General features: G+C 41.2%; 4 protein-coding genes and 1 long non-coding RNA gene across 16 annotated transcripts; 2 read left to right on the forward strand and 3 right to left on the reverse strand.

The window, feature by feature from the left end:
* Window positions 1–3,248: 3,248 nt before the first annotated feature.
* On the reverse strand, window positions 3,249–58,738 carry LOC106019258 (uncharacterized). 2 transcript variants are annotated; one of them, XR_011806524.1, is made up of 3 exons: window positions 56,921–58,738; window positions 16,320–16,442; window positions 3,249–6,080 (listed from the first exon to the last, which is right to left on the reverse strand). It is a non-coding gene; the product is annotated as an uncharacterized lncRNA (long non-coding RNA). The 2 variants fall into 2 exon arrangements; XR_003500321.3 differs by lacking the exon at window positions 56,921–58,738 and adding an exon at window positions 18,527–18,740.
* Window positions 58,631–99,020, forward strand: PGR (progesterone receptor). Of its 3 annotated transcripts, none has more exons than XM_072032758.1 (9): window positions 58,631–58,649; window positions 59,040–60,503; window positions 61,711–61,862; window positions 76,068–76,184; window positions 84,489–84,791; window positions 86,164–86,308; window positions 89,340–89,470; window positions 94,358–94,515; window positions 96,756–99,020. In XM_072032758.1, the coding sequence occupies exons 2-9, from the start codon at window positions 59,263–59,265 to the stop codon at window positions 96,909–96,911; spliced, it is 2,403 nt and encodes an 800-aa protein (XP_071888859.1). In that variant the 5' UTR covers window positions 58,631–58,649; window positions 59,040–59,262; the 3' UTR covers window positions 96,912–99,020. The 3 variants fall into 3 exon arrangements, with proteins under 3 accessions (XP_071888859.1, XP_027323633.2, XP_071888860.1); XM_027467832.3 differs by lacking the exon at window positions 58,631–58,649 and adding an exon at window positions 58,818–58,954; XM_072032759.1 differs by lacking the exon at window positions 58,631–58,649 and having other exon boundaries at window positions 58,966–60,377; window positions 60,450–60,503.
* An 11,719-nt stretch (window positions 99,021–110,739) lies between these two features.
* LOC119715020 (rho GTPase-activating protein 42-like) lies at window positions 110,740–134,362 on the reverse strand. The gene is made up of 7 exons (XM_072032760.1): window positions 134,184–134,362; window positions 131,884–132,028; window positions 128,693–129,073; window positions 126,663–126,819; window positions 123,187–123,249; window positions 116,249–116,328; window positions 110,740–116,000 (listed from the first exon to the last, which is right to left on the reverse strand). The coding sequence occupies exons 1-7, from the start codon at window positions 134,313–134,315 to the stop codon at window positions 115,912–115,914; spliced, it is 1,047 nt and encodes a 348-aa protein (XP_071888861.1). The 5' UTR covers window positions 134,316–134,362; the 3' UTR covers window positions 110,740–115,911.
* A 2,239-nt stretch (window positions 134,363–136,601) lies between these two features.
* LOC119715024 (uncharacterized) lies at window positions 136,602–142,930 on the forward strand. Its single transcript, XM_038172166.2, has 3 exons — window positions 136,602–137,852; window positions 138,024–138,171; window positions 138,304–142,930. Exons 1-3 carry the CDS (start codon window positions 137,448–137,450, stop codon window positions 138,420–138,422), a joined length of 672 nt encoding a protein of 223 aa, XP_038028094.1. The 5' UTR covers window positions 136,602–137,447; the 3' UTR covers window positions 138,423–142,930.
* A 23,241-nt stretch (window positions 142,931–166,171) lies between these two features.
* LOC113842126 (uncharacterized) lies at window positions 166,172–185,334 on the reverse strand. 9 transcript variants are annotated; one of them, XR_011806527.1, is made up of 12 exons: window positions 181,663–182,156; window positions 181,082–181,495; window positions 180,770–180,908; window positions 180,440–180,633; window positions 177,773–178,048; window positions 176,144–176,262; window positions 168,896–169,193; window positions 168,525–168,599; window positions 167,689–168,042; window positions 167,348–167,508; window positions 166,786–167,233; window positions 166,172–166,457 (listed from the first exon to the last, which is right to left on the reverse strand). XR_011806527.1 is itself a non-coding variant. In XM_027448809.3 (4 exons), the coding sequence occupies exons 1-4, from the start codon at window positions 181,699–181,701 to the stop codon at window positions 180,416–180,418; spliced, it is 810 nt and encodes a 269-aa protein (XP_027304610.2). In that variant the 5' UTR covers window positions 181,702–182,154; the 3' UTR covers window positions 180,061–180,415. The 9 variants fall into 9 exon arrangements, 1 of the variants encoding a protein (XP_027304610.2); XR_011806531.1 differs by lacking the exon at window positions 181,663–182,156 and adding an exon at window positions 183,242–185,321 and having other exon boundaries at window positions 166,786–167,508; XR_011806528.1 differs by having other exon boundaries at window positions 166,786–167,508; window positions 168,896–169,075.
* Between the last annotated feature and the right edge of the window lie 22,536 nt (window positions 185,335–207,870).

The raw sequence follows: 207,870 nt of genomic DNA on the forward strand, positions 1-207,870 counted from the left end.
GTTCTTCATAACAGACATTTTTCAGAGCCCAGCGTGAGCATGTGGAGACTCAGTCTGTATGTCTGGGCATGGGGCAGTGCTCATGGGGCTATGGATGTGGTTCCTGTCAGAGCCTAATCCTCTTATTCATGATGGTGGTCTGTGGACATTTGTGCTAGCAGTAGCCCTGACTCAGCAGCATTTCCCTTCCCTGTGGCTCTCCCTCTTGTGTGTGACAACAGCTGTCCTGGGTGCTGTATGGTGGAAAAGGTCAGGGCACAGAGCTAAATAAAAAATACCTTGCCAAGTGTGGAAAAGAGAGGAGTGTTATTTGAGCCCGTATCGGTGCCAGTTCATGGCACAAACTACCACACTGATGGAGCACTGCTGAATCTGAAGGACCAGGTGGGGATGAGAGGACAGAGATGCTGCTGAAATGTCCTTTAGCCACATTTCTGTGTGAAGCAGGCATATTGGGTTCAAAATTGTCTTTGCTGCTTGGGTTGTTTGCATTCAAAGGCAAGGAGGCAGGCAGATGACTGTAAATGGCAAGCAACATCAGCAGGAACCTGCCAGAGAACATCAGAGCACTGCCAGCTGTGATCTGGGGCAGAAGGCAAGGGGGACAATGTGCAAATTATTTTAGGGAACACTTACTCTGATGTGAGATGAATTACATGAGTTTTCTGACATTATGACTGACAGGTGAAAGTGAGACTGTTTTGTTTATTTGTTGTCTTTGCACAGAAGCAAAGAACATGACACCTGCAAGGTGATGCTAGCAAAAGAAGCTCCAGTCTCTGGATGCTTATTCCTCCTTCTGCCCCCTGGCTTGCTCCACTTTTATGGCTTCATCAGTCTATTTTTGGAAGTAACTTGGATCAAGAAAACAGGTTTGGGGATTTTCTTTTCTCAGACAAAGATAAAGTTAAGAGAGGACCAAGTCCATCATATATAATAACAGTAAATGTTATAAGATGGATCTAAATTAGAAATTATGTAGGATAACAAGGTATCAGGTAGGAAAATGTACTAGCAGAGCTAAGTATAACGTAACCTTATTTTTAAACATGCAAGGGATAGAAGAAATCCTAATGCTAATGTTTGTAAGGAAAAATACAGTAATGGATGACACCAAAAACAAAGTGAAAACAATAATTGATCTTCCTGTATGCCTGATTAAAAACAACAATAACAACAACAACAAAAAAACCACACACAAAAAAAAACTAAACAACAACAACAAAAAAACAACAACTGAGTTTTATACCATTCTAGGTGATAAGGTACTTCATTTACTGATGGTGATAGTGGACAATATCTGTTAAATTAACATTAAAGTGGTTAGGTGTTTATATTCTTTTGCCTCCATTACTCCCCATGGTAGGTTATGCCAGCTCCCCACTCATCATATAATCAGAGACATTCTTTGAATTTGAGGACTATAACTATTTTCAGTGAATTTATACCTATGTGTTCTTGTACCTATACTGCCTTTTAGCTTAGTTTTTCCTCAAACTATGTTTATAAAAACAATGACTTATTCCCTCAGCTGTTGTTTAACTATGTTGAAGAAATGAATCCCTTCTAGTTCTGTCCTGCAAAAGGCTCTCCATTCCCTACATCAGCCTCACAATGCTTTTAATTCTTGTTGAAAATTCAGTTTCCATCACAGATAGCTGCAGAGTCTCATACACCATCACATGCATTTTAACTGATATTGAAAACTTCTACACGATATGCTTCAGAATCCCATTTTCTTTCTATCACATTATAACACATTAATGAATAAGGTAAAATGTGACCATGTAATATTCTGAAGTCTTTTCTCTTCCAGTCAATGTATTCCCAGTTTCCAGCATTTTTTTGTGTGTGTGCTTGAGCCTTTCATGACTGATTTTTTTCTGCCAGTACATTCCCTTTCTTTCCTCAAGGTACTATATCATGTATGCATCCTCCTGTATTTTGGCAAATCTTTCAGGAGTTCAAGAAAAATATACTCTAAAACAGCTCCTTAAAGAATTTCACCTTTAATCCTCCTTAATCCTACATTTTTTGTTTGATGCCCAATCCACAGGGTCTCAACTTCAGTTTATTCCTGACAATTTTATAGTCCATGATCTAAGCTCTGCCTTCTCTATATTAAAAGCTGTCTTAGTTGCAGTGTGTCATCTTGTCTAGGTAACACTACTAGACTGCTGCATTTTGATGCGAAGGGGATTACAACATTCTTCCGCTTCAAATATTTCCTGTTGACTGGGGTAATAAAAAAGTCAAAGTGAAATCTAGCTGAAATTTTCCTATTTCAAGAAATGTGATTTAAGTCATTGTCAAACTACAACTTTTTGTATTTATCCATGAGTGTAAGTCAGTCAAAATTCCACCAGAATGGGACTGGATCAGGAAATTCTGGAAAGATACAGAGAAACTAAATGTTATTTGATATGAAATTTGCCGTTTATGTATGATCTAGGGAATAAATCTATACCCTTCCCAAATTAAATGTATCTATATATTTTAATCAAATACAAAATGGTACAGTGGTATAGCAGGAAAAAAAAAAAAAAAAGAAAAAAAAAGAAAAGAAAAACATTTTCTGAAAAGGAAGCAAAACAAACTCTCCTCAGTCCTGTAGTCACAAACCTGTGTAGTACACTTTAATTTACAAAATTAAATATTCCAGACCAGATGATTATTTATGGAGGAATGCTTCATCAATCAATCAGATCCTTTGACACAGTCAGACTGAACTGGATTGCAGAACCTTTAAAACACCTACCTGGAAGCTAATAAGCTAATCAAACAAGCATGGGCTGGCTTTGATGCATTTTCTTTTTTTTTTTTTTAATGTTACAATACACACGCTCCACAGTACACACACTTCCTGACTGTGATCCCCTTGTACACCCTTGTCCTGGGCAGCCTAAGGCCTAAATAAAACTGATGCCTGGGCAGGGAAGTGGCTGTGCTGCTCATGGGTGCCAATTGCAGGGCAGCAAGCCCCAGCCTGGCAGAGCTGGTGCTGCAGGAGATGGGTGGGCAAGCCCAGGTGACCCCTGTGCTCAGGGGCTGGGGGGGAAACTAGCCCTGCACATGGAAAAACTTGGGAAATGCTCCCTGTCCATGTTTTTTTTTTTTTTTTTTGTGATTCCTTTATCACTGATCCAGGGCTGGCTGGGGTCTGTCTGCAAAAAAATTCTCAGCAGCTTTGCTTCACATCTGCTATGCAAAAATTATGATGTGGGTAGGCTCCATTCTCATAACAAATACTGTGTCCCTTGTGCTGCTATAAAATTGTTCTCTCTTTAAGCATAGAATCTTCAATTACAGATCCACATGGTCTTTGAATTCCCTTTTATTAGGCAATAAAATAAAAAATTTATTAGGAAACGGCATACACAGATTTATTCAAGTGACCAAAGTGCACAGTACATTTCACAAGGAAAATATGGAACACAGTGACCTGGAAAGCTTTGTGTTTGTAGCCAGTAGATCCTCATGGCAAAACATCAGACAGAGTGGGTGTTTTTTCTTTCTTTTTTTTTTTTTTTTTTTCTCTCTTCTGTATTGTTAATAGTTTATTACATATTGCAGTCCTTTTCCCAAGCAATATCAGAAAGACAAAATGAAGAGTATTACTAGGGTCTCATCAGTTTTAAAGTGGCATCCAATTATTATTTCTGTTAGAATGGTTTCTATTAGGCCTCTACTGTCATATTTTTTTTTCTCCTTACTTTTAAGGTGTATTCAAGTCATGCTCAAGTGCGCAATGCTTGTTCTGAGGTTAGGGAAAGCTCTGAGCAATGATCTGTGCAGTCCTTCAAAGGCACTGCCCCCTTTTCCACCCTGTCCCCACCCCAAAACAAGGCACGGAGAGGAAAGTAGCAATTTTCTGTTGAAGATGTGATGCTCCAAGGAAAGAACTGAAATCAGCTGTTATCTCCTTCCCCATCTGCTGCAGGCTGGCAGCAAGACGGCTTGCTAGATCTTGCTACTGATATTTTGGTGGTTGGTGGAGCATGTGGCAAGAGAGTTTCTTATCCTCTCAGTCTCTTGTACAGCTGTGTTGTCTACATCACACTTTAACCCTGAAGAATTAATCTGCTGCTTTGTAGAGGATGTTCAGGAAGTGAAACTGGCAAAGAGTAAATGTCAAATGAATTTATCCTATCTACTTACTGAAACAAGGTCAGAGGAGGATGAGAAGTGATTAATTTATATGGTCTGGGAAAACTGAGGTGCCATTATAATTCATTGTTCTAATGTGTTATTTTTAATTATATGCCTATAAACACCTATGCTATGAAATTAAAGAGGGTTGTAAATGCAAAGTCAAGACATCCAAGGAATTGAGTACCTTGATGTACTACACACAGAGTGCAATGCCTGCATTTTGACAGAAGCCCATCTGTGTGCACAGGGAGATAAGACCCATTCCTGGTCTCTTTTCCCATTGCCTTTTCTACCACATTATCTATAAAAAGTTTTTCATACTTCTGAAAAACTGTCTTTAAATTTGAGCCCTGATATCTTTTGTATGTGCATTACTTACTGCTATTATGTTTGAATTATGTCTGGGTAAAGCTCATCTACACCTCCTTGTAAATTCCCTGCCAAGGGCTGAGTGATAGCACTCCAGGGTTTTGTTTCTGTCCATACACAAGGCATGGCACTGGCACATAGGCCTTCTGCAAGACCTTTCAAGCTGTACTTCCTGCTCCTCACTTACCAGTTTGTTGCCATAATGCCAATAGCACCACAGCATTTTAAGCCTGCACCTATCTCACCATGGCTGTGCCTAGGAAAGCCCTGACTTTCAAGATGACATTACACAAGCTGTATCCAGAGTGGTCCTGCTATGTGAGAAGTGGCACACAGCTTCCAGCCTCGTGCTTCCAGCAAAACAGGGGTTCCAGAGGTGCATGCAGCACCCTGACCTCTCTCACAAGATATGACTAGAGAGTTCACTGTGTATCTGGTTTTCACCTCAAAAGTGGATGAACAGGTGACATCTGCCTTACTTTAGCTGTGCTAAGGAAAGTCCTGAGAGAGTCGTCCACAAAGCTCCAGCTGAGCCAGAACCAGCAAGTAGCAGTGAACATGGAACAAATAGCTGCTTTTGCTTTTTAGTAAAACCTTAGTGTCTGTCTCGACCCATCATCTCCTGGCTATTGACATGTACTTTTGCCTTCTTCCTCCTTTTTTTTTTCATGTCGCTACTAAGATTTGCCAGACATTTTTGGGACCTAAATACGATTGCTGAACGGCTGCTCATTGCATGCCAGTGCAGAGGTAGTTATCTGTCTCTACAAAACACGGTCAGTAGATAATTCAGTTCTGGGAGGCCTACATAACATCTGGAATTTATGTTTGGTTTTGAAAGTGTTCGTATGTTTTAGAAGATTTTTAAAATTTGAAATAAAGTCATAAAGATTTGGAAGGAGAAACTTAGTGGTTTTTTTTTCTCTTTTTAGATCAGCTTTAGTTAGAGCAGACAAGTACTATAATTCTGTTTTCATAACAGAAAAGAAAAAGCAAGGGAGAAAATATAGCTATATTTTTCAGTATCTCTTAAAGATGCTTGTAAAATATTTGAGTTTATCAGCTAACACTGAGTTAAAAAACAGTCATCCTGTTTCTGTTCACTCTGCACAGAAAAGCTCTTTGAAATCACTTTGTCCTTAGCTGATGCATGCATTCATTTTGATGTCTCATAAATTTGCAAAACAGTGAGTCACTTCCCAGATAAAAAATACTTCAGATATTGCCATGATAATCTGAGATAACGCAGGTCTATCACCTCTGACTGGGGAAACAGCAAAGCAAAGGAGTGACATAACAGCTACACAAAATTTAAGATTCTAGTGCTTTAATATAAATTGGATATTTAAACTGATTTAAACTGCTGGATCTAGAAATTTAATAAGTTCTCTCTCTCTCTCTCTTTTTTTTTTATTTTTTTTTTTTGTCTGGCTCCCATCACTGCTAGCGTCCAGACCTTTTCATAAAGGCTTGAAGCTATTCTTTCTTCTTGACATCTGCTGGCTTCTGCACTCAGCGACATCCAGGAATTCTGGTACACTTCAGGAGAGATCAGCTTTCTATATGCAAGAGGATAAAATTGACACAAAGGAGCAGTCAGTCAAGAAATTTACCAAACCATGCAAATAGGAAAACAGCAATGGCACACACTGATATAATCAAATGATGAAGGCAGAAACCACAGTGGAAATACATCACCATCTTAGAAATATCTGCTTGGCAGCCACGAAAAACATGATAGACTGTGAGGGGTTAGCTGGAAATAACTAGACTACAGAGCCAAAAACACTGTTATGCCACCATCTAAATAGTGACAATTCAAAAAAGTGTATTTCAGTGCAAGGTGTCCAACGAGATGTCTGAAGACTAAGTACACTGGTTACACTTCCGAATTTTAAAAGGCTTGATTTTGAAAAGCAGAAATTGGGAAAAGGTTGCATGTAGTGTTAGTGAAACTGTCACTAGATGAGAATACAATCAGAATGAAAGGTCACACAACTGTTTTTAAGTCTGACTCATCTCAAAACACACTTTTGATATTTGCTATGCATTAGATAAATTTATGTACGTTATGTATTGCTGTTACAATTTTCAGATTTACTCAGGAGTCTTTTCAAGAGCCAAAGAGGGGAAGCTTTTGTAAATACACTTTTCAGATTTTAAACTTGCTAAACAAACAAGAGAAATTAGATATATGTCCTTATTCTAATCTCAATAATCAATCCAATATATTCACATTGGAAAACATATAAAAACCAACCAAACAAAAAACCTTCTAATTATCACAGAAGAAGCTCAGAGAACAAAGTGAATTAAAATTGTAAGCATATTTTCCAATATTTGTTTAATTTAGAAGGTGAGTAATAAGTAACACAAGCAATAACAAACATGTATGTTTGGAAATGTTCCTTAAAATGTCAGTCAAAAAAAAAAAAAAAAAAAAAAAAAAAAGATAAGTAGAAATTCCAGGAGTACTTCCATTGTCTTGGGGAATGGCTTTTGCTGCTGCAGCACAGATAAGCTCTATATCTTATCTATAAGATGACTTGTTTTCAGTAAATTAGGTTTGGAAAATAAAATTGAAATTTACTACTTCTCCTCTCCTCTCCTCTCCTCTCCTTTCTCCTCTCCTGGTATAAAACAGCTATTCAAACTGAAGATCATATAGACAATGTTAGAATGGATTCAAAGGATGACCATGACCTGATGCAATATTAAGGCATATAATACTGTCTGACTCTTGAAAAGAAGATTGAGAAATGCCTTTAATCCTACTCCATAAGTATTTTCCTTTTTCCCAAGGATCATGTATAATTTTTCAACGTCGTTAATAGATACATGACAAAATACTGTCTCTGGATGTCAAAGGTAAGAAATTTAGACTAGAAACACAGAGGAAGAACAAGATGGTGAATTTGTCACCACTAAGCCATTAAAGTAAGGTCAATTTTTTCTATAAGATCTTTTTTTCTGAAAGAAGTTCTGTATCCAATGTGCATCCATGCAAGTCCATGTGCAGTTACCTGAAGTTAAATAATGTTTGTTAAACTCTGTGTACTTACTTTTAACTCTGTTAAAACCTCATTTCTAATGTTTGGTCAGTGATATGTATTATACCATCTGTTAGGTTCAGTGGTTGGGAAAATCTCTTCCTCAGATCTGAGATCTTGAGGTAATTTCGTTTTCCTCTGTGCTTAATCTGTTATCACAAGACACACTTTATCAGTTATTCAAGTGCCCCAGATTAGCAGCATCTTTCTGTCAGCCAGTAGCACAATTCTGCATCCTAATGGCTGCATTTTTTTCTCTAAGTCTTTACAAAAGAATATTTGTACAAAACATATTGATTTACAATAGATCAGAATAGAAGATGAAGTACTGCCTTATGGATGTAAATGATGTGTAGTGAAACATTGCTATGTAATGGGTTGTACTGAAAAAGTATCAGGTGGGTTTGAGTAAGAAGGTTAAGAAATGTCTTATGTCATATCTTTAAGGGGCAGCGTGACTCTTGTAGTTAATGGAAGCCAGAGCAAATATTTTAAAATTGAATGTATATTAAGAGAAAATATAAAAATAAAAGAGGATGTACTGACCCCACCATGAGTTGCTATTTTCATTGAACATATTACTTTGAAAAAAGAATGGGAAGACTCTGGAAACCAGCACTACTCATGCTACCTTAAAATAAGTAGATATAGCTAATTGATAACCACTACTCAGTCTTAAAGTACAGAATTGGTCACTGTGCCCTTGTTCCAGCAAACCAAGTTTAGGCATCACCTGCTCCAGACATACTATTATTCCCTCAAACTCCTTTGCTGGCCTGTACAATCATTAGCCAAGAGTAATTGCTTTCCAATTAAATATTTCATACGTTAGAATAGAATGAGATAGAAATAATAGGGTAGCTAAGAAAATTTTAAAAATCTTTAATTGTTCAGAAGCATGTCATTCATTTAAAACACATAAAATAAGTAAAGTATTTATGTATGGCCAGACAAAATGTTGCACTTGTAAAGATCTGTATCAACATAGAAAAACAAAACAAAACAAAACAAAACAAAAACCAAAAACAAACAAACAAACAAAAAACACTTTATCTAGAGTCGAATCCTTGCTGAAGCAAGGATTGTTGGGGCTGTGCCAGGGGGAGCAATGGCAAGGCCGGAGGATAAGGTAAAGGCCCAGCTGAAGTGCATCTACACCAATGCACGCAGCATGGGTAACAAACAGGAGGAGCTGGAAGCCATCGTGCAGCGGGCAGGCTACGACTTGGTTGCCATCACGGAAACGTGGTGGGACCAGTCTCATGACTGGAGTGCTGCGATGCCTGGCTATAGGCTCTTCAGAAGGGACAGGCAGCACAGAAGGGGTGGCGGTGTGGCTCTCTATATTAGAGAGTCTTTCGATGTTGTAGAACTCGAGGCTAGGAATGACAAGATCGAGTCCCTTTGGGTTAGGATCGGCAGGGACAACAAGGCTAGTGTCCTGGTCGGGGTCTGCTATAGACCGCCGAACCAGGATGAGGAGACGGATGAGGAGTTCTACAGGCAGCTGACAGAAGTTGCGAATTCGTCGGCGCTTGTACTCGTGGGGGACTTCAACTTCCCTGACATAGCCTGGAAGCACAACACAGCCCAGAGGAAGCAGTCTAGGAGGTTTCTGGAGAAAGTGGAAGATAGCTTCCTGACGCAGCTGATTAGTGAACCTACCAGGGGTGGTGCCCTGCTAGACCTTCTCTTCACAAACAGAGAAGGACTGGTGGAGGATGTGATTGTTGGGAGCTGTCTTGGGCAGAGTGACCACGAAATGGTGGAGTTCACTATTCTTGGCGGGGCCAGGAAGGGAACCAGTAAAACCACTGTATTGGACTTTCGGAGCGCTGACTTTGGGCTGCTCAGGACACTAGTTGGTGGAGTCCCATGGGAGGCGGTTCTGAAGGGCAGAGGGGTCCAGAAAGGCTGGGCACTCTTTAAGAGGCAAATCCTAATGGCGCAGGAGCGGTCTGTCCCCATGTGCCCAAAGATGAGCCAGCGGGGAAGAAGACCAGCCTGGCTCAACAGAGAATTGTGGCTTGAGCTTAGGAGGAAAAAAAGGGTTTATAATCTTTGGAAAATTGGGCAGGCCACTAAGGAGGACTATAAGGATGTAGCGAGGCTGTGCAGGGACAAGATTAGGAAGGCCAAAGCTCATCTGGAGCTCAATCTGGCTACTGCTGTTAAAGATAACAAAAAACGCTTTTATAAATACATCAACACAAAAAGGAGGACTAGGGAGAATCTCCATCCTTTACTGGATGCGGGGGGAAACTTATTTACAAGAGATGAGGAAAAGGCGGAGGTGCTTAATGCCTTCTTTGCCTCAGTCTTTAGTGGCAAAACCGGTTGTTCTCTGGATACCCAGTACCCAGAACTGGTGGAAGGGGACGGGGAGCAGGATGTGGCCCTCACCATCCACGAAGAACTGGTTGGTGACCTGCTACGGCACTTGGATGTGCACAAATCGATGGGGCCGGATGGGATCCACCCAAGGGTACTGAGAGAACTGGCAGAGGAGCTGGCCAAGCCCCTATCCATCATTTATCAGCAGTCCTGGCTATCGGGGGAGGTCCCAGCTGACTGGCGGCTAGCAAATGTGACGCCCATCTACAAGAAGGGCCGGAGGGCAGACCCGGGGAACTACAGGCCGGTCAGTTTGACCTCAGTACCAGGGAAGCTCATGGAGCAGATCCTCTTGGGAGTCATCATGCGGCACTTGAAGGGCAAGCAGGCGATCAGGCCCAGCCAGCATGGGTTTATGGAAGGCAGGTCCTGCTTGACGAACCTGATCTCCTTCTACGACAAAGTGACGCGCTGGGTGGATGAGGGAAAGGCTGTGGATGTGGTCTACCTTGACTTCAGCAAGGCTTTTGACACCGTCTCCCACAGCATTCTCCTCAAGAAACTGGCTGCTCTTGGCTTGGACTGGCGCACGCTTCGTTGGGTTAGAAACTGGCTGGATAGCCGGGCCCAAAGAGTTGTGGTGAATGGAGCCAAGTCCAGTTGGAGGCCAGTCACTAGTGGCGTCCCCCAGGGCTCAGTGCTGGGGCCGGTCCTCTTTAACATCTTCATCAATGATCTGGATGATGGCATTGAGTGCACCCTCAGTAAGTTTGCAGATGACACCAAGCTAGGTGCGTGTGTCGATCTGCTCGAGGGTAGGAAGGCTCTGCAGGAGGATCTGGATAGGCTGCACCGATGGGCTGAGGTCAACTGTATGAAGTTCAACAAGGCCAAGTGCCGGGTCCTGCACCTGGGGCGCAATAACCCCAAGCAGAACTACAGGCTGGGAGAGGAATGGTTGGAGAGCTGCCAGGCAGAGAAGGACCTGGGAGTGATGGTGGACAGTCGGCTGAATATGAGCCAGCAGTGTGCTCAGGTGGCCAAGAAGGCCAACGGCATCCTGGCTTGTATCAGAAACAGTGTGACCAGCAGGGCTAGGGAGGTGATCGTCCCCCTGTACTCGGCTCTGGTGAGGCCGCACCTCGAGTACTGTGTTCAGTTTTGGGCCCCTCGCTACAAGAAGGACATCGAGGTGCTTGAGCGGGTCCAAAGAAGGGCGACGAAGCTGGTGAGGGGCCTGGAGAGCAAGTCCTATGAGGAGCGGCTGAAGGAGCTGGGCTTGTTCAGCCTAGAGAAGAGGAGGCTCAGGGGTGACCTTATTGCTCTGTATAAGTACATTAAAGGAGGCTGTAGAGAGGTGGGGGTTGGCCTGTTCTCCCATGTGCCTGGTGACAGGACAAGGGGGAATGGGCTAAAGTTACGCCAGGGGAGTTTTAGGTTAGATGTTAGGAAGAATTTCTTTACTGAAAGGGTTGTGAGGCACTGGAACGGGCTGCCCAGGGAGGTGGTGGAGTCACCATCCCTGGAAGTCTTCAAAAGACGTTTAGATGTAGAGCTTAGGGATATGGTTTAGTGGGGACTGTTAGTGTTAGGTTAGAGGTTGGACTCGATGATCTTGAGGTCTCTTCCAACCTAGAAATTCTGTGAAATTCTGTGATTCTGTCTAAACATTGAATCAGCTGAGTCCTCCTGACAGGAATAGCCATTAGAGAATTATATAATGCAGCAAACACTGATGGTAAGATTTTGGTAGCAGGAGGCTGCAGGGGTGGCCTCTGTGGGCAAAACCCAGCAGCTGCCCCATGTCAGATCAGAGCCAGCTCTAACCTGCTTCAAAAGGAATCTGCTCCTGGCCAGAGCCGAGTCATGAGTGATGCTGTTTGGGCCTCTGAGAACAGATTGAAGGAAGGGGAAATCTGCTGTGCTACAGCAGCTGGGAGAGAGGGGTGAGAGCTGAGAGAGAAGCAGCCCTGCAGCCCCCAAGGGGAGTGCAGCAGGAGGGCAGGAGGTGCTCCAGGCACAAGGCAGCACAAGTTCCCCTGCAGCCCATGGAGAGGCACCTGGTGGAGCAGGCTGTCCTCCTGCAGCTCATGGGTCCCACATGGAGCAGATCTCCACGCTGCAGCCCCCCCATGGGTGGAGGAGCCCCCGGTGGAGCAGGTGGATGTGGCCTGGAGGAGGCTGCGGCCCATGGAGAGCCCCCACAGGAGCAGGCCCCGGGCCGGAGCTGCAGCCCATGAAGAGGAGCCCACGCAGGAGCAGGGGGTCTGGGGGGAGCTGCCACCCGTGGAGGACCTGTGCTGGAGCAGTTTGCTCCTGATGGGTGCACCCTGTGGTACGGAGCCATGTGGGAGCAGTTCCTTAAGAGCTGCAGCCTGTGGGCAGCCCCCGCAGGCTCAGTTTGGGAAGGACGGCATCCCGTGGGAGGGACCCCACGGGGAGCAGGGGCAGAGAGGGACCGTGAGGGAGCGGCGGAGACGAAGCATCAAGGACTGACCACAGCCCCCATTTCCCGTTCCCCTGTGCTTCTTATGGGGGACAATACAGAAGAGTGTGGATGTGGACAAGATGTTTTTTGGTTGCTTTTAGTTCTCACTGCTCTAGTCTGGTAGCAGTTGGCAATAAATTACAGTAACGTTCTTATGCTGAGTCTGTTTTACCCATTATGATCAGTGTTGAGTGACCTCCCTGTCCATATCTCCGTCTGTGAGAGCTTTTTCATCATATTTGCTCCACCTGTTCTTTTGAGGAGGGAGAATGAGAAAATGCCATGATGGAGCTTAGCTAGCCATCAGGGTGAAGCCATCACAACAGCATAGCATTGGCATGAACAGGGAATGGTGTTGTGACTGAATCCACCATTAGCACTGAAGTTGAAAAAAAACTCCTGAGGATCAGTCTGTGTTTGACAGAATCCTTATTCAAAAACAAACAAACAAACAAAAAAACACAACACCCATGTTTGTAACAGGAAAATTTACACCTCTGCCATGATCGTATTCAGATACAGCAAAACCCGTGGAAAGCACTAGACAAATGGATTCAATATCTATTAATTCTTTTCTATTGATTGAACCATTCATCTGATGAGCCATAATGAACATCTAGTGGGCAAAATTTTGGGGTGGATTGAATCACCTCTGAGTTACACAGACTGTTTGGCTTGATCTGCATCACCTGTTGTGGGAGTGTAACTGCTTAATTTCTATGTAGTTATCTACCTGCATACACCCACATATGATATTTTAAAACATCAAAATGAACCCAACCCAAGCAGTTCAGTTACAGCAGAACCAGACCCATTTTATAGAATTATAAAACAGTTTGGATTGGAAGAGATTACATATCACAGCGTTCCAAGCTCCCTGCCATGGGCTGGGACACCTCCCACTAGACCAGGTTGCTCAAAGCTCCATCCAGCCTGGCCTCAAACACCTCCAAAGATGGAGCATCCACAGCTTCTCTGGGCAACTTGTTCCAGGGCCGCACCACCCTTATCATAAAAAAGTTTCTTTACTACATCCAATCCAAATTTACTTTCTTCCACTGTAAAACTGTTGTCTCTTGTCTTGTCACTACAGGCCCCAGTAAAAAGTCTTTCTCCAGCTTTCTTTTTAGCTCCCTTTTATATATTGGAATGCTACAGTATGGTTTCCCTGGAGCCTTCTTTTCTCTAGGCAGAACAACCCCAACCCTCTCTGCCTGTCTTCATAGCAGTGGTTCTCAAGATCTCTCTTTGTGGCCCTCCACAGGTCCCATTCTAACAGGTCCATGTCTTTCATGTACTGTGGATCCTCAGAGCTAAATGCAATGAGATATTATAGTCTCTGAAAGGCATCAAAGGAAGTTTGAATTAATTGGGTGGTACAGAATATTGGCAAAGTTTTCCTCAGCTGTTTGATTTCCCAAGGGGAGAAGAGACTTCACAAGACGTGGGTCAGGCAGGACAGGGAAGAATTAGAAGCTGATACACATATTAAGCTGGCAGCCTCCTCAAACTGAAAGTAAAAAAGCAGTTACAAGTATCCAGCAGCTGTTTGGTATGGAGCCAACCTGGAATATGACTAGTAATCGTGAGGAAGAGAACCTGTACTCTATTGTAAAACAGATGTTTGGTCTGGGCTGTATGTAGAGCTGATAGTATCAGACTGGTTGTGAGCTGCTCAGCTCTAAGAGTCATATAAATAGCCTCTTGCCTATTCCAATATTGTATCAGCAATAGCGTGGGGACATTTGAATTAACGAACCACTTGGCCTTCCACAGTCTTAGTGTTTGACAAGTCCCTAATTTTTATTTCTTTCTGTAATTTCCGACTTTCACCACCTTGACTCCAGAGCGAACATTACACCACCATGTATGTTATCCTGATTAAGGTAATTTATAAGTTATCTCAATAGCACAGGGACAACAGCTGTTCCCTTTAATTTTTCTCCCTGTGCTATGCTAGCCTGGATTCTCAGGTACATCCAGCCAGATGTAGCCCTACATTTAAAGGAATTCACCCACTGATGATTGGTCCCACCCTGTGTTTGATTCCTGATATAAAATCATAAATTATCAGCTTTACATAGATATGTGGTGGCTTGCCAATCTCCACCTCTGTCATTTAGCTCCCATGCTGAGAAAAGCTGTTGGTGATAATTCATGGTATGTTTTCCTGGTGATTGTTCAGCATTCACTACAAACACTTGGCCCTCTGTGAAGCATTTAAAATATTTTGCCTCTGAGCTATGGTCCATCATGGGTTCTTTGCCCTGCTTTGTAGGCATATCAGATAGAAGGATGGGTAACTTGGACCAGCAAGACAACTTCTTTGGCTTGTGAGTAGCAGAAAGGCAGAACACAGTGGGATGGCCCTGCACATCAGGCAGCCATCTCACCTGTCACCGAGGTGACCCTCACTGCCAGAGGTTCTGCACACCGCCTGGCTGCCTACCTCCATTAATTTCACACCCCTGGGGCCAGCTGATCTCCATCCTACCTACATCAGTTTTGCAGCCCAGGGGCCAGCTGATCTCTCCATACTGTTGCTTGCCAGGCCACAGATTAGTCCCTGATGGTAGTTTGCTGCTTGCTTGTCCTGCATGAGGAGCACAGTGCTCTGAGCCAAGAGCAGTCTAGTCCTCTCTTACATAAAAGATGTGATTAATAAGTATAGTTTTATCAAGTCTATAATCATCCATACAAACATATATTTCTCATTCAAATGAAGGGGTTACTTTGCTATGGCCATACTTATAACTCACTTATTTCCTGCATTTGGAATGCTATATAGCTATATTATGCTATACATTTTTTCCTCACCTTACTTAGTGTCTAAGTTAATGGATTTTAAAACCACTTATATATCTTATTCTGAACACATGCTACCATTTACTCATAACTACTCTTTTGGTAATACAACTGTGTTTAGTCATTGGCATTGAACTTATGAAAAAGTATGTGTTCGGGTGTTTCTGTTGCTCAAGTACCCTTTTAAGTTACAGTTTAGCAAGACAACTTATAACTATTATTAAAAGAAAGGCCTTCAAGCTAAACCAACATAATGTTACATAAAGTATTTTTGTGATTTAAAAGAAAAAAGTTAACAAAAGATGCTGAAAGTCTTCCAATTCTGTGATTATGAAGTAGGTTGCTGTAGAGATGTATTACTTATGATGGAGGTATACAAGTCTCTTTCAAGAGCAAAGATTGTTTCATATTTTTCAGACTGGTGAGAAAAAATTATTCAACAAAGGCTCAGCCCACCTTTATATGTCAATTAATGTCAATGGATGTCCTCTCTAAAAATTCTGAAAGTAGAATATGACTTCCTGATAACATCTCTTGTTCAGCAATGCTCTTAGACACACTTGTTTCTCGTGTAAGTCAACAGGACTTAAGTTTACGCCTGAAAGGTTGGCTGAGTGGGAGCTTACACCACTGATTCTACAATTCTCGCTCTTGCAGAGTAATACTCAGAGGGTCAGCCCAACTGAAGTTATGTCAGCTCATCCTTAGCTGAGTATTCAAGTACGGATGGATGGGCCTGGTGAGAACTGCATTGTTGCTTGTCACCTGCACAGCTCCTGGGAAGCTGGCCAACGGGAAGTCTTCAGCTTCTCAGAGCACTCACAGAATTTCACAATGGCTGCAGCCTCACAGGCTTTTCCCAGGTGGTCATTTACACAGCCCAAGGGTCACAAGTAAGTTCAGCCCTATGCATCTCCTCCACCGGTGAGGAAAGGCAGTTAGTATAAAAACTTTCATTTTGCTTTTCACTGGAACCTAACACGCTTTTTCCCCACAAAAGCTACTTAAAGAGTTGGAGCAATGTAGATGGTAGACTGTACTGAAAGTAAACATTCAAGCCATCAAGCCAAATTGCTGCTGCAGGCACAGCCAAAACCTAGGTTACTGAGAAAGGCTCTTACCCTGGAACTGCTCTTGCTGCTTTTCTTCTGAGATAGTGTTGGCCACTGTCAGAGACAGGATACAGGACTGGGTGTATCTTTGACCCAGTACAATTGTTCTTGTGTCCTCGTGACATCCTTCCACTGCAGACAGAAACAGACAGGTACATAAGAAGTCTCTGAATAAATGAAAAGCCTGAGACCATCTGTTGCTGGAACTGTTTCTGCTGTTTCTACAGGACTGAAGCCAAGCTTTGCAGCTGCTTTATAACTTTCAATAAACTTGATTGTGCTCTTCCATCGCCCATGTCAGGTTCTCTTCAGTTTCACATCTTAAAATCTGAGTTTGGCAAAGTCCAGAAGCAATAATCCAAGTGCTTCTCCCAACCCCTGAGCACAGACCACACGCTAAGTTAAAATTCAACTCATTCACTTACTGACATTTGTTTTTTTAACTTTTATTGATAGTTAATAAAACATAACAGAGATTAATTTGAACCTTCTCTGTGCTACAACTGTTCCCAGGCTTTCACTGCCCACAGTATGACATTCCCAGGAAGTCACACATATTCCCTCTTTCCTGTCCTTTTTTCTCTATGGTGTGAAGTTATGCATGTGCTAATCCTGCAAGCTGCATGGTAGAGCAGAGATGTGTGAGACAGCTTTAGACAAACTCATACACTGGGAATATACTTGCAATGGCAGCACTGTGCTGCACATGGTTTAACTTTCAAGGTTTCAGTGCAAAACATGCCAGAATAGCCCTCATCAACCAATATAAAACACTTAACTACTTCCTCAAGCTATCAAACCACACACAAGTATTTTAGTCAAACCTTACACACAGTTTTATAGATTGGTTTGGGTTGGAAGGGACCTTAAAGCCCACCCAGTTGCAACCCTCTGCCATGGGCAGGGACACCCCCCACCGGACCAGGCTGCTCAAAGCCCCATCCAGCCTGGTCTCAAACACTTCCAGTGATGGGGCACCCACAGCTTCTCTGGGCAACCTGTTCCACGGCCTCACCACCCTCACAGTAAAGAATTTCTTCCTTATGTCTAATCTAAATCTCCCCTCTTTTAGTTTAAACCCGTTCCTCTCGTTCTATCACTATTTGCCCATGTAAAAAGTTGTTCTCCAGTTTGTATAATAAGGTTTGCAGACTTTGATCATCAGAGTGAGAGCTGTGGGTACGTCTCATCATAATTTTCAAGAGATAAATCATAGCTTCATCCTGGAGGTAATATTGGGCATTAAAATCCCTTACACAGCAAGCACAAACAATAGATTGTTGAAACATTAGTTCTGAAGAACTTCAAGGCACGATATCTCTTATAACACTGCTACAGATATAACAAATCTAAGACAAGAGCTTCCAGATAAGAACTGTATTTTTGTGATATGCATAAAAGTAAAACTAAGGCCAGTTCTTAAGCAAATACATCAAAATACAGTGATGCTGATGTCCAGGTGAAGGGAAGGTTGTGTTTGACAGTATAATGATCAATTTATCTTTTCTCTGTGATTGCATTTTTTTACTTAAATAATGTTCTCCTGACAATGTCTTCACCATTCCTATGGCTGTCTCTCTTACTTTTTAATCTTGACTTGGTCTTCTGTATTTAGATTGTTCTGCCAACTTCCTACTTCCTTCACTTCCTACTCCTACCTGGTTACTGTCCATTTTATTCCACTTCTTTGTATTCTCACACTGTTCCTTTCTGCTGTTCATTCTCACTCTCTCTCTCTCTCTCTCTTTTTTTTTTTCTTTTCCACAGAATGAACTTTTTTTTATTATTATTATTTAAACTCAGCACATTTACACATTGGCTGTGATTCTTCAAGATATTTCACTGGCATTTTTACAGAAATATATTGTGGAATCAAGGCATTTCCCCCTGAAGTGTAAGTAGAAGCACACTGTTTCACTAACCAATCACCTGTCTTCAGGACAAACCAAATGACTGCCATGTAAGCCATGCAAGCATGCAGAAATATTTCAGTGTACATTTGAAGCAATCACAAAACAAGCAAGCAAACAAACAAACAAAAACAATAACAACAATATAACTGAATGATTCTGAAATGCTCTCTCTTAATTAATTAAGGAGAAATTTAGATGAGAAGCAACTATATTTGTACTCAGTACTTTCCTGTTAAAGGAAACAAGAGGATACTATAATTGCCCGGGACCTCAGTGACGTAGTTTAGAGTCCATGACACTCACAGATCCTCTCTCCCCCGCAAACACTCAAGCTCCTTTCATCCAGGAATTCTTCTCCTTTCCTTTCCAGTTGCTTCCTATCTTCCTGGACTTGGTCCAACTGCTGCAACCACTGTTTGCTTGATCTGCCACCACAAACCTATGGCCCCTTTGCAAACTTAACATTTAGAGCAGCAGCAGTAACTTGAAGAGACATATTGGCAAAAAAGAGCCCCTGCTGGAGGGGTGTCTGTGTTACTCTCACATTCTGATCTAGTTCAGGCTCTTGCTATGTTCATTGTCTTCAAAGTGTGTGTACAAATTACAAAAGTGCTTGTCAGATTAATCATTAAAACATAGCTCACTACAGGAAAATTTATACAACAGACATAAGTTGATTTATCTTTATGAAGCTCTCTGAAGTTGCCAACTGCAATAGAAATGCTCTGTATTTTATTATTTTTGCACTAGGCAAAAATTCAACAAAGTTGCATCCTAACACCACTGGAATGCAGAGGTCATAGACATGTTCAGAGATAATTCATCATTTATGATCATCAAAATAAATTAGTATGGTGAAATAGACACCATTAGAAAATACCATGAATACCCTGAATACAGTCATCAGAAAACAGAAATAGTGCTGCATGGCATTGCAGAACAAGTCCTGGAGAACAAGTCCTACGAGGAGCAGCTGAGGGAGCTGGGCTTGTTCAGCCTGGAGAAAAGGAGGCTCAGGGGCGACCTTATTGCTACAGGTACCTTAAAGGAGGCTTTAAAAGACGTTTAGATGTTGAATTTAGGGATATGGTTTAGTGGAGGACTGTTAAGGTTAGGTCAGAGGTTGGACTCGATGATCTTGAGGTCTCTTCCAACCTAGAAATTCTGTGATTCTGTGATTCTGCAGAAGTCCTCTGAAACTTTGTTAAACAGCTTCATGGTCAGGGAAATTCTGCTAAGGCTTACCCAAGGAGAAGACCGATAGTAAGGGTTACGGTTAGGTGAGAAAAAATTCTTAAGGTTCCAGTGAGGGAGACGCTACCAAAGGGAGGAAAGGGCTCCAAAAATATATCATTTCTAAGAACTTCTCAGGAGTGATATGGTGTGGTAAGGCACAGATAAAACCAAAGGCCTCTTGGTGTCAGCTGCACCTTTAGCACAAGACCCCCCAACACTGTACTGTTGAACAAAGTTTCAGTGGTGAGTTCTGTCTTTAGCCAATCTCTTTTGCAGGCAGCTCCACACTCACTGGAGCTCTGAGCTTTTCCTCTGTGCTAACCATAACCCTATGATACATCAATGACTAAGCATTATCCTAAGATCCTTGGTCATGGTCCTCCAGAACAAGCCCCTAAGAATTACTTCTTTCTGTAGCCTGTCCCCAATTTTGGCAGCCCCCTTGCAGCTCCTCTCCATCTAGATGATGTCTAGCTAGCCCTAGACACCTCCCACACTGGAGCTCTGGGCTTTGGCTTTCTCCTAACTCCAACCCTGAAGGTAACCATAAGTCTCTTCAAGGGGACTGAGCTTTAGCTCCAGACCCACAGACTTGCATTAACGAAATTCCAAGAGGACCCTTTTTCTTTTCACCACCCACCTCTTTCCTGAGCAGATCCTTTGCAGCTTCAGTCCATCTGGAGACCCAGGCTTTGCCTCTCTCCTAACCCTAGCCCTTATCCCAACAGTAGCTCTTGGCCTGGCCTGAACCCTGTCCCAGCACCACAAACCACTGCCCTATTGTACAGGTTCACTGTATTTCAGGAGCTTGTTTTTGAACCCTACTCCTTTCTTCAGCATCCCCTTTGCACTGACACTCCAACTGGAGCCCTAGCCCTTGGCCAAGCCTTACCTATGTCCCTTTTGACCAAGGTATCAGAAGACATTTCTCCTGAGACTTCGGTGTAGATCACTCCTTCCTTTTCAGCCCCATTCGCTGCTTCTACCTGTCACAGTAACCTCACATGTATAACATAACTTGGCAAAACCTGAGTGTTAGCACCAGTCCTTCAGCCACAGCTCTTGTAAACAAGTACTCAAGTGAGAATACTTTTGCATTCCACCCTTTTCTTGGGCAACATCTGTGCATTTATGTCAGGGTTAGAAGTGAATATGGGCCAGTGTTAAGGTTAGAATCAGGAAAAAAGACAAAGCCTAGGGCTCCAGCTGGAGTTGATCCGCAGCCAGGAAGAGCTGGAGGCACACATCTGAGGACACTCCAAGCTGAGGGAAGATGGAGGACCCCTGAGGGACTGGGGCCCTTCACTTCCCTTGGCAGAGCAGTGATCCCCTTGAACCTGAATTTATTTTAAAATGTACAGCTGGCTAATGAGAAAATTCAGTCAGCAGTTCCTTGATGACAACAACAAAATTATCCCGTCCTTGTTGTTGGCATCACCAGATCTTCATTTCTGGAGCAAAAATTGTTTCAGATCCCCTTCCTGGTGACACTTGCACTGGGGTTGTCACCATGGCAACCCAAAAGGCTCAGCTGGGCACTGCTGAGCTGGGGTGCTGCTTCCAGGCTTTGGCCAGGCTGCCTGGCCTCCAGGAGGCTCACCTGGGGCTCTCCTTGGGAGGCCAAGCCGCAGCTGCCATGACAGTGCCCCTTGGCAGAGATGTGAGGAACCAGAAACTCCGAATGTGGCTTTTGAACATAATTACAGCACACCTCCGGTGCGAGCACTGAAGCTGGTGTGATGTCAACATTTTTTAGCCTTCTAAATAAGTGCTAATATGAAACATTTCTGTTCTAAAATTTAATTTTTCCATTTGTATTTACAGAGCGTTATTTATATAGGCATAAATGAAATTGACTGTATTAATATCCTTCAGAAAGTGGTGCAAGTGGATGGGAAATGAACAAATATTTGCATGTAATTACAGCTTGGGATGTATACAATATAACCAGCTGCCTATAAAAGCAGGCAGCTGGAGGGCAGCAGAACCAGGCATTGCAATCCACTTTTTCCCCCTATGAAAGCTCCACAACATCATTAAGTTTCCTCCAAGCCTTCACGGCACTTTATAGGTTACACCTGTAGTAGTAGGACAGTGCCAGAGTCTTCCACCCAGGCAATTCCTCTTTTTCCCACCACCTGAGAGGCAAAGCACGACTCCTGCGGTTACTGCCTTGAGGGCATCATACATTTCCAGACAGTCCAGGACAAAACCTGTCTAACCCCACAACAAGGGACTTGCTGCATGGTTTTCTCCTAAATCCAGAACACTGCACCATACCAGCTGCTATGAAGAAAATTAACTCTATTAACTCTATCTCAGCCAAAGCCAGGACACCCCTAACTGAAGAAATATCTAAAAGAAGGGGAAAACCTTTCTTTCCTGCACAGACCCACTCCTGACCTACCAATGAGCTCATGTTTTTTGCACAGTGTCTTTAGAGATCACTCCCCAGTGTTCTTTCAGCTGGGGCAAACACAGAAAGCAGTGCAGAATGAGAAGATAGCTTTCTATTTTCTTGTCTTCAATGATGAATGATCTTTCTGTCCCAGCTGAAGAGATGTATGCACAGGAAGTTGTACTGTATAGCATTGGAAAACCTTAAGGGGACCCGTCCCCTACCTTTCCTCTCTTTTCTTCAAATTCTTCTTCCAAACCTTGCCACTTATTCTCCCTCTCCCAAAGAACTGAGGATGACTGTAAGGCTTAAAGCATTAAGTTACCTTTGGATACTGACGAAAAGCAACAGCAAAAGGCAGAATACAGTTTTTAGCAATTCCTTGTTAAGGCTGAAGATCAAAAACAACATAGCCATCAGTACTGTTAAAACCATTACTGGTTTTATAAGCAAACCAACATAGCAGTTTTAAGACAGGTAATTTAAGGTACAAAGTGTTTTTCAAAACAATTCATTATTTTAAACGAAATAAATTACAGTAAACAAATTTCAACATAAACTATACCACTGACCTAATTCAAATCTCATTGGGGCTTAAACTGCAAAGTAATAAATTATAGAGCACATTTTTTCTGGTTTGTCCTTCTGCCCAACTGTACATTTTCAGCATTCCACTCAAAGACAAATATCTTAGTTTTCTTTAGTTTGTGGAATTAGGAGATGGCTACAGATCAAACTAGGATTTTTTTTTATTTTTATTTTTTTTTGGAAGAATATCAAGGTTACAAGTATTTAATGGAAACCAAGCTCAAAAGTTAATTCAACTAAATAAAATGTTCAGGTACAAGAAATTAAATATAGCCAATTACAACTAGATATAATCATTATTTCAAACACTAAACCTTCAGGTATAGTCACTTAATTTCATATCTAAAGGCAAGCAATTTAAAATAAAGTATCAAATTACCTGAAGAGAAAGTATGTAAAGGTTAATCTCAAAGACAATATTAAGATTTACATTATCTTCACCAGGTGGCAATTCAAGCCATAAAGGGGAGGCTTTTAATAGTGGAAGTGTACTGGACAGTAGCATATCCTGAAGCAAGTATGGGAGAAGATTAACTAAAGCAAAACAAGCAAACAAACAAACAAACAAACAAACAAAAAAAAAAAAACAAAAAAAAAAAACAAATGGAACAGTATAGAAAATTATAACCAAATGCAATTGATATAAGTTTCTACCTTGTACAGAGCTTTTTAAAGTCTCTTCTCGAATCCAATGCAAAAATGAAAAATAATGGGAAGAATATATCTTCAGATCACAGAATCACAGAATCACAGAATCACAGGTCAAAACTTTTGCAACATAGAGAATAAGGAATGAACTTTGATCACATTCTGGTTTGATGGTTTTAGTCATTATCTATTACCAGGCTCCTCTCAAAACGTGATGTCACATTGTTTTCAACAAAGGAGAAACAAACAACTTGTGTGAAGTCTAGTGGGTGGGCTAGTTAGTGGTTAAACAGAGGGTTGGCAAAGCTTGGTTTTCTTTCAGGCTTTCACTCTGATGTCCAATATAATTTGGGCATATAACCTCACTGCTTTGTGATTTTATGTCCCTTCCCACTGTTTTTCTGCAAGGACCAGCTCTCAGTTTGGTTTGGGATTCATCTCATTTAGCTTCAAGTGTCCGCAGTGGAAAAGCTGACACTTGAGCAGTTGCTCAAGGCTCTCTTCATAATCGATACAGAAATGCTGGCACCTGGAGCAGGTGATTCAGTCATCCTGTTTCAGATGTCTACAATAGGAATTATGCCCTAAAAGTGCTTATTACTCTCCTTTAACCATAGCAAGATCATAGTGCTAGTAGCTCAGATATAGCTGCCTGTGATTCACATTTAAAGAGGTCAATTTTTTCTTTACGTACATTTGCAGCAAAAATCCAGTCTCACCTCAGGTTTCTAAGGCATCACAGTTGTACAGTCAATATATAAATTTAAAATGAAGAGGTTTCCAGGATTTTCTGAGATTCTTCATTCTGACTTGTAAACTGAGCTCTTTCACGCAGGATCTGTCTTTATTCTTTGCCTTTACAGCCTTTAACAACGCTAGTGACGTCTATGAAATTCTCTCCCAGATGCGTTTTAAAGTTCTGATGAATCGTTGTAACCCTGTATTTTCTGAACTTGGAAAATTCCACAAAGGAAAGGAGAGACTGTAGGTTTAAAATAAATATTTCAAAACATTTGGTGCAGCAGCAATCATACTGAGAGAATCTTAGAGGAGGGTGTTCTAATGGATGGGAGAGTAAGAAAAAATTAATGAGCTTCTGAGATGTTTAACTTTTTGCACTCGGATGCTAGTTGCAGGTAACAAAACAGAAGTGAAGATACTTTAAAGCTTTAAAGCTCATAAAGGATGAAATTTTGTTAAAAGAAAATAACCTTGGTAATACTCAGATATGAACGAGGACCTATGGTGGGGAAGGAGGAAAATGAAGAGGGGACCTGTGCTTGCCATATAACTCCAGAATGTGTGTAATTAAATGAATTAAATATCTGAGAAATAGCTAAGGATAGAGATTGTCAGACTGATTGCTCTTTCAGCCACAAAATCTGCAATTCTACATGGAAACAGACAGGAAACAAATTTATCTTACCTTTGGCCTATGGCTTTCTCTGCAGATTAGATTATTTTCTTTCAGTAACTGTGAACAAAAAATGGCCTGTCTGGTATTATAGCTGAACATTGTAAGATTACTGGTGATGATATTCAGCTAAAGATGTAGTTAAAATATGCCTCAAGAAAGAGAGAGTATCTCATATATATATATATATATATTTAAATGTCATCATCTGAGTATTCTTATTTTGTAATATTATCTGGAAATTCAGAATGTATTTCATATAGAAAATGTGCACAATCAGTTTGTTTTCAATTTCCTCTTGACTAATTAGAAGCAAAACACCAATAAGACCTTATTTTTGGTTTTCAATCATGACTCAAATTTGGCTGATAGCCTTAGAATCTTGGTAATTGGAATATGCAGTGGGAATGCCTTTGAAAAATTAAACAATAAACTTTAATCTTGTGTAGACTGATAGAAAATAATCAAGCAGCAGATTTTCATGGTCCTTTTATCTTGATTCATTCCAGGAAAGAAAAGCTAACTATTTTGTTATTAGGGCTTTTGTTTGTTTGTTTGTTTGTTTTAATTTTAGATGCTCTCGAAAAATATTTGAAATCCAACCTTCTGTGTTGCTCTAGTGCTGGCAAAAAGCAGGCAGCAGAGCATGGAGAGAAGTCTCAGGCTGCAGTGAAGAAGGCATCTCTGGAAAGGCCCTGCCTTCAGAAGCACTGATTCCTCTCTCTTCTACCAAGCATAAGCACTGTAGTCTATGTCCGTACCTGTCAAACGTCTCCTATAACCCTGAAGCAGAAGGTATGCATTATTTAAACTTTCAGTGAAAAAGAAAATATTTTTGCAGAAGTTCCTAGCTTTCTTATATGTACACTCTGTATATATTCTTATTCTTTTACCAGAAATATGAATGTATTTATATTTGCACCACTTCTCCATACTCCACTTTTAGCTAGGAATCACCTGAAGCAAAAAGCCATATCCCAAACCTTGAATCTGCATTATGAAATCACAGGAGAATTCTAGGTTCAATTTTTATGCAAAAATAATCTGCAGTTAAAATCATAGGAAAAATTAAGTTCTAGTGACTTGTTAAGAAAACAGCAACCATCATACATCTCAGTGTTTTTACTACAGGCTGTCATACAAAACAAAAATAATAGTGTATATTAGTTTCATATCTATAAGATCAGTTGCATTGTTAACCCAAGTTTTTGAAGACTGTTCAGATTTTGTAGAATTATACTTTAACGGGTGATGTACTACTAAATGCTGCCATTTCAGACTTCTGGAACATTGGTGATGTTTTATTTTATTCTGTTAAATGATTCAAAACAGTATCATATCTACTTCATAGTTTTTTGTCACAGAGTGAGAATTGTAAAAACCCATATTTCTGACCAGGATAAGGACAGCTGGGCAGAAAGTAATTTAGTTTGGCTAAGACCTCAGCATCCTGCAGTACACACATAAAATGTTGGAAGTCATATAAGCCGCAATCAATACTTTATATAGCTGGCCTGCCCAATTAAGAATTCAGTGAAGAATCACTATCATCCATCCAGCTGCATAAAGCTGTAACCATACTGCAGTCCTGATAAAAAGTCTTACTAGACTGGCATTGACCAGTAAAAGAAAAGCAAGATGGTAAAATTTGTATTATTGGAATTTAGTACTTGTTCTAATTGAACTATTGAAAAACTGGCTGATGTTTAGAATGGTGACCCAAAGTCCACAGCCTCAAAGTATGAAAGAATGTATGGGTTTCACTTTTCTACTAATGACCAGTTGATGGGGTATTACAATGAAAAAAATGGTATAGAGAATAAGCTTTCCTGTAATATTTTTAGTATGCTTATATTGCAACAAAAGAAAAACTGGATTATGTCATTGATTCTGACTACTACCAAGCTAGGGAGTATACATTTAAAATTATGCAGCATGCCCCAAAACAAATAGTGTGGGTGCATGCTACCTTTCTACTTTCCCACTCCCATGTGACTATGTTAAAATAATGCAGCATTGACTTAGTTTCATCATTTTATTACAGTAAGGCCTAGGCATCTCAGATAGAATAAGACTTTCCTTGTTGGACACCATACAAACTCAGAAGAAACTGCCCAAATAACTATTGATTGTTCAGATATTATTACAATTATTTAACATACTGCATGTAGTCAGTTTTTACAGGAGCTGCCAGTTGCTCTGTCAAGTGTTAATCCTTGTAAGTTTTAAAAGCAAAGCCATTCTAGAAAGGAATTGATGATTTGATCAACTCTAAATGCATTTAATGACTAATTTAGAGGAAAGTAGTCATATAATAATTCTTTCTGGGACATCATTATTATTTTGAGTAAGTGGTCTTTTGGGCTAAATGGTTCTTTCAAAACTGCTATGGTGAGAGGATGAAATTAGCAGAGCACAATTTAATTGTGAAAAAAAAAATAATTTTTAGAAAAAAAACATACTGATAGGAAAAATAATGAACAAATTGAAAACAGTCATAAGGAAATTGTAATGTCATTCTATTATTACGGTTATTTATTTAATCTCATATATTCTGACCCAAGTGCCACTCTGTCCCAAGTGCATTCAAATGCCTACTTTTTTGGTTTATTCTAATTTTAAGAAGTAGCCATTTTTTTCCTCCATATTTATGTAATTTGTATCAGATAGACTTACACCCAGGAGAATTGACTGTAGAGGACAGTTCAGTATGTGAGTTTTTTGGATAGCTTTCTGAGGCACCCTTCCCTTCTCCTAACCCTGTATACATTCGGTTGTCCCTTGGAGATAGGATTCTTCTACAGAGACAGTTACCAACTGGTTTGGTGTTCAGAAACTCCTCTGGATACAAGCATTAGTAATAAAATCCATCCTGTTCTGGACCATTTAATGGTTTCAGAAGGGAAAATCTGTTCACAATTACCAGTAATATTATTATTACTACTAACCATGACCTATTAGCAATAATAATATTACAGGCCCATAACATTTTTGTTACTGAAATTTATAGTGGTTCATCAGTGAGACATGCACCGTTTCCTTAAATTTATGGGAGTAAGCTGTGCATGACAGGACTAAAGAAATTTTTGGAAAGAGTACAAGTAAAAAACAAAATTTCATAATAACTTTGTGTTACTGGTTTTCTTTGCCACACCATTTCGTCTCTCATTTTCTGTCATTGCCTCTGATGATGCAACTTGCTTCAGGATATGCCATTTTTTCCTGTAACACATAGTTCACAGATGAAGTACTTAAATTCTCCTTTCTTCGAAAGGAGAGGGAACAGAATCATTATCTAAAAGGACTGATCGACTGAGATTAAAAAGCACACTTCAGTGTGCAGTAAATCGCAGAGGTCAGGAACGTTTTCAGGGATACAGTGCTGTAACAGTCTTGTGGCAGTACAGATGTCAAAGGAAACCTCCGGGCCCATATGTGACTTTTGCAACCATGTATTAAACCTGCTCTTCAGACAGTGCATCTGAACTATGAATGAGCTCGTAGAAATTGATGTTGAATCAGCTAATATTAGAACTTGCAAAGAACTTGTTCGAGTTCTTTATTTAGCCTCCACAGAGTAGGCTAAAGTTCAAGTGATGCAATGTTGCACATCTAATGCAGAACCAGAACACAGCATCTGCTAAAAATATAGGAAATGATCACAGAATATGGGGCTTGCAACTAAGCTCCAGGCACATAAATTGCTCTGTGTTTCAAGCGTGTCATTTGCCCAGGATTTTAGATTCACTTCTGTAAAAAAAAACAAACAAACATACACAAACAAAAAAGCGCAAACAAGAAATGGGTCTTTCCCTCATATTCACTCATGTTTAAAACACACTGTAATGATTCTTAATGCTTATTTCTGTTTCACAAAATGAAGCACCTATGCACTGAAATTGAAATCATTCTGGATTCACACCCCTCAAAATGGATTTTTTCTTTATAATTGTTTAGCTAAACAGCAGTTTTGGAAATGCAGGAAGTCAAGGCAATAGCCATGGAGTTGATTTTCTCTTGAGTTTGAAACTTCTGAAATTGTTGGTCTTAGTAGCTGTTATTCCTTGTATTTGCTGATGCTCATAGGGAAAATAGAAATGAACGGACTGATATTATGAAGTGGAGGTGGACATATGAGGATGTTTACTTGGATTTTGAGTTTTATAGTTTGATTTCATTTTGATTTATTATTTATTCCATATTTAATTAGTAGTTAAAAATAACAACAACCAGTAGAAAACAAAAAAACAAACAAATATATCAAAGTGCATAAAGAAAAATACTTAAATATTCAGGTGGTAAGAAACACAAAGGAACTTGGAGTGCAGGAATTCAGCATTGAGAGTGTTGTTTTTTTTTTTTTTCTTTTTTTTCTTTTTCTTTTTTTTTCCCCAAGACTAATGACAGAAAAAAATGAGCGTATAGGATATAAGACTGGATAACCATTAACACAGCTGTTTTTGTGATGATATCTACAGTTTCATCAAAGGAATTACTATGACTGAGAAAAATATGACCTGTGAAAAGAGGTGTATGATAGATGTCTATTAAAGTGTGTTGGAGAGGGGGCAGAGATGCACTCGTCATTTTCTTGTAGTACAAGAGTAAGGGGGGCATCAAACAAAGCTAGAAACATCTCCATTCAAAATGACCAGTAGTTCTTCACAGAAGAGTAATAGGTCTGTAGAACTTATGTTGGAGGAGACAGCAGCTCATTAAAGTTAATATAGGTTCAAGGGGTCATTACATAAGTTCCTGAAATAGAAATAGACACTACAGACTTATGTCTCTATGTAGAGTTGATATAGGTAGTATATAAACAATAAAATTATAACTGGATTGATGTATATCTGATGTCATTGCTGGATATTGCTAGGTAAACATGGAGAAGCTCTAAGTGGGATGCTAGAACACTATTTAATACAATTTTAACTAATGCAAGGAAGTAATTAGATATATGTAACAGTAGCACTAAGTTGAATGACATATTAGCTTGTGACCATCAGATGCTGGTGAACAATGGATGACCTGAAAAAGTCCTCTGCTCTGTACTCTTCTGGTCCTAGTGAAATAAAGTCCAGAAACTGTAGCTTATGCATTGTGGCTCAACTCTGTTCAGTCCTGAAGCTTTAACATTTTACTTATCTGGCAGAGCAGGTTAATTAGCAGATTCTCTTATGTAAATGAGGCAGGTTGAAGGTGAAAGAAAATGACTTGGTGCTTTTGTAGAAAGTAATGTGAGGGTTCCAGACTGTCCGTAAATTTATAATGATGCTTTTAGCAATTTCTGAAGTTTCATATATGAGCTCATCTCAAAAAGAAACAGTTTCCTATGAATTCAATGTTCCATGTACAGGCACAATTGTCCAATTACTAGGTACAACTCGATGTAAAAATGCCATTATGAATCACTTCTGTTTTAGTGATGCAGGTAGTCAGTGATGATTACTATGAACCTAAAAGAACTTCACAACAAAATTACAGTAAAGACAGTTACATTTACAGAGGTTTAGCTGAGGAAAAATAAACTTCTTTTAAATGACATTTCAGATGAAAACAGTGGAGAATTCCAGTGGCTTATTTGGGGGACATACCATAAGAATACAAATTTGTGCTCATGATTTTATTTCTTGAGCACTGATGTCTGCCTGTTTTTAGTTTAAAGAATTATAGTCCCTAACAGAAAAAAACATAATGAAAAAATTTTGGAGAAGTCTGAAGTAGCTCTTAAAAATGCCAGCATGACCTCTACAATGCAATAAAATCCTCAAAATAGAACAGTTCTCCATCACTGCTGGAGAAAAATTCTACTCATTTCCACTCTTCTAAAGTGATAAGATGGAATAGAGAGGGGCTTGGGGTATTACACTTACAAAGAACTCTTTGTAACAGATAATATTCTGTAATAATAGGGGGGAAGAAAAGCTTTCTTGTTTCTTGCCTCTTAGCTGTACATTTTCAGTTCAGTGGGTTTTAATTTGGTCAGAACTATGCATTCTCTTGGTGTGGCACAAAAATGTTGTTCTGAGACAGCACCTTCTCTCAGATGGGCTGTTCACCACAGAGTGTATCCATGGTCTGCAAGGGTTCAAAAATAAAAATACATGACATCTCACTCTGACCAAAAATCCAGCAAAAATAATCAGAGAGCTATTTTATTACCATTTTTGGTTCAAATATTTTAGCATAGCTACTTCAGCTGATAAAATCAGGCAGGACATAATGGTTCTAAAAAGAACCACATGACAAGGAAGCAAAGATTTGAAGTTGCTACAGCATGTCTTGGGAGAATAACTCTGTACTATCACTGTTTGCAATGTGACACTTGGGAAGCCATGGGTTTCTCAGAGTTGAGTCCTTTGCTTAGGATATTGGGTGTAAGACTGTGCTAATAGATATGTTCTTGCAAGAGGAAAGAAAAATCTTCACTTACTGGCTCAAAGGCTCTAAATCTACTTCCCTCCCCATGATGTCAGCCTGAAAGTTCTCTTAGCTTCCACTGGGTTGCCCAAATACAAGCAGCAAACAGAATTTGAAGTAATCAGATACCGTTGAATCAACAGGAACACACTCTATTTTGTGTTCAGCCTTGCATTTGACTCTAGTAAATGAAGCAAAATACTCCCCAGCATAATGCAGGGTGCAGATACAGTATCCATATATCTCTGTCTTTGGGTGCAGATACAGTATAAGTAGTTAACTTATAATATATTGGGTGTAACATAAGTTAACTACTGAGCTGGTTTCTGAGGCAGGATCTCCTGACTGTACACAGTAGGATCCCTTTTAGGGTGAACCCCAAACTGCCTATAGTGCAAAATCCAAGTGTGGTTTTAGGGGCACTTCACCCCAACATCTATTTCCTATTAATAGCATAGACCAGGCTGTTCCAGATTTGGCACTGTCTGCCCCTACACAGTCTTCCAGCCTTATCCAAACTCTTCCTACACCTCAGTGTGCTCTCATGCTACACACCAAAGAATGTGCATGCTCTTAGAGTCGGATAATACAAATCAACCGCTCTCACATTAAGTATTTTGAGCTGTAAAAAAAAAGAAAGCAAACAAAAACTACACCTCAGAGCCCCACGGGAAAGCAAATGATGAAGGTCAAGTGGCATGCAGTGTAGACACTGCTACATTGCTCCAGTATGACTATCCCCAAATGATGTGGACAGACACCACTTCCAAATCTTGGCCAGAGGACAAATCTCTACCTGGAGTGGATGCTTTCACAGTTGTGTGTAGAGCCTACAATGTCTGGCCTAGAACCATGCAGTTATTTATATTTACACTAGCATATAGCCACAAATGGTTTGTAAATAGGATATCAGACTTGTGGTCCTTTAGACCATCTTTGACATGCAGTAGGTCTTTCCTGACCTATCAGACCCATGAGATCCTACTTCAGCAGCAGTAAGATCTAGGACTTGCTCATTGATGTTTTCCTTCTGACTAGTCGCCCACCAAATGTCATCATGTTCCCTTCCACAGCAAGGCTTCTGATTCCCATCATATTAGAGAAACCTGGGGAAACATTCATATATATTCTAAACTTCAGTAAACCTCCTAGTATAAACCTCCTAGTATGGAAAACTATTATTTTCACTTGGGAATTTTCAGCATAACTGTTTGTTGTGTTATATTGTGTTTTCCTGATTTTGAGAGATTTAAATTTTCTGATAATTTTTTTTCACTTGATTTTAGGTATATAGTTACTGCTAGAATTCCTCATATTACTATACCGTCTGAGTTAGGAATGATTGATGCTCCAGAATATTATTATTATCCAACAAATTCTGGAAGAGAAAGAAACATCAGAGCACACTCTATTCCCTTTCTACTACCCCTGGATTTGGGATTAACAATTTGAATAAAAGCCACCAAAATTAGATGAAAGTGTTTGTATTTTTCTGAATGAATGAAATATCTTTAATCTTATCTGTATTTCTCAAACCCATTGCAGTTATCTATGCATTTTCAGATCAGGTTTCCCAAATCTGAAGGACAGGAAGAAACGTTCTGATTTGACAACAACCTAGAAATTCTGTGATTCTGTGTGATTCTGTGTGACAACTAATTTTAGATTTTTTCTAAGTAGTGAAATAACAGTTAAAGTTTCAGGACCCTCTGAATCAGATCAAGCTTAAAGTTGATAGGAGAAATTGCAATGGAAAAGCATTCCTTTAGAACGTTTAGTTCCATTCAATAGTGCTAATTTTTAATTTTTAGTATTATATTTTTAATTTATATAAATAGTTTGGCTCAAATAAAAACCAACATTTTTGAAAGAGAAAGATGTTATTCAGGTTTAAAATTATTTTTAAATATTTTAAGTTTTACTTTAACAAGTTTAATATTTAAAAGTTTATTTAAAAGTTTTATTTTAGTTATAATGTAATTCCAAAGAAATATGATACAATTTTATTTTTTGTCAAATTTCTCCTTTTTCATGAAGCTAAAATTATTACCTAGTTTTTCTTCAACATTTCAGTTATTTCATTTATTTGCACTTTATATATTCAATAGTTTTTGCTCCAGACTAGAATTAAGTTAATTTAAAAAATCCATGAATTCCCCAACAAAAATAATTTATTTCCACTACATAAAACTCTATTAGCAGTTAAATACTGCATCATCCTTTAAAACTCTCATATTTTAGAATTTTTAAGTAGATAAACATACTGTTTTCCTTCAATTACTAGTTAGTACTTTTATTCAAATTTTTAGTTCAGTTCCAGCTCCTTTGTCTTTGTTATAATGTAAGCCTTTCAGTGTTCAACACCTAAAATTTAAGATTATCAATATATCATCATCAATTGATATCATATAAGGTATCAATCATCATCACTTATCAATAATGAACAAATGAAAGGTAAGGGAGATAATTTTTACCTGAATGTGTTTATTAAGAAATTATTAATGTGTAAGTTAGGTATGTTATATGTTACAGTATAGCTGTATTTCTGAAGAGACAAACAGAAGCAGCAGACAAACAGAAGTAGCAGTATTCCCAGCTGTCTCTTTGTCAGCTGCCTGGGTTTTATAGTCCCATTAAATATTTATATAATCCCTCTCCAGTAAAACTGCTGAACAGACTGAAAATTATAACTACAATTTTAAATATGCTATATGACTGTTATCTTCTGGTTTTAATACAACTCTCACAAAATAAAGTTTTGCAACCCAAACTGTAAAACTCCAAGAAAAACTGGTAAAATTATAAATCATAGCTTTTAATTTATGAAATCAATATTTTTTTTTTTTTAACTGCCTGTCAGTTGAAGGAAAGGGAGAGAGAAGAAACTAGAATGCCACTTGTATATATATTTTTATTTTCCACAGATGAAAACTGCCTCTCAGAAAAATACACATATTAAATAAAGGAACATAATGCAGCACTCTTTAAGGCTTTGCCATTAATGGCAAGGTCAGACATGGTACTTTTTGCTCCATTGATTCAGCGATTCATGACCCAAGTGAGGTCATTGCTTATGCACAGAGCACAATTAAATCAAGGTTAGACAAGCCAGATTCTTTGGTACAAGATAGTGTGCCAGCAGATTACATAGTATGAGGAAATTTGCATTTGAATCACGCTTGATGAAGATAATTTACTCATCTTTACGACTGAAAAAAAAATAATAAAAACAACAACTAATTTTGTCACTAACAGTAATTCTGTTTATAGAAAACATGTTAAAAACAAAAAGATTTGCCTGAGATCTAAGGCTGGTTTGACATCAGCTCCTTTAACACTATAAATGAGAAAACAAACAGAAATTACTTAGTTCAGTGTTTTATGTTTTGTTTACACTCTTTCAAGATAGTTTTTATGTAAAAAGTGAGTTGGAGTAACTTCACAAGTAATGTAAATATTCATTCTAATCTGAATTCAGCATAAAATGTAAAGGTGCCTACACACTGAAGAGTTCCTATCTTAATCATTCAGTAAGCACATAATGTGCAGTCCTTCACATATATGCTTAAATAAACACAAGGCCATAGCTGAAGTATGACATTTAAAGACTGCAGTAAAATAATATCATCTGATGTCAGAAAATTACTAATCTGTGGTGTATTTTTTCTTAACAAATACCAAATTGATTGCAATTCAAGGTTGATATTTCATTGAGTAAAATAATTAATAAAGAGCTTTCTACCTGAATTATTTACTAAATACTGTAGATGTGTTAGTGGGTTTAAGTTCCCAGAAGACTACTAATGCACAAGGTCTACAGATCAAAGGCACAATATTCAAACAATGAATGTAGTTTCTTCCAAATATATTACTGTTTCGTGGTTTGTGTAAAGGTAAAGGTATCATGGAAAAAGCCTGTATTTTATTATTATTTTTTTTTCATTGAGAAGTGACCTGGAAAAAAAAAAGGAACATTCACCAAGTACACAGGAGAGAGAGCTCATATGGAGGATGCAAGGAAGTTAGAAGTGTGGCCAGATTTAGAGAGAGTTGGACAAGGCACAGGACCTGCTATTGGAAACCCAAGGCTAAATCATCAATGTAAACTTTCCTCACTTCAAGAAGCCAATAGATTATACTAGCTCACACTGAAAGCAAATCCAGCTAGCGCAGTTTATGTGATCATGAAGCACGTTCATACATTTTAATGACATTCTTTGTTGTTTACTATTCACTACAGTTGTAGTCATTGATCTAAGTATGCTGAGATGATAAGAGGATGGCACAATCTAGCAACATCACTTATATTTACTCAAGCATATTGCACTGGGTCCCTGAGACCTTGCCCAGTGTCTCAAGAACATAGTAATGGCCTCAGATCAGATTACTTGCTCATCTAGTCCAGAATCCTGTGTGCAACAATAGCTCTAGATGTTTGAGAAGAAAATAGAAATTCTTTCCAAACTATTCAGGGTTGTGTTTGCAAACATACTGTTTCAGTTTGGAGAACAGACTATGGTCTGAGCAAGTTAAACTGTGGTCTGTCTCTTCAATATACTTTAATTCTTTAATATAGATTTCTGTTCTATTATGCTGCTGATATAATATATAACATATACTTATATATCTATTATGCTATTATAACTTCATCCTTGTGAACCCAACTGCCACTTTCATCTTAAAAAAAAAAAAAAAAAGCCACATTCTGTGTTTTATTTCCTAATCCCAGGTCTGGAAGACACTAGGTGTGGTACTCTCTCATTTGAAATATGAATATGCCCTTGCACACATGAAAAATGTTAACAGCATTAGTGAGATTTTGCAAGAGATGCATTTTTAGGACCACAGGCTAATTCAAGTTGGAAAGTGCTTTAGAAGGTCTGTAGTCCAACTTCCTGCTCAAAGCTGGTTGCTATAACAGGTTGCAAAACAGGTTGCTCAGGGCTTTTTCTAGTTAGGCCTTGAAAACCTCCAAGGATGCGGACTGCAAAACATCTTTGAGCAACCTCTTCCAGTGCATAACTCTACTCTCACTGTAAAAGTGAGAGTAGAGTTATGCACTTATATCCAGTCAGTACCCCTCCTGTCTGGAATAAGAACATAGTCTCTTGTTCTCTTACCACATAAGAGACTCTCTCTGTCTTGGAAAACTCTGTTATTTTCAGTCTACTGTTAAGTCACCCCCAAAACCTGTCTCTGCTCCAGGCTGACCGAGCCCTGACCAAGCCCCCAGTGACTCCTCACAAGGCAAGGCCTACAATCCCTCATCATCTCAGTAGCCTCTCTGAACACCCTGAAGTTCCTCAAAAAGGTTCAAAAAGTTCTTCAAGTTGTTCACAGAAGACCAAGAGAACATAGACACAGTGCAACAACTCTGCTTCACAAATAACAAACATGCCCTGCCACATGAACAGCCACACTATCTGTCAGTACCCTGTCAGCAGCCTCCTAGATCCCTGCAATCCCTAAGCCTCACTTAAACAGCAAAAGAAAGCCACACATAGCATCTCCCCCTCTGCACTAGGCTTGTCCCCACCAGTAGATACCTTCTTATAAGACTAGGACCCCACCAAATGCTTTCAGACCATGGTTCACATAATTTACAGGTACCATCACCATGTCTGTCCACACCACTTCAGAGATGTTTTGTGGACTGCTTCTGGTAACATTCTGGAGCAGGAGCAGTGTGTCAGACTAATACTTGCTTTATACTCTTGTGTGAAGATTTTGTACACTCTCATTCCCAACACTATACAGAAGTACAGGCTGCCACTTCTTTTTGATTTATTAAAATACCAATTGGCAATAGTGCTCAAAGACTTGATACTGAATATTGGAGGGTTACAAACCTCATTAGTGGAAAAGAACAAATTCTGATTTCACTTCTGTAGTGTGACAAAAAGTTCACAACCTAACACCTCATTTTCTAAGAAGATGAGAAAATTAACAGAGAGAAACGACTGTTCAGTTAAGGTGCATACATCCATAAATTTACTGTCCAGGAACGTTTTTTTTTTAGAGCTGCCATATTTTTGTTGGATGAATACATGAGAGTAAAATTATCATGATATTTTATGATGATCTTCTGTTAGTTCATCCTATCTTTGCTTGCAAAAATGCATATTAGCCATTAAGAATCTATGCAGAGCATACTTGCTGATCTAAAAATTCTTACAGACACTGCTAATGAAGCTCTACGTCAAAAAGTCCAGTCTAAATAGTATGGCAACATTTAAACAGAAGACTATTTTAAATTGATCAAGTGTTCTGTTCACTCCCCTCCCTTCACCTCCCTCTGACATATAAAGGAATATCCTCTTTTTGTTTTGGTATTACACTTACTGTAAGGCAAAACAAATAAAATAAGAGCATAAATGTGGATCACTCAACAATTTAAAATAACAGGAAAAAAAAAAAAAAAAAGAATTCTTCCTAAGGCCCTGATTTAGTTCAATAATGGAAAAAAAAATAAAAAAAATCACATATTTCAGTGTCACTCTGTTTGCTTAAATTTAAAGAATGTTTCCCTACCTTTCTGGCTGAAGACTGTCCTATTGCACTGTTGTTATATAGGTAATAAACGGTAAAGGTTAAGGTAATGAAAGTAAGTATGTAAATGTTATTGTCCTGTGAAAACATGAACAAGCAGACAATCAGTCGAGGAGTAAGGTTATATCTTGACACTTTCAAAGATAGTAATTAAATATTAATAATATCTTTCAATTAAATAGCAAATTTAACTCCAAACTCTTACAAATAATATATTTATTTTTATTAATGATATTTCGTAACAATAGTCTTCCTTGGGCTGGTATTTTTTGCATTCTTGGAAGAGTGGACAAAAGATATGCAACTATCCTGGAGCTATATAAATGTATATAAATAAGTTATTATTTATTATTTATATAAAAATAAAAATTTATAAAAATTTTATAAAACTAATAAAAAATTTTGAGAATTCATCAGATTTTCCTCAACACTGTAGTTTAGTGAGGAGTGTCCTGTTTTTAAAATGTTAGCACTATACCCACTCTATTGCTGAATGAGGAAATACAAGTTTATGAAACACTAGTGTTTTATGAGCTGTTGTTTCAAAGCCAGAACGAGTTAGCAAACACTATTCTTAAAGCCATGCTGACATGATCAGTGTTGTTAGTGCATAAACAAGCACTCAAATGAAACAAAGCCAGCTTGGCCAGTGCTTCACATCATTCTTCTGCCAAATGGAAAAGTACATAAACGACAGAGACCAAATGGCATTTTCAGGCTTCTAAGAAGACAGCAGAGAGCCATGGGGACAGTTTCAGAGTAGAGTTCAGATTTTATCTTTACTCTGGGTGTTGTTTTGGAATTTACCCATTCTTTGAAGAATGACAGTATCAGCTAGGCAGAAGATATGATCTGGATAGTACCAAATGTAAACAAATGTTTTATACTAATTGTGTTGCAAGACACACAACCTGTGGACAAGGAGAATGTAAAAAGGCAGGAAAGACCACTTGGAATAACACTTGGTTTTGTAAAAAGCAATGATTTTTGTATGTATTGTGCATGAGATGACATTGTCAACTTTTTCTCCACGAGCCTTCACAGAATCATAGCATCAGAATCACAGAATAGCGGAGGTGGGAAGAGACCTCTGGGTCCATCTGGTCCAACCCCTGCTCAAGCAGGGACAACCAGAGCAGGCTGCCCAGGACCATGCAGCTATTGAAGATCTTCAAGGAGGAGACCCCAGAGCCTCTCTGGGCAACCTGTGCCCATGCTCCATCGTGCACACAGCACAGAAGGAACCATATGTTCATTTTACAATGCTATTTGGGATAATAATCTGATCACAGTTACATAGCAGAGAAAATAGTGAAGTACAAGCCATGTGTCTAATCCTCATGTTCATATGCAGGCACAACCCTGAAAAGGCACATGCCAAGGGCTGACCTAAGAAGGAAAAGATACTTAAAAGAGGCAAACAGCAACATGTCTTATGTTGTTAGGCAGCATAATCCTCACAGTTTTTAATCTCACTCCCTAACTTTTGTCATACCCTTCTCTATCAGAATAGGAGAAAAGAATCTGGAGCCCAGTCAGGTTTATGACTCACCTCCTCAAACTCTTTTCTCTACCTACATGCTTTCCTTATCATTTCATACTGAGAATACGTGTTGGAAATCACTTTTGGTGTCTGCAAAATTGCATGAAATCCAAAGGCAACTAGGACTAGCTGCTAATTGCTGCTATAAAGGTGAGAAAAGCACCAGCCTAAAGACCATGTAAAAGAGAAAGAAGGAAAGAAAAAAGTCCTCTTCCCCTCTCAGAAGAAGGTACTACCATACGCAGCAGCACTTGGTGGTGATTTGTGTGCTATTAATATATAGAGTAAATGATAACCTTCACTCCAAATCATCTTCAGTGGAGTTTCTCTGTGGTGGTAGAGAAGAATAAAACTTGAAAATCACTCTTTTCCCTATTTTCCTTCCTACAAAATTCAGTCCCCTTTTCACATTTTCCAAAGTACTTCTGATCTCTTTTTATGAAAGCTAGGCCATAACACTACTAATTGCTATTGTTTTTATGGGAACAATATTCTACTGGAGCAGGTAATGACAAGGGAAAACCTTATTCTGAGGTTACAGGAAGACTGAACAGTGAAATAAAGAATGAGTGGTAATAATAATAATAATAAACAATAAAGATTTTTGTCCATGAGAGTGGCATAGGACATTATCATCAGAATACAAGATCCAAATATTCAGCAAATGAGCTGTGTGAGGTAAGAAAGTAAGTAGTATGAGGAAGCACTTCTAAATTTTGAAGAGCAAACTGAAGGCAAACCTGTCTAAAACTTGGCCTAGTCTCTTGCAAGCAGAGACTGTTTGGTCACTGTTAGGATCAGATCCCCTGCTCAGGCCAGCACTAGAAAAGAAAGCAAGTGCAAGTCAATCCAACAGCTTTAATCAAAATAGGAGGACAACCTGTAAATAAATAAATACATAAATAAAAAGGTAGGGTGAGAATTATGGAGGCGCTCTGATATGAGAATGTTCACAAAATGGGGATGTTGCATGGCAGGATGTGATGAAGGAGTCTGTATGTGGACTTAATACGTTTGTAGGTGTTTGGGCTTTTACTATGCTTTTTGGGACTCTTTCAGTTAATAATAAAAACCTCCCCTCCCCCTCCTCCCCACCCTCCCCCATTTAAATGAGAAATATATTGTGATGCAACTAAATATTTTGTTCAAATTGGCTTGAGCTGAGTATCAGAGTGATACTGATGTGCCAGCATGCACAAAGATGAAGGCATGACCTGGTTAACAGCAATCATATTGTTTTGTTTCATTCTGTTTCTCAAAATGGAGTGAAAATATGAGTGACCTGGACTGATGGGTGCAAAGATAGTAAAGTGGGGATGGGTGATTTGATTTCTATCTGTGCAACGCTCCATTAAGAAAACAGAATACTTCATTGTATGTGTATTGCCTACCTCACTTCCAAAACAGTCAGCATTGCTCTTACTTGCAAATATGTACCTTGCAAATATTTATAACTTCATTTCCTACCTAGCTGTCTTATTCAATCTCTCAGTTAATGTTATCAGATCCCAAGAGTTTGGCACACTAAGTTGCCATCCAGAAAAAAAAAAAGAAAATGCTCTTCAATACAACAGACGAAAACATACCATATTTTTTAACCTGAAAAATAAGAGCTGCTCCTCACACATTTTGATGAATAATGGTCCCCCTGAAAATTCCAGTCTCCAAAATCACAAAACATAGCCTGCCAAACTCTCCAAACAGTAAACTTAACCATACCTAGACATTTATTTCCCCTTATATGTGAATAAGACAAGGATATATTGCTTTTCTGGTTGGTGGAAATCAATGAGGGCATCTAGCCCTACTTTGTGTATGTGTTCATTCTGTGTGTAGTATGACTACAACTTGTGTAGGTGTACTCAAACTAGCACAATCTACCAACTTGTTGGCAGTTATACTGAAGATAAGAGAGGAAAGGCTGACAAGACAGCCAGGGTTGGTGACTAGCTACTGCTGAGTATGCTAGATCTTAACACCATGATGGTGTGCTGTTTACACTCAGATAACTAATGAAGCCTGGTTTCTTACAGTACTAAGAGATGTGTGGGCTTACACCTTGCTTGGCAAGGGTCTGGGGCACTGAAACACAGGAGCAGACAGGTGAGAACTTTTCCAGTTATTGTTACTATACCCACATAGGAGAGAGGGATTTCTACCTGCTGAAACCCCAAGTTCCCCTCCATCAGCAATAATATCTTTTATACTCAATTACCAAAACTGTAATTCTTGTGAGGGGCTGTGTAAGTCCTGGGAGGGTTCATGAGCTTGGGCTTCATGCTGACGTACCTAGTAGTACTCCTGCAGAACCAAACTGCACTCACTCGGTATTCTTCCCCTGCTTGTTATCTTATCTGTGGATAACAAGCTAACCCAGCGTCCCACCCATAGAAGATCTGACAGGTGGCTACACAGCATTTTAGCTGAAGCTCATAGCACACTGCCCAGCCTGCAAATGACAGTTATATATTTTACAATGCAGAAAGTAAAACTGTAAGATCAACCTTAAATACCAAACCTAAATCAATGTAAAAAAAATAAATCACTAGGCTGTAAAGAAAAAGAAATAACTAGGCAGGGACATAATATTTAGATTGTAAAGAGCGTATCTTTGATACACTCAAATTTTACTTTTATGACTAACAAGAGATGAGGGCAGGAACAGATATAATTGATCAGTTTTGCCACACACCAGTCTTTTGAAGATTTGAGCTCCTGTAATAAAAGACCTACTTACCAGGATTGTCTCATTTATCAGATGAGAGGATGAGTCAGATGGGATTTATGGAAAAGTTGCTAAAACCAATAGATCATCATTTTGGTCAGATGTACATATGGAAAAAAACAATAACTTTTAATGACTTCCAACCTACTTCTCTCAGATTCAAAACTGGAAAACCAGACAGGCTCATTTTTATCTTCTGTGTTCAAAACACCTACATATTCTTATAATTACACAAACAGACAAACCACAGAAATGGCTATGATTAGTCAACAAATGACTTCCACAGCTTCTACTGTGAGCATAATTTAGTTAGTTTGTTTTATTTATTTTTTGTCTGCAGTTCTAATCAGGTTATTTTTCAAGTGGCTAGCAGAATGAAAGAAATAGCAGACTGAAAAAGCATTTAATCTCTAAGCTTTGGAAGGTCCTACGGTCCATGAGATGAAGCAAGGGATTCAGGAAGATGGTGTGTACCAGCTGACATTGCACATTATGGAATCTTCCTCCCAGGGAAAGTGTAGACAAATAAATCATCTCTTTACTTTGAGGTCTATTTTGTGCAAATATCTAGCCCTCAGAGATCTTACACAGGAGCTGAGGCACAGGCAGTAGTCCTGAGAACTGAAATGTCCTATGGCCATGACTGAAAGGAAGCAGTTTGCATGAAACTTAATACTGTTTTTATCTTTAAGCATTTTAAGACCTTACAGATAACACAAGATCTTATGAAGGGGAAAACATAGCCTGTTCAGTGATATGTTTGCTGATCTTTATATATGTGCAGCCCAACCTTAGTTCGTAAAAAACTTTTTTGTTTATTTGTTTGTTTGTTTTTTGATGTTTTCTGTCATGCACTCTTGCAAGCAGAAAAAAACTCTGTTCTCTAGCATACATTTTGACTTAGAGAAGTTTGCAACAGCAAAAGCAGGTCATCTGTATGAAGAAGAAGCAAAAGAAGAAAAAAATCCCAGCTATTTCCTTTGGCAAAAGAAAAGAAAGCAGAACTAAACTGCCTCTTATGCCACAATAAACTCTAATATAAACATTAAAAAGGAAAAGATATATACAGTATTTTTCACTTTGGGAACTAATTAAAATTAAATGAAAAAGGTAAGAATCATTAAAAATGACAAGAACCTTTTTCTGAAAAAAATCTTATTATCTGGTAATACTATTCAATACTTTGCCAAGTCATTTATTTCTCTATGTAACATTTCAAACTAATATTTAGGGGAGTTTTATAGTGGATCATTCTTAGAATCACCTGTGTAACTTTTCAAAAATGTAAACAATAACTAAGTAGCAATATATGGAAAAACAATGGGGATGATTTATATACATAAATAATTTAAAGTTCTTAATTTCCCAGCACTCTTCTATTCTGGGAAAGGGAAGAGCTGTGAACTTTCCTCCCAGTCATATCGTAAGTTGGTGACCCTTTTATCATTCAACAAAGCAGGAAAAAACAGCTCCATAATTTTATCATTAGGTCTAATTCTCTCTGTATAAGAATCTTCAGCATGTGGATGGCTCATAGATTTTGAACAATGCAGAGTGAAACCAGGGCATTTGGTTTGACCAGAATAGCCAGACTCAGCCAGCAGAATTTGATTGAGCACCATTCATTCTGAAGTCAGAAGAAAAACAGGATCTTTCTGGTTATGCATTGATAGATCTATTTCTTTTTTTTGACATCTTGAGGTCTGTTTTTCCTCTCCCTAGTGTTTCTCTCTTAGATATACCTATACTTTTTTTTTTTTTTTAATAGAAAATTGAATATTTCTTTTTGCCTACCAAATCATGCGCAACATGTATTATTGAAAAGGTATTTCTATTTCTATTTATTTATTTATTTTTAACCCAGAGATGTTTTTAAAATAAAAAGAAGCACTCAGTATTTTTATTTTTATTTATTTTTTTTTTTTTTCAGGGATAAGAGAATCAAAGGAACAGATGAAAACTCCTCTTGTGACAGCTAACTTCAAACACACAAAAGCAAATAATAATTCAGCATCTACAAATGTACATAAATGCTGTGGCACATTTTGGAAAGATAGCCAGGTCAGAATCAGTGAGTATAGATTCAATGAAGGTGCCACTAGAGTACTCCAGGACAGACAGAATGAGGAAAAATAAGGCCAGACCAGCAGATGTTAATGTGAAAAAAACTTTGGGAGGAGTTGTTGACTCTGTGGAAGGTGGAAAGGCCTTTCAGGGAGATCTGGACAGATCGGAGCTGAGCAATCGCCAACAATATGAAGTTTAACAAGAGCAATGGCCAGGCCCTGCACCTGGGATGGGGCATCCCTGGCTATACGTACAAACTGAGTGATGAGACGCTGGAGAGTAGTCCCCCAGAGAAGGATCTGGGGGTTGTGGTTGATGGCAAGCTGAACATGAGCCAGCAGTGTGCCCTGGTAGCCAGGAGGGCCTACTGTACCCTGGGGTGCCTCAAGCACAGCATTGCTAGTCGGTCAAGGGAAGAGATTGTTCTGCTCTACTCTGCACTGGTGCAGCCTCACCTCGAGTACTGTGTGCAGTTCTGGGCACCACAGTACAAAAAGGACATGAAACTATTGGAAAATGTCCAGAGAAGGGCTACAAAGATGGTGGAGGGCCTAGACGCAAAGACGTATGAGGAGTGGCTGAGGTCAATTGGCCTGTTCAGCCTGGAAAAGAGGAGGCTGAGGAGAGACCTCATTGCAGATCCTCACGAGGGGGAGTGGAGGGGCAGGCACCAATCTATTCTCTTTAGTGACCAGTGATCAGACCTGTGGGAACGGTGTCAAGCTGTGACAGGGGAAGTTCAGGTTGGACATCAGGAAGAGGTTCTTCACCGAGAGAGTTGTTGCACACTGGAACAGGCTCCCCAGGGACGTAGTTACTGCACCAAGCCTGTCAGAGTTTAAGAAGCATTTGGACTGTGCTTTTAGCCATATGGTCTGAATTTTTGGGTAGACCTCTGTGGTGCCAGGAGTTGGACTCGATGATCATTATGTTGATCATTATGTGTCCCTTCCAACTTGAGATATTCTATGATTCTATGAAAATATCAGGAATAGATTTCTACCTTAGAAATCAGCCCTATTATTAAACCTACCATAAGCACTCTAATAAAACTTTGAAGTGAAATGAAGTTTCTGGGCTTATTTTACATCTTCCCACAAATTCTCTTAGTGCCAATACCACCAGGAAGTCCAGGCCTGTCTTCAGTCACATATGTCCATTATGGTGACTTAGACCTGGCAATTTTGGCACTTGTATTCATGTATTAAAACTGCAGGGTGGATGCATGCCATGGTATGTCTCTCACTCCCAGTTTCTGAATCATATTGTGGCTCTCTCTCTGCCCACATTCCCATTTTTTTTCAAATAGAAAAAAGGGTACATGATCTCCTTATAACATGAACTCAAGATGTTTCTAGAGCAGACAAAAGAACGTGCAAGATTATTCTGAACCCCACAGCTTAGATGGATCATGACTGATCAGCCGATTAACCTTTCACTACAGCCCAATCTATTTTCCTCTATTTGGTAACTAGAATGTTTTGCTCTCAATGCTTCAACTCAGCACAGAAGCCCTTTATCTGAAATAACAGTCTATCTGTTATAGACTTGCTTTACACAGTGCAGACCAAAGCATTCTATATTAAAGTGATACTGGGACAATTGCCTTTGTAAGATATTTCAATTCTACCTATCCTAGAATGTATATCCACATGTGTAACCTAAATATATGTACTGTATGTTCATACATATAAATTGTCTATATATGCTACATATGCATACATTGTATGGATTTATTTAAAGAAATTCTAGCTTTCATTTATCTCTATCTATGTCTAGCCATCCCCACTTATTATAAGCTAAGTTGCCACAGAAGCCCAAGATCAATGAGTAATTTAGGTTGAAAGGCACCTCTGGAAGTCATTTTGGTCCAGTCTCTTCAACTTGTCCAGCTGAGTTTTGAACACCTCCAAGGATGGTGTTCCTAGAGCTTCTGTGAGCAAACTGTTCTGATATTCAACCATCCTCGTATCTAAAAATAAGACTAACTTAAATTTCTCATGTTCTAATTCTTGTCCATAGCCTCTCTTCCTACCACACTGTACCTCCAAGTAGTTTGTCTCTGTCTTCTTGGTGTCCTCTGATCAGGTATTTGTAGGCAGCCATAGGGTTATCACTTTGGTTTCTGTCTTCCAGGTTAAAAAAATAAATAAAAAAAAGCTTTCTCAGTCTCTTTTTGTATGCCCTGTGCTTCAGCCCCCTGTCCAGTGTGGTGACCTCCACTGGACTTACTCTGGCATGTCCATGTCTCACTTGGGTGACAACAACCATAACTAGAGACAACACTCCAGACGTGTCTCACCAGGGCAAGGGGACGGATCACTTCCTTTGATATGCTGGCTGCACTCTAATACAGCCCAAGATGATGTTGACCTTCATTGCTTCAAGGGTACATTTCTGGCTCCTGTTTAATTTGTCATTCCACAGAACCCTGGGTCTTTTTTCACAGAACTCCTTCCCAGATAGACAGACAGATAGACAGCCTCAGGCTTGTTATATGGGCTTCTTCCATCCATGCAGGGCTGCATCTTACAAGGTCAGAATTCTTGCAGAAGATGTCCAATATTTTCCTGCCAGTTTGAGGACCATTTCATACACACACTTTAATCAGATTTGGGCTGGATTGTTTGTATGTCTGTGTGAGAACCTGCTCCTTTGTTTTTCATCCATCTTCAAATGAAAGATTCAGCAAAACACAAGTCCTTAAGGCAGGGCATCCCATGAAGACAAAATCATTCAGATTTTTAAGATGTTATATGTTATGTTATGTTATGTTATGTTATGTTATGTTATGTTATGTTATGTTATGTTATGTTATGTTATGTTATGTTATGTTATGTTATGTTTGTTGTGTTATTTATAAGGTAGTCTTGGGTTTGGTTTTAATTCACCACTGCATCTTCCTGTTTTTTTCATCACATCTTTATTCCAGCCCAGATGAAAAGAAATTGTACACAAGTTCTGATGGGACATTCACCCTTCCATATGGAGATAGCAAAAGCATTTGGAAAATTTTCCAGTTTGTGGGAGTTTCTTGGAGCTCAGTCGACATATTCAACTCCCAGTATCCTCTGGTAGAATATTTTGGATCTGCTACCAGTTTGGGCAGACCACTTCTTGTTACTTGTTCTTTTCCTTTTCCTTTTCCTTTTCCTTTTCCTATTCCTATTTTTTAATTTTTTCTCTCCATTTTCTTTTTTTCCCTTGATGAATAAACTTAAAATAACCTTTAAGAGTAACCCACCCAGAAAATCCCTCAAAAAGTAAGAATGATTTATATTACAGTACATGTATTTCTTCAAAGTGTATTGTCCCTGCCACATCACTGTCGATCTTTGCGTTACATTTCAATAATTGGAAAGTAGCTTTCCCACATCTCCAAGTGGGTGAGGTGCAACAAAGGCTTTACACAATTAAACTTGAAAAGAAACCTAAGGACTCATTTATTTTTGAAACAAACATCTTCTATATGAACTACATGTGACCAATTTATTCTCTTTTTAAAATATGTTTGTCCTAAAAAAAAAAAAAAAAAAAAAAAAAAAAAAGCTTTTGTCACTTCAGAATTGCTACAAACTTACATAAATTTAAAACTCAGACCTTGGTCTCCACTGACCTGTCACTAGGCTGAAAGTAAAACAAGGAAAAACTTCATCTGCTCTTTCTTTACTACTTTACTACATTTCTTTATTATTACAGTAGATTAAACTATGTCTCTATTGCTTACTCCCTGTCCTCGTATTTCTTGCATTCTTGATTGTGCAAGGCCCAAGAGCAATAAATATGTATAAAATAACTTCAAATTTAATTTACATTTTAAATTTTCTCCTTAAACATTACTTTTGTTTTTTTCTGTCAGGCTCCCTCCTGTACAGTGCACATATCTAATGAGTCATATGTCACATCTTTATTATCAATCACCCTTTAAACTCCCCCTCACTGCTTTTGCATGGGTCAGAACAACAGTTCTAGTGCTATGACCTGTTTCTTATTTGGGTAATTGCATTCAGTTCTGTTTGAAAGCTTTTTAATGTTCTGGTGAAATAGAACATTCTCCGTATCCCTTCTGAACTACTGCTAATGCTTTGGAACATTTACTGAGTTTTATACCAGAGATAGAAGCATTTTCTGATGAGCGAAGTCCTGCATTAGTAACAGAGAACATGTTAAATGTATCAGTCTAAGAGAGGCAGCTAAATATCCCAGTATTCTTTTCTATTTTGATTTTGTATTTATTATTTGCCTACTCAAGACCTGCTTTTGCATTGATTTCATAGTGAGTCCCAAAGCAATAAGCTGCAGTTCCAATTCATATTTCCTTTTGGATCAGACATGGTTGTTTTGGTCCTGTACATTTTCCCCATATTCTTGTAAAAGTGTTCACATATCTAGACACATGGAAATGAATGTGTTTTGTAAACAGCATCATGCATGTTATCCCAGAAATCTCAGTACTTCATTTTCCAGGGTATGGGTGACTTACGTAACTGTCACATTAAAAGCATCAGTGTCTCATCATGCTTCTTATTTTCCATCTGTTGTGATGGGGAACCTCTGTACAAATACATCGGTGATGATTTTTCATTAATTAAAAACCAGAATTGAATACTGGAGTTTGAAAGATAAGAGAAAGAGTAGTGAGCTCTGAAAGCAAACATGCTGAAAAAAATCGTAAAGCATAATCAATGATACAATCATTGTGCAAGAAAATCTAAGGTTAAAGACTAGGGGAAAAGAAACTGTTTACTGATTAAAAAAAAAAAAAAAGTATGAACATAAAAACATAGATATGAAGTCAGATAAGATAGACTTTTTCGGACCTTAAAGGTTTCCTGTTATGCTAGTAAATGTTAAGGCTTTTAATTGGTGTGTGCTACTCACATACTCTGAACTAGTAGGAGGGAAATTTTCTCCCATCTCAGGTAGAAATGATACAGCTTGTACATGACTAGGTAGAGCCACGGTACTAGTAACATCCCCCAAATCCAGGTAATATTTTTTTTCTCATGTTTTTTCTCATGTTTTTATAAAAGTTATAAATATGTTTATGTAAATTATATAAATACAAATATATTTTTATCTGTATAGATATACAGATAGCTTTCTATATAGTTATATAGATAAAATGATGTATAAAGTTATAGAGAGAGATAGCTTTGTAAAATATATATAATTTATAAAAATATTTTATATTAAAATTATTCATCCTCATCCACTTTTTTCTGTTGACGTCCAATAGTTTTGATGAAATATCCTATTAATTTATCAATTAGTATTTTCTGTTAGGAATCTTGAGTTTACATCCTCTCTCTGGCAGATTTTTTATCTAACCTATTCAGATTTGCATGCTGATGTTAGCAGCTTTTTGGTGGGCAATTTATTGAAGATTTTACAGAAATCTAGCAAATCTGGATTTACATGAGATTTATTATGAGTCAGTAATGAAGAAAAAATACAAGTAACAGGTTAATACAAAGCAAAGCTGACCAAGCTTGCCTCTGCTGTGGAGGTTACTGCCATCACCCAAAATGCAATCAGGAAATTGGTGCTATTGCCAGGCCTTCACCTTTTATTTCTTTGATTCCTTCAGCCCTTCTGCCACCTGCCTCCCCCACCCTGAGGATACCTCTTTTGCCCTTATTATTTCAAAAAGTGCTTTATTACTGTGCAGGTGGGAGTGCCTTGGCACAAATTGCCCAGAGAGGCTGTGGGGTCTCCTTCCTGGAGATTTTCAAGAGCTCTCTGGACATGGTCCTGGGCAGCCTGCTCTGGGTGTCCCTGCTTGCGCAGAGGTTAGATGGGATAGATCCAGAGGTCCCTTCCTACCTCACTATGATTCTGTGATTTTTCCATGACCAGTTATAATTTTTGATTACTTTTACGGCAAATTTAACAATATAAATAGCACCACACTATGCAATTTTTCTTTTAAATTTTCATGTTTCTCTGTGAGTACAGTAGCCTCTCCAAGTGAAATTGTTATTTTTTGGCTTAGGGTAATAAAAATACAGCAGAAGAATTCATGAGAAAAACAAACTACAGTATCTTTGTAAAGATGCTTTATGGCTGAATTTTCAAAGCCAGCATATCTGGAGATTAATTTCAAGGCAGAGTGATTACCAGCTGTAGCAGGCTCTCGGAGTTGTGATTAAAACAGAATGTCTTCCTTGCATGTATCTGTATTTACTTCTACATCAAACTATAACCTTAACATTTATCTTCTGTGATGTGGGAGATAAACTGAATCCTTTTGTCTGACAGAGTTTTTGGGAACCCTTTCTATTCTGTCAAATTCTTACAACAGAACTGGGGACTCTCATCAATGACGGACACCTCTAGAGGTGAACACAGAACCAGCAACAAAAGAAGTTGATGAAAGAATATTTTAGCCAGGGTTTATCAAAATGAAGGGTTACAGTGTCTGTGATCTTTACTGACAATAATAAATTTGCTTCTTTGGGGTTAGTATAAAACACAAAGAACTTTGTGTGTGTGTGTGTGTGTGTGTGTGTGTGTGTGTGCATGTGCTTGTGTGTGTGTTTCATGTCCAGCTAAGGGACTGATCCTCAAATGGTCTTTTTAGGTGAACATAAAAATAATTTATGTAATTTCAAGGTTTTACTCTGTAGTAAATAATACTTTCTCAGCCTCTTAAATCCAGAATATATACCAGTATAGCTTAGATAGCCTTCTGACCATTTCATTTAAATGGCCACTTCTTGTTTTTCTTATTCTGCACAAGTTCTACTATTGATTTCATTTACAAAGGTTATGTAGTGGTTTTAAATTTCTGTGATGCGATTTAAGTCACTTTGATTCACTTAGGAAGCCAAGCATCCATCACATCTCATGGCTATATCCTCCCCTCACTTTCTGTTGTTTAATATCACAAGTCCCAACACGTACCCAGCAGGCTTGTGACTTAAGTCTGGCTCTTCCTTTTATTGAACAATGATCAATAAATGAAAAGCTGCTGAATTTAGTGTTCATGCCATCGAGCAACCAGGTGTTACCTTCACATCCGTGTGGGTTGCCCTGCTGACCCAATTTAAGCTCTACAACTGTACAAGAGTTGAGCACTGTAACAGTGCAAAGTGAGGTTTATTACAGCCTTCAGCAAATTTCCACTTGTGGGCTCCTTGACCATCTTTTTGCTGTTCTCAGTATGGGGTCATGCTCTCTTTCATGAGGATTTGGAATTACTCAGCCCTTCTCAATCAGCCAGATGTGAAACACCAGCTTTGTCTGACTCTGTGAAAGCAAGACAAGTATCCAGACTCAAAGGTATATGCTTGAGATTCTTCCAGGCTTCTCCATAACCAACCACTTGGCATTTATTATCCTTAAAGCGCATGCATTAGAAGAACTTTAGAACTGGAAAAATTAAATATCAGTCCCCTGACAGCTTCTAAGTTGAATATCTTCATTGAATTTAATGCAGCCAGGCTAGTTTATGGCATTCAAATATCTCGTGAAAAATGCAGAATTATGTATTTTGGTTCTTTACTGCCTGGCCAATTCAGTAGCAAATGGCAAGACTTAGACTCAACATTATTGCCACACATCAGCTGGATAGAACTGTATCTTTCAAAAGGTGGAGTATTTCTGCCTTGCACTTTGCTTACTTCTAACATTGCAGGACACCTTCCATCACATCCTAGCATTTCTATTGCAGAATTGTCAAACTCACAGGCACCCTCACAGCTAATCCACACACACTGCACTCTAGTTTTCACCACACAGTTAAATTGGTGACACACATTTGCTTAGAAAAATCTGTCTTGTCCTTTATAACTTATGGAAAAATGTTACCTTGCCACATCATGAGATAATAATTTGTTTTTAATTTAATCAGGTAACTCAGCTATTCTTGAATGCTTTCACTTCTTGCTGTGCAGCAATAAAGCACGCCTCCTGTCTTCCTGCATAGATTATATTTATATCATATGCCCAGAAATGAAGATTGAGGAGGGTTTAAACATTAATAAACTAATATAATTTCTGGAGATATTAATTAAAGACATAAAAACTGTTTAGCTTAGGCCTCTTAAAATTAGAAAAAGGCAAAGTAAATTTTCCTCTTGATAAATGTTTTCCTCAAATGACACTGTATAAATCAAAAGTTATTACTTAAAATTATTTAATCTAGTGAGAAAATTGGCTCCATTAAATGTCAGGACTGAGAACACTGCAAGACATGATCTGCAAAGCCCAGCCGAGAATGTGAGCACACAGCAGAGGGAAATATAAGAGTTGTTTCAACACTTACCAAAAGTTGAAGGACTATTTTCCTACAGTAATTTATTCCATGATGACACTAAAAGATTGAAAGGATGTTTAGATGAAAACTTGTTACCGATGTAAAATTGTGTATCTGGTTGAAAGTACAAAATTACTATCCATATACAAGAAGCTCCATATTTGTATATGTACAGGTTTCTATACATTTTTAGGAAAACTGATATTTTGCAGATGTACCTGCTTTCGATAAGCAAGTAATTCACAAATAAAAAAGTAATTAACTATTGCACAATATGAACTCCTTAAATTCTATTTTCATAGAATCACAGAATGGTTTGGGTTGGAAAGGACCCTAAAGATCATCCAGTTCCAACCCCCCTGCCATGGGCAGGGACACTTCCCACCAGACCAGGTTGCCCAAAGGCCCATCCAGCCCAGCCTTGAACAACACCTCCAGGGATGGGGCATCCACAGCTTATCTGGGCAACCTGTTCCACGGCCTCACCACCTTCACAGTAAAGAATTGCCTACTTATGTCTAATCTAAATCTACTTTTTTTTTTCTTTTTTTTTTTTTTTTTCTTTTTTTTTAAGTTTAAAGCCTATCACTGCACCCCCTGACAGAGTCCCTCACTAGCTTTTCTGTAGTCCACCATAGGTACTGGAAGGCCGTTGTGAAGGTCCCTCTGGAGCCTTCTCTTCTCCAGGCTGAACAACCCCAACTCCCTCAGCCTCTCTTCACAGGAGAGGTGCTCCAACCCCTTGATCAACCTTCTGTCCCACTTCTGGACTCACTCTAATATGTCCTTTTTGTGCTGGAGTCCCAGAGCTGAATGCAATGTTCTGTATGTGTGTGAAGGAGGTGTCTCAAGAATGGAGCAGATTTGGGCTTCTCTGCTTGAGAGTATGTCCACAGAAAGATGTGTGGCTTGGCTGCCAGGAATAGATGGAACTGGTCGTAGAACACATAACACAAGAGGTAAAGAGTAAAGACAACCACCTGGAACCCAGTAAGAATCAAAGCTCTCTGGAAATATGTTTTAAAGCAGGTAGAAATTTAATCAATGCTTCAGCATTTATCTAGTGGGGATGAGATCAAGTTAAGAAACTTAGAAGATAATTTTTGATGTGCTTGATTTGATGTCATTTAGCCATTTCTATTTAACCATGGAATGGCTAACTATGAAGCTACTGATGAATACTATATTTCACATGAAATGATATATATTCCTTTTACCTAAGGTTTTGGGAATTTATTGATAATTGAAAGGAGTTTGGGAATATTCAGCCATATATAATATATATATATATACATGGCTGAAGAGTTAATTTTGAGATGTCCTGGAACAACCAAGTCCCCAGTGAATAATTAAACTGTGTGTAGGAACAGTAAAAAGAATGTTGGCATATAATAAGCAGATGTGAAATTAACCCAAATTGAGGTAATTTTAATTTGCATAGGAATGATATCTTTTTTTTATCAAATTACAGTTGGTAACAATGGCTACACAAAACTAAAAATCATGCCTACTTCCACTTACAGTGCAGCTCAGCTCCAAGGCCAGCTCCATTTCAGCCAGTTTATAAATACTTCAGGAGGTGTCACAGTTCAGGTTCAGTCCTCACCTTATCTCTGTGTTGAGAATCTTTTCACACCAGTTTGGATCTCCAAATTCACTTACAAACTTGTAAATTTCATGAGGTTCTAGGCAGTTTTAATCTTTTCTATGATTATTTAACATTCACAATTTAAGCAGGATATTAGTTTTAACACTTCTTAAGAAGAATTGTAAGTATCTTTTTCTAACTCACAGAAATGTTAACATCTGTTTCATATCATTGTTTGCAACTTCCTACTGTTCAGCCAGGAAACAAGACCTGTTAAAATACAGTAGTAGCTATCATGAATAAATGCAAGGGATTTACCTCATCCCATCTAGCAGATCTGGGTTCAGTTGTCCATGTACAGCTGGAATATGTATTTTACATATACAAATAATTAAATACTATATTTTATATAAAACAGCCTTTACTTCTTTTCCATAAGGCCAGATAATGCAGCAACAAATCCACTTTGAAGAATGTTTTGGGTTTGGGTAAAGATCTCCTAGCTAGACCTTGAGGAATACATATATGCCTTTCAGCAACCTGAAAGGATGCGCTCATTGAAAACCAGAAGACAAAATAATTTGAGAAAGGTCTTGAGGATGATGTCCAGCAAGAAATGGCACCATCTGTACAGCATAAAATCAGAAAGCATCTCTTGGCTTTCCTTTTTTTCTCACCTCTCATGCTCCTGTTTATTTTCTTAGCTGCAAGTATATAACGTTCTGCCATTTAGTGAGCATTTGCCCAAGTATAAACAGACAATTAACAAGAAATATAACAAAATATATGACTTCTGTCCCAGGAACAGCTATTACTTTCATGAATACAACTTAATGAACATTTATTTCCCGCCTTTGGACAATTTATAAAGATAAAAGTGTCTCAGAGCCCACTTCACCTCTCATATCAATATTATCCCTGCAGCAACTTTAGTGCCTGTGTGCAAGAAATAATGTAATGTGCACTGTGGTTACCTTCCTTTTCCTGATCTCCTTTTATAACTCTATTGTTTACTTTCTTTCCCTCATACCTCACTGTTTGCTGATCCCATTTGTATTTGTTTCAGGCCATCCTTGCATTTAGTAAGCCAACACATTTTGTTAGCGCTTTTTTTTTTTTTTTTTTTTAAATCTGATGGCTTAATTTAAGCTAACAAAACACCTGATAACAGATCACAGAGATTAATTACTTTGTACTTTGTGGTAGACCCTTACTTAAAGAAACAAAACAAAACAAAACAAAAACAGGATGCTTACAGTGCATGGTTTCCAAAACAACGGTTCCTATAATGTTTTTAGTCATTATAGTAGAGCACATTGATAGTGCATTTTAAGGATTTAGGACTGTATTCAGACCTCTTATTTTAAGTATCAATCCTAGACATTGCACTGCCAAGCCAAAAAATTAGGTTCTTGGCTTTTCAGATCACAGAAGTCCTTTATATCTTTAATAATGATGCATAAGTGTCTCTGAAGAGCTCCAGAAGATGAATTGAATGGTCTCCACGGATATCTATGACTCTTATCTGACTACTGAAGTCTAATCACCTGGCTCAGATGTGAACATTTATGATCGGAGCACATCCCTAGTGTTAGATGCTCTCGTTATTTAGCCGGTACTTCAAAACTGATGATCTCAGAGAAAGGCATATTTAATGTCAGTTGGTATCCTAATTTAAAAGGAATTTAGTAGGCTAATTAGGGCTCTAAATATTTACAGAAGTATATATTGCTAAGAACTGTAACATACCCAGAATGTATTGTTGTTTGCATGACACTACTATTTTTCATCTTCTAGATTAAATGTTGAAAAGATAGCTTATTTTGTCAGAGTAGGAATAGAAAAATGCTACTATATATATAGGTATAGTTTACAAAAATGTCATTTCTCTGATATAAGGAGAAGCCTCTAAGCCTTTCCTACAAGATGGAAGGGTTTTTTGTTTGTTTGTTTTTTTCCCCTTTCTGGACCATGAGCACATGAGCTTTTTTTGTAGCAGATATTCTCTCTTCCTCTGTTTTTAATATTTATTATTATTATTATTAATGGTTTTGGTTGTATTATATCCTAAAAAATGGCAGTATAAAACTGTATGGAATTGATTAACAGTGAAAAAAAATTAAATATTATTTTTAACTTCTAAGCTCTGTTCTGTGCAGAACAATGTTGTGACCACTATAAGAAAGGTCTGAAGGGATTACAACAGTAATTCAGAGTTTTTAGTGTAATTAACTTATCCACTCCCAGATTTAAACACTAAGTCACTAACTTTATGGTGCTGTTTATATGAAGCACTCCAGAGACAAATGAAACACTTCAGTTTGAGAAATAGAGCTGATAAAAACTGGCTTTGTTGACCTTCAGGCCATGCTTCAAGATCATTTTAAGAAAAGGTGGTCATAGAAAAGGTTTGTGATTTTGACATATGTGGTAGCTGAGGAGGCTGTGCTTATCATGTTTCCCATACAGCATTTCTCATTCCTTCTTCTTCTTCAAAAAAAGCAAAAAAAAAAATAAAAAAAAATAAAAAAAAAAATTTATATATATATATATAAAATATTTGGAAGGGTCTGGCAAACATATTCAGGTTGAATTTCAAAAAAAAAAAAAAAAAGCAACAGTGTTGATCAAACCCTCCAATGTTTCATAGTTTCATTCATAGGTCCTTCCTGAAGTGTAAATCTATTCACTCTGGGGAAATGACATAAGAAAATCAGTCTGCTTTTCTATAATGGTGATTGCCACAACAACAAAATGAATAAAAGAAAATATATATCAAAATAAATCAAAACATCAAAATGAATAAATGACAACAACACTATAATGTCAATACATTTCACAAGGCATATTGTCAAATGTTCTTACTGAAAAACTTGTGATACCATAGTAATATCAGGAAAAGCATCCTGAAATGATGTGATAATGTCTGACAGCAAAAGGGAATGAGTGAAGGTTATAGACAGAATAATACAAAGAAAATAGCAAAAGTTGCCAGAGAAAGTTAATGGAAGTTATATGCAAATGATATAAACCAAAGTCCTATAAATGTTCTGAAGGTAAAAAACACAAAAGGTTTTCATTAAACAGTGAGAATTAAGCATAATCATTACAATTAAAGAAGAGTATATTTGTTGGGTCACATAAAGGAAATTAGGAAGGGCAATAGAAAAGTGTGGACAATATTCTCCTGCCAACATTCAGACAAATCATGCAACTGATAAAGACTTTATTTCTGATGAATTTTCAGGTATTCACACAGACCTGATAGTGGAGACTTTTAGTAGTGAAGTCAGCAGCAGCAGCAAGTTGGCCTTGCAGAAAGCACACAGTCCTGCCTTCCCTTCAGGAACCCTTAATCCTGCCATCTGTGCCTCTCTCTTGGGCCCGAAGCAGCAGCACGAGGGAAGTTGCTGTAAAGAAACAAGTCCTGAGAACACGTTTCATTGGAGTAAGGAGGTAGGCCATAAATTTGGGGAAGTGGAAATGAGAAAGGAAGACAGTGGGAATAAATAGGCATGACAACCAGCTGACTAAACATGAAAACATCAGGGGAAAACCAAAATCAGTGTGGAGATGAATGGTGCTGGAGGTGAACTTCTGCCTCTTCTGAGAAAATGAAGGCTTGGAAGAAGTGAGAAATACTGTAGGCATAAAAACAGTGATGTGGTAGCCAGAGAAGCACTTCAAATTAATTGCTTGTTGTAGGGTCATGCCATAAGAGAACCAGATTGTCTTCGGGGAGCATTCCGCTGATTGGCTTTTCAGGGTCATCATTTTGGTTCTTGCTACTTGCTGGCCACACAGTTCTTTACAGTATCAACAGGATAAGATACTTGTTTGAGAAATATTCCTACACAGAGCAAGTATGATATGTATCACACTATTGAACCTCCTGAACATACATAGAGGTGTCTACGTGACATCCAAGTTTTAAGAAGTTAGCTATTATCACAGTACAATAATTCTTTTTTTTTTACATATATATATATTTTAAAAATGGAAAAGAAAAATGACAAATTTATTACTATTCCTTAAAGGAACAAAAGGCAGATTTCCAAAGTAGTCTATCACCCAGTAATGTTTTGCCAAGAATAAACCAAAGCATACACACCACACTGAATAAAGTTTATTTGAAGCCACTGCTTCTATAAACTTGCCCTGTATGATTTCTGATGTTAGCTTTCTGACCACTGCAGTAATTTCAAAAAGTTGTGTTTTTCCTCCCCCATAAACTGTCCTGTTTAGTCTGGGAATATTTTGAAAGCAAAACAACAAAAGGAACTATTACACAGTGATAAGAGTTTATGAAAAAGATCTTTTCAGAGAAGTGTGTTCCAGTATCAGAGCACAAGTAAGCATGTAACAGTGTACATTTCTCTACAAATCAGAAATATACTGATTCTCCTCAAAGTCCCACAGACTACTCCTAGGCTAATTTAGTCTCTGTATCTTTTAACACAATTTTCTTTTCTGAGATTGTTATATAACGCAAAATTTACCAATGTGGGTGGGTGTGTACGTATTTGAATCAGTAATAGCTTTATGAAGCTGTGCAGGTTCCTTCACCGACCCAGCATTTTACACAAAAAGCCAGTCAGCTAGTAGCTGCTGACAGATCCTCGGTTTAAGTAATTTGGGCTGGATTGTATTAGAAGCAAAAGATGCCCCATTTTTTCAAATACTTTGTTCTAAAAGCCTTTTGCTTTCTCTGGTGTATAGTAGAGGGTACTCTGGAGGTCCTGTAACATAAGGTGCTTTACAATGCCATGGTTTCTTTACTACTGAACCATGGAAGATGTACCGGTGTGAGCAGCGGGGCTTTGAGGAATTGGGGCAGAGCTTACCTCTGAAATTGACAATGAGAGGGAGGGTGAAAGATAACAGAAAGACTATCCCGGGGACACGGCAAGTAAGGAAAACTTGTCCTGCTCACTGCCCCCAGACAGCGACCACCCAACCTGCCTGCCCTGTGCCCGGGGACCGGAGAAGCGTGAGGAGGGGGCACCTTCGAGTGTGGGGACGGGGAGGAGGGGTGGGGGGCAGCCAGGGAGCGGGCCCGAGGAGAGGGGAGAGGGGCGAGGGGCCGGCGGGCGATGGGAGGGACAGGACGGGCGGAGCAGAGGAGGGGCCAGGGCGCCGGCAGAGCGGCTGGGAAAAGCCGCGGGGGGACCAGCGGCGGGCGAGCCCCCGTGGGGAGGCAGCGCGGAGCAGCCCCACAGAGGAGGAGAACGGGGGAGAAGAGAGGGGGGGACAGCCACGGGGAGGGGCGGGCCCGGGCACCGCAGCCCCCCGGCGGTAAGGGCAGGGGGAGCAACAAGGCGGGGGTCCAGTGAGGGGAGTGTCACATAGACTGGCGCTGAGTGGCTTCTCCCCTCCGCAGGGCAAAGGCGTCCCCGTCCCCGACGGCGGGAAGGCTTTGCGGTGGTGCTGGTGATGGAGGGGGGCCGGGGCTGAGCTGCCCCCCCTCGGAAGGCAGCGCCATGTGAGCGGCAGCCGCCGTCCGGGATGTGAGGAGCCGCCCGGCCCCGCTGCATCGCCCCGGGAGCCTCCCTCGTTCCCTCCCCCCCGAGGGCCTCCGCGCCGGAGGCTGAGCGGCGGGCAGCATGACCGAGGTGAAGGCCAAGGAGCCCGGAGCGCCTTCGTCCGCCCGAGACGGGGCGGTCCTGCTGCAGGGCCACCCCGGCCGCGGAGAAGCGGAGGCCATCGACATCGCCCTGGACGGGCTGCTCTACCCCAGGAGCAGCGACGAGGAGGAGGAGGACGACGAGGAGGAGGAGGAAGAGGAGGAGGAAGAGCGGCGGCGGCAGCAACGGCAGCCGGGGGAGGAGGACCGGGACTCCCTCTCGTACCGGCCGGGGAGCGGCTCCCTCCCTGATAAGGACGCCCTGGACAGCGTCCTGGACACCTTCCTGACCCCCGCGGCTCATGCCTGGTCCTTCTTGGGGCCGGAGGTCCCGGAGGCTCCCGGCGCCCCCATGAGCCGCGGCCCGGAGCCGAAATCGGCCGAAAGCGCTGCGGGGGCTCCGGCTGCCAGCCCCCCGCAGCCTCCTCCGCGGCTCTGGCCGGGGGGGGACGCCCTGGCGGCCGCCCTTAAACCGCCCCCGGGCACCGAGGGTCCCGCCGCGACCCCCCGGGGCAAAGCCCCCGGGCTGGGGGCGCTGCCCCCCCAGGAGCGGCCCTTCCCCGCCGGCAGCCGCCGGCCGGAGCAGGGCTTAGGCTCCGGGGGGAGCCTGGCCTCGGCCCCGGCGGCCTCCCCGACGGCGGCGGAGCACGAACCGGGAGCGGCACCGGGACCGTGCCCGGGGCAGGACTACCTGCATGTGCCCATCCTGCCGCTCAACTCTGCCTACCTGGCCTCCCGCACCAGGCAGCTGCTGGACGTGGAGGCTGCGTACGAGGCCAGCGCCTTCGGGCCCCGCACCTCGCCCTCCGCCCCCGCCCCGGATTTCGCGGATTACGGCTACCCGCCGGCCGACGGCAAGGAGGGACCCTTCGCCTACGGCGACCTCCAGCCCGCTCTGAAGATCAAGGAGGAGGCCGTCGGGCTGCCCGCTCCGTACCTGGGAGGCAAGGCAGCCTCCGCCGACTACCTGCAGCCCCCCCGAGCCGCCCAGGAGTCCTCGCTGGAGTGCGTCCTCTACAAGACCGAAGCCTCCTCCCTGCTGCCCGCAGCCTACGGGCCGCCGGTGCCGCCCGACAGCCTCCCCTACACCTCGGCCTCCGCCGCGCCGCCGGGCCTCTACCCGCCGCTGGGCCTCAACGGGCACCAACCCCTGGGCTTCCCGGCGGCCGTGCTGAAGGAGGGCTTGCCCCAGCTCTGCCCGCCCTACCTCGGCTATGTGCGGTAAGGGCGGCCGGCGGCGGGAGGCCGGCGGCACCGCAGGGGGTGGGGGGCGCTGCCCCCCGACGGCGCTCTCGGAAGGGGGTCGAAGGGACGGCCCGGGAAGGAACGGGGACAAAACGGCACTCAGCGGAGCCCCGCTGGAGATTTTAGACGGCCGCCGTGGCCGCACGTCTAATTTGGGGCTGTCTGGGCGCGCTGGGGTGTCCCGGTCCTGGTGGGAACGCACCCAAGGTTTTAATTTTGCAGCTGATGCTCATCTGGGCACGGTTACTCTCCGAGAGAAGCGGCATTTTTGTTATGATTGCTTCATACTGTGCAATATAGTAACCAGCTCCACAGAAGGGAGGAGCAGTAGGTTCACCTCTCTTAATTGACAGGTGGTCAGTATCTATAAATACCTAAATAATCTTCAGAACATTATTGCTGGTTTAGGAAAAAGCAGTTAAATACACCTAAAAAACCCTGAAACATTTTAAATATCTATATTAATTTACTACGATGAACACGGCTTACTATGATGCCAAGGTGTTACTTAGAAATATTTGCAAAAATAACTATCGTTTTCATAGAAACATATGGATTTTTATAAACATAATAATTAGCTAGATTAGCCTGTTTTTATTTATTTATTTATTATTTATTTTTTCTTGGTAAGAAATACAGAAGTACTCATCACCTCAATGTGCTCATCAGAATTAGGTACTGAGCAGAACGCTGCGACTGAACAGGAGGCAACAAACCAATTATTAACGATTTTTCTAGCTGAGATAAAGCTTGGTTATTTCCCACGTGAAGGGGGGCTTTTGAAATTCAATTGACTTTTATTTGATTCTATTCTGTCTCTGTACCATTCGGTGTTCAGGAAAATATATAAATCAGCATGACTTTACTCACATGACTTGTTGATCAGAGGAAGATGAACATTTTGATAAAGAGTTTCCTAGAATGTCCCCTTTTTATCTAAAATGGGTTAAGATGCTACTATGCTTTTTGATCACTACTTGCCTTTTTAATGACCAGGCATACGTTGCTAATGTGCCTTTTATCCTAGTGTAGAGAAACCCTCAAGCTGAAAGGCAATCCTGCCTTTTTTTTTTCTTGTCCTAAGATGTAAAAAGGAGGCTGTTAATATAAAGCTCACTAATACAGGTAAGTAGCTAACCGTTGAAAATCTGGATATTTCATTTCTCTTCTTTTTCTTTTGAAGGCCAGATACAGAATCCAGCCAAAGTTCTCAATACAGTTTTGAATCTCTACCCCAGAAGATTTGTCTCATCTGCGGTGATGAGGCTTCTGGTTGCCACTATGGAGTACTTACCTGTGGAAGTTGTAAAGTCTTCTTTAAAAGGGCAATGGAAGGTACTATATCATGCCATTGTTCCTCATTATTTGAAATATATCTTCCTAGGCACTGCAAAGAACATACCCTTTACTTATTGCTGATCTGTGAGCATGATCACTGTAGTCATACTTTTTTTTTTTTTTTGGCAACTCTAAGTATGACGGTGAATACTAACTAAAATATTTCATTATTAACTTTACTAGTATTATTTGTTGTACTTTCACTGGTTGCTATTTATTATTGTTCATCTTTTAATCTTTCTCAGTAAGCAAAGTTTCATCAAGATCTTGGGAAATACAGAACTTGTTTTAGAAAGTGTGAATACTATTTAAATGAAAATTTTGTGGATATGACCTAATCATATGCAGATAGGAATTTATTTTGGCTTCAATCTTTTTTTTTTTTCTTTTTTTTTTGAAGTTATATGTAATTTTTCTTGCTTGCAAAATTCAGAATTTGGCTGCCTGAGCTTTATGGAACTAATTCAGGTTGCACTGAACTATTTCAAGTCAAATGGGTTTAACTTTTTTTTCCAGATAGATATTGAGTTACAAAGCCAAACTTCAGGTATTACAAATCAGTAAAAATACTTTTTTTATTTTTTTTTCTTTTGGAATTATATTATGCCTTGTCCATATATACCCACTGAGATTTTAAATACGGGAGCAGATTGCTTTATATACTTCAGATGATGAAGCAGTAAAACAAATCCAAGTAAAAGAAAAAACATTTTATTCTTTGTCTACTTTTCTCACAATTCTTATCTGTCAGAACTTGGACATTAAAGTTTCTGTTCCATACTCTTAACAAAACCATTGTTGCACTGTGTAGAAGAAACTTAAAAGAAGAAATTGCATCATGTTTTCTTGTTGTGATATATAGTTTATTCAATGCTATAGAGTTTATTGCTCTTCAGATGAAAAGGGGAATAACGGAAAATTAAAAGCTCAGCAAAATACTTTAGTTAGAATTGTTTCAGTATGCTGTTTCTTTCAATTTTAAGCGTATGCTCAAGTATGCTTGCTTTATCAGACTATATATCTTCAAATTGAGACCACTAGACTAGATGTGCCAGATGAACTAATTAGCTTTGTTAGTGCCACATTTTCTCTAATACATTTAATAGTATTCATGAAAAAAAAAAAACAATTAAAACATATTTGTTAGGTTGCAATACAGAAAAACACTTAGCTTTTAAGTTACAAGGCATATGTTTGTTTCACTAACTTTGTTGTCTCTTGGTTTGGCTTCACATTCTTTGCTTTTGGTTGTTGTACTACATCAGACATACTCTTAAAAAGTCAGGAAGCTGAAGTTTTAAGAAAAAGTGTAGTGTAATTTATGAATGCCATATTTTAAGAGAAGGTTTATTTATTCACTTTTCAACAGTAGTATTTATTTTTTAATTTTGTATTTTAATTTGATTCTGTAACTTTTGAAGTTCATCTTTTTCCTAAACTTGTATTTGTGCAGTAGGTGAACCTACTCAAAAACATATCCAATTACTGTTCAGCATATATACTTTATTTAATGCTAAATTATCATTTATTAGCAGGCATATAAACTGTTACTAGGGATTTTTTCAGGCTGTTTTCACTGGGTATTTATGCAAAAGCTGTATTAGCAGAATATTACTGATTCATTTAGAAATACACAGAGAAATAAGAGGTCAATACAGTTACACAAACAAAAAACTTGTGTTTTTCATAGCATCTTCATACTTACCATTTTTTAAATGATTCCAAACACTGTGAGTGTGGTGAAGAAGTGTTTAGTTTTTTTCTTTAGGAAGAGTATTTAAAGAATTGACAACTACCCCAGAGAGCTGGACTATGACAAGAAAAACTACAGATTAGTACTTTTTAAGTTTTATGGAGAAGAATGACAGAAATGACCAATATGGACATGAGCAACATGAACAAATGTAGTTACCTAATTTTACATAGAAGGCGCAAGTGTAAAGAGAGTTCTTTAAAAAGATGGACTTCCTTATTTTAACTGAAGCAGAGGATAAAATTATTAGCTTTGAAATGGATAGATATCCAGTTTCATTTAAACTTAAAGTATTTTTTCACTTATTACTTGTCAGAAATAAAGGTGACAAACTACTCTCTTGTAAAAAGAAAAATAATATTTTTTGTAGATACCAGAGAAAGCAGTGTTTAAAGATTCACACATTTTACTGAGAATTTTTCTTATGTAAAGTGTCCCCTTGCCCATCATTTCTTTGAGTGGGAATGCATTACTTCTTAAATTTTGAATACTACTCCATTTTTTCCCCAATATTATTAATGCAAATGAGTGCAAATTCATAATCATAAGTCTACTTTTCATATACTTTCCATAAAGTCCTGATCACCATGAGAAATTAAAACGTGGCTGAAAATAGAAGGTATTGCTACTACTTGGATTTTCTATATTTAGATTTCTCTCTCATATGTTATAAAGTTTTCAAGTGCATACATAACAAGGGACATAATACAGCAGTACTGACTTTGTTGGAATATGCCTATTTTCTATTTTAATTACTTCTGTAATTTTAGGTATGTCGGCAGTTTCAAATCTAGCAGCCAACATATATATATATATATATATATTTTTTTTTTTTTCACAGAAACCAGCATTCATACACTTTATTTATTTATTTTTATTTCTATTTTTTTTTACTCACCCCTAGTGCGTGGAAAATACAGTATTAATTAAATGCTTTCTTTGAGGTAGAATGGACCATTTTGCTATCCAGAAAATTCCATTTTCTATCACTACTCTTTCTGAAATATAATCAGAGCACAATTCAAATCCTCATTCTGAATTTGAAACTGTACAGGTAAATCTAAAAGTTTCTATACTAAGTATGATTTAACCATACATTTGAATAGAACTAGGCGGTATCTGTACAGTGTAACAGTGGACCAGAACTGTGTGAGGATCACTAAGATGAAAGCTTATATTTAGAATTAAATTATTTTACAACACTGGCAATGAATTCTTAGCTATGTATGGTTTGGTAGATATTTTGTCGTTTGGGTTCCTGGCTTCCAATATGTGCCTATACATATAAAGAAAAAGATGCTTTTTATTCCATAAGTATATTTTACTCTAAGCAGAATCCTAAGACATTAACTAAAACTGCAAATCTTTTTTTTTTTTTTTTTTTTTTTTGGTTGGGGGGGGGGAGGTGGGAGGAGGGAACTGTACTAAAATGAATATAAAAAAAAAAACAAAACTTTGTGCTAGAGGTGAGAAGGAGAAAATGCAGGTAAGGGATAAAAGTACTGACTTTTTAGGAAATATTTATTTGAATGAAGAGGTTATATGCTCTTAGTTGGTTACCTACAAAGAGCTGATTTACCAATCCACTGATTCAACTATTGTAAAAATTGCAAGGCTTTTTAAAGAATACTCAAAGATCTTTATTTACCATGGAAATAATAGAAGTTTCCATTATTTACATTCAGTTAAGAAATTTTAAAATACAAAATTGGATTCAGCATGTAGATGGGTTAGTACTGTTCATGTCTGTGAGCTGAAAATGAATGGCAGTTTGGAGTTACCAACCAAAGAATATTCAGAAATAAAGTTTAAAATGTTTTAAAAATTACAGAATTTCCACATTTGCAAAGTAATATGCTGTTGATGGTCAGGCATTTTGTAAGTGCTACCAATATATCTAATACAAGGTCACAAAAAACAGATAAAATATTGCCAGTAGAGTTTAGGAGAATGAAATTTAGGAAGTCAACTCATAGCTTTAAATTACCATACAGTCATAAATAAATATGTATCTTATAATAGTGTTTTATAAGATACAGTATCTTATAAGCTAAAGTATCTTATAAGATAACATAAATAATATCTTATAAGGGTATCTTCACATAAAATCATGCAAGGCAACTGTGATCATCTCTTACCTTGCAGCTGGCTGTGTAACACACGACAGTGAAATTTCTGTCCTGGAGAGGAACCCCCCTACGTATAGAGTTGTGGGTTCCTGGTGTTACATTATCACTAATGCATCATTTCTTGGTGGCTTGCATTCTTGAAAGTGTATCCAGGGTAGTTCTACTGATGAAAAACAAAAATCACGTAGAACCAGAAAACACCTTGAAGTGCTGTTTCCTATATAAAGTCCCACTTTTATTTTTTGTTTTATATTTATAAAAGCATATGCCTTCCTTTGCCCCTTGTTTGTGTTACCTCGACATGTAATGACAAGTGGTTCTGTGAACCTGAAGAGTTTGGGGCTGACATAAATACATGATATTGCAGCATATGTGTCAAGAAATAACTCTTGGTTTGTTCAAATATCTGGGACCATATTATTAAGTTGATCTAATTAATATATAGGAAATTTCTAGTTTTAGTATGTGCTTTAATTTCAAGGTAACAGCACCGGACAAATAATAATATCAGGGAACAAGTTCAACAACAACAGCAGCAACACTTAACTGATGACATGTGGACATTTATTTTCTCTGAGACCTACGTCTGGCAAACCCTGTGGGTTAGAAAGTAGTTTCCATGAGAGTTTTCACTGTCTGTGTATGTAGGTGGAGGAAGGTGTTGAACTAAGCATGAGCTACGCCTGTGCAGTGAAAAGGCGGAGCATTGTTTCAGCCAGCCTTTCTGATAAAGTTTATCTGACTTGTGTTACGTATAAGCAGTTTATGATGACAGTGTGATTCGCTACTTACGTAGTGAATTACTCTGCTTGAAGATTGCCACAAGTGTACTCTTACATAGCTTAAAGATGTTACATGGCACAGCACACCAAACACTGATTGAAAAAATATCTACTGATAGGAAAGACAGTGAAATGCCATAATATAGAGACCTTTTCATCTATGAAATTGATAAAGCAGCTGTAAAATGTTTCCCGTTCTCCTAACTCCACAGCAATTTTCTGTTTTTAATCCCACTTTCTGTGTTCTTGGGATCAGAATTTGGTACGGTGTGTACCATAAACCTGATAGTCATTAAAGTTTCATGAAGCAGACAAAGCATCATACTGCAAGTTGAGAGATGAAAATGTTTTTCACTTAGTATATTTAATGTTATTAAAGCTGTTTTATTTTGTACATGACCAAAAAGTGTTAATGTACAGTAAACTTAAGTATATTTCCAAATTCAAATATATGAAGTTACCTCTGTGAAGGTCCTAAAATTCAACTGGGAAGTCTCACTTCTGTGAGAGCAAAGAATTTACGTTACAAAAAGGGAAAGAAGATCTATGCAGATACATAATTGTGTATCATATTTCTAACTTACAAAAAGTATTGTTGCTCAGCCATTTGACAAACATTAATTTGTCAATTTGATTGTGGCACAACAATGGAGTGAGCAAGGATAACATTCATTCTTGTGCTTTGGGTGTAGTGCTAATGCTGGGCTTCTTACTGCTCTCTTAGTGACTGTACTGATTTCCTGGTAGAGATGTGTTAGAACATCGTTGCAGAAATGTGAATTACCAAAATTTTTGGCTTAATGTTATATAGTGTGTTTAGAAACTGTATTGAATATTGAATTAAACATCTTTTCAGGTGGATTAGAAGTTATTTCAGGTGGTGTAGGTCTGCTTGCTTTACAGAGCACCAGCAGCTGAGTGCTTAGCATTGCTGATTGCTCCAACTTCAGATATTCAAAATGGGAGTAACCTGAGCCGTGCATCTCAAGTTCCTTCTATAGCAGGTGGAGAGAAACAGGAACTTCTGGGAAGTAATTCACTGACTTGTTTTGCATATCTACATAGGATGAAAATGATGGTACTCTAACAGAAAGTATTTCTCTATGCTGAACATAAAAGGAGTGTCAGGTGATGATGTACACTCTCTGCATTTGGTGGTATAAATCCCACCCATATACCACCAAGGTAGCTCATATCTTTTTAGAGTGTAAATAAATATAATAAGTATACAAAATAAGTGTTTAAGTATTTATAGTCAAACTATTACTTCCTAAATATGCACTTAGGTTTGACAGTGTCCATCTCCTTAAGCTATATATCCATTCCACAGAACTGATGATTAAGAGATGGTTCTTTAGAAGCTACCTGTGGAAAGACTTAACAAATGTCAATTGTATGTTACAGTATGTTGTTGTCTGTGTTGATACATGTCTGTACTTCAGAGGTTTCCTGGTCATACCTAGTCAACAGCTCCTGCAGTTTCACAAGTGGCTGTTGGTTAATATCTGTTAACATCTGAGTGCATTTCAACAACCTGGAATCTTTTGCAGTTAAAGCATGAAAAGAGTTGCATGTGACATTGACATCCTGGAAAATGTTGTCCTATTATTGGCAAATAATTATATGAGTTTCCACAATCCCCACCTACAGTGGAGATTTGTGTGAGATTGGTTTCGCCAAACTGAAGGCCAATATGGACATCCATATTTGGGCTAATCTTTAAGCTTCCTTTGGAGATCTATAGGCTATTAAAGAACTCCAATTTGGACGTTAAGGTTAAGATAAATCACATCCTAAAGTACCCATTTTTTTCTCCAGTGCCCAAGACCAGAGTGTACACTACTTGCTATGCTGGATCTCTACACTTTAGAATCTAATTAGTCAAATGAATCCTTTCTTCACAGTTTTTCAGCAGTTTGCTGTCTGTTGGGTGTTTTGATCACAGGCAGCAACATGTGTTTTTTTTTACATGTTGCATTTTTCTGCTACTAATGTTTTTAGTTTTTTCTACCTTCATTATTTTTCTACCTTCATTACTTCATTAATTTTTCTACCTTCATTGCTCTCCTACCAGTTCAGATCTAGGACCAGGCAAAGAATAAGAGAAAACATACAGTGTAAATTTCATCAAGGCAATGTGCTGTAATACTTTCACTGAAATCAGAATGATGGGATGATTGAAATACAAATGTAATGCTTCTTATGTTGGTAGAATACAGCATTCAGGGATCAGAAGAACAAATAGTACTTTAATGATGTATACTTCTGAAATAGTTGGTGTGCTTTTAAAGTACACTCGATGTTCAAATCCTATGATCCATAGTTATTTTATAAGAAATATAACTTTCACTGACAAAAAAAAAAAAAAGATAAAAAGATGTCAATTTTATCATTTTAGATATTTATATTAATTATGTAATTAATCACTTAAAAATGGTGACCATGGAACAATTGTGACACACTGACATAAAAATAACTGGAAATACTGATTTGTAGAAGCCAGAATCATTTTCTGAAATATATTAGCTATGCAGCATTTTTACTATTGTCAGTTCCTGTACTTAGACACGAAGACCTTATGCCTTTTAGAATGTTACTGTGGTAAACATTCTAGGAAGACCAAATAAAGCCAATGTAAAATACTAACCCTTATTTTGCAGTTCATGATGGCTTCTGTAAAACAGGACTTAATTATGGTTTTTGTTTGGTGGTTGGTTGGTTGCTTGAAGGTGATAGAATAAATAGGGAAATTACTAAGTTTAAAACAAAACAAGCCACACCCAGTATTACAACTTTTAACTAACCAGAAGTGAATGAAAACAGTGTAGCTACATTTAACTGATCAGTTTTGTAGATCGCATAAATATAATATGCATAGGTTGCTGTCTGGAGAAGTAATTTTTGGAAGGAAAAAGACGGTGCAGTGTTCACAACAAAAGGCAAGATGATTTTCTAATAAAGGAGAAAGAGTCAGTTAAGGATATTGCAAACACTGGAAGTGGTTTGTTGAAGAGAAGAAAAGCAATGCAAGATATATGGTAGTTTGAAAATGCTGTTTCCCTTCCAAAGAAACCATTTTTGGTTTGTCCACTTAGCAAACAAAATTAGGCAGAGGACTGTAAGATATGCTTACAAGTTAACTACAAATTAACGGATAATGGACTGGAAGTGTAACAGAAGTTTGTTGTAAGTAGAGTTATATGAAAAATTAGTTATCAATCTGCTTAGCAAAGTAAAGTAGAATATAGGAAATATTAGATTTGACTTAGGAATGAATGTTTTATAGTTGTGCTTTCTTTTTGAACAAAACATTTTTACTCAACTTGCTTTTTTCATTGTATGTAGTTAAGGCAAAGAAATGAAAGACTAGCTTCACAAAGATGAAGGATTGGTAGTACTTGTTAATGCTCACAATCCCCATCACTGAGTACATAGAAGAAGTAAGGCAGTCACCCAGGATGTAAGAGCTGTGTTCATCATGTCTGGAGTGAGTCAGACACACCCTTTTCTCCTTGCAGCTCGTTAGGCCAAAGGATGACTTGGGCTGTAATCATTCTTCACTGTTTTCACTTTAAACTATATTGTTATGAGGGGAGGAATTCCATATTATTTCAGCAAGAAAAAGAGTCCAGGATGGAACATATTCCCAAGTTACTCTTCTGCCCACTGAACCCTTGGCTGTGAAGCAGATCTGCATTAGTAGCACATTTATTATACCACTATGGACTTTATATAGAGTAGCTGGTTATTTGTGTAAGTGCATCTGTGCTGAACTGCTGCCAGTCTGTGCAGAAGCAATGCACTTGTTTTCAAACTCTCCTTTCCTCCTGTCTGAAAACAAAAGTACTTTATAGGGCTGTAGTCAGGACACCTGCTTAATATTTGGGAAAAAAATTAACTTTGATTTTGATGGTCAAGGAGGGAAATGTAATGTGAGTCCCTCAGTAAATACTGTTTTCTTTACAGACAGGGTAAGGTCAGTGGGGAATATGGTTTGTTGTTAAGTCGTTAGAGTTTCAGCCTCACTTCAGTGACATCTTTATTTCTGGAGAAATTGTTAGCACTGAAGTGAAGTTGGTGTTAAATAATTTAAAAATGATGTTTGAGGTGTGTGGAATATTGGAGATTGTAATGGTCTGTAATGGCATACAGGGACATGAAGAGAATACTTTGAGTATTACAAACTCTGTAATATAGGTTCCTAGTTCTCCAAGACCCATGCACATAAGCCCACATTGTGACATGCAAGCTTGACACAAATTTGCTTTTTTGCACATGGGAACAGTATAAATAGAGCAGTGGTTAATTTAGATCAGAGCAAAGGTCAGTCTAGCTGTTTTTCTCATTTCTGATGAGGAACTAGGCTAGACTGTTTGCGAACTAGGCTAGACTGTTTGCCTAGTTATGGAAAACAGTGATAGAATCGGCCCAAATCCAGAGTAATGTGCACCTTAATATAGTATATTAGCTTCCAGAAGTCAGTCATTCTCAGAAGCTACATCTGGACCATTGTGTTTAGTACACATAGGTGAAACTATTTTCCATTTTATTTATTTTAAAGTCATTTTTATTATCAGCTTTCACATGAATGCCTGACAGGGATTTAGTGAAAAAGTAACTCCTTTGATTTTAATATTTGCTTATATAATTAGCACTTTCTATTTCTTATGGTATGAAAAACACTGCAAGAGGAAAAGAACATGTTGGGAGTAATTTATTGAACAGAAGCTGGAGGTTGGCTTTCATGAAGGAAAATGTTGACATTGAGAGGTACTTGGCCATAAAATAATTTACAAAGAGATGCATTAGATATCTTCTGGTTTTAGGCAGAAAAATAAAAATAAAAATAGACTAAACAGAACAGTGTGGTATGTAGTGTGAACAGAAGTCCTCCAGTGGTTGGAACAGGATGGTTTCATAAGAAAGCATTGATAAGTAAAAATGGTATGGGGAAACAAAATCAACTATGGGAGAGAGAGAAGACTTGAGAAAGTGCTTTTATTTGCAGACAGGAGGAAATGAGAGTTTGCAAACAAGCATGTTGCTTCTGTGCAGACTGGCAGCAGTTCAGCACAGATGCACTTATACAAATAACTGGCTGCTGGCATGTGATACTCCTTGTGCAGATACATTTTCCATCTTTGCATATCTGCAAAATTTCATGAACTTGTTAATTCATTTGAATCATTTTAAATAACTTACAGTATGGCAGTGAGCTCAGTTAATAACCAGATTTTAAAGACACTGTATGTGCAGCATTTCTCAGAGCTGTAGTACTATTACTGCAGCTTTACAGTCACAGCAAAAACTGTGACTGATTGTGTTTGTGTCTGCAGACCATACACATCTTAATCACTTTCTCATATACACTTGCCAATGTAGCATTAGTTATTGAAGTACTTAAAACTGCAGTTGACTGACTACATTAGTACTTCTGCCTTTGCCAAAATAAAACTTTGATGGAGGTTAAGAAAAATGGTACCCTACAAGAATCTGGAATGGATGAGTAGCAGATGAAATCTCTGTATTTTCTCCATATTTAATCAAATCTACATTACAAATTGATGCTTTGAGGTCTTGAGAGAGAGCTTTTTTTCACTTTTAAAGATAGGTGAAAAGGAAACATATTCAGGAAACTTAACATTGGGGGAAAACTTCCTAGAAAGTAGCAGTTGTCAGAAAGTTGTTAGATCCATATTTTTGTAAGAAATACAAATACCAGCTTTTGCTTTCTCACCTGGGCCCTAGTGACTGGACAACTATCTTGGTTTTTGTGTTTTATCTCCTAGTTATAATAACATATAAAAGATGCTGGGTGACATGCTACAATTGAACAGGAATTTTGTCTTGGCAGGGGTCTTTAGATACTTCATTAGTACATGTATTTAACATTACTGCAATATTCACATATTTAAGCAAATCAGTGAAAATAAAGGTCATCCTAAGGACTGAGATGCAACAAGCGATTCTAAATGATATATTTTCAAATAAATGTTTAGGTATACCATCAAAATTTTCCAAATAGCTTAATTGAAATTTGAAATTAATTAATTTGAAATTGATTCCCATGATCTGGAAATTAACTAAATATCTGGCATGTTTTCCATTTCTTACACAACCTGTCCTTCATGTAGTGACTGACACTTAAATATTAATGTCAAGCAAGTAATGGCTTCTCAGAATCCAGCTCTTGACAATGGTAGAAACACAGATACAGTTTCATGTGAGATTTGTATATCTATATGAGATCCAGTCAGATGACTTTGATGACTAAAAAAGCCCTGACAGGTGAGACTAAGTGAAATACTAAATAATTAAACCTTATATATATATATATATATATATAAAATATATATATATTATATTATATATATATATATATTTAAAAAAAAAAAGCTTCAGCTCTTTTTTTGTAATATACTTTAGATTGGGAAGTGTCAGGGGAGAGATTGGATAGCTTTTTCCTTTTTTTTTATTTATTTCATACTAGTTTCTTCTTTATGGAAGAAACAAACTAGGTAAACACACAATAAAGGTTAGGTTACTGGAAATTATTAGATTTCAGATACAGTTTATGAAATAAATAGGAGTGAAATAATACTTTTTGAAGATCAAAGGAAATTCTTACTGCACCTAAATTCCAACAATGGTGCTTCATTTCTCTCATGGTATGCACTGAATTTACTTAATCTGTTCTATAACTCAGAGATGGTATGCTGTATTCACTAGAACATAGGAACATTCAAGAGCAGTTTTGATAATTGTGACTCATTTATGATTTGGTCAGCAGATGGGAAAAAATTGTTCTGTCTTGGATTTATAATAACTGGTGAGTTGTTACATAATGATGAAGTATTTCCTACATTTTCAGTTAATGTGGAGGTTGGATCTACTGATAAAGCCTAAGTTGTGAGGAGGTTTCTAAGAGCTGTAGTGAACCTTAAAAGTGTAACTGCAAATTCTAAATTTTACAATGTATTGCACTGTTGATTTGTAACAATCTTAGATGTGTAATATTTAAAAGCTGTTATATAATATAACTGCTATTTAATAATGCAGGCTGTTAAAATGTGTATAGATCAAGTTGTTAATTCCCATTTTACCAATTAATTTATTGTTCCAGCATGAACATTGTTGCCATTACTGCTTCTACCGAAGTTTCTTAGCCTCCTTTAGCAGTGAGCACACATACTTGGGGTATTAAGTATGCAAAACACATATTAGTATCAAAAGCAAAGTTTAAATACTAACATCATTCTAGAACATATGGACATTTTCTTTGAGAGTTTGAAGAGGAGTATTTCATGATATGGCACTAACTTTAGTAGATAAGTATTTTTCTGTGTCAGCATAGGATGAAAATTAAATCTTGAATGCCTGTAGGTTTGCAAGCTGCTTTTGAGCAGCTGAGATGGAAATGCATAGTCCATTTTTTGATCTTCCAGTGGACATGGGCTAAAAGGATCCAGACATAAATTCAAAGGGTTCCGCAAAAATGAGGTCCAAAGAGATATTTTTTCAGGGGACAAAAAAACAAACAAATAAAAATACAATAAAACCCACAAATATAACCTAAACCATGCACTTAAGCATTTCTTTGTAGATAAACTGTGCATCAGAATGCCACAATGCAGAAATAATTTGATGGTTTGATGCTTTTAAGTAACAATCTTAAAACTGTTGTTGCCTTTCAAAAGAGCTTTTGTAGCTAATAAATGCAAAGCAAGATGAGGAAAAAATGCAAATAAATGACAAATGTTCAAAATAAGTGTTTTGCCTCCTGCTCTGCTGCCAAAGCAAGACAGATTTTTAGTCATTGGGTTAATTTTGATAACGTTTCCTGTATGAAGATATCCAGGATTAGAAGTAATAGGAGAGATTAAATGAGCTTTTTTTGTAATTTAGTACATTATTAAATATTTTTAAAATTCCAGGCAGTGTATAAGACAATTACTTGTTGTTTTCTAAAACAATAGAAACTGTTAAGAATTTTAGGAAGTCAGGTTTCTTTCATTAAATCTAAACAAGTTGCTCTTAAAAGTAAAGGTAAGAAGTAAATTAATTTTTGAAAAGATGTTACCACAGAAGCAAACGGAATGCTTCATGTGTTTTAGCACCAGTCTTTTGTTGTTAGAATAGAGTGGTCTTCTCCTGCATTTGCATCTGAGGTGTCATTTTCAGTTTGTCTTTCTCCTGTTTAGAAAAATTATTGGTGAAGAGTTGATCACTTGACCAAGTGCAGATAAAGGATGGAATAAGATTATAAAGAAAAAAATAACACCAGCTGAATAAAATAATTGTCTCAGACTTGTGTGCTCCTGGTGACATCAGATGGCTAAGTCAGAGTAGTACCAATCTAAAAATAAATAAAAATCTAAAAGCGGTGCTGTGGATGCCTGTTATATTTGCAGGTCTACATCCACAATATTCTACAGGGGAAATATCCCTGATATTGGTACTTCCTACAGTTATACATTTTATCCTTTTTTTTTTTTTTTTGGTCTTAAAAGAAACATCTTTTATGCTTTGATGTAAGAAAATGAAAATACAGGAACAGATAGAGGATGGTGTGCAAAAACAGGAAGGATTTTAGAGTTAAACCTTAGAGGATAAACTGAGGCTTAATGCGAAGATTTGTTCTGTTTTCTTCTTACAGCTTTGTTTACTCATTCAACATTAAAATGAATCACAGAAATGATCACTATTATACAAAAGCATAAAAATATACTTTTTTGTTCTCTTCAAGAAAAATTATAATTGAAGCTTGTTTTGAGAAAGAATGTTATTATATCAGCTGGATTTCATGTTTTGCTAATAAAATGACTGTTGTGCTGGAAGCTAATTTCATTTGAAAGATTCCATTTTAATACACTAATGACAGCTTCTTCCTAACTGAGTGATTCAGAATTAAACAATAAACTGGAGTTGCCATTCCTAAGAGCTAATGTAAACCAAAAAGTTACAGCCTTCCTCTGTTTGTCCTCTGTTGGCTTCATATGTTCAGTTGGTGTCTCAGCAGGTGTTGTGCAGAACTGATTCTCCAGCAGAGGTAATTTACTCTGCTTAAAGGGCTATTTTTTGCACTGCATAATGCCCCAACTTCTTTGTTCAGTTTTGTTGGAAACTCTTTATCAATCCATGCAAAAAATACTTAATTAACTTTGTAATTAGGAACAGTAAAGTACAAGGAAAAACAAACAAACAAACAAACAAACAAACAAAAAAAAAACAGAAGGAAATCTGTCCTCATGCTTGATTTAGATTAGAAATATTGATTAATATTTTAAGCGGTTTGTACTGCCTGTTAATTATTTTGGAATTATGTAGATAGGGAATGTCACTCTTAAATAGGCCAAAGAAACTTTATATTTAAGTAGTAACAGATGATTATTTAATAGCTAACAAAACGAATGGGTTCTGTAATGGATCATTTATACTTTTTTTTTTTGACTCCTCTATTATTTTTGCAACATTAATACACAGAAATAATTTTGTCATGTTAGAAAACATATTAATTTTGTTTTTCTCTTGCCTGCAGGGCAGCACAATTATTTATGTGCTGGAAGAAATGACTGCATAGTTGATAAAATTCGTAGGAAGAATTGTCCAGCATGTCGCTTGAGGAAGTGCTGTCAAGCCGGTATGGTCCTGGGAGGTGAGCTGCTTTTCAAATCTCATTCAGAAAAATAGGCAGTCAAGAGCACTAGCTTCAATCCCTTGAGTTTAATATTCCTTTGATGCTTTAAGAGAAAGAACCACATTAAAATGTTATTTTGGAAGAATTACCTGGTGTTTAAAATAAGTTAAAATGCTTATATATTTTTTTTAACGAAAGCCTGGAAATCCTGAAACAAAAATATCTTTGTGTCATATAATGTATCTTTACACTCATTTTGTTGCAACAACAGGAATTGTGTCTTTGGTGTTTATTTATTAATAGATTTGGATCAGAGAATTCAAGCTGGGAAAAAAATGAAGAAGCAAATTGAGATCAACACTAAAATCAGAAGTCAGGACTATCCCCACACTTTTTTTCTGTACTCTTTGTCATTGCTTTGTGTAGAATTCAACAAGTTTATATCCTTCTGTTCCGACAAAGAGGACCAGGCATATATGTGTATATATATATATATATTTTTTTTTCTTTTTCCCATATTTTTCATGACATTTTAGCTATATGAAGTTTTGGACCAGCTCAAAGCTTGAAAATACACAACTGAAACTATAAGAAAATGATATAAAGGTAGTAGAAAGCAAGAAAGAAAGTATTTTCAAATTGAATTAAAAATAATAATAAAGAAGGAACAGACAAAATATGATTTATTTCTAACATGTTTTAGTTCATCAAACATTTCTCTCTCTGCATTTATGTATTGCTTTTTTTCCCTGAAGGAAGAACTGGCATTATATGCTGTTGGTAATTTCATTATTTTTCTGTGTCTGTGTCCATTCATAAATTAACATTTGTATGTAGTTTGCAGGCTGACATTTTGATTGCACAGCTGTATGTTTTCAGATCCTGCAGTACTGTATTGCTGCTGGAGTATTTTGCATACACGGTCGTCATGTCATTCTTACATTTTATATGTTTATCAGTGATGTAAATCAGTAGTTCCCTACCAGTGAGCAGCTGTTGCTGGCTCTCTGCATTTCATCCTCTGTAAGAGACAGTGCTGCACCTCCAGGGAGAAGTCTGTGTAACGACAGGAGGGAGAGGCAGTGCTGCAATATGGATTCTGTTTTGTGTATTGCTCCTGAACCTCCCTGAAACCTTCAACACTACCTCTCCTTTGAGTCCGCTTCTTCAAACTAGATCCCTCTCACCCCACAGCACTGGAAATAGAACAGTGACAGACATCAATGTAATTGGTGTTACTGTCTGTTGCTCCTTCCTGCACCTTGGGAGAGCAGTGCTTCCTCTTGGTAAAAAGAATGGAGCTGCCAAGGATGTTGGTGGCACTGGGCTGGGGAAGGAGGAACAAAGTTAAGAGAACATGTTGTGGTGGTTTAACACCAGTAGGTAGCTCAGCACCACCATAGCACTCTCCCCCTTCTCAGAAAAACAAGGGGAGAAAATATGATGAAAAAAAAAAAATCTTATGGGTTGGGATAAGGACAGGGAGATCACTCACCAATGACAGTCACAGGTAAAGCAGACTCAGCATAGTGAGATTATTACCTACTGCTACCAGACTAGAGAAGTAAGAACTAAAAGCAAACTAAAAACAAATTTCCCCCATCCACCCTATTCTACCTCCTCTCCCCCAGCAGCAGAGGGGAACAGGGAATGGGGGCTGTGGTCAGACCCTCATGCATCGTCTCCGCTGCTCCTTCATGGTCCCTCTCTGCCCCTGCTCCACGTGGGTTCCCTCCCACGGGATGCTGTCCTTCCCAAACTGAGCCTGCGGGGGTTGCCCACAGGCTGCAGCTCTTCAGGAACTGGTCCCATATGGGACTGTATGTCCAGATGCAGCCTTTCAGGAATGGATGAAATCAAACAGGTACAAGACTATGGGACCCGATCCCATGCATCCTAGGGTCCTAAGGGAGCCGTTTGAAGTAGTTGCCACTGCAAGTAGTTGCCACTCTGTCCACCATATTTGAAAAGTCTTGGCAGTCAGGTGAAATCCCTGGTGACTGGAAAAAGGGGAACGTCACTCCATATTAAAAAAGGATAGAAAGGAAGACCTGGGGAACTACAGACTAGTGAGCCTCACCTCTGTGCCTGGCAAGATCATGGAACACATCCTCCTGGAAGCAGTGTCAAGGCATGTGCAGGACAAGGAGGTGATGTGAGGCAGCCAGCATGGCTTCACCAAGGGCAAATCTGCCTGATCAATCTACTGGCCTTCTACGGTGGAGTGACTGTATCAGTCGACAGGGCAAGACCAACTGATATCATCTAACTTCTATAAGGTGTTTGATGTGATCCAACAATACATGCTGATCTCTAAACTGAAGAGAGAGATATTTGAAAGGTGGACCATTTGGTGGATAAGAAGTCATCTGAATGGCCACAGACAAATAATTGACAATGGCTCTATGTCCAGATAGAGGCTGGTGACGAGCAGTATCCCTCAGGGGTCTGTCTTGGGACCAATGGTGTTTAATATCTTTGCCAATGACATAGACAGTGGGATCAAGTGCACCCTCAGCAAATTCACAGATGACATCAAGCTGAGTGGTGCAGTCAGTACAACAGAAGGAAGGGAAGCCATAAAAAGGGACCTTCACAGCTAGATAAGAGGGCCCACATAAACCTAACAAGGTTCAGCAAGTCCAAGTGCAAAGTGCTGCACCTGGGTTTGAACAATCCTGGACATGAGTACAGACTGAGAGAAGAACTCATTGAGAGCCCTGTGGAGAAGGACTTGGGCTTCTGGTGGATGAAAAGCTCCACATGAGCCAGCAGTGGGCACTTGCAGACCAGAAGGCCAACTGCATCCTGGGCTGCATCAATAATGGAGTGGGCAACTGGTAGAGGGAGGTGATTGTCCCCCCCTGCTCTGCCGTTGTGAGGCCTCATTTGAAGTCCAGCATCCACCCAGGTCTGGGGCTCCCAGCACAAGAAAGTTGTGGATCTGTCAGAGTGGGTCCAGAAGAGGGCCATGAAGATGATCAGAGGTCTGGAGCACCTCTCTTAGGAAGAAAGGCTGAGAGAACTGGAGATGTTCAGCCTGCAAAAGAGAAGACTCTGGAATGACCTCATTACAGCTTTTCAGTACTTAAAGGGGGCTGATAAAAAAGATGGAGAGCAACTTTTTACATGGGTGGACAGTAGTAGGACAAGGAATAAACATTCTAAACTAAAAGAGGGTAGGTTCCTATTATATGTTAGGAGGAAATTCTTCACTCACAGGGTGGTGAGGCACTGGAACTGGTTGCCCAGAGAAGCTGTGGATGCCCCATCCCTGCGAGATGTTCAAGACCAGGTTGGGTGGCATCCTTTCAAGGGATATCTGGGTTGGAAGTAAACGATCTTTAACATCTCTTCTAACACAAGCCATTCTATATGGTTCTAGAACTGCTCTCCAGTGTGAGTCCCCCGGGTGGCAGCTCTCCCCAGGCCCCCTGCTCCTGTGTGGGCTCCTCTCCAAGGGCTGCAGCTCCAGCCCGGGGCTTGCTCCTGCGGGGGCTCTCCATGGGCCGCAGCCTCCTCCAGGCCACATCCACCTGCTCCACTGGGGTCTCCTCCACGGGCTGCAGCGTGGAGATCTGCTCCATGTGGGACCCATGGGCTGCAGGGGGACAGCCTGCTCCACCAGGGGCCTCTCCACGGGCCTCAGGGGAACTTGTGCTGCATGCCTGGAGCACCTCCTGCCCTCCTGCTGCAATCACCTTGGGGGCTGCAGGGCTGCTGCTCTCTCAGCTCTCACCCCTCTCTCCCAGCTGCTGTAGCACAGCAGATTTCCCTTTCCTTCAATCTGCTCTCCCAGAGGCTCACCCAGTGTTGCTCATGGCTCAGCTCTGGCCAGCAGAGGGTCCCTTTTGGAGATGTCTGGAGCTGGCTCTGATCTGACGTGGGGTATCTGCTGGGCTCTGCTCACAGAGGTCACCCTGAAGCATCCCCCTCCACTCCCCCACCCCCCACCCAAAATGTGCATTTTGTGATTTCTATCTTTCAGATGGAACTTCCATAGATGAACTTCTCTTTTACTCCTAATTAGTTTCCTAATGCTAGCCTTCAGACAAAAAACAAAGACCTTCAGCATAGTTTAATCATGATAAGAAAGACTGAGATTTTACAGAATGTTAACGATGAGATTCTCTGTGGGAATATTGTCTTTAAGTTCTATAAGTTTGGTTTCATAACCAAACAAGTTGATCAATCCACTTTCTAATCTTCTACCTAATAGGATAGTAGAAAGTTGTGTCAAGTCCTTGAATAAACACGCACAGCTTTTTATTTCCTGATCAGTGGATCTGTGATTTTCCCAGGCTGACTATCACTGATTCCTTGTTCTGCTGTACTGCTAAATTATCACATTATTCATTGTTTCAGTCAGCTTTCAGTCCACATTGCAGTGATTAGATGTAGACAAATCTTAATTAATTTTCCAGGTAATATTTTATGAGGTAGTGTCAAAAGGCTTATTAAAATCAAGATGTATTACTTCTGCTTTTCTGATTTGTTCCTCTATTTTGTATACACCCTCCTAAGGTGTACACAGCTTGTTCTTCTACACAAAACGTAAGAGCACAGTGACCTTAAAGTCGGAGCCACAGTGTTCTGTCAAGAATAATAAATTGTTGACGTTTTCCACCTGATTAGAGGGTATGGGAAAAGATAGTGAGATGTTAGCCTTTTACTAGAAATCGAGCCATTTTAAAATAAAATTTCCACTATCAATCATGTCTGATTTGCTGCTTGATTCTGTATACCTAGTTAAAATAATACTAAAATACAGAATTATGTATTATGGAGAAAATCATAATGTATTTGTTAATGAGATAAAATAGATATTAATTTTGTTATTTATGTCTTGTTATGTCTATTTATACATGCAGTATACAAATACAGTATCACTTTCTATTAGTAATAAATCAAGGGTAAGGGAACTGTGAGTAGCAGGAAGCTGCTTCAGTGACTGGCCACCAGTAAATATTATCCTACTTAATACAAATTAATAAAAATATTACAAAGAAAAGGTATTCTGTTTAAATGTGCAGATTGGTTTTTACTAAGATGAATAGTTGCCAGGGTGGATTAGTATTCTTTTTACATTACAAGACTTAGCAGAGGCATTTGTTTATCTTAAAGCAGGAAATTATTGAATGTTTTTGTAAGCTGCAGTTGAAAAACTAGGCCGTAGTCAAATATTTGTTGCTTTCCTTATGTCCTTAAGAGTTTGCATTGATTTGACATGGTCTCCTTGTGGTAGATGGAAAGTTTACTGTGAGTTATCAGTAGTCACCTTTCCAGTAGATAGGTAACAAGTGAGGTTGCTTTACTGGTGGCTGTTAAGCAACATAATTAGAAATAAACACATAACTAATTCTTCAAGTCAGTGCAACATTAATTCAGATACATTCAATCACTTGGAAACGTGGGTACTTATTAACTACTAACATTTCCATGTGATAAGTACTCTGTTTGGTTTCTTTCTTTCTTTGTTCTCTGAACTGTAGAAGTATCTGAAACCATTATTTCAGAAAATACCTGAAATCATTATTTATGAACTATCGAATTAATTATTCCTTCTCTGCTTTCCTTCATACCTAAACAATACTTAGTGGGAAATTCCCAGCATTTTTAGGTCTATATATAGCTTTGTTATGGTAGAAATTGGTCCTAGGTCTCGAGATATTATCATACTGCCTTGTTTGCCTTGGTTTGTTTTTTTTTTGTTTTGTTTTTTTTTTTTTTTGTTTTGTTTTGTTTTGTTTTTTTTTCTGGTTTGTTGGTTGGCTTGGTTTGGTTTGATTTGGTTTGGTTCAGATATATAAGGTGTAATGTATACGCTGGCGTTTGGTTCATTAGGAAGGAGTCACTGATCAGGAATATTTATATCCTTACCTCAGGTGATAAAATGAACATAAGATTGTTGGGACACTTCATACAAAACTAATTAAACTCACAGTCAAGTCAGTGGGACTATGAACTTTGACTTCATTGGATAATGACTGTTCCTGAAGAGCTTATCCTTCTTATTTATGCTATTAATAACATGTTTCTTGAAATTTTGTTTAGCATTTTAGCATTTATTTTATCTCTGGATTCTAACTACTATTTTAATTTAAATTGAAGTTTTGTCATTTTGTATACAATTTTTATTTATTTTTTAATGTTTAAGTATGCATATTTGTGATAGGAAAACACTAAACGCTTTTCTTTTTTTTTTTTTTTAAAGCAGATTTTAACTTTTTGGGTTGCACTCATCTGCTTAATGCTGTCTGGTTCAAAAACAAGAGGATTCATTCTGCCTTCAGCTATGCCAGCAGGCATCAAGAGTAGTTAATCAAAGTCATAGACTGTATAAAATATGTAGAAAAAACACAAGGAATCTTCCTATGGTTGATGTATTAATCTAGCTTGATGTTATACTATTAATGCACTAATTGATGTTTTGATAAGGTCAGTGTAACTCTCTAATTGTTCATCTTTGATACTCTAAAATGGAGATGCTGGATTTTCATAAAATGTAGTATCTTGTATAATATGGGAGCATCTGAAGAAAATGGAATAGACATGTTCTTAAGTAAAGGTACTTTTATTAAAGCCTTCTGTTTTAGTATGTAGTTTAAGAGACAGAAACTTTCCAAGGAGGGAAGTAATTGATAAGTCTGACTATGCTAATATTTCTACATTCCTTCTGTGACCAGTTGAGAAAGGATTCAGATCACATGCTGAAGTTGAAGTGTGCTTCCTTACTCCACTGTCCTAGAGCCTCTTTTGTGCATAGGTTGCATGGGTTCATGTAACTCTGTTTCATTTCTTTAGGATGCTCTATTTCCCTTGTATAATCTTTCACTTTAAAACAAAAGTACTATTTTTTAGAAGATAATTTGATATGCGTATTATAAATGGAATCTCAATTCAACTAAGCACACTGTTATACTTCTACTACCTTTCACCTCCAAAAGTAAATTTTAGGGTGTTTTTTGCATTTTGCCGTTTTAAAAGGCAGTTTCTCAATGGTCCAGCAATTTGACAGTCAAGGAATTTATTTTCAGCCAGTGAATTTGGTGCATCTCTTTTTCTACTGTTGTAAAGTATTCAACCTTAAGTAAAAATATAAAGGTGATTTCTCATTTTTCTTGGAGCAGAAAATTCTTCTTCCTTGCTGTGTTTTTTAAAGTTGAAACATGTAAGCTTCTTATTTTTCTTGGGAGAATAACTTATCATTTGCTTGCAGTCACCCTGAATCTCTTTAATTGTTTCACTGTCATCTAAATCAGATCATAAGTATCGGCAACCTTATTGCATTTTGTATTTGTTAAGACATGCTTTTTTCACTGAGGAAAACATGTTTGGCAGAACTGAGGAATTTAATGATCTAACAACAGATTTCACCTTTGAGGGTCTATTTAGAGGGAATGTGTTCCATGCAGGGATTTCTACATGGATGCGACTTTTCCTTGAAACATGCTCTTTCTGAGCATTGTTGCCTTTGAGCCTGTGCAGGTTTGATCTTCTGTGTCTATATGGTACACTGCGAGCATGTTGCCATGAAAGAAATTTGAAGAGTTGCTACCTAGAGCTATGTATGTTTACACAGACATACCAGATGTAGTCTTTGAATTTATTTTGGGAAAGCAGTTCAAGGTGGTGTTTTTTGTTTTGTTTTGCCTTTTTTGTTGTTGTTAGTGTTATTCAACTGCAGTATTGAAATAAGAATTGAACTGCAAAAAGTGAAGGGTTTTCTAAGTGTTAGCATGTTTTTACAGTATCTGGTGATTTTCAGTCATCCTTTGAACTCTATTTTAATTCTTGTTAAGAAGATGAAATTATTACATTAAAGATTATCAAGATAGAATTTAGCCATGACACTGAAATGCTTTTATGGAACTGAAGGAAAGGAATTTAGATATCTAATAATTACTTACTTGCCTTTTTCTTCTTGAATGTTAGAGAGAAAAAATAAACAGTATCCTTAATTAACACTGAATAGCAACTGAAATGTAGAGCCAGCTGGCTCAGCTGTCAGCCTGTGATGGAACAGTGGGAACTGAACCAGAAAAGACTTTCTGAGGTTACTGTAACCTAGAATTCATGTAATAATTTTAATGGGTGGGTAACATTCATCTCATAGAGCAAGGAGGATGATATGGAGGAAGAAACTCTTAAGAATTTTCCATGATTATTTCTTAATTATATAAATACTCAACAAATAGGAAACTTATTCAGAAAACAATTTTAGTTTCCTAGTGTAGATGGAAAGTATAATCTAGCACTACTGGAAATAGTGATGTTTCTGGTTAATTCTTTTTAACAAATTAACAATTTTCTATTTTTCAGGTCGAAAATTTAAAAAATTTAACAAAGTTAAGGTTGTGAGAACATTAGATGTCGCTCTCCAGCAGCCAGCAACCCTTCAAGATGAAAGCCAATCTCTAACCCAAAGGCTGTCCTTTTCTCCAAATCAAGAAATACAGTTTGTTCCCCCAATGATAAGTGTTTTACGAGGCATTGAGCCAGAAGTTGTCTATGCTGGTTATGACAATACAAAACCTGAAACACCAAGTTCCTTGCTGACCAGTCTCAATCATCTTTGTGAGAGGCAACTTCTTTGTGTAGTCAAGTGGTCAAAATTGCTACCAGGTAATAACACTTACATGTAGTGAATTCTAGTTAAGCAAATGTGTCATGGGGCGAGCAGTCAAAAGAGAACATTGCTTGTTTATTGTCTGCATGGTATGTAATTCTTCAGAAATTGTTAAAGGATTAAGTTTCCACTTCATCAGATAATACATGCACTAATCCAATACATTTTAATAGGAGGGCCTTCATAAAAGAAAGCATATTTAGAGTTATTAAAAAAAAAAAAAAGCCCAGAGTGTTCCTATTTTTCCACCATTATAGCAGCTTTTCCATCCTAACCCCTCCTCCTCTACTATTAATTCTTCTGGTGTATTTTTTTTTCTTAATTTAGTTCTGCATATTCTTCATTCTTATTTTTTTAAAAAGAAACAGGGACGAGCAGTATAAAGAACCAACTGAATTTATGAAGAAACAAAGATTACAAAAAAAAAAAAAAAAAAAAAAAGCAACTCATATTTATATGTCCATGTTCTCTGTCTGGTGATAGGAGCCTGATTCTGCAATCTATAAAAAACAACATATTAAGCTGAAAGCCTGGAAATATGTGAGCTGAACTGATACCTCACTGCTGCAGGAAAGTGTGATACCACTTGTTGCTCCTCCCCATTACAGCTTGGGCTTGTCAGACCTCTTAGCTGAACTGATTCATCTCATTAAGCGAGAAGAAAACAACCTTTATTTATTTATTTATTTATTTATTTATTTACCATCTGATTTTCTGATGCTTTATGAGCTGAACCAGTTCACTGAGGCATAGCATTAATGGCTGGCTTGAAGGAGGTTAACAGGACCAGGTAATGAAGAACAGTACCACTGCTTTTGGTGGCAGGAAGCCGTTAGATTGTCTCTGATACCTTATAGCAATCTTTAAAGCTATCAAAGAGCAAAAGTTATTGTCAAATCCACAGATTAAGATTCTTCTCTGTATTTAAACACAAGAAATATATTAATAGGTGGATGTTTGTTGTATTACAACTGTATCTCTTGTTAAGAACACTTAAGTATAAACTATATTAAATAGGAGTTGATTATAGTGATTATGTACATTATTTTTACCAAAGAAAAAGGAGATGCATTCCTCTTTCCTAAAATAGTCATCTCTGACTTCTAAAATTAGTTTTGCTTTAATTCTTTCAAAATATTGGAACTGAATAAAAACACAAGAGGTTAATTATCAAAATGGCCAGTGATTATACAAACCTCACAAATTTCTGACAACTACATCCTCAAAAGCACTCATCTTTCTAACTGTTCCTGGTTTTATAGTTCATGCCCAAAGCTGTAATCTTCAGAACATCTACTCAGCTGTTGTCTAAATGAAAAGTCTAAATGTCTAAATTATAAAATATTTTATCTTTTAATTCTATTTCAGGATTTCGGAATTTACATATTGATGATCAGATAACTCTCATCCAGTATTCCTGGATGAGTCTAATGGTTTTTGCAATGGGATGGAGATCATACAAACATGTCAGTGGTCAGATGTTATATTTTGCACCAGATCTGATTCTAAATGAGTAAGTAGACTCTGCTGTTGCACAATATGAATGACGTTTTGATTTCTTTGTGTTAATGAGAACGTGAGTTCACTGATGCCAAGATTTCATTCATTATTTGTTGTTTCAAAATTAACAGCAGAGGGAAGTCCTCTGATCACATCAAAGTTCAATAATTTTAGGAAGGAGTGTGTGGGAATCCCAAATATTTTATTGCTGTGGCCAAAAAAAAAAAAAAAAAGGAGTAATATTGTAATTATATTAAATAAATATTCTAATTATATAAAAATAATATTGTAATTATCTAAGAGGTTTTTTTTATTATTTTTTAAGAGTGATACTGTCAGAAAATTTATGTGAACTCATCTTAATAAGACAAGAGTTCATGTTCAATAAATGGAAATAAGTGGGATTTCCTTTGGTCATTGTTGTTTGGGTGGTTTTTGCCAAAAGTTTGTATATAGCCTAAAGTAGTGTTGACACTTTCTGATAAAACTGTGAATTTCAGAAGTACATTTCATGTTATAAAATTGTAATAATCTATCAAGAAAAAGTGAAGATCAAAGATAAAATATTAGAGACTGTTCTTTTGTTTTGATTTTGGAGTGGGATTTTGGTTTGGATTTTCCTTAACTATGCTGATGAATTCAGATAACTTTCATTTCAGTCTTTTTCAGCTCTGCATCTTATTATTATCAAAGCTTTAATTTTAGATATTTTGGTTATTATACATGGGAATCTTCCAGGAAAAGTTAAACAATGTTGTCTTCCTATGTATTTTTTCCTAATATATTTTTCTTATTTTTAAGATCCTAAAAATCTAGTATGAGGTGAAGTAAAAATTAAACATATTTTCTCATAAGTCATATCTGTTTAAAGGTTAAGAGGTGGACTTTCAGAAGATCTAGGCACTCAAATTTGAAATTGATAGACATCCAGAATTTTGTGAGTGGTGTTATTTATACAAAATGTTCAGTGGAGCAGGCTGTGTAGTTTCTGATCTTTTCTCTTCCAGATAGTTGTATATCACTGTGAGATTATAGAGTAATGAATTCTTTCATCTCCCATGTATATTAAATGTATTGTACGATTGAAACACTTTGAAGGGATGAGACTGAGTGAACTTTGGACTGTATCCTAGTCTACTCTGATATATACTCAGAAATCCAATACGAGATGGCTTTAGGAACTAATAGCGTGTTCTGGGGCATTACCCTGTGTGTATACCACTGCTGCCACCTTATGAAGAAAAAATTTAAGTTCTTTCTTCTAGAAGAGGGTTGAGATTTATGAACCCTGATTATAATTCCTCATAGACAGCTTCTCGTTTGCAGCTGAATACCATTTACCTAGAGAAAGGTGGACTGCCGACATACAATTCTCTTGGTTGTAGAATATCTCATCAGCATCATGTTAAAAAAGTTATAATCAAAGAGCTGGACAGGAAGAATAACAGGTACACTAAATCAGAGCTACCAATGTTTATTGGGAGAAAAAAAAAAAAAGTTATCTTATAAGGCAGTATAATGTAAGCCACTTCCTTGTCTACAGTGATACATAAGGCTGTACTTCCATGATCACTTTAAGCAAAAGTAACTGCTGAATACCACCAGAAATGTCAATGCTGTCTGCCTCCTTGCCCTGGTCACGCATGCCCATAATTTCACTTAAGCTGTTTCACTTGCTATCTGTCTGCACTGTAAAACAGATAAAGAAATTATATGTTCTAGAAATGCCATAGGAAAAAAAAAAAAAAGCCAATTGAGCTCATCCCCAGTCTGAGTCACGACATGGGCAGGCAGGCAGTAATGCCAGGAGAGTAGCAGTGCACACCTAGAAGAGGGAAGAGAGAACAAAAATTCCCTCTACAGTGGCAACACACACTTAAGTTATTTGCAAATGACCATGAAACCACATTACAAAGATTGTTTTGCAGCCACTCTGTCATTTAGTGAATTTATCCAGAGTTCTCTGTGAGAACGACTTGTTCAGTAGCATCAATTTCAGACCAAGAAGGCCAGGAGTGTTAGGTTGACAATGATTTCATGACTTAACGTTAAAACACCAAAAGGCTTTACTGTTACTTTTATTTTGCAGTGCCTAAAAATATGGGTATGAACAGCATTTAGTGTACCTTGAAAGCTGCTATCACTCATCTAAGATACTGTTTATGAGTAGAGAAGAATATCAGATATAGAAAGAGAGGTTTAAACTGGATATGGAAATAAACAATCCTATGAGATCTAACAGATCAAAATTTCATTTTTAAGTCATTGGAGACCCAGTGCAAAATTTCAGATGTGGAAAACTGAAAAAAAAATCATTTAAGACAGCAATTACACTTTAAATAACATAATAAAACAAACAACAAACAAACCCTCAATGCTTTGAGAAAAGTCTTTTATTCATTGAAAATATCTTCTATTTCTATTGTTGAGAGGACTATATCCAGTCAGGTTGGAATGCTTGTCTGAATTTCTTAGGTTTACAATTCCCATTGTAACAAGTGATAAGACTACCTTTGGTCTCTTAGAGTGGGGCAAAATTTAATCATGTTGTTGGACCTAATTTATTTGGATCATTATGCAACTTTCTAAAATTATCATTTTTTATTGGATCTTCAGGTGAACATACAATGAATTCTGTTTAGTTTACAAATTTCAAAATGCTATTGTTGCAGTCATTTCAGTTATAAACTGTCTTCACAATAAATATATGCAATAAAATATAACCAGTGCACCAAAATATCAAAGAGAAAAGTAAGATCAGAGTACTGCAAAAGACTGAAAAATTTTACATATTTTCTTGTGAAATGGACTATTTACAACTGCATGAGTTTTAACATTCAAAATAGCAGCATATTCCTTATGATTAAAAGACTAGTATAGGTACCAAAGAAGTAGAAAATTGTTTATATTTCTCTTAATTTTAATAATGTGATAATTAAGCTGCTAACAAAACACTTACTTCAAACAACTATTAGCTGAGTTGCTTCTTTTCTATGTTTTCACATTTTTGTTTTTCCTTTTGTTTTCCCCTTTCTGGGTGTAAGACAGAGGATGAAAGAATCATCGTTCTATTCACTGTGTCTATCCATGTGGCAACTCCCACAGGAATTTGTCAGACTTCAAGTTAGCCAAGAAGAGTTCCTATGTATGAAAGCTCTGTTACTTCTCAATACAAGTAAGTTCCTTTATTTCTTTGTAACATATCACTAGTAAAATTTTAGTTTTGAACAACATTGTTTAACTAGACAATTGCTGAGCTATCTGGCTAAACAAATGGAAAACTTCTTTAGGAGGAAAACATTAGTATTCCGAGACCTAAAAGTATGCTTGTAACGTTTGTAAGGAACAAATAATCTGTGTTTCATCATTGGTTTTATACTGTATAAAGGCACTGCGGAAATATTAGATCCCTTTTCAAATACTGGTGTACTGTATTAAATATTTTCGAAGCAAGTATATGGACTTGCTGTCAGAAAGCTGTTCACTTTAAATGACTCTACACAGATAAAGCAACCCCTGTAAGCCCTACACCCCTCTATATTAGAAATACATAGCTATATGTATTTAATTATTTTTCAGGCTTGTTGACTGAGGGCTTTATTCTGGCCAAGAAGTTAAAGTGTGCTTACTCAAAAGAATTAAGAGAGTAGACACGGCAAACAATGCTACCATTTATTTTTTATTTTATTTTTTATTATTATTTTTACTTATAGAGGTTTAGCACAGCTATAAACAAGTAGATTTTTTTTAGTTGTTTGCTTGAGAACAGTCTGCTCACTTCAATCATACACATCTTTGTAAGAATACCATATACAGCATTACATTAAACTTTAATTGGAAGATGTGGTAGTTGATAAAATTATCTTCTGAAGCTTTTTCTAAAACACAAACATCAGTACATCTGCCGATGCCCTGAACAGTCCCCAAGAAGAAAGTTTTTAAATTGTACAGCTGCTATTAGTAACTAAGCACTAAGCACCTCCTAGAACTAGAAGGGGAACCAAACATTGAAGTTTGGTTCTCTACATACTTACTGAGTGGTAGAAGAGATGTGTGAGTCCTTCATAACCTGCTATTTGGCTGTACAAAGGCTCAGCAAAAGATAAAGAACTAAAATTTGTTCACTCTTAAACCTTACTTGGCTGTTATTTGCATAAGTTCATGCTTAAAAAGCCTCCGATCAGCAGAACACCAGAACACAAGGAGGAAAGATTAGAATTATCTCTTATGAATATGAAAATTACTAAAATAATAACAAAATAGAATACACTCTGCTAAAGCAATAAAAATAACGTGGACAAAAATCTCTGTGATTAGTCAGTCTCTGATAACTGCAATCGCTTTCTTGGAATTGCATCAAGGTTTTGAATGTATAAGCATTTTCCACCTTTCCATCACTTATTGAACTCTCTTGTCTATGTGAATTTTACAGGGAAGTCTTAAATTTCAGTGAAATGTTGGTACATTTGTGACATTCCAGCTCTCCACTTCCATACAATAAAGTTCAAATGAAATTTTTAAAAATACTGCACTGGTCAACACCCTCTCAGTTAAGAGCGGATCAGTATTCAGTATTCATCAGTAACAGTATTCATCAACCTACTATTCTTTATCAACTCCATTTCCCTCAGAACCTCATTTTTAAGGTCATGTGTTTATATATATGCAAGAAATTAATTTTAAAAACATGAAAGTATTTTTACCTGTGCTGATGAGTTTTGCTTTTTGTTCTCTCCTACACTTATTGTCTTATAGGAAAAAACAATTTGTCAGATCTTTGGGAAAAGGAACACACCTAACCGTTGTTGCTGAGACATTTAGTAAACGTTTGGTACTGTATAAATACAATACTGTGTTCAAAAAACCATATAACCTGATTGTTGCTTTAAAGTGTTTTTTTAAGACTGTTTTTATTTCAGTCATGCTATTCACCTTAATCCTCTTCAAATGTGAAAGTATGGCCATTTCAAACTTTCATATACTAACAGTAAATCAAGTCTGAACTTCTAGTCTCTCATTCTGTCTTCTATTTAATTTATTATTTAGATGAACTAGTTTTACTTTTTATATCATTTTAAAGAAACGTAATTTGTATTTAACATAAATGTCAATATCAATACATTTCTAATTCTGAATGGAAACCCCAACTTAAGTTTTAACATTATTTTAAATTTTACCTTTTTCCTTTGAGTTTGCTGTGGTTTAGTTTTTTCACTGCACTTGTGACAGTTTTAAAGCTGTCTTGAAAGTAGAAGTAGTCATTGCAAAACATGGACCAACTTTTTCATTTTCTATAATTGTTTCCATTTTACAGTTCCTTATGTGCTTTGCATATTTATACATTTTATATGCTGTGCTGTTACAATGCCCCAGAGTTCTCAACAGGACTCCATCTAGCAGATGCCGCATACATCTAGGAAGTAGTACTCTGAATAGTTCAGAATGAACAGGGTTTATGAAAGTAGAGCTATGCCAGAAAAGAGAAATAATCTCATAGCAAGGTCAGTTTTAACTCCAATGTTCAGATTTTTTGATTTAGAGGAATTACAAAAACCTTGCCGCATAAGATTTTGACTGGGTTATTGCCAGTGAATAAAAGTGCTGGCGTTCTTGACTTATCTTCAGGGAAAAGAAACATTTGAGCTATCTGTACTTAAACTGAATTTGTAATTTGTCATTCAAATAAATATCTTAGAGTGGCTTTTTTTTTTTTTTTTTTTTAACGATTAGATGGGGATGTGACTGTGCTATCACAGAATTCTGGGGTAACAGGCCATGCATTGTTGGAAGAACTCAATTAACAAGGCAACTGTAAGGTTTAATTGGTGTTTTAGAGACCTAAATCAAAGATAGCATTCATCTAGCTTAGAAGGTTCCTAAATTCCTTCAGAATGCCTTTCTGTAATTCTGCTATTAGACATCCCCAGAACCATCCAGGCTTTAAAAATTATGATCTTTTTCAATAATATAACTACTGCTCCCCACTTAGTATTAGTTCTAAACAAGTTGTGTTCTCCATAAAACAGAACTTTTCTATTCAGACCCTCAACAAGTAGCTCAGCATTTCATCTTCATCAGCTGCCAAAAGAAATCTAACATGACACATGACACCGCAAAAGCCGGACTATTATTAGATAATGTTGCTATGAGCTTCGTTTTTGTTGAAGCAATCACAATTTCTGTTGTCTGAAAGTAAGCTTGCTATTCTATGTATATGTGTCTGTCTCCCTCCTTCTCTCAGACATTCAGTTGTCTGAGGAGATACTGACAAACGCCATCTGTGGCAAAGTGGACCATTTCCTTTCTTGGGCACTCTCTTACAAAATACGAGGCCTCTGCTTAAATCAGAGTAAAGTAGAGATTTGAGCTTTGCTTTGTCAGCTGTCCCTGGACTTGAGGTGAGGGCAACTCTTAATTTTAATGTGTGTGTGAAATGTCTCTCTTTCCCCCTTACTTCTCCTGAGGAACCAGACATGACTTAGGCAGTTGATTTCAGAACAGAGTTTAAGGCTTCTGAAGGAAGAGCTGTGCTTCTCTCAGTGCAGGCCTTACTACCTAATTCCCTTTCAGTTAATGGGCATAGGTCCAACTCCTGTGCAGCCATCTCCTTTTTGGGTAGCTTCTGTTTTTAGAATTTCACTCTTAGATATCTAACAACACTGTGCATTGTAACAGAGAGTCAGCATGTACAGTTATTTTCTTTAATTTCAGAATTCAATAAATCACCTGAACATTAGATGTTACAGTGTTGAATAGTTCTATGTCATTATGAAACACATTTCCATTTATTTCTTTTTAAGAGATTCAAATGAAATCAAGTCATGGCCTGATACTTACCATGACTAGATTGAAGGTATACTAGATGCCTACCATGTGATTTATTTAATTATGTGAGCCCATGAGATTCTTTTAGAGTCCGTGGAGAGAAATAAGCATCTCTACAGCAAAATTCATGTCTTTCTAAAACTAATTCTAAAACAGTGAGTGTATCTTATGCCCTATACTGAACTGACTTTCCCCACTAAAAATACAGGGAGGTGTGGTAACCAGCTCATATGGAGATGCCTATGTTCTGAAATGCCCTTCCCTATAAACTTGCTGTCAGAATATGAAATGTTAAATGTGACATTACAGTGTGAAAAGTTATTTGAAAAATAAAAATGAAAGGGGAAGGAATTTAATAGTTCTTTCAAAAAAACAAGTATTTGAAGCCAGAGCGTATTTTAACATGTGATTACTTTAGTGAAGCAAGCATTTAGATTTGATTGCCAGATGGGAATATTTTTTTCAAGTTTCATTTTTCAAGTTTTAATTTCTTAGTTGCCTTCAAAAATTATGACTTAAAAACTACACTCTACCATGTCAAGAATATAGTGTCTAGAACTTATGCCTGTTTCTTTACAGTGGTGCCAAAGCTTATAATCTATGATTATCAGTAGTCTTACCACTAGAAGACACTAAAAGGTTAATTTCTTGGTGTTCTTTCCATGTCTTCATTTTGATCCTAACAACAGACCATTAAGAGAAGAGTTGCTCCTCCCTGCTAATTTCTCTTTAAAAATATTCACATTTAAGACTCTGAGTGTTCATCTATTTTGTTAAGTGAAAAGAGGCCCAAACAGGAAATCTGAGCCTTGGATGCTTTACTGTCTACATTACTTCAGAGTTGTTAGTTCATTCCTTGACTCCATTTTGAGGCACTCCAGATAGATCTAAGATAAATATGCTGTAAGGAGGGCTGACTAGTATGAGATGAGCCGGCTCATGATATATTTCCTCAAGAGCAGGAGTGGTTCTTTTAGCCATCTTCTTTTCAGCACATAGGTATAGCTGAAGTTTGAAACTACTTCTAGACATCAGAAGTTGGCACAATTGAGTAATACATCATTTTAACTAATTGTATTACTGTTTCTGGAGTAGCTAAATGACAGGAAGAAGTATCTGGCATATAATAACAAATTACACTGCATAGTGTGAAATGCACCATAAACTGTTCCTGTACTTTAAATCTCTCTTGTTGCCTTCAGAACAAATTGCAACACAAGTGTTGTTTTCTTTCTAGTTCCTTTGGAAGGTCTAAGAAGTCAAAGCCAATTTGACGAGATGAGAGCAAATTACATTAGAGAACTGGTGAAGGCAATTGGTTTGCGCCAGAAAGGCGTTGTGGCCAACTCCCAACGTTTCTATCAACTTACAAAACTGATGGATTCCATGCATGATGTAAGTTTACTTATTAATTTATTTTGCTTTTTAGGTCAGAAGGAACTAGAATTTTTTAAAAGTAATTTTATAGAAAGTAGCTAGTTAACAATTCTAAACTGAAAATGTTGTAAGTATAGTTTTCCTTTAAATAATTATATATTTAATAATCAATATGTATTGTATATATATTGTATCGTATACAATATATATGGATCTGAGAAAAAGGCCTTTGAATGCTACCACTTTGCTGTATTATTTCTGTAACTCGTACACTTGAGATAGTTGGTAGGGGTCTGTTTGTGTGTAAGTTTTCATGAAAATATTTACAAAATGCAAAGAATAGGCAATTCAAATTTCAAAGTCGGGCTACTAAGAATTAGTGAAAGATAGCTAAGATTGATTTTGCAACTTCAATTCAACTACTTTTATATGTGTATTTTATGTTGTATTTTATCTATCTATATGCTGGAATTGACTTATCTTGTAGAGCTCTAATAGTGGTATCATAGAGATTCATAAGTGTTTTAAAAGATGCATCTGAATCCTTTCCACATCCTTGAGAATCCAGCATGTATCTTATGGGCTCAACATCCACTAAAACTGGGGAATGACACTCTCTATAAACCTTTACCCATTTGAATATTGTTTTTTAATGGTTTGTGTATCTCTGAAAGAGAGGCAAGAAACAAAGGTATGTGGCGATACTCCCAAAGTCTTAGCAAAGACTGTGTGAGTGGTACTAAAATACTTTAGGAAAAGTGTTTTTTTAGTTCAGTGCTGGCTGTGAGGAACTCACAAGGAGTTTAGGGAAGGATGAGGTCTTTGCTTGTTTGTATTCTTCTTCACTTATCAAATCTGTGTTTTATTTCACTTTTTTTTTAATACATTCATTTTTTCATCCAAAAGCTTCCATTGTCACTAATTCCTCCTTCTGATGGGGGAAAAAAAAAAAGCAAAGATCCCATTCATAGAAGTCAAGAGAGGTAACAATGTGGTTAACCAGTTAGTCCACAATCCTTTGATCCACTGCTCAAACTTGTCCATGAACTTTTATTATCCATAGGAATCACATTCACTGTTAAACTATTATATTTTCTCAGATACCAGGTCACGGTGAATGAGACAACTGGTAAATGCATCCTTACAAGTGAAGTTAGACAATAGAATATTCTGAAGGGAGGATATGAAGCCTAACTTTAAGATTTACCGGTATTCAGACTCCTGTTGTCATTTGGACCTGTCTTTGCTAAACCCTTCCCTGGAGCTTAGTCAGCCAGCTTTTACGTGCAAAAACAATTCCTGGACAGTATACTACTTGTGCTAGCCAGGTGCTCAAGGAATCTGTGATCTGACAAATGGATCTGTTTTTTGGGGGGATAAAAGTTCTATCTTACTCTCTAGTAAGAATTCTCAATCTTGAATTTCAACATTTAGAGAAAAACTCTGAGCTGTCTGTAGAGTCAATCTCTTAATTTCAAATACTTAAAAAATGTAAAGTAGCCTAGATGGAAGCAAGTAAGTGAGACTTACTGCAAAATATCCACCAGTTAGTTGGTTGGAATAGTGTTTGCTCCTTAGAATATCTGACAAAGAGATGGGAGATATCAGATAGACCATCTCACTGAAGAGGCTGTATGTTGTTAAAACCTAGGATAACAGAGATAATAGGATATTTGACGACATAAATGTCACAGGTCTTAAAGAAAAACTGCTATAAAATTGGAACTTCACAGAGAAGATAGAAGGGGTGAAAAAGTACATATACTTAGCAGTTGCTTTCAAGGGACAGGGGGCCTATTAATTTTAATGTTAGTAGCACACTTAGGTATGGTCATAGTCAGAGCCATGGAAAACCTCACAAGGGAGTGGTAAATGCTGACTTCAGATCAATGTTTGAATAGCATATAGTAAGCAAGGCATCGAGACATGTTGTACATGATAAAATGAAAGATCGAATGCTTTTTACTACCTGCCATTGATCATGGTGCTTGTCATGAGTGAGGATGATTCCACCTTCTAATGCCAGTGAGTTCCTCTTTTTATAGGACATGCCATTTAGCTATATTTATGATTTTTACCTTGGGATGATATTTTAATAGGGAATGACAAATTATCTTCATTACTGATTCAAGGATTGACAGAGGATGGAATATAATGATGTCATCTGATAGATGTATGAGCTAAGTGATTGACAGCATGTTTATCTGGCTGCATTACTGTTAGCCTTATTTATCATGTTTGTGTTTTATTACTTCCAGCTAGTGAAACAGCTCCATCTCTTCTGTCTGAACACATTTCTCCAGTCCCGTGCACTGAGTGTTGAATTCCCCGAGATGATGTCAGAGGTGATTGCTGCCCAGCTACCCAAGATTTTAGCAGGGATGGTGAAACCTCTTCTCTTTCACAAAAAGTGAAATGTCTTTTCTCTTATCATAGAGATGATTTCTGGGTCATTTTTTGTTTGTTTATTTTGATCAAGATTTTGCAATGTCAGGACTTCAGTGCATTTGTCATACCCTGCCTACTGCTTTATACTTGTACCATACACAAACCACTTAAGCTCGATGTACATATTGTGAGTGCCTGATTCCATAACTGCACAAATCACAACCGCCATAAGAAATGTTTTGTAAACTTGAGTAGATTGCTCTTTAGATGTGCATAAGAATGACAATGAATAGAGTTTTCAGATTTCTAACAACAGTTATCTTATACATTTTTCTTACATATTACACACTTTCAAATTTCTGATATGACATGGTGTAAACTTTTTACTTTAATACGTTGTGTGCATGGGTACATGTGGGCATGTGCGTAATCCTAAAGATTTTAAAGGAATTAAAATGTTTATTACCTACATTTTCTCACAGATATTTCACTTTTTTGTTTACTAATCCACCTCACAGAAACATCCTTTTAAAGTTGGCTGTCCAAGATTAAGTAGACATCACTGCAGGACATTCATGAGTAACTGAAGTGCAAGCCACTGAGTATGGATTCATCTTCTTGTCTGTGCTCTTGCTGTATTGAAATTCTGAGATCAGCATGCTGTTTTCTGCATCATTCAGTGCAGTTCTTCAAAAACAGAAAACATAGGAAAATTTCAGTATATATTACACCAGAAATAATGTGTATGCAAACCCACTCAGCTTTGGTTTGTGTTATTTTTCCTTAGAAGTTTGGCACTTATTAAAGCTAAATCACTTAATTGTAATCTTAAATTTATCAACTTTAAAATTGTGTATTTCAGAAGCTTGAAATAGAAATGTTTTCACTCACTACAACTCTTAATAAACTTAATGTTTTGAATTCCAGTGTTGAATACTCAAACAAACATTACCAGCAAATTATAGAGAGATTAAATGCAAAAAGAAATATGACTACAAACATTTTGATACACACCAGGCTCATTTTAATATCATTTAATAAAGCTACATATTTTATACTTTAAAGGCATGCTGCTCTAATTGGGGTAATGGTAAGAGCTGTTGGGCTAAGTTAGCTTTATACATTTTGTACATTCAAGAAGAACATCATGTTTTATCATGGAAAAGAAATACTTGACTAAAAATGATAATGTGGTGCGTTTTTTTCTTTGATAGGGATATGAAACAACTCATGCATTTGAGGTAGTAAATTCTTGATATATTCACACAGAATCACAGAATAGTTTGGGTTGGAAAGGATCTTAAAGATCATGTAATTCCAACCCCTGCCATGGGCAGGGGCACCTCCCACCAGACCAGGTCGCTAAAAGCCCCATCCAAACTGCCCTTGAACACCTCCAGGGATGGGGCATCCACAGCTTCTCTGGGCAACCTGTTCCAGGGCCTCACCACCCTCTGAGTAAAGAATTCTCTCTAATGTCTAATCTAAATCTACCCTCTTTCAGTTTAAAACCATTATCACTGCACTTTTTTTATGACGAGTCCCTTCCCAGCTTTCCTGTAGGCCCCCTTTAGGTACTGGAAAGCGGCTATAAGGTCTCCCTGGAGCCTTCTCTTCTCCAGGCTGAACAGCCCCAGCTCCCTCAGCCTGTCTTCACAGGGGAGGTGCTCCAGCCAAATACATGGCAAATTTTTGCCAGTCACTAAAAACAATGCCCAACTTCTCTAGCAATGTAGGAAAATCAAGCCTTATTTCAGCACTTGCTGGCCATACTCTGCTGTTCTTCCCTTGCTAGATGCTGGATGCATCCATTGTGTGGGTAGCATACAGCTGACAGTAACTTGTTATGTATGGACAAATTTTTGTCAGGCAAGCAAAGGTCCACCAGGAAAAAGCTACATTATGAATAGGAATAAAAATATCCCACATAGTAGTAAAATAAATAAAGTGGAGCTAGGGCAAAGAAGTGGCCCAAGGCAAAATGGTCTAAGCAGACTTTTGTGTTAGTTTACTAGGTTCATAATTTCTAACTGCCCAGAGACAAGCTATTTCTTTCTTATTCAATGCAGTCTGACTTTTAACTGTGATCCTTAAAGCAATTGTGTTTTAATAAATAACACAAAATTTTGTTTCTACATACCGAAGTTTTGTTTTCTTTACTTTTCTTTGTACTTACATTCAGTTAAAAAGTTGTCCATTTCCATTCAGCTTTTGTGTAGCAGCTGTATTTTCATGCATTCTTTGGGAATTTAAGTATTGTCATTTAATTTACCATCAAATTAATAGACTTCCTATGTTGCTGTTTAGATTAAACTAGTAACAGAAACTTCCTACACTAAATAAGATTCCTCGACACTCTAATTCTGTAATTACAAAATGGAGCAGGTAGTATGCTTGTTTTAGAAATGTTTTAGATGAACCAATATCTGCCTTTTACTCAATCCCTAAAATGTGTTCCAAGTGTCTGCCATGTCACTGTGTCCCACAGATATGGCAGATCAGACTGAAATGCTCTATATTTGTCTCAAAGATATAATAAAAAAGGATGAATAGATTCCTTTTGGGAACAGATAGCAAAGGTTACAACATTTTCAAACTGTATTTCTTGAACATCTGTAACTCACAGAAAAAACTCCCAGAACTTCATGATTCTGTTAAATGATGTACTACATAAGACAGAACAAGTTTGACTAAATCAGACTGCTATATCATTTGAAAATCCTGTATTCACTACTAGATTGTTTGAAGTTGGACAAAAGTATTTCAATTTAAGATCTTTCATCTTTGGGTGGTGTTTATAAAAGAGCCTATGGTCTCCATTTTGATGCAATCATTTGCTTCAGATTACACAGATGCCATTATCAGTATTCAAGACACAAGATTATTTCCTTTCCTATATAAATCTCATTTAGTGCAACTTTTCAGCACTGGACTGATGCCCAGAGAGCTATCAACAAACTAATTTTCCTTTTATATATATATTTTTTGAAGAGTAAGAGTCTTCTTATTTGTTCGTATTTCACTTCATTAATATTAATTTAAATATTAAGGGTTCTTTTCTCAATCCTGAGATTGACAAGTAGGTGTAAATAAAGCAACTTGCACTGCTTCTCTATACATTGAATAAGGCATGACAAGGCTGGATCTTCTTATGTTGCATTTTGCATACCAGAAATAAGAAGTTTTGACAGATGAACTTTTTTGTTCTCTGGCATTTAAGAAGTGCCCAATTACATTTAAAAAATATTATATCTGTTACACTAATTAGAGAGCTTGGCATCTTCTGCAAATTGCAGCCTTTTTTTTTTTTTTTTTTTTTTTTCCCTGTCTAATTGGCACTAAAAGTTAGTCCTCTTACATTAAATAATGTCAACTATGGCTGAAGGTAAGCCTCTCATATTCTGTACAATTTATATATTTTTGATGTAAGGCCTTTAGCATATCCTTCTGCTGATACTTACATGAAGCACAATAGCAAGAGCACAAAGTGCTCTGCTTTGGTTTCTACTGTTGTAGAAACTGTAGGTTTCTACATTTTGGTAGCGGCATCATGTTCTCACATTATCTGCAGATTTTTATGACAGTTTCAAGCATCAAACTGCCTGGCTGTGGCAGCACCCCGTGCAGGACAGGAAACAGGAGACTTCCAGTACTGGCAAGCTCTCACACCGAGGTGTTTGGCTGTTGCACTCGCTGATGTCAAAGAAATACAAAAGGGTCGAAGACTTATTTACAAGATCCTAGTGGGATCAAAATTTCTGACCAGCATTTAAGGAAGGGGGAATGTTGGTTTGTTACCACCTCATCCATGACAGAGGGAAATGGAGTCTGAGACAAATCCAATTGATTTCATGGGACTGCAGAGTCCCCTCATTGTAGGTGTGCAGAGTGAAGTGAAGATTTGGTACCCCAGCTGTTCCTGCAGCTGCACTGCAGTCCTGTTGGCCTATGTAGTATCCAAACAAGAGAAGCTGAGAATTCAGTTGCTATTTTCTGTCCAGTTTCATTAGTACCTTAGCACTCTTTTGACTTTTTCTGACGTACAGAAATATGTCTAGGGGGATTACAAGATGACAAGAAAGAGATTTTACTTCCCCCGGATATACTTAAAGAGCAAGGGTCAATCCTTCAGGCACTAGGACAAATCACAGTAATTAAACTTCCTGGCTTTTTAAAGTTAGAACTCATCCAAAAACTTTCAGTGGTTTTATGACAGAGCATCTGCTAATAATTCGGATTTATGGGGAAGCTCGGTGCTTTACTGTGTTCCTGTCTATACACAAATCTTTGTTCTGGTTATTGGTAGCACAAACAGCAATACCTGTAGGGATCCTCCCCATGCTCTCCCACCTGCACAGCCCTCCAGTTGGGCTCCCCCTGGAGCAGGAGGGCACGGGGCCACGCTCCACCCACGCACCATGTGGCTCCAAGTGCGCATTTCTTGTCTCACATGCCATCCATGGCACGCCGACCTTTCTTTCCTTTGGATAAGTCAGCTTGCAGCCACAGAGCCAATATCCAAAGCCCTCCCAACTTTCCATGGCTCAAAAGCCTGTGTATATACTGCCAGAGTGGATTGTCAGCATTGCTAGATTTATTGGTTTGTACTGCTTTGTGTCATGATGACCTGACTTTGGAACAGAGGAATTGTTTTTAATTTAGTTCTCTTTTCCCCTTTCGAAGATGAAAAGAAAAAACATAAGTCATGTTTTAGATGTTTTTATATTAAAATTTATGTTGTTTTTGTTTGTTTGTTTTTGTTTGTTTGTTTGTTTGTTTTAGATGAATGCTATTAATTTGTTAGATTGATGTTATTTGCTTGCAGAATGATACTGTAGCTTTTCAGATGCTTGGACAGAAACATGCAGTAAAAGTGACTGCATGGGTAATAACAACAGATTAAAATTTAGGTGTATGTATACCTCATAGAGAAAATAACCCTCATAAGGCACCAGTGCTGTTGGAAATGAATCCCTAACGCAGCAGCTGCACTGCTCATGTACTTAAGTACACTGCGTACAAAATAAATGTATTTTTTGTATTACATGTATTTTTTTTTTCATTACATGCATTCTTTTTGCTTATATTTAGGCATTTTCTTTCCTGTGTTGGGCCCTCAGTACTGTGCACAAAGGTGTTTAAAGACTACATGTATAAAGAATATCAAGGAGTGGTGAACTTTCTTTTAATTCTAGTTCATCAACATTTCAGCTTCTTGTCGGTGTAAGGTGTGCTCCTTACTAAAATGCCATCACAAGACTTTTAGCCATAGATCACGGTTTTCTGACCATGAAAACTAAATTACCCTTTCACCTCTCCAGGTACAATAGTTCCACCAATTTGGCATTCAGGCAGATCAGTGAGGAGGTTCTCACAGTGTCATTCAAATAGTCTCACTCTATTGCATTTTCCCACAGCTCAGTTGAAATATCCACCCAGCCAGGCTAGTACTAAAAACTTGTTTTGCTGTGATGAGGAAAAAGAAATACATAATTTCTGGGAATTCCAACTCTGCATCAGTGACTCTACAAGCTGTTTACTTTCAATGGGGGGGGGGGGGGGGGGGGGGGGAGGGAGGCAGACTGGATAAAAAGCATCTGATGAGCATAATAAATTTAACTTTTGCCATTGAGTCTGACCTAACTAGGTAGATCCATGCAGAGATCTTTGTATGATACAGATGAGACTTTTCTGGACACAATTGTAAGTGGCTCATTCCTTCTTGCTTGCACCATTTTCATGGATGCCTCTTTTTCATACACTAGATAAAAACACAGTAATGCTTTTATACCTCATATCATTGTTTTTTGTCCAGTCTGAGACACTAATCGTCTGCAACACCATCGAGTTAAGAACATTGCTTGTGTGTCTGTGAAGCTGTGTGTGAGGAAGGCCCTGCTATTAGTCCATATACCTTATGCTTTGCATAAATAAATGCATATTACAAAGTTACAATGGCTTTGTTTGTGCATCATTATGAATTATATGCACTGAGTTTTCACCTGTAGCTCACATAAAGTTAAGATCACAATTTTCAGTGAAGGAACTGAAATGTTACAGACAAGTAGGTGGTGGTCTGCTACAAGTAGGAACCATCCTTTTATTAGAAATATTTACCATCTCTGTAATGTAGTATTGTGCCTTCTGGATAGTGACTTCAGTAGAGGAAAGAATATGTTCCCAACCATTTTCCCAGATCCTAGACGCTTTTGTAATCATAAAATCTGTATTTTGCTGTCTACATAAGCATATTCTTTTGCAGGCAAAGTACAACATACTTGCTAAAAATAATACACTGTTAAATAGAAGAAATGTGACAGCAGAATCAGTCAAATGTTTCACATTACTTGAAATGGCCAAGGGGTTGGGGTAGGGAGGCTGAGTCACTGGGGCCAGGGTTGGGCCTGTTGTGACGGCATCATGCATAGGGTATGAGAGCATCGTCTTCTGGCTCTGTCATCACCACACACCACGGGTTGGCCAACAGGGTCACAAGGCTTTTAACTGAAAAATATAACTGGAAGTTTTGTATCCCAAAGCTCTATGGTACAGTCATATTGTGCAGTGGCTGATTCACCTGTTAGAATTTTACACAGCAGCAATGACACTGGGTTTGCTGTTCCCTGAGGCTGGTAGTGATGGTTATGGTCAGCCTACGTTGGACTGGGAGGCAGAAACTGATACCTTAGTCAAGCACTGAAATAGGGGTCATGTGTCTATTTGCTCACAAAGCAAGGTCATAAGAATTGGGTATTAAAAAAAAAAAAAGTCTGAAAATCTGATAATAATTTTTAGGAAGATTTTGCATTTAAATTATCCTTAAAGCCTTCCCTGAAGATAGCCATTAATTCTAAGAAAAACTACATTACAGAGAAAAACACAACATAGGGGTTAAAAATCAGGCTGGGGACTCTTGCAGTACACAATCTTGTGTGCGTTCTGAATGTCACACACCCTCTATGTCCCGGTTCCCGTGTTTATAAAATGTTTATTCTCCCTCCCCCAGCCTCCACACTTTCTTTCCCCAGGATTCCTGGGCTGTGCAGTTAGCACTTGGTAGAGGCTGTGTAATCCTGGATGGAATGTTCTGTAGAAATCCAAATAATCCTTAACTTTGAGGCACGCTTGGACTGGTGTTAACATTTCTCTGTATTTAATGTTCAGGAGAGGGATGGATGCAATTCGTGGTTTGTTGCAGTTATTTTTATTTTTTTAAAAAAGACTTGTACAAGGTTCCTGAATTTTCCAGTGAAGAGGAACGCACATCTCTTTATTTGTACATCTGAAACAGCTTTCAAGTATTTTTGTAAAGGTGTTGTCTATCAAGGTCGCTTGGTTTGTTCAGCTTAGAGAATAGGAGACTGATGGTAGACTTCATGGCAGTCTACAGCTTCATCATGAGGGGGAGCAGACTGGGAGGCACTAACCTCTTCTCTCTGGTGACCAGCGATGGAACCCAAGGGAATAGCATGAAGCTGTGCCAAGGGAGCTTCAGTTTGGATATTAGGAAAAGGCTCTGAGAGGGTGGCTGGGTACTGGAATGGGCTCCTCAGGGAATTGGTCACAGCATTAAGCCTGCTGGAATTCAAGAAAGATTTGTACAATGTTCTTAAAAATATGGTTTGACTTTTAGGTAGTCCTGTGTGGAGCCAGGTGGTAGATTTGATGATCCTTGTGGGTCCCTTCCAACTTGTGATCTACACTGTGTTGTGTCCAACAAACTGGAGCTGTGCTTACAGTGTAAGCAGCATTCAGCTTGCAAGTGAGGCTGGAGAAGGGCGCCCTGCTGCAGCAGCTGGGGGTGGTTTGCAGCCACTAATGCCCAGCAGAGCCTCTCCTGCTCATGGGGCCTCTATGGAGCAGCCTCCAGGGAGGCCTGTTCTGACTGGGTTCCTTTGGCAGCTCCCTGTGAGAGACGACATACTGCTGGCTTAAGGAATTCAAACCTATATAGGAGGGGAAAATGTTTGCCATGATTTTGTCAATCCAAGCACTCTGCACGTCTCAAAGAATGGAAGACAGATGCTTTATTTACTATTATTATTATTATTATTATTATTATTATTATTATTATTATTATTATCTGACATGGAAGGTAGTAATTTAAAAAAAAAAAAGCATTGCAAACTGCCAATACTGGTAGTACGTAAAACCTGAAAAGTCACAGTGCAGTCCCAGCCTTTTGGCACAAACACATCTATTTGTGGAAGAGACATCTATTAAACGGAAGTAAAAAAAAAAAAAGATGTGACCCGAACCACAGGAGCTGCCTGCACAGCAGTGCTCACTGCAGGTGCTGAACTGGGAGCAGAGACCCTTGCTGCCTGTCCACACTCAAAAATAAACATCCCACATCCCAGCCTGCTGCCTCTGGCTTTGTGAGCAGCTGGCAAGGACAGGGACCCTCGGCCCAGCATAGGCACCAGCCCCACAGGTTTGCTGCTGGGCAGCCCCAGGATTTTCAAGCCTGGCTTTCTACCTTCTAGTTTTGAGGGAGCATGAGGGAAGAAGGCCAGGGAGAAAACTGATTCAGGTCTGGACTGGTGATTTAGATGTCACCCCTTGCTCAGGGCACACGATAAAGTTAATGTGATCTCAGAGAGGCATCAACCCGGCCAACAACAACAACGATATTTTTCCATGCTGTTTCCACGTAATACAGTACATCTTGAAAGTGATGTTTCAGTTTTGTTCTGAATGTCCTCATTCTTGTGAAGTGAATTTATCTCCTAGATATTATCCATGCGCACATCACGAACAATTTAACAAGGCTGGGATTTACCATACTGATGTTGTGTTTTTGTTTGTTTGTTCATTTGTTTTTCCCCCCCAATTTATTTATTTTTTAAACACTCCATGCAGTACTAACCAATAGCAGAAGGCTAATGTTTAATTATAATGCAATACAAAAATACATGCATTTTTTTAAAATGGGAAGTTGTACTAGCAGCTGGCACACAGCAGAGAATAATTGTGAAGAGTTTTTGAGGCACTACAGAAACAAAGGTGTCGAAGCTCAAGTCTCTATTACTACTAAGTATGCATTCAGTTAAGGACCTCTACATCTTTATTTAGTCTCCAGTTATTTATTTATGCAATGATGCTCCTCTGGATTGAGTGCAATGACTTCTCTGTGTGTATGTGCTCTGTCCAGTTTCAGTCTGAACGCCTATTTATCTATTTTCCTCAAAAATGTTTTTTAACAACAGACATGGTAAAGGAAGGGTCTAAAAGAGTAAAAGAATGTTACCCATTATCTGAGCTGAGATGTTAAAGTCCTTGGAGGCAGAACCCTTTGCTTTAGCCTTTAGCTAATAGCAGCCTGCCTAAATGAGGTGTTTGTTCCTTGCAGCATTTCAGACTCTGTAATGACACAGATGCTGCAGAGACTGACTCGTCTTTGCACAGTGCCTGAGAGCTTTCACTTAAATATACTAATGAGTTCTTGCTCTAATCACCTGCAGCTACCAGTGAGGACAGCCCTGCTATTGTGTGATTACCTCAGTGAAAGAAATAAGAGGTGTCAGGAACCTGCCACGCAGTAATGCAGACAAATTCATGATTTCCTTGTTAATAATGAAGAGGATGAGGCCATGGAGAAGGTACAGACCCCAGAGAAGGCTGAGGAGGCTTAGAGCTGTGGTCATTCCTGCTGCACTCAGATGAGGGATGTACACAAATAACATTGTGATAAAGAAACACCTTTTCCTCATTTTCCCTCTGGATAAAAATTATCCAACAAAGCTAATCACATTAGGCAAAAACAAATGAACAAACAAAAAAACATTCAGCAGAATTTCTTGTGCTGATGCCTTTGCAGATACCTGGACATTTGGCTTCAGAGTTCATATAGTCAGGAAATATTCCAAGTGATCTTTTAAACAATGATGAGAAAAAAAAATTAAAAAATTAAAATTAAGGAAAGGCTTTATCAGCAGTGGAACCTGAACCTCTTTGTAGATGTTGACAGTTTTGATGTAAATCCCAATGTAAAATTGACTGTGCTCACATTTTACACCATCCGAAGTATATGCAGAAAACTCATTATGTATGTATATGCAGGAAAGCTAAGTGCAGGACCCACACCCCATTGCAAATCAGAGCTGGAAGATGAGTGAAATGCCCGTACAGCAATCACTGCAAATTTCTCAAGGAAGGGCCTGATAAAAGGCCTTATAGCGAAACTGTAACAGAATTGTGCAGAGTGATATTTTTTCCCATTCAAGGCAGCACAATTTTTAATAATTACAGATTAGGAACTGTATTTCTTATGACCAAACACAAGTGTCCCTCAAGCAACAGCAACGGCAAGAAAGAACAGACTCAACATGACTCTTTAAGCTGTTGTTATATGTAAAGCTGTATTTGCATCACCGGTGCCTGGTGTAACTTAGTATCACCGAAATCTCTCTGAGGCCTAAAGTCTACCTGCTGCCTCTCAGGTGTCCCTGAAGGGTGCTGCCACCCCTTGATGTGTTCCACATTCTATTCATTTATTGTGGAATTTCCTTACCAATAAGAATTCTGCCTGTTTTGTGTAATTCAGGACTTGCAGTTGTCAAAGCCTGTTTCCGTCGCTTTGTGCTCAGCTTCACAGTTCAGGCACACTGAAATCCTGATCTTTGCTATCCTCTTATGAGGTCCTGGCAAACAGAAATGCTTGTTTCACTCTGGGAACCAGCTGTATCCCATACACCAATTAATTTATTTGGAGGAACGCCGTAGAGATCTATCAAGCTCAGGTTTCTTTATGTTTCTTCCGCCCGGGGTTTGTGAATTGTCCTCTGAAAGGTTTCTCATGGGGCTGCAAGCCGCACACCTATCTCACCTGCCTACAGGCTCTAGCAGTGGTGCAAGCCTGTAGACAGTGGCATTACAGCCTGGGTGGGATGGGTTGGAGTCGTGCTGCATTCACCTGCTTCACGCTGTGCTGCGGCATACTCATGGCATCCTCGCACTGATCCCTGCCCTGCCAGAGGCCCACAGTGTGGCAGCGGGACCCTCTCTACTCTTCAATCCCAGCTGCACACTACAGAGATGGAGCTCGCTGCTATCAGGATGCAGAACATGCAATTTCAAAGCACATTTTGAAAAATCTCCACCATCAAGATAAGCTGCATATTTCCTTTTTTTTTTTTTTTTTTTTTTTTTTTTTTTGTAAGAAGACGAAAGCAATGATCATCAACAAAAATAAATTGCTAATGCTTTTCATTCAGAGTGGACTCTAATCCCTTATAAGGGCACCCAAGAGCCATTAACAGTAATTTTAAATGAAATATACCCGTGCTAGGTAAGTCTAACTAATCAACTCCTCAATTATACTGGCAGAAAGATGTATTCCAATTACCAAAGTACTTTCAAGTGAATTAAGGCTCCTTTCTGTACCGGCTGTGGAGGTCACTGAATGTTCCCATGAATCCTTGCATGTTTACATTAAAAAAGCACACCATGATCTTTGGCAAAGGCACTTGCTCTAGGCTAGTTCAGCTTTTGAGCTTGTTGCCATAAATACAATAGAAAACCAGCCAACCATTGCAAAAAAAAAGTCAAGAATATCTTTCAATACTTTTCCTTCCATATCAGCGATTCATCAAAATTACATAGGAAAAGCTTTGTGAATGCGACATAAAATTAAAAAACACAAAAGTGCAAATACTGATCATGCTTAATAAGCATAGTGTTCATGTTAGAAAGGAAGCTGGGTTTTGAAGGCCTGAATCACGCCCAATCCACGTGAAAACATGCACAGCTGGGACCTAAACCTTGAGGCTTGCTCAGGCCACGTCCACACGCAGCTGCTGGCCCTGGCTCCCATCTGCTTCCCCTCAGCCAGACACCACATGGGCTCCACAATGCTGTGAGCACCTGTTTATAATGTAATTATTCCGCAAGTCAACTGCTCGACCATTCCCACTACGGGCTTCCCAAACCATTAAGTACCTTGAGTGTGCAGAGATCCTCCTAGCACTCGAGGCTCATGCGCTACACGATGCCTCGATGTGACCAAATGAAGTCTGTCTTCAGGCTTTCTAGTAAGAAATGCGCTGTCTCCTCCTTTGGCAGTTGTTAGTTTGGTGATAACATGGTAACACTGTGTTAATTTAACAGGAATTCATGTATTTTTACATTTAAATGCTCACCGAAATGCCAAAATACAGCAAGCCAGAATATCTGCTCCTCAGAAGTGAGAATTCTTGAAGCTACCCTATGGAGCCAAGTAAAATGGCCTTATGGGCATGTGAGAAACAAGTGATGAGATCTGTTTTAGGGCTTGGTCTATGCCCCCAAAACTAGTCTTGGGCTGTAGGCACTCTGCAAATCAGATGACCTGAAAGCCAAGGAGCCTGCAACTCAACAGGAAAAGGCAGAAAATTCTCAAAGAAAAAGTGACTTTTATTTCAAGTTTTGAACTCGAAACTTGTGATTACACACATATTTTGTTGCCCTTCATGCCTACTCACAAATTGGCAGAGCTGGGCATCTGTGAGAGCTCGTATGATGCATTTGTGGTCCTCAGCACCAGCCAAAGAGTGCAAAGGGGCAAGTGCCAGCCCCATGCAGTTCCACGTGGGTGCGGGCAAGGCTGACATCTACCCTGGCAGCAGAGCCAGCAGTGGGGCAGGCTGGGATTGCTCCTGTTTGTACTCAGTCACCCCCAGATTTACCTTGTGTCCAAATTGTCCCCATGGTGCTCTGGCAAGGGGAGCATTTTCTCCTCACTGGCTCCTGACTGCTAGGAATATAGCAACGTGCAGGTCATGTTTAGTGACCACTGGTGGCAGTGTGCGGCCTCTTTGCACGTCAGCAGCCACCATTTCGGAGCCCTCACCCCTGCAGTGCTGTGCTGGCACTACCCCAGGAGCAAACACAGCAGGTGAGCACACAACTAAAGGCAATAAAAGTGGATATTCAGAAATTGAGTCTACATAGGCGATTTGATTGGGACCTGCCAGCCCTGTGCATTCTTCAAAACCACACAAAGATGAAACTCAGACCAGAGCCTTTAGCTCTTTATCAACTGCTTTAACTGCTTTGATCTTCCTTTTTTTTTTTTTTTTTTTTTTTTTTTTTTTTTTCCCCCAGACCTTTAAGAGTTGCTTGGGTATTTGGTGAATCCCTTCAGGAATAAGTCTACGCAGGTGAATAATTCCCTTTTCAGTGTTTTCAGCACTAGAAAAGCTGTTGGTCTCTGAGGGAAAAGCCTTGGAAAAATGCTGGGAAAGGGGATGCAAGAAAACTTGCAGAAATCACATCACTGATATTACTTCACTTCCAGGAAGTACTGTTGGCTTTGGATCACCAAAATCCCTTCCAGTGATCCATCCACTGAGAATTTTCAGAGGTAAAGACCTCATCAATGACGTCTTGGAACCCTTGGTAGAAGTGGATCAGGTCATAGAATCATAGAATGGCTGGGGCTGGAGCTGGATGCAGTATTCCAGGTGGGGTCTCGGAAAGATGGAGTAAAGGGGAAGAAAAACCTCCCTCACCCTGCTGGCCATTCTGCTTTTTGTGCAGCCCGGGATATCACTGGCTTTCTGGTCTGCAAGCACACACTGTTGGCTCATGTCCAATTTTTCATCCACCAGAACCCCCAAGTCCTTCTCCAAAGGGCTGCTCTCAATGAGTTCTCCCAGTCTGTACTCATGTCTGGGATTGCCCCAACCCAAGTGCAGCACCCTGCACTTGGCATTGTTGATATACGGACCCCTGAGGGGCCCCTTCTGACTGATGAACACTTACACTTGAACATTGAGCCATTGACAGCAACTCTGTGCAGCACTAAAGTGTTATTATTTTGGAAAAAAGAAAGGCTGAATCAGAGTCCGAGTTTAAAAATAATAAAGAAATGAGTCTGTGTAGAAAGGCTTTTTATTTAAAAAAAAAAAATTCAAATTTTTGAAATACAGTGTAAAGTACAACATAGAATTATGTCTGCAAGTCAGCTTATGCATATCATGCCAGTTATTTACATGTAGGTATATACAGAGTGCAGATAATTATTGAAACCACACTACAAAATAAACAGAGAGTTCAATAAGATAATTTAGTAGGACTTTATTAAATATATATATAGTTATTGATTGTATATACTTTCCTATTAAAATACCATATAGTTTCTAAGGTAACCCCTATAAACTCTAATACCTCTAAAATCGTCATAAATATGCTTGAAAAATTGAAGCTATCTGTCCTGTTCAGCTGCTTTGCCCTTTGCTCTAACAGAAACTCTTGTAGTGCTGAGATCATTATGCAGCCTCTAGTGCCAGAACTTTATGACAATTATTGATACAACACTTGCGAAAAGATCAGTTGCAGAATAGCTTTCAGCTGAGACGTCCAAGGGTTGAAGCACCATTCTCTATACTTAACACAGATTATCCTATGGCTTATTAAATACTGCCACATACAGGACAAGAAAAACAATGCTATTATCTTCAGTGACTGAATTACAACATTGTATTAGTAGCTGTTTGGATACCAAGCACCTTATTAAAACAAAACAAAGCAAACTCCCAAAGCCCTTGCAAAATCCTATGCAAAAAGAGACCTCCCGACTTGTACTGATAGAGCCTGATCAACAGTCTGCCTTTTGCACCAACAGTAACTGGAAGGGCTGCATCAGCAGTGGCTGTCAGGGCTGCATGACCACAAAGAGTGGAACTGAACCTTGCTTAGTTTGATCTCTGGTAACTGAATGATTCAGATAAGGCGCTCTGATGAACAACAAAAACAACAAAAGGATAATGCCAAGACATATCACATGTTTTCCCATTAACAGAATATTCTATTTATATTACATTTACTGTATGGGGGCTTCTGGCCAGCGAAACCTCACTATAATTTGCCAAGGGTCTATCTTTGTGCTCACTAGAGCTCTGAGAGTTTCCATCAGTCTAGAAGATCCACCCCAGCCTGAGGGTAAGCTTCCTTACTGGGCTTTCTCTTCTTGCTACTCAATGCAAAATTGTACCAACTGCTGCCTTAGGAAAGGAAGTATTAGGAACAACAGGTTTTGGGGGTTCATCATTTATTCTGATCCAACCTTATTAACTAGAAAATAGACCAGTGGGGAAATGTAACAAAAAGCCAATTACTACCATATAATGCTTTTTTGTTGTTGTAACTATTGTTCTGAACTGCTGAATTTTGCATCCTTTTCTCTTCCTAACATATCTTTCCTAAAGGCATATTAAAATGAATTCAATTACAGGCAAATAATAGAGATTATCAACAGAAAATATATAAAAGTTAAATAAGTTACTATTACTATCATAGAGTAGACTGGTCAGCAAATCTGTGCGTCATTTTTTTCCAGAAATAATCGAACAAATGAACTTTATAGATTAGTTAGGGACTTAAGTGATATCTATGGTTTAATTTAAGAGTTTTGTTACATAGTATTCTAAATGCCAAAATATGGCAAGGACATTTTAATACTGAACTCATAGGAATTACACAAAAAATATTTTTTCATCTTTATCATTAATAAAAAGTGTGAATATATAATATAATATACTTTACATATTTATCATACAATATATCAGTCCTTCACACTATTAATTTGATTCATGTTGTACTGCAACATGTACCACAAGTTTAACATAGAAAAAACATGGCTAATTACTTAAGTGGTGGGTATTTTCACAAGACAAACAGCAATCACAACATGTTATCTACCTCAAATTCTACAGTGATATTCTGAGAAAACTGCTATATCCTTTTAGGAAGGATAATTAAAAAAAAAACTATAATAAAATTAAACTTTGCTTGTAGAGTGACTCTGACTTTCACAAAAAATAGTAAATCAATCCTATGAACTAATTTAGTTCAGCTTGCCTAACTTGCTGGTAAGGCACTATCTCAGTATTATATCGTCATTTAAATTTTACATGGATTTCTGATCCTTTACAAATATTAGAAGGGATTTTTGGCCAGGGCTGAGAGTCTTGTCAGTAGACAAGCCTTGGTGCTGCACTCTTCCCCCATTCCAGTCAGTGAGCACCCAGGTACGTAACTTTCCAGTTCACTGTACAGCTTCTCCTGGAGATAAACTCCCTCTTGGAAAGTCAGGGAAGAGCAGAGGCATCTACAACCCAGCAGTGGAATGATACAGAAAGTGCTTGTTATGTACCGCAGTAGAGAGGACCAGAATAACCCTACTTTCCATTGATACTAAGTGTAATCAAGCATGGGAGGAACATTTCCAGATGAAAATAACATTTTAAAGCTAAGCTACTTTAAAATTATTTATGTGATTACCATGGCTGGTTCAACAGAATAAGAGCCTTGAAAAGTGCACAGTCTTAAAGAGGAAAAGATAGATTTGTTTTGTGAGTAGCAGAATGAATGAGATCCCTTTCTCATGAAACCGCCTTCTGCAACTGACTTGTGTGTCTAATGTAAGATGAATGCACGGCAAAAGACACACCACCTCTCTACAGGGATTCCTCCTTCTACAACCTTTCCCTCAATGCTTACAGGCTCTACTTAATCTGTAACTGAACCTTTCATTTTTATGATTTTTTATACGAACTGAGCATCTTTGAGTCTTCTAGCTTGCACTCAGATCAGCTGGTTTCAAAACATCCTGTTGCAGAATATCCAAACACATGCAAACGTTGTGAGGTTACCTACAATTAGTCTTCTCCTGCTCTCTCTTTTCATTTTGTTTTTGATTTACTCAGACTAAAGCAAAGCAAGTAAGAGCACGCATTTTCTGTTTCACCGTTCCTCAAGAATTTCACAACAATCAAATTCCTCGTAAGAGGCACGAGGGGTCAGAAAAGGATGTTAAACAAAGGTCAGTTTGCCTGGTGCAATTGATAGACCCAGACCACTGCATTTCTCCATGTGGGTGAGGCACGTGCAGGGCCTGGAACCTCTGCTCACAGCTCTGTCTCCCTTTCTACTCCTCTTCCCCTGCAGCAGCATTCTCCTGAGCAGTTCAACAGAGGGAAGCCTTTTGGCACCCTGCAATTTTTGGATTGTGAAATAACAGTAAAAATACAACAAAACCCATGTTGATCTGAGGGCAACAGCAGCTGCAGGCATAGCTTACACAAACAAATGTTGGCTTGCATTAAAAATAAGGCTCAGTCTGGTGAAAAAGTCCTTCTCTTCACTTCCCTTCACGCTCTGGGAAAATTTGACAAGCACACGTGTGTGCCTCCACTGCCTGCGATGAACCCTTCATCACAATGTACTGAATACAGCCTGGTCTTAAGGTGAGGGAAAACATGATTTGGGACCTAATAAAACTGTTTAGGGTGAAGAAAGAACCCAGATCAGTCAGTCACTAATTCAAGGGGTCTCTCCTCAACTGCCTTACCCACACTGGCCTGGCTTACTGCCACAGACCTCCCCTCTGAAACGCCACACCATTCTTGAAAGGATGTTCTTCCAGTCTCTCCACTTTCCTGAGTGCCACTTGATACTTCAACTAGCGAGAAGGATCCTGCAGGCTTTTGCCACCAGCCTGAATTCCAACACGGATTTTTTTTTCAGAAATCATGCGCTATACACAAGTAAAGAAGGTTCTGATGTGCTTCTTAATATTGGCAATAAATCTGTTTTTTAATTTAAACCCCCAAAAGGCTTAGAAATAAGCAACTGGTAGATTACTGGTGTTTTTAGTCCTAGCAAAAGTTCTTCCTAAAACATTCTGGAAGCAGTGTACATCTTATAAATCAGCAGAAGTTTATATACTGATTACTGTTATTGAACAAAGAACTAAGACTGAATAGGTCTATGAAACAGTGGATTCCTTCTGTGCCACTAATGCTGAAAAGCTACTAATATGGCGCTTATGTATCTTGTTTTTCAACAGGCCACGGTAACTAGCCAAGTAAGCACTGCATGTTTTCCCTCAAGGTGTAAAAGAAAGAGGTTCAAATTTAGGAAGCTGCTTATATCTTCTTTTCTTTTTTTTTCTTTTTTTTTCCAGGCCCACCAAGAGCAGACAATGGGTATTTACAAAATCTTTATCAACCAAGGTTATTTTATTTTATTTTTTTTCATTTTTTTTTTAATCCCATGTAACGGAGGAACATTTGCCAAATAATTTAGTGGAAGTCAGAAGAAATAATGCTAAGTACTTTTGTCTTATTTGAAATGGAAAAAAAAACTTGAAAAGGACTTAGTTACTTTTTATCTAAGGTTTCAAAACATATTGCTGCTTTTCATTGCTCACTTCATATCTACCCATCATTCCAGATTGAGTATTTCCTTGTTTTCTACTGCTGTTGCTCTGAGATACACCGAGAGTATCTTCCACCTGACTGCTATTACAGAAATACTAGTTATTATTATTCTTATTTATATTGATATAGAAAGGAGGAAATAAATCTAAGAAGTACTTGAATGAAACATTCATTAAACACATCACATTTTGAATGAGCACTTACTGCTCAGGCAGTGTATAATCTGATTTCATTATCAGTTACATAAATTCTATAACATATTGTAATCTCAGTGACTAACAAGTTCAAACTTCTGATTTATGGAAGACTCATTTCTTATTTGAAATGATTAGGACTAATCTCAGAATTGATTTTTCTATGGGAGCATTCAGATCACAATAGAAACATTACTTACATTAGGAAAAAAACCACAATTTTTCATATTAAAAGAAACAGATTGTAAGAAATGTCACAGAGTGCATTGCCTCTAAATTTCACACTTCTCTGAGCAACATCCGAGAACCTGAAGGTCTGCAGCTAAATGGCAACTTTTTTGATTTTATTTCTGTAGTGTTCCTTACCCATAAAAGAAGAACAGAACAACCTTTTGCAAACAATGGAAGTTATTTAAACAGAGTACCGTCTTCAGTACAGTAACTGTTAACTGTTTCATTACATTCTGTTCCGTTGATAGGGAGCTATATAACCTGCAGCTGCAGTATCTGAAGGAAATCTACCACGCTCAGCTAACGGGCTGATCCCATATCTGTGTCAGATAAAAATCATAGTGCTTATTATTTGTTACCATGGATACCATGAAGATATTGCTGTCCACTGAAGATTACTAGAGGAAGACAACATAATTCTCAGGAACGAGTCCTGTTTTGCCTTCGTAAGTTGCTTTTAACCAGCCTGGTTCTACTGATGGATACACTGTAAAAAAACAACCAAACAAAACATATTTACAATAAATTAAGACAGTTAAAAGACCCTACATGTTTCGTATATTTATTTAAACAGCTTTTATTCAACAGCAATATAATAATCAAGGCCAAAGCCGAGAGCTGGAAATGGAATTACATTCTCTTATCTTGTGGGTACCATTCATTTTTTGTTTTTATTTATTATTATTTGTTGACTGGTTTGTTTTTCATGTAAACAAAGAATGTAAAACATCTTACCATTGGAAAATATTGCCCCCTGTGGGAAAGACAGCTCATGACTATGCTCAGCCTTACAGGAATACATGGCTTTTGCTTGCCTGAAAGAAAAAGAAATATATATAGGTTTGAAAAAATAAGGAAAAATGTATGAAAAAATGGAGTGAAAACCTAGGAAGTGTAGGAATAATAAGCTGCACAAATACATAATGATAACAACTAGTTACACAGTAGTTCAGAGGAGCAGAATTATAGCAGACAATAACTCCTGGCTTACTGCAGTTATCAAGTATGTTATTGCAGAAAATAGATCAACATTCTACTTGAAATTTAAACAGGAATACAATAACATTAAAAAAAAACAACAAACACTTTTGTTCTAGTTGAAACTGTACTTCAAACATATATAAACTGAGCAAATTCCTTGAAGCAAGATATGGACTGCCTGGAGAGAATTTCAAAGAGATCATCAAGTTATTAAAGGTCTAATGACATGGTTTGTGAGAAAATACAGTTGATTAGTCTACAGGAGAAAATAACAAATATAAGGCAAATATTGGACTAAAAAGAGTAATGTGTCCTCCAGGCTGACTGTGAAAGAGATATAAATTGATTTAAATTGCAGCATGGGAGATCTAGATTAGGTACTTGGAGTGGATTACAGCTTCGGCCACCTCAGATGTCCATAAATAAACTTTGTGCCTAGCTCAGCCGGCTCTTATGGCCTGGGTTCTGCTATGGTAAATGGCTACTTGAGAGTGCAAGGGATGGCTCTCCAGGTGCCACTGCCCTTAGCGAAACCTTCAATTAAATATTTTCTCAAATAGAACCTAGCATGAAGAGACCTAAATGTAGACAGCTACGTTTATCTCTTCATTTATAGCTGTAGAAACCTACTCTTGGTCAGAATAACAAACCACTGGAACTGCTAAGATGCTAAGAATTGGAGGATCTCTGAATTGAAGAATTCTAATTACTAAAGATTCATTAAGAAAGAAAGAAAGAAAGAAAGAAAAAAAAAAAAAAAACACAACAAAACAGCACTATTCAGACATCTGTAAAAGAACTATTTAGATACATCATGATTTGATTACAGAGCAGGACAGATTATCAGTCACCTGGTGATATGGCTTCTAGCACCATGCTTCTACAAAGCACAAAATGAGGGACTGAACATAAAGATGTGTTGCTTAAGAGTTCTCACTAGATTCCTGTGCTTTACCTATAACAGTAATACCTTGACTTTAATTTATATACTGGAAGCAATTTTTGTATGACCCACCAGTTTTTCTGAGTTTCTTTAACCTTATCGGAAAACCACATTATGCCAAGCAAAGACGAACCTGTAGATCATTTCACCTTTGTATGATGGAATAGGGGGCTACCAGGTCAGCTTTCCTTCCAGCCAGCATTTATCTCAATGACCTAGTATGTGACCTTTGGTGAAGTTTTAAGTTTTTGGCGTACTTTTTGAGAAAGTGTATATGCAAGTGACCTGTAATCTATTCTGTCTTTCCTCCCACAACAGTGAGATAACAGCATCATATATCATATGAATGATAGTGCCTTATCATAAGCCTTAGTGTAAGGAAAAGACTGTTTTATTTGTGTACTGCCACTGGACCATGGCTCTTCACTTTGGAAGTTCCACACTAACCAGGGGAGACAGACTGGGACATTTCTTAAAGGGCGCAGAGAGCATCCCTCTACCCTGGCCTTACACCCTGGAGCCAATCAAGACTATCACGTCATGATTAATCTGAATCTCTAAAAAGGTATGAAAGGGGATGCACGTGTGAACATTCAAGAAATGATCTAGTAAATCCTCTCCATGATTTACAAATACTTCCTCTGTTTTGTATCATAAAAACACTACTGTGGTGTGCTGCTACCACATGATTTACATACCACATGATTTAACATACTGTGTAATGAGAAAGGGCATGCAAAATATCAATTATGTCTTGGGACTACAAGGCCATCATATGGGGTTATGTTTTTGGATACTATTGGTTTACTTTGGTGGGGGAGAGAAAGAGAACCAGTTCTAAGCAATGTGTATATACATAAAGCCAGTAATTCCACTTGACCTCAATATCACAAACTACTTCTTGTGTCTTTTTAATTTAGATACAACAAAAATTATCACAAAAAATATTTACTGCCACCACACAACATCCACTTTATATCCACTCTCATTTCTAGAGAAGAAATGAAACCATCAGTTCCTGCATAGGCAAAAAAATTAATTGTGCTCTCCTTTAAACACCAGCATTAATATTCCAACAGGAAGTACAGTTACTGGTTCTGACTGGGACCCTGATCTTACATAGACTCAAGGACTATATATTCACCATGAAATACAGTCACTGCTATGAAGAACTTGCCTTCTACAGTAAACAGGACAGACAGACAAAAAAATCAGTAAGTTTTGTTACTCTACATAATATATATTTATAATATATAATATAAATAATTATACAATATATTATATAAATAATATAAATAATAAAATAAATAAAATATAAATTATTTTAATCCAAGATCATTATTTTATTAAAGTAATTATGAGTAATTAGAGTGCTAAAAATGTTCTATAATATACTGACCCAGACTGTTAACATTCAGAAAAACACACAAACAAAACAAAACAAAACAACAAAACACATTTAATTCCTATGTGGCATAATAAGGATTTTTTTTAATGTATAAAACAGCAGAATAACTGTTAATAATGAATACAATGACAATGTTAATCAGATAATCGGTCATGAATTTACTATAACACAGGAACAATTTTGCACTCGATCATATGTGGCACCTCACCACTTAGTGGCATGAGTATTGAGCCAGTTTCCCATGTTAAAAATGGAACATCTGAGTAATACTGTGATATAAGACATTGAAGGCAACTGTAAAACAGAATAGCAATATGTATATGAGGGAGAATTGTCCAAGCTATTTTCAAAATATGGCATGTTTTTTTTAGTGCCCTTAGAAAGTTAGTAAAATGAAATTATCTCCTGTATGCTTGTATGTCTAGTAAACTACTCTGTTTTCAGCTTCTAATTTTTCCTGATCCAAATATGTTTATCTTAAAAGTAAAAAGAAGAAAAGAAAACATGAACTCTGATTTGCTCAGTTCTGGGAAAGAGAAAACTACCCAGCATTTGGCAATACACAGATAGACAAACACAAGGTATAAAAAAATCACCCTCTGAAAAGCTCTGAATTACTGGATTCTTCACATTATCTTCCCACTACCTTGCTCCTAACACAAAGCCTAAGAATATTTACTTATATATTTACTTATACTTCTGGAGCAATTTTCAAGCCCCTGGTTATTCCTTCCACACCCAACTTGAGAACTTAGGTTCTTTGTCTTGCTGCTCACTTCAACCCTATCCATCTAAAAGCAATACTAAGGAAAAGGGCTCACAGACTCCTGGGAAACTTTTTCTGTGCAATTATGAAAATGGATATTGTTTCTTATGGTGTTAGTGTTCTCCTCCCTGCAATCAAGTCTGCTCATTAAAAAGCATGTGATGACATCACCGTCATCTATTGTGGTTCTCTTAAGATGATGCTAACCTTCTGAGAAGAGTGTAATTCATAGTGTTGACTTCAGAGAAAAAAAAATCAGAAAATGGTGCCCACATTTCCTAGAAGTTTCTGCTTTCCATGATTTTTAATGGATAGAATCCAATGGAGAAAAATCAATTTTCCCTTTTACTACCTTTTATAATGTTTATTTTGAGACCGTAATGACAAATTTATACTAGTAGTCAAAGGATTGGTACTCATCAGATCAGAAATTATTTTACTTGACTATACATGGTCAACAACAACTGAGGTACTTTTAATAACCTATTTTAACAGTTATAAATAAGCTTTAAAATTATGCTCCTGCCATAGTAAGTTTTCAGTCTAGAAAGACACAGACAGAAGCCAGATGAACGAATCAGGGAAAACACATGAATTTTTTTCAGATGACTCATCAGTTAATACTATCTTGCAGGAAGAAGAAAAGTTTGTCGACTCGTAGAAATGGTAGACTTATGAGTAAGTAGAAAATGCTGGGCTGGGCTGGAAACAGTATTCCAGTTTTTTAAGGAAATGCAAAATATAGCATGAAAATAAAAACAGAAGTATGACTGGAAATATTTAGTATTTAATCATATGGTTGGGAGGGAAGTATGGAACTAGAGGATTTCATGTTGCCTTTCTATTCCTATTACAGTCCCAGCCTGGTACCCACAGATCCTGCTGCCAAGCCAGGGCTACTGGCTGTCACCAGCTCCTGTTCCCTACTTTTGTATGTATTCTCTTTTAATGAAAATCCTTTATGATGCAGTTTCTCATTTTATGTGCACCTCTAAATCAAAGTCAGTGTTGGTGCATTTTTGTATAGAAGCTGTAATACAGAAATCTCAGGCTAGGTAATGGCAATATTTCTGAATCCAGTAAGAAAATTTCTTCACCTCTTTCAGTCCCCAACAAAGATTGGTCCCAGAGTGCACAGTACCTTAATACCACAGTATGGGAGATGGACAATTAATAAACTTGATGTCAGGAGTTAATGAATGGGATGAATGAGAAGTGAAAGTAACTCTGAAAACAGGAAAAAGAGAGCTCAGGCTGGACAGGGCATTGTATTTTGGTCTTACCTGTCCAATCCTAAAACATGTACCGTGGACTGTCAGCCTTTCTCTTTCTGACTATAAAAACCTATTCAAACTGATGCCACTATAAGGGCAAGTGTATACAAAGACTGGTAACAGCCAGCCCAAATAATGACTAATCATTTTAAAAAAGAAAAAAATGTGTGGGGATACAATTTCCATAGTTGAGACAGTGCATTACTCAAAGTCAGAATGAAGTGGTGCAAAGACTACCTGGAAGAAGGAATTAAGTCAGTCCAGGTCACTGTGGTGGTAAAGCACTGAGTCTGAAATTATCTGATGGAATACATAAGACAGTATGAGACTGCAAAGCCACATAGATACTTTTGATCCATCTATTGTACAGGTGATTATGAAATACTGTTTCAGGTAACAGATGCTTCAAGTCAGAATGAAGCTACTTAGATACTACTTTGTAAGTAGTAATGTAAGGTAAGCAGTAGCTATAAATTTAAAAACCATTTATGTATAGCAGCATAAATTACCCCTGCACAGAGGTCAACACAGTCCTGACTTAAATATTTCTGGCATCAGACCAGCTTAAAAACAGTTTCTCTGTCTTATACTCTGCCCTGCATATACTCGTTAGACAGCAGAATTAGGAACACAGAAGGCCTTTCTAGTTGGTGGATCAAATGTAATTATCATGAATTCAGAGCAAAAAAGAATATACTAAGGACTCAACTCAGGCTTCATCTCCATAGCATGCATGAGAAGGAAATATGAGTCGGCTCTGAAATGCAAAATCTCAGTCAGACTTGAGCAGCATTACAGGAACAGCTGAGCTGCTTCTTATTTCTTCCTCATTTTGCTTGCTGACCTCTCATTTTCCATTCTCCTTGTTATTGTTGCTCTTCTGCTTTTCTTAGGAAGGCTGAAGTAGAGGAGCTATTAAGTCTTTCAGCATTTTCTGCTTCCTTATCTGCTCTCCATATCCATTATCAAGCTGCTACATTTTTCCTTTATCAGATTTTGGCTTCTTACATGCTTTTTATATACAGATAGAGATGGCACAGGTTCTGAGGGAACATCAGGATAGAGTTTACAAGAAGAGAGCAATACAAAATGAGAGAAGGAACAAAGGTGGAAGTAAAATGATGCAGTACTGGTGAAGCAGTCATTGCTCTTGGCTTAGGTCACTGGCTTAAGAACATTCCAGTCTCTTCTTTTATACTTTTCTTCCTTAAATTAATTCCCTGTTCTTTTTATCCCTTTCCATTCACCATCGCACTGTTTCTTTGGTCTTCTTATAGTTCATCTACTACACAAAACAAGAACAGCCTTGATTCCTGTAAACCACTTCTCTCAAACAAAATCAGCAGGCCTTTGCAGGTCAGCTTTCTCCTCTCCCCTGCTAGATCTGTCAGATAAGACAGCTGTATTCCACTACTATACATCTCAGCGCACATTGGCATCTTTGTTTACACCTATGCTATTTTATTAATATATTTGGATTCTTCAATTAACATTTCATTGCTCAACAGTTCCAGTAAGATCGTGCTATCGCTAAGTAGAATGATGAACAAAAACATACAATTTGTCTCAAAAAATCTGAAATGCAGGGACAGTGAAAAGAGAGAGAGATTTTCCCCGGAACCAATTATTTGTTTATCTGCTTTAGACTATTAATTGTCGTCTGGTTAATGCAAACTAGTACTGCTTCCTAGATGAACAGTTATAGGAACATTCTAGCTTCATTCTATGTACGAATAGGCCAAATCCACCAACTAAATGTATATAATTACAAAGAAAATGTAAGTAATTCCTGCTGCAGACTATCACAAAGAAAGGACAACAATTTCTCCAGATAAGTAGTAAGGCAGGAGATGTGTGATGGGAATAACAGGGATCCTCAATAAATTAATCCTGAACTTTCTAAAGCAGCTGTTATTCAGGACTTGACTACACAAGCACATTATCATAAACTAGCAGGTTTACTATTCTGCTGCAAGTATGTATATACAAGCAGCTATATGGAATAAATACAGTGCCCTCATACTGTTAATATACTCTTGTAGCTGTGTTCTTAGGCAGCTCACTAATCTGAGCATCTCTCACTGCAATTTCCTTACAGGAAAGTATAGACAGGTCACTAATATATATGAAATTTAGTGTTCTTCTGTAGAAAGGATAAGTTTAACAAACCAAGACAGCTTTGCATGCCACATGATGCTGTCCTGAAGACACAGAACAAAGCTCCAATGTTTCTATTTTAATCTCTGGAGCCAGAAAAACACAAAGGATTTTACAAGCTGTTAAACAGTATGAGATACTTACCGTCCTGAAGAAGCTTGTTTAAGTGAACCAGCACTTTCAAACAACTGGGCTCTTGCAGCCACTCTGAAAATAAGGAAGCATCTTGCTTTATACTTTGCTCATTAATTAAACACACAGACTATAGAATCATAGAATATTCTGAGCTGGAAGGGACCCACAAGGATCATTGAGTACAACTCCTGCCTCCACACAGGACCACCCAAAAATCAGACTCCATGTCTGAAAGCACTGTCCAAACGCTTCTTGAATTCCAAGAACTGCTCAGTGCCATCACCACTTCCATGGGGAGCCTGTCGCAGTGCCTGACCACCCTCTCAATGAAGAACCATTCCCTAACACCCAGCATGACCCTCCCCTGTCCCAGCTCCATGCCGTTCCCTCAGGTCCTGTCGCTGTCCCCAGAGAGCAGAGCTCAGCGCCTGCCCCTCCGCTCCCCTCATGAGGGAGCTGCAGGCCGCCATGAGCCCTCCCCTCAGCCTGCTCTGCTCTGGGTTGAATGAACCAAATGACCTCAGCTGCTCCTCATATGTCTTGCCCTCTAGACCCTTCACCATCTTTGTAGTCCTTCTTTGGACACTAATGATTTTCTGTTTGTTTATATTGTGGTGCCCCACATTGCACCCATTACTCGAGGTAAGGCTGCACCAGTGCAGAGTAGAGCAGGACAATCACTTCCCTCAACTGGCTAGCAATGCCATGCTTGATGCACACCTTGATAACTAATTTCACTTTTAACCATCTAAAGACAAGGAAACATATTTTTTAAAAAAATGTTTTAATTATTCAGGCAGAGATCAGGTTAAGAAAGCTGAAGTCCTATTAGAATTAAATTTGGCCAGGGACATCAAGGGCAACAAAAAAGGCTTCTATAGGTACATCAGTGATAAAAGAAAGACTAGAGTAATTGTGGGCCCTCTCTGGAAGGACACGGGAGACCTGATTACCTGGAATATGGAGAAAGCTGAGGAACTCAATGACTTTTTTGCCTCAGTCTTTGCTGCCAATGAGCTCTAGCAATGTAGCCCAGACCAAGAAGGCAAAGGCAGGGACTCGAGAAAATGATGAACTGCCCAGTGTGGGAGAAGATGGTTGGTCAACACTTAAACACCATTTCTTCCAAGCTCAAGACTGGTGCACCCCTAAGAGTAAGAAATCAGAGCAAGGTGGCCAGAGGCCTCTGTGCTGCCCATGTGCCCGTGGAGAAACTCAAAGGCAAGAAGAAAGCCTACAAAATGTGGAAAAAGGGCCTGGCCACTTGGGAGGAATACAGGAACGCTGTCAGGGCCTGCAGGGATGAGACAAGGAAGGCTAGGGCCCATTTGGAATTAAAACTGGAAAAGGAGGTCAAGGATAACAAGAAAAGCTTTTTAAAGTATGGCAATAGTAAAAGAAAGCCAAGGGAAAATGCAGGTCCACTACTGAATGAGGTGGGTGCCCTTGTAACAGGGGATGCTGAGAAGGTAGAGATACTGGATGCCTTCTTTGCTTCGGTCTTTACTGCCAAGACTGCTCCTTGGGAATCCCAGATCTGGAGGTAAGGGAGAGAGTCTGGGGAAAGCAAGACTTCCCCTTGGTTGAGGAGGATCTGATCAGAGAGCGTCTAGACAAAATCAATGCACACTAATCCTTAGGCCCCGATGGGATGCACCCATACTTGCTGAGGGTGCCGGCAGGTATGATGGCCAAACCACTTGCTATCATCTTTGAAAGGTCTTGTAGAATGGGAAAGGTGCCAGATGATAGCCAATGTCACACCAGTCTTCAAAAAGGGCAAGAAGGAGGATCTGGGCAACTGCAGGCCAGTCAGCCTCACCTCTGTCCCTGGAAAGGTGACGGAACAACTTGTTCTGGATGCCATTTCCAAGCAATTGGAAGAGACAAAGGTTATCAGGAATAGTCAGCATGGATTCACCAAAGGAAAATCATGCTCGATGAACCTGGCAGCCTTCTGTGATGTCATTACCAGCTGGGGAGATGAGAGGAGAGCAGTGGATGTGACTTCTGGAAGATTTTTGACACTGTCCCCCACAACATCCTTGTAACGAAGCTTAGAAAGTGTGGGATAGATGAGTGGACAGCAAGGTGGATTGAAAACTGGCTGACTGGCAGAGCTCAGAGGGTTGTGATCAGTGGTGTAGAGTCTAGTTGGAGGCCTGTAACTAGCACTGTTCCCCAGGGGGTCCATACTGGGTCCAGTCTAGGTCAACATCATCAGTGACCTGAACAACGGGATAGAGTCCACCCTCAGCAAGTTTGCTGATAATACAAAGCTAGGAGGAGTGGCTGACACACCAGAAGGCTATGCTACCAGTCAGTGAGACATCAAACAATCAGGTTGGATTAGGCTTTGAGCAACCTGGTTTAGTGGAAGGTGTCTCTATTCATAGCAGGGAGGTTGGAATTAGATGATACTTAAGATCCCTTCCAATAAAAACCATCCCGTGATTCTATGATTCACTTAGAAAAACAAAGGAAATTAAAATGTTGCATTTAAATCCCTATTCAACAGAATTCTTAAGCGCATAACCTAATTTAGGCCACTGAATTCCACGTGCTCCAGAGCCTTGCTGAGTCAGCAAGTAGGAAAACCTTAGCACGCTATGTTTAAAATTATATTCATGGATGACCAATGGATATACTGGACATGCTTGTTATTCCAGTCTGTTATTTTCATGCTTGAACTCTGAGCTGTTGTACTTCTGTTTAAGTTAAGACACATCAATTTGTGAAATAGCTACTGTCATCTCTTCCAGTTTAAGAAGTGAAGAGGCTTAACAGATTCCTCCAGTATTTGGAAAATTTCTTGGTGTTCTGCAGTGATTATGGAAATCACTTGCTCATGGCACTAGAGAAGGCCTGGGACAGTCAAAATTACAGCAATGATCTTCTAATTCTTAAGCTTGTGCTATAAACACTAAGAATCATTGCTAACCTAAATCTCAACCAGCTAAATTATAACCTCTATTGTTAGAACTATCTTCCTCTCAAGAAAAAAAAATATCGTCAGAAAAAAACCACACCAAAGATCTCAACTATTGATCATGCAACAACTGAAGAAATTTCAGATTTTTTTTAATCTCACTCCAATTTTTAACCTATAGTAATATGATCTGATGATCTTCTTCACATAACGGCATGAGCAGTAAGCAGCAATTGTGCTCCTTGAAATATTAAATTTCAGAAGAGTGAGAGATAATAATACTTATCACTTTCCAAAGATCCATGTCTTCATTAGGGACCTTATCAATAGTCTAATGAAGTAAATGGGAGTCTTTCAACTGACTTTAGCAGTCTGTGTTGTGTCTCCTTTGTTTACTTTACAATTTTAATGAAGCTAGATAAATAATTAATACATAAAGAAAATTTCAAATCAGGTATTCATGGATGCTTTTTCTACTATTTATACTAGCTCTTTGGGATCCCTTCATAGTAGACAACACTGTAACAACTCAAAACTGCAATAGGCCTTGACTTACACAGATCCTGGTCTTTGATAACCGTTACTCGATGCAGTATCTAATCTTAATCTCCTGCACATTTTGGGAGGCAAATCAGGGTTTGCTGGAGCCTTTGGTGTATCTTTGGTATCTGTTGAAGATAAGCTCTGTATAGATCCACTGTAGCTTTTGTTACCTAAAGAAAGCAATAAGGAATATTAAAGCTAATTTGAAGTTATTTCACAACACATGCAACGCAAATAATTTTTTCTTAAGAAGCAAAATAGAGAGAAAGAACTTACTAAGTAAGTACTTACTAGAAGAAAAAGCCTTTCAGACAAAGAGCTAGGAGAAAAGGACCAGCAGCAAAATTAGATTAAAATTGTAAAGGCTAAAAAGTTACATTGCACTTAAATGGTTAGATAGTACTTTCAACAAAAAGTGAAAATAAACCCCCTCAACATTTATAAAGTAGTACAATGCATACAATTGTAGAAAAATTCATGTTGGAGGGCACCTCAGGAAGTCATCTTGTTCAAAGTCTTGGTAAAAGCAGTATTCACTAAGAAATGAGACGATATTAATTTGTAAGAATTAATATTTCAGTATTCACAGAAGCTTCATGAAGCTTTTAAATTAAAAAAATATATTAAGCACTAATAATTAAACTTTCCTAAAACAATTGTTACTGTAACTTGATAAAACAAACCTATAGCTGCAGAGTCTGTATTGTACAGAGAAGAAGTCCTTTTAATGAACACAAGGTATGCTCTCGTGCTTTTTAAGCTGATCTGTGGACTGCTACTTTGTTTGCATATACACTTGCAAGACAGTAACTGAATCCACATGTACTTCTATGTTTCTTTATTCCCAAGAACAACAGATGCTTAATGATGCTTTAAGGGCAGTTATAATATAGAGGTCTCTGTAATTATAAAAACACTACCTATATCAATCTTGTTATTAATTAACACTTGCTCATATAAGGGAGTCGTAGGAAAAAACTTGTACACACCATGAGGGATACAGGGCAAAGAACTTTCTTTAACTTTCAGTGCTTCCCACACAAACACGTATTTACCCTACCTGTACTTCTATTACTTATCATATTGACAGCTCAGTGGCAAACTCAGCACTAATACTTTGTCCACTGGAGCTCATTGTTTCAGAGCTGACTGTTGATCTTCATAATCCAAAACATTTCAAGACAGCGTCTGTTCTAAAGTAATTTCCAGATAGCTATCAATATTATCTCGTGTACTCACAGAGGTAAAGCAAGTGTCTAAATTAAGAAGCTCTAATTTCAGCCTTCTCTATATTGTAAGGACCCTTTCTACAGGTTTGTTTGGAACACAAGTGCTTCTTAGGTGCTAGGAGGGTGTTCTTCAAATCAGCATCCTTCTTTGACTGAACAGGAAGACTGCTTTCCTAACTTTCACATTGAAACTGGATTCCTAAAGGTGGGTTTGCAAGTTCATTGTTGTTCCTGAACATCATGTCCATCCATATACAGACATGTTCAGCCATAATCTTGTGTTCAAGCTACTCTGCTTGCTGTATTGGATAACAAAAAGATGCAGGTATGGCAGAATGAAGACTATTCTGTAAGGAGGGTTTCAGATGTACATTTCATGCCATGGACAAGCAGAGACAAAGCTGTTACTCGCTAGATACATAAAGCATAATGGATTTTAAATTTAAATGCTAGCTTTGATCATTATCAATCATGTTGCAAGGATTCGTTCTTCTGACACAGGGATAAACCATAGCTACCAACTCTTCTATATTATAAGCCAGAAATCATCTTGCAAGTTAGTAGCCTCAGTGAAGCACAGCAGGACAGCGAGTACTCTAAATTCGGAGAAAAAATGGTATCTTTTAAGCTGTGTGAACTTTACAGATGACAACAGAAATATGCCAGAAGCAGTTTGAAAAGTGAAAGAACACACCACAATAGTTAAAAAATAAACAAACAAGATCAAAGAATATCATTAGCTTTCAGATGCACCTCATGTTTTCTGATACCTCACAGTAAACACAATGATGTCCTAAAAGACCTTGGAAATTACCTTCAGCTGATGGAATTGATCTGAGCGAAGAACCTGAAGATCTTTTCAGCTCGGATAGACTGTAAGAACTCTTCTTGGTCAGATCTGTTGGTGGAGAGGCATTCTCTGGTCCAGTGACAGAAGCTACACTTTGGCAGTCTGATTCCACATCTGTTTTTGTTGCATCCTCCTTTGATGAGGATTCTGGACTTGTAGTCCAGAGGCCTGAACTCTTCTGGCCATTAGAAGAAGGGGGAGAGGCAATCCATGGAATCCCTCCTGATTTCTCCCTGGGCTGTGGGGGTGCACATTTGGTGGTGCTGTTCTGCTCGGAGGAGTGAGAAGAGAGAGATTCAATGCTCCCCATGGGAGTGCTATCTGGGCTGCTGCTGTACGAGTCACCTAGGCAGGAGGGAGGGGAGAAGAAAGAGAAATAAAAAGATAATTACATTGTCTTACCATGTACATTTCTCTCATGCCACCTTTACCCCCTGTACATTATTTGTCATCAAATTCTGTGGTTCCATCGACAGTCATTCTCGAGACAAAATAGCAATTTAGTTGCTCTAAGTTTCACACGTTCCTATCTTTAACCTCAAAAAGCTGCATTTTGTGGATATTTCTCTAGAGTGGATGAACATAATGATCTACTGGTGGTGCTATTTCACAAAAAAGTTTGCATTTTCAAAGAACTGCCCACAATATATCATAAGGAAATTAAACAGTTCCAGTGTCACAATATCTTTTAACAAGTATCTTACTTTGCTTAATAAAGCAAATGTGGTGTTTGTCACATTTATGTTCTGAAATGCGTAACTCTATTGCCAGCAAGTTAAATACTTAAGTTTTACTTTGTTTACCAAGTTGCTGAGGATCTTGGCAGTCTCTCTAAGACTATCTAAGACATAAGTCTATCCACAGATATTTTCTGAATCATCATACCTTTCATGAAATCCCTGTCCTGTAGAAGGAGAACTCATTCCATTATTTACAACTTTAACATTGAACATTTGATTAATTTATTTAATTAGACTGATATTAGAGAAGTTGACCTACTTACACAAAAATGTGCTGATCTAATTATTTTCAAAGATATTGTGCAACAAGAAGTGGAAACATCCTAAAGAAATTTGTTGATATGAGGCTAGGAACACGCATCAGAAATGAGGAAGCACTGGCCTACAGTATAGTGAGAGATGAGTTATCTTAAAGATTGGATTCATAAAAATGCAGTAATAGTCTAGTGACTCATATGCTAGTTTCTAATAAGATTTTTTCCCCACAGCTAGGAGATATAACTCACAAATTTCAGAAGAAGCAGGGAACGTACATTTTTCATCCACACAGTGTTGTTTATCCACATAGTATTTATAAGATAACGTGATACAGATGCTTTTGACTCCAAAAGTTTCAATGTCCTTGGCAACAGGTGACTAAAGCCACTTGCCAATACTCACAAACACCAGTGCCTTGCCTAGTAGGTGTGAAAACAGTAGTGCCACTGGAACAGTAATTTTAAATATTCTGTCTACTTCTGCTCAGAACACGGGTATTCCAGATGAGATTGTGCCCTAACTTACTCCTGACAGGCCATTAGTTTCTTGAAAATTGCAAGATAGGCTGGAGTGTAGATTTGTCAGATACATTTTCTATCATTCCCTACAGCTTGGCATTTATACTTCATGTTCTGCTGGCATATAAAATTCCTTAAATTCCTGAAATATAGTTAAATGTCCATCCTTCATTTAAATGATGACTTAAAACCATCTAGCACTTCAGAAATAGCTCCTGCTGGAAGCCAGGGCTCTCTCTTATCTGTCTCTGGCACAGCTAGAGATACTCTGCAAGGAGAATACTTGTGCTGCTTCCTCACCCTTCCAGGCACAAATGAGATATCTTAACTGGAACTTGTGTAGCAAATACTGAACTTGAGCCAACAAGCAAAGCCTATGTTGAGAGTTCCTGGGTCAGGGCTAGTTCCAGTCCAGCCACCAGTAGAAGGTTTGAGTCTGAATAAAGAAGATTGTGCTTGCATATGCCCTGCAAAATACTTGCACAGAATTGCCCCACAATAATGCAAAAAAGTTACACAGTGAAAGAAAGTTGAAACTTGCTAAATTTCTCTTCTGGTGTGTAGTTATAAGCGACAGCTCCTCCGTAAATTCTTACTCTAAGGATCCCATGTCATTCAAATAGGGAATTGATGTGTAGACAGCAATTGTGTAGACAGCAATTGTTCTAATTCAACATTTAAATTCTCATCATCAGGAAGTATGTAACATATATGTACATATAGAAAATGCAGCATCCATGCAAGAGCATAGCATGGATATATTTCCCAACATTACAGACTTGAGAGTTAATACAGAACCTACAGAACAGATAACCTTAACTGTGGATTCATTTACTGTACTAGTTTAACGTAAATCTCCTTGAGGAAATAGGGGAGACAAAAGTTCTTTTGGAAATCTCTTGCAGTAGCTGGCAAGCTATTCTTTGGTACAGTTTCAAATGGTTTCAACCTCTTAACGGTAAGGCAGGTAAGTAATAAGTGACGGTCCACTGGATGAAAAAGAAAGTGCAACTTTTTAAGTAGTCACTTCTACATGAAAATTAATACGCATTTGCAGCTGTTAACTGCAAACATAGCTCCCTGCTGTTAAACACTGTCATATGATGAGTATGCTGTTTCTCACAAAAATGTGAGCGCTTGTTTCTATTCCAGTAAAACTAACAAAGTTTCAGTGGTTTTGGCAACCTAGGCAGTGGTTTACTTTGAACCAGTGACCACAGTTTCACGTGAAAAAAGCCAAGTAATGGCTTTGATCTCCGACCTTGACCAAATTGCATTTATTAAAGCTTCCAAACCTTAACAATCAACTTACAAGCAAATGAGGTGAATGTCATACAGTGAACTTTGTGGAGTTTCAAAGCAGGCTACACTTAGATTAGACTATAAAGTCTACTATAAAATATTTTTGAATACTGTATGCAATACAAGAATTGACTAAAAACAAATATTCTTTCTCCTCTGAGAGAAGTAAGGAATGCAGTCATTTAGCAGTGTGGCTGTGACTCACAGAGGTTAAAAAGCTGATGAAAACCCATCTGTGATGCTTATATTATTGGAATACAATATTTACTGGATATTCAGGATAACTAAAAGGCAAGACATAAAAAGGAAGATAACAAGTCAACATGCACTAACTTACTGTCAGGATCTGCTAGACATGGTGTGTACCTTCCTTTGGGTTTACGTGGACCTGTGGAGAGACAAATTGCTCTTGTCCTTCTTGAGCTTGAACGGGACTGAGGTTGGGGAAGAGGAATATTGGGGTCTGGTGCAGTGTGAAATATCTGTATGATTAAAAAAAAAAAAAAAAAAGGAAGAAAAGACAAACAATAGAGGTACTCTTAGACTTCCATTAATAATCCACTTCTTTTCTTAATTGCTGTTCTTGAAATGAATGCTGTAATAGTCTCACATTGTAGAAGTGTAAATTAAGAGAATATACGCTTTATCCTGATCTGATTTTACAATCCAGGAAGAACAGTAATGGATTAGTGAAAAACAAGCTGTACATAAACTTATACTAATTATATAAAAATATTTGTTTAAATGTTTTTTTTCTAGTCCCAGTTATGAAGTGCTTAACAATCTAAATCGTGAAACTACAATAAGCACTTACTACTAACTCCTGCCTAAGAAGTATATTTGTTAAATAAAAATTATGAAAGATTGAATTTTGTTCTCTATGTTCATATGAGAGCTTTTGTACGTCACAGAAAAGAGTCATGATTGTAACTTATTTCAAACCCATTTGGATTTCAGAAAACTACTTTATTTTGTCAAAGAAGTTTCATGAGGATCGCCCTTTAGGTTTGGAGCATCTCTTGATTTTTACCTTTCCTGTACCCCTGCTATCACTGGTCAATTTTGTACTTCATTGCTATAGAAAACACCAATTTTTTTCAGGATCTGACACAAGTATACATAAAGTTTTAACAACTCTTTGCTGATGAGAACAGCAAGCCTGCCAACAAGAATAATGCCAGGCAACTTTAATTTAGGTGACTTTCATTTGTATCACCTGTTCTGCAATATTCACCACACCTGCAGTACAGGTGTTGAAAGACCCTAAAAATCATCTGGTATACTTCTAGTAAAAATGGCAACTGGCTAGGAGGAAGATTGAAAAGGAAAATATAACCAAAAGATTTCTTTTTCTTTCAGATCTTCTTCCTCACTTATTCCTCCTAATGTAGACTGTGTTTGTAAACTCTATCAAGTATCTCTTACAGAATTCTGTGGAAGGAATTGTGATTAGTTCTGTGGGATGGAGAAGAGAAAGATTGCCTGTTCTGTTAAGCTACTGAAGGAATCAGAAGTGTTCAGTCTCCGTAGTGTAAGGAGCAAGGGCCAAGCATTGCAGGTTAAATACCAAGCAAAATGGGTCTCTGCAAGGACTTCTGGATTCCCTATCAATAGGGCACTCTTAGAACAGGATGAAGGGAACAATGAGAAGACACCTTTGTGCCACTCAAAAAGTGGATGAAAGCAAATATACTTTGATAGTAGAAAATACTTTAACAGAGGATTTGAGATGCTCTTGAAGTATATTAAAAACATAGTAGTAATTGGTAAGTATCATGTCAGTGAAAAAACATGTCTTGATGCAGAGAAATAGAGCAAGGGTGTGATTTTGGTTGTGCAATCATGGTCTTTGTGTTGAATTTGCTGATGATTTTCTGGAGAGGAAATTCAGTGTTGGAAATGTAACAGGTCACAGGTTACCTTTCTTCAGATGAAAAGAAGTACCTAGAGACATCTGTATGTTCAAATCACAAAGATTTGATAGGTTAAAAATCTGTAACTAGGGATAAAAGGTCACCTAAGAAACTTTTTTTTTTTCTTTTTACAAGTTTGATCTAGTATCTACACACTTGAAAAGTGACAGAGCATGTAGAATTGGGGATTCTGCTGGGAATCCCCACTGATGCTGCTTTTGGAAAGAGGAACTGAAGGATAGCTGGGGTTTCATGGTGGGACTTAACCTCCACTGTGAAGATAGCATATCCCCAAAAGACAGTAATAGTCAGAAAGACTCTGTGCTGATGCACAAAGTGTACACACAGGAGAATCCATGATTTCACTTAGAATGAACCTCAATATACTGCTAGCGTGAGAGATAGAAGAACAAAGGAGCAAAGTATGCTCTTCTCGTTCTGTTTCTAGATATGAGAAGGACACAGCAATCTTCAGAAAGCTAATGAAGATTCAGAACTATGCCCTCAAAGCACAGGAGATTATCCCTTGTATTTATACCTTTCATAGCCAAAAAATCTTGCTACGAATACCGATCCATAGCAAGGGCAAGGAAAAAGGTACTCTTTCTATCAATAACCTTCTACAAATGCTGAATTCAGACAATCCTGAAGAATTTTTGGATGGCAATGAAAATGAGATCTCAGTTTCATTTTATCACAAAACATTCAGATAATCTCCTACTACCTTTTCGTAATGCTCTATCAGAATTTCAACGACGATATTCTGAAACTTAATGTTCATCATAGCAGCCACGGTTTCTTCTTGGGCTCTCATCAGAGTTGGTCCAAAGATAACACCAAGGTTGGATACTGTCATAAGATTTTGCTGACTGTGTAATGATACCCTTTAAATGAACAGAAATGATATGCAGTTAAATAATTGTGCTAAACTACAATTCCAACAGGCAAAATCTCACATTCATGCTTCCCCTTTAAAAATACTTTAACATTTTACAATTTACTAGAGTTAAAAGCTAGTGCAGTACTGTATTTCCATTAAGGCTCCAATCTTACAATAATTTAATGGCTAAGAAGCAAGTCTTCGTAGAGTAAGTATCTAAGTTCCATACATAACTGATAGGGAAAAGGAAACATCTCTGAATGAGATGTTTCCACAGAGAGATCCAGTCCATTTAAAGATTAGGAGCCATAGATACCTCTCTATCTCCAGTTGTTATACAGAAAATTAATTATTCAAATGACTGAAAATATTGGGTGAAAACAGAGGTTAACTGTATACCTTAGCTTTCATGCAAATGAAAGAAACTTAGTTACTGAAAACACTTAAACTGCAATTGGATCTTTATGTCTAAAAGGTAGGAGCAGTGGGGTCAGTGTCACTGTTTTTGTGGTATAGATAAAACACAAAAAGATCATCTTCTGCCTTTAAAATACACTAGCCTTGTAAAAGCCATGAAAAAAAGCCATGAAAGCCATCTATCAGTAATCCACAAAATACTTTTCTCTCCTTACAAATAAGATTTACTGAATAAAATCTGTATCATCATAAATTCTTCAAAATAAGTGGCAGTGACTCCCCAGTCACAGCTGCCCCATTGCCTTACATGTCTGAGAAATACCTTGACAAGTGAATTTTTCATAACTGCCTTAATGCTTAGTCTTACTGAATCTGCTACCAAATAGAGGCACACATTCACATTTTCCTCTTCCTTCTCACTGCTCTATCTATTACTGTTGTCAAACTGATAAACACCATTTTACCCACTTCTTAAATAAGTAAAATAACCCTTGTACCTTTTAAAATTAAGAAACAGTGAAATCTATAAAACAGTGGAAGGAGCAGGTAGGAGCAAACCATATCTTCTGTTTTTCTCTGACAGCCTTCATTAATCAAAGTTATGGAGACATCTGCCATGCTTTTCTTCCAATAAAACTCTCAGGTATCTTGATTTGTTCTTAATGTTATACAAACTCTAGCAAAATGATCTGTCTGATGTTAAAGTTCGGTAGCAAATTACACAAATATTATCCCTTTACAGATTAGAAAGCCAGTGACAAAAAGACTGTGAGATTTTCCCATAGCTGCTGGGAAGTTTTGTAAGGATCAGGATCAAACCCATATCTGGACTCACAGACTACCCTCTCTCGGTCTCACAGTGGAGTAGGCACTAGTGGTACACTGAATGAGGGAATGAACAATAGAGTTATCTGGGTAGAGAGGTGAACTAGACTAGAATTACTTCTATAATGAAGTAAATACTGCCTTCGTAATTAGAACAGGAACGCTTTGGCACCTTATTTACTCTGAGAATCAGGAGAAAGATGGGAAAGAGGTTTGTACAGGAGATAATGTGATATGAACTGCAGAAAAATAAATACCTGTCTTCTTACATTTCCTATTTTGTTTCATTAAGTTAGGCCTAAAAGCATCCCAAAATTTTACTTAGACACAGTGGCAGAGATTGTTTTTTGGAAGCCTAATCATGGAAATTTTTACCTTGTTAAAGCATATTTTTAGCCAATTATTTCCATGTAAGTTTCTCTGTAATAGATTCTCTGTTTGGCTGAGGGGTGTTTGGGAAGTCCACTAGTGTCTTAATGAAATGTAATTTTGAATAACTAAGCTCTAAGTCTGTTAGAAAACCTAAAAAAAAAAATAACTCTATGCAATGTTAGTCTGCTTTGTGCTGCACAACAATTGTTAAGGTCTCTTACACAAACATAGTCTTACAGCATAGGACAGAAAATAGTGTTTGTACTGTGTTTGCGTTTCCTCGGTGACAAATTTGGTAGCTTGGCTAATAAAAGGAAGGGTGAATTTAATAACATTGTAACCAGAAAGGACTTTCTGCAAAGCATCTCAAAGGCTCAATTTCTAGCAAAAAATGAAAAAAAAAAAAAAAACAGGCCTGTAAATGGATCATTTTGATAACCACTTTCCCACTTTCCTCTGACCTAGTCCTACTGTTGCTGGGCTACTGAATAGGTAGAGGCCAAAGCAATCATGCGTTTTGGGTAGCCATAAGACATTCATTAATGTGCAATTGCTTTCTCCTCAAAATCTCTTTCTTTGATGTATCCCCAGTAAATCTGATACTACCAGACTGCAGGCTATCTACTATAGAAGGGTATGGTGCTACTAAATTATACCAAAGAATGATCCCTTCTTCAAAGGAGACAAGCAGATAATTTAATTAGGAAGGTTTAAAAACAACAACAAAAAAATGAGTTTCCTATCTTAAAATAACACCAAACCTCCAGTTCTTGCCTAGCTGCTGACTGAGTGTATAATCATGCAGCATGACCTCTCTTCAGAGTGCTTTTCAGGATTTGCTGGTTTTGATTGTTTTTAGTATGAGCTCCATCCTACAACATCTAGATCCTATTTAACTGTGCACAGTGACACCGAAGTCAAGGTAGGCAGAAACCTAAGGGCCTTAAGACCTAAACCAAGGGAGAAAACTAATATCCTCTTCCTATAAGGCACCGTTAAATGCATAGTATTTTTATGTAGACATAAGAGCATATGCAAAGGAACTGAACAGAAAAAAATAAATGCTGTAAAAGGACATACATTTTGAAATAGGATTTTAAACAAAAGAATGAAAAAACATGATTTTTTCATATTTATCCATTTACATAAAGTTATGCACTCTATTTTGTTCCTTGAAAAATTTCCACATGGATAGGAAAGAGAAGGAAGAAAAACAACCAATACATTCAAAAGACTAATTTTGAATTCGGGATCATTAGAATTGCTAGCATAAACAACAGCTGGCAAATTATGAGAAATTAGAAGGGATGAATTGAATATTGGAAAGAGACAAACTGAAAGTTTTCAGAATAAATCACAAAGATTTAAATTTATCAGAAATGAGAAGCACATCAAAGTTAAGACAGGCAAGAGCTAAAGAGAACAATTAAAGAAGGGGCTCCACAGTCGAAGCCATCAGCCTGTGCAAGCCCCAGTGAGCACAGCCCTGCCGTGATGGTGGAGAGCCAGGGACGTGCCCGACATGCCTGCAGTGTCTCTGATGAAGAGCTGGATGAAAGAGTTGACATCATCGTCGCTGCAGTCCTACTCCACTCTGTAGCCATCATCCAGGTAGCCCTAAGCAAGGCAGCAAGTGCTCCCTGGGTCACAGTGCCCACGGTGCCTCCTCCCACACCAGAGCCTGCAGAATGTACGTCCTCGGCCTCTGCCTTGGCCAGAGGCCCTGTGGGGGAGGCCAATGAAGCCCCTCTCGCTGCAGCAGCAGCGCCACAAGAAGAAGGTGGAGAAGGGGCTTCTCCTTTGGCTGCAGAGCCTCTCCAGGAGCCCAGCACAGATGTCCGCCCAGCAGCAGCTGACAAAGCAGGAGCAGCAGCCACTCCCTTGGTTCCTGGGCACCAGGTAAGCACAGCACGCGCCGTGGGCACCAGGCATCCAGGGCAGCCCCAGGCAGAAGCAGTGCATTGGGTGTGCATGCCGGGAGCTGCCTGCTGCTCTGCATTTCCACATGGCCCAGGCACAAGGGCTGACATCCCTTTCCTCAGCTGCCCGTGCTGTTCCTCTCCCATGCAGGTGGCCATCGAGCAGGGAGGCCAAGCGCAGTCCTCCTCCTGCACCAAAGATATGCCAGCGGATGAGCCAGCAACATCCCAGACACAAGCACCGTCCCAGGATCTGTTGGCCGGGCCTGTTCAGCGCAGCGAGCAGCACCAAGCACAAGGTTGGCAGCACCACGCGCAGGGGGGCTGGCTGGTCCTGTGCCACCCCTTCCCGGGGAAAGGCCTTGGAGGGGGGGGTCAGGCACGCCCAGCACCCGCTCAGGCCCTAACCTACACCTCTGTGTCCCCCACAGGCACCCTTGACCTCGCACAAGCCTCGGCGCGCCAGCCACGGCCCTCCCGCATCAGGAGGGCACTTCGCGCGCTGCGCAGGGCTTTCTGCTGCAGCTGCATCGCAGGAAAGCGAGAGTAGCCGCGCCCGGCTGTGCCAGTCCTAGCAGGATGCTCGGAGCTGGCAGCTGGCCCTCAGGAAGCTTTGCAGTGCCCACGGAAGCATCACTGCGAGGCACAGGACAGCGCCCCAGGAATTCAGATGCCCCACCACATCCTGCCCCCAGCCTCAGCTCAGCTGTGGATGCTTTCTGCTCAGAATAAAAGCTCAGGCAGACTTTTGCCCCCAGTGCTCCTCTCTGTGCCGTTGATCTCAGGAGAAAGAGTGGTGCAGGCCATGCCAACCCGGGACCTCTCACAGTAAGAGAAGTACAGAATCATAGAATCTACCACTGAACCGTGTCCCTCGGCACCAGATCTACACGGCTTTCGAATGCCTCCAGGGATGGTGACTCAACTACTTCCCTGGGCAGCCTGTTCCAATGCTTCACAACCCTTTCGTTGAAGACTTTTTGCCTAAACCTAAACCTAAATCCACCTAAACCTCCCGCGGCCCCACTTTTTCCTCTTCTCCTACCGCCTGTGGATTGGGAGATGGGACTGACCCCCATCGCACTACAACCTTCTCTGAGGTCCTTGTACACAGTGATAAGGTCTCCCCCAAGCCTCCTTTCCTCTAGGCTACATAACCCCAGCTCCCTCAGCACTCCTCACACGACTTGCTCCCTGGGCCCTTCGGCTGCTCCTTTCCCCTTCCTTGGACATGCTCCAGGACCTCCACGTCCTTCCTGCAGTGAGGGCCCCAAAACTGAACAGGGTATTCATGGCGCGACCTCACCAGAGCTGAGTGCAGGGGGAGAATCAGGTTCACAAACCACGCGATGCTTACTACTATACCATATATGTACAATTTTATTTGACCAACCTTTATTTTCCCCTTTTCCTTTTTTTTTAATTATTTTTTTCTTCATCTCTCGTGACTAGAAGGCCCGTGATTTATTTATTTATTTATTTGTTTGTTACTGATTTTTGCCCTGTTTCTCCTGCTTTTCTTAGCTATCCTCCTCATTTTGCGACTGTGGGACGTTCCCCTTATCTGCTTAAAATACTTCACCTGGTATGCTACTGCCATGCCCGCACAATCCCTTTTGAAAATGCAAGGTTAGTGGAATTTTGCACTGCAAGAACCTGACGTGCTGTCAGCAGCCTGCAAGCTCTCCTGACGTGCTGTCAGCAGCCTGCAAGCACACAAGGGGAGGAAGTGCTGCAACAGCCGTTGCTCACCAAGCAGCTGCCCGGCAAGGAAAAGACAGTCAGTAGGACATGTGTCAGGACACTTTTCCTGCCAATGCGGCCAAATTCACCTGAGAAAGAAACAGGAAAAGTCTCTTTCTTTCTTATGTGGGACTCCAGGAAGACAGGCAAAGTTCTCCGAGAGCTGAAAAGTGGGCTTCTTTACCTGGAGGAGCTCAAAGCAAAAAACAAGAGCAGCCCCACTTTAATAAGGAAGGAGGCACCCAGCCCAGGTACTAAGACATGCTGAAAAGCAAGAAAGGAGGAGCAGTATTTAAGCATTTCTGGCACTGGAAATGCAGCGTGGGGCTTCCCCAACAAAGAAGATGGGCCCTTGTGCTTTGGCCACTGCTCATGGGAAGGTGCCAGATGGCGTCACTGCGGAGAGCCCTGGAGATGGCCTCAGTGTCTGGGAGCTTCCCAGCTCCCTCCTTTTTGCCCCCTGCAGAAGAGCTGGGCTAGGAAGAGCACAGCCAACACCCTCAGCTCAGGAAAAACCCTCCACGGGGTTCCCAACTAATAGGGAAAGCCTTGAGAACCGGCTCCGGCTACATGCTGGCTTGCCCACTCGGGCCACAGGCAACGCACAAGCGCCAGGCAGTACGCATCCCGTCCTTCTGCTGGAGCTGGGCTCTTCTGTTGTGCATATTGCCAGAGCAGCAAGGGGCCCCTGGCACAGCTGCACTTTGCAGGCTACCGCTGGGGCGTTTCTTCTGCTTGAGGAGGCGGGCTGTGGGGTGGCAGCTGCAGGAAGGAGCAGGCTACGAGGGCAGGACGAGGCTGCAAAGCCCACCTTGTTCAGTGCGAACTGCCTGTGCACGTGGTGGGGTATTGCATCCCCAACGTGCCCAGCCCCTGGAAAGCAAATGCCCCAAATCCCCTTTCAGCCGTGCCCTGGGGACGGCAACAAGGCCGCCAATGCCATGCTGCAGGCTGGCACGGCCTGCAGATGCCAGGCTGCCAAGCCCAACGTGCGGCCGCCACGCAGGCGCCAGCTGCCAGAGGCTGCAGGAAGGTTCCAGAAGCAGCGGCAGCAGCCCGCGCAGGGGCAGCCGCGAGTGCAGGAGCCGCTCCTGGGCTCTGGGCTCAGCGGCAGACGCCTGCCCCTGCAGGGAACAAGGCCCACCCAGAGCCTGCCCAGCGGCATGGGCCTGCCCAGACATCCTGGGGGGAAGCCCTGGCCGCAACAAGTGAGCGGGGGGCATGCAGAAGCCCCTCACATATGCTGACGAAAAACAGGGCCCACAAAGTGAGAGGCATCCCTGCAAGACTTGGAGCAAAGAGGCGCTGTCTCTCCAGAGAGCACGTTTCCTTCAGCACAAAGAAAAGGAAAGGCCTCTTGGCTCTAGATACCGCCCACCATCGCTGGCAGCCGTGCTGCGGACAGGCCAAGGCCTCAGCCATCTTGTGGCGCGGGGGGCAGGCAGAACTGCCAAATGGCCGCCAGGGCTGTCAGAGGGTGGGGCTGGAGCCTCCCTGTCAAGGAGCAGCTTTTCTCTCTCTCTCCCTGCACTCAGGGAGTTTCCTTCCTGTAGGGCCACAACTGAGCTGAGCAACCCAGGACTGAGAATAAAATTCTCTCGTTTCTGTCCCGTACAAGCCTCGAGTACATCCCACAAAGTGTGTGCGGTGACCCATTTGGGTGTGGGAAGAAAATTCTAGAATTGCCATTTATTTCTTTCTTAAACCATGAAAAGAAATAAGAAAGAAGCAATGTACAGTCTACAGAAGAGCCTGCAGACTGTACATCCTCAGCCTCTGCCTTGGCTGGAGGCCCTGTGGGGGAGGCCAATGAAGCCCCTCTCGCTGCAGCAGCAACGCCACAAGAAGAAGGTGGAGAAGTGAGAAGCAGAGCATCTCAGGGAGGCCAGCTCAGATCTCCTCCCAGGAGCAGCTGACGAAGCAGGAACAGCAGCCACTCCCTTGGTTCCTGGTGTGACCTGTTCCAGCAAAGACACCGTTGTGTTACCAACACTGTCTCAGCCACAACTCTGAAGCATAGGACCTGCTTCAGCAGCCAGAGAAGCTGCAGGCTAAACAGCAGCGTGGCACAGCTGTGGCTCTGCCGCTGAAAGCTTCTCCACAGCATGCTCTTAAAGCAAGGAGCAGGGAATCTTCCTGCCACACAGAGTCGGGAGCCCCAGGAGGGTTCGGTCGAACATCGTTGGCAGCCCTGGCAGCCTGCGACAAGCAGGCAGCACTTGCAGGAGGAGACAGGCAGGGCATTACCCTGGCAGGCTGAGCCCCGCTCTGCGTGGGCAGCTGCCAGGGCATGCCGGGGGCCGCAGCAGGGCAGCTCACAGCAGCACTTCTAGGGGGTACACTGAGCGGAATGGCAGAAATGGCCCAAGTAACTTGGCCTTTTTTCTTGCCTTCTCTTGCAGATGGAGAAGAAGCCGCAAGACATCAAGACACTGCCTCACCGTGGGGTGAGGCAGGCCGAGAGAATCCAGCTGCCAGCCCTGCCGCCTTTGCCAAGGCAGGCAGCGACTCAGGCAGCAGCACCCAAGCAAGTGCCTGCGGCACAGGCATCATCGCCTGAAAGGGCCACTTGCAAGCTGCCCCCTCTGCAAGCAGCAGCCTCTGCTTCTTCAGGGGGAGGAAGGGCAAAGTCATTGGGAACAGAGGCCCGCAGCCAGCAAGAGCTTTTGCCACCTCTTCCCTGCATCTCTGGCAACAGGGACAGGGCAGTGAGGGCAGAGAGGCGGGAACGTGGCCCACACAGCCCTGTGGCCCCTGACGAGGACGTGGGCAATGCAATACAGTCCTTCGTGTCCACTGTCATAGCAAAAGCTCTAGCCTGCAACGAGGGAGCCAGCAGCAAGGCAAGGCTTTCTCCCTCAGGCAGAGGTCCCGGGACCAAAGGCCCCAGAACACCACCTCTCGCCACAGCAGCGGCCCAAAACTGGAAGAGTCGGCACTCGTCCAAAAGCAGCCTTGCATCCCCTGCTGAAGAAATGGAAGACCCAGTAAAGGCCTTTGTCTCCACTGCAATAAGAAATGCCCTTGCCTGGAACCAGGGAGCCATGAGGGAGGCAAGGCTTCCTCCCGTGGGCAAACCTCCCACGAGCAAAGGACACAGAACACCACCTCAGCCCGCAACTGGGCCCCAGAATTTAAAGAAGAGCTGGCACCCGGCCCCACACAGCCCTGCAGACCCTTGCATGGCACTGCGGGACACAGCACACTCCCGCGTGTCTGAAGTGCTGCAGAAGACGCAAAAAAGCTGGGAACACGGCCAACGATCAGCAGCACGTGGGGACCTGGCACAAACGGGGTGCAAATTGAGAGCAACAAGTTCAGCCGGGGTCCAGACAGACATGGAGAGGACGTGGACAACTTCTCTGCCAGGGCCTGATTCCCGGGTATGTGCAGGAGCAAGGGCTTCCAGCAGAGACCCTGCAGCAGCTAGCCCAGGCCAGGGTAAGAAGCAAAAACACATCAAACCCAGGCAGGGGACAGGGCAGGGGACACGTCAAACCCAGGCAGGGGACAGGCAACGAGGGGACAAGCCAAGGCCGGGGCAGGAAAGAGAGCAGTCCTGGGGGATGCGATGAAGAGGAGGGGATCGTCATCCTCAACTCCTGGATTAACCCCAGGTTCGCCAGCCTCTTCACAGACGCACAGGACGTTCCCCAGGAAGAGGGCAGCGCAGCCAGCAGTGTGGACAGGGAGGCAGCACAAGAAGCAAAACACGCAGCAAGCGCCTCTCCTGGCTCGCTGCAAACAACGGACACTGCCCCATCAGCTGCTCCCCAGGAAGAAATTCCTGGGGAAGAGAGGCACAGCACGCCTCTCACCACAACAACACCGGCACAGAGCAGGCCAGCAAGTCCTCCAGCAGCCCCTGCTCTGGAAGATGGGGGACACAGAGCGCCTCCCCTGACACGTGGGGCTCAACAGTCAAAGCCATCAGCCTGTGCAAGCCCCAGTGAGCACAGCGCTGCCGTGATGGTGGAGAGCCAGGGACGTGCCCGACATGCCTGCAGTGTCTCTGATGAAGAGCTGGATGAAAGAGTTGACACCATCGTGGCTGCAGTCCTACTCCACTCTGTAGCCATCATCCAGGTAGCCCTAAGCAAGGCAGCAAGTGCTCCCTGGGTCACAGTGCCCACGGTGCCTCCTCCCACACCAGAGCCTGCAGAATGTACGTCCTCGGCCTCTGCCTTGGCCGGAGGCCCTGTGGGGGAGGCCAATGAAGCCCCTCTCGCTGCAGCAGCAGCGCCACAAGAAGAAGGTGGAGAAGGGGCTTCTCCTTTGGCTGCAGAGCCTCTCCAGGAGCCCAGCACAGATCTCCGCCCAGCAGCAGCTGACAAAGCAGGAGCAGCAGCCACTCCCTTGGTTCCTGGGCACCAGGTAAGCACAGCACGCGCCGTGGGCACCAGGCATCCAGGGCAGCCCCAGGCAGAAGCAGTGCTTTGGGTGTGCATGCTGGGAGCTGCCTGCTGCTCTGCATTTCCACATGGCCCAGGCACAAGGGCTGACATCCCTTTCCTCAGCTGCCCGTGCTGTTCCTCTCCCCATGCAGGTGGCCATCGAGCAGGGAGGCCAAACGCAGTCCTCCTCCTGCACCAAAGATATGCCAGCGGATGAGCCAGCAACATCCCAGACACAAGCACCGTCCCAGGATCTGTTGGCCGGGCCTGTTTAGCGCAGTGAGCAGCACCAAGCACCACGCGCAGCGGGGCTGGCTGGTCCTGTGCCACCCCTTCCCGGGGAAAGGCCTTGGAGGGGGGACAGGCTCGCCCAGCACCCGCTCAGGCCCTAACCTACACCTCTGTGTCCCCCCCACAGGCACCCTTGACCTCGCACAAGCCCCGGCGCGCCAGCCACAGCCCTCCCGCATCAGGAGGGCACTTCGCGCGCTGCGCAGGGCTTTCTGCTGCAGCTGCATCGCAGGAAAGCGAGAATAGCCGCGCCCGGCTGTGCCAGTACCACGAGGGCGCTCAGTGCTGGACGCTGGCATCACTGGTAGGAACAGGACAGTGCCCCAGGAATTCAGATGCCCCACCACATCCTGCCCCCAGCCTCAGCTCAGCTGCGGCTGCTTTCTGCTCAGAATAAAAGCTCAGGCAGACTTTTGTTACTTTGCAGTAACTTAGCCTTTCTTCTCGCTTCTCTTGCAGATGGAGAAGAAGCCGCAAGACATCAAGACACTGCCTCACCGTGGGCAGTGTATTGATGTCTGTCACCGTGGGGTGAGGCAGGCCGAGAGAATCCAGCTGCCAGCCCTGCCGCCTTTGCCAAGGCAGGCAGCGACTCAGGCAGCAGCACCCAAGCAAGTGCCTGCGGCACAGGCATCATCGCCTGAAAGGGCCACTTGCAAGCTGCCCCCTCTGCAAGCAGCAGCCTCTGCTTCTTCAGGGGGAGGAAGGGCAAAGTCATTGGGAACAGAGGCCCGCAGCCAGCAAGAGCTTTTGCCACCTCTTCCCTGCATCTCTGGCAAGAGGGACAGGGCAGTGAGGGCAGAGAGGCGGGAACGTGGCCCACACAGCCCTGTGGCCCCTGACGAGGACGTGGGCAATGCAATACAGTCCTTCGTGTCCACTGTCATAGCAAAAGCTCTAGCCTGCAACGAGGGAGCCAGCAGCAAGGCAAGGCTTTCTTCCTCAGGCAGAGGTCCCGGGACCAAAGGCCCCAGAACACCACCTCTCGCCACAGCAGCGGCCCAAAACTGGAAGAGTCGGCACTCGTCCAAAAGCAGCCTTGCATCCCCTGCTGAAGAAATGGAAGACCCAGTAAAGGCCTTTGTCTCCACTGCAATAAGAAATGCCCTTGCCTGGAACCAGGGAGCCATGAGGGAGGCAAGGCTTCCTCCCGTGGGCAGACCTCCCATGAGCAAAGGACACAGAACACCACCTCAGCCCGCAACTGGGCCCCAGAATTTAAAGAAGAGCTGGCACCCGGCCCCACACAGCCCTGCAGACCCTTGCATGGCACTGCGGGACACAGCACACTCCCGCGTGTCTGAAGTGCTGCAGAAGACGCAAAAAAGCTGGGAACACGGCCAACGATCAGCAGCACGTGGGGACCTGGCACAAACGGGGTGCAAATTGAGAGCAACAAGTTCAGCCGGGGTCCAGACAGACATGGAGAGGACGTGGACGACTTCTCTGCCAGGGCCTGATTCCCGGGTATGTGCAGGAGCAAGGGCTTCCAGCAGAGACCCTGCAGCAGCTAGCCCAGGCCAGGGTAAGAAGCAAAAACACGTCAAAACCAGGCAGGGGACAGGCAGGGGACACGTCAAACCCAGGCAGGGGACAGGCAACGAGGGGACAAGCCAAGGCCGGGGCAAGAAAGAGAGCAGTCCTGGGGGATGGGATGAAGAGGAGGAGATCATCATCATCAACTCCTGGATCAACCCCAGGTTCGCCAGCCTCTTCACAGACGCACAGGACGTTCCCCAGGAAGAGGGCAGCGCAGCCAGCAGTGTGGACAGGGAGGCAGCAGAAGAAGCAAAACACCCAGCAAGCGCCTCTCCTGGCTCGCTGCAAACAACGGACACTGCCCCATCAGCTGCTCCCCTGGAAGAAGGTCCAGGGGAAGAGAGGCACAGCACGCCTCTCACTTCAACAACACCGGCACAGAGCAGGCCAGCAAGTCCTCCAGCAGCCCCTGCTCTGGAAGATGGGGGACACAGAGCGCCTCCCCTGACACGTGGGGCTCAACAGTCAAAGCCATCAGCCTGTGCAAGCCCCAGTGAGCACAGCGCTGCCGTGATGGTGGAGGTGATGGTGATGGCCTGTGGGGGAGGCCAACTAAGGCCCTCTTGCTCCAGGGGCAGCACCAGAGGAAGAAGAAATGGCTTCTCCTTTGACTGCAGAGCCTCTCAGGGAGGACAGCACAGATCTTCTCATCCCAACAGCAGCTGATGAAGCAGGAGCATTGGCTATGTTCTTTGCTACGGTTCCTAGGCACCAGGTAAGCACCGCGTGCATTGTGGGCACTGGGCATTGAGGGCAGCCCAGTAGAAGGGGAGAAGTAGGGGAGAAGCAGTGCGTGGGGTGTGCGTGCTGGGGAGCTGCCTGTTGTTCTCCATTTCCACGTGCCCCAGGCATGTCCATGCACAAGGGCCAACATGCCCCAGGCACAAGGGCTCACATCCCTTTCATCACCTGCCTGTGCTCTTGTTCTCCCCATGCAGGTTGCTGCTGAGCAGGGAGGCAAATCCCTCTGCAGAGTCGATTAAGCGCGTACAGCACAGATACTGACATCTGAAAGGTTCACTTGCAAGCTGCCTCCACTGCAAGCAGCAGCCTCTGTATCTTCTGCCAGAGGAAGGGCAAAGGCCTCGGGCACAGAGGCACAAAGCCACCGAGAGCTTTTGCCACCTCTTTGGTGCATCTCTGGTGGGGGGAACAAGGCAGTGAGGGCAGAGTGCTGGGAACATGGCCTTCTGGTGGTGGTTGCCAGTGTGGTCATGGCGATGAAGTCCAATAACTCCTCTTCATCACCACTGGTTGACCCCCTGCCTTTGTATGACGCAGCTGCTCCTTGGCTCTTGTCCAAACCACAAGGTCGGTCTCAGCTATTTTTTGAGACCCATTTTTTGTCAGGAAACAACTTCTGTGAAGGGCCTCACGACTCCTTGTTTCGGTTAATTTGCACCGTATAAGCACAGACACTCAGCAATAACTATTTTTAATGCAATTAAGCAAGCTCCTATTCTTCTATCCCTGGCTTCTCTCCTTTCAGGTAGTTGTAGAGAGCAATAAATCTACCCTGAGCCTCCTCTTCTGCAGACTAAACAACCCCAGTTCCCTCACAGGATTTGTGTTTGACCATTCACCAGCTACGTAGCCCTTCTCTGGACACGCTCCAGAGCCTCGATATCCTTGTAGTGAGGGGCCCAAAACTGAACACAGTACTCCAGGTGCGGCCTCACCAGAGCAGAGTACCGGGGAATGATCACCTCCCTGGTCCTGCTGGCTACGCTCTTCCTGATTCAAGCCAGGATGCCGTTGCCCTTCGTGGCCACCTGGGCATACTGTCAGCTCATGTTCTGGCAAGCATCAACCAGCACCCCCAGATCCTTTTCAGCTGCACAGCTTTCCGGCCACTCTGCCCCAAGTCTGTAGCATTGCATGCGGTTGTTGTGGCCAACGTGCAGGAATCAGCACTTAGGCATGTTGAACCTCATCCCATTGGCCTCTGCCCATTGACACAACCTGTCCAGGCTCCTCTGCATGGCCTTTCTGCCCTCTGGCAGATCAATGCTTCCCCCCCTGCTGCACTGACCCCCAGCAAATTCTGTCTGAATGTCTTCAATCATTTCTGTAACATGTGGGTGACCGAGCCCTGGCACAAGTTCCCAAGAGAGGCTGTGGATTCTCCCTCGCCAAGGGGAGATACTTGAAAGCCATCTGCACAGGACATGGTCCTTGAACACTGTGCTGGGTGGCCCTGTTTGAGCAGGGGGATGGCCAAGCTGACCTCTTCAGGTACATTGCAACTTCAGCCATGCTCTGTTTCTGTGAAATCAGAACACTACTTAGCTGAAGCTAAGGGCAAGAGCACTTTCACTGCTGTGGGCTTTGGAGGAGCCCCTGTCCTTCACAAAGGAAAACAAGGCTCAGAAAGGGCAGGTTTTTCTCTTTGAGAGAAGCCGCAGCAGAGCGCTTGCCCTTCCCCTCTTCTGCAGTCTTTGAGGAGCTCTCCTGCTGTGCTGTCAGCAGCCTGCAAGCACACAAGAAGAGGATTTTCTGCTATTGCTTCTACTCAGCAATCAGGTGCCCGGCAAGGAAAGGGAAGTCGGTGGGACATGTGTCAGGACTCCTGTGGAGTTCACCAAATCCCTGTGTCCAAGGAAAGCTGCTCAATGACTCGAGGACAAGAACCCAGGGGCTGCTTCTTTCAGTTCCCCCCAAGCCTCACCTGGGAGAAGGCTCTTTTTCCCCTGCAGCCTGGCCCAGATATGCCTCCCCTTTCACCCTGGAGAGTCTGGCTGGAGAGGGACTCTGGCGTGTGAGCAGCTGGCTCTTAATAGCAGGAGGCATCCCGGTAAGGAGGAAACGAGAAGGCTCGTCAGTGCTGCTCCTTGGTGGCCACATAAAGAGGCAGGGAATGAGCCTCCCTGCTTCATCCAGTGCTATTTGTAAAAGGCAGAGCAAGCTGCAAGGTGGGTTGGCCTAGAAGGGAGTCTCCTATGCCACTGGCATTTCACAGGTGGGGATGGGTGTCATCTGCACAGGACATGCTCCTTGGACACTGGTGCTGGGTGCCCCTGTTTGAGCAGGGGTTGGCCAAGCTGACCTCTTAGGTACCTCCCAACCTCAACCATGCTCTGTTTCTGTGAAATCAGCACACTACAAAGCCCGTGCTGGTCCCTCCAGCAGGAAGCAACATTCTTTATTGGGCTCACAGCTGCTCACAGCTCACAGCTGCGAGGGGTCTGCGCTGGTTTCCCTGATGCCCGTGTCATCTTTGGCATTGGAATCACAGGGATTTTCTCACCAACGCTATTTGACAGGTGGGGATGGGAGTCCTGGGACTGCCTGCTGCCATCGTAGCCCCACATTCTCCCTTTGGGCACATCCAACCCACAGAGGGGCTATCAATGGACAGGAGCTCCAGGAAGCCAGTGTGGAAGGGGCGTAAGCTCTATCGAATGCTATGGGAAGCTCCAGGCATCTCCCTTCTTTTCCAAAGCACACCCCTTGAGTGCTTGAAGAGGCCCTTCCCCTGCAGGTCTTCCACGAGGTATGCAGAGCCCAATTCCAGAAGCAAGACCAAAGTAGTGTGACTCCGGGGCACTGCATTCAAGGGCTGTAGAGCGCTGGTCTTGGTGCCAGTGTCTGAGAGGGGCTTGCTGTGGGCTAGTCAGGGAATAGACATCCCCCCAGCCCTTGGTACATGAAGAGAATGGCACCTCTTCCAAAACAAATAAGAATCGGTGTGGAGAGGAGGAGGAGCTTGCTGCCCACGGGCAGAGCTTGCAGGGCTTAGTGTTCACCCCTCCTTACAAGCAGCACAAGCTGCGCAGTGAGTGCCTGCACCTGGTGAATCACTGCCTGGCTTTGTGCAGGGGCAAAACTCCTTTGCCTCATCAGGGGACGAGTCTGACCCAGAAGGAGAAGTCCCTCCCAATGGCGTCTCGGGGGATTTCCCAGGAACTGTAGGCTGTGCTGGTGCAGTGAGAAACTTAGAGTGAGGCAAGATTTCGGCAACTGGCTGTCACTATTCAGGCTTTGAACAAAGTGTGTGGAGAACTGCATTTGGACAATGCTCTTGCGGAAGACCAAACGGCCAATGTCCTTGAAGATGAAATCCACATCCTGCTTCTTGGAGAGGGTGTAGGACAGAAAGAGCAGCGTCTCCTGAATGCAGCGCTGCATGGTGTCCCTAGGAATGCTGGTGTGCTAGGACAGCCAGGCATAATTCAGGACACCAACTGGAGGTACACCTAAGGGAAAAGAAGCAAGGAGCAAAGGAACTAAGACAGGCCTGCAGAGGAGGGCAGTCCCATTTGGGTAGCTGCCAGGCCCTCCAGCACTGATGCCCTGCTGATGCGCCAGCTGCCAAGAGGAGAAGTCAACCACCAATGCAGCCATCAGGGTGCCAACAGCATGGAGAGGGACCTTTCCAGGAGCTGCTCTCTGGAGGGACGTACAAGGTGTTGCTGGGATATAGAGGCTTGAGAGGAGCTCAGGCCTTTCTCAGGATCTCCTGGAGGAGATCTCTAACCCTTCCACTGCCTTCACAGCTGCTGAGCTGAGCTGAGCTGAGCTGAGCATGCAGCCCAAAGTCCCTGCAAGTGGGAGACCTGACATTCATCTGTGTTTGTACCAGGAGTAGTTTCTTTCTCGGAAGGGAGTCCATGAATACTGGCAAAGTTCTCTGAAAGCTGGAAGATGGGCTTTGTGAAATGTGTTCATCTGATTCATGTCAATACGGAACAATGCTAGGGCCACAAGATAATTATACTAATTATAACTAATTGTAATAAGTAATTAAATAAACAACTAATTATAATAACCCTGCCTTTTCTAGAAGTAGTAATGAATATGTATTAGCCTAGGAGCATAAAAGCCAGCCACCTGATGTAACTTGTGTGCGTCTTGGTGGAGCAGAGACTCCTGGCACACCCAGTGCTGTTTGCTTACCTCTATTCATTTAATAAATTGTAAACTTTGATTGTGATCCTATTTGGGACTTAGTCATTTATTACAACTGGGGGCTTGTCCGGGATGGCTTTGGTTCCTGAATTCTGATTTGATCTAGGAGAGGTGCCCCACCATTTGGTGGCTCCTGTTTGAGTCAGGTCGGGACTAACGTCATCTTGAACCTGAATAAAGGTAAGCAAAGATTTTGATTTTTTATGAGTTCCCTTGCCAGCTGCAGTACTATATTTTGCCCGTAATTCTGCTTGCAAAGATCTGAACGAAGACAACAGAGTCGTAAGTATTTAAGGTGTATACCGTTCGGTTGGGTGGGATTCGGTTGCCTGTGTGTGTCAGTGTGACTGAGACGGAACTCAGTTCCAAAGCTAGTGTGGAGGTCTTCTAACCATGGTTCCAGTCTCCTGCGAGGGACTTGGCCGGTGAAGGACCGAAGCGATTCCTATAGGATTCGTGGGTGGGTGATACGTCCTAAACCCACGGCAAGACACTCTTGCTAAGGTAACCAAGGCCTGTGGGAATTGCCATAGTAAAATTCCTAGATGAGTCAAACAAAATTGAAGACCAGGGACAGGAGGAAAGGGAGCAAGTTACCTGACATACCACCAGAAAGTCCATTAGGAATAATGATTAGCAATTGGAATGATAGGGGCCCCAGAAGAGGAAAAAGTAAATTAAAAATGGTCCAGTATTTTATGATAGAATGGCCAAAGGAGCCTTTAAGACCATGTGTCTTTTGGCTTGTTTTTGGATCCTTTGAAGACTGGATTTGCCAGGCCTTAAATACACATGTTAATTCAAAGAAGCCTTTTAGCCAGGAAGAAGTGATTATGCAGGATTAAGGATCAGGACTTCACGTCCTTTTCCAGCCTCAATATTTACACTAAAAGCAGACAAGAAATTTGACGAAGAAACACAGGAAAAAGAAAAAGATGATAAATGGGAGCCATTGGATAACCTACCACCTCCATATCCTAACAATTCACCCCCGGCAGCTCCCCCTGCGGTGGCCGTGGTATCTCCACCAGTACCACCGTTGCCCCTGCCTCCACCACCAACAGCACCAGAATTAGACCAACCTCCATCTGCATGTACAAGAAGCAGGACTGCCGTATCTGAGATATCTTCTCTGTATTCCTTAAGAGAGGTACCCCTCGGAGGCAATCAGGGAGGCATCAGGTTTGTGGCAGTCCCATTAAATACCACAGATGTAAGGAATTTCAAGAAAGAAATGGGGACATAAGAAAATCAGAAAATCTGGAAGACTGGCAAGAGAGAGGAGGATTAGAAGAATTACTTAGGGAAGCACAGCAAGTATATTTTAGGAGAGATGAGGAAAAACAAAAAGCAAAAGCCAAGATCTTTGTAGCAGCAGTAAGAGAAAGTCAGAAAAAGACCTTGTCCAGAGAGAGGGAGGAATCTTATATATCAAGAATTAATAATAAAAATTTTAAGGGCATTAAGAGAACCAAAGGAGATAGCAGTGGTACATGTGAAAGGACACCAAAAGAGATTAGACTACCGAACCAGAGGAAATAACCTATCAGATAAAGAAGCCCAGGAAGCAGCCTTGAAGACTTGGGTCGCTAAAATTAATATAGTACGGGAGGAAGAAAGGCGAGAGGGAGGAGAAAAGAAGTTTACCCCTGAGGAACAAACAAAACTGAAAAAAATAGGGGCTAAGTTAGAACAAGGAAAATGGACACTGCCAGACAGGCGAGAGATATTGCCAAAAACTTATGCGAGGCAAATATTGGGACATTTGCATGCACAAACTCATTGGGGTACAAAGGCATTAAGTGATCATTTACTTAAACAATTTTGTTGCATTGGGATTTTTGAAATAGCAAAGCAAATTACACAAGGTTGTTTAACTTGTCAAAAGATAAATAAGAAAATGTTTCGACAAGCAGCCACGGGAGGGAGCAAAACAGCTTATAGGCCTTTCGAGAAAGTACTGGTTGATTTCACTGAATTGACCAAGGTAGGGAGGATAAAATATCTATTGGTGATAGTCGATCATTTAACACAATAGGTAGAAGCTTATCCCGTAGCACGAGCTACGGCACAAATGGTGGTAAAAAATCTATTAGAACACTTGATACCTCGATATGGGATAATCCAGTACATACCTAGATATGGGATAATCCAGGGGACAAGCCTGAAGGGAGGAGGAAAGGGAGAAGGCAAGACCGGGGCAGGACCCTCCACTGTGGTGTGTATGGTTGTAGTGGGTTTACATGGCAAGGTTTTGGTAGCAGGGAGCCATAGGGGTGGTTTCTGTGAGAAAGATATAGAAGCCGCCCCATGTTTGGGAAGGGCCCCATTGTTTTCCAGATCTGAGACAATAAGCGATGTTGTTTTGCACCTCTGTGAGAGCATATTTAAGACAGGGAAAAAACCGCTGCGCCACACAGCAACCGGGAGAGTTAAGGGAGTGAGAAACAGCCTTGCAGGTGCCAAGGTCAGTGTAGAAGGAGGGGGAGTGAGAGAGTGGCTGTGGTGGGGCTCGGCTGCCCACTCGAGTGGAACCACGACAATGGTCTACCGAGGGAAGCAACCCCTATGGGTATTGACTGCCGAGTGAGAGGGCCTCAACCAGACTTCTCCCGCACTAAGGTCAGGTTGTCCTGAGAAAATAACATAAGAACCTTTTTTTAAACCCATATAAAATTGTGATTCTTTTTCCAGGAGCTGGATCGCCCTGACAGGCTGAACGGTAACACAAGCCCAAATCGCCCCTGAAAGTGGGCCCAACCCCTTGGTTGAAGGTGTTTGCCTATTATGATACAGCTACGGGGGCAGAAGACAGATCCTGGGGCTATAGGACCCCAATATATATGCTTAATAGAATAATTAGGTTACAAGCTGTAATAGAAATGGTTGTAAATAAAACCGGAGATGCACTTGGATTAATTGCAAAGCAAAATACCAAGATGAGAACTGCTTTGTATCAAAATCGCTTAGCTTTGGATTATTTACTAGCACAAGAAGGAGGAGTCTGTGGAAAATTTAACCTAAGTAATTGCTGTTTAGAGATTGATGATGAAGGTGTTTCTTCCTAGTAGCTGGTAGAATGCTATGTTCTGGCTTAGGATGAGAAGAGTGCTGATTATATGCTGATGTCTTAATTGTTGCAGAGCAGTGCTTACACCAAGCCAAGGAAGTTTCAGCTTCTCACTCTGTCCTGCCAGTGGGCAGGCTGGGGGTGCAGCAAGAGCTGGGAGGAGGGCCAGACTGCTCGGGGTTAGGCTGGGCATCGGTCAGCGGGTGGTGAGCAATTGTATTGTGCATCACTTGTTTCGTACACATTAGTAGTAGCAGTACGATTATCATCATTATTGTCTTTATTATTATTGTTATTTTCCTGTCTTTATCTCAACTCATAGGCTTCACTTTCCTGTTTCTCTCCCCCATCCCAGAGAGGGAGGGGGGAGAGTGAGCGAACAGCTGTGTGGTGTTTAGCTGCCGGACGGGTTAAACCACAACAGAAGGAAAAGCTGTAAATGAACTTGTAAAAGAAATGAAGAAAATTGCACGTGTCCCAGTTCAAACTTGGAATGGAATCGATCTAGGAGGATTATGGGGGGGCTTTATGGGCAGTGATTGGTATGCTAAAATAAGGATGGTTGTATTGGGGACATGTGGAGGATTGTTAATAATTCCATGTTTAATACCTTGTATTACCAGACTGATACACTCGGTTATACAAGGAATGCAAATATCTGCAGTACCTGTTGACCCAGAACCAGGGAAAGAGAAAAAACATTCCCTGATGATAATAAAAACAAAGATCCCAAATTGGTATCAATTGGTATCAATTCTTCAAGTATTGACTTGATTGGAAGGGAAAACACGAATCAATACCATGAAAAAGGAGGTGGGGATTATGAAGTGTGTTCATCTGATTCGTGTCAATACAGAACAATGCTAGGGTTGCCATGGATAATATGTTATTTTATTTCTGTTTTCCCTTCTTCAAAAGAAATTTTGCATCCAATTTTTCCAGCAAGTCCCTTCCTCGTAAGGGCCTTGGCAAATTAGGTAAGTATATTCCAATATTTTTTCCCCAATTTAAATTTCGAGCACTGCTAAAAAACACCTTTTCCTGCTGGCCAGTAGCTCCTATTACATTTACAGACTCAGCACTTTTCCAGAATCAATTTTTGGATTAACACAGAGGAAGAGACTGCTGTAACCAACAAAAACTCCAAGCCTCTTTCTTTGTTCTCTAGCTTTAGTTCAACCAGTGGACCTGCTAGGGTAGATGCCCCGGGTCCCTGTCATTCCTTCTCTGACTGGTGCAAGTTTATCCTACAACCTAGGGCAGTCCCCCTTACCACCACCACCTTTTTTTTTTTTTTCTTCTTTTTTTTTCTTCTTTTTTTTTTTCTTCTTCTTTTTTTTTTTTTTTTTTTCTTTTCGTCATTGTCCTTCCTTCTTTCTTTCTCTCCTATGCAGCCACTGTTTACTGTGGCTATCACATCAGATAACTTCTGTCCTTCGCGTCTCCCCTATTCCTAAATACTTTCCGTGCTGTGTTCAGTAACCTTTCTGGGTCTCGCAAGTCTTGTCCCTCCAATTTCTGTAATTTCTTTCTGATAACTACTAACACTCCTATGTATACGTCAATATGGGGGTTAAAAAAGGTATTAGGGATAGGTTGTTCCCAATCTAAGGCCACTATCTGTCCACCAGGTGTTAAATACGCTTCTCCTAAATTAATTTGCTCTCCTCCCCTTCTAACCAAGTTCCGCCCCCCTCGTTCAAATATTCCCAGGGCTCGAGCCCGAACCACCAAAGAAGTGACTCTCTCCATTCTACCACTTTGATGATCAGTCAGCTCCCCCCTTGGGATCGGAACTCTGCACTCGCTTCACAGAGATGCTCTCTCACTCACACAGCACAATCACACAATCACGCAGAGAGGCCCCTTACACTTCTCATTCATACTACAAGGATACAACACTTAGAACAGTAACCAAACGTGTTTGTATCATCTCTGGCCGAGTTCCTCAAGGAGTCACTCACTTCACGGCAATACGTTGTCTCAAACACATACAATACTTTGTCTCAAACATATACACTTGCACAAATGTTTTCAACAGGAGATACCCAGACATTTACAAATAAGACATACAGTATTACCACTCCAGTTCATATCCCTCCAGCAGCTGCAAAATTCACCCAGGTAACCTTGTCACAACTGGGAGAGGCCCGCTTACCCTTCTCCTGCTTCTTCTACAGTCATTAGCAGGTACGTCCTGGCTCCCAATACTAGGACGCAGCGGTGACCTTGGATTTGCTCAGTCTGCTCCCAAGATTGCTAGCGGCCACCCTATCGGTCAGCAAATCCCCTTTGACCATTCTGTCGATCAGCCTGTAGGGTACCCTCCTCCCTTACGGGGACTATGCTGTACGCCAGACATCTCAGCATGGTTTATTGGTGGCCCCGGCCAAGCGCAGGTGCCCCCTATGACTTACTGGCCCCCTTTGTTAAACATACCGCTTGTCCGCAGCTTCAGGAGGTCAGGGATATGGTTTAGTGGAGGACTTGTTAGTGTTAGGTCAGAGGTTGGACTCGATGATCTTGAGGTCTCTTCCAACCTAGAAATTCTGTGATTCTGTGATTCTAAGGTCTGCTCCCGCAGGGAGCGGCTGGGAGCGGAGGCTCCTCTGAGGAAAATAGCCAGGGCATGCCTAGGGGCGTCTGCTCCGCAGCCGACCCTGCAGCCAAGCTGCTCCTGGCTGGCTTGACAAACTGACTTGCGGAAAACAGACTCCACAACCTGTGAAGTTGTAAAGTAGGTATGTTTATGCGGCGCTGTGCACACATGCCAGATGCAAGGGGGATAGCTCCACCTCACTTGCACACCAACAGTTACTGGCAGCATGCTTATAGTAGTGGGACAAATACATATTCAATTAATTTCCTGTAAGTCTCTTGTATATTCATCAGGTCTCCGAAGAATCATTAGTGTAGGTTCCATACGCGTACTGGCCACATCACGCATGGTCTCTGAGGTGTCCTGAGGGACAAGTGTGTGCTCTGCAACACAGAGGGGAGCTTCCCCTGCAACTCCTCCATGAGGTATGCGGAGCCCAATCATGGAAGCAAAACTAAGGCAGTGTGACTCCAGGGCACCGCTTTCAATGCTGTAGAGCGCTGGTCTTGGTGCCAGCATCTGAGAGGGGCTTGCTGTGGGCTGGGAAGGGAAGAGCCATTCCCCCAGCCCATGGTTTTTCCAGGCTGTGGAAAACTGCGCTTGGACTTTGCTCTTGCGGAGGAGCATGTCCTGGTGTCCAAGGACAGGCAGGCATAATTCAGGACACCAGTCAGAGGTAGAACTATAATTGAAGATCTACAAAGCCCCCTTGTGACCACATGCAGAATTAAGCTGACTCCACATAACCCTCCAGCAAAATCCTCTAGGATTTCACAGTTTTGCAAGATGTTTTTTTCCTTTCTTAGGGAATTAGAAAAAGCTTAAATGAGACAACCAGTTTGCAAAAAGATTACTCCAGAATTGAATGGTATTAGATTTATTAATAACCTCACAAAGAGAAGCGTGCACTGTAACTAATGTTAGTTGCTGTGTATATGTAGATCAAATGGGACAAATTTGACTGATCTGCAAAATATTTGGGAAAAACAAAGAAAGAAACAAACCAAACCAAAAAAAAAAAAAAAACACCACCACCACCAAAAAAAAAGATCCTACATAGAGTGGGTCAAAATGACACTTCCTGGGGACTTAGAAACTTTTGAGAGAGGATAATATTGTGGTTACCTGAATGGAATTGGCTCAAACACCTCTTTGTTGGTATTATAATGATAATGGCATTGCGAATCTGTCATCCCCCATGACATCCGACAAAAAATATTGGGCCATAATGATGGAAAAACAGAAGAGTGGAGGATGATGTGAAGAGATGCAGAAACAACAAGAAGAGTAAGAAAAGAACAGGGGGGAAATGTGAGAAACAAAGTTGTGCTTTTTCAGTAGCAGGTGTTTTTGCAGTGGAAAGTTCTACTGACCTTGTGTATTCAAAATTGATTGTTTAGCACAGCAGTGTGGAGCATGTTAAGCAGATAAGGGGGAGGTCCCACTGTCCCAAGATAAGGAGGATAGCTAAGAAAAACAGGATGAGCAGTACGAAACGAGTAAAAACAAAAATAATGGATCCTCTAGTCATGAGAGAAGAAGAAAAAAAAAAAAAAAACAAAGAAAAAAAAAAGAAGGAATGAAAGGTTAGTCAACGAAAATTGTACATATATGGTATAAAAATGTGTCATGTAGTTTGTGAACCTGTAGCACTCAGCCAATGAGGAAAAAAGGGAGGAATCATGCGCCGAGTACTAGGGAATATAAGGTTATACTAAACTTTAACATGCACTCCTGCTTGCAGGATGCCTGCCATTGCAATCACAAATAAAATAGTTTCACAGAAGGTCCTGCCTGAAAAAAACTGTTGAGATTTTTCTCACAGCCCCTTGCTACTCTGGCAATATGCACAAAAGAAGAGCCCAGCTCCAGCAGAAGGACAGGATCCATACTGGCTGGCGCTTGTGCATTGCCTATAGTCAGATTGGGCAAGCCAGCATGTAGCCGGAGCCGGTTCTCAAGGCTTTCCCTACTAGTTGGGAACCCCGTGGAGGGATTTTAGTGAGCTGAGGGTGTTGGCTGTGCTCTTCCTAGCCCAGCTCTTCTGTAGGGGGCAAAAAGGAGGGAGCTGGGAAGCTCCCAGACATCGAGGCCATCTCCAAAGCTCTCCAGAGGGACGCCATCTGGCACCTTCCCATGAGCGGTGGCCAAGGCACAGGGGCCCATCATCTTGCTTGGCCCATCATCATCTTGGTCCGGGCTGTTTCATACAGATGTTCATCACAGGCACTGGCCATGTCCCTAGCTCTCAACCATCACCTCAGTGCTGTGCTCACTGGGGCTTTGACTTTTGCAACACTGGTGTGGGGGGAGGCGCTCTGTACCCCTCATCCTCGCAAACAGGGGCTAATAGAGGACCTGCTGGCCTGCTCTCTGCCAGTGCTGTTATGGTGAGAGGCGTGCCGTGCCTTTCTTCCTCTGGACCTTCTGCCAGGGAAGCAGCTGATGGTTCAGTGTCCATGGACTCCAATGAGCCAAGAGAGGCGCTTGTTCAGTTTTCTGCTTCTTGTGCTGCAGCCTCCCTGTCCATGCTGCTGGATGAGCTGCCTTCTTCCTGGGGAAGGCTTGATTGTTGTGGCAGAGGCTGGGGAACCTGGGGTTGATCAAGGAGTTGAAGATGATGATCTCTTCCTCCTCATCCCATCCCACAGGAACACTTTCTTTCCTTACCCCCGGCTCTGGCTTCTCCCCTCCTCGCCGCTCTCCTGCCTGGGTTTGACATTTAGTTGTCTCTGTTGCCCTTGCTTCTCACCCCGGCCTGGGCTGGCAGGTGCAGGGTCTCTGCTGGCAGCCATTGTCCCTGCACGTACCCAGGGATCTGGCCCTGGCAGGGCAGTGGTCCACCTGCTGTCCATGACTGTCTGGATCTTGGCTGTTCTTTGTTGTGTTACTGTTCACCCTGTGTGAACAGTTAATGGCACTGTGTGTGCCAGGTCCCCCAGTGCTGCCGGTTGCTGGCCGTGCTTGCTGCTTTTCAGAGGGATGTGAAGAGGTGCAGAAACAAAAAGAAGAGTAAGAAAAGAAGAGGGAGGGAATTGGGGAATGTGGTCCTGTGTGTTTTTTTCCACGGGCAGTGGCTCTTTGGGAGCTGCTCCAGGTGTGGGTCTGTGCTGCGGGGTCTATTCATGAGGAGGGGATTGGTCTGGCTTGGGACCCCTTGGCACCCTCCCCGGTCACCTGCTCCTGCATGTGCTTCTCTCCACAGGCTGCAGCGTGGAGATCTGCTCTGCCATGTGTGTTGGGTCTGTCTGAGCTAGAGTCACCTTTTCCCTGCAGCAGCCCACACAGTGCTGTGCTCTGCACTCGTAGCTGGAGCAGCACTGATATCGCTCAAGTGTTGTGTCTGTTGCTGCGTAGTGCTGGCACAGCATCAGGACTCCTTCCAAGCCCCCAAGAGCCAGCAGGCTGGGGGTGGGCAAGTGATGGGGAGGGGACATTGCCAGGGCAGCTGACCTAAACCAACCAAAGGGATATTCCATAACACCTGATGTCACACTCAGCAATAAAAAGGGGGGCTCTCCTGGGGGAGGGGGCTGTTCCTCCTGAACAACCACTACGCGTTTTGAGGCCCTGCTTCCCAGGACGTGGCCGAACATCGCTCGTTGATGGGAAGTAGAGAATAATTTTTTCTCTCTCTGTGCTTCCGCGCGGACTGATTGTTTCTTTTGTTTCTGTTTTTCCTCCCCATTCCCTTTCCCTTTAATTAAACCTTTCTCATCTCAAACCTCGAGTCCTCTGTGTTGTATTTTCTCCCCCTTCCTCTTTGAGGAGAGGGGGAGTGAGAGAGCGGTTGTGGTGGAGCTTGGCTGCCCACCTGAGTAAAACCACCACACCGTGGTGCTGCAGCCCATGGGCTGCAGGGTGTCAGCCTGCTCCACCACGGGCCTCTCGGCAGCCCTGGGGGAGCTTCGGCTCCGGCACTTGGAGCGCCTCCTCCGCCTCCTTCTGCACTGACCTTGGTGTCTGCAGGGAGGTTTTTCTCACTCCTCACTCTCCCAGCTGCTGTTGTACTGCAGTTTTTTTGTTTTTCCTTTTCTTGGATGTGCTCTCAGGGAGGTGCAAGCTGTTTTGCTCATGGCTCGGCTCTGGGCAGCAGTGGGCCCCTTTGGAGCTGGCTGAAACTGGCCCTTATCTGCCACGGAGCAGCTGCTGGATTCTTTTGACAGATGCTACCACTGCAGCCCCCCTGCTACCAGAACCTTGCCACGTAAACCCAATACACTAGGGCAGCTAGGTCATTGCTGGCCTGTAAAGTATCAGGGCTTAAGGTCTTAACTAATGAAACCCTAATTGTGATGGGGGTAGAAGGGACTGGGATACCAGTGCTACTTTTGGAGGACACCAAGCGGAGACTAGGGATAAAATGAGCGCACTGGGCAATTATTGAATGTACCCAAGGCAGGGACTAGCTTGTTGGGAAAGGATTTGGTAATGAAATTGGGCATTTGAATAGTAAATTGTTAGGCTGGAATAAGGGTGTTATTCAAAGGGTGCTCTCAGACTCTGAGAGCAAAGATCTGTTCTCCTTTGAGTGGAAAGACCCCAGATGGGGCAGAAGCAACTATACAGGACTGATGGACCGCTTTACCTCAGGGGTTTACAGGGTTACCAAATTTATTTGGGCAAGTTCTAGCACAAATTCTGGAGCAATTCCAGCCTCCGGAACAACCACTACGTGTATTGAGGCCCTGCTTCCCAGGATGTGACTGAACATTGCTGAGCAGCTTTTTCTTTTTTATTTTTCTTTTTTTTTTTCTTTTTCTTTTTCTTTTTTTTTTTTTTTTTTTTTTTTCTTTTTCTTTTTCTTTTTCTTTTTCTTTTTCCTTTTCTTTTTCTTTTTCTTTTCCTTTTTCTTTTCCTTTTCCTTTTTCTTTTTCTTTTCTCTTTCTATTTTCTTTTTCTTTTTCTTTTTCTTTTTCTTTTCCTTTTCCTTTTCCTTTTCCTTTTTCTTTTTCTTTTTCCTTTTCTTTTTCTTTTTCTTTTCTTTTTCTTTTTCTTTTTCTTTTTCTTTTTCTTTTTCTTTTTCTTTTTCTTTTTCTTTTTCTTTTTCTTTCTTTTTCTTTTTCTTTTTCTTTTTCTTTTTCTTTTTCTTTTCCTTTTTCTGTTTTCTTTTTCTTTTTCTTTTCTCTTTCTATTTTCTTTTTCTTTTCTCTTTCTATTTTCTTTTTCTTTTTCTGAAATGGCCTTGATTCTGATTGCTATTCTATTAGCAGCAGCGACTGTGTCTGGATTCTCTAAGTTTCTAAAAACATCGGGTCCTGCTCAGTTTCGGGAAGGAATATGTTTTGAAGTTGAGCTCCCTACACATAATCCTGTGTAAGGAGTGTTTCAGCAATTCATGCCAACAGAGGGTTTGAAGGGTAAACCTTGAGTCTCTGATATCTGGGGGGGTGGTTCAGAATAACTGCTAACTATTGTGACTATTGCATGGGACACTACACAAGTCTCTGATATCTGGCTAAGAGATTAAGGAGAAGGGGAAAGCTGAAGGATGTCTAAAAAACGAAGGTTGCATGGGAGATGCTGCACAAGTCTGTGACATCCGGCCAAGATGGACAAAGGAGAAGGACAAGGAAAAAGCCTGGGAAGAAGACTACGAGCCTTCAGCACGAGAGACCCCCAGAGGGACCACTGGAGACTGATACGCATGAGCCAGAGGGAGGGTTTGGATTCCAGGAATTAATTATAATAACTCTGCCTTTTCTAGAAGTAGTAATGAATATGTATTAGCCTAGGAGCATAAAAGCCAGCTGCCTGATGTAACGTGTGTGTGTTGGAGGAGCCCAGACTCCTCGCGCATCCAGCACTGTTTACTTGCCTTTTATTGACCCCATAAATAAATCTCATAAAGCTAAACTGACTCGGAATTTATAACACTGTCTACAATACTATGTGTTATCAAAGGAGTCTTTTAAACAATGTCGACAGAAACTCCCGGGACAATAGTACTGAGCCTGGGCCTGGGTGTGGACGATTCCATCGTCTATGTCATTGATAAAGGTGTTGAAGAGCACCGGTCCCAAGACCGACCCCTGAGGGACACCGTTTGTGACCGGCCTCCACCCAGACAGAACCGTTGAGCACAATGCTTCGGTTGTAACCAGCCAGCCAATTCTTTGTCCACCTAACTGTCCATCCTTCAAATCCATACCTCTCCAATTTAGAGAGAGGAATGTGGTGAGGGCTTTGCTCAAGTCCAGGTAGATGATATCCATTGCTCTTCGTTTGTCCACTGATGCCATCACTCCAGCATAGAAGGCCACCAGATTGGTCAGGCAAGTTCTGCTTTTGGTAAAGCCGTGCTGGCTGTCTTGGATCACCTCTTTATCTCGTGCATGCCTTAGCATGTCTTCCAGGAGGATCTGCTCCATGATCTTCCCAGGCACACAGGTGAGGCTCACCGGCCCGTAGCTTCCCAGGTCTTCCTTGCAGGCCTTTCTCAAAAATGGGAGTCATGTTTTCCAGTCACCAGGGACCTCACCTGACAGCCATGATTTTTCAAATATGATGGAGAGCAGCTCAGCAACCACGTCAGCCACCTCTCTATACACATCCCATTTCATTAGGCAGTCCCGGACTTGTTCCACTGTCACAGTGGGATGGAATCTGCTCCTCTCACCCTCTCCTGGAGCTTCAGGGTACTGACAGACATAGGAAACTTGACCACCAGTGAAGACGGAGGCAAAGCACTTATTGAGTACCTCAGCTTTCTCCATGTCTGAGGAGGCCAGCTTTCCCGTCTCATTTATCAACGGGGGAACACTCTCCTTGGCCTGTCTCCTCCTACCTATGTATCTGTAGAACCCCTTCTTGCTATTTTTCACGTCCCGTGCTGAGTTCAGCTCCATCTGAGCCTTGGCTTTCCTGATCCCATCTCTACACATTCAGACGACATGCCTGTATTCCTGCCAGGCTACTCAACCCTGCTTCTACTTCCTGTACATTTCTCTCCTTTCCCTCAGTTGTAGCTGCAGGTCCTTGCTCAGCCATGCCAGTCACCCGCCTCCTCTGCTCGATTTCTTCTGCTGGGGGATGGAGACCTCGTGCACTCTCGGAAGCGTGTCCTTAAAGAACCACCAGCTCTGTTCCATTCCTACACCCTTCAGGAGAGTTTCCCAGGGGATCCCAGCCAGTAATTCCTTAAGCAGCTGGAGGTTTGCTCTCCTGAAGTTCAGGGTCATGACTCTGTTTTTTGCCAGACCCATAGTCCTCAAGATCAAAACTCCACCAGGGCATAGTCGCTACAGCCCAGGCAGCCTCCAGTCTTAACCTCTCTAAAGCTCTCTTCCACGTTGGTGAGCACCAGGTGTAGTAAGGCTTCACCTCGGGTCGGTCCGTCTATTGCCTGGATTGGGAAGTTATCCTCAACAGACTCCAGGAATCTCCTGGATTGTCTGGAACCCACCGTGCTGCTAACCCCAGCAGACCCCCAGCAGATATCCGGGTGGTTGAAATCCCCCATCAGGACAAGAGCTTGCGAGCGCGACAGTTCTTGCAGCTGAAGCAAGAAGGCCTCGTCAACAGACTCCCCCTGATCAGGTGGCCTGTAGCAGACCCCAGCCACTGGATGTCCTTTACTGGACCGATCCTTGATTTTCAGCCACAAGCTCTCAACCTGGTCATGGCTGTTTCTCAGGCAGAGCTCTTCACAATCTATCCACTTCCTAACACAGAGGGCAACTCCTCCTCCCCTCCTTCCTCGCCTATCCCTTCTGAACAGTTTGTAGCCATCAACAGCCACACTCCAGTCATGGGAATCATCCCACCAGGTTTCCGTGATGGCAGCTACGTCATAGTTTCCTTCTAGCACCGTGGCCTCCAGCTCCTCCTGTTTGTTACCCATACTGTGTGCATTAGTGTAAATGCACCGCAGCTGGGCCACCTTTTGGGCGGGAGAAGCCCTAGTACCCTCTTGACCATACTCGGGTGTTTCCGTAGTAACTAACCTCTCACCAACCCTTGTGTTCTTCCTGCAAAATGTCATCCTCATCCTTCACCAAGACACAAGACTGCAAGGTTTTGCTAGCATCACATCAGGTTTGAAAGGAACAACTAGTGAGATTAAAAGAGATCAAGAACATCGATGAATGGTTGTCCAAGGCATTGGCTGTCTTCAATCACTTATGTTTGACTAGGGACCGAGAAGACCCTCCTGCAAGTATTCATTTTCAAACAATAAATATAGCAGCACCAAATGTGTTACCACAAATAAGAATGAATTACCGAGATCCTGCTACAGGAACTTGGAAAGGGCCATACCGGTACAGAAATACAAATAACACCTGTGATTACAATGACACTGCTAGGCAGGGTTTAGGGGTTTATGGCATGGAGACAAGGGGTAACAACTGTAGTGTTTGGAACAATTATACAGCTATGGCCTTACCTCCTGATGTTTTTTCTGATTTGCAGGGATAGGGCTTGGCAAGGTATCCCTACAAATGCTATCGGAGGTCCATGTTGCTTAGATAAACTCATTATATTTGCTCCTAGCTTGTCGCAGTTGTGTGAGATCACCAGACATAAATGAGCATTGCTCGCACCGGATTGCAATGATAATGTTGAATTGTTTGGTGTTGCAGCTAGAGAGGCATTGGCAATTTTAGTGCCGAAGTGGCCTCTGCGGCCGCACTTAATAACTTAGAAAAATTGTTATGCTGCGCCAAGAAGCAAGCCCATGCCACGACAGAGATACTTGAGGAGGTGTTACCAGATCAAAACAGTCTGCAATATGTGCTTTTACAGGATCAAGCTGCTATTGACTTCTTGCTTTTGGCTCAAAGGCATGGGTGTGAGGACTTTGATGGAATGTGCTGTTTAAACCTTTTTGATCATAATGAATCAATTCACAAATCCATTATTTTCCTGAAAGAGCACATGAGAAAGATTCAATATGATATTAATCCTTTCAATCAATGGTTCACTGATTTGTTTGAAACGATGCATAGGTGGTTACTGAGATTAGTCAAAGAGGGATTAAGGATTCTGTTTGTTGTGGTGTTAATCATCATTGCGTGTTGTATTGTAATAAATGTGGTTAAAGGGTTACTTGCAAAACTGTTACATCAGGCTTGGTTTGCTCAAAGAAAAAGAAAAAAAAAAGGAAAAAAAAAAAAAGGGTGGGGGGGTATTGTTGAGGGATTTTTTGAAACAGCAAAAATCCCATGGCTTGCTGCAGCTGAGCAAACCAAGCTACCAGGGCAACTATGAGAAGTTCCCATGACAGTGTTCCCACATCGCCCAATTGAGGAATTTAGAAAAACATTGTTACCAGCATCTGGCTTCAAGGACAAGGTCCACCTGACCGCTAACTACAAGGGGCTTGTTTTCTTGCAGGTGGGGTTGTTTTCTTGTAGTTGTTTGTCTGAGTGCTTTTGACCAATAATCTTGTGTGAGACACGATCCGCCCCTGCTAAGTTCACTATAAAAGTTAGGCTATTCGGGCAATAAAATGGAGCATGATCTGACCATACTGGTGTCTGTCGTGCTTTCAGCCGTGCTTCCTGCGACATGCTAGCATATTCCTCGCCCACAAGAACTGGCATGGTACATTCAGCCTCACAGGAGGAGCGTTGCCAGTTGCTATGTGTATATAACGGTTGGACGTAATGATCTTTGAGGTGCTTTCCAACCTACATGATTCCATGGTTCTATAGTTCTATGACTGTGAGAGGCCCAGGGCACCAGGTTGGCGTGGCCTGCACCACTCTTTCTCCTGAGATCAACGACACAGAGAGGAGCACTGGGGGCAAAACTCTGCCTGAGCTTTTATTCACAGCAGAATTCTCAGCCGCAGCTGAGCTGAGGCTGGGGGCAGGGTGTGGTGGGGCATCTGAATTCCTGGGGCACTGTCCTGTTCCTATCAGTGATGCCAGTGTACAGCTCCGAGCGCCCTCCTGGTGCTGGCAGCTGGGCGCTGCTACTCCCACTCTTCTGCGATGAAGCTGCAGCACAAAGCACTGCGCAGAGCCCGAAGCGCCTGTCTCCTGATGTGGGCGGGCCGTGGCTGGTGTGCCGGGGCTTGTGTGAGGTCATGGATGCCTGTGGGAGACAGAGAGGTGTAGGTTAGGGCCTGAGCAGGTGATGGGCAAGCCCCTGCCTTCCCCCCACACCACCACCAAGGCCTTTCCCCCAAGGGGAGGGGTGGCCCAGGACCAGCCAGCCCCCCTGTGCGTACCGAGCCCTTGCTCCTGCTCGCTGCTCTGAACAGGCCCATCCAAAAGTCCCTGGGACGGCTCTTGTTTCTGGCACGTTGCTGGCTTGTCTGCTGGTGTATCTTTGATGCAGGAGGACTGTGCTTGTATATTTTGGTCAAGGCTGCGTGTGTTTAAGAACTGTCCTCCTGTCTCTTCTCCAGATGTTTCCTCACCCGCACACTCCGCACTAAAGGCAGCTGCAGCAACGGAGAAGAAACCTCTCGGGTGGGCTCTGAAGATCGCCACCTCTGCCTGTCCCAAGAGCCCGGAGCACAGCCTCCTTCCAAAACACAGGAGATCAGAAGATCCTCTGCCATCTTCCCAGGGATGCCCACAGCTCTTCTCTTGGTCCTGTCACTTGGTCATTCATCTGAGATTTCAGCAGCTGGACGTTGTTACTTAGGCTGTGAACAAAGTCTGTGGAAAATTGTCTTTGGACTCTGCTCTTGCAGAAGACCAGACGGCCAATGTCCTTGAAGATGAAGTCCACACCCTGTTTCTTTGCACGGGTGTAGGACAGAAAGAGCAGCGTCTCCTGAATGCAGCGCTGCATGGTGTCCCTAGGAATGCTGGTGTGCAAGAACAGCCAGGCATAATTCAGGACAGCAGCTGGAGGTACACCTGAGGGAAAAGAAGCAAGGAGCAAAGGAACTAAGACAGGCCTGCAGAGGAGGGCAGTCCCGTTTGGGCAGCGGCTGGACCCTCCAGCACTGATGCCCTGCTGCTGCTCTGCACCTGCAGCTGCGCCAGCTGCCAAGAGGAGAAGTCAACCACCAATGCAGCCATCAGGGTGCCAACAGCACAGAGAGGGATGTTTCCAGGAGCCGCTACCGGCCAGAAGGTGCTAGGCGTTGCTGGGATGTAGTGTGATACTGCATCCCAAACTTTCACAATCCCTGAAAAGCAAAGGAAAGAGAGGTCATGCTGCAAGCCAGCCTGCTCCTGCAGCACAGCCCTGGTGGCCATGTGGACTGGTGCCCATGTCCCGAGACCCTCCCTCTCTCTCCCCACAAGAAACTGTGGGTCGAGAGGGCTGTGTGGGTGCTTTTTCTTGAGGCAACTCCTGTCGGGCTCACCATCATTTGGGAGGTGCGTGAGAGTTGGGAACATGAGGTGGCTGCTGCACAAGATGGCAGCACTCCTGGCCTCCATCTCTCTCTGTCCCTTCTCCACCTGTAGGAGCGGAGGCTTCCCCTAGCCCAGCAAAATTGTCATGGCCCCTGCAAACACTGTCCCGATAGGCTTCTCGTGCTCCCAGCCAGAAATGGGAAAGAACAGAGGAGACAGCTGCCAGCTCTTCTCTTCCCGTTTCTCACAGCTCATATGCGGCACGGCTGAGGCTGGTTACCACTGTCTTTATTCAGTAATATTTAGCTTGTACACGCCAGCACCTTTCACATTCGTTCCATATGCAAGTCTTCTCACTCAGCCTAAGGAAGGGAAGAGAAAGGAGGAAGGTTCTAGGCTGATGGAGACATACTCACAAATACTTGCCTTTTTCAGCAAGACACCCCAAAACTGAGGTTTCCTTAGACCTGTCCTCATCTCATGAACTCAGCCCCGAACACTGCTGCCATCTCCTGTCAGTTAACCCCAATAGGTTATAAAATGAGCCCCACAGCTGCTCGCTCACTCCCCTGCAGTGGGGTGAGTAAGAGAATCAGATGGGTCAAAGTGAGAAAAGCTGCAGGTTAATGGGACGACATTTTTATAGGTAGAGCAAAAGCTGGACCTGCAAGCACTGCCAGGAGCCAGCTCTCACACTGCCTGCTCTTAGTGTCTTTCTCCATCCTCACTACTACTCCCTTGTTCATTTTCTCTATGTCCCCCGGGCTGTCTGAGGAGCTGTTCATCTCCAACCCCTCCAGATTCTATGTGGTCAGTCAGGGGCCACAGAAGCAAGCATACTCACTTGGGAAAGATAACTATGCTACCAGAGCTCATCTGTGAGAGGGCCAGATGTGGCTGAACGCATCATCCCTCGCCTCTGCAAGAGAAGCAGCCCTGGGTGAGATCCCATCCAGGACAGGATCCCCTTCTCAGCAAAATCAGCTAACCTTTAGGCTGCTCAGGCAAAAAAAAACAAACCTTCCTCCCTTCCTTAGAAACAACAGAAGCTGCTCGGCTAGCATGCACACCCAGGTATAACATTGCCTGACTTTGTGCGTAGGTGAGACTCAACTGCCTCAGACAGGAGATAAGTCACACCCACCACAAGTCCTTCTGGATGGCCTCGGGACTTCCCAAGAACCTTGAGCAGTGTTGAAGCCCTCAGAAACTTACACTGAGACAGGTTTCCAGAGAACCACACAGCCAGTGGCCTTAAAGCTGAAGTCATGATCCTGCTGCTCTGCCATGGTGTGCTGAGGAACGCAGTCGGTGGAAAACTGCATTTGGACTCAGCCCTTGTGGAACACCAGATGGCCAATGTCCTTGAAGACGAAATCAACAGCCTGCTTCTTTCTAAGGGTGCAAGAGAGAAAGAGCAGGGTCTCTTGAATACGGCGCTGCACCGTGTCCCGAGGAATGCCGGTGTCGAAGAACAGACAGGCATAATTCAGGAAAAGAAAACGGGATACACCTAACGGAAAAGAAGCAAGGAGCAAAGTAACTACACAGGCCTGCACAGGAGGGCAGTCACCTCTGGGCCTCTGCTGGACCCTCCAGCATTGCTACAGAGCTGTCTTTCTGACTGCTCATCTGGAGGAAGAGAATCCCTGAAAGACAGAGCTCCAAACGCCTGGGGCAGCACAAAGCAAGAGGACTTTCACTAAGTATTGCAATCAATGGTGGCCACTATATAAGCTAAATGGCCACTTTACGGATCAATCGACTATAACACTATCTTGCAATTAATGTTTTTGAGGAGAGAAGGAAAATGGGATGAGATGTTCTATATTGATATGCTGTTTCAGTATCTTGGAGGGAAAAGGTATGGAATTAAGTTGGCCCCTGACTGAGCTTTTGGTGCTGGCATTAGAAAAGTACAGGCTGGAGAAAGATACAGGAAGTGCTAAAAGGGTTGTTGAAGGTGTTAAAGGTGTGGCATGTAGTATTTGACAAAGCTGTTTGAAGTCCAATGAGCGGGGAAAGACGATGTAGGAATGTTAATAGGTCTGCCTCAGCCCGAGGCTGAGATCTCAAAATCACGGGTGTGAGCCCTCTGGGGCAGAGGGACCCTGATGGGTCCCAGAGAGTTGGCATGGAAACAGAAAAGCAGCTAACTCTTAAAACAACCTGAGTTCATGTGTGAGCTCAGATTGCTAATGGGACTGAACTTTCAAAGAGAAAAATAATAATAAATAAAAAAAAAAAATGGACCTGGCTTCAGAAAACAAACAGAGGCAATTGGTTAGCCTCTTTCCAGGGCAATCAGCCCCTGATTTCGGAAAGAAATTGTCTTAGTTTGCAGGATAAACTTACAACAGTCAGGAATGATGGGGACCTGGGGCATCTACCCTAGCAGGTCCACTGATTGAAATAAAGCTAGGGAATGAAGAAGTGAAGCTTGAATTTTTTGTTGGTTACGGGCGCTTCTTTCTCTGTGTTAATTAGTCCGTAAATGTAATAGGAGCAACGGGCCAACAGGAAAAGGCATTTTTTTGCAATGCTTGAAATTTAAAATGGGAAAAAGGATGGGAATTACAAAATGAGAAAAACAGTCAAGTTTGGTTCATGGTACTAGATTTAAAGGATGCCCTTTTCTGCCTGCCCGTGGCAACTGAAAACCAGAAACTCTTTGCCTTTGAGTGGGAAAATAATAATAGAGGATGGAAAACTCAGCTTACTTGGACAGTGTTACCACAGGGGTTCAAGAATAGCCCCACCATATTCGGGAACTGTGATCTTGAAGCTTGAAAGACCCCTTCGGGAAAAGGGGACATTGTTGCAATGTGCAAATGATAGCTACTGAAGAAGAAAAGGAATGTGTATAATGGACTGTTAGTTCGCTACATTTTTTCAGCACTAATACTGTGAACCCAGCCTCTTTCCTCAGTAACAGAGTTTCCAGATCACCCATTCATGATTGCATCAAGACCATGGACACGGTATCCTCCAGCTGACCAGACTTAAAAGAAATACCCCTAGAAGATGTGGAGGATTGGTAGATAGATGGCAGCAGCTTCGTCCGCCAGGGATTTTGCCTCACAGGATATACGGTAACAAACATCAGCCCAAAAGGCTGAAATCAGCACCTTGATAAGAGCTTTTGAGCTGGCAAACATTTGGACAGATTTGAAATATGCCTTTGGTGTGGTGCATGCACACAGGGCAATTTGGAAGGAGAGAGGACTTTCATCTTCTTTTATCTTCCTCAATTAAACATGCAGAAGAGGCTGATAGCAGTTACTAGAGAAGAAGGAAAAAGGAGGCCCAGACAGGAACAGCCCCGACTAGGCAAGGAGCAATGCGCCCTGTGTAAGAAATTTGGGCATTGGAAAAAGGAAAGCCAGAATGGAAAAGAAATGGAAAAGGGAACCGGAGAAGGGAGGTGGTGGTGACATGCAAAAGACGACTAAAGAGGACTGGGGGAATTTACCCCAGCAGATCTGTTGGTTACAAAAATGAAGATGGGGAAAGAGGGAAAAGAGGTGGAACTTATGGTGGATGCGGGGGCAACATACTCGGTTTTAAAGAAAGCATTAGTATCAGTGGGGAATTATTGCATTGTAGTGAAGGGGGCAACTGGCCAATCTGAAATAGCATATTTCTGCAAGCCATTGAAATGTAAATATGGGAAACAGTGGGGCATTCACAAGTTCCTATGCATGCCCAGCTCCCCGGAGTAACTCCTAGGGAGAGATTTATTGTAAAGATTACAAGCAACCATTTCATTTAAAAATGGGGAGATTATTCTGGAGGTAAATGATCAAAGATACGTGGAAGTGTTGAGTTTGATATTGACAGCTATTGAGACCAAAGAGGAAATTAGTGAGGAAATCCTAAGTCAAGTGTTTTCTTGAGTATGATCTTCTAAGGTAACACGGAAGGCAAAAAATGCACTTAAACAGTGTCCCTTGAAAAAGGAAGACAGAGAAGGAATTAGCCTGATAATTGATTAACATGCTTAACACCAGAGCTAACTTGGTTTACCGTTTTAGACCTGAAGGATGCCTTCTTTTGCCTCCCTCTCCATGAAGCCAGTCAGAAAATCTTTGCATTTGATTGGAAAAGCCCTAAGAGTGGGCACAAAACACAGCTCACGTGGACGAGGTTACCTCAGGGCTTTAAGAACTCACCCACCTTATTCGGAGAACAACTTGCAAAGGACTTGGAGACCTGGAAAGCCCCATCAGGAGAAGGAAGGCTGTTGCAGTACGTAGATGAGCTCCTTATAGTCACCCAGACAGAGGAAGCATGTGTGGCCTGGATGGTAAGCCTCCTAAATTTTCTGGGACTACAGGGGTACAGGGTATCGAAGAAGAAGGCTCAGGTGGTAAAGCAGAAGGTGACCTACCTGGGTTATGAGGTTAATGCCAGACAACGGACCCTGGGGCATGATTGTAAAGAAGCGATACGTCAAACCCTGAAACCCGAGACTATAAAAGAACTGTGAACCTTTTTGGGAATGACGGGGTGGTGCAGATTGTGGATCTATAATTACGGATTGCTTGTAAAAGCGCTCTATGTGCTCATTGCAAACGGGAACAGGGACCTCCAATGGAGAAAGGAGGCCACGCGAGTCTTTGACCAACTGAAGAAGGCTCTCATGTCAGCCCCAGCTCTGGGACTTCCAGATGTGAATAAACCATTTTTCCTCTTCTCCCATGAGAAACAGGGGATTGCCCTGGGAATACTAGCACAGGACCTGGGCCCATAGCGAAGGGCAGTTGCTTATTTTTCGAAGCAGCTGGATGCTGCTGCCAAGGGATGGCTGGGATGCCTCAGAGCCGTTGCAGCAGTGGTGCAAAATATCCAGGAAGCACACAAGTTCACCTTGGGACAGAAAATTACTGTGCTAGTGTCTCACACAGTGTCCACAGTGCTGGAAGTGAAAGGTGGTCACTGGCTTTCCCCACAAAGGTTCCTGAAATCAGCAGAAACCAAGGGGAGCCAGTACACCATGACTGCCTGGAGACCATTGAAGCTACCTACTCCAGCCGTCCAGATCTGAAGGACACTCCTTCTGATGAGGTGGAAATATGGGAGCAGCTACATCATCAGCGGAAAACAACACGCTGGGTATGCAGTTAACACTTGCAAAGACGTAATAGAAGCTGGACTAAATAATGAGATTATTGGAAGCAGTTCAGCTGCCTGAAAAGGTAGCAATCATGCACATTAAGGCACACCAGACGGTGAGCTCAGAATTGGAGGAAGGAAATGATCTGGCGGACAGAGAGGCAAAAGAAGCAGCAGAAGGTGAGGTAGCAACTGAGGGAGCCCTGATTCCAGACAGGCAAATTCCCCTTGAAGGTGAGCTTGTATATAACAAAAAGGATAGAAAATTAATTGAAAGTCAGAAGGGAAAATATAACCAAGAGGGATGGGCTATTACCAAAGAAGGGAAGGGAAGCTAGTCATCGCCTCCAATTTATTGTGGTCACTGGTAAAGAAAGAACACTGGAAAACACATTGGGGAATAGACGCTTTGTATAGCTATCTAATTGGAAAAAATATTGCCAGGAACTAATATGCTACCATCACTCAAATAGCTTAATATTGTGATCTTTGTCTCCAGACTAACCCCCAAAATGCCCCCAAACCAAAACTATGTCAAATTGGAAAAGGCCATGGGCCTGGGCAACAGTGGCAAATTGACTTTTTTTGAACTTCCAAGAAAAGGGGGGTGTCGATATTTACTGGTGTTAACAGATACCTTTTCAGGATGGCCAGAGGCTTTCCCCAGTAGGACTGCCAAAGCCTGAGAGGTAGCTAAGTCTCTTGTAGAGAAAACTTTGAAACCACAGTGGGAAGGACTATACCAGGTGCTCCTTAAAACCTTCACTGCAGTTAAGATCAGGGAACAGAGTGCCTGGATTCACCGTTCTCAAGTGAAGAAAGCTCCAGAACCCCCTGGAAAGTAACGCCAGGTGATGGTGAACTGAAACTAAAGCTCAGTCAAGCAAAATGAGGACATCACGGTCAGGAGTATTTAGTAATATGGTTAGCCGGAATTTAGTTAACAGAATTGTTTTATTTCTATGGCTTATAAGTTGTAACTGTGATTCAAGAAGATGCCTCTATGATAATAGAGAATGGTGAGCGGCCTTGGTCTGAAGCTGTAACAACAAAGGATAAGAGCATTAACGGAAACTTAGCAGTTGTGGTTATTTGGCGAACAAATGATGACCATTTAGATACATTATAAGAATGGCAAAAATTAGGGCAAGAATGGACGCACCAAAGAACCGTAGGGGACGAAATTAAAATAGGGTGCCGAATGATTAATGGAACGACCCACGAGAAAGTAACGGGGATTTTAGTAAAACCTATTTCCAAAAGTGGCCAACAAGAAGGTTGTATCCACCCAGGTAAATCAGATTGGTGGTATAATTTTGTATTTACACAGACTGTAGTAATTAGCTGGTTTTGGCTGTACTTCCTACAACAGTGGGACAAAACTAAAACAGCCCCTACAATCATCCTTATTGGCATTGGGAACTAGCCAATGGCAAATTTCACAGGTGTTACCGAGATAGGAAAAGGCTGAAGACCAAGACCACAAACTAATAACAGATGCACTTAGTATGGTTCAAGATAATGTATCTTTCGCTCTTAGCTGTATACAAGCACAGTTATGGATGCAGGCAACGGCTGCCTTGATCATTAGGGAAGGAAGTGAAGGCATTTTTCTGGCTGAAGTCCAAAAGGCTGTTTGGGACAATGCCAATGATTTTGAGAAGAAGTTCCAATCTTGGTAGACTCTGGTAAATTTTACCTATGATCCCATTGTTAACATGGCTACTGCCTTTGTGCCTACTATAAGTAATGCCACAGTTTATGTTATCCACCCTATCCTTGCACTAGGATTAAACCATGAGGAGACAGTGCTCTATCCTTCGGAGCATAGAACATGGGCATGGATGGAGAATGGGAAATGGCAGTCTGTAAGTCTAGAATCATGTGTTACCTGGGAACAACAAGGATTTATTTGTGAAAGCAACACAATTGATGCTCAGGATGTATGTCTTGACACGCAACAAGGCGTTTGCCACTTTGAAATTCATCCAAATACTAGTCAAAAGACTGTGCTTGTATATATTGGTCAAGGCTGCGTGTGCTTTTGTACAAGTAGATAAGGAAGACGTGACTCTCCCTAGCAAAAATCATTCTAACTTTTCTAACTTTGTTAGAATTGTCAGGTGTGATTTTCTGTATTTGGCACCAGTGGTATCCCACCAGTTGATCAAGTCTAACAACACAATCTATCACAAGTTATTACCTACACCTGCTGGGGTGAACCTCACGTTAGTGAAGCAACTAGTTAAACACCAAGACCTGATCAAAATTTTTTTTTAAAAGAAAGCATTCAGGAAAATGGAAAGAAGACTCTAATCCCTTTCCATCATGATACAAAGGAAATAAGCAGAGATTTGCAAAGAGTAAAACAAGACAAATCACAACCGGTGGGACACACTCTTAGGATGGTCGCCAACTGCAACTGGGATTTTGAACACATTGTGTCACCCGGTTGTTGTTTTACTGATATTAGTTGGTATAAGTTTAATATTGTCTTTTGTAATACTTTTGGAATTGGAAATGGTTACAATGAATGGCCATACTAGCTTCCTTGACAAAGGTACATGGCAAGGTATTGAGGGGTACATACCGTAGAGACTGGGAAGAAGAATTTTTGTATTAAGTAAAAGAATTTACTAGATTTTCCAGAAAAGGGGGACTGAAACATGGGATTAGAAATTAGAGAGTGATTGATTAAGAATGAATATGTAGGCAACACTCATTGCTTAATATGTGCTACATTTGAGATGTGCCTGTGCTGCGCTTAGCCCTCCAGATAACAGGAGCCCCTGGGACTCCAAGAACCAGATCAAACCAACCTTATGGTTCGGACTGTGACCAAGGGCTCAGAGATAAGGAGCACTGTTCTTAAAAGGACAAGATAAAAAATGTCAAACATGCAAGGCCTCCAGATAACAGGAGCCCCTCAGGCCCGAAGAACTGGACCAAACCAACTTTATGGCCCAGATTATGACCAAGGCCTCAGAGAGCATGCGCAAGGAGACGAGGTGAAAAGTTCAACCCTGATGAAGACATCTCACTTCATCCTCACGACCCTCAGTGCCCACCACCAGAAGGCACCGCGCAAGCACAGAGGGGAGGAGTTTATGGAAATGACTTCTTGGAACTAATTTTAATACTAAGCGGGGACAGGTTATGAATATGTATAGGCATACTGGGAAACCTCATGCATATGTAAATCTCTACTGCATATAACCAAAGCAAGTTGCCATGTTAGGGGCGCACGACTTTGGTGGGACTACCCCCCGTGCCGCCCAGCGCTGCATAAACATACCTACTTTACAATCTTACTGATTGTGAGGTCAGCTTTACAAGAGTCAATCTTACCTGTTCATGTACACTCTCCCTCCATCGTTGCGTCTCCCTTCTTTCCCAAAGCAAAACCCTTGGGTGCTTGGAGAGGCTCTTCCCCTGCAGCTCTTCCCCGAGGTATGTAGAGCCCAATCCTGGAAGAAAGACCAAGGCAGTGTGACTCCAGAGCACCACATTCTAGGGCTGTAGGGTGCTGGTCTTGGTGCCAGCATCTGAGAGGGGCTTGCTGTGGGCTGGGCAGGGAATAGACATTCCCCCAGCCCTAGCTACACAAAGAGAATGCCCCCTCGTCCAAAACAAGCAAGAATCAGTGTGGAGTGGAGGAGGAAACAGTGCTTGGAGAAGTCTCCCTCCAGCTCCTCCCTGAGCACTGGGCAAGCCCTGGCACTGCTGACCTTCCGGAGAGGAGCTGAAAAGCTGCCAAAACGCTCAGCCGAGGGCTGCAGAAGCAACGCACCCACGTGGAAAAGATGATGACACCTCCAGAAGCTGGATGTGGGACTATGCTTTTTCTCTCCCATGTGGCCAAATCTGTTGTGCCTAGCCTCTGCAGGAGAGACAGTCCTGGCTGAGACCATGGCCAGGAAGGGATGCCCTTGCCAACGGAGGCATTGCGGCTGCTCAGGCAGAAAGCAGCCCACGGGCAGAGCTTGCAGGGCTTAGTGTTCACCCCTCCTTACAAGCAGCACAAGCTGCGCAGCGAGTGCCTGAACCTGGTAAATCACTCCATGGCTTTGTCAGGCGCAAGGCTCCTGTGCCTCATCAGGAGACGCGTCTGACCCAGAAGGACAAGGCCCTCCCAATGCAGCACTGCAATGTGCCCTTGTGTCCAAGGACAGCCAGGCATAATTCAGGAAAACAAATCGAATTACACCTTACGGAAAAGAAGCAAGGAGAAAAGTAACTACACAGGCCTGCAGAGGAGGGCAGTCACATTTGCGTAGCTGCTGGGCCCTCCAGCACTGACGCCCTGCTGCTGCTCTGCACCTGCAGCTGTGCCAGATGCCAAGAGGAGAAGTCATCCACCAACACAGCCATCAGGGTGCCAACAGCATGGAGAGGGACATTTCCGGCAGCTGTTGCCTGCCAGAAGGTGCAAAGCATTGGCAGGTTTTGGCTTCTGAGGTACTCAGGCTTTTCTCTGGACCTCCTGGAGGAGCTGTGGAACCCCTCCACTGCCTTCCCAGCAGCAGCTGAGCATGCAGCCCACATCCTTGCACATTGGAGCTCTGACATTCATCTCTCTTCTTACCCGGAAAAGTTTCTTTCTTGTAAGGGAGCCCATGAATACTGGCAAAGGTCTCTGAAACATCGAAGATGGGCTTCTTTACATCAAGGAGCTCAAAGCCCACCATGGGGAGCTCCTCTTTAATCATGAAGAAGGCACTGAAGAAGGCACAATAACTGTCAAAATGTCACATCTCCAGAAGCATTTCCCTTCTAAAAACCCAGGTAGGTGGACCACAGCGGCCACCTGTCCTGCTCTCCGGTGACCCTCACCGGCAGGTGCTTGAGTTTGGGGCCTGGCTGCAGCAGAGCGCTTGCCCTTGCCCTGTTCTCCCGTCCTTGTGGAGCTCTCCTGACACACTGTCAGCAGCCTGCAAACACAACAGAGGAGGATTTGCGGCGAGAGATTTTGCTCACCTGCTGGGTGCCCAGGCAGGAACCTGCCATCAGTGGGACATGCGTCAGGCCCATTGTGGAGTTCACCAAGTCCCTGCGTGCAAGGAAAGCTTCTCGATGACTCAAGGGGAAGAGCTCTGGGGCTGCCTTCTATGGCTTTCCCCCAGCCTCATTTGGGAGAAGGCTCTTTTTCCCCAGCAGCCTGGCCCAGCTGTGCCTTCCCTGTCGCCCTGGAGAGTCTGGCTGGAGAGCGACTCTGGGGTGTGAGCAGCCGGCTCTTAATAGCAGGAGGCATCCCTGTCAGGAGGAAAAGAGAAGGCTAGTCAGAGCTGCTCCTTGGTGGCCACAAAATTTCTTCACACAGAGGGTGGTGAGGCACTGGAACAGCTTGCCCAGAGAAGCCGTGGATGCCCCATCCCTGGAGGTCTTCAAGACCTGTTTGGATGAGGCACTGGGCTACTTGCTCTAGTGAATGGCATCCCTGCCCATGGCAGGGGGCGGGAGGGAATAGAAGATCTTTAACTCAATTGCAACCCAAGCCATTCTGTGATTCTCTGGAAAGGTTCAAGATTCCGCTCCAGTGAGGAGAGCTGAGTGACACTCCCTGCTCCCTTCAGGGAGAAGGGTGCCAGTGAGAGCCCAGAGGCCTCACTGAACAAGGGGCTGTGGAAAGAAGGCTGTTGCAGCAGAGGACTACCAGAGCGGGAGCTCCTCCACAGTCTTCCCGGGGATGTCCACAGCTCTGCTCTTGGTCCTGCCTTCCTGCAGGGCCTCCTTCCTCTTCCCCAGCTGTTTCCTAACACGCCAACTCGGCCTCCCCTGGTCCCAGGAGAAGTGGGCACAGCTCCCTTCCACACAAGGTTTGTGACTGTCAGCTGCAGGGGAGCTTCAGGACTTTGGGTCTGCAGGGGGACAGCTGGAGGCAGGGCATCTCCATGGTCATCCCCGAAGCAGCCAGGGGATGGAGAGCCAAAGCCCAGAGCTGAGCGACCCGCATCCTGGATCCCTCGGGCAGCCTGCTGCAGCTCAGCTTTCCCTGGCCTTTGTGGGAGCTGGCCCACGCTTGCTTGGCATTGATTTCCTCACAGGATCTGCCTCAGTGTTCTCCTCTGGGGGGTGAGGGATGAGGACATGCTGCTGCTTCATACGCACTGCTGCCATCTGCAGAGACTTCGATTTCAGGTCCACAAGTGCTTTCTGTGGGGTGGCAGCTCTGGGAAAGAGCGGAGTAAGAGGGCAGCATGAGGCTGCAAAGCCCACCTTGTTCAGCGCGAACTGCCTGCGGATGAAGTCGGATACTGCATCCCAAATTCTCCCCGTCCTTCCAAATCAAACCCACAATATCCCCTTCAGCCGTGCCCTGGGGACGGCAACAAGGCCGCCAATGCCACGCTGCGGGCTGGCACGGCCCGCTCATCCCAAGTTTGGGATGCGAACAAAAGATCTTGCGTAATCTGGGGCTTAGTTTTGGTCGGGAACCTGACTGTTCAAAAACGGAAAATGTAGGGGGATATAATCTAGCCAATTTAAGGTCATCTTGTAATATTAATATCCAAGTAGCATACGACCCTGATAAGGAGTCTGGAGTGGATGGATCTTCGGAAAGTGGGTGCAAATTAGGTATAGGGTATTGGTGGCTATGTGGCGATGGGAGGGCAAGGAAGAATTTACCACCTAATTGGAAGGGTCATTGTATAGGGGGATATTTGGCATCTCCCAATTCTTCTTATAATGGGCCTGCAATACCTATTGGTATCTTAAGGTCCCCATGGAAACGCATAACTCGAGCAATCCCACTGAATCCTTTGGTAGAAGGGCCCACAGGATACCATCGTTTTGTTAGATGGTTAATTCCTAGCTTAGGAGTGAGCGATTTGCAAAAGGCAATGGTAAATATTTCAGCCGAATTAGAACGGATAGAGAATTCCACCACAGATGCAATAAAAGCACTACAGGTAGAAGTCTCATCTCTCAGTAAGGTAGTTTTACAAAATCGAATGGCATTAGATTTATTAACAGCAAAGGAAGGAGGAGTGTGCACTGTAATAAACCGGAGTTGCTGTACGTATATTGATCAATTCCGAAGAATAGAAACCAATTTAGAGGAGATATGGAAACATACTCACCTATTGCATGAGGTGTCACGGGATGACACCTCGCTTGGCTTTACTGAATTATGGGAAAAACTAACCAGTTGGTTACCAAGTTTGACATGGTTAAAACAATTGTTTACTACGGGCCTGGTTCTGTTATTTTACGGAATATTTGTTTTCCTGATATTACAATGTTTCAAAGGAATATGTGCTTACAAATAGCTATGGAGAGGGGGCCGAGAATAAGTACAAAGTGAAAGACTTTATTGATTTAGAAGAAAAGGGGGGAATTGAGATGGGGAAGATGTTAAAAAACCTATCTGAACTAGTATCTAGCTACATTACATACATGGTAAAGTACCTTAAGTATTGGGGATGTGGATGAGAACCTAAAAATATCCTAATTATAGGGATGTAGATGAGAAGCAGATGTAAAAAGAAGATATCGTTCAAGGCTAACGGATGAGGGAAGAATGAACATCTCGTTAAGAAAGAAGGAACAACTTGTTGGCAGGAAACAAGGCAAAGATAAGCAAAAAAAGGCCTAAACTATCCAACAGAAGGTCCAAGTTCACAAAGGTAAAGAGAGTTTAACCTCCTCTTCCTCGTTGCCTTCATCCTGAAAGACCCCTGCCCACGACCACCGGGCTACATTGCTGCTACATTGCTGCTTCTCCCACTCTTCTGCGATGAAGCAGCAGCACAAAGCCCTGTGCAGAGCCCGCAGAGCTCTCCTGACGTGGGTGGGCCGTGGCTGGAGTGCCGGGGCTTGTGCGAGGTCATGGATGCCTGTGGGAGACAGAGAGGTGTAGGTTAGGGCCTGAGCGGGTGATGGGCAAGCCCCTGCCTTCCCCCCACACCACCACCAAGGCCTTTCCCCCAAGGGGAGGGGTGGCCCAGGACCAGCCAGCCCCCCTGCGCGTACCGAGCCCTTGCTCGCTGCTCTGAATAGGCCCATCCAAAAGTCCCTGGGACGGCTCTTGTTTCTGGCACGTTGCTGGCTTGTCTGCTGGTGTATGTTTGGTGCAGGAAGACTGCGCTTGGCCTCCCTGCTTGGCAGCAACCTGCATGGGGAGAGCAAGAGCACAGGCAGGTGATGGAAGGGATGTCAGCCCTTGTGCCTGGGACGTTTGGGAATGGAGAGCAGCAGGCAGCTCCCCAGCACGCACACTCCACGCACTGCTTCTGCCTTGGGCTGCCCTCGGTGCCTGGAGACCACCACACGCGCTGGGCTTACCTGGTGCCCAGGAACCGTAGCCAAGGGAGTAGCCACTGCTCCGGTTTCATCAACTGCTGTACAGTCAACAGGCTCTGGGGTGGGAGGAGGCACCCTGGGCCGTGCAGCCGAGGGAGCAGTTGGTTCCTTTCTCGTGGCTCCCTGCATGATGGCTACAGAACGGAGTAGCACTGCAGCAACGACAATCTCGGCTGTTTCATCCAGCTCTTCCTCAGAGACACTGGAGGCATGTCGTGCACGTCCCTGGCTCTCAACCAGCACCGCAGTGCTGTGCTCACTGGGGCTGGGACATGCTGATGGCTTTGACTCTTGACCTCCAGGTGTCTGGGGAGGCGCTCTGTACCCCTCATCTGCAGCCTCCCTGTCCACGCTGCTGGATGAGCTGCCTTCTTCCTGGGGAAAACCCTGTGGTTCCTGGAAGAGTCAAAGCATTGGTGGGCCTTGGCTTGAGAGGAGCTCAGGCCTTTCTCTGGACCTCCTGGATGAGCTGTGTAACCCCTCCACTGCCCTCCCAGCAGCAGCTGAGCATGCAGCCCAAAGTCCCCACGCGTGGGAGCCCAGACAATCATCTCTCTTCTTACCAGGAAAAGTTTCTTTCTTGTAAGGGAGCCCATGAACATTGGCAAAGTGCTCCAAAACCTGGAAGACGGGCTTCTTTACATCAAGGAGCTTAAAGCCTGCTATGTCCTGTGGTGGTTTTACCGTACTGGGCAGCTAAACCCCACAACCGCTCTCTCACTCCCCCTGAGGAGGGGGAGAAGTAAAGCAAAGAACAACTCACGGGTTGAGATAAGGATAATTTAATTAAAGGGAAATAATTATAATAATTAAATAAAGACTACCATGAACTAAACAATTTAACTAAGGGGAAATAAAAAGGGAAAGGGGAAAGGGAGGGGAAAAAAGGAAAATAAAAAGAAGGGAGGAAAACAAACAAAATAAATGAAGGCTATATGGAAGTGCAGAGGAAAGAAATTACTCTCTACTTCCCACAAATGAGTGGTGATTGACCACGTCCTTGAAGCAAGGCCTCAACGCACGCAGCCGGTGTTCGAGAGGAGGACCTACGTCTTCCAAACGAGAGCCCACCCCTCCCCTCTTCTTCCTGTTTCCACCTTTTATTGCTGAGTGTGACACCACATGGTATGGAATATCCCTTTGATTGGTTTAGGTCAGCTGCCCTAGTGATGTTTCTCTCCTCACCTTTTGCCCACCCCCTAGGAGGGTTAGAGAAAGGCCTAATACTGTGCCACTGCTGCTCAGCAGTAGACACAACACTGGTGTGATAACACTGCTGTTCCAGCTACAAGTACAGAGTACGGCACTGTATGGGCTGCTGCCGGGAAAGTTAACATTCCAGCCAGACCCAGTACAGGGCCGCTCCTGTTTAACAGCAAAGAAGGTGCCCAGCCCAGGTACTGTGACACCCTGAAAAGCAAGAAATCAGAAACATGGGTCAGTATTTCTGGGGCTTCTCCAAGCAAGAAGATGGGCCCTCATGCCTTGGCCACTGCTCATGAGAAGATGCCAGGCAGTGTCACTCTGCAGAGCCCTGGAGATGGCCTTGATGTCACGGATTTTCCCAGTTCCCTCCTTTTTTCCCTCTAAAGTGACGCTGGGCTAGTAAGAGCACAGCCAACACCCTCAGCTCAATAAAAATCCCCCAAAGAGTTCCCTCCAACCAGTTCCCAACAAGTAGGGAAAGCCTTGAGTGCCAGCACCAGCGACATGCTGGCCTGCCCACTCTGGCCACGGGCAACACACAAGCACCAGGCAGAATGGACCCGTCCTTCTGCTGGGGCTGGGCTCTTCTTTTGTGCATACTGCCAGAGCAGCAAGGGGCAGATCCCGGGCTGCCAAGCCCAACGAGCCGCCGCCAAGCAGGCACCAGAGGCTGCAGGAAGGTTCCAGAAGCAGCGGCAGCAGCCCGCGCAGGGGCAGCCACGAGTGCAGGAGCCGCTCATGGGCTGTGGGCTCAGCGGCAGACGCCTGCCCCTGCAGGGAACAAGGCCCACCCAGAGCCTGCCCAGCAGCATGGGCCTTGCCCAGACATCCTGGGGGGAAGCCCTGGCCGCAACAAGTGAGCGGGGGGCATGCAGAAGCCCCTCACAAATGCTGACGAAAAACAGGGCCCTCAAAGTGAGAGGCCATGTCACTTACCATGACAGCCCCGGAATGCGGAGAAAAGCAGCACTGCTCGCTCCAGACAGCACAAAGTTTCCTTCAGCACAAAGAAGAAGAAAGGCCTCTTGGCTCTAGATGCCGCCCGACACCACTGACAGCCGTGCTGCGGACAGGCCAAGGCCTCAGCCATCTTGTGGCGCGGGGGGCAGGCAGAACTGCAAAATGGCCGCCAGGGCTGTCAGAGGGTGGGGCTGGAGCCGCCCTGTCAGGGAGCAGCTTTTCTCTCTCTCTCCCTGCACTCAGGGAGCACTTTCCTGTAGATCCCCTTTCCTGTAGGGCCACAGCTGAGCCGAGCATGCCAGCACTGAGTAGGAACCTCTCTCCTTTCAGTCCCATACAAACCTCGAGAGTGCCCCAGGGGGTGTGCAAGGTGATCCATTTGGGTGTGGGAAGGAAATGCTAGAACTGCCATTTGTTTATTCATGAAATCTCGAAAGGGAATAAGGAAGAAGGAATGCTTCACGAGTGTTTAATATAGAGCTTGTGCCTGGCACGCTCCCTCAGTGTCTCCATGTGTCAGATGGCCACGTCGCACGTGGTCTGTGAGGTGTCCTGAGGGACGAGCTTGTGCCCCACAACACGGAGGGCTTCTCCGTGGCACCCTCACTCGTTCACAAGCTTTCAGCATTATGTGACGTAGCAGATTACATGGGCTGGGTTCAGTAGACTTCAGGATGATGTGCTTAAAAGGGATTTGAGGAAATCAGTTCAAAGGATGCCTACAGATTGGGATCTCTAAGGCCAAAGGCAGCAATTCAGCAAGAGGTATTCCACCCAAGTGGAAGTGACAGCAACTTGCATCGAGGCTGCCTGATGAGGGATCAAAGTCTCCGAAAGTTTTAGGAGGAGAGAATGAAAACTGTGAGAGCATGTGAGAGAAAGAGAGCTCTTCACTTTCTTGTATGAGTGATGTGACAAAAAATTTCAACTTGTCCTTCAGTTTTGTGCTGTGCAGATTTAAAGTCCCTGCTGGCTTTCCTTCCTTTCTTCTTTTCTCCCAAGTTTCAAACTCTCTCTCTCTCTCTGTTTCTTGGCCATGTGCAGACCCGAGAGGTCATGGAAAAGCTGTTTTCCAAAAAGAGGCTCTTAACTTCAAAGCTCCCTTGGCAGCAGTACCAGCAGGGAAGGAAGACTTGTTGCTAATTCTGGGCTGAGTGAGGAGTGAGGGCAGGTGCTTGATGCCTTTTTTTTTTTATTTCCTGGGACCAAAGGGAAGGTTGCAGTGAGCCGTTACCTTGGAAGTTCCACCCTTGATCCTTGGAAGGATCAAGAGTTCCCAGCTCTTCCCAGCTCTCCAGGCACAGGCAGGTGCTGATGCTGGATCCTAAGGGCACCTGGCTTTCAGCAAGGGAGAATCAGCAGCCTCAGCTAGGAGGCCTTCGTGGCTGTCTTGGGAGGCCACGAGTGGTGCTACTTGAACTGCTTAACAGTCCCACAAAAATTGTGAGGTGGATTATTGAGGGAACAGAGCATCTCTCCTATGAAGAGAGGCTGGGAGAGATGGGACTGTTTAGCCTGGAGAAGAGAAAGCTCAGGGGGGATCAGTGGATAACTGCATGCCTGCGGGCAGGGTGCAAAGGCAATGGAGCCAGGCTCATTTCAGTGGAGCCCAATGACAGGACGGGAGGCGATGGGCACAGAAGCAAACACAGTGGCTTCCACCTGAACCTAACCTCAGGATCCATTTCTGTAGTGTGTGGGTGAGCGAGTCCTCTCACGGGTTCTCCAGTGAGGCTGTAGAGTCTCCCTCCTCAAGGGGAGACACTTGAAAGCCATCTCCACAGGACATGCTCCTTGGACACTGGTGCTGGGTGGCAATGTTTGAGCAGGGGGTTGGCCAAGCTGACCTCTTCAGGTACCTTCCAACCTCAACCATTCTGTGTTTCTGTGAAATCAGAACACTACAAAGCCCATGCTGGTCCTTCCAGCAGGAAGCAACAGACTTTATTGGGCTCGCAGCTGCTCCCAGCTGCGAGGGGTCCTCGCTGGTTTCCCTGATGCTCGTGTCATCTTTGGCATTGGAAGCACAGGGATTTTCTCACCAACGCTGGGGAGAGAAAAAGAAAGGGTTCAAGTTTCTGTTCCAGTGAGGGCAGCGGAGTGACACTCCCTGCTCCCTTCAGCCCCAGTCCTGTGCAGAGTGCATATGCAGGAGTCCCAAGGCTCTGTGTGGCCTTGCGGGGGCCCCTCGAGTCTCAGCCAGTGACAGGGAATCTACGCAGCGCCAGGCCGAGGCGCTGTGTGAGACCGGGCTGGAGACCTTTGGCCAAGCAGCTACGGAAGGCCAGGGCAAGGGTTCTCGTGGGCCTCATTGCCCAAGGAAGGGGCTGTTGCTAGTGGAATGAAGGCTGTTGCAGGAGAGGTTTACCAAATCAGAAGATCCTCTTCTATAAGCTTTTCTCTCTCTCTCCCTGCACTCAGGGAGCACTTTCCTGTAGATCCCCTTTCCTGTAGGGCCACAGCTGAGCCGAGCATGCCAGCACTGAGAAGGAAACTCTCTCCTTCTCTAGAATCATGGTTCTATTCACTGTGTCTATCCATGTGGCAACTCCCACAGGAATTTGTCAGACTTCAAGTTAGCCAAGAAGAGTTCCTATGTATGAAAGCTCTGTTACTTCTCAACACAAGTAAGTTCCTTTCTTTCTTTGTAACATATCACTAGTAAAATTTTTGTTTTGAGCAACATTGTTTAACTAGACAATTGCTGAGCTATCTGGCTAAACAAATGGAAAACTTCTTTAGGAGGAAAACGTTAGTATTCCAAGACCTAAAGGTATGCTTGTAATGTTTGTAAGGAACAAATAATCTGTGTTTCATCATTGGTTTTATACTGTATAAAGGCACTGGGGAAATATTAGATCCCTTTTCAAATACTTGTGTACTGTATTAAATATTTTCAAAGCAAGTATATGGACTTGCTGTCAGAAAGCTGTTCACTTTAAATGACTCTACACAGATAAAGCAACCCCTGTAAGCCCTACACCCCTCTATATTAGAAATACATAGCTATATGTATTTAATTATTTTTCAGGTTTGTTGACTGAGGGCTTTATTCTGGCCAAGAAGTTAAAGTGTGCTTACTCAAAAGAATTAAGAGAGTGGACATGGCAAACGATGCTACCATTTATTTTATATTTTATTTTTTATTATTATTTTTACTTATAGAGGTTTAGCACAGCTATAAACAAGTAGATTTTTTTTAGTTGTTTGCTTGAGAACAGTCTGCTCACTTCAATCATACACATCTTTGTAAGAATACCATATACAGCATTACATTAAACTTTAATTGGAAGATGTGGTAGTTGATAAAATTATCTTCTGAAGCTTTTTCTAAAACACAAACATCAGTACATCTGCCGATGCCCTGAACAGTCCCCAAGAAGAAAGTTTTTAAATTGTACAGCTGCTATTAGTAACTAAGCACTAAGCACCTCCTAGAACTAGAAGGGGAACCTAACATTGAAGTTTGGTTCTCTACATACTTACTGAGTGGTAGAAGAGATGTGTGAGTCCTTCATAACCTGCTATTTGGCTGTACAAAGGCTCAGCAAAAGATAAAGAACTAAAATTTGTTCACTCAAACCTTACTTGGCTGTTATTTGCATAAGTTCATGCTTAAAAAAGCCTCCAATCAGCAGAACACCAGAACACAAGGAGGAAAGATTAGAATTAGCTCATATGAATATGAAAATTACTAAAATAATAAAAAAATAGCATACACTCTGCTAAAGCAATAAAAATAACGTGGACAAAAATCTCTGTGATTAGTCAATCTCTGATAACTGCAGTCGCTTTCTTGGAATTGCATCGAGGTTTTGAATGTATAAGCATTTTCCACCTTTCCATCACTTATTGAACTCTCTTGTCTATGTGAATTTTACAGGGAAGTCTTAAATTTCAGTGAAATGTTGGTACATTTGTGACATTCCAGCTCTCCACTTCCATACAATAAAGTTCAAATGAAATTTTTAAAAATACTGCACTGGTCAACTCCCTCTCAGTTAAGAGCGGATCAGTATTCAGTATTCATCAGTAACAGTATTCATCAACCTACTATTCTTTATCAACTCCATTTCCCTCAGAACCTCATTTTTAAGGTCATGTGTTTATATATATGCAAGAAATTAATTTTAAAAACATGAAAGTATTTTTACCTGTGCTGATGAGTTTTGCTTTTTGTTCTCTCCTACACTTATTGTCTTATAGGAAAAAACAATTTGTCAGATCTTTGGGAAAAGGAACACACCTAACCGTTGTTGCTGAGACATTTAGTAAATGTTTGGTACTGTATAAATACAATACTCTCCACAAAACTGTGTTCAAAAAAACATATAACTTGATTGTTGCTTTATAGTGGTTTTTTTTAAGACTGTTTTTATTTCAGTCATGCTATTCACCTTAATCCTCTTCAAATGTGAAAGTATGGCCATTTCAAACTTTCATATACTAACAGTAAATCAAGTCTGAACTTCTAGTCTCTCATTCTGTCTTCTATTTAATTTATTATTTAGATGAACTAGTTTTACTTTTTATATCATATTAAAGAAACGTAATTTGTATTTAACATAAATGTCAATATCAATACATTTCTAATTCTGAATGGAAACCCCAACTTAAGTTTTAACATTATTTTAAATTTTACCTTTTTCCTTTGAGTTTGCTGTGGTTTAGTTTTTTCACTGCACTTGTGACAGTTTTAAAGCTGTCTTGAAAGTAGAAGTAGTCATTGCAAAATGTGGACCAACTTTTTCATTTTCTATAATTGTTTCCATTTTACAGTTCCTTATATGCTTTAAATATTTACGCATTTTATATGCTGTGCTGTTACAATGCCCCAAAGTTCTCAACAGGACTCCATCTAGCAGATGCTGCATACATCTAGGAAGTAGAACTCTAAATAGTTCAGAATGAACAGGGTTTATGAAAGTAGAGCTATGCCAGAAAAGAGAAATAATCTCATAGCAAGGTCAGTTTTAACTCCAATGTTCAGATTTTTTGATTTAGAGGAATTACAAAAACCTTGCTGCATAAGATTTTGACTGGGTTATTGCCAGTGAATAAAAGTGCTGGCGTTCTTGACTTATATTCAGGGAAAAGAAGCATTTGAGCTATCTGTACTTAAACTGAATTTGTTCATGTAAAACCCTGTAATTTGTCATTCAAATAAATATCTTAGAGTGGCTTCATTTATTTATTTATTTATTTATTTATTTATTTTTTTAACGATTAGATGGGGATGTGACTGTGCTATCACAGAATTCTGGGGTAACAGGCCATGCATTGTTGGAAGAATTCTTTAACTCAATTAACAAGGCAACTGTAAGGTTTAATTGGTGTTTTAGAGACCTAAATCAAAGATAGCATTCATCTAGCTTAGAAGGTTCCTAAATTCTTTCAGAATGCCTTTCTGTAATTCTGCTGTTAGACATCCCCAGAACCATCCAGGCTTTAAAAATTATGATCTTTTTCAATAACATAACTACTGCTCCCCACTTAGTATTAGTTCTAAACAAGTTGTGTTCTCCATAAAACAGAACTTTTCTATTCAGACCCTCAACAAGTAGCTCAGCATTTCATCTTCATCAGCTGCCAAAAGAAATCTAACATGACACATGACATCCCTAAAAGCCGGACTATTATTAGATAATGTTGCTATGAGCTTCGTTTTTGCTGAAGCAATCACAATTTCTGTTGTCTGAAAGTAAGCTTGCCGTTCTGTGTATATGTGTCTGTCTCCCTCCTTCTCTCAGACATTCAGTTGTCTGAGGAGATACTGACAAAAGCCATCTGTGGCAAAGTGGACCATTTTCTTTCTTTGGCACTCTTACAAAATACGAGGCCTCTGCTTAAATCAGAGTAGAGATTTGAGCTTTACTTTGTCAGCTGTCCCTGGACTTGAGGTGAGGGCAACTCTTAATTTTAATGTGTGTGTGAAATGTCTCTCTTTCCCCCTTACTTCTCCTGAGGAACCAGACATGACTTAGGCAGTTGATTTCAGAACAGAGTTTAAGGCTTCTGAAGGAAGAGCTGTGCTTCTCTCAGTGCAGGCCTTACTACCTAATTCCCTTTCAGTTAATGGGCATAGGTCCAACTCCTGTGCAGCCATCTCCTTTTTGGGTAGCTTCTGTTTTTAGAATTTCACTCTTAGATATCTAACAACACTGTGCATTGTAACAGAGAGTCAGCATGTACAGTTATTTTCTTTAATTTCAGAATTCAATAAATCACCTGAACATTAGATGTTACAGTGTTGAATAGTTCTATGTCATTATGAAACACATTTCCATTTATTTCTTTTTAAGAGATTCAAATGAAATCAAGTCATGGCCTGATACTTACCATGACTAGATTGAAGGTATACTAGATGCCTACCATGTGATTTATTTAATTATGTGAGCCCATGAGATTCTTTTAGAGTCCGTGGAGAGAAATAAGCATCTCTACAGCAAAATTCATGTCTTTCTAAAACTAATTCTAAAACAGTGAGTGTATCTTATGCCCTATACTGAACTGACTTTCCCCACTAAAAATACAGGGAGGTGTGGTAACCAGCTCATATGGAGATGCCTATGTTCTGAAATGCCCTTCCCTATAAACTTGCTGTCAGAATATGAAATGTTAAATGTGACATTACAGTGTAAAAAGTTATTTGAAAAATAAAAATGAAAGGGGAAGGAATTTAATAGTTCTTTCAAAAAAACAAGTATTTGAAGCCAGAGCGTATTTTAACATGTGATTACTTTAGTGAAGCAAGCATTTAGATTTGATTGCCAGATGGGAATATTTTTTTCAAGTTTCATTTTTCAAGTTTTAATTTCTTAGTTGCCTTCAAAAATTATGACTTAAAAACTACACTCTACCATGTCAAGAATATAGTGTCTGGAACTTATGCCTGTTTCTTTACAGTGGTGCCAAAGCTTATAATCTATGATTATCAGTAGTCTTACCACTAGAAGACACTAAAAGGTTAATTTCTTGGTGTTCTTTCCATGTCTTCATTTTGATCCTAACAACAGACCATTAAGAGAAGAGTTGCTCCTCCCTGCTAATTTCTCTTTAAAAATATTCACATTTAAGACTCTGAGTGTTCATCTATTTTGTTAAGTGAAAAGAGGCCCAAACAGGAAATCTGAGCCTTGGATGCTTTACTGTCTACATTACTTCAGAGTTGTTAGTTCATTCCTTGACTCCATTTTGAGGCACTCCAGATAGATCTAAGATAAATATGCTGTAAGGAGGGCTGACTAGTATGAGATGAGCCGGCTCATGATATATTTCCTCAAGAGCAGGAGTGGTTCTTTTAGCCATCTTCTTTTCAGCACATAGGTATAGCTGAAGTTTGAAACTACTTCTAGACATCAGAAGTTGGCACAATTGAGTAATACATCATTTTAACTAATTGTATTACTGTTTCTGGAGTAGCTAAATGACAGGAAGAAGTATCTGGCATATAATAACAAATTACACTGCATAGTGTGAAATGCACCATAAACTGTTCCTGTACTTTAAATCTCTCTTGTTGCCTTCAGAACAAATTGCAACACAAGTGTTGTTTTCTTTCTAGTTCCTTTGGAAGGTCTAAGAAGTCAAAGCCAATTTGACGAGATGAGAGCAAGTTACATTAGAGAACTGGTGAAGGCAATTGGTTTGCGCCAGAAAGGCGTTGTGGCCAACTCCCAACGTTTCTATCAACTTACAAAACTGATGGATTCCATGCATGATGTAAGTTTACTTATTAATTTATTTTGCTTTTTAGGTCAGAAGGAACTAGAATTTTTTAAAAGTAATTTTATAGAAAGTAGCTAGTTAACAATTCTAAACTGAAAATGTTGTAAGTATAGTTTTCCTTTAAATAATTATATATTTAATAATCAATATGTATTGTATATATATTGTATCGTATACAATATATATGGATCTGAGAAAAAGGCCTTTGAATGCTACCACTTTGCTGTATTATTTCTGTAACTCGTACACTTGAGATAGTTGGTAGGGGTCTGTTTGTGTGTAAGTTTTCATGAAAATATTTACAAAATGCAAAGAATAGGCAATTCAAATTTCAAAGTCGGGCTACTAAGAATTAGCTAAGATAGCTAAGATTGATTTTGCAACTTCAATTCAACTACTTTTATATGTGTATTTTATGTTGTATTTTATCTATCTATATGCTGGAATTGACTTATCTTGTAGAGCTCTAATAGTGGTATCATAGAGATTCATAAGTGTTTTAAAAGATGCATCTGAATCCTTTCCACATCCTTGAGAATCCAGCATGTATCTTATGGGCTCAACATCCACTAAAACTGGGGAATGACACTCTCTATAAACCTTTACCCATTTGAATATTGTTTTTTAATGGTTTGTGTATCTCTGAAAGAGAGGCAAGAAACAAAGGTATGTGGCGATACTCCCAAAGTCTTAGCAAAGACTGTGTGAGTGGTACTAAAATACTTTAGGAAAAGTGTTTTTTTAGTTCAGTGCTGGCTGTGAGGAACTCACAAGGAGTTTAGGGAAGGATGAGGTCTTTGCTTGTTTGTATTCTTCTTCACTTAGCAAATCTGTGTTTTATTTCACTTTTTTTTTAATACATTCATTTTTTCATCCAAAAGCTTCCATTGTCACTAATTCCTCCTTCTGATGGGGGAAAAAAAAAAAGCAAAGATCCCATTCATAGAAGTCAAGAGAGGTAACAATGTGGTTAACCAGTTAGTCCACAATCCTTTGATCCACTGCTCAAACTTGTCCATGAACTTTTATTATCCATAGGAATCACATTCACTGTTAAACTATTATATTTTCTCAGATACCAGGTCACGGTGAATGAGACAACTGGTAAATGCATCCTTACAAGTGAAGTTAGACAATAGAATATTCTGAAGGGAGGATATGAAGCCTAACTTTAAGATTTACCGGTATTCAGACTCCTGTTGTCATTTGGACCTGTCTTTGCTAAACCCTTCCCTGGAGCTTAGTCAGCCAGCTTTTACGTGCAAAAGCAATTCCTGGACAGTATACTACTTGTGCTAGCCAGGTGCTCAAGGAATCTGTGATCTGACAAATGGATCTGTTTTTTGGGGGGATAAAAGTTCTATCTTACTCTCTAGTAAGAATTCTCAATCTTGAATTTCAACATTTAGAGAAAAACTCTTTGAGCTGTCTGTAGAGTCAATCTCTTAATTTCAAATACTTAAAAAATGTAAAGTAGCCTAGATGGAAGCAAGTAAGTGAGACTTACTGCAAAATATCCACCAGTTAGTTGGTTGGAATAGTGTTTGCTCCTTAGAATATCTGACAAAGAGATGGGAGATATCAGATAGACCATCTCACTGAAGAGGCTGTATGTTGTTAAAACCTAGGATAACAGAGATAATAGCATATTTGACGACATAAATGTCACAGGTCTTAAAGAAAAACTGCTATAAAATTGGAACTTCACAGAGAAGATAGAAGGGGTGAAAAAGTACATATACTTAGCAGTTGCTTTCAAGGGACAGGGGCCTATTAATTTTAATGTTAGTAGCACACTTAGGTATGGTCATAGTCAGAGCCATGGAAAACCTCACAAGGGAGTGGTAAATGCTGACTTCAGATCAATGTTTGAATAGCATATAGTAAGCAAGGCATCGAGACATGTTGTACATGATAAAATGAAAGATCGAATGCTTTTTACTACCTGCCATTGATCATGGTGCTTGTCATGAGTGAGGATTCCACCTTCTAATGCCAGTGAGTTCCTCTTTTTATAGGACATGCCATTTAGCTATATTTATGATTTTTACCTTGGGATGATATTTTAATAGGGAATGACAAATTATCTTAATTACTGATTCAAGGATTGACAGAGGATGGAATATAATGATGTCATCTGATAGATGTATGAGCTAAGTGATTGACAGCATGTTTATCTGGCTGCATTACTGTTAGCCTTATTTATCATGTTTGTGTTTTATTACTTCCAGCTAGTGAAACAGCTCCATCTCTTCTGTCTGAACACATTTCTCCAGTCCCGTGCACTGAGTGTTGAATTCCCCGAGATGATGTCAGAGGTGATTGCTGCCCAGCTACCCAAGATTTTAGCAGGGATGGTGAAACCTCTTCTCTTTCACAAAAAGTGAAATGTCTTTTCTCTTATCATAGAGATGATTTCTGGGTCATTTTTTGTTTGTTTATTTTGATCAAGATTTTGCAATGTCAGGACTTCAGTGCATTTGTCATACCCTGCCTACTGCTTTATACTTGTACCATACACAAACCACTTAAGCTCGATGTACATATTGTGAGTGCCTGATTCCATAACTGCACAAATCACAACCGCCATAAGAAATGTTTTGTAAACTTGAGTAGATTGCTCTTTAGATGTGCATAAGAATGACAATGAATAGAGTTTTCAGATTTCTAACAACAGTTATCTTATACATTTTTCTTACATATTACACACTTTCAAATTTCTGATATGACATGGTGTAAACTTTTTACTTTAATACGTTGTGTGCATGGGTACATGTGGGCATGTGCGTAATCCTAAAGATTTTAAAGGAATTAAAATGTTTATTACCTACATTTTCTCACAGATATTTCACTTTTTTGTTTACTAATCCACCTCACAGAAACATCCTTTTAAAGTTGGCTGTCCAAGATTAAGTAGACATCACTGCAGGACATTCATGAGTAACTGAAGTGCAAGCCACTGAGTATGGATTCATCTTCTTGTCTGTGCTCTTGCTGTATTGAAATTCTGAGATCAGCATGCTGTTTTCTGCATCATTCAGTGCAGTTCTTCAAAAACAGAAAACATAGGAAAATTTCAGTATATATTACACCAGAAATAATGTGTATGCAAACCCACTCAGCTTTGGTTTGTGTTATTTTTCCTTAGAAGTTTGGCACTTATTAAAGCTAAATCACTTAATTGTAATCTTAAATTTATCAACTTTAAAATTGTGTATTTCAGAAGCTTGAAATAGAAATGTTTTCACTCACTACAACTCTTAATAAACTTAATGTTTTGAATTCCAGTGTTGAATACTCAAACAAACATTACCAGCAAATTATAGAGAGATTAAATGCAAAAAGAAATATGACTACAAACATTTTGATACACACCAGGCTCATTTTAATATCATTTAATAAAGCTACATATTTTATACTTTAAAGGCATGCTGCTCTAATTGGGGTAATGGTAAGAGCTGTTGGGCTAAGTTAGCTTTATACATTTTGTACATTCAAGAAGAACATCATGTTTTATCATGGAAAAGAAATACTTGACTAAAAATGATAATGTGGTGCGTTTTTTTCTTTGATAGGGATATGAAACAACTCATGCATTTGAGGTAGTAAATTCTTGATATATTCACACAGAATCACAGAATAGTTTGGGTTGGAAAGGATCTTAAAGATCATGTAATTCCAACCCCTGCCATGGGCAGGGGCACCTCCCACCAGACCAGGTCGCTAAAAGCCCCATCCAAACTGCCCTTGAACACCTCCAGGGATGGGGCATCCACAGCTTCTCTGGGCAACCTGTCCCAGGGCCTCACCACCCTCTGAGTAAAGAATTCTCTCTAATGTCTAATCTAAATCTACCCTCTTTCAGTTTAAAACCATTATCACTGCACTTTTTTTATGACGAGTCCCTTCCCAGCTTTCCTGTAGGCCCCCTTTAGGTACTGGAAAGCGGCTATAAGGTCTCCCTGGAGCCTTCTCTTCTCCAGGCTGAACAGCCCCAGCTCCCTCAGCCTGTCTTCACAGGGGAGGTGCTCCAGCCAAATACATGGCAAATTTTTGCCAGTCACTAAAAACAATGCCCAACTTCTCTAGCAATGTAGGAAAATCAAGCCTTATTTCAGCACTTGCTGGCCATACTCTGCTGTTCTTCCCCTGCTAGATGCTGGATGCATCCATTGTGTGGGTAGCATACAGCTGACAGTAACTTGTTATGTATGGACAAATTTTTGTCAGGCAAGCAAAGGTCCACCAGGAAAAAGCTACATTATGAATAGGAATAAAAATATCCCATATAGTAGTAAAATAAATAAATAAAAGTGGAGCTAGGGCAAAGAAGTGGCCCAAGGTAAAATGGTCTAAGCAGACTTTTGTGTTAGTTTACTAGGTTCATAATTTCTAACTGCCCAGAGACAAGCTATTTCTTTCTTATTCAATGCAGTCTGACTTTTAACTGTGATCCTTAAAGCAATTGTGTTTTAATAAATAAAACAAAATTTTGTTTCTACATACCGAAGTTTTGTTTTCTTTACTTTTCTTTGTACTTACATTCAGTTAAAAAGTTGTCCATTTCCATTCAGCTTTTGTGTAGCAGCTGTATTTTCATGCATTCTTTGGGAATTTAAGTATTGTCATTTAATTTACCATCAAATTAATAGACTTCCTATGTTGCTGTTTAGATTAAACTAGTAACAGAAACTTCCTACACTAAATAAGATTCCTTGACACTCTAATTCTGTAATTACAAAATGGAGCAGGTAGTATGCTTGTTTTAGAAATGTTTTAGATGAACCAATATCTGCCTTTTACTCAATCCCTAAAATGTGTTCCAAGTGTCTGCCATGTCACTGTGTCCCACAGATATGGCAGATCAGACTGAAATGCTCTATATTTGTCTCAAAGATATAATAAAAAAGGATGAATAGATTCCTTTTGGGAACAGATAGCAAAGGTTACAACATTTTCAAACTGTATTTCTTGAACATCTGTAACTCACAGAAAAAACTCCCAGAACTTCATGGTTCTGTTAAATGATGTACTACATAAGACAGAACAAGTTTGACTAAATCAGACTGCTATATCATTTGAAAATCCTGTATTCACTACTAGATTGTTTGAAGTTGGACAAAAGTATTTCAATTTAAGATCTTTCATCTTTGGGTGGTGTTTATAAAAGAGCCTATGGTCTCCATTTTGATGCAATCATTTGCTTCAGATTACACAGATGCCATTATCAGTATTCAAGACACAAGATTATTTCCTTTCCTATATAAATCTCATTTAGTGCAACTTTTCAGCACTGGACTGATGCCCAGAGAGCTATCAACAAACTAATTTTCCTTTTATATATATATTTTTTGAAGAGTAAGAGTCTTCTTATTTGTTCGTATTTCACTTCATTAATATTAATTTAAATATTAAGGGTTCTTTTCTCAATCCTTAGATTGACAAGTAGGTGTAAATAAAGCAACTTGCACTGCTTCTCTATACATTGAATAAGGCATGACAAGGCTGGATCTTCTTATGTTGCATTTTGCATACCAGAAATAAAAAGTTTTGACAGATGAACTTTTTTGTTCTCTGGCATTTAAGAAGTGCCCAATTACATTTAAAAAATATTATATCTGTTACACTAATTAGAGAGCTTGGCATCTTCTGCAAATTGCAGCCTTTTTTTTTTTTTTTTCCCTGTCTAATTGGCACTAAAAGTTAGTCCTCTTACATTAAATAATGTCAACTATGGCTGAAGGTAAGCCTCTCATATTCTGTACAATTTATATATTTTTGATGTAAGGCCTTTAGCATATCCTTCTGCTGATACTTACATGAAGCACAATAGCAAGAGCACGAAGTGCTCTGCTTTGGTTTCTACTGTTGTAGAAACTGTAGGTTTCTACGTTTTGGTAGCGGCATCATGTTCTCACATTATCTGCAGATTTTTATGACAGTTTCAAGCATCAAACTGCCTGGCTGTGGCAGCACCCCGTGCAGGACAGGAAACAGGAGACTTCCAGTACTGGCAAGCTCTCACACCGAGGTGTTTGGCTGTTGCACTTGCTGATGTCAAAGAAATACAAAAGGGTCGAAGACTTATTTACAAGATCCTAGTGGGATCAAAATTTCTGACCAGCATTTAAGGAAGGGGGAATGTTGGTTTGTTACCACCTCATCCATGACAGAGGGAAATGGAGTCTGAGACAAATCCAATTGATTTCATGGGACTGCAGAGTCCCCTCATTGTAGGTGTGCAGAGTGAAGTGAAGATTTGGTACCCCAGCTGTTCCTGCAGCTGCACTGCAGTCCTGTTGGCCTATGTAGTATCCAAACAAGAGAAGCTGAGAATTCAGTTGCTATTTTCTGTCCAGTTTCATTAGTACCTTAGCACTCTTTTGACTTTTTCTGACGTACAGAAATATGTCTAGGGGGATTACAAGATGACAAGAAAGAGATTTTACTTCCCCCGAATATACTTAAAGAGCAAGGGTCAATCCTTCAGGCACTAGGACAAATCACAGTAATTAAACTTCCTGGCTTTTTAAAGTTAGAACTCATCCAAAAACTTTCAGTGGTTTTATGACAGAGCATCTGCTAATAATTCGGATTTATGGGGAAGCTCGGCTGCTTTACTGTGTTCCTGTCTATACACAAATCTTTGTTCTGGTTATTGGTAGCACAAACAGCAATACCTGTAGGGATCCTCCCCATGCTCTCCCACCTGCACAGCCCTCCAGTTGGGCTCCCCCTGGAGCAGGAGGGCACGGGGCCACGCTCCACCCACGCACCATGTGGCTCCAAGTGCGCATTTCTTGTCTCACATGCCATCCATGGCACGCCGACCTTTCTTTCCTTTGGATAAGTCAGCTTGCAGCCACAGAGCCAATATCCAAAGCCCTCCCAACTTTCCATGGCTCAAAAGCCTGTGTATATACTGCCAGAGTGGATTGTCAGCATTGCTAGATTTATTCACACACAGAATCACACAGAATTTCTAGGTTGGAAGAGACCTCAAGATCATCGAGTCCAACCTCTAACCTAACACTAACAGTCCCCACTAAACCATATCCCTAAGCTCTACATCTAAACGTCTTTTGAAGACTTCCAGGGATGGTGACTCCACCACCTCCCTGGGCAGCCTGTTCCAATGCCTCACAACCCTTTCAGTAAAGAAGTTCTTCCTAACATCTAACCTAAAACTCCCCTGGCGCAACTTTAGCCCATTCCCCCTCGTCCTGTCACCAGGCACGTGGGAGAACAGGCCAACCCCCACCTCTCTACAGCCTCCTTTAAGGTATCTGTAGAGAGCGATAAGGTCGCCCCTGAGCCTCCTCTTCTCCAGGCTGAACAAGCCCAGCTCCTTCAGCCACTCCTCATAGGACTTGTTCTCCAGGCCCCTCACCAGCTTCGTCGCCCTTCTTTGGACCCGCTCAAGCACCTCGATGTCCTTCTTGTAGCGAGGGGCCCAAAACTGAACACAGTACTCGAGGTGCGGCCTCACCAGAGCCGAGTACAGGGGGACGATCACCTCCCTAGCCCTGCTGGTCACACTGTTTCTGATACAAGCCAGGATGCCGTTGGCCTTTTTGGCCACCTGAGCACACTGCTGGCTCATATTCAGCCGACTGTCCACCATCACTCCCAGGTCCTTCTCTGCCAGGCAGCTTTCCAACCACTCATCTCCCAGCCTGTAGCACTGCTTGGGGTTATTGCGCCCCAGGTGCAGGACCCGGCACTTGGCCTTATTGAACTTCATGCAGTTGACCTCAGCCCATCGGTGCAGCCTATCCAGATCCTCCTGCAGAGCCTTCCTACCCTCGAGCAGATCGACACACGCACCTAGCTTGGTGTCATCTGCAAACTTACTGAGGGTGCACTCAATGCCCTCGTCCAGATCATTGATGAAGATGTTAAAGAGGACCGGCCCCAGCACCGAAATTGTTGGTTTGTACTGCTTTTATTGGTTTGTACTGCTTTGTGTCATGATGACCTGACTTTGGAACAGAGGAATTGTTTTTAATTTAGTTCCCTTTTCCCCTTTCGAAGATGAAAAGAAAAAACATAAGTCATGTTTTAGATGTTTTTATATTAAAATTTATGTTGTTTTTGTTTGTTTGTTTTTGTTTGTTTGTTTGTTTGTTTTAGATGAATGCTATTAATTTGTTAGATTGACGTTATTTGCTTGCAGAATGATACTGTAGCTTTTCAGATGCTTGGACAGAAACATGCAGTAAAAGTGACTGCATGGGTAATAACAACAGATTAAAATTTAGGTGTATGTATACCTCATAGAGAAAATAACCCTCATAAGGCACCAGTGCTGTTGGAAATGAATCCCTAACGCAGCAGCTGCACTGCTCATGTACTTAAGTACACTGCGTACAAAATAAATGTATTTTTTGTATTACATGTATTTTTTTTTTCATTACATGCATTCTTTTTGCTTATATTTAGGCATTTTCTTTCCTGTGTTGGGCCCTCAGTACTGTGCACAAAGGTGTTTAAAGACTACATGTATAAAGAATATCAAGGAGTGGTGACCTTTCTTTTAATTCTAGTTCATCAACATTTCAGCTTCTTGTCGGTGTAAGGTGTGCTCCTTATTAAAATGCCATCACAAGACTTTTAGCCATAGATCACGGTTTTCTGACCATGAAAACTAAATTACCCTTTCACCTCTCCAGGTACAATAGTTCCACCAATTTGGCATTCAGGCAGATCAGTGAGGAGGTTCTCACAGTGTCATTCAAATAGTCTCACTCTATTGCATTTTCCCACAGCTCAGTTGAAATATCCACCCAGCCAGGCTAGTACTAAAAACTTGTTTTGCTGTGATGAGGAAAAAGAAATACATAATTTCTGGGAATTCCAACTCTGCATCAGTGACTCTACAAGCTGTTTACTTTCAATGGGGGGGGGGTGGGGGGGGGGAGGGAGGCAGACTGGATAAAAAGCATCTGATGAGCATAATAAATTTAACTTTTGCCATTGAGTCTGACCTAACTAGGTAGATCCATGCAGAGATCTTTGTATGATACAGATGAGACTTTTCTGGACACAATTGTAAGTGGCTCATTCCTTCTTGCTTGTACCATTTTCATGGATGCCTCTTTTTCATACACTAGATAAAAACACAGTAATGCTTTTATACCTCATATCATTGTTTTTTGTCCAGTCTGAGACACTAATCGTCTGCAACACCATCGAGTTAAGAACATTGCTTGTGTGTCTGTGAAGCTGTGTGTGAGGAAGGCCCTGCTATTAGTCCATATACCTTATGCTTTGCATAAATAAATGCATATTACAAAGTTACAATGGCTTTGTTTGTGCATCATTATGAATTATATGCACTGAGTTTTCACCTGTAGCTCACATAAAGTTAAGATCACAATTTTCAGTGAAGGAACTGAAATGTTACAGACAAGTAGGTGGTGGTCTGCTACAAGTAGGAACCATCCTTTTATTAGAAATATTTACCATCTCTGTAATGTAGTATTGTGCCTTCTGGATAGTGACTTCAGTAGAGGAAAGAATATGTTCCCAACCATTTTCCCAGATCCTAGACGCTTTTGTAATCATAAAATCTGTATTTTGCTGTCTACATAAGCATATTCTTTTGCAGGCAAAGTACAACATACTTGCTAAAAATAATACACTGTTAAATAGAAGAAATGTGACAGCAGAATCAGTCAAATGTTTCACATTACTTGAAATGGCCAAGGGGTTGGGGTAGGGAGGCTGAGTCACTGGGGCCAGGGTTGGGCCTGTTGTGACGGCATCATGCATAGGGTATGAGAGCATCGTCTTCTGGCTCTGTCATCACCACACACCACGGGTTGGCCAACAGGGTCACAAGGCTTTTAACTGAAAAATATAACTGGAAGTTTTGTATCCCAAAGCTCTATGGTACAGTCATATTGTGCAGTGGCTGATTCACCTGTTAGAATTTTACACAGCAGCAATGACACTGGGTTTGCTGTTCCCTGAGGCTGGTAGTGATGGTTATGGTCAGCCTACGTTGGACTGGGAGGCAGAAACTGATACCTTAGTCAAGCACTGAAATAGGGGTCATGTGTCTATTTGCTCACAAAGCAAGGTCATAAGAATTGGGTATTAAAAAAAAAAAAAGTCTGAAAATCTGATAATAATTTTTAGGAAGATTTTGCATTTAAATTATCCTTAAAGCCTTCCCTGAAGATAGCCATTAATTCTAAGAAAAACTACATTACAGAGAAAAACACAACATAGGGGTTAAAAATCAGGCTGGGGACTCTTGCAGTACACAATCTTGTGTGCGTTCTGAATGTCACACACCCTCTATGTCCCGGTTCCCGTGTTTATAAAATGTTTATTCTCCCTCCCCCAGCCTCCACACTTTCTTTCCCCAGGATTCCTGGGCTGTGCAGTTAGCACTTGGTAGAGGCTGTGTAATCCTGGATGGAATGTTCTGTAGAAATCCAAATAATCCTTAACTTTGAGGCACGCTTGGACTGGTGTTAACATTTCTCTGTATTTAATGTTCAGGAGAGGGATGGATGCAATTCGTGGTTTGTTGCAGTTATTTTTATTTTTTTAAAAAAGACTTGTACAAGGTTCCTGAATTTTCCAGTGAAGAGGAACGCACATCTCTTTATTTGTACATCTGAAACAGCTTTCAAGTATTTTTGTAAAGGTGTTGTCTATCAAGGTCGCTTGGTTTGTTCAGCTTAGAGAATAGGAGACTGATGGTAGACTTCATGGCAGTCTACAGCTTCATCATGAGGGGGAGCAGACTGGGAGGCACTAACCTCTTCTCTCTGGTGACCAGCGATGGAACCCAAGGGAATAGCATGAAGCTGTGCCAAGGGAGCTTCAGTTTGGATATTAGGAAAAGGCTCTGAGAGGGTGGCTGGGTACTGGAATGGGCTCCTCAGGGAATTGGTCACAGCATTAAGCCTGCTGGAATTCAAGAAAGATTTGTACAATGTTCTTAAAAATATGGTTTGACTTTTAGGTAGTCCTGTGTGGAGCCAGGTGGTAGATTTGATGATCCTTGTGGGTCCCTTCCAACTTGTGATCTACACTGTGTTGTGTCCAACAAACTGGAGCTGTGCTTACAGTGTAAGCAGCATTCAGCTTGCAAGTGAGGCTGGAGAAGGGCGCCCTGCTGCAGCAGCTGGGGGTGGTTTGCAGCCACTAATGCCCAGCAGAGCCTCTCCTGCTCATGGGGCCTCTATGGAGCAGCCTCCAGGGAGGCCTGTTCTGACTGGGTTCCTTTGGCAGCTCCCTGTGAGAGACGACATACTGCTGGCTTAAGGAATTCAAACCTATATAGGAGGGGAAAATGTTTGCCATGATTTTGTCAATCCAAGCACTCTGCACGTCTCAAAGAATGGAAGACAGATGCTTTATTTACTATTATTATTATTATTATTATTATTATTATTATTATTATTATTATTTTCTGACATGGAAGGTAGTAATTTAAAAAAAAAAAAAAAAAGCATTGCAAACTGCCAATACTGGTAGCATGTAAAACCTGAAAAGTCACAGTGCAGTCCCAGCCTTTTGGCACAAACACATCTATTTGTGGAAGAGACATCTATTAAACGGAAGAAAAAAAAAAAAAAAGGATGTGACCCGAACCACAGGAGCTGCCTGCACAGCAGTGCTCACTGCAGGTGCTGAACTGGGAGCAGAGACCCTTGCTGCCTGTCCACACTCAAAAATAAACATCCCACGTCCCAGCCTGCTGCCTCTGGCTTTGTGAGCAGCTGGCAAGGACAGGGACCCTCGGCCCAGCATAGGCACCAGCCCCACAGGTTTGCTGCTGGGCAGCCCCAGGATTTTCAAGCCTGGCTTTCTACCTTCTAGTTTTGAGGGAGCATGAGGGAAGAAAGCCAGGGAGAAAACTGATTCAGGTCTGGACTGGTGATTTAGATGTCACCCCTTGCTCAGGGCACACGATAAAGTTAATGTGATCTCAGAGAGGCATCAACCCGGCCAACAACAACAACAATATTTTTCCATGCTGTTTCCACGTAATACAGTACATCTTGAAAGTGATGTTTCAGTTTTGTTCTGAATGTCCTCATTCTTGTGAATTGATCTCCTAGGTATTATCCGTACTCCATGTGCACATCACGAACAATTTAACAAGGCTGGGATTTACCATACTGATGTTGTGTTTTTGTTTGTTTGTTTGTTTGTTCATTTGTTTTTCCCCCCCAATTTATTTATTTTTTAAACACTCCATGCAGTACTAACCAATAGCAGAAGGCTAATGTTTAATTATAATGCAATACAAAAATACATGCATTTTTTTAAAATGGGAAGTTGTACTAGCAGCTGGCACACAGCAGAGAATAATTGTGAAGAGTTTTTGAGGCACTACAGAAATAAAGGTGTCGAAGCTCAAGTCTCTATTACTACTAAGTATGCATTCAGTTAAGGACCTCTACATCTTTATTTAGTCTCCAGTTATTTATTTATGCAATGATGCTCCTCTGGATTGAGTGCAATGACTTCTCTGTGTGTATGTGCTCTGTCCAGTTTCAGTCTGAACGCCTATTTATCTACTTTCCTCAAAAATGTTTTTTAACAACAGACATGGTAAAGGAAGGGTCTAAAAGAGTAAAAGAATGTTACCCATTATCTGAGCTGAGATGTTAAAGTCCTTGGAGGCAGAACCCTTTGCTTTAGCCTTTAGCTAATAGCAGCCTGCCTAAATGAGGTGTTTGTTCCTTGCAGCATTTCAGACTCTGTAATGACACAGATGCTGCAGAGACTGACTCGTCTTTGCACAGTGCCTGAGAGCTTTCACTTAAATATACTAATGAGTTCTTGCTCTAATCACCTGCAGCTACCAGTGAGGACAGCCCTGCTATTGTGTGATTACCTCAGTGAAAGAAATAAGAGGTGTCAGGAACCTGCCACACAGTAATGCAGACAAATTCATGATTTCCTTGTTAATAATGAAGAGGATGAGGCCATGGAGAAGGTACAGACCCCAGAGAAGGCTGAGGAGGCTTAGAGCTGTGGTCATTCCTGCTGCACTCAGATGAGGGATGTACACAAATAACATTGTGATAAAGAAACACCTTTTCCTCATTTTCCCTCTGGATAAAAATTATCCATCAAAGCCAATCACATTAGGCAAAAACAAATGAACAAACAAAAAAACATTCAGCAGAATTTCTTGTGCTGATGCCTTTGCAGATACCTGGACATTTGGCTTCAGAGTTCATGTAGTCAGGAAATATTCCAAGTGATCTTTTAAACAATGATGAGAAAAAAAAATTAAAAAATTAAAATTAAGGAAAGGCTTTATCAGCAGTGGAACCTGAACCTCTTTGTAGATGTTGACAGTTTTGATGTAAATCCCAATGTAAAATTGACTGTGCTCACATTTTACACCATCCGAAGTATATGCAGAAAACTCATTATGTATGTATATGCAGGAAAGCTAAGTGCAGGACCCACACCCCATTGCAAATCAGAGCTGGAAGATGAGTGAAATGCCCGTACAGCAATCACTGCAAATTTCTCAAGGAAGGGCCTGATAAAAGGCCTTATAGCGAAACTGTAACAGAATTGTGCAGAGTGATATTTTTTCCCATTCAAGGCAGCACAATTTTTAATAATTACAGATTAGGAACTGTATTTCTTATGACCAAACACAAGTGTCCCTCAAGCAACAGCAACGGCAAGAAAGAACAGACTCAACATGACTCTTTAAGCTGTTGTTATATGTAAAGCTGTATTTGCATCACCAGTGCCTGGTGTAACTTAGTATCACCGAAATCTCTCTGAGGCCTAAAGTCTACCTGCTGCCTCTCAGGTGTCCCTGAAGGGTGCTGCCACCCCTTGATGTGTTCCACATTCTATTCATTTATTGTGGAATTTCCTTACCAATAAGAATTCTGCCTGTTTTGTGTAATTCAGGACTTGCAGTTGTCAAAGCCTGTTTCCGTCGCTTTGTGCTCAGCTTCACAGTTCAGGCACACTGAAATCCTGATCTTTGCTATCCTCTTATGAGGTCCTGGCAAACAGAAATGCTTGTTTCACTCTGGGAACCAGCTGTATCCCATACACCAATTAATTTATTTGGAGGAACGCCGTAGAGATCTATCAAGCTCAGGTTTCTTTATGTTTCTTCCGCCCGGGGTTGGTGAATTGTCCTCTGAAAGGTTTCTCATGGGGCTGCAAGCCGCACACCTATCTCACCTGCCTACAGGCTCTAGCAGTGGTGCAAGCCTGTAGACAGTGGCATTACAGCCTGGGTGGGATGGGTTGGAGTCGTGCTGCATTCACCTGCTTCACGCTGTGCTGCGGCATACTCATGGCATCCTCGCACTGATCCCTGCCCTGCCAGAGGCCCACAGTGTGGCAGCGGGACCCTCTCTACTCTTCAATCCCAGCTGCACACTACAGAGATGGAGCTCGCTGCTATCAGGATGCAGAACATGCAATTTCAAAGCACATTTTGAAAAATCTCCACCATCAAGATAAGCTGCATATTTCCTTTTTTTTTTTTTTTTTTTTTTTTTTTTTTGTAAGAAGACGAAAGCAATGATCATCAACAAAAATAAATTGCTAATGCTTTTCATTCAGAGTGGACTCTAATCCCTTATAAGGGCACCCAAGAGCCATTAACAGTAATTTTAAATGAAATATACCCGTGCTAGGTAAGTCTAACTAATCAACTCCTCAATTATACTGGCAGAAAGATGTATTCCAATTACCAAAATACTTTCAAGTGAATTAAGGCTCCTTTCTGTACCGGCTGTGGAGGTCACTGAATGTTCCCATGAATCCTTGCATGTTTACATTAAAAAAGCACACCATGATCTTTGGCAAAGGCACTTGCTCTAGGCTAGTTCAGCTTTTGAGCTTGTTGCCATAAATACAATAGAAAACCAGCCAACCATTGCAAAAAAAAAGTCAAGAATATCTTTCAATACTTTTCCTTCCATATCAGCGATTCATCAAAATTACATAGGAAAAGCTTTGTGAATGCGACATAAAATTAAAAAACACAAAAGTGCAAATACTGATCATGCTTAATAAGCATAGTGTTCATGTTAGAAAGGAAGCTGGGTTTTGAAGGCCTGAATCACGCCCAATCCACGTGAAAACATGCACAGCTGGGACCTAAACCTTGAGGCTTGCTCAGGCCACGTCCACACGCAGCTGCTGGCCCTGGCTCCCATCTGCTTCCCCTCAGCCAGACACCACATGGGCTCCACAATGCTGTGAGCACCTGTTTATAATGTAATTATTCCGCAAGTCAACTGCTCGACCATTCCCACTACGGGCTTCCCAAACCATTAAGTACCTTGAGTGTGCAGAGATCCTCCTAGCACTCGAGGCTCATGCGCTACACGATGCCTCGATGTGACCAAATGAAGTCTGTCTTCAGGCTTTCTAGTAAGAAATGCGCTGTCTCCTCCTTTGGCAGTTGTTAGTTTGGTGATAACATGGTAACACTGTGTTAATTTAACAGGAATTCATGTATTTTTACATTTAAATGCTCACCGAAATGCCAAAATACAGCAAGCCAGAATATCTGCTCCTCAGAAGTGAGAATTCTTGAAGCTACCCTATGGAGCCAAGTAAAATGGCCTTATGGGCATGTGAGAAACAAGTGATGAGATCTGTTTTAGGGCTTGGTCTATGCCCCCAAAACTAGTCTTGGGCTGTAGGCACTCTGCAAATCAGATGACCTGAAAGCCAAGGAGCCTGCAACTCAACAGGAAAAGGCAGAAAATTCTCAAAGAAAAAGTGACTTTTATTTCAAGTTTTGAACTCGAAACTTGTGATTACACACATATTTTGTTGCCCTTCATGCCTACTCACAAATTGGCAGAGCTGGGCATCTGTGAGAGCTCGTATGATGCATTTGTGGTCCTCAGCACCAGCCAAAGAGTGCAAAGGGGCAAGTGCCAGCCCCATGCAGTTCCACGTGGGTGCGGGCAAGGCTGACATCTGCCCTGGCAGCAGAGCCAGCAGTGGGGCAGGCTGGGATTGCTCCTGTTTGTACTCAGTCACCCCCAGATTTACCTTGTGTCCAAATTGTCCCCATGGTGCTCTGGCAAGGGGAGCATTTTCTCCTCGCTGGCTCCTGACTGCTAGGAATATAGCAACGTGCAGGTCATGTTTAGTGACCACTGGTGGCAGTGTGCGGCCTCTTTGCACGTCAGCAGCCACCATTTCGGAGCCCTCACCCACTGCAGTGCTGTGCTGGCACTACCCCAGGAGCAAACACAGCAGGTGAGCACACAACTAAAGGCAATAAAAGTGGATATTCAGAAATTGAGTCTACATAGGCGATTTGATTGGGACCTGCCAGCCCTGTGCATTCTTCAAAACCACACAAAGATGAAACTCAGACCAGAGCCTTTAGCTCTTTATCAACTGCTTTAACTGCTTTGATCTTCCTTTTTTTTTTTTTTTTTTTTTTTCCCCCAGACCTTTAAGAGTTGCTTGGGTATTTGGTGAATCCCTTCAGGAATAAGTCTACGCAGGTGAATAATTCCCTTTTCAGTGTTTTCAGCACTAGAAAAGCTGTTGGTCTCTGAGGGAAAAGCCTTGGAAAAATGCTGGGAAAGGGGATGCAAGAAAACTTGCAGAAATCACATCACTGATATTACTTCACTTCCAGGAAGTACTGTTGGCTTTGGATCACCAAAATCCCTTCCAGTGATCCATCCACTGAGAATTTTCAGAGGTAAAGACCTCATCAATGATGTCTTGGAACCCTTGGTAGAAGTGGATCAGGTCATAGAATCATAGAATGGCTGGGGCTGGAGCTGGATGCAGTATTCCAGGTGGGGTCTTGGAAAGATGGAGTAAAGGGGAAGAAAAACCTCCCTCACCCTGCTGGCCATTCTGCTTTTTGTGCAGCCCGG

The sequence above is a fragment of the Anas platyrhynchos genome, chromosome 1 (assembly GCF_047663525.1).
Source record: "Anas platyrhynchos isolate ZD024472 breed Pekin duck chromosome 1, IASCAAS_PekinDuck_T2T, whole genome shotgun sequence".
Classification (NCBI taxonomy): domain Eukaryota; kingdom Metazoa; phylum Chordata; class Aves; order Anseriformes; family Anatidae; genus Anas; species Anas platyrhynchos.

What these genes read in the sequence shown, in the direction of transcription:
- PGR (XM_072032758.1), top strand. Translation starts at nt 59,263, where the DNA reads ATGACCGAGGTGAAGGCCAAGGAGCCCGGAGCGCCTTCGTCCGCCCGA. An exon ending in CCCTACCTCGGCTATGTGCG is followed by an intron (nt 60,504 to 61,710) that starts GTAAGGGCGGCC and finishes TTTCTTTTGAAG; the next exon opens with GCCAGATACAGAATCCAGCC. An exon ending in CTTTAAAAGGGCAATGGAAG is followed by an intron (nt 61,863 to 76,067) that starts GTACTATATCAT and finishes TCTTGCCTGCAG; the next exon opens with GGCAGCACAATTATTTATGT.
- LOC119715020 (XM_072032760.1), bottom strand. Translation starts at nt 134,315, where the DNA reads ATGACAGTATCCAACCTTGGTGTTATCTTTGGACCAACTCTGATGAGA. An exon ending in ATCAATTCCATCAGCTGAAG is followed by an intron (nt 126,820 to 128,692) that starts GTAATTTCCAAG and finishes TGCTTTCTTTAG; the next exon opens with GTAACAAAAGCTACAGTGGA. An exon ending in GGGGGCAATATTTTCCAATG is followed by an intron (nt 116,001 to 116,248) that starts GTAAGATGTTTT and finishes GTTTTTTTACAG; the next exon opens with TGTATCCATCAGTAGAACCA.
- LOC119715024 (XM_038172166.2), top strand. Translation starts at nt 137,448, where the DNA reads ATGGTGGAGAGCCAGGGACGTGCCCGACATGCCTGCAGTGTCTCTGAT. An exon ending in CCTTGGTTCCTGGGCACCAG is followed by an intron (nt 137,853 to 138,023) that starts GTAAGCACAGCA and finishes TCTCCCATGCAG; the next exon opens with GTGGCCATCGAGCAGGGAGG. An exon ending in CGAGCAGCACCAAGCACAAG is followed by an intron (nt 138,172 to 138,303) that starts GTTGGCAGCACC and finishes TGTCCCCCACAG; the next exon opens with GCACCCTTGACCTCGCACAA.
- LOC113842126 (XM_027448809.3), bottom strand. Translation starts at nt 181,701, where the DNA reads ATGTTCATGGGCTCCCTTACAAGAAAGAAACTTTTCCTG. An exon ending in CAAGAAAGAAACTTTTCCTG is followed by an intron (nt 181,496 to 181,662) that starts GTAAGAAGAGAG and finishes TGACTCTTCCAG; the next exon opens with GAACCACAGGGTTTTCCCCA. An exon ending in CTACGGTTCCTGGGCACCAG is followed by an intron (nt 180,909 to 181,081) that starts GTAAGCCCAGCG and finishes CTCCCCATGCAG; the next exon opens with GTTGCTGCCAAGCAGGGAGG.